Below are 228,531 nucleotides of genomic sequence, written 5' to 3'. Positions count from 1 at the left end.
TCTAAGGACACAGCCCAGACAGCCCTTTACCATGGGGTTCCCCTCTAAAGCTACCCAAATCTCCCTTTTCAGTGGCTTGATTATATTTCAGGTACATATAGTTCTCCCATAATCCAGCCTCACCACAATGCTTTCATGGCACCATATGACCCCCTCTGCCCTGGAAAGGAGACCAGACTTCACCACAGACACATAGGCTAGTATTCCAGCTTGATAACGGTACCCATGAGCTGGAAAGAGATTTTCAACTTTACATCTCCTTAGGTGTAGATTGGTATCTATATTTGTACACACGTGACATTTATTCCTAGAACCATATACATCTCTTCTGCTTGTTTTCACATAAATAGCGGTCTCTATGTGGGTACTGGCCAAATCCTAGTACCGTGTATGATGCATGTGGCACTGAACACATACTGGCACATGTATGGCATGTCTGCTTCATACTCTGTACTGTGGTGCCATTTCTTGGTGCAGTACTGGTATCTGCTTCAAATAGGGTTCTCTAGGTCTGATGCTCATTTCTGGGGCTCAGGCTCTTAAATTTTGGCTGCATCCCTCAGCTGCACAAGCAGCCAGTGTGGGCGCCCCGGCAACCTCAGTCCAGGTAGAGGTACTGAACTCTGAGTGACCGTGTTTATAGTTGCTAGGCTACTGCTGTGCCCGCTGGTGAGACCAGGCAGGTCCCCTTCCAGCTGCCCGACACTGGCCTAAGAGTCACCTAGATGGATTGAGTTAGGGTTAAAACACCCTGGGGTGGCAGAGTGTTGGCAAGTAGGCTTACGTGTCTGTGTGTGGTGTCTACCTGCAGTGTGCAGTCATGTGTGTGCTGTTCTCGTGTATGTGTCCCGTGATCATGTGTATGTCCACACTCTGTGAGTGTTTTGTATGTGTGTGGTTTGGGGCTGCATGTGTGTGTGTGATATTTGTTATGCGTGTGATTGTCAGTGTGTGCTGGGTGTGCCTGCGCCCTTGAGTTGGCGGTGAGGCTCGCGGGTAACTCGGAGGGTGTCTGTGTGGTTCGTGCACGATGGCCTGCAGGCTCCTGAGTCTCAGTGAGCGTGGGCCTGCGGCCTCCGTGTGAATTGCAGGTCTGGGCCCTCTGTGTGCCTCTGGGCCAGGCCAAAACCAGGCTGGAACCTGCCGGCAGGGCCCCCGCAGGCGCCTCTGCCTGCTCTGCGCTCTCGCCCGCGGCAGCGATTCGGCTCCCGCTTTCGACAAAGTCTCAGCTCCGCAGCGGCACGGGGCGCGGACTCGCTGGGCGCGCGGACAGAGCTCCGGGTGGAACCAGAACCCTCGCACCCTCGCCCGGGCAGAGCCAGGACCCTCGCGCCCTCGCCCGGGCGGGACCACCGCGGGCACCGCCGACGCCAGCCGCAGGGCCGCGGGCGCGCGGGGAAGAGGAAACGAAAGCGCGGGCTCCGGAGCTGAGGCAAGAAGTGAACAGAAAGCGAAAAGAGAATCCATCGGAAGCAGATAAAAAGGAAAAACAAAACCCACTCAAAAAGAAATAAAACGTTTCAACAAAAGGGATAAAGTAACGCTAAATGAAATAAAAAGGAGACATACTAAAGACGTTAAAGGCGTTAAACTAAGTGATAGAAAAGGCGAAGAAACAATAGGGCTAGGAAAGGGCTCCCAGGCGCCCTCAGGGAAGGGGGCCCTAGACGGGGCGACGCGGCGTTTGGGAGCTTCGGGCCGCCGGCGCGGCGGGGCCGGACGGGTGCGCAGCGCCGGGGCCTCCTCCGCGCGCTGCCTGCCGCCGGCACCCGGCTCGGGCGAACAGCCGGCTGGACGGTCAGCCAGCCCCACCCACAGAGAGCCGCGGGAGCCCGAGGGCCGGCAGCGGCGGGACTCCTTCGCCTCCACGTCCGCCGCCCGCCGAACCCGGCCCGAGGAAATCCTCCTAGCCGCCGCCTCCCAGCGCCGGGTCTCCCCGAGCGTGTGCTCTAGGCTGCGAGGCCCTGCATGCGCAGTGTCTGGTTCGCGGCGTCAAGCGGTGCCTTGGTCCAGCCTGGGCAGCCGAGAGCGCGGGGACTGCTGAACGCGGCCCGCTCCCCGCCCGCCGTTCGGGACCCCAGCCTGGGGGAAAGCGGACAGCGTCCCTCTCCGCGCAAACTCCACGCGGCAGCCTGGACTGGGATGTGGGGCCAGGGGGCTGAATAATTAACAACCAGGAGAAGCCGGGGCGAGCGGGAAGCCTGGCAAGCCAGGGAGAGGGAAGATGAGACCGAGAGACACAGAGAGACAGGGACAGAGGAAGACAGAGAGGGGGTTAAGAGCGAGGCGGGCGAGAGAGGAAGAAAGGCTGGGGAGAAGGAAAAATGAGATAAATAAAGGAAAAAGGAGAAGCGAAGGGCGGTGGGAGAGGCAGCCGGGCCTCTCTGGGAGCTTAGCCAGAGGCGCCCGTACCCCCTCCCCTGCGCGGCTGCTGGGAGCCGCTCCCCTTCCCTTTTCTTTCCAAGCTGCCGAATTCTGTCCCTTGACGCTACGTTCCCAGTAGAGGGTAGGGCCAGCATCCAAAGATGCCGACCTTGGCCGTGGCTCTCTGGGAAGCAGGCAAAGGGGATGGAGAGACTGTGGGCTATAGAGAAGCTGTGACATTGTAGGGCACAGAAAAAGTGCCTCCGAGAAGGGCCCAGCCAGCAGACTCCCACCCCCGCCCCCGACTCCCGGATCCAGGGCCGTTTCTAGGATCACATTAGGGGAGGCTGGCCTGATTCAGAGCTTGCCCATCCTAAAAAAGATAAATAAATTTACCGCTGGCCTCAGTGTGGGAGGAATCAAACAAACTGAACAAATACCTCCCACAGCTTCCCTTCCCACACCCCGCCCTCATCCCCGGACAGGTGAAAAGGGCTGCTATGACCAGCTTTGTGGCCTTGGTCAAGTCACTTCCTCCATCCCTTTTTGCCTTTATAAACGGAGAATCTGGGGCTGGAAGCCATGGAAGTCCCTCCAGTGGAAAGATGGTCAGAGCTGGGAATGAATGGGACGTAAGAGTCACTCCAAATGAGACCAACCCAGATTTGGTGGGTCAGTTAAGTTCATCCCAGAACATTTTGGACCTCGTCAGTAAACATACTGTGTATTAACGCGTGGCTGGGTGTGGGCCAATCTGAAAGAAAGCCATCCGCTAAGAGGGTGGGAGGCGAGGAGTGGGCTGCTTCTGTGAGAGGCCAGGAGAACAGGGAGCAAGAGGGTTTCCCAGGAGGGTCCCTGATATGAGATCAATGACCAGACAGGGTGCTGCGGCAGAAGAGGATGGCATAAAGGCCAGACAGCTTGGTGGAGGGTGCTAGTGCTGGGAAGAGCACAGTTTGAGGCTGGCTGTGTTACTCCAAGCCAAATAAACTCTCCGACCTCCTTCTGAACAGGCAAAATGGAGGAGCGGAAACCAACTTCCCGGGGTTGTGGTAATACGAACTCAATAAATTAATGTACCTGCTTGACTCTTCATGGATAAGAAATCGGTGTGTGTGTGTGTGTGTGTGTGTGTGTGTGTGTGTGTGTGTGTTTCCAGTTCAGGAATGTCATGTTCATATTGTTTTATCTTCTTGGTTGGGGTGGCGCTGAGCAGAGGACCTGTCGGGAATGGCTGTATTTTGCTGCCTGTCACTCTTGCTTTCCAGTTTTAACCAGTCTCTGAATCCCTGTGCCAGACTCAAATTATTGCAGATAATTAAATATACAACATAAAGCGTTGCTCTTTTAAAAAATGACACTGAAATAAAATAAAACATCCCTCAATTCATTGAAATAGCCTGCAATAAAACACTGTGGAAGTCAAATTTTTCCTGGAACCTCCACTAGTTACCTGCTGCATCTGTTACAGTTAAAGTTAACATACTCAAAAGGGATGGTATTCCTATCTGGAATTGAGTAATTTGTACTGCCTTTCTGTCTGTCCACTCCACCCCCACTTTCCTTATTTCTGTACTTTATTTTCAGAGAATTACGGAGAGTCTATGTATGGAAAAATGCACATTTTGACTGTTTTGGTTTTAATAGCCCAAGTTAAACCTATACATTTCATACAATTTCAATAAAATGCCTCTTCAAGGATAGATATGTAACAATGAAGTTTTGGAAGTGAGTTAAATACTGAAAAGAATAAACAAGATGTTGTGCAGCAAAGGAAAAATTTAGACATTTATGAACATGAATAGATGTCACAGTGTAATATTGAGTGAAAAAGTTAGAAGTTAATGAGAGAAGTAGCACTATTCTATTTATACAGATAAAAAAACACATGAAATACACATATAGTATTCGTAGTATGTTTGCATATTTGCGAGAGACAGTCAAAGAAAAAATGCGTGTGTGACCGCAGGAAATGAAAGCGTAGGCAAGAGGAAACATAAGTTTCTGTGGTGGAAGATGATAGACTGAAGAAAGGAAAAAGCTGTGAACTAAGAGTCAAAAATAGTCAAGTTTCGGTCCTGGCTCTGTCACTTACTAAACTGGGTGACCTTAGGCATGTCACTGACCTTGTTTTCCAGTCTTTGGAATGCCCTTCTCATTCAGTTGTTACGAGATCCAAATGAAATTCTACACATCAAAGTTTCTTTATAATCTACAAATGCTCTATGAATGCATGATATCATACGTACTGCAAATAACTTATGTGACCCAAACTACATCAATGCGTCCTACCACACTACGCCTCATACTGAATGGGCCTCCCATATGCCCCATCTCTGCGGTTGGGATCTCCAGATGGAGGGGATCTGAGGCCTGGAGGCGCTTGAGCTCTGGGGAATGGAGGTGAGGTGAGAGTATGGAGGGTTGGGCAGCATGATTCATTATCACCTTATCTCCCTTTTCACATTTTTCAGCCCTCACTCACCAGCAGTTTGCCCCTTCCCCCTACTTGGCGCTTTCTCTGCCTTGCCTTGACATACATGGCCAGTGGAAGAGTCCTCCTGGGCTGTGGGCTGTAGCATTGGAGGACAGTGGGTGGGAAATGGACTGAGATTACAGTGGAAGGGATGTTATTGGGATTCTAAAAAGAATTCTGACCTTCCAAGGCAAGAGGCCCAGTAACATTCTCTCCCCAGAGAAGAGTCCCCTAACACCCTGGGAATGCAAAGGGCTGGGGCAGGGGGTGGTAGAGAAGACACCCCAGCACACCCGAAAGAGGGGGAGTGGGAAAGGAGAAAAATGAGGTTCGAGAGGGCACAGGGAGAATTCTTATTTCTGTGCTCTCTCAAGAGGAGAGGGGCTTGCACTGCGAAGCTAACGAACTTTTCCCCAAATTCTCTGTGCGGAATTTGGCTGCTCCCAGAGGGGGTCCTTTCTAACAAGGTGCCCCCGGGCCCTGCCCCTCCCTCCCCAGGAGCTGAAGCCGCCAAAGGTTCGTGGAATATAATGGATCATTTTCCAATTTACCAGGGTCTTAGAGATTACGCCGCTAATCCCATCAAAGACCATCTGCTTACATTGTCCCTCCTGAGCCAAAATAAATAGATCCTTTACTCCCTCCACTTCAACTCCTCTGGGGTATTGTAGCAGGAGAAAGTTCGACAAGGCCCATCCCATTTCCCCCTCCCTCCCGCTGAGGGCTGGACAGAAAAGGAGAAAACAAACTTAGCTTGTCTGAGGTGTGAAAGGTCACTTACGATCCTGACCTGCATTCTTCTCGGGAGCCTGCGACGATGGGAATTGGGGAGAGGGGCGGGCCCCGGGGCTCTGGAGGTCTCTCAGGATCAGCCCCCTGCGGAGGTGTGGGACAGGCTGTTCTGTGCCCCACCGTCCTGCTGTCTCTGCTCTGAGGCCACCTTACCCCAGCCCGTTTTTGGTCCCTTTCTAGTCTTTTTGAGTTTCTTCCACCTATGACTGTTGGGAAATAATTGTTAAAATCTAACTTTCATCCCTCCCTTGGCAGAACTGTGGGAAAAAGGACACGAAAATCCACATAAACACTAATTTGATTCCATCTAAGAGTCATTTGTTCTATAGATTTTCACATTTATTCTCTTATTTGTTATTACTCTGTTGCAGAAAAGGGCTTCGTAAGTGGGGAAGAGAGGGGCTCGGGGGAGTGCCTTCTAGCCCAAGGTCTCAGGGAAGTTGATCACTAGAACCAGGAGCGTGTATGTGCAAACTGGGCTGCAGAAATTAGATTATGCACGTTATATATTAAAAGGTGATAACTGCTATGGACGATAAATGAAATGTAAAACAGCATAAGGGGACCGGGTGGGGCCTCATTGAGAAGCTGGCATTGGAGCAAAGACAGAGGAGATAAGAGAATTATTCGCGAGGAAATCAGGAAAAAGTTCCACACACAAGGAACATCCAGTCTCTTCTCACAGTTTCCTTCTGTCTTGGCTGCCTCTACTCCATTTTGTTCTTCAGTCATCATTGTTAGCCGCTGTTTTCTAACCTGTTCAGGAACTAGAGGGGCTTCCAGCAACCGTCTTATCCTTTGCAGCACAATCTGCAGAGGTAGATCTCCCAGACTCTGGCAAACAGCTGCCTGTTGGGGATAACTCTGTCCTAGACGCATCTGGTCTCCTGTAAAGACAGGTTTTACTTTAGAAAAGGAGCATAGGGTGACAGAAACCACATAGGCATCGGAGTCAGGCAGATCTCATTTTGAATGAAGCTCAGCTCTGCTACTTATGAGTTATGTGATCCTGGGTATGGCTCCCGGACTCTCTGTTTCTCCATTTCCTCATTTGTAAAACAAGGATCATGCCTACCTCATAAGGCTGCTGGGGAAATGTACGGTTCCTGGTGGGTGCTCTGCACAGAGCACTGTGTGAGACAGAGCAGAGAATGGGTCCCAAACCACAGAGAAGTTAGAATTTGCTTAAGAAATTCAACAGGGATATGTAAAGCACTGCATTTAGAGACAAAATATAAATTTTCTAGTTACAAGATTTGTTCATTTGACAAGTGTTTGCTGGATGACTCTATGGACCAGGTACTAAGGGACATACGGGGAAGGAGACATCTGCCCTAATTAAAGATCAAAAACAAAGCCACAAATTATTGCTCAGAAAATATAGACAGAAATTCTATGGAGAGAGAAAGAGATCATGTTCAATGGGGGTAATGTAGAGTCAGGAAAGGTTTCACTAAAGAGGTGGGCATGAGCTGGGTGGTCTTCGAAGGAAGGATAGGACCTGAACATGCAGAGCCTAGGACAAAGCAGTGCATGTGAAAGACCAGGCTTGACAGTAACGCATATGGGAAAGACCTGAACATTTAGGTAACCATAAGCTTAATATGAGCCAGTAACGTAATGGAACTGCTAAGACCTAATGTGGTCTTTGGCTCTGGGAAGAAGAATCACATTCCAATCAAGAAAGCTGAAGAGTGCTACTGTACTTGTAACTGACTCCATCTGAAGCAAGATACTGACATATAAGAGAGCATTGAGAAAAGAATTAACCAAATGTCGAGGGCGCTCTGCCATATATAAGGGATGTGGCCATGGGCAGGTTACTTCACCTCTCTCATCTTCATTTCCCTTATCAATAAAATCAGAACGAAGTTTATTGCACAGGGTTCATAGTGAGGGTTAAATGAAATTGTATAAGAATACCTACAAAAGTGCCTGGCACATGGGAAATACTTCAACTGATTCTTGAAAAAGAAGTCTTCATTAAGTGAAGGATTGTGAACAAACTGATCCTGGAGCTACGGTACCTGTCTTTAACTATTTAATGGGCAATCCGCGTAGAAGAGGGGCAGACTTATTGAATGGTACAGGAGGAGAATCAGTGAGTGGAAACGAGAAGGAACCACATTAGGGCTTGGCATAAAGAAGAAGGTACAAATGGTCAGAAAAGACCAAATACAGAGGACGTTCAGTCAAGAACGGCCACCAATTCTTGGTGATTTTAGACCAAGATTTAGAAGAATGAATTTCTGTTTTGGGTAAGTGATTGAACTACCTGATTTCTTAGTGGTATGTGCCTGTAGCCCCAGCTACACTGGAGGCTGAGGTGAGAGGGTCGCTTGAGCTTGGGTGGTTAAGGCTGCAGTGAGCTGAGATCACACCACTGCACTTTAGCCTGGGTAACAGAGCAAGACCCGATCTCTAAATAAATAAATAAATAAAATAAAAAATAAAATTTGAACTAGCTGATTTCTAACATTCTTTCCAATGTCAAAGTTCTAATACAAAGCAGTGAATATGTCAACTTACATTACAAATTTTAAGCTTCCTCAAAGTTTCGTGAAGGTTAGGGATCATGCCCATGTGGTCCATTTCTTCATCAATGGCCCAGAAGAGTACTGGGCATACAACATGCATTTTATAAATATTTGTTTAATGAATAAATGAATGGAATAAATAATGCATGTCAAAGTTCTTGTACACTGGAAAAGACTGCAGATAGTTATAAGTAGCCATGATATCACTGACTTTTTTTTTCTTTTTCTTTTTTTTTTTTTTTGAGACGGAGTCTCGCTCTGTCACCCAGGCTGGAGTACGGTGGCGTGTTCTCGGCTCACTGCAACCTCCACCTCCTGGGTTCAACTGATTCTTCTGCCTCAGCCTCCCAAGTAGCTGGGATTACAGGTGCGTGCCACCACATCCGACTAATTTTTGTATTTTTAGTAGAGATGGGGTTTCACCAGGTTGGCCAGGCTAGTCTCGAACTCCTGACCTCAGGTGATCCGCCCACTTCAGCCTCCCAAAATGCTGGGATTACAGGCGTGAGCCACTGTGCCCGGCCGATAATCATTGACTTTTTTTAGTGTTCTGTTACAAGTGCTTTATATGCATATTATAAAGACAGTGTTACAGGAGCTCAGTGTAAAAAGCACAATGCTCACTACTTCTCCTCCCTCACCATGGGAAGAAGGGATTTCTTCTTGGAGGAAACAGGAAAGGCCAGGGAATTACCACCCACAGAAGACAGGACAGAGGGTAAGATGGTGGTCTTGGTTCCATTGTGTTAAAGGAAACTGGGAGGGGCATGGCTGGGCTGCATATCCACTGATGGCTGCTAAAATAGGACACCGAACCGAACAACATTAGGAATGGAGATGATACAGAGAGGCAGTTTTGTCTTAGAGTTACAAACCGAAGCAGAGTGAAGCTAAGAAGGGGGCATCTTTCCGCTGGCACTATGTTCATGACTCAGAAGGCTTGCATTATGGTGGCCAAGGCATGATCAACTCCCTGTAGCCGTCTACTACCACAGTAACTTTTTAGGGTTTCCTGACTGAGAATTTATTCAAAGGCCCTTGGCTTTTGGCAGTGCTTTCTCTCCTGTATCACAGAACCAATACTTGGTGAAAAAATACAATGAAGAGTTTCTAGTAGTTACACAGCCTGATTTCTGCTTGGCTTTTGCTTTGCTGAGAAGAGCTATAGTCACAGTCTCTCTCTCTCTCTCAATAAATTGGAGGAGAGGGGTCTGTGGTGTCTTGAGGAAGAAACGAGTGAAGCAGTAACTTCCCCAGGGTACTATTATTTGATTTAAAAAAAAAATGCTAGGCCAAGCGCGGTGGCTCACTCCTGTAATCCCAGCCCTTTGGGAGGCTGAGGTGGGAGGATCACTTGAGGTCAGGAGTTTGAGATTGGCCTTGCCGACATGGTGAAACCCCATCTCTACTAAAAATACAAAAATTAGCCAGGCGTGGTGGCACGCACCCATAATCCCAGTTACTCAGGAGGCTGAGTCAGGAGAATCTCTTGAACCCAGGAGGCAGAGGCTGCAGTGAGCCGAGATCGCACGACTGCACTCCAGCCTGGGCGATAGAGCAAGACTCCATCTCAAAAAAAAAAAAAAGAAGAAGAAAAAAAATTCTGTCACCAGATCTTTCCCCAATCAGTGTAGACTGGGTAACCCTATCTAAATGCCTTCTCACCCTAATCCAGATTTCTCATGCAATGTTCCCATTTTTTTTCCTTTTGTATGCCCTTTTTGGAGACGCAGAACTCTAATTCCAAGGGCTATCTGAAAAGAAGAAACCTTAGGTAATATGTATTTGGCTCCCCCAGGTTTTCTCTTCCTTGCCTGCTTCAATGTCTTTATCACTGAAGAGAGTGCATCATTTGAAAAGACAGATATAGACCGGGAAAGGGTGCTTAAAGTCTGGGGAATACAGAGGAGGTGCCCCTCCTGGGGCAGCCCCCCGGATTGGAAGAAGTGCTGGTCTTCTCTTGGTTTGTTGCCTTGTGCTGCCACCTAGTGTCCCAAGACCTTAAAATATCATACCTATATTTCATTCATTCAGATTCACTGATTCTTTCCATCTTTCAGCAAAATATATTAAACTTTCCCTCTGGCCAGCTATGAAGGCAAGTTGCCCTACCCCGCCAGTTGTTTCTAGGAATTCCTGTTGTCATCCTGTTCTAGACAGTTCCCTTGCTGTCCTTTGCTTTCTGTGAAAAGTGACTTTAACCTTTCTCTGAATATTCCAGGTAAATTTAATTCTAGTACTTCTTGCTATGGTTCAGACTCATTCCCTTCCGTTAGCATAAGTGGAGACTAGGTGCTCTGTAATCCCTTCCTAACAATCCATTTCCAGTCAAGGCTCTGGGTGGATGAGAGTGTCCACTGAAGACAGCAGGAGAGAGAAATGACACAGTGTGAGGTTAGACAATGCTGCCACCTATTTGACATTTTATAAAGAGGGTCTGTATATGTCAGGATATTTCATTTTTACAGCACCCTACCAAGGGTCACGGGGCATGTATTAGCATTCCCATTTCACAGGTGAGGAAACAGGCTAAAGAACGTCAATAGCTGGGCAAGGTGGCATGTGCCTGTCGTCCCAGCTACTCGGGAGGCTGTGGTGGGAGGATCACCTGAGCCCAGGAGGTTGAGGTTGTGGTGAGCTGAGATTGGGCCACTGCACTCCAGCCTGGACAACTAAAGTGAGACCCTGTGTCAAAAAAAAAAAAAAAAAAAAAAAAAAAAAAAAAAAAAAAAAAAAAAAAAAGAAAAGAAAAAGAAAAAGAAAAAAGAAAGAAAGAAAAGAAAGTCAAGCAGTCGATTAACAGGGATGTAGTGGAAAAGCTGAGCAAGTAACAGGTTTCCTGGCTCTCATTCAGGGTATATGTCTTTTTTTTTTTTTTTTTTTTTTTTTTTTTGAGATGGAGTCTTGCTCTGTTACCCAGGCTGGACTGTGGTGGCACAATCTCAGCTCGCTGCTACCTTCGCCTCCCGGATTTAAGTGATTCTCCTGCGTCAGCCTCCTGAGTAGCAGGGATTACAGGCTTGCACCACCATGCCCAGCTAATTTTTTGTATTTTTAGTAGAGACGGGGTTTCACCACGATGGGCAAGCTGGTTTCGAACTCCTGACCTCAAGTGATCCGCCCACCTCGGCCTCCCAAAACGCTAGGATTACAGGTGTGAGCCGCTGCGCCTGGCCGAGGCTATGTCTTTACAGCAGGCTGTCCAAAATGAGAGAATGGAAACCTAGAATAGAGAGCTCCTCCCAGGCAGGGAGGAGAAGACAGGCAGAGGGCAGCGGTGTCACAGGCCGTGCTCCAGAGGGGAGTGGATATGGCCTGGAGAGTGAGGAGGGCTTTTTCCTGCCTGAGAGTTGAGTGAGACTCCTTCTGTGGCACAAATGCTCCTCCTGGTGGCCGCAGCAGGCTATGGCAGGGAAGAGGAAAGGCAGGAGACCGGCTGGAGGGGCTGAGCTGGGTTGAGAAGAAAGTCCCGGAAGTAGCATCATTTAATTGACATTGATGTGAATTTCTAGAAACGCAGACATATTCATACTCAAGTGTAAACAGATAAAACCCAGTTTGAATGTATTTTATTTATTCCCATGATTACTATACCTAACATTTATTAAGCTCTTAATCTTTACTAGGCACCGTTCTAAGTGTTTTACTTGCATTGTATTTAATCCTCTCAACTCCATGAGGAGGTTAACCAATGGGCATTGAATCGCACAAGCAGAAAGTGGTGGAGGCAGGACTTGAACCCAGATCTGCATGACTTCAAAGCCCAGAACATGGCTTCCATCTTCCCAACATTCAGGACATAGCTGACTGTCAAAGTGGGCAAAATTTATTTATGTCAGAATCCAATGGAAAAAAAAAATAGTCTCTCGGTTTAGGGGTATCCCTGATATATTCCATCTTCCAAGTACTGATTCCCTCCTAAAAGGCAATTCAGGTCAAAAATACAAGGCCGGGCGCGGTGGCTCGAGCCTGTAATCCTAGCACTTTGGGAGGCCGAGACGGGCGAATCACGAGGTCAGGAGATCGAGACCATCCTGGCTAACACGGTGAAACCCCGTCTCTACTAAAAAATACAAAAAACTAGCCGGGCGAAGTGGTGGGCGCCTGTAGTCCCAGCTACTCGGGAGGCTGAGGCAGGAGAATGGCTAAACCCGGGAGGCGGAGCTTGCAGTGAGCTGAGATCCGGCCACTGCACCCCAGCCTGGGCGACAGAGCGAGACTCCATCTCAAAAAAAAAAAAAAAAAAAGAAATACAGCACAACAGCTCACCTGACAGAACCTGGAATGCAGAAGTGGAAGGATTAGCAAGAGTGGACTGAAGGTTTGATTAATTAGAATCAGTCAAACTAAAATTGGTACATTGTATATGCCTACTCTGGACACTGCTTAGTGGGGGAGATAATGTTCGAGACACAAAGATGACTAAGAAATAGTCCATATCCTCTGAGAACATAAAAGACTAGAGGGGGAGACAAACATTTACAAAAGTATCTCTGAGATGAGGAAAAATATGGTTTAAAAAAAGGCAAAAATACTAAGAGTGGGAGTTGGAAGAGGTAGACCTAAATGACTCCTTGGAAGATTTGAAAGGGTTTTCTGGCGGGGTATGGTGGTTCAAGCCTGTAATCCCAGTACTTTTGAAGGCTGAGGCGGGAGGATCTCTTGGGCCCAGGAGTTCGAGGTTGCAATGAGCTATGATTGCGCCAGTGCATTCCAGCCTTGGTGAACAAGTGAGACCCTGTCTCAAAATTTAATTATTAATTATCATTATTATTTTTTGAGGTGCAGTTTCGCTCTTGTTGCCCAGGCTGGAGTGCAGTGGTGCGATCTTGGCTTACCGCACCCTCCGCCTCCCGGGTTCAAGCGATTCTCCTGCCTCAGCCTCCCAAGTAACTGGGATTACAGACATGTGCCACCACACTCCGCTAATTTTGTACTTTTAGTAGAGATGGAGTTTCTTCATGTTGGTCAGGCTGGACTCGAAGTCCCGACCTCAGGTGATCCACCCACCTTGACTTCCCAAAGTACTGGGATTACAGGCATGAGCCACCACGCCTGGCAATTAATTTTTAAAAAGAAAGGGTTTTCTGTGGAGGTGGCAGCTGAACTGGGCTTTAAGTATTGGTAGGATTTCAACAGACACATATGAGAGGGGGATTAGATAGGGAAGAAAGGGAATTACAGAGAAGCAATAGTAAGAACAAAGACTTGGGTCGTGGGGGGAAGTGCAGGGCATGCTGAAAACTTGTGTTCTCGGCTAGATGGAATATAAGGTTTACCAAGGGCATAGGCAGGAGATAAGGCTGGCATTGGAGGGTAGAGAGCCTTGGACACCAGGCTAAAGGGTTAGAACCCCACACAGCAATAGGAACCATTTAGGATTTTCACGTGCAAGGAGTAATGTTTAAAAGTATGCTGTATAATGACATCTGTCAGTGATAGTTGAAGAAGTTTTGCTAATTTCCAGGCAACAGAACAGTGAGGCCAGGTGCTGTGGTCTCATGTCTGTAATCCCAACTCTTTGGGAGGCCAGGAGTTTGAGACCAGCCTGGTCAACAGAGCAAGATGCTGTCTCTACCCCCCCCCCAAAAAAAAAAAAAAAGGTATTGGGGGGGCAAGGAACAGTGAGGCTGGCCTAAGGAGTTGGTGGTGGGCAGATAAAGAGAGGGCAGATGTACTATACAGTGAACATGGAGGACCTGGAAACTGGCTGGATATGCTACTGAGGAGCAGGGAGAGGTTACGTGGTGAAACCCCACGCAGAGGTGTGGGCACTAACTAGACTTACTGAATACCACCACTTTCGGGTAGTTTCCTCATCTATAAAAATGGACATAGTAAATCAGCCTTACACAGTTATTGTGGGAAGATTGGATTTGATTCTGCATGTAAGGCACCTGGCAAATAAAGCAGGCGCTCAGTATGTGGCAGCTATTATTTTTATGGGTTTGAACATGATGACTAAAAGTTTGATGATGACATTGACCAAAATGGGAAACACAGTGGGAGGGGTGGGTTTTTCTCTTTGTCTGTGTGTGGCAGTGGGATTGGTGGGGGAAACTAGCTAACAAATTCAGTTTGAGATCTGTGGAATTTGAGGAATCACATTCAGGTAGAGCTGTCTAGGAGGCAATTACATAATTTGGGTCTGGGATTCCATTTGGGCTATGAATCAGCAAGATAAAGGAGAAAACTGAAGCCACAGGATCAGGTGAGAAAACCCAGAGGGAAGGAAGAGCTAGGAGAGTTACAGTTGAGACTCATGAACATGGCCTGCAGGACTGCAGGATCCCAGCCACCACTAAGAGAGGAGAATCAGGAGAGGGCGAACCATGCAGCCAGGAGAAGACAGCCTCAGGAGGGAGGGCAGTGACCTGCACCCCACACTACCACGAGGTGAAGAACAAGGCTTTTGATAGGGCTTTAAAGTTGCCTGGGACCCTGAAGACTGTAATTTCAGGAGTAAGGAGCTGGACCCCAGAATTCAAGATGTTGAGAGGTACATGAGAGTCAATAGACACTTCTCAGCACTCTAAAGTTTGATGGTGGCTGGGCGTGGTGGCTCACGCCTGAATCTCAACACTTTGGGAGGCTGAGGTGGGCAGATCACCTGAGGTCAGGAGTTCGAGACCAGCCTGGCCAACATGGTGAAACCCCATCTCTACTAAAAATATAAAAAAATTAGCCAGGCGTGGTGGCAGGCACCTGTAATCCCAGCTACTCCAGGGGCTGAGGCAGGAGAATCGCTCGAACCTAGGAGGTGGAGCTTGCAGTGAGCCAAGATTGCACCACTGCGCCCCAGCCTGGGCAACAGAGCAAGACTCCATCTCAAAAAAAATTGACGGTGAAGGAAGGAGAAAAGAATGTGGTAGGCCGGGCGCGGTGGCTCAAGCCTGTAATCCCAGCACTTTGGGAGGCCGAGACGGGCGGATCACAAGGTCAGGAGATCGAGACCATCCTGGATAACATGGTGAAACCCCATCTCTACTAAAAATACAGAAAAACTAGCCGGGCGAGGTGGCGGGCGCCTGTAGTCCCAGCTACTCGGGAGGCTGAGGCAGGAGAATGGCGTAAACCCGGGAGGCGGAGCTTGCAGTGAGCTGAGATCCGGCCACTGCACTCCAGCCTGGGCGACAGAGCGAGACTCCGTCTCAAAAAAAAAAAAAAAAAAAGAATGTGGTAGTTAGAGGATAATGGAATTCTTTTTCTTTTTTCTTGCATAGAAGAGATTTAAATATGTTTTTGGCAGAGGGAAGAAATTAATACTCTATTAATGAGAGGCAGCAATGGCATAACACAAACGCAAAGGTTAGGGGAGGAAAGAAGGACAAAGTGCTTTTTTTTTTTTTTTTTTTTGAGACGGAGTCTCGCTCTGTCGCCCAGGCTGGAGTGTAGTGGCCGGATCTCAGCTCACTGCAAGCTCCGCCTCCCGGGTTCACGCCATTCTCCTGCCTCAGCCTCCCGAGTAGCTGGGACTACAGGCACCCACCACCTCGCCCGGCTAGTTTTTTTGTATTTTTTAGTAGAGACGGGGTTTCACCGTGTTAGCCAGGATGGTCTCGATCTCCTGACCTCGTGATCCACCCGTCTCGGCCTCCCAAAGTGCTGGGATTACAGGCTTGAGCCACCGCGCCTGGCTGACAAAGTGCTTTTGAAAGGTCACTCTCAACAAGGAGGGGGAAGATAATCTCTTAGAGACAGGAATTTAGGAAGAGAGGGAGTTAGAGGAAGATACTAAAGAGTTACAAAAAAATTATTTTGGGGCCAGGCGCGGTGGCTCACACCTGTAATCCCAGCACTTTAGGAGGCCGAGGCAGGCGGATCACGAGGTCAGGAGATCGAGACCATCCTGGCAAACACGGTGAAACCCCATCTCTACTAAAAATACAAAAAAATTAGCCAGGCGTGGTGGCGGGCCCCTGTAGTACCAGCTACTCGGGAGGCTGAGGCAGAAGAATGGCATGAACCTGGGGGACGGAGCTTGCAGTGAGCAGCCACTGCACTCCAGCCTGGGCGACAGAGTGAGACTCCATCACACACAAAAAAATTATTTTGGAAGCTTGCGCAGGTTGGCCTAGAAACCTTTATGAACAAGAGCAGCAACAGTGGGGTTAGAGGAAAGTGGAGAAGATTGGGAATTATCCTTATGGGAAATTGGTCCCTGCTCTCTGCCTTTCAATTAAGTTATGTGTCCCAGGGGAGTTGTGAGGGTACTTGGAAGGGAATGATGAAGGATTTAGGGAAAAGGTGTGGCTGAGAGTTGGAGGGTCAGATATAATCTACTACAATGGCAAAAATTAAAAATGATAACATCCATATTGGCAAGGATGTTATCATATACTGCTGGTATAATTTTTCTGGAAGGCCAGTTTGGCAAAATGTATTAAAATATTTTCAGGGGGCTGGGCGCAGTGGCTCATGCCTGTAATCCCAGCACTTTGGGAGGCCGAGGCGGGTGGATCACGAGGTCAGGAGATCGAGACCACCCTGGCCAACATGGTGAAACCCCGTCTCTACTAAAAATACAAAAAAATTAGCCTGGCGTGGTGGTGGGCACCTGTAGTCCCAGCTACTGGGGAGGCTGAGGCAGGAGAAGGGCATGAACCCGAAAGGCAGAGCTTGCAGTGAGCCGAGATCGTGCCACTGCACTCCAGCCTGGGCGACAGAGCGAGACTCCGTCTCAAAAAAAAAAAAAAAAAAAAAAAATATATATATATATATATATATATTTTCAAATGTGTATACTTCATGGCCCTCCATTTGCAGTTCTAAGTATTCAATCTAAGGAAGTAAAATATATGTACAGATATGTTCAGTGCTCTCTATTTATTTGAAACAGAGTCTCACTCTCTTGCCCAGGCTGAAGTACAGTTGTGCGATCATGGTTCACTGAAGCCTTGACCTCCCAGGCTCATATGATCCTCTCACCTCAGCCTCCTAAGTAAGTGGGATCACAGGCATTCTTTACCACTCTTGGCTAATTGTTTTATTTTTTGTAGAGACAGGGTCTCCTTATGTTACCCAGGCTGGTCTTACTCTTGGGATTATATAATCCTTCCACCTCAGCCTCCCAAAGTGTTGGGATTACAGGCATGGGCCACCACACCTAGACTCACTCAGTACTATTCCTAATAGCCAAAAAAAAAAAAAAGAGGAAACAAACAAATTTTCAACAAGGCAGTAGAATACAGTACATGGTTAGAAGATAATACTTACCAGGCACTAAAAATGTAGAAAAGTATTTATTGGCATGATCAAATGATCATGACATTAGTAAGTGTAAAAGAAAACATAATATAATACATAAAATATAAATATGTTCCTATTCTTTTAAATACCTACCTGTGTACATACACAGATACATGCACACACATATTTAGAGAGAGGGAGGGAAGGAGAGAGAGAGGTATCTGGCTTGAGCAGCTGGGGAGGTAGTGTGACCATTAGCTAAGACAAAGAATTTAGGAGAAATTAGCAGTGTCGGTGCTGAAAATAAAGGGTTCCTATTAGGTTTAACCTGTGGAATATCCTAGGGATATGCCACAAGCATGGCTGCACACATAGGTCTGAAGCTCGAGAGAGATTTCAGCTATAGACGTAGATTAGGAGCCATCAGCCTCTAGGGGTTGCTTAAAACTAAGGAGTAGATGATACTGCCCTGAAAAGGAGTGACAGACTGGATTAAGAAAATGTGGCACATACACACCATGGAATACTATGCAGCCATAAAAAACAATGAGTTCGTGTCCTTTGTAGGGACATGGATGCAGCTGGAAACCGTCATTCTCAGCAAACTATCGCAAGAACAGAAAACCAAGCACCGCATGGTCTCACTCATAGGTGGAAATTGAACAATGAGATCACTTGGACACGGGAAGGGGAACATCACACACCAGGGCCTGTTGTGGGGAGGGGAGTCGGGGGAGGGATGGCATTGGGAGTTATACCTGATGTAAATGATGAGTTGATGGGTGCTGACGAGTTGATGGGTGCAGCACACCAACATGGCACATGTATACATACGTAACAAACCTGCACATTGTGCACATGTACCCTAGAACTTAAAGTATAATTAAAAAAAAAAAAAAAGAAGAGAGGGCAGTCAAAGACAGACCGCCTCCCCCCATCCTCAGCAAGGAAACAATACTATTTACAAGGTGGGCAAAGGGAGTAGAGCCTGCAAAGAATAGTCTCTGAGACTTCTAGCAATCTATAGTTCTACTACCCCAGCCGACTACTGGAAACATGTGACCTTGTTTCCACTTTATTGATAAAATGCGCAGGAGCTCTCCTCCATCACCTTTCCTCACTCAAGGGTCTGTGTATAATTATGACTCATGCCTTTAACCCTTCTGCCTAATTCAGAGGTGACTTCTCACCTCCTTGTAAAGGCCAACCAATTCCTTGAATCCGCTAACTTCTCAATTGTCTCCCATCACCTCTGCTGGTGTGCTCTGCGGTGTTCTCTTTATCAAACATTTTCAGCATCTCCTATGCCACTAGTTTTGTCTCCTTTACTTACAAATATGCCAGGATTTTCTCAATCCTGAGAACTCTAACTGGCATGATTGTCTCCAATATTTCCTGCTGTTTCCTCCCTATAGTGCCAAACTTCTCCAATGCATGGTTTACACTCGCTCCACAGCCATCTTCCTTATAAACCACGGCAATGTCAACCAACTCCCTAAACTGAAACTGCACCCTCAAAAGTTACTAGTAATCTCCTTATCTTAAAATCCAGTGGGTTTCATTTGGCCACCACAGTCTTTGATCTTTCTGCAAATTTGATGACGTTGACCATCCTTCTTTCTTGAAAACTCTTTCCATTTTGGTTCAATAAACATGTACTGGTTCCCCTTTGGTTCAATAAACACTGACTGAACATCTCTTAGGTGCTAAAATAAAAAATATATAATACTTAATATCTGAGTGTGAGAAGTTTTAACCTAGTTGGGCAGTGTCAATGAATTTCACAGCGGAGATCTTTGCCCTGTTGAGAAAGGCTGAAGTGGTAGATGCAAACTCTGTGAGTTGAGGAGTAAAGCCAACTTACAGTGCGAAGAGAGGGAGAGGAAATAGCAAATGTAATGGATGTTGTCAAGAAATTTGTTGGAGAAGAGAAAAAAAGAAAGAACTTTCTAGAAAATGCCTGTAAGTGGCTATAGGACAATGGAACAGTGAGTTTTCAGAATGTGGAGAGACTTCAGCATGTTCTTAGAATGAAGAGAAGGTGCAAGTAGACAAGGAGAAGTTGAAAACAGAGGAGAGTGAGGAGATAATCAACGGGGCAAAGTCCTGGAAGTACCAGGAAGGGTTGAGATGCATATCACAGAGCTGCTATGAACAGAGAGAGGGAGCTCTTCCACTAACATCATACTTAAGCATGTATGATTTGACGGTGAAAAAGAGTTCCTCCTTTGGTACTATACTGGAGAGGTTATGGATAGGTGGCCCAAATATTTGGCCTAATGATGTGTTTTTCTTTTTGTTTTTGTTTTGACCTGCACAGAATTGTAAAGTAAACTGAACTTGTTGCTAACACTTACAAACAATGAGATTTCAAATAAAAATCTGTATTACCAGCTTCTTAAAAACTAGGCCAGGGATGGTGGCTCATGTCTGTAATCCCAGCACTTTGGGAAGCCAAGGTGGGCGGATCGTCTGAGACTAGGAGTTTGAGATCAGCCCGGCCAACATGGTGAAACCCCGTCTCTACTAAAAATACAAAAATTAGCCAGGTGTGGTGGTGTGCGCCTGTAATCCCAGCTGCTCGGGAGGCTGAGCAGGAGAATTGCTTGAACCCAGAAGGCGAAGGTTGCAGTGAGGCGAGATCATGCCACTGTACTCCAGCCTGGTGACAGCCAGTCTGTGTCAAAAAACCAAAAAACAAAAACAACAATAACAAACAAACAAAAACCCGGAAGATGTGGCAACACTCACATCGATAACATGACACAGCTGACTTTAGATGGGCCGTGGCCTCTCCAGTCTCCACAACTCCCTAATGCTTACCGCTGGATCACTTCACTCATTTGCATGGTAGTCCTCTAGGCATCTGATTCTGTCACTCCTTCTATTATTATCTCCCCTGCTTTTCAGACTGACTCTTCCATGTTATTTTCAGTGGCTTCTCTCTCTCTCGTATTGGATAGCTAGATGTTACTTCTGTTCTCAGTCTTTTTGCACATGTTTTTCCTCTGATAACTTGTTCAACTTCCATGTAGATCACTTGAAACTCAGTATTATAAAATCATTTAATATTGAAGTTGAAAGGGAATTTAGAAATCAAATAATTCAATCTTCTCAATCTGTGAAACCTTGTCGGGTAACAGAATTCTGTAACTCAAAAGAACTTTAGAAATTAACCAGCAGCTTAATTTACAAATAAGGAAATTGAGGTCTCGGAGAGATTAAGCAATACTTTCTACCTCACCACACAATTCTGAGCAATTCAATACACATTTACTGGGCTCCTACTTTCTGCAAGGCACTGTGGGGGAATATAAAGTTGAACAAGGTAGAATTCCTTCCTTCAAAAAAGCCACTTCTGTTGGAGCAGACAGACATGCATACAATGTAAAATGTGGTAAGTCCTATAATGGAAAAATGAACATAATATGGGACAACAGAGGGAAGCAAAATTTCTTATTTTATTTTATTTTATTTCATTTTTGAGATGGACTCTCGCTCTCTTGCCAGGCTGGAATGCAGTGGTACCATCTTGGCTCACTGCAACCTCTGCCTTCTGGGTTCAAGTGATTCCCCTGCCTCAGCCTCCCAAGTAGCTGGGACTACAGGCGCCCGCCACCATGCCCGACTAATTTTTTGTATTTTAGTAGGGATGGAGTTTCACCACGGAAGCCAAGTTTTAATACTGGATATCTGTTTTTTTAACTAGATGAGTAGGATCTTAAGAAGGGGATGGGCACATTCTTCCTTATAGCTATCATTGTGTGTATATATCTTTAGTATATGAGGGAATAGACTTAGGCAAATGAAGGGATTTTTCCAAGATGACACTGTTAATTAAAGACAAGGTTAGGTCTAGAAATCAGGTCTCCTAACTCCAACTCCAGTGCTCTTTCCCTCATATCTCAGTGTGACGTATCACTCCTTATCTCTCTTGAGCACTATCCTATGTTGTTAATTGCCCGTTAGGCATTTCTTCCAGTTACAGTGGATCAAAAATCCTGTGACCACACACAACATGCAATAATATACATAACCATAACAACATACTTCATATCTATTTTGGCAATAAGTCCTGTTAACTTGTCCTTCCAAATGTTTTTGGGGGTGAGGTGCAGTGGCTCATGCCTGTAATCCCAACACTTTGGGAGGTCTAGGAGGGAGGATCACTTGAAACCAAGAGTCCAAGACCAGCCTGGGGAACATGACAAGACTTTGTTCTACAAAATTTAAAAATTAGCCAGATACAGTGGTGTGCACCTGTAGTCTCAGCTACTACTTGGGAGGCTGAGGAGGGAGGATCACTCAAGCCCTGGAGTTCAAGGATGCAGTGAGCAATGATCATGCCTGCTGTACTCCAGCCTGGGTGACAAAGTGAGACCGTCTCAAAAAAAAAAAAAAAAGTCTTTTCATCTAGGCCTTTATTTGGCAACCACTTCTACGACCCCAGTGGAAGTGGACAGACTTATTATCTTAATATGGTTTTGCCTTCAGCCTCTGAAAGACTCATAGAGCCTTATAGTTGAAAAGAACCTTAGAGGTTATCTATATCCAAACTTCAGTTGAAGACAGAATTGTTTCTATATGACTTCTGATCCTGACAGTGGTCAGCCAGCTACTGTGCAGGGCACTCCCTACCTTCAGAGGCAGCTCATTTCTCTAGCAGACACCAAGGTAACTACAAGGTTCTGTCACTCGCCTATGAAACGTGTTTATTAATGTGCCAGACACAGTGCTTGGGACACTGGGTATATAGCTGCACAGGGTCCCCATTGGCCTTAAGTAACTTTCAGTTGAGTCTCTTCATCTCTAACATGCAGATTATTGAATCCTTCTTGTGAGAATCACCTGGTATAAAGTATAAAGTATGTAGAAATGCTCTTTAACCAACTACAATACATATAAGTCTTTCCACCCCCCTCCCCGCACCCTCCTCTTTTTTTTTTTTTTTTTGATTGAAGACAGGATTTTGCTCTGTCCCCCAGGCTGGAGTGTAGTGGTGTAATCTCGGCTCACTACAGCCTAGACCTCCTGGGTTCGAGCGATCATCCCACCTCAACCTCCCAAGTAGCTGGGACTACAGGTGCACACCACCACGCCCGGCTAATTTTGTAATCTCTAGTAGAGACGGGGTTTCACCATGTTGCCCAGGCTGGTCTCGAACTCCTGGACTCAAGTGATCCACCTGCCTCGGCCTCCCAAAGTGCTGGGATTACCGGCGTAAACCACCATGCCTGGCTGGCTTTCCCTCTCTTCAACTGTGTAATGTACTGGGGTGGGAGGCTGTGATTCCATTATCATCTTTTAAATTACATTTTATACATACAAAAGAATAATTATAATGGATATATGTGTTATATACATAATTAGATGAATACCCATAAATCTACCATTTATCCCAAAAACTGCACCATTACCAATGGCATCCACCTGTATGTTTTTTCTCCTCCCATCCCCAATCTCTCTACAGTAACTATTAATACATTTTGTGCTTATCATTCCTTGCTTTTCCCAAAGTTTTATCATATATAAGTAAACCCTATATTGCTTAATTTTGCTTGTTTTGGAACTCCTGGGCTCAGGTGATCTTCCCGCCCTGGCCTCACAGAGTGTTGGGACTACAGGCGTGAATCAGTGAGCCTGGCCTATTCCTAAGATTGATCCACTCCAATTATGTACTTTGTACCCATTTTCCAAGCCTCATCTTCACGCTGCCTTCAGATCACAGGAGCACAAAGTGGCCTGTCCCGTTTCTGAACGCCTCTAGCACTCATTGTCTATTAAAAAAAAATTTTAAAAGACTGAAACCGCCTTTTCCTTGATCTTATGTGCTGTTAGGCCAACTAAACACAAGCTCCTGGAGAGCAAGGAAACTGCTTATCACGGTAAAAGAGCACTGAATGGGGCCAGGAGCAATGGCTCACGCCTGTAATCCCAGCACTTTGGGAGGCCGAGGCGGGCGGATCACCTGAGGTCAGGAGATCAGACCAGCCTGGCTAACACGGTGACACCCTGTCTCTACTAAAAATACAAAAACTTAGCCGGGCGTGGCGGCGGGCGCCGTAGTCCCAGCTACTCGAGAGGCTGAGGCAGGAGAATCGCTTGAACCCGGGAGGTGGGGGTTGTAGTGAGTCGAGATCACGCCACTGCACTCCAGCCTGGGCGATAGAGCAAGACCCTGTCTCAAAAAACAAAATAAAAACAAAGAGCATTGAATGGGGAGTTGGGTCGCCTGGGTTCCAGGATTTCATCTTGACAGGCAGTGTCCTTGGACTCGTCCCCTTCACCTTCCTGAGCATCAGCTTCTTGACAACCTTTTTTTTTTTTTTTTGTGAGGAACTTCTGAGACAATGGATATAACACGCTTCGTAAACTGCGAAGCATCCTCCTCAAATCAATGTTCGTGCCATCCTTGGTCCCCGGCTCCTAGAGGGGTCACTGCACAAAGACCCAGGCCAGTGACTCGCTGTGTTTGGGGACGGTCGTGTCGCCCCCGAGGCAGGGGCCAAGATGCTTCCTTTCTTCTGGATCTCCCAGGCAGCGCCAGGTCCCAAGGCGGTGTTGACTGAGGTTAGGAGTTCAGGAAAACGGCCAGGAGGACAGAGGGCGCTGTCCCCCCTCGAACTGAGCAGGGCTTTAGATTTAGAGGAGGTGCTAGATTTACGCATGCGCACCCTCTCCGGGAAGACCTTGAGAGACCCAGCCAAAATTGGCTCTCTCAGCTCGGTTTTTCCCCATCTAGGGCTACATCTTCTGGGTGCGCATGCGTCCTGCTCGGGTGCAGTTGGCTGATGATTCCGTCTGTCACTGGCAGAGCCAGCGGAGTGAGGCTGAGGCTCCGCTTCCCGCCCATCGGCAGGGGCTCGGAGAGTGGACTGGGGTCTTTGTCCGCACCCACTGCAGTGTTGGACAAGCGGATTGAGGCGCCTTCCCGGCCGCGGGCCGCAGGCTTGGAAGCGTTGGTTGGCCGAACCATTGCCTCATTTGCCTTGTCACAGCCGGGAGGACGCCGCGGGAGAGGGGTGAAGGGGCTGCTACGTAGGGCGGCGGGACTGGCGCTGCATCCGAGCGGGGTCCGAGGACCAGTTGCCAGTCAGCCATTTACTGAGCGTCTCCTGTGTGCCATACACATAGGAATATGGTGATTTCTCCCTTCGGGGAGTTTACAGCGTAGAGGAGATTAAACAAGTGACTTTATTGCCTTCCCTCGACCTCCCTTCTACCCTTTCGCCTTAGATGGATATTTTCTCTTTCTGAACCCGGAACCGCTCCCTCCTCCCCGCCCGGCTATAGCTGGCAGGGCAGGGATTGGATGCCTCGGCCGGCGCCAGCCTTCGCTCTCCGCCGAGGGTAGTGACACAGGCGAGGACGTTCCCCTCAGGTCACGTGAGGGCGGGACCTGGCGGGCTCGTGACCTTCCCGTAGGCGGGGTCCCTCTCCTCCCAGCTCCGGCCGGCGTCGTCGTCACCAGCTTTTATGGGGCACGTGGCGGCTGATGCGCAGTAAATAGGAGTGACTCTCCCCTGCGAAGGCGGGGACCGCACTTTATGAGACCAAACAAACTGCCCGAGCGAAGCCCTTGGAGCTGTAAACAATTGGCAGCAAGTACAAAGCAAAGGTGGCAGGGTGGAGAGGGTGACGGGGAGGGGGGCGGGAGCATTGTCAAACGTAAATCAGTCCGACTGGAAGCACTAAATCCTGAGCCCCCTCCAGGCTGATCTGAACTAGACCTAGCTGGGAGAAGAGCGGGAGGCTATAGGAGCTTCCTAGTGCCTCCTTTTCCTCTTGGGCCTCTGGTTTACCAACTGTGAAATAGGGCAGGGGAATGGACTTTGGGCAGTGACACAGTGATTTAAGACTGCAAACAGAGTGCCGGGCGCGGTGGCTCACGCCTGTCATCCCAACACTTTGGGAGGCTGAGGCGGGTGGATCACGAGGTCAGGAGTTCGAGACCAGCCTGACCAATATGGTGAAACCCCATCTCTACTAAAAACAGAAAAATTAGCCAAGTGTGGTGGCGCCTGCCGGTAAGCCTAGCTACTCAGGAGGCTGAGGCAGGAGAATCACATGAACTCAGGAGGTGGAGGTTGCAGTGAGCCGAGATCGTGCCACTGCACTTCAGCCTGGGTATTGGCTCCAGTAGAATCGAGCCATTCTGGAACCTGGGGTGGGGTCGCCCAAGTGTCCCTTTCACATCCGCTGTTCTGAAACAAGTTTCCACAATCACAAGGCTGGAAAAGTTACTCAGCCCATGGGACTCAGGGGTGTGAGTCAGAAGAAGATGAGCTACAGAGAAGTAGTCTGGCAGTCTGGCCTTCTTGGCTGGAACAAATACCACCCTTTGCCTCCCGCCTACCAAGAGCCGCCTGCCTTTGGGTACAGGAGCCTAGTGGGTGCTAATTCTTCTGTGGACCCATATCTGAATCCAGGAAACTGGGACCCTAATGATCTGTGCTGCTTCAGGAGCTGATCTTGCAGCTGAAAAGTAGAGGAGAAGCTGCAAAAAGTTATATGCTCTTGAGTATTATTTTAAAAAATCTATAGGGTTTGTAGTACTCTCCACAGTTTACAGAGTGCACTTTCACATGCATTATTTCATTTTAGCCCCACTGAACACATGCTGTGTGCCAGGCATGGGGCCAGATACAAACATGGACAAGGCAGTGCATTTTTTCTTTTCTTTTCCCCCCAAGACAGAGTCTTGCTCTGTCACCCATGCTGGTGTGCAGTGGCACGATCTCGGCTCACTGCACCCTCCACCTGCCGAGTTCGAGCAATTCTCCTGCCTCAGCCTCCCGAGTAGCTGGGATTACAGGTGCATACCACCACACCTGGTTTTTTGTTTGAGAAGGAGTCTTGCTCTGCTGCCCAGGCTGGAGTGCAGTGGCATGATCTCAGCTCACTGCAACCTCTGCCTCCCAGGTTCAAGCGATTCCCCTACCTCAGCCTCCCGAGTAGCTGGGACTACAGGTGCCACCACACCCAGCTAACTTTTTGTATTTTTAATAGAGATGGGGTTTCACCTTGTTGGTCAGGCTGGTCTCAAACTCCTGCCCAGCTTGGCTTCCCGAAGTGCTGGGATTACAGGCTTGAGCCACTGCGCCCGGCCTAATTTTTGTATATTTAGTAGAGATGGGGTTTCACCATGTTAGCCAGGCTGGTCTTGAACTCTGACCTCAGGTAATCCACCTGCCTTGGCCTCCCAAAGTGCTGGGATTACAGGTGTGAGCCACCATGCCTGGCCGGCAGTACATTTTTAAAAGGAGCTTCAGTATGGCTGTAGAGAAAAAACAGAAACTGGTACCTACATTTCCAGGTAAAATGAGGTAGGTGCTATAAAGAAGGGGCAGATTCCTGGCTGGGCGCAGTGGCTCACGCCTGTAATCCCAGCACTTTGGGAGGCCGAGGTGGGCGTATCACGAGGTCAAGACGTCGAGACCATCCTGGCTAACACGGTGAAACCCTGTCTTTACTAAAAATACAAAAAATCAGCCGGGCGTGGTGGCGGGCGCCTGTAGTCCCAGCTACTTGGCAGGCTGAGGTAGGGGAATCGCTTGAACCTGCGAGGCGGAGCTTGCAGTGAGCTGAGATCACGCCACTGCACTGCAGCCTGGGTGACAGAGACTCTGTCTCAAAAAAAAAAAAAAAAGGCGGGGGGCAGATTCCTAAGACACTTCATTGGAGGATACCACAGCCAGCTAGGCGGGACAGGGGAGGGAGAGAAATCAGGAAAAGTTTCATGATGGGAAAATTGTAGGAGTAAAACCTTAAAGATAGGAACGGTTTCAAAGATAGAAATAGGCGTGGCAGAGCAGTTTTTTGCTAGACCTCTTCTTACCCAAACCAAGTAAGTTCATCTATTTTCATGTCTTTGACTAGTAGCAGTAGTAAGTGTTCTCTTCAGTATCTACAAAACTCATTTTTTCTCCATCCTTCTGTCTACGCCTTCCTTGGGTGTAGGCTCTCACTATTTCTACTTGTAGAGGATCCTGACAGGCCACTTGCCTCCAATGCGGCATTCCTTTCCAGTTGATTTTCAGCATTACTGTCAGACGGCAACTTTTACTGGCAGGAGCTTTCTGAAATGCAAGTTTGGTCAAATCCCTCCTCTACTTAAAATCTTTTGATGACCAAACATCTTCTGCAAAATAAAGTCCAAGTCTTGGCAATCAAGGCCCTTTATAATGGGGCCTCTGCCCACCTCTTCGGTTCTATGTGCTGTTCCTTTGACCTGCATCGCCGTATTTGATTTCCTGAAGCCACCATAGTCTCTCCATACCTTATGTGTTATTCCTGCTATAAGGAATGTCTTCCTTACTCTCATTTGCCCAGGCGACTCCTATATGTCTTCAAAATCCAGCTCAAGCACCTCCTCTAAGAAGCCTCCTCTCATTTTCATTAGTTTGGATTTGGGTGTACCACATCTCTGATCCCAAAAGCCCACTTACATTCTTTCTATGTGACATTTAACACAGACTCAAGTATAAACTGTTGGTTCACTTGTCTCTTGTGGCCATTAGACTGTGAATTGCCTAGAGGCAGGAGCTATCTCATTCCTATGTCCCCAGTGCCTAACACAAGGTTTCACAAAGTATAGGTGCTTGATGTTTGTTGGATTTCAGACAGATTATGGCGTGGGCCATACCACAACGGATCTGTAAGGGAACTGATAGGGCTGTCTGGTCTGCCTAGAGTCCAAGGGATACAGAGGGAGCCATACAGACTAACCCTGGAAAAGAGGTTGTGCTGGCTCTTTGAAGGCCTTGGGAGCAAGGCCAAGGAGTTAGGACTTTAGATGGTGGGCAGCGGAGAACCATGACATGTTAGATTATCAGAGCTGACCCAAAGATGGGGAGGATGAATTGGAGAGGGAGAAGGTGGGGGGTGAGAGAAAACAAGCAGCTATTAGCTCTGTTTTATAGAAACAGAGGCTTAAGGAGAATGTGACTACCCAAGACCACACAGCTGGTAAGTGGCAGAACTAGGAGTTGAATGTTAGTTCTGGACTATGCCAAGTTCAGAGATCCTTGTGCCACACCAACAAGGAGTATACAGTAGATCAGGCTTCAAGGTTGTCCAAGTGTGAGAGGGATACTGTATCAGTCAGGATAGGTTATATGGCAGACACAGTACTCAAAATCACTGTAGTTTAACAAAACACAATTATTTTCTATTCACACAAAGTCCACTCGTGCTGGACAAAACCCTTAGGGCAGCTTAGCAGTCTAGGCTGCTTTGATCTGCTAGCGCTCCTCCTCAACACGTGCTTCTGCAATTCCCACAACAGGGAAAGAGTGTTTGGAGAATGAGGCACTAGCTGCATTTCAGAAGGGACACACATTACTTCCTATTATAGGCTACTGCCCAGAACTAGTCCAATAACTCCACTTGACTATACAGGGACTGGGATGCACAGCCTTTTGTGTGTCCAGGAAGGGAAGAGAACAGGAAATATGTGTGGGCAATACTAACGCCTACCCAAGACATCATGGAATGATGCCTATAAGGAAGGAGGCACAGGCCGGTCTGAGGAACCAATGGCAGATGTGCAGGAGAGACTGGTTCTCTCTTCATGGCTGTGGCTGAGCTACAGGGTACATTGTACCAGTGAGTTCTCACCTGTACCAACGTCTGCAGAATTTTGGGAACTACAAGGACAGAGGAGAGGATGACCTCACTCAGATGGTGGTTGGCAAGAGACGTCAGTTGTTTGCCATGTGGGCCTTTCCATAGGGCTGCTTAAGTGTCCCACAGTATGGGATCTGGCTTTCCCCAGGGCAAATGAGGAGATGGGTAGACAGAGAGGAAGAGGGAGGGGGAGGGGGAGGGAGAGGGAGTAGAAGCCATGACTTAGCCTTGGAAGTCACATGCTATCACTCTGTCTTTTTTTAATTGGACACACATACCAACCATGATTCGCTGAAGGAGGGGACCACACAAGGGCATGAATACCAGGCAGGGATCATTGGAGGTCATCTTGGAAGCTGCTACAGGGGAGCAGGTAACCAGCAGGGAGCCTCATCTGGAGGGTGGTATCCTCTTAACCCCTTCCTGCTCAGCTCATCGTTCCTCTCTGCCCCTACTGAGGGAGAAGTGAGGGGAAGACTGCAATGACCTTATGAGGGAAGCAGGACCAGTAGAGATGGTCATCTGCAATTTGCAAATGATGAAAGCCAAGGCACGAAGCCTGACTCCTGTGTGCTCCCACAACAGCCTGCATGTGTAGCACCCACAGCCTTAACCATGCCTCATGGATTTTAGGTGTTCATAGGCCCGTCTCTGCCATTGTATATGGCCCCTCACACTCCACGTTTGTCTCCGCAGCACCTGGGCTAGGTACAGAGAAGCAGCCACAGCCTGTTTGGAGGAAGCCAAGCCGGATCTGCTTTCCTCCAGCTGCTTTCCTCTAGAGCCACTGCATCTGCCCCAGGGCACAGCTGTGCTGGGTATGAGGAGGCAGGGTTTTTTTTTTTTTTTTTTTGAGACAGAGTTTCACTGTTGTTGCCCAGGCTGGAGTGTAATGGCACAATCTCAGCTCACTGCAACCTCCGCCTCCCAGTTTCAAGCGATTCTCCTGCCTCAGCCTCCCTAGTAGCTAGGATTATAGGTATGTGCCACCACGCTCGGCTAATTTTGTATTTTTAGTAGAGACAGGGTTTCTACATGATGGTCAGGCTGGTCTCGAACTCCCGACCTCAGGTGATCCACCCGCCTAGGCCTCCCAAAGTGCTGGCATTACAGACGTGAGCCACGGTGCCCGGCCAAGGAGGCACGTTTAAGAGCAGGCCACACTGGCTGGAGGGCATGGTGGGGCGGGGTGGGGTGGGGTAGTCCTGTGGGGTGTGTGAGGAGGGGAGAGAGAGGCTCCCTGGCACTGTTAAAGCACTTCGAAAGGGCAATAGCAGCTTCCTCTGCTGGAGGGAAGCATGCTGTGAGGAGCACCAGGGTGGAATCCGTCTGTGCCTCACACAGTGCCCAGGCAACTCTCTGCTGAGGAAGGCTTTCAGCGGGCAAAGGTCCTCACCGTGCCACACTCCCACCCCCAACACCATCCTGATTTGAACCCAACCTTGGGTGGCATTTCTGTTTTTGTGTCCCAGAATCCCTCCAGAGGCTTCTAGCTGGGCAACTCCTCTTTAGTGTGGCCTGGGGCTGCCTCCTTCTGACAGAACACTTAGAAGAAATTCTCACCTGAAAACCCCACCTGAGACCTGTGAAGTGCCCCACCCTGCAGGCCGCCCCCCATTCTTCCCTGCTGAGGTGAAGCGCTGCCTCTCATCCTGACGGGGCTACACCAGTCCTTCCTTCCCATCCTCGCAGCACCAAAGAAACCAAAACCCACGCCGAAGTATCAGAAACGTGTATTCTTTTTCTTTTAATAGTAAACCTCTTTACAACAAATATAGTGAAAGAGTTTTCAAACAAAACTCATAAGAATCTCGAGGACTTTTGTCTTTTCTTATTGTGTAGAATACTAAGAAAGCATCACCATACAGCACGAAAAGAAATATTGAAAACAAATCAACAGCCTCACACTTGGACTCGCCCTGCCCCAGGAGCCAGGAAGAGCCCCAGGAGTGTGGGTGATTGTCAGGTGTGGGGGCGGGGCACCTCCATGGCCCGTCCTGCCCCTCCCTTCCTCGTCCTCACCACCTCCCTCCCTCTGGGACTTGAATGGGGAAGAGGAGAGAATCCAGAGTCTCCATTCCAGCCTCCCTCCCCCCATACAAATGCCATTCCTTCTACCAACCGGTTTAAGGGGTGGAGAGAGGCAGCAGAGGGGAGAACAAGGAGTTCCCAGGCTCCATGTCTCCTCCCCTCCGCGAAGCCTAAACTTACCCCTCACCCCACCCCAGGGGATTCCAAAGAGTCAGTTAAAAATATATAGAGATATAGATATTTCTAGATACACTTTTACATTTCTGTCTCTCCAAACAAATAAATAATCAGCAAGAGAAGGTGCATTACTTCCTTCCTGTCCAAGGTGGGGAGGGTTGGGAGGGGGTCAGGGGTCAGTCTCGCTGCACCGAGCGTGCTGTTGAGAGGGGAGGATGGTGTGTTCCATTGAGGTGGTGGTGGGGGGTCCTCTTGCCCACTGTCCCTGAAAGCTGTGGGAAACCTGGGGAGGGGAGGGCCATTAGATGACTCCAGTGGTTACTTTGGCAAATGCCCAGTTCTTCAGAGGGAGTGGGTGGAGGCGAATTTGGCTTGAGAGGAAGAAGCCATTAAGTCCCCATCTGAGGTCTGGGTTCCCAGGGACCCATTCATCTGGCCGCCCAGGAGCCCCTACCCCCAAGAGAAACCTTCGGATACTGAACTGCAGAAATGTCACATATTCACAGACCACCCTGTCCCCAGGGACAGAGAAGAAAGGACACAGAAACATCCACACATGGTAATCAAAAGCCAGGTTTGCCTTTATGCGGCAGAGGGCAAAACTGGTGAATATTGCACCGTGAACTGCAGGGGCCCTCACCCCCACCCCGTGTTTAATGGTGGCCAAGCCTAGTCTAGAAAGGTGGGCAGACTAATGGTGGGAATAGCCTGAGAAGGGAAGGCCAGTCATTCATTTATTCAGCACCTATCATTCAACCATTCACCCATTCAGCATTGATTGAGTGCCTACTATGTGCCAGGCACTGGGCGAGGCTCTGGGGATGCATGCATGAACAAGATTACACCCTGGCTTCTTTCAAGCCCTGGATCGAGGCTCATCAGTTTTTGAAACTTCTTCTAGAAGCCTGCAGGGGAGGTGGGAAGGCTGGACGTGCTGCCCCCACCCAGTCAGCGGATTGGGGTTAAGAGTAAGAACGGGGCCGGGCGCGGTGGCTCAAGCCTGTAATCCCAGCGCTTTGGGAGGCCGAGGCGGGCAGATCACGAGGTCAGGAGATGGAGACCATCCTGGCTAACACAGTGAAACCCCGTCTCTACTAAAAATACAAAAAATTTAGCCGGGCGTGGTGGCGGGCGCCTGTAGTCCCAGCTACTCGGGAGGCTGAGGCAGGAGAATGGCGTGAACCCAGGAGGCGGAGCTTGCAGTGAGCTGAGATCGCGCCACTGCACTCCAGCCTGGGGGACAGAGCGAGACTCCGTCTCAAAAAAAAAAAAAAAAAGAGTAAGAACGGATCACTGCTCAGCTGAGGGAGAAGCTTGCTTCACGGAGGAAGAGGGACTTGAGTTTTGCTCTGAAAGCAGGTCTGGGGTTGGAGAAAGAGGGTACTCCAGGAACTGTATGTCAAGCATGGGCAACTAAGTGGACAAATGTGGGTGGAAGCAGAGGTCCCTGGAGGGAGAGGCCCTGGCAGAGGTAGGGCTGCAGGGAGAAGCACAGAGGGCTAACCGCCCATCCCCCCAACTGCAGTTCAATGCGTCAGAGCTGAGGGTGAACACAGGGAAATGAGCAGGGAAGATGGGAGTTGGGGTCCCAGGGCTGTGGAGCTGGAGCAGCCAACTGTCCCTTTGTAAACACACACCAGGCACACTCAGACTCAGAGATGCTCCTAGAGCTCCAGTCATAGATTTGCATACACACTCAGCCAGGCTCAGAGACACACAGAGGCACACCCATGCAACCACACACACACATAAATACAAAGGTACACCCGTGCAACCAGACACACACACGCACACACACATAAATACAAAGTTACACTCAGACACAAACACCAGATGCCCTCATGAACACACTCAGGTACACGTGTGTACCTGCACAGAGGCCCCTCTGCTTCTGGTTCCTTCCCTGCATCAAATATGGGAATACTGCAAGAGGCTGGGTCATAGAGGCGGGCAAAGACGGTCGGCTAACACAAAACTGGGCCTTGTCTAACTCTACTCTCCAACTGGGAGGAAACCCCAAGGGAGCACCGCACCCCTTGGGCAGAGGAGCTGGGCTTGTGTGAAGGAGTGGGGTAGACAGTCTGCCTGCATACGTCACCCCAGGCCAGGCCCCTTAGGGCGGGGGGTGACCCTAGAGAGCAGGCTGGGAGCCTGCCCACTCTGGTTTGATCTCCGATCCTGCCTGAGGTCTCAGGACCCCGTACTTCGGCTGCCCCTGGGCCCCTTGCCCACTGCCCTGCTGAGGAGGCAGCAGAGAGGGGCGGACTCAGAGGAGGGGAGGGGAGCAAGAACAACAGCAGAAGAATCTCATCTGTACAGTACGGGCCGTTTGAGTCATTATTATTACAATATACTTTGACAAAAATAGAATCTCATTTCATATCAATACAACAACAACAACAAAAAACAGTTTCCTGGACTGTTACACCGCTAACGTTTTCCAAAGGTCGCTATTTACAATTACAGTAGCCAAGAGGGAAGGTGGGATGCGGCCTGGAGGTGGTGGGACAAGGAGGTAGCCAGAGACAATGGGGGCGCCAAGAGCAAGGAGGCGGGGTCAGGAGCAGAAGGAGCTAACAGGAGAAGCTAGGGAGAGGGGCCAAGGAGGAATGAGAGAGGTGGGACCTCTACGGACCCATCCGTAGGACCTCCCACCCCACAGACCATCCCAGTGCCCACTCACCCAGGTAGTGTGTGTGCAAGGCCAAGGACGTCCCCTCACCACACTCGCCCCGATGAAACAGCTCTGGCCTGGAGCACCCCAGGGAAGTCCAGGCCGACTCTCGCCCCAGCCACCTCACTGAAGACCCTCTCCCCATTCTCCCTGCACATTGTGGCCAGCTTTACAGGGCTGGTGTCAACTGAGAGGTGGGGAGCTATTGCACTGTATATCTTAGAGAAAAGCTGGGGAAGGGAGGGGCCCAATTTGCCCCCTGCCTAGCCCTTCTGCCCTCCTCAGCCCTCTCCTCATGGCTCTCTGTCTTTCTCTCCAAATGTGCTTCCAGAGAGGCCCCCACCTCAAACCCCTGTCCCTAGCCTCAGATTCCCAGGCTGCCGTCCCAGCCCAAAGCTCAGCCAGCACCCACACACCTTGGGGGTGCAGCACACACAAGAATCAGCACAGGTGTGGCATGTGTGTGTGCAGGGGCATTTGGGGGCCAGGCTTAGGTCTTCTGCTCCATGTGCCTATGGCTACATGAACCCAAAAACAGAGACCCTTTTCAGAACCTCTGCCTCACTTTCCCCTTGAAACACAAACCCACCCATCAAGCCCACTTTGGGGTTTCAGTCTAGAGTGTGGGTTTCTGTTGTTTGGTAGTTTTTTGGTTATTTCCCTCTATCTGGGGGTGGGGTGGGAGGGCTCCACATGCAGGGCTCGGCACCTGTCCTTTCCCAAAGGCCTACTGGGCCCCCCACCCCCTTCCTGCAGCATATGTGTACAACGTGCAAAGTGTCCCCCCTTCCCGCGAAAAAGAGAGCCCCCCAGCCAGTGAAAATGGTGGGGGGTACAGAAAGAGGGGATGAGAGCATCCCCCTCTCCAAAGCGAGAATCCAAATTAAAAAAAATATAATAATAATAATAATAATATAATAATTATACACAAATGTAACCGTCAACAGGACACGGAGCACAAGAAAGGAAGTGGGGGTCGAGCGGGAGGAGCCCGGGGCAGGGAAGGGCGGGCGGTGAGATTGTCAACTCTTCATCAGGGAGGTTGAGAGGAGGGGAGTGGGAATCGTCACTTTAATGTCTGTGAAGAGAGGAGATGGAGAAGGGGGTGTGAGGGGGTGGCCCAGGCTACGGGTATGCACCCCCCACTCCCCTCTCCCCATAGGGCCAGGATTCTAGTGGCAGGGCCAGCTGTGAGGGGAGGAAGTCATCGAGCAGAAGGACTAATGCTGGAGGGAGGGAGAAGATGGGCCTTTGGCAGGGGTGAAGGGGTGTTGGTGCTGCCCTAGAAGGGCTGGCGGAAGGGCTAGCCGGCCACAAGGCCTCTTGGGTGGGAAATAAAACAGGTTAGGGGGCACGTGGGACAGTCCCTGGGTGTAGCAGACACGCAGACAGGAGAGGTGATGCTACAGTACCCAGGTATCGAGCCGCATCCTCTTCACAGCTGAGCCCTCAGCCTCAGGCTCTGGGGCTGGGCGCAGCAGGCCCAGTGTGGGCCCGAAGTCCCCCCGTCCGTCATCCCGGTCCCCCGTCTCATAGGATCCCCCGGCTGGGCTGCTGAGACCATCACCAGGCTCAGGGCGGGCAGCTGGGAACACAGCTGGAGGGGGAGGCGCAGGGCTGCGCTCACGGCTTGGGGACACCGGTTCTGACTTGATGCTGATGTGGGGGTGGGTGGTGACTGTGAGGGCAGCACCCACGTGGGGCAGGGGGCTGCCCGGGCTGGAGGCAGGCAGTGGAAATGGGGTACAAGGGATAAAGACAGAGGGGGTGAGTGACAGAACAAGGGATAGGACACCAGACAGAAAGTGAGACAGAACAGAGGATGAGAATGTGGGGAATGGGGTATTGGGGAGAGGTAATTGGATGGAAAGTGATCAGAAGAGGGTCGAATGAAGGGAAGAGAAGGGAAATAAGAAATATTAGTTTTCTTTCCATCCCATGTCATCTTCTGCAACCCAGGGCCCCCCACCTCCCACCCTCTACCCTGGGGCTGGCTCTCAGAAGGGGTTCAGGGTGAGCCTCTTTGGTCTATACAAGAGACCCCAGGGGTGCCACTGTTGTCTAACAGACTGTGCAGTGCACAGCCTCACAGGATGTCCACCAGAACCCTGCAGGCAACCCAGCTCCCAAGAGGCCCCTCCTCTTCCCACTCCTCAATTCTCCCTTCCCACACACTCACATGGAGTCTCCCTAGGACTCACATGAGGTTGCTGAGAGATACAGGGACCAGGTGAGACTGTTGCTGAGGTGGCTGTTGCGGCTGCTGAGGCTGCTGTGGCTGTGGCTGCTGTGGCTGCGGTGGCTGCTGCTGTGGAGGCTGTGGCTGCTGCGGCTGCTGGGGCTGCTGTGGCTGTTGCCAGGCGGTGACGTTGCCTAGCGACAGCCCCCCAGGCGAACTGAAGGCTGGTAAGGAGGAGAGCTCTGCACTGGTCAACTGGTAATCTGCATGGAGGAAAAGTGAGGATGAACCTGGAGTTGGGGAGAGCACAAAGGCTCCTATGAGGGAGCTGCCTCCAGGAAGACGGTGGGGATAAGGGGACAGGGAGTGTGTAATGACAGATGTAAAGAATTCAAGAAGACCACAAAAATTCAGTGAAGATGGTACTCAGAGTTAAAGAAACCTAAGTCATAATAACCATGAGGTGCTGTGTTTTAACAGGATGAAAAAAATGTGTTTTTTGTTTTGTTTTTTTGAGATGGAGTCTCACTCTGTTGCCCAGGCTGGAGTGCAGCAGTGCAATCTTGGCTCACTACAACCTCTGGCTCCCAGGTTCAAGCAAATCTCCTGCCTCAGCCTCCTAAATGGCTGGGATTTCAGGCACATGCCACCACACCCAGCTAATTTTTGTATTTTTAGTAGAGATGGGGTTTCGCTATGCTGGCCAGGCTTGTCTCAAATTCCTGACCTCAAGTGATCCACCTACCTCAGCCTCCCAAAGTGCTGGGATTACAGGCATGAGCCACCGCGTCTGACCAAGGTGGTTTTTTTGGGTTTTTTTTTTTTTTTTGAGACAGAGTCTTGTTCTGTCCCCCAGGCTGGAGTGCAGTGGCACCATCTCCGCTCACTGCAAGCTCCGCCTCCCGGGTTTACGCCATTCTCCTGCCTCAGCCTCCTGAGTAGCTGGGACTACAGGCGCCCGCCACCACGCCTGGCTAATTTTTTGTATTTTTAGTAGAGACAGGATTTCACCGTGTTAGCCAGGATGGTCTCAATCTCCTGACCTCGTGATCTGCCCGCCTCGGCCTCCCAAAGTGCTGGGATTACAGGCGTGAGCCACCGTGCCCGACCAAGGTGGTTTTTAAAAATAGTGTTGAACTTAAAAAAAAAAAAAAAAAAGTCAGCTGGGCGAGTGGCTCATGTCTGTAATCCCAGCACTTTGAGCGGTCAAGGCAGAAGGACCACTTGAGCCCAGAGTTTGAGACCAGTCTGGGCAACATAAAGAGACTCCACCTCTACAAATAACTTAAAAAGTAGCTAGGTGTGGTGGCATGCACTGTAGTCCCGGCTATTCAGGGGGCTGAGGCAGAAGACTTGCTTGAACTTGGGAGGCTGAGGCTGCAGTAAGCTATGATCATGCCACTGCACTCTAGCCTGTGGGACCCTGTTTCAAACAAACAAACAAACAAAAATCATGTGTAGGTATCACTTTCATAACAACAATTTAAGGCCGGGCGCGGTGGCTCAAGCCTGTAATCCCAGCACTTTGGGAGGCCGAGACGGGCGGATCACGAGGTCAGGAGATTGAGACCATCCTGGCTAACATGGTGAAACTCCGTCTCTACTAAAAATACAAAAAACTAGCCGGGTGAGGTGGCGGGCGCCTGTAGTCCCAGCTACTCGGGAGGCTGAGGCAGGAGAATGGCGTAAATCCGGGAGGCGGAGCTTGCAGTGAGCTGAGATCCAGCCACTGCACTCCAGCCTGGGTGACAGAGCGAGACTCCGTCTCAAAAAAAAAAAAAAAATAAAAATAAATGAAAATAAAAAAAAAACAATTTAAAAAATAAGAGGATGGAAAAACGTAAGTAGAGAAGGTCTATGTCTAACTGTCGTCTTTTTTCACCTGGCAAGTCTCCAACTGCCTTTTTTTATTTTTTTGGTTCAGTCTCTGTAGAGACTGTCAAAAACTGCCAATGCCAATTATATTTCAAGTCATCTTGGTGGGTACTGGTAAAGTTTTCAATTAGCAACTATAACACCTTGAATAAGCCTCATTGACTATGATATCCCACTGCCCAAAGCTCCAATTGCCTTTCTAAGGTAGTGGGGAGCCCTGGTAAAAGCTTGGTGAATAGGGCTTCAGAGGCAAATCCCTGCAACTACTATTCCACCTCCGGCACAGCCCCCAAGCCTCCTCAACTGTCAATACCTAAAATTTATAGCAGCAGGGTTTGAGCTGCTGTGCCCACACACACATGTAAACATAGAGGACACAAGTTAGCCCCTGAGGCCTCATGCCCATGGGGCAGAGGGGCTGCAAGGGCACCATGCTGGGAGCACAGCTGGTCAAGGTTCCAGCAGATATCCCCATGAGGGGGTGTTTACTACGTCATAAAACGTCTACCTTAAAGAAGAAACTGATGTTTGCACTGTCACAGAATACATAGAATCACGGAATGTTTCATAATTTACACAGCACTGTTGTTTCATGCTGTATTCTGTTTGGGAGAGTTTAGAAAATGTCCTCCGTGGACATTTTCAAGACCAGCCTGGCCAACATGGTGAAACCCCATCTCTATTAAAATACAAAAAATTAGCCAGGCGGTGGCGTGCACCTGTAATCCCAGCTACTCGGGAGGCTGAGGCAGGAGAATTGCCTGAACCTGGGAGGTGGAGGCTGCAATGAGTGAAGATCGCACCACCACTGCACTCCAGCCTGGGCAACAGAGTAAGACTCTGTTTCAAAAAAAAAAAAAAAAAAGAAAGAAAGAATTTCTGAAAGAAAGAACATGTCCTCCCTGAGGCTGCACTGTGGTAGTGGGAGGGCTGTGATGGGGAACGCACCCCTCAATCATCCTAATACTCCACCACTATGCCATTACTCAGCGAGTCATTTGCTCCAGCCCTCTGTTTTTATGCAGAGAAGATAGTATTATCTCTGCAATATAGCAATAAGGTTAAAGGCATGAGCTATGAGGTCAAACTTCCAGGCTACCTCCACTTAGGCCATGTGACCTTGGGTAAGTTACTTACTCTGACTATAAACTGGAGGTAATAATCCTACCTACATCACACAGCTGTTGTGAGGATTGAGCAAGTTGGTACACAAAAAGCATGTAGAACGGTGTCTGGTTCATAGAAAATAATCAAAAGATTTACCTATTATTACTTTACAAATGAGGCAACTGCAGCCTCAAGTTTGAGGAACAGGCTCCAGGTCATGGAGCCAGCCAGTGGCAGAGGTAAGACAGGACTCCAGGACTCTATTACCTTTCAATCTCACTCTAGAGGGGGATCTGTGCTTGGCTGTAGTTTCCTGACGTTGGCCAGGAGTTTTGAAATGCTTATTTAAAAAGCAGAGCAAGGGCAGAAACAGGCCCTAGAATCAACTATTTCTTTTTTTTTTTGGAGACAGAGTCTCGCTCTGTCACACAGGCTGGAGTGCACTGGCATAATCTCGGCTCACTGGAACCTCCGCCTCCCGAGGTCAAGCGATTCTCCTACCTCAGCCTCCCAAATAGCTGGCATTACAGGCGCACACCGCCACGCCCGGCTAATTTTTGTATTTTTAGTAGAGACGGGGTTTCACCATGTTGGTCAGGCTGGTCTTGAACTCCTGACCTCGTGATCTGTCCACCTTGGCCTCCCAAAGTGCTTGGATTACAGGCGTGAGCCACCGCGCCCAGCCAGAATCAATTATTTCTAACACTTGTTTTACAAACTAGGAAGCCAAGCCCAGAACAGTGCAGCCCAAGGCCCCTCAGTGAGTGAATGGTGGAGACTAGCTCCCAGCCCTGCACTGTCCCACCAGATTCCAGCCCTATCTACTGGGAGGCTTGGCTCCCCAAGGAGGAGCATGGCCCAAGGCCACCTGGCAGCCTACTGGTCTGCTCCCAGAGCCACCACAGCCAGGCCTCTGCAGCCAGTGTCAACAAAGGGCCAGGCCCTCACATGAGGCATTACCATAGCCCGATTACCCCCAGCCGGAACTTGAACTGCAGCCAAGGACTGTAAACAGTGAATAACTAAACAGCAATGTGTTCACTGGGGTTTTGTTTATATACCTAGGGTCACCTGAAAACACCTGCTGTTTAAACTGAGATCTGCTTAGCTGCTCCTGTAACAAGAGGAAAGGGAGCCTGTGGTCTCTGAGAGAAGATGAGAAATCTCACACACTTCCCAGCAGGGCTCCAAGGGTGGCCCAGGGGCAGAAACTGCTTTCATACCAGAGTGACAGATGAGAATCTTTAAGTCTAGCCTTCCTGAGTGCCTGTCCCAGGTTGGCTGACACCAACTAACTTTCCTCCAGCTTCACAAAGACTGTGGGCCCAAGAAGATGGCAGAAAAACAGAAAACCACCCTCACAGAGTCCCTGATAAACAGCTCCAGAAAAGTGGTCTAAAAAGTGATCTGAGGTGCCCTCTGCCAACTGTCACTGTCCCTAGGCCACCCCACCTTCAGGGCTGGTTTTTTTGGTTGGGCCCCAGAGGCCCAGTGGCAGGGCTGGAAAAGCCTCATAGACCTCCTGTCTACCCACTCCTCTTACAGATGGGGAGACGGGCCCACAGGGTGTGTCTTCTGAAGCAGCCGTCTCTGAAGTTGCCAGACCATAGTAGCCTGGGGCTGGGCACACACATGGGTGCACATGCAAGGGAGAAGGGGCTCACAGACACCTGGGTAGTAACTATACACAGACATACAAGCCAGAGTCTGGTCCCTCAACATGAGGCAGTCCCTCCAGCTCTCTTACCTGCCACGAGGGGCTTTCCTATACAGAGGGCTGGGTTCTGGATTTTTCTTTTTTTTTCTTTTTTTGAGACAAGAGTCTCACTCTGTCACCCAGGCTGGAGTGCAGTGGTGTGACCTCGGCTCACTGCAACCTCTGCCTCCCAGGTTCAAGCAATTCTCCTGCCTCAGCCTCCCGAGTAGCTGGGACTATAGGCACATTCCACTACACCCAGCTATTTTTTTTTTTTTTTTTTGAGACGGAGTCCCACTCTGTTGCCCAGGCTGGAGTGCAGTGGCGTGATCTCGGCTCACCGCAACCTCCGCTTCCCAAGTTCAAGTGATTCTCCTGCCTTAGCCTCCTAAGTAGCTAGGATTACAGGCACATTCCACTATACCCGGCTTAATTTTTTGTATTTTTAGTAAAGACAGGGTTTCACTGTGTTAGCCAGGATGGTCTCGATCTCCTGACCTCACGATCTGCCCACCTCGGCCTCCCAAAGTGCTGAGATTACAGGCATGAGTCACTGTGCCCGGTCTTTTTATGTTTGAACTTTTCCTTTTTTTTTTGGAGGGGGAGTCTCGCTCTGTCACCAGGCTGAAGTGCAGTGGTGCGATCTTGGTTCATGGCAACCTCTGCCTCTCAGATTCAAGTGATTCTCCTGCCTCAGCCTCCAGAGTAGCTGGGACTATAGGTACATGCCACTACACCCAGCTTATTTTTGTATTTTTAGTGGAGACAGGGTTTCACCATGTGGCCAGGATGGTCTCCATCTCTCGACCTCATGATCCGCCCCCCTCAGCCTCCCAAAGTGCTGGGATTACAGGTGTTAGCCACCACACCCGGCCTGGGTTCTGGATTTTTACACGTGGGGAGGAGGTGGGATTTTGTGGGTATTTGCACTGGTGTCTGGTACCTAGCATGGTGCAACTCTGGGAGGCTTGGGGAAGGGGGAGAGGTTTATGGGTCTTTTGGTCCAGACTAAACTCATCATAGGAACTGGCCTGACATAACCATTCACATGTGAGAGAACCTGAGGAAGGCAGAGGTCTCTAGCTGGAAAGAGCCCAGGTTCCCCAGCCACATGAATGCTCTGAAACCAGGGGACAAGGCATTTCCTTACTGCCAAGTCCTTCCTGACACAGCGGCTTAAGAGTACAGGCAAGGATGGCTGAGAGTATCACAGACTGTTCCGGTGCAGGTGTGAGTGGGTGACACAGGCCAGGATGGCCCTAGGGACTCAGGACGGCCTGGGCACTGGGCGTCCTACCTGAATTCTTCTATCCAGAGACCTTTCTCATGTCCTTAAGTTACTCTTTACCTTCAGATCCCCTTCTCCAACCTTCCTCCCTCTTCCTCCTTCCCTCCCCCATCATCATTCCACAACCATGCCAAAATTAGAGAGACGCTTTTCTTCCCCCTCCGCCTTGCCCTGGAGCCCCCATTTGGCTTTCCCAGGAAGCTGGCAAACTGACCCTGACTGTGTTTTCTCTCTGGCCTCCTCAGCCTCCTTGATCTTTTCTCCCTCATTCCTTCATTCTCTTCCAGGAAGCTTTTCTGAACTGACCATGTCCCCCTCACCACTCCCCATACCTGGAGCCTAGAGATTGGTCAGCCTGAATCATCTGCAGACCTGCCTCTGTCCTGTCTCCTCCTCAGGCTGCAGGCTTCCTGAGGACAGAGGCTCCCTCCTCCATTAAGTACTATTTAAAAAATAAACAATGCTGGCCAGGCACGGTGGCTCATGCCTATAATCCCAGCACTTTGGTGGATCACTTGAACTCAGGAGTTTGAGACCAGCCCAGGCAACATGGCAAAACCCTGTCTCTACTAAAAATATAAAAATTAGCTGGGCATGGTGGCGCGTTCCTGTAATCCCAGCTACTCAAGAGGCTGAGGCATGAGAATCACTTCAACCCAGGAGGTAGAGGTTGCAGTGAGCCAAGGTCACAGCACTGCACTCCAACCTGGGTGACAGAGACTGCCTTAAAAAAAAAAAAAAAAAAAAAGGCCTAAATTTGACTCTCAGATGAAACAATGCATAATTTGTTAGCATAAGTATGTCTTTGGTGCTGGGCACAGTCGGTAACACAGCACTTTGGGAGACTGAGGCAGGAAGACTGCTTGAGACCAGGAATTTGAGACTAGCCTGGGCAACAGAGAGACCCTGTCTGTACAAAAAAAATTTAAAAAGAGCCAGGCATGGGGGCATGTGCCTGTAGTCCCAGGTACTCAGGAGGCTGAGGCAGGAGGATCACTTGAGCCCAGGAGTTCAAGGCTGTAGTGAGCTAAGATGGCACCACTGCACTCCAGTCTGGGTGACCGAGTGAAACCCTGTTCCAAAAAAGAAAAAAAAAAAGAACCAAAAACCCAAAAATAAAATATGTCTTTGGGACATACATTAGCAGAAGAATGTTTTTGGGACATACTTGTACTAAAAAACTACTTATTTTAACTGAAATTTGAATTTAAAAGCATTCTTTGCTTTTATTTGCTAAATCTGTTAACCATAATTAGGTGCAGGCTCCCCCAAATCAATGGCCCTCCTCAGATGGGGCCTGTCCGGGGGATAGCTAGCATTTCTGTCTGGCCACTGCCTGCCCCAAGCCCAGGCGCACACATGCACATGTCACATGAACACTCACCTGTGTTGTAGGCAGTGGGCATGGAAGAGAAGGGGAGGCCCTGGCTGAGTAAACTCGGCGTTGCCACAGAAACCACTGGGGTGGTGAGCGAATGGGTAGACTGGGAGACCCCAAGGCGCTGGGCATTGTTCTGTAGGAGAAAACTGTCTGTCAGGAGGTGGCTGATAGGTGGGCAGCTTCATGCTGGCCCTCCATCCCGAGGCCAAGGTGGGGTCCCTGAATCCCAAAGCCAAGGTGGGGTGTCTTAGCACGGAGTCCCCCACAGACACACAAAGACACGCTGGTGCATTCACAGAGACACTCAGATCCATGGAGGGAAACATGCACACAGAGATTCACTGACACTAACACACGTGCAAAGATAAAGGCACGTGTGCTGGCCCTGTGGCCCCAGCACTGACACTTGCCCAGCCTCCCAGTGCAGAGTGAGGGAAGGGAGACATCGTCCATGCCCTGTCCCTCTGGAGCCCACTCTCCATCCATCACACTGCAGCACACGCCCCGGCAGAGGCGTGCTGGCATCTGCGAGGGGAATGTGGGGCCTGGCGTGGCGTGTGCCTGCGCGTATGCACACACGTGTGTGGGGCTGTCAGCTCCATCTGCCGCTGAGTCACTTGTTTATTCCAACTCCACGCTGGGGCCGAAACTGCCGCCGTGTTGGCCGCCAAAGCCTGCCTGCCTTTTCCAGCCTCTCTGGCCTCCCGTCAGGGAGATGGGGAGGGAGGAGCCCCCGCCCCACTCCTGGCTGGGGGTGAGTATGTAAGTGTGTGAGAGAGAGGAGGAAAATGAGCAGCTGTGCATGCCTCTGAGTGCCCGTGCCATGGGCTAAGTGCAGGAGGAAGCACAGGGAGACAGGGGAGGTGGGAAGCCCCCACCAAGAAGGACAAGTCCAGCCTGGTCCTGGGCCTTGGCTTCCTCTGAAACACTGACTTCTCCTTCCAGCTGACCTCCCTCCTAAGAAGGATCCTGTCCTGGATCCCAAGAATGCAGTATGGGCCTGAGTGGAGTCAGAGGACTAGTGGGATCCAGTCCCCTAGTCCAGGGCCTAGTACAGGCATCAGGGTGGGGCCTCTGAGTCCTGGGCTGGCCCACTCCCCCTCGCACACACACATACAGAGAAAGGCATGTCTGAATGAATGTAACACCACATGCAGATATTCATGTACACACAGGCACACACACACACGCACCTGACCTCTCACCCCCGCCCCATTCACCTCTGAATCCCACTTGGCACCTAAGCACAGCTCCTGGCAACTAAGCGAAGAAGCAGCAACAGTCTGCGCACAGGCGAGAGGCCAAGGATGCACACGTACTTCATGCTGAGGGACCGTAGAGCAATACCCAGAATTCAAAGCCACAGCAAACAGCTCACAGCCTCACTTACCAGATCTAAATGGTCCTCAGTCTGAGAGCAGAAATAAAACCAAGGGCATGTTCAGTCTCTGGCCACTGCCCTCCCCCACACCTCTGTCCCCACAGCCGTTAAGAGTCACTTCTCTGCATAAGAGTAGGATGGCTCTACCCAGCCTACAAAGGCAGAGTCACTGTCCTGACTGATTTCCAGAGACGCTCCATCCCAATCTCTACCATTTAGGAAATGCTCACAATCTAATCCCCCATCCCTTCTGCTGTAGTGGCAAATCCTTTCTATGATCCTCCCCATCACAGAACCTTCTCTCTCACCTCCTGTCCCTTTTTAGTGCCTTAGGCTGGTACTTCTTGTGTTGCAACCTCTTAAAAGGCCCTCTGGGAAGAAAAAGCTCATAAAAAGTCATGCTTCCATGATCTCTCTCGGGAAGTCCTAACTGCTGGCTAGCCTTCATCTCTCCTGCTAGAGGTCTGCTCTTTCCCCTGTCCCTACTCTTCCATTCCCCAGCCCCCACCCTTGGCGCAGACACCCACTTACCAAGTGATGCATTAACCCCTTTCCTGCCTGGGAAGTGATAACTCGCAGGTCGGGCTTGCGGCTGGGGGCTCCAAGCTGGGTGCCGTGGGTGGGTGGGGGTGGAGACTTGGCAGGGATGACCTTGTTTAGGCTGTTGCCATTGGCCACAGGGAGGAGGCCAGGGGAAGCCCGAGCACTGACGTAGCCATTTCCTGGAGAAGTGACAACATGAGGGTAAAAGGAAAAACATGGGCCTACCCTTCAGCCCTGTTAACTTCCCCACACCAATACTCCTGTCACCTGGAACCTCTCAAAGCCACACTCAGGCTTTGAGTAGGGGCTGAGCTATCTGATATTCCCTAAACACTTCATGTCTTGGGAATAATGGGAGGCAAGTACCCCTTACTCCTGAATCTTTAGGTTCATTTCCCTAACTCCAAGCTACATGTGATGGGACTCGGTGATGGGACTCTGAGGTCCATGGGAAGAACTGGAAAGCAACCATTGCCTCTAGGCTCTGCGACGGCCAAGAGGTTCTTCTGTACCCAAGCCTCTCCCTGTCTTCTCTCTTCTTTAGTCGCCACAGGCAGGAAGTCCAGCATTTTGAGATCCCACAGTCTCCCCCAGACAGGACCCACCATGACCAGGATGTGGAAGGGGCGGCAGCCTGGAATCTGGGCCTCACTGAGAAGCCTGGTCACCATGACAAACCAACAACCACTCGGACTGCTCCATTTGCCGTGAGCTGGGGGTGGATGATGTGATTTGGATCAACACGTGACAAGTTGCCAACAGCTTGGGAGAAACAAGCCATTCACTGTTGGTGATGGTGTTATTGGCACTGGGAGACAGATAACACAGCCACCACCATAATTAGCCTGGTAATAACAAACGTAATAACCATCTTTTATATCTGCTCCATATTCTACAATCACACAGGCCTTTCACACATGTATTATCTTATTTAATCCTCACATTAACTCTGCAAGACAGACTGGACATTAGCCCTGTTCACAGAAGAGGAAACTAGAGCATGCTTGGGAGAAGTATAACGACTTGCCCAGGGCCACAAAGCTGGCTGGAGGCCAAGTGAGTGCTCTCTCCCACTTTCCACATGCTGGACTCAAGGGTCTCTATGTATCACTGCTCCTTTGAGGTCTACAAGCATTTCTCTGACCTTCTACTTGAAGAGGGTGACACTCACCAACTCCTTTAATTTCCTGACCCTGTGACACAATTATCACCAGGGAGGTATTACATAGTGCCCCAAAACTGAGCTGGGGGATGCTGAGGTCCAAGGATGTGAGGGTGACCACAGTCAGAAATGCCTCCTTGCTCTGTCCCCTAAGAGCACACTGTTGCTCTGGAAGTGTGTGCCTGCCTCCATCCCAATTCCGGGATCACTCTGGGAATGGCAGGAATGTCAGGGTGACGTCAATCATGACATTCGAAGTCACAGTCACCCAGCCGGACAACGGCACAGGGTAGGAGGGGCTGTCGGCTGCCAGGGGTGGGGGACAGCCGACAGCCTTTCTTCTGTGGCTTATTTTTTTATTTTTTATTTTTTTGAGACGGAGTTTCGCTCTTGTTGCCCAGGCTGGAATTCAATGGCATGATCCCAGTTCACCATAATCTCCACCTCCTGAGTTTAAGCGATTCTCCTGCCTCAGCCTCCCGAGTAGCTGGGACTACAGGCATGAGCCACCACATCCGGCTAATTTTGTATTTTTGGTAGAGATGGGGTTTCTCCATGTTGGTCAGGCTGGTCTCAAACTCCCGACCTCAGGTGATCCATCCACCTCAGCCTCCCAAAGTGCTGGGATTACAGGCGTGAGCCACCACGCCCAGCCTCTTCTGTGGCTTATGTATGTGTGCTCACAAGTGCACATCTAACATCTGGATACTTCTGTAAGAGGGAGAATGCACGTATGTGTGTGAGAGACTGTGTGAGTGTTTACGTGAGTCTGTCCCTATTGTTTGTCTGGGCAACGCCCGGCATTCTCATCTTCCAGATTCCAACCACACTCAACTGCAAAAACTTGGGTCTTCCCCTCCAACTAGAAATGCTGGCCCATTCTCACAGTTTGCCCAGAATTCCCTGAGCCTCCATCTCTGCTGATCATCCACACCAGTCACTGCTACAGAAAACAAAATCCAGGGGCTTAAAAATCTCTAACTGATCTTCATCCAGTTCTGGCTCTGGGATCTTCCTCTCCTTTCATCTAGGTCCTTCCTGGTCCTAGGACCCGGTCCTGGTCCTTGGACCCCCTGAGGCCACTGAGTGGGCACCCCTCCCCACCTCCAGGTAGAAGGATAGCTGCACTCACCGACAGGGCTGGGGCAGGCTCCGTTAGCACTGTTCAGGTCACCCCCTAGCATGGCCCCTGGAGGAAAAACAGAACCAGGATGAGCTGACAGCACTCCCCCTTCAAGAGTGAGTCTTGGGGACTGAACATGAAGAGATGACCCCAGGAGGAAGAATCATACTCCCTTCCCTCAGGAGTCACACAAATGGGAGAATGCTGTGGTAGTGAAGAGAAATACTGGCCGTTGAAAATGGAATCCCAAAGTCCCCATCACATCTCATTTCCACCTCACCTACCCACCTGCCAGCCCACTCACCTGCACTAGCTGGCCGCTGGGGCAGACCAGGAGACACACTGTTCCTCTGTAGTGCTGGCTGCTGGGGGGACAGGAGCCGCGGGTCCGTGAGGGATGACGTCACCAGGGAAGGGGTGACCAGGGAGCCGCTGGGATTGCTGAACTGCAGTGAGCTCTGATTGGACACGGGCACCGTGACAGGCATGGCAAAGTTGGGGGCCGGGACAGCTGACTAGACAGAAAGATGGAGGGGCAGGATCAGGCCAGGTCGACCCCTTCCATGGATCCCACTTTTCCTGGGAGGGCAGGCAAGGGTTCTTCTCATTTCCAGGCTACACGTCCTAGGGCCAGCAGTTCAAGCTCCCTGCCCTGTGCCCTTGTGGAGTCCTGCCTGCCACTCCCAACAAGGAAGGACTTTGGGGAGAAGCTCTGGGTCCATTTCTGGCCCAGAGAATGAGAACAGGGCTCTGCTCACTGCAGACAGGACCAGGGACACCCCCTAATGGAGGTGGGTTAGTCCTCAGCCAGGCAGGACACACGGGGAGTAGGTTAGAGGCCCTGAGAACAGACCCAGATTCACACACACGGCTGTTAAAGGCTTGTGCCACAAGTCGGGACATCATTTCTCTTGCAGTCTCCACCCAGTGGCCTGCTGCAGAGAGAGCTCACCCCCACCTCGCTGCCTTCCCCTTCAGCAGTTCTGCTTTCCCTACACAAGGCTGAGTGTCTCTGGTTGGGCTATCAGAGAAAGCCCAAGCAGGCCTCTCCCCCAGAATAACATCTGGACAAAGAGCACATTCCACTTTGCTGTCCTCTAAGGATCTCATGTCATCTACACACTTCTTGCTGGCGAGGGGGACACTCCAGGCCTCTCCAACTTACAACTTATGCTCCATCCCAGTAGAGTCTCAGCAAGGGATGCAGGTTTATCATGACCAAGGTCAGAGGTTCCTCAGAGATCACTAAGAACCCGAGCATGGCTCAGAGCGGAGCACCCATCAGGGCAGCCGAGAGCCAGGGCGCGAAGCCACACCATGCACCACAGGGAGGCTCTGCTCCATGCGACTACTCACGGCCAGTCTATAACTCTGCATCATTTTATCAAACTCCTCGTCTATCTTTTTATATTTCTCTTCCGTCTGGGGGGTCAGGGCAAACACCTCGTCCACCTCAGGGCTCTCACATTCCCTGTGCTTCTTGTGCAGCGCCTGGGGGGAAGGGGCCGGAAGGGGGGGCCAACAGAGACAGAGTGAGTGGGGCTCACCCCATAGCGCCGGAAGAGCCCGTCGAGCTCCTCGCTGGCGCGCCGGTACTTGTCCTCCAGCAGGGGGCTCTGTTCCAGCGAGTCCTCCCCGTCGGGCTCGGGGCTGTCGCAGCCGTTGAAGCCCTTCTTCCTCAGGGTCTGTAACCGCACCACTGCCATCAGCTGGGTGAGAGTCCTTCCCACCCGCCTCACCTGAGTTCCTCCCTAAGGGACCCCTCCTCTTCCCGGACCTCCTTCCTCAGGGTTCCCAGAATCTCCCCGGCCCCTGACTCAATGTAACCTGCCCCTCCCCACTGACAGTGCCTCCTGGGGCACCGTGTGAAGATCGGCTTGGTAGGAGCCATCGGAACACAGAGAACAGGGCTGGAAGGTGAGCCTAACCTGGGGGTGCCCTTGGCAGGGAGACATGTACTTCCAAAGTGACAGGCAGGGAGGGGGCTTCCAGGGGATGGGCTAAGGGGCTGGTGCCCTGGGCCAGTCCCTGCCTGACCACTCTGTGGTAAGCCCTGACCAGAAGGTACTGAGTTCTCCAGGGGGAGGTAGGCAGGGGTCTGCTCATCCCAGCCCCTCGGCTCTGCTTAGGAGAAGAGGAGGAACAGAGAAATAGAGATGGAGACAGAGAGAGCGGGGAATGGGATGTGGAAAAGGAAAGGGGGATGAACACTGAGTCCCTACTGTGACCACCCCACACTCTAGTGGAGGCACAGCTGGGGGATCTGCAGTAGACTCCAAAGCTGCCCTCTTCATGCTCAAAATAGCTTTACAGATACTTGCTTTGTCTTTAAAATGAAGGCAAATTTTACCTTCTAGTCTAGAGTAAATCTGTCTTCTCTAACATAAAAATAAGGGACTTTCCTCCAAATCTCTGAGTAGGCCTGTGGCTTCCCGGGCACCCTCTTCATCAGCACAAGTTCTGTACCCCCAAGGTGCACGCACCTCAGTGTGAGAAGCAGGGACATTCAATTCACACAGCACCCTTCAAAGCAGGTACTGGCCCCATTTTGTGGAGGTGGGCACCAAGGCTCGGGAAAGCCTAAGCACCTGCCCAAGGCCATGTGGCCAATAAAGGTCAGAGCTGAATTCCAAAGCCTATGTCCTTCAACAGTTCACAATGTTGGCTCTCTTTGAAACAGAAAATAGAACCACCAGGCCCACAAACAGACAGAGACAGCAGGAGAGATGGAAACAAAAAGGGAGATTTAAAAAAGGAAGAGGCAGGTGCAGAAGCACACCAAAAGATGGAGAAGTGGGGAAAGAGAGACAAAGAGAAAGACAGGATGCAAGAAGGCAAGAGAGATGTTACATCACGCTGGACGACAGAAGATAGACTCTTGGAGAGGGCAGGGTGGGTGTGGGCCGGCAGCCTGGCACTGGCCTGTTCACCTGAACCGCCCTTGCTTCCTCCTCAGGCCCTGGGTTTGTGTGATGGGAGGAGGGTTTGTATGTGTGTGCACACAGGTGAGGGGCTACAAGGGGCATGTATACCAGGGTGTGTGCAAAGGCAGGTCTGCGTGTACATGCAACGCGGGCATGTGTCCATGTGGATGCAGGCAGGGGGTGTGTCCTGGTGCCTGTATGTGTGGACCCACCTCGATGATGTCGGCATTGGTGCGGCTCTCGTGTGGCTCATTGTACTCCGTGTACTTGAGCAGCACCTTGTCCATGTCGGTGCTAGCGTACTGGAACAGCTTGTTGGAGTGGTTGAAGATGATGAGTGCGATCTCGCAGTCACATAGCACGCTCAGTTCATACGCCTTCTTCATCAGGCCAAACTTCCGCTTGGTGAAAGTCACCTGCAGAGAAGGATGGGTGGGCGGCCAGATCTGGCTCAGTTAAGGACTGACTGGGAGTCCCAGCCTACAGATGGCTGGACATTGCCCCTGCCCTCAGGAGCCCCCATTCTCAGTGTGACACAGCCCCTGGTCTCAGGAGTCCCTGGTTTGGGGAAGGACCAGGCTAGTGCTTGTAGGGCTGAGATACAGCCCAGAGTCCACTCACTGAAGGGGCAGGAGTCAGGTGGACAGAACTCCACACCTCTGTGCTGGAGGCTATGAAGAGGTCAGTGGAGAAGAAGAGGGGGAGGATTCCTGTTGGGAAATGGGGAGTGCCTGGGGGTATGACCTAAGGCTTGCATATGGCTCTGGGATGGGAACATGGGCTCATCTAGCTGTGGCAGCAGATGAGCCTTGGAATCCTGGGACACAGAGCTCCAAGAACTGCGAAGAGGTTGGGGTTCCTCTTCTCCCAATCTCCCTTCCCCTTCTGTAATAGCTCATAGTTTCCCCTCTTCCACAAAGCCCTCTTGGAATGCCTGGAGGGAGTAGAGGCAGAGGCCTGCTCCCTGCCCTCACCCGCTTTGTGTGGCTCTAAGACTTCCCTACCTGTCGGTTCCGCTCGTCGGTGATTCGCTGGATCTGAATCTTTTTCCTCCCCATCTTCTCTGAGGGTCGTCGTGCTACGGAGGGGAGGGGCTCGCTGGGTGGTGGATCTTGGCACCCCTTACACTGTGCTCATGAACAGTCTGGGAACAGTGCTCAGTTCATGGTCTGCAGGATACCTTCTGCACAGCCTCCTGGAAGGGGAGGGTCATGACAGGACTCTGAGCCCCCAAAACCCCCAGCCCTGCTCCCTGGGCACACAGGCCAGGCTCGCAGCACCCCTGTGAGAGGCTGGCAGCATCTGAGCTCCACCCTCAACATGAGGCAATGCTGTCTGAGGCAATGGTATGCCACAGCCAGGCACAAGCTGGAGCTCACACCAAGGCCCAGGCTCTTTCTCCTTGGTCACTGCTGTCCTCAGGCTCTAGGTCAGAGTAAATGGACCTCCTGGCTTCCAAGGGTCCGGGTCTCAGAGAATATCCCATGGCCCATTCTTCTCTCTAGAACCTGCTTGTAGTATGGACACCCGGGTGCTCCAGATGCTCCTCTGGCCTAGAACTATGGTTCCCATTCTGGAGCTTGGACTGGAGACAATGCTGAGAGGACATCTGCCCAGTCAGTGAAAAACAAGCATGGTATACCTGGTGCCAGGATGGGATGTCTCTGGTGCCCCTGGCTCAAGAACATACCAGAGCTGGGGCCTGGAGTCCTGTAGTGGGGCCTGGGGTTGTAGCACCCACATCTCCCTTCAACTAGAGTTCCTCCACACCAATCTGTTTCCTCAGTGAGCTTAAGCCTAAGGTTTCTTTTTATTTTTATAAGCCTAGTCAAGTGCAGAAATGAAAAGAGAGGAAAGAGTAGAACAAGGAGTTCGATCGGTAACTGACTGTGAACAATCAATTGAGCTAACTCGCTACCTTCGGACACGCCCAGCCTAAGATTTTTGTTTGAGGAAAGAGTTGTGCTGCTTAAAACAATGAAACCATTCCTCTAGACCAGGAGATGGACATTTTGGGGCCAGATAGTAAATATTTCAGGCTTTGCAGACCATACAATCTCTGTTTTAACTACTCAACTCTGTCACTGTACCATGAAAGCAACAGACAGCAACACACAAATGAACGAGCATGAGCATGGCTGTGATCCAATACAACTACATTTACAAAAATGGGCATGGGCCAGATTTGGTCCACGGGCCATAGTTTGCTGATTCCTGCTCTAGCGGTATGTGCCACATCTAGAATCCAAGCTCAGTCTAACAGTAGTGCTTCCCAACCTTGCACATCTTGAAGCAGACAGAGAAAATACAGGGCCAAATGATACACCCTGGGGAGGCCACTGGCAGCCAGGCGGATGCAGGCACCAGGCAGAGAACTTGCTGTCTCAGGACACCTGTAACCCTCTCACAGCCCACTGGTTGAACAGCTCCATGCTAAAGCCAGGAGGAGAAACAGCCCCTGCACTGCACAACTCCAGGAGGCACCATAGGATGGGAGGGGGCTCAAGGATGGCAGCACAGCCTGGGCCAGAAAAGGTGCATTCTCTCCAGTGTGGGCAGTGCCTACACAGGCTGGGTGAGTCCTTGGGGACTGGAAGGGCCCAGGATGGGATGGAGACACGGAATGACTTCAGGGCCCCTCCAGCTCTGATTCCAGGAGTCCTTGCATCAAAAGTGGAGCTTTCTGGAAGATGTTGGAAGAGGACAGTGAACTGGGGCCCAGGCTTTCTAAAGCCACTCTATTTGGGTCCTGGGAGAAGCCTGGACCAGAGAATGCCCACCCTCCCCTCCAGAGCTCCCCTTCCATAGAGCCCCATGCTCAGAGACCCTACTGCAGAGTCTAGGGATGTAGACCCCCATCCACTGTCTGATCCTCTGCACCCACTGCCCACTACCTGGGTAGAGGTGTTTGATGACAGAGAACAACCCCTACCCCTACCCCCCAGCTCCCACTGCCAATGGCTGCTGAGTTTCCCTGGAGTCTTTCCAGCCCAACTCAACATGGCCCCTAAGGTACCACAGTAGATGCTAAAGTTCATCCTTGGTCTCTTGCTCATGAAGGAAGCGGGAGAGGAAAGACATGGAATCTATGACTGGGGAGGAGCTGGGAATACCGGCCCCATTACCAAGACTGCTCCCCAGCCCAGCTGGAGAGCTTCTGCTCTGCCTGGATATCTACAGAAAACAATGCAGATAAATGCATTGCTCTTCAAATGATCCCCTACCTTTCTTCTTCTTCTTTTTTTTTTTTTTTGGTGGTGGTGGTTGTTTTTTAAGATAGGGTCTTGCTCTGTTGTCCAGGCTGGAATGTACAATCACAGCTCACTGCAGCTTCAACCTTCCAGCCTCAGCCTCTCAAGTAGATGAGAATACAGGTGTGTGCCATCACACCCAGATAATTTATTAATAATTTTTTTTTTGTAGATACAGGGTGTCGCTATGTGGCTCAGGCTGGTTCAAACTCCTGGGCTCAAGTGATCCTCCTACCTCACCTCCCAAGTAGCTCGGACCATGAGTGTGTACTGCCATGCCCAACTAATTTTTTGACTTTTTTTTTTTTTTTGAGACAGAGTCTCACTCTGTCGCCAACACTGGAGTGCAGTGGCATGATCTCGGCTCACTGCAACCTCTGCCTCCCTGATTCAAGCGATTCTCCTGTCTCAGCCTCCCGCATAGCTGGAATTACAGGCACGTGCCATCACACCTGGCTAACTTTTGTATTTTCAGTAGAGACGGGGTTTCACCATGTTGGTCAGGCTGGCCTCAAACTCCTGACCTCGTGATACGCCCGCCTCAGCCTCCCAAAGTGCTGGGATTACAGGCATAAGCCACTGCGCCTGGCCAATTTTTTGACTTTTGTAGAGACAGAGTCTCCTCCTATGTTGCCCAGGATGGTCTTGAACTCCTGGGCTCAAGCAGTCCTCCCGCTTCAGCCTCCCAAAGTGCTGGGGTTAGAGGTGTGAGCCACCTGTCCGGCCTCCTCTTCCCCTCCTCCTTGTCCTCAAGGTGCTCCATGGGCCCTGGGCCTCCTACTGGTACCCTGGGACAAGAGCAACACCAGCCCAGCCAGTCCTGAGTGGCCCAGCAGACACCTGGGCCCCAAACCACCTCCAGACACCCCATTCCTCACCTGTGACCCCAGTGTCTGCCAAGTTCCCATTGCAAAGGCTCCGGCCCGGGGATTTCAGCTTCCCTCCTTCCCGGTGCAATCCAAAGACCACGCTTTCTAGAGCTACAGTGGTGTGGGCTTTGGCAGGGAAGGTAGGGGAGGGCACACAGAGGGCAAGGGGAGGGGGCTACCAATAGTTGGCTTTTTAAATGGGATTCTCTGGCTTAGCCTTGAAAACTCAATCTAGACTGGTAAATGCAGGAACTACCGGCCTCCTCTGATTTAGAGCATCCACCTTCCCTCTCTCCCCTTTACCATCTCCCTCTCAGCACCTTTAGTTAATAACCAAATTCTTGCCGAGATGTAACCTCTGTCAGCTTATGACCAATACTGCCTCTTCCTCCGAACTGGAAGATAAACCTCTCTTTGTTTTCATGACCCTCAGAAAAGTCACTCTTGTAATCTTTCTAGCACTTACCACCATTGTGAATAACTATGATTCTGTGCTTTTATTTAACGCCTGGCTCCTCCATGAGGCTAAAGTTTCATGAGGGCAGGAATCACATCTGTCTTTTTTACTACTCTATCTCCTGTAAGAAGGAGGTCAGGAAATGTCTGTTGAAAAGAAGAAAATACTATTTCATTGCTGTGGCGCTGTGAGAAGTCCTTCTTGCAGTCTAACCTCCAATGGTCTTGCTGCAGTACCAGTTCCTCTCATTCTATCATCTATGGAGCTAGAACCCTTCCTCTCCCAACGGCCCCTGAAGATTTGGACACCACCCACCCTCCAACCACGCCTGGTATCCTAGTCCTCAACCCTCCCCACCCTCAGGTTGGCTGGTGCAGAGGGTGAGACTCTAAAGTCTTCTAAGGAGCAGCCCTGAGCACATGGAGATGGAGAGGATGGGGTTGCTTAGGCAACTGTCGCCTGGCAACCAGCTCCCTGGCTGATCTCCTACACCGCCCCCCCCACCCCCGCCTCAAGCTGGGGGAGCTGGGACGAGAGAGGGATCAGGGCTGAGAAGGCAGGGAAGCCACAGAGATTCACTGAGCATCGTCTGACAGAGAGAAGTCAGGGTTAAAAAGACCAGGCCCCATGTATCCCCACTCCCTATCAAGGTAGCCCAAAGCACATTTTATAATTCCATGCTTCCCAGGGCCCTTTCCCCACTGCTGCTCCCACCTCTGTGCCAACACTGCCAGAGGAGGAGATGCCCCTGCCTTAGGCAGTCCTTCCTCCCATCTAACCACAAACCTCTCTACAAAGCAGGCGTAGTGTGTACTGACCTTTTTTCCTTCTGCTCTCCATTCCACATTGCTGCAGGGTCTTTGAAAGCCCTGGGGCAACAACATGAACTCAACCCTGATTTTGGAGGAAGGGGCAGCTGGGGCCGAGGTAGGCACAAAATACCCTAACCTGACCCTATCCAAGGTTTGGAGGCCTATCCTGGCTAAACCTCCCTCCTATACAATTAGGGAGGTTTTAATGAACACCTGGACCTCCTTAATTAGCCCTCTGCCTAATTACCTAACCAACTGGCAGGAGCCAGAGGCCTGGGCATCTGTTCTCCAGATGTGAGTCTCTCCTTTCCAGCCTCCCTGGCCCCATTCTTCTCCTGTCTGGTCTACTCCTCCTCTAGGAAGCCCTCGCAGATGATCTGGCCCTTGGCTGCTTCTTTTCTAACCCTCTCTCCTTCACCCTGCCTGGTATCTGGAGCCCAGGGCTTGGGAGGACTTGGGCTACCAAAGAGATGGGGTTAGTCAGGATGGCCTTCCTGTTCCGATGGCCCCAGGGCCTGCCGAATCCTGACCTCAGGCCACAGCTATGACTCCTCGGGCTGACAGTATCTATGTCACCAAAAGTTCCCCTTCAAAGGCTCTCAAGGCTCTGGCTGCTTGACTCTGATTCACCTGACTCCGTGGACAGGACAAGGGTGGGGCAGGGTGAACCTCGTGGGTGGCAGGGGGCTGGGACAGGCAGAGGCAGGGCCTTCCTGGTAGACATGTGAGAAGCAAAGATGGGGAGGACATTTGGCAATGTCCACCCATATCTGTTCCCATCCTAGTGGTCCCAAGGCTCAAAGAAAGTACCGGGCACCTGCTTCCAGAGCTCCCATACCAGCACAGGTCAAAAGGGAGCAGATGCCCAGAGAGGGAAGCAGGCACAGACTCACCAACTATAGAGAAGGGTGGCTGAGAAGAAGACTTCACAAATGGACAGCAGGGAGGATGCAGGGCAGGAGGCCCCTCTGACAACACCCTTGACAAGAAGGAGAGCTGAGAGGACCAGGGGAAATCCAGAAGGACCCCACTGATGGCCATTTTTCCAAGCCCAGGTACAGACCCAGTTAGAACCTGTGGGTTGTGTTTACATACAAATGAGCTACAAATGATGTGCAAAAGGTACCCTAAAGGAGGACTGGTTTGCAGGGGGCATGGGAGAAGAAACAGGTCCCTGGCTCCCCCAGTGCAACACCTCTTGGTACCTGAGCAATATTCAAACCATTCTCAGGTTTCAGAATGATGCTATCTCAGTTCCTGTGTGAAGGTGGCCTGGGGCCAGTGGGGAGAGCGGTGAAGGGGAGAGGTCAGGGCAGCCTCCCTGCAGCTGCAGCAGGGCTGAGCAGAGCTGTCCTTCCCATGGAGCTGCAGGGGAATTCCTTTCCCATGGCCAGCCTCTATCCTCTCTTTCTTGCTCTTGGCAGGGGAGTACCTACCTTTCCTTCTCCCCTATACCCTTCCACCCATATCTGTTCCCATCCTAGTGGTCCCAAGGCTCAAAGAAACCACAGGGCATCGCTTCCAGAGTTCCCATACCAGCACAGGTCAAAAGGGAGCAGATGCCCAGAGAGGCTGAGTGAGCAGCCTCGCATCACAGAGCAGTGGGCCTCAACCTGCTCTTCCTCATGGTGAGAAAGGGAGCTCTCATTAGGCGGGCCCTTCATCTCTCCCTCCCAGGCTGCTCCGGGCTGGAGGCTGAGGACTGGAGGGTAAGGCAGGAGGCGCTGGAGACAGCTGTCATCCCTCCTCCCGCCCCTTCCCTGTGGCTGGGCTGCAGGGCATGAAATAAGCAGCAGGCACTGGGGGAGGGGGTGACAATCCAATCCACCTGTCACCCCCACAGTCAGGCGGCCTCAAGCAGCCTGCTCACTAATGAGGGAGGAGGCGTGGGTGAGGCAGACACAGAAGAGGGTAGCAGAGGGGGGACAGACACACAGACACAGGAAAGATAACAGAGAAAAAGAGGCAGCAAGGCCAGAAGGCATTATGGGGCAGAAGCAGAGACAGACAAGGAGAGGGCTAGAGGAGAGGGAGAGGCAGGAGACCCGCAGAGACAAAGATTCAGAGAGAAGCAGGTAGAGAACAAGAGACAGGTTCAACAACGGCTTCCAGGACTGACTCCTGGCCCAGCGCTGGGGGAATAACTCAACAGGACACCACCCCTGCCCTCTGAGAACTTGCAGTCCAGCCAAGAGACAGACAAGGGAGGGGCAGGTCCCACCCAGGGCAAGGGCAGGGAGAGGCAAGGGGGCCCTCGGGGGCCTGGACTGGACCCAGCCCCAGCCCCGGAAGGAGTATCCCAGAGCAGGCAGGCCAGCCCTAAGAGGCAGCAGAAGTGAGGACCGAGGACCAAGGACCACAGCTGCCCAGCTCGATCCCCAGGCCCTGCCTTATTACCCATCCTACCCCCAGGTTCACAACCTTCCTAGTCATTTCTCTCCCCCAACTTCAGCCCTGGGACCTCTTCCCTAGTGCAGAGACACAGGCTAAGGAGCTCTGGGAGACAGGGTGGCGAGGTGAACCCAGTGATGCCCCCAAACACCCAGGCAAGATGGTCCAGAATCATTCTGTGGTTCACATAGTGAGCTCTTCCTTCACAAAGGAAGTGGGGGGCATTACCCCTCTGAAATCTGAGCCAAGGCAGGAGCCTCACATTGTCCCTCTCCCCATCCCACACACAGCCCAATTCTCACACCCCCTCCTGCATGGCCTGCTCCCCACACCCCTGCTCCTGGGCCCCTCTCGGGTCTCCCTCTCATGCTGCATTCTCTCTGCCCCCTCTCTGTCCACGCCCCCTCCCACAGCAGCCTCTTTTCTGCACCCCAGAAGTGCTTCTAGGGTCTCATATCAAAGCAGGGCCCCAGCCTCAACCCTTCAAAGTTCTGTCTGGCAGGCTCACTACCCAAATCCCTGGTTCCCACCGTCTTTCCCTCCCTCGGGGACTCCCCTCCCCCAGTCCAGCAGCCTCAGGGCTGGGCAGGGGCTATTTTTAGCCGGGCACTGAGCTAATTTTAACTCACCGACAGGGGACCTGGGGGCGGGCTGTCGGGCTGTGGGGGCAGGCAGTCCAGGAAAGCTGGGCCTGGGGCAGGGGTGGTCTCAGGCCCCAGGCACCCTAGGAACTCAAGTGGGGGGCAGGCCCTGCAGTCTCAGCTTAAGGGACAGGACCTGACTTGCCAAGGGGAGCACCCGGTATGGACAGCAGGGCTGAGCCCTCCCCCTAGCTTCCGCTGGACAACTCTCCTGAGCCCCACCCTAGGCTTCCCGCCCTCTTCTCCCTGGCAAGTCTCCTGGGATGGGGTCATCCTGTTCTCTGCCCAGGAGATGCCTCTCCAGTGAGGGTCTGTCTCCTGAGCCTCCTCCATGTCTTCCCCACCCCAGCTTGTCCTTCCTGTAGTCTAGCTCTCATCCTTCCTGTAGCAGCTGTGAGGCCGTTTGGCTCCCTACAAGGCAGCAGCCTGTCACCCAGGGTCCAGCACTTCCCACTCCTGCTCTGACCTTCCCCTTATGGCCTCTGGACTGGCTCCTAGGTAACCACCCCACTCTGCAAAACAAGCTCCTAGAGCTACCCAGACTGATCTCAGGAAGTATTTGGGGGCAACAGGAGATTGAGTCCCAGTAGAGAAGGGATGGGTGAGGTAGGAGAATGAACAGCTTAGGGAAATATGGGGTCTCTAAGCTGGGATTCTGGACACCTGGGTTCTAGTCCCTGCTCTGGTCTAAGGTGTGATCCTGAGTAAGTCACTGCCTTCTACAGGCTTCACCCCACTGGCCCGTATTATGGGTAGCTGGGTGGACTAGGTACCCAAATGCCCTTCTGGCCCAAACACATGGCTCCTGTGCTCTCTGGGGAAGCCCAAAGGGAAGGGAGGTCAGAATTGTGTAATTCATGGAAAGGAACCAAAGAGATGGCCTGTCTGGGTCTGTCATCCTCCTGCTGGGGAGGAAAGGCAATGAGGGTGCTAGAAGAGAGTCAGGATGGGGCTGGTGAAGGGGCAGGTGCCTTCTAAACAGTAACCCTCCAACAGATGGCCAAGGGTTGACAAAGGCTCTGGTCAGCCAGAACAAGTACCAAGTGGGGCACACAATGCCCTTGTGGCAGAGGCTCAGCCATCCCAATCCCCTCACACACTGGGAATGCCTATCAGACCACCTGCTTGTGGTTACTGAGCAGCAACTAGCCCAAGGTCACTGTTTGGTCCCTGGTGGGACCAGCTCTAGAACCCAAGCCTAAGGCTGTCTTCAGATTCCATCCCAGCAGGCCAAGCTGCAATGACTCACCACCACTCATTTGCATGAGGATTTGCATAGTGTCTCTGACCTTATTCCTTCAGGCTCAACTTCCCATTCCAGGACCTGGGTCACCCCCACCCAGGATCCATAGGCACTTGGGGACACCACGTGGAGTTCTTGGCACCTCAGGCCTTTGTTCCCATCTTTCCCCTCCAGAAAGCATTATTGGATTTATAGTAACCCACAGTGATACAGTCTAGAGCTCTCAGTACAACTGGGTCCCCTACTCTTGTCTAGGCAGAGATGGGGGAGGGGTGTGAAATCACGAGGAATAAGCAAGCATGGCAGCTACAAGAGTTTGGTAAGATTCACAGGGTGAAGTGTGGCTCTGTCACTGCCCTGAGGCGTCACAGGAGAAGAATCCCATTCCCCTCTTTAGTGCCAAGGTTGGGGCAGCAGCAGCAGGATGGAGGTGAGCTGTCCTTTACTTCCATTTCTATCTCCATTTCCAAAACCCACCCACAGTGCAGGGTGGGAGGAAATGGCCCAGGACAGCAGGTAGGATAGATATAAGACTACAGAAAAAACTTCTCAGGGCTGAGTCCTTGGACTCAAAGTAGTCTCTGGGGCTCAAACTTGCTTTGTCAGAAGCCCTCCAACCAAGCATGTGAGGCTGGTGACACGTGGGAGGGCATGGAGGCCCCAGCATTGTATGCCAACCAATGGGAGCTGCAGACAACCAATCTCCTACCTACCTTTAAGTCTGACCTACATTTGTCCAGAGTATCTACACCGCTTCCATATCCTCTGAAACAATGAAGCCCAGCAGTGGTCTCCAATCCTAGGAAGTCCTTCCTGCTATCTAAGTGCCGTCCCTCCCATCGCAGCCAATCCTTCCACTATTACTTAACCCACTTTGGTCATCTGGACAAGAGCAATGGACAGGGGCCCTTAGCCATCAGAAGCCCTGACTGAGGAGAGGTGGGGGCCGTTGGGACGGTTAGTGTGTCACCTTCCACCTCCCCAACCCAACTTCCCTCTGGGGTCTCAGGAGACAGAAGTGAAAGTGGCAGCTGGGGCCTTGGGGGCGGATCTGCTTGAGAGCCGTTGGAATGAGCATAATGCCACCAGTGCTGGGTCTGGGCTGCCTGCCATTGCAGCGGGTGGGCTAATGGTTAGATCAGGGGAGGGACTTTCCATGGAAATAAGGGCATGGGGTAATGAGGAGTGTGGGCCCCTGGCCAAAGGAAGGGCAGGCTGAAGAGAGAAAAATGGAGAGAGGCAGGCAGCAGACAGTCTCAGAAGGGCATTCTCTTCCTGGGCTGTGTTTGTCCCCTTTTTTAAAGCAGCAAGATCCTTTCTTCTCACCCACAGAACTGAGACAGGGCTGCTCTGGCTGAAGCAGATGAAGGGGTCTGAGCCCTCATTGCTGGGACATGAGAGCAAAGAGAGAGCGGAGAGAGTCCAAGGTCTGGGACCTCAGACTGGACAGCACTAATTATGAGGAAAGGGGAGGTGGAGAACATGAAGGGTTCACCTACGATGATGACAGGGGACCCGAAAGAGGCCAATCCAATCAGGGAAAGCAAATCCTCCTAGAGACATCATGACCTCGAGAAGCCACTGAGGATTTAAAGGGGCCGTTCAGGGCAATGGCTGGGTCTCCTTCTAACTCGAAGGACAGTCCTCTAAGCCCCTGGCAGCGGAGGGAGGGCGGGCATCGTGGCTGCGTGGGCCTGCTGAGGCGGCCAGCCAGGCAGCTCTTACAGGATTAGCTTGCTGCTTTCAGGAAAGGTGCCAGGTGAGGCTAAGATGCCCAGCCAGATGGAGGGGGGGCCCAGAGGGAAGGGGGTAGGGAGAGCAGTATCTGCACAAGGCTATGAAGATACATGTCCCCAAATCTGTGCCCCTTACCAATACCTGGCTTCTAACCCTTTCATGAGGATGCTGTGCAGGGACCCTTCAGATTTTTGCCAGCAAGGACCTCTGTCTATCAAGTTTTCCCTGACATTATTATGATCTGCAGTTATCTTTCCTCTGAGGGGAAGTCCTGCCTGTTGTCTACTCTTGACTCCCCTGCTACAGTTTACAACCAGGGCCCCACCCCTCAGAACAGGTGAGGGGCTAAGTGGTTCCCCTAACTCCCCGCCCCCTTAGCTCCCCACCCCCAGGTTGACAGGTGGGGGAGACAAGAGGAAGCAGCTGGGCTAGGACACCTGTCCCCACCCAGCCATCACGGGCCCCAGAGGCCTGCATAAGGAGACTCAGCACAGAGGAGGCAGTGGTGGTGGCTGGAGGAAAGGGGCACATAGGTTAAGGAGAGAGGTGACAGGAAGGTCTGAAAAATCCACTTCCAGATCATTCCCATCCTCCTAGTCTACCCCAACCATCATCTCTCACCAAATGCACAATACACGCATGCTTTAAAGGGAAAATCTCAAGGTTTGAGGTCATCCCTCAAACCCCTTGCTCTATTCCCTTGCCTACACATTACTTGATCCAGCTGGAGTGGAAAGACCCCAGGAAAAGGGACCAAGCCCCCTCTCCTCACTCCAGCCTCCTGCTGCGCATTTCTACTTGAAACTCAGGGATGGGCTCTCTCCGTATTCTTTGTTCTCTCAACCCTCAACCCTAGGTATTTGCTGGTGGGTTGAGGATGAGAGAATCATGAGGGGTAAGCAAGCAACAGCCAGAGGGATCTGGCAAGACTCGTGGGGCTAAGTGTGGAGGAGGCGGGTTCTCAGACAAGGAGATGGCTGGATGGGGAGGGGAGGGCTGGGCTCAGCTTCCCAAACCATCCCAGGGCCAAACAGAGCCCTAGGCCAGGAGGAACCCTCAAGGCCTCCTCAGTCCCTACCCTGGACACCAAAGGCATTGCTTGCCCCCATCCCTGTTTCAGGCAAGTCCTGGGCCAGCCTAAGGCTAAAGGTCTGAGAGAAAAGATGTAACCATCACACTTTTTCTGGCGGAACCTCCTTCCCTTCCCTTCCCATGTGAGGCAGGTAGCAACACTTCCCTTTCGCAGGTATGGAAACTCACACAGAGATGGGCAGGGAGTTGCTCAAGGTCACCAGAAATAAGGGGCAGAGGCAGACTGACTGTTGGGCACAGGGCTTCTGCTCACAACCTGGATGGGAGTGGGAGCGAGTCTCCCTCATCTGGGAGTTCTAGCACATTCCTTCCAGGGCCAACTCCCCAGGTCTGGGCCTGGGAGGCTCACACTGGCCTTGTGTCTGCCTTGAAACAAGCCCAGCCTCTTGTGGTTCAAGCCTTCCCACTCCAGTGTCTTCTCATTAGTCCCATGCGGCAGCTCACAGGGATAGCAGGAGGGGTCTTGGAGTGTCATTTGATCTTGCCCTCAAACCCTTGCTTTGGGGGCTTTCTCCATGACACTCAAGTCAAAGCAATACCTCCCTCACCTTGCCACCAAAGGCCGGTTCTCTGCCCTCTGCTGAGGAATCCTGGTTTTCTCTTCCCTTCAATTTCTCCTCCTCCTCCTCTCAGACCTCCTTTCCATTGCCCTGTCCTGCAGGGCAGGATCTCTCCTTTAATCTCAGACAAAAGCCCTTTACACCTAATAACTAGGAAAGCTTAAATAAGTCACTTAAATCTCTGAGACTCTGTTTTCCAATTCAAAATAACAGTTTTAGAGAGAAACAGTCTTCTTATGTTCCCATGCTCAGTACAAAGCTTGGCACACACGAACACAAGAAATGGAAGTTTCCTCCCTCCCCTTTGGGAACCTGTCACCTCTCTCCACTGGGATCTCAAAAGTTTTGGTTTTTGGGCGGGGCACGATGGCTCACACCTGGAGTCCCAGCTACCCAGAAGGCTGAGGTGGGAGGATCGCTTGAATGGGAGGCTGCAGTGAGCCATGATGGCACCACTGCACTCCAGCCTGGACAACAGAGCAAGATCTTGCCTCAAAAAAAAATTTAAAAGTTTTGGTTTTTGGTCTTCAAAGTATACTGGAAAGTTGGGCAAGTGGGGTAATGCTGAGGGTAAAGCTCCTTTGACCAGGGGACAAAAAAAAAAAAAAAAAAAAAAAAAAAAAAAACCTCCCTCTGTATGGTTTCCTGGTCTGCCCAGCTCCTAGGAGAGTGGCCAGAGCACCTAGCCAGAGGCAACAAGCCAAGGTCAGTGACCAGGCCTAGAGCCCAGAGCCTCCTGGGAGGGTAAGTTTAAATGAGTAAATATGGTCCCGCCTGGGTGTGGCAAGTGACAGGCCAGAGCTTTGGACATGTCCCTCCCCTCCCAGCCTACAGCAGAAAGAAGAGACGTAAGACAGGCACAAGAGCCTCCCACCCCCTTGGTTACCAGGGTCCTGTGCAGAATCAATGAATGCATTCCCCTGTCTCCACACCAGCCAGGACTAACCAGAAGCATGACTTGGCTCTCAGAAAAAAGAGGCTTGTAGCCTCAGCCACAGGAAAAGGAAAATGTCAGATGAAGAGGGCCTTGGGGATCACCTAGGCCAAGGACCTACCCCCAAATGCCTGAGGGCTTTGATGTAGCCTTGATGCCTCACAGTGGCCTTGTTCATCAAGGTGAGTGGGGAGGGCAACAGAGACCAGCGACAAACCACCAAAACACCCAGGTGTTAATCACCGAAAGGCGAAACTCTGTACATCTGGAAAGCTGGGGCCCAAGAGGAGTGACCCGGGGACACATGGTCAGTGTGAGGGGCAGAGGCAGGCTGTGCCAGGACCACAGAGAGGAGCATGTGAGGGAGGGGTAAGGGGCAGGGATGGAAGTCAGCCAAGGCTCCTTGACTCACAAGCCATGCTCTTTATTTTGCAGACAGGGCTCTGCCTGCCCATCTGTGGTCTAACCTTAATCCCTCCTGCTCCAGTCAGCCCTTCTCTCTTCAAAGTTCTTGCTATGCCCTTCGCCTTCTTGCCTCCGGTCCCCTCAAACCCATCCCAACTCTCCAATCCTTTAATCATCTTTGCCATTCACTACCCCCCACCTCCCGCAGTGCAGCAGCTGCTCTGTGGGTGTCTATATACCAGTGTGTATGCGTTGCACACCTTCCTGCATGTGTACCACTAAATGCTGTGGACCGCATTGGGCATGCCTGTCTACATGAGACCCCTATCTAGTTCCCACTACTAGGAGAAAGGGGCCTAATGGCTAGTTCTCCCACAGCTCCAGGACAAATGCCTCAGAATACTTTCAGCCACAAGCAGGGAGAGGAAAAAGAAAATAAATATTCCAAGATCCAAACAGCACCGACCCCGCCAGGCCAAAGGTCAAGGCCTTTCGGGAGAGCCACTGGAAAAGAAAGCGCTTTGAGTTCCCCTCCTTTCCTATGCCAAATTAGAGCCATCTCTTTCTCCCCAGCTTCCCCACTGGGAAGTTCTTCTTGAAGTCTAAGCTCCATCCTACCTCCATCCTGCTACAGAGAGATTATAAGTGATATATCCATGTGATCATGGATAGACGAGTGACATCAACCACAATACAGTCAGCCGTCCAGCTTCTAGAACACAGCTTCTAGTACCTAACCGCCCCTCCCTCCATGAGTAAGTCACCAAACTGGGACAGAAGGACAGACAGTTGGCCGGACTCCGGCCCCATGACTGGCTCATAAAAGCCACCAGCGATTACAGTGATGCTGAGGTTGTGCCGGCCTGCCACCAGTTCCTCCTTCCCTATAAAAGAGAGATAGTTGCCTTAAACCAGCTGGCCTCAGAGAGTCTCGAGAGTCCCAGCCATGGTCCCGCGGGATGGGGAGAATCCCACCACCACAGTGCCAGGAGACTGAGAACCCGACCCTTGATGACAGGTTCCAAGCTCACATCGGATCCTCATACCTCATACATCCTCACTTACAGAACCTGATGAACACCAACGACGATCTGTGTCCAAGAGGTCAAGGCCTGTATTAAGTCAAGGCCCTCAACTCCTCTCTTCCAGTAAGGCCACCACCCTCTGGACTAGAGGGGCAAAGAAACAGGGGGCCTGGCTCAAATACAACTAGGGAAATGTTGGGCCCACCCATCAGATCCTGAACTTCCCTTGTCCCCACAGAGGTACTCAGGTGTGTGGCAAAGTGTGCAACCAAGGGCCCACACCAGGCCAGCAAAAGCACTGAGATTCTGGATCCAGTGCCAATCAGGGAGAGCAGGGGGCCCAGCTGGCCAGGAAGAGAAGGTTGACAAAATGGGCAGAGGTCCAGGCCTCTCTGGGGGTATAAGAGCAAGGGACGACCACAGCAGAGGGACCCTTTGAGGGCACAGTAGAGGAGAAGGGTCGGACGGGCTGGGCCACAATCAATGAGGGCCTATCCCCAAGGCCTCCTCAGGGGCCAAGGTACCTCCCACCACAACCTTCCTTACTACTGCTCCTTTAGCGCCCCCCAACCTGAAGAGTCTCCCTCTGCCTTCTCTTCCCCATCACATCTCCCAGGAAAGATTGAAAAAAAAAAAAAAAAAAAAAAAACCCTGCTACAGAGAGATTATATAACAGCAGCCAGAAAGACTATCATATCTCCCAGCCTATGAGGAGAACCAGGAGCCAAGGGGGCAGAGCCAGGATGCCCAGGCCCTCCAGCCCAGGGGCACCAAGTGCAGAGTGGAGTGGACACGGACAGCACCTGCCACCCCTCCAAGTCCTCCACCACTCTCTCAGGCATTGAGTACAGCAGACAGAAGCTCTAGCCAATTCCCCACACCCATCCCCCAACATAAGGATCATGACGCTCTCTGGGTCCTGCTTCTCCCCTTGGACTGGGGCTGCCATGAACACGGACTGTATGTCTCCCTTCCTAGAATCCCTCCCTACTATGAAGTTGTGCCTAAACGAGTGGAAAGACGAAAGCTCTTACACAGATTTGTTGTGTGATCTCATGTGAAAAACTCAACCTTTTTGGTCCCTACAGGAGTGAGTAAAAGCTCCTCCCTTCCCCCTTCCCTCCAGAGAGACTAGAGACCCCTCCCTTTACAAATGTACTGCGCACACATACATATACACACATATGCAAACATACAGGGTGTGTTGGCGGGGGCAGGGGAGTTACAACAAAGAGAATATAACCACTGAGACCCAAGGGCCCAAATGCCTATGCTGGGGCAAGTGGGGAAGAAGTTCCATATAAGCTCCAGTGTCCCCCAATCACCCCGTATAAATAGGTCCTCAGCCACTCCCACAATAGTCCTACCCCACCCCCATCTCCTGCCCAACACACTGGGAAACCACAGGAAGGAAATTCATTCCCAGGCAGGGCCGTGGGAGCTGGGAGAGCCAGACTAAGTCCTGGGGCGGGTGTGACCCCGTGGCCACAAGCGGTGGACATCTGTGAACACTGACATGTGCCTTTTCAGTGCTCTCCTCAGCTACTGAGACCTTCCTGTTGGGGTTGGGAGAGGAGTGGGAGGTGGACAGCTCCCAAACGCCAAAACACCCAATCTCAGGCTGACCTGCACTCTCCCTCCTATCTCCAGGCCAGAGCAGCCCAAGGTCACCGCCCCAGACGGCAAACTTCCCATAGTCTAGGCTGGACCCTGAATTGCTGCGGAGACCCACTGCAGGGATAGGAGGAGGAGTGGATAAGGGCCACCCCCACCCCAAAGCAAAGAAACCAGGACTCCGAGGAAAACTCGAATGGGGGTTGGGCACAGCAAAGAGGGACACAGGATCTCCCCAAGCCCGCGACACCCTCCCCCAACCCATCAACAGTGCACCAAGTAAGGGGAGGCAGAGGGAGGCTCCCACTCAGAGGGGCAAACCTGGGATAACCCAGTCGGTGGCTCCTAGAGTGCCTTCCTTTCAGGGGGAGCCCTCAGAAAGCTGCTGAGAGGGCAGCGTGATTCACTAGGGGGAGGGGGCCCCTTTCCCCTATCCCCCTAAGACCCAAACCTGGTAGGAGGGAGGCTGGCATTGGAGTAGGGGACTAAATGCATTTTGGTCTCGTTGGCCCACCCTCCCAAAAGCCCCCCCAAACTCCCTAAACCCCCACTCGCAGCCCAGCTCCGCCTGCCATAGGTGGAGAGAGGGACTAGAGAACTCTTGCCCAGATGTTGAACAGCTGCAAACTTCTGGCCAGGGAGTTCTCCAGCTGGGGTTGCTGACAAACCACATCAGGGGTCTCGGAAGCGGGGCTAGGAGGTCCCAAGGAAGGGTCCTGCGTGCCCACCTCGTGGCGACTCCGCGTCCCAACTCCACAGGCACCCGGCAAACACGGGCCCCGGAGACACACACACTCACACACCCCAACCCACCACCCCGGTGTCATCTGAACAACATCCCCCCTCCCTCCCCCGCTTCCCAAACAGCTGCGGCTCCCCCCGCCTCCACCCTCCCGCCGCCCTCCCAGGCCCCCTTCTGCACCATTTCGGGCCAAGGAGGAGGGAACAGGCGGCGAGAGGAGGGAGAGGGAGGGAGGGCCGGCTGTTAAAATGTCAGTCGCTCCCGGCTGTCACCGGAGACCCCCTTGGAGGATGGCGCCCCGTCCCAGACCGCTCGAAGGCCGTCGTAAACCCCCTACGCGAACAAGCGGGCGCACCCCCAGTCCGCCCGTCCCCACCCCATACTCCCAACACCCAAGGGAATTGCAGCCCACTCCACTTGTCCCCCACGGCAGACTCCCTGACACAAACAGTCCCCTAGGTAATCCCCGCCAACGCCACACGAAAACACGGCCCGCTTCGCGAGTTCCTCCCGGCCCGGGGGCTGCCCCATCCCACCCCTCAGGGGGACGGTCTAGACCACCCTCCACCCCAACCCCTGGACCGGGTGGGGGAGGGGGCCTCTTAAAGTGGCAGGCGCATTATTTTTCTTTACTCACCAGCCCGGCTGGGGGAACGGTGTTGTCACGGCAAAGAGCGGGTAGCCCTCGCCCCTGGTCCAGGGGATCTTCAACACCAGGAAGCCGCAGCTCCGGGCGGGGGGAATAATAAATGAGGCCGGCGTCCGCGCGGGCCCTGGGCGGCGCCGTGGGGCCTGGGCCCCCGTCGTGGGCGCGGGGGCCGGCAGGCGGGCGGCGGGCAAGCGGGGAACCGGGGCCGAGCGCCCGAGCTGCCTCGGCTGTTGTTGATATTTTGCTTCCTTCCTCCTTTCGGGCTCCAAAGGTAACTCCTCCAGCCCCCGGGAGTCGAGGCCGACGTAGGCACAGCTCAGCCTAGCTTGAGGGGTGGGGAGAACGGGGTGACGGACAGGTGTGGGGGCCAATGGGAGGCAAGTGTGGGGGTTGCGGGGCGGAGCCGGGGCTGGGGCGGTCCCGAGGACGCGGCCCCGCCCCTCGCTTCCCCAGGGTTGGCCGGGCCGGGCCGAGTCGGGTCGGCCCCCGCCCTACCGCCCTCTCAAGCTAGGCTGTGGCGCCGGGAGCGGCGGATCCCTCCGCTTGCCGGGAGGGAGGGAGGAAGGGACCAAGCGAGGCAAAGTAGGAAGGCGAGACCCAGAGGCCTTTAAAGGGATCGGTCCGCTCCCACGGTGCCCCTCGGAGCACGCCGGCCGCCCGCTCGCTTGGCGCTGCTGCTACCGCGTGCTCTAGGAGGTCCTTTCCGGGGAGGCCGTGCGAGCTGCACGCACACTCTCAACACGCGCCACCTCGGGACCTCCTCCCGGCCCCGGGCCTCAGGAGAGTTGGGAGGTGGGAGTCTAAGTAGATAAATTAAGGGGAGACTGGAAGTGGTGAAAAGCTCCCATCTCCCCCACTTGGTGTGTGACAAAGCCCCACTTAAGGGCGACATTCTTGGGGGTGGGGGGTTACCTAGGGAGCTCAGTTGCTCCCTCTACCTGTGACAGGCCCCCTCCTGTCCCAGGTCCCGGCTCGGCAGACGCCCAGCAATTTAAAGCGACAGCTCATAGTTCTTGGGTGACCTAATCTCCAGTGCTTGCGGGGCCCCACAGCACTCACTGCCGAGGGGGCAATTTAAAGGGGCGGGACCCTAATTCCTCCCCACCTCCCGCCGCACAGTAAACACCCAGAGATATTTTATTAAAGAAGCAGTAGTAGCTCTTTAATTTTTTTTTATTTTCAAATTCCTGGTTGCTCCAGGGTGTGGTGAATCTTTACGTGCCCTACAACAGGAGTGTGGGTGCCATGCCTACTGGACAACTGACCCGTCCTCTTCAGTATCCCTGTTACTTCCAAGTCCTGCTGCTTTGTCCCAGGAGCGTAAGGAAATGATGGCATCTGGCTTAGATCTCAAAGAACCTTGCAGAACAGAAGAGCACTCAGTTCTTCACACACCCCGAATTTTTTTTTTTTTTTTTTTTTTTTGAGACGGAGTCTTGTTCTGTCGCCCAGGCTGGAGTGCAGTGGCGCGATCTTGGCTCACTGCAACTTCCGCCACCCAGGTTCAAGCGATTCTCCTGCCCCGCCTCCCGCCTCCCGAGTAGCTGGGACGACAGGCGCATGCCGCCACTCCCGGCTAATTTTTTGTATTTTAGTGGAGATGGAATTTCACCGTGTTGCCCAGGCTAGTCTCGAACTCCTGAGCTCAGGCAATCCGCCTGCCTCGGCCTCCCAAAGTGCTAGGATTACAGGCGTGAGCCACCGCGCCCAGACACACACCCTGATTTCTATCTGGCTGGATCTGATTTACCGGACAAAAACTCCAATATATAGAGAGAGGCAACATGTCATGGTGGTTAGAAATGTCCACTTTGCAGTCAGGCTGCTGTGGTTCAGATCCTCACTCCATCATTCATTAACTGTGAACACAGGCACATTATTTAACTTCCCCCTACCTCATGGTCCTCATGGGTAGACAAGAGATGATGGTAATAGTAGCTAACTCAGAAATTTAGTGTGAAGATTAAATTAGTTCTTCTAAGCAGATTGCTTAGTACAGTGTCTTATACTGTATAATAACCCAAACCAGACCGTTGGGCCAAGGGCTGGTCTGCAAAGAACCCTCTAGGCCTCCATTGGCCCATGCAAGCCTCAAAGGAGGTGAGTTCAGTGGACTTGCTCTGCAAATAGGTTGGAGACTTATCTTGTGTGTCCTAAGACAGGAAGCCAGCAAGCTCCTATTTCCTTGGCCTCAGTTTCCAACCCTTCTACCTGACCCCCGTTTCAGGAAACAGTGTCCCACCGTGTCCCCAAATATAGCTTCTCAGTTCCTCATTGGGTCTGGGAGGCTGGACCCCCAACACCAGAAGATGTGAGTTACTCCTGCCAGGCAGGGCTAGTTTGCCCAAAAGACTTCAGGGTAGGCAGGGGGAGCCCATCTGCCTCTTCCCCCAAGGACAGAGAAGAACAGAGCCTTGTGCCAGGCTTGAGGCTATGGCAGTAGCAGGATGGGAAAGTGCCAACCCCCCTCAAGTGGGGAACCTCCCCTCACTTGTGGCCTCTATTTTTAGTGCTTCCCTAGGCTCTAGCTGGAGAAACCGTTTAGTCATCAGGGTGTTTATTTTCCGGCTGTTTCCGACGTCGGGAAAGCAGAATGTTGAGACTGAAGAGATCCAAGGCTGCTGGAAAAGACTTCTTAGGATCAGGCCTGGGAATTCAGCCTTCAGACCTCTGGGCCCCAGATCACAGAAAAAAAAAAAAAGAAAAGAAAAGAAAGTGGGCAGGGGTCAGCCAAGCCCCCAGGAGACCAAGAGAGCTGGATTCTCAGCCGCCTTCAGTTTCCAGGCTCTCCAAGCCGAAGAACCCTCTGGCTCCAGCTGTACTTGAAGGAGTCTCTCCAAAAACTAACCAACCCCAGAACAAATTCTTTCCCAGGGCCGATTCCCAGAAACCCCCTCCCCAACATCCTTTATATCAGTGTGGTGAGCCTCCCGCCAACCACAGCTCCAGCCAATCTCAAGCCTGAGGTAGGCTTGGCAGGGCTATGATTGGCTGATTGATCCTCCCAGTCTTGGAATGTTGGGTCCTTAACAAAGGAATGAGGAAGGAAGGTGAGTCACCTGGGGAGGGTTTTAAAGGGCCAGGAGCAGGAGGGAAAAGGGAAAGGAGGGAAGAGCTCAGTGGGTGAGATGCAGTGTGCTGGACCCCCAAGATGCTGACAAAATTCCCTAGAGAACAGAGTAGGAAAGGCAGACACTACAACTGGGATATAATTTAGAATATAGAGAAAACTAAATGAGTGAGCAAAAGTAACAAACATAGGGCCTTAATTCCCATGGAGGGGTAAGAAAGGGTTTGGGAGTAATGTTGCTGGAAGTTAGATTGAAATAAGGACTTCCTCAAAGTGTCTCACTAAATCTTTTTCTTCTGGCCCCTGGATTTCCCATTCCAGAATCCCCTAGGTAGGAAATACCTGAGCGAGTTCAGATGCCTAGGTCTCATTTTTCCTCCTCCCACTCTGGCTACCCATCCATTTTTCCTAGAGAAAAGTTACCTAACAGGCCAAAGCTGCTATAAAATCCTTTAGGAACCAAACACTTACATGCTCACTGAAGTCTTTTAAAAGTGTGTGTAAACTCCTCTCCACCATATCATCTTCGTAAGTTTATATGACAGAGGGATATAGACAACTCTTTTTGTTCACCCCTTCCCAAGCATCCCTAATCCAACTTAAATTTGTAAAAGTCTTCCTCATCCTCGTGCCCCAAGGGCCGTTTCTCTGCCTGCCTATCCAGTAGCCCTGGGAAGCCATTACTGCTGGTCCAGCCTCTAATCTGTCTGGCACCTTGGTTGGCCCCCTCTCACCTTCCCTGCAGCCATCTGGACAATCTCCAGTCCCCTATGTCCATCCCTCATCCCTTCCATTGAGCTGATCATTTTTCCCCCAGTTTTCAAGTGATCCCAGCAGTCCCTACATCTGCCACCTTGTCTTGTGAGAGGAAAGGCCATCAGCAGGTGTACAGCAGTTCTGTGTATACATGCTCTGTGTGGACTTGGGTATTATTCTGCACCTGCTTGTATAGTGCACCCTGCTCTGTGTATCTGCCTCCTCTGTACACACTCCTCACCAGATCCTGGGCCCCTTAAGGGCAGCAATCTAACTCGACTTTGAGTCTTCAGGGCCTTGCAGGACCTGGCATAGAATGCACTCAGCAAATGTGTTAACAGGAATCTGTATATGTGTGTGCGTATGTGTGTGCAGCTATGTATCTGAGTTCAGATTATAAAACCGTTTATTGAACACCTCATTTGTCCATTGACAACTGTGCTAGCCTGAGGATGGGGCTGTGGTCTGGCCTGTCCCACCGCCCCGCACAAGTCCCACTTAAGTTTAGGCCAGAGTTGGGGGGAAAGGGCAGTCAGGCAGAGAGATGTCAGGCTGTACTGGCAGAGTTGTGCCCCAAGCTCAGGGTCAGGGTGCTTGGGGCAAAGGGCAGACGGCCCACCCTGGAGCTGAAGCGGGCAGGGAGGGGGTGCCAAAGCCAGGTCCTCGGTCAGTGCATCAACCCCACAGAAGCTCCCTGCCCCCGGCTGGGCAGGATGTGGTGGCAGCTGCAGGAGAGTGGGCAGGATGTGGGGGTGGGGGCAGCTGAAACACAGCCTGACAGTCGTCTCCCCAGCTCCTCCCTCCTTCTCTCTTGCCCCCCCCACATCCGCCCCCTCCCGGTCACGTGCTCCCAGCCAGGGCACCGACGGACTATTTCCCCCTTTCCGCGGAAGGACATAATTGTCAGCGCAAACTCCAGTCGCCGCCTATTTCAGCTGTACCACGGCTTTTTCTTGCCCCATAACCCAGGACAGAAAGTTTGTCGAATACACATTTCTTTAGAGCCCTGATCGCTAACCAGGGAGTGGCCCCTTTAAATGCAAATTAACCGCCTTCTCTCTCGCCCCCCACCCCCATCCCAACTTCGCTCCTCGTGCCCAGACTCCACCAGCTGCCATTGACGTCACGCGTGCGTCAGCGTCGCCAGCCCAACCAGACGGCACGTGGGGGGAAGAAGGTAGACTTAAAGGGCCAGACGCTCGCGGCCTGCCAGGTTTTGGCTATGAGACTTGGCCTGGGAGGAACGAAATGGGATGTGGGGAAATGGCTTGGAGCAGAAGGAAATGCAGGGTAGAGCCGGGCGCGGTGGCTCACGCCTGCAATCCCAGCACTTTGGGAGGCCGAGGTGGGCGGATCACGAGGTCAGGAGTTCGAGACCAGCCTGGCCAATATGGTGAAACCCCATCTCTACTGCAAATACAAAAATTAGCCTGGCGTGGTGGCGCGCGCCTGTAGTCCTAGATACTCGGGAGGATGAGGCAGAAGGATCGCTTGAACCCGGAAGGCGGAGGTTGCAGTGAGCCAAGATCGCGCCACTGCACTCCAGCCTGGGCGACAGAGCGAGACTCCGTCTCAAAAACAAGAAAAAAGAAATGCAGGGTAGACGTTAAGAAGGACTTCCCAGAGTAGGAGGGTGTATTTGCTCATGGGAGAGAAACCCAGGAGCAGGAGAGCAGAACCACTGTGAAAGTGGAGGCTTGGCATTTGAGACTCGCCCAATTATAATTTTAGCCTTTCCCTTATCCTTGCCCTGCATGTCCATAAGCACAAGGACTTCTTTCACTTGTGTGTCGCCAGCATCTAGAAAGCAGCATGTAGTAGGGACTCAATTTAAGTCCAGTCCTTCCTCCTTACCTGATGGGGTACTGGTTCCAGGACACTTCCCATAGCAAAATCTGCTGAATCTGTGATATAATGTAACATTTGCATGTGACCTATGCACCACCTCCGATACACTTTAAATCATCTCTAGATAACTTAGTATCTAATACAATGTAAATGCTATAAAAATAGTTGTTATACGGCATTGTTTAAGGAATAATGACAAGAAAAAAAAGTCTGTTCATGTTCAGTACAGATGCAATTTTTTTCCTGAGTATTCACCATCCAAGGTTGGTTGAATCCATGGATGCACAGTATTTGTAGAATGAATGAACTGATCCATTGAGTCCAGTGCAAAAACACTTCCTTTAGGTGGCTTTCCTTGATTGCTCCACCCAGCATGCATAGCACAAACACGCCCAGCTAAAGACAATTGCACTGTCTTTTGAATGCTCACAGCAATTAATAAACCTGTCGCTTCCTTCCATGCATTAGAGACCATGAGAGCAGTGGTTAAGAGCACAGAACTAGGAATAATATAAACTTGGGTTACAATTTCATTAATACTGTTTACTAGTGGAGTGACCTTAGACAAGTCTCTTCATATTAGTAGTAATAACTGTCCTATGGGGTTAATGCTACTTAGAGCTAGACTTGCTGTTTGAATTAAATGCATCAATTTCTGTGAAGTTCTAGTATGGTACCTGTTGCATAGTAAGCATTCAATACTTGTTGGGGGTAGGTTTTAACATGGCCCTCTCTCCCACTAAAGTGTGAGCTTCTTGAGAACAAGGACTTTGCCATCCTGATTTATTCCCCAGCATCAAGCTGGGAGATAAAGGCTTATAATTGGTGCTTTAAAAATGTTTTCGGCCAGGTGCAGTGGCTCACATTTGTAATCCCAACACTTTGGGAAGCCAAGATGGGAGGATCACTTGAGGTCAGGAGTTTGGGGCCAGGTGTTCAAGACCAGCTTGGTCAACATAGTGAGACGTTGTCTCTATTTAAAAAAAAAAAAAAAAAGGCCGGGTGTGTTGGCTCACACCTGTAATTCTAGAACTTTGGGAGGCTGAGGTGGGCAGATCACGAGGTCAGGAGATCAAGACCATCCTGGCCAACATGGTAAAACCCCATCTCTACTAAAATACAAAAAAATTAGCCAGGTGTGGTGGCACATGCCTGTAGTCCCAGCTACTCGGGAGGCTGAGGCAGGGGAATCGCTTGAACCGGGGAAGCAGAGGTTGCAGTGAGCAGAGATTGTGCCACAGGACTCTAGCCTGGCGACAGAGCGAGACTCCGTCTTAAGGAGGAAAAAAAAGTTTTTAGAATGAATAAACATCTCTTTTTTTTTTTTTTTTTTTTTTTCAGATGGAGTCTCACTCTGTTGCCCTGGCTAGATGGCTGGAGTACAGTGGCACAATTTCGGCTCACTGCTACCTCCGTCTCCCCTCCCGGGTTCAAGTGATTCTCCTGCCTCAGCCTCCTGAGTAGCTGGGACTACAGGTGAGTGCCACCACGCCTGGCTAATTTTTATCTTTTTAGTTGAGATGGGGTTTCACCATATGGGCCAGACTGGTCTTGAACTCCTGACCTTGTGATCCACCCACCTCAGCCTCCCAAAGTACTGGGATTACAGGCATGAGCCGCTGCATCCGGCCACAGCGAGACATCATCTTTTAAATAAAAATTTAAAAAATTAAATGAATACATGAACAATTTCAGTATTCCCTGAAATTTGACCTCCAAACTCAAATCTGAAGTTGTTATCCAAAGGAAGAAAACATTATAAATACCCCCTTACCACTTGTTGTGCCCCTTCTGTGCCCCAGGTTTTAAGGCTCTGTGGTAGAAGCTCAAGGTACAGTTGAGGTTAATCTCTACAGTTGAACCAAAAGTACTGTATTATGCAAACAAGCCACAAAGGATTGGTCTGCGATGAAGACCTGGGTGGGGAAGGGGGCTTCTGACCTCTCCTCATCCCCAGTTTAGCTACTGAAACCCTGTCCCAAGAAACCCAGGCTGGGCTTCTGTCAAGGACAGAGGACACTAAAAGAGAGCTGGAAAAGGGGTTTTTCATCCAAACACTAACCCACGTTTGAGCTTTTCTTCTCTGGAGCCTCATCTTACTCCTGACCCCCAGCCAGTTCCTCTCCTGTCCCTAGCTCTGGTTCCCACTCCCCACCCCCACCTTCATTCCCTCCACAGCTCCCCAGTGATTATAGTGGAGGGGGGGACAAGACCTCCTATCACCTGGTTCCAGTTCCTTGGCCAGAGGAGCAGTAGCCACCTTGTCCTTGTTCAGCCTGTCTTGCAGCTGCTTATCGATCTGATTTTCAATATCTGTCACCATCTCTGAAGTAGAAGGCCTGACAGACAACAGGAGGGACTTCCTGCCAGGGGAATAGCTATGATCAGAAGGCAGTGAGAGCCCTCTCTTTCCTTGAGGAGGAGGAAGAAGTGGTGAGACCCTCCTCTGGCTGAGAGCAACCTCCTCAACACAAGGAACCCTGGGGGTGTGGGTGGGTTTCCCCCACAGGAATCTCCCATCAGCCTTGATGTTAGCTCCGCCCCCCTGCAGGGGTGGGGTGACACCCAGGAGCACTGTGTTCCAGAAAACCCCAAAATAACCTGCCTTCACTGTCCGGCTGCTATTTCTGTCCGTCTTGTTTAATTATTCAAACCTAAGTTGGGGAGTGAACTATAAAAAGCTCCCCTACTTGGGGACCCAGGAGAGCTGGGAGACTCGCCAGGTTGCAATAGCAGCAGACCACAGTGTTTGGGTGAGGTCACTTGGTCCGGCCTCTGGCCTGAAAGTTCCTTCTGCTGTTTGGCTGCTTCCTCTGCTAGAAGGCAGAACCCAGGCCTCCCTCCCAAAGCTCCCTCGTGCCCTCACTTCAGCACCCCTCCGGCCCCTATCTTGCCTGGGGACTGTCCTCCACCCCACCCCACTTGACTCTGGCCATACTTATTGTCAGCTGTCCCTTTGCCAACCTACTCCCTAGTTCAGGATTCTTAACCCACAGATGATATTGTTAGACCCAAGCATCAACAGTGGAGGGAGACGGGATGGCAGAGGACTAGTTTGGTGAACACAGAGACCGGAAGATGGCACCAGGCCCTCGGGTGGCATCACCATCAGCAGGGGGTGGAGAACACTGTTCTGGGTGGGGCAGTTCTTGGCTGTCACGGGTGCTGAGCCTCTTCAGGAGCTTCTCTTGGGAACTCTGACATGGTAGCTGAAGGGATGGAGGTAAGGTAGTCCTTCTTTTCTTTCCTGGGCCTGGCCCTCTTCTTTTTTTCTGTCACCCAGGCTGGAGTGCAGTGGCGCGATCTCAGCTCACTGCAAGCTCCGCCTCCCAAGTTCACACCATTCTCCTGCCTCAGACTCCCGAGTAGCTGGGACTACAGGCGCCCGCCACCATGCCCGGCTGATTTTTTTGTATTTTTAGTAGAGATGGGGTTTCACCGTGTTAGCCAGGACAGTCTTGATCTCCTGACCTCGTGATCCGCCCACCTCGGCCTCCCAAAGTGCTGGGATTATAGGCGTGAGCCACCGCGCCCAGCCAGGCCTGGTCTTCTTCTAATTGGACTATGCTGAAGTCCAATGTCAGTTTCCACTGAAACAGAAGCACAGGGCAGGCTAAGTGAGAAAGGCAGGTCTCCCTGAGGGCCACTTCTGTGACCTCTCCTACCACAGGCCTTTCCTAAAAAGGTAGTAACAGAGGATTATAGTCATGGTGATTCTGGCAATGTGGGGTTATCACAGTGAGCAGCCCTTGGGGGTGGGAATGAGGGGATTCTTGCAGCGAGGGAGAGACTGGCAGTTACACAGCTTGAGCAGGAAGGAGGGCAAGAGAGGCTGTGGCAGCCACAGAGACCCAGAGACCCACACATGGACAGGAGTTATAGGATGGGCAGAAGGACAAGTGGCAGCAAAAGTGACACTTGAGCCCCAAGAGAGGGAGAGACCCCAGGAGCAGACCCAGAGACCCAGGGCAGACAGAGGGGCAGACACCAAGAGCACAGAGGTGGAGTAAGAGGCCCAGTGTGGCGGGGGAAGGCAGCAGCGTGGCAGAAGCCGGGGACAGGGGAGCATGGCAGGGCTTTCCAAGAGTCAGTGTGGGACCTGAGTGTTTAAAAAGAGCCTTGGGTTTCACACTCAGGCCTATTTTGGGGTTTGTTCCCACACATCTCCGTCAGCAGCAGTGGCAGCTCCTGCAAGGTCCAGCTCAGCTTTCCTTTTCACGGCTGCTCTTTGAGCTGCTGTGGGAGGTTGCTGAGCTATGGGGAAGAGGTACGCCGTCGCTAAGCAACGAGAGGCTGTGCACCTGGAGGTCCTAGGAGAAGACCCTGTCACCAACGGTATGGGGGAGGCAGGGAGACAGTAAAGGGTTGACCAAGCTCAAGGCTCCCTCTCCCAGCCTCCCCAAGACAGTTACAGAGGTATGGACCCATCGCTCAGGAAGCCTGTTGAGTTAGCTCACAATCCTCCGGGAGGCTGCGATTGTGCATGCGAACCTGTGTGACATTCCATGGACTGAGAGTTGGAGAGGGCAAGGGCTAGGGCATGAAAGACAAGGGTGAGCATCTTTCACACCAATCTTGGAGGAAGGTCGAGGACTTGCCCATCTGCTAAAAGGTAGGAACTTCTGTGGAAGTGCAAAGACCTGAGGGAGGAGACTTGGTAGGGAGGTGACAGAATGGGAAGGGAAGCCAGTTGGACCCTGGACCAGCCTCCCAGTCACAGAGGCTACTGAGGAGCCTACACAGAAGGGAGGTGGTGTGGCAGCAGGGGCCCTGCACCCATCAGCCATCTGCTGGAAGTCTCAGTGTCCTCAAAGCTGAAGTGCTGCACTATTTGCCGTTATTTTTCTTCTCTTTTATTATTATTATTATTTTTTTTTTTGGTGGACTGGAGTTTGAATGAGGTAATGATCAAGAGGGAAAGACTTGTCGATTGACCCTGTCACCTGCCTCACTGCATCTCTAACAGGCCTGTGTGCCTGTAAATGTGAGGAACAGCTCAGGGTTGACAGAGGGCCGTTGCCTCCCTTTTTCTGTCACTTCCTCCATTGCCTCAACCCCTATCCAGAAGAGGGCACCTTCATTCAGCAAGCATGGATCAAGCACTCATGACCTGCCAGCCAGGGTGCTGGGGAAGTGATGAGGGGTGTGTTCCGTGGTGGCGGACACCCAGCCCCTCCTCCTCAGTGCCCGTCTCCTCTCTGGTATCTTGGCAGGCTCCTGTTCTCCCATCAGATGCTACACTCACACATGCTGCACATACTGGTGAAGAGCTTCTTGCTGTCCATCCTGGCACGGTCCCCAAATTCCACAGGGAACAGGGTGTGCTTCAGCCCTCTCCCTCTCTCACTAAGGGCTAGGAAGTTCTGAGTTTTCCATCTCACACACCCCAGAGGCTGCATTGCTGAGAAGACATAGGGGCAACGTGAGGCCCACGAGAAAGATGCCAAGTTGAGGACAAGAAGGGCACAGGCTTGTTTTGCTTTCATTCCTGCTTTATGCCAGGCACTCTGAAAGGCATTGTGTGCACTATTTTCATCATCAGACAATAGCCCATAATACTTTGTCTGACATCTGACAAAGAACGATCAGCCTTATTTTACAGATGGTGAAACTGAAGGAGGATGTTCATGTTCATACAGCACAAAGTGACTGGCTCTGGGATTTCAACCCATAGAGTACTGTTAGGATAATACCCTCACAAATTCAATGTTGAAAGTGTTAATGAAGGCCGGGTGCGGTGGCTCATGCCTGTAACCCCCCACTTTGGGAGGCCAAGGCGGGCAGATCACCTGAGGTCAGGAGTTTGAGACTAGCCTAACCAACATGGAGAAACCCCGTCTCTACTAAAAAATACAAAATTAGCTGGGCATGGTGGCGCATGCCTGTAGTCCCAGCTACTCGGGAGGCTGAGGCAGGAGAATCGCTTGAATCCGGGAGGCGGAGGTTGCGGTGAGCCAAGATCGTGCCATTGCACTCCAGTCTTGGCAACAAGAGTGAAACTCCATCTCAATAAATAAATAAATAAATAAATAAATAAATAAATAAATAAATAAAGTGCTAATGAGACAGAAAGGGTACTGAAAGATCCAGTCACCCAGGGACCTCTCAATTGTTCAGATTTAGAGAAGGTGGGGAGAGAAGATTGGGTCAAACAGACCTGAGATCCAATCTCAGCTCAGTCATTTCCAGCTGTGTGACCTTGGGTAAGTCACTCACCCTTTCTGAGTCTCAGTTTTCTCAATGATTATGTGACAGCAATGTTCATGAAGTGCTGCCAAAGTTACAATAGATCATGTAAACTATGTGCAATGTACTTCGTTGCCTTGCAGCAATGGATGGCGCCTCTCCTTCCGTCCTCTACAGAAGTAGGAAGAGGTAACCAAGAACAAGTTCAGGAGGGTGCAAATCTGTTGGTATAGTATCAGGAAGCCCAAAGCCTGGCAGAGGTTTGTAGAATAGGTAAAGGATAGCAAAAGGCCCTTTCTCTCTTTCAAGGGGGTGGGGGGTGATGGGTGGGAGGAGGGAACCAGGGGAGGGGAGTCATTTTTGGAGCAAGAGTATCAAGAAAAGCCAAAAAAGGGACCTCTGCTGGAGCAGGTAGAGTAACGGTGGCAGATGACAGAGTGAATAGAACTCCCAACTCCTATTTTCTTCCCGTTTCTCTCCTAAGACAGATGTTTAAAGTGGAAATAAGAGAATTGGAGTTCTGAAAATGTGAGAATCAAATCTACAGCCCCATTCGTTCAGTGACTTCCTATCTCCACCCTGTGAAGTTCACCAGAGGCACAGAGGGAACTTGCCCAGATGGTTGTGGTGGCATTGTCCCTGGTGTGTGAATAATTTTGGAGAATAGAAGAGGTGTAAAAATACTATAGATGAAAATAGGAGATTCTAATCTTTAAGAAGAGGGAAAGATATTTTCAAAACTCTGGGATTTCATTCCCACGACTGTTGTGGAAGGCTAGAGAAAAAAAGAGGGACGATCAGGAGCTAGATGGGGTTCACTAATTAATCCCTGGCTAAATGGGCATCACCCGGGAGATTGTCAGGACGTCAGAGGATCCCACTCCACTCCAGACCTGTGAATCACAGTTGGCACTTTAACAAGAGGCATAGGTGATTCAAATATACATTCAAGACCGAGATGCACTGCCATAACCTGCTCGTTTTTTTTGTTTGCTTGTTTGTTTGTTTTTTGAGACAGTCTTGCTCTGTCGCCTAGGCTGGAGAGCAATGGCGCGATCTCAGCTCACTGCAACCTCCGCCTCCCGGGTTCAAGCGATTATCCTGCTTCAGCCTCGTGAGTAACTGGAATTACAGGGGTGCATCACTATGCCTGGCTAATTTTTGTATTTTTAGTAGAGACAAGGTTTCACCATGTTGACCAGGCTGGTCCCAAACTCCTGAGCTTGTGATCCGCCCACCTCAGCCTCCAAAGGCCTGGGATTACAGGCGTGAGCCACTGTGCCCAGCCCGTAACCTGTTCTTGAACCCTAATAAATAGGTGAGTGATTGTAAAGATGCCATGGAAAGCTAAGAGTTCCTTTAGGAACCTCTTCCTCCAGGAGAGGATTGGAGGGCACTGTTCAGGGCAGGGTTCTGCCTCCTTTGCCCCGTGGCTTCGTTCACTTGTTTTACACAGTGGGCTTCCAACTAAGCTTTCCTTTGAAGAGCCGGGCCACAGCCAAAGATGTTTGAAACTCGTCTGTGCTGTGTTATGGAACATCTGTGCTATGGAATGCTGCACAGTCTTACGAGGCATGAACTGGATCTGGGCCCACTGACAGAATGGTCCCAGAGACAAATTGTTTAGTGAAAAAAGCAAGTCTCAGGCCGGGCGTGGTGGTTCACACCTGTAATCCCAGCACTTTGGGAGGCCAAGGTGGGCAGATCACCTGAAGTCAGGATTTCAAGACCAGCCTGGCCAACATGATGAAACCCCGTCTCTACTAAAAGTACAAATTAGTTGAGCGTGGTGGCAGGTGCCCATAATTCCAGCTACTTGGGTGGCTGAGACACAAGAATCGCTTGAACCAGGAAGGCGGAGGTTGCAGTGAGCCGAGATCACGCCACTGCATTCCAGTCTGGGTGACAGAGTGAGACTCTGTCAAAAAAATAAATAAATAAAATAAAAGAAAGAAAGAAAGAAAGAAAGAAAGACGGAAGCAGCTGCCAGGCATGGTGGCTCATGCCTGTAATCTCAGCACTTTGGGAGGACGAGTCGGGTGGATTACCTGAGGTCGGGAGTTCAAGACCAGCCCAACCAACATGGAGAAACCCCATCTCTACTAAAAATACAAAATTAGGGCCGGGTGTGCTGGTTCATGCCTGTAATCCCAGCACATTGGGAGGCTGAGGCAGGTGGATCACCTGAGGTCAGGAGTTTGAGACCAGCCTGACCAACATAGTGAAACCCTATCTCTACTAAAAATACACACACACCAAAAAAAAAAAAAAAAAAATTAGCTGGGCATGGTGGCAGGTGCCTGTAATCCCAGCTAGTCAGGTGGCTGATGCAGGAGACTTGCTTGGACCCGGAAGGCAGAGATTGCGGTGAGCCGAGATCGCGCCACTGCACTCCAACCTGGGCAATAAGAGTGAAACTCCATCTCAAAAAAGAAAAAAAGGCCAAGTACGGTGGCTCTCACCTGTAATCTCAGCACTTTGGGAGGCCTAGGCGGGCGGATCACGAGGTCAGGAGATCGAGACCATCCTGGCTAACACCGTGAAACCCTGTCTCTACTAAGAAATACAAAAAATTAGCCAGGCGTGGTGGCGGGCGCCTGTAGTCCCAGCTACTTGGGAGGCTGAGACAAGAGAATGGCGTGAACTCAGGAGGTGGAGCTTACAGTGAGCCGAGTTCGTGCCACTGCACTCCAGCCTGGGTGACAGGGCGAGACTCTGTCTCAGAAAAAAAAAAGAAAAAGAAAAGAAAAAAAAAAGAAAAAAGTAATTATCTGTGTAATCTATAGAATAGACTATTTATGTAAATAAGCATGTATAGGTATGTGTGTATTCATCAACTATCTGTACTCAGTGACTTAAAACAGCAATGACTGCTTTTGTTTTTGGGGATTGACTGGGTTCCACCAGGTGATTTTCCCTCAGGGTCTCGTGCTGTTGCAGTCTGACAAGGTTTGGATCAGGGGTCTCAAAGTCTTCTTCACATGTCTGCCACCGAGGCTGGGAACACTTAAGCAGGTGGCGTCCAGAACAGCTACAGTCTCTTTCTGTCTTTGGTCTCTCCTCGTGGTCCTTGTGGTCTCTCCAGCACGGGGGCTTTAGGGTAGCCAGCCTTCTTACAAGGAGGACTGGGGCTCCGAAGGCATTATCCTGAGATAGAGAGCTAAGGGGAATCAATATTGCTTTTTATGACCTAGCCTTGGGTGTCACCGAGCATCACTGTCATACATTAGTGGAGGCAGTCACAGAGTCCTGCTCATGTTCTAGGGCAGAGGACAGAGCCTTCCACCTCATGTGGAGGCTCCAAACCTCAGGGTTTTGGAAGAGCCCATGGAATGGGAAATGTTGTGGCCATATTTGGAAAATACATTCTGCCACAATATGAACATATATATGAGGGCAAATGTATAGAAAGAAGGCCTGGAAGGATCTATACCAAATTATCAACAATGTTTATTTCTGGGGAAGATGCAGATATATTTTACCTTATTTTTGTACATATGACTTGGATCTTTTACATTGAGATGATATATACATTATTTTATTTGTTTAATGAAAAGGGAACTCAGGGAAGAAAAATTTGCTGTAGGCTTTTTATAATAAAAGGGTTTAATAGATTGGTATTGCTGAGGAGTGTTGCATAATGCATCTGAATTTTATGAAAGCATTTCATTAGGTTGATTATATTATCTTTTTTAAAAGATGCAGGAACATGGACAGCATTACTCATTCATTTAACAAATAGTCAGTGAATGCCTACTGTGTGTTAATGGAACAGTTATACCCAGAAAATCTTGTTAATAAATCTGAGTCAGCTTGGAGAGATATCACTGGTAGCTCCATACATTGCCCTGTCCTGGTTAGCACTTTTGTCTGGAAAGAGAAAAGGCAGACTAGGCAAGAAGGTGGCTTATTGGTACAAAAACACTTGACTATATTAGATTAAAACAGTGGCAAATGTTCAGCTCCACTCTTCCATTTATCTATTGCTATGTAACAGACCACCTTAAAACTTAGAGGCTTAAAACAACATTCTTTCATTATTATTATGGTCCTGGGCTCTACTGGGCTAAACTAGGCAGTTGTCGCTTGACAGGTCTCTTACGTGGTTGCAGACAGCAGCTGGAGTCATCTCAAAGGCTTCCTCATATGTCTGGTTGTCAGCTAGGACCTCAGCTGGGAAGATCAACAGGAACGTCATATAGATGTGGACTTCTCCATGTGGCCTCAGCTTCCTCACAGCATGGCAGTAGGGTTCCTAGAGCAAATGGCCCTTAGGACCAGGTGGAAGCCATAAGTCACATAATCTCACTTTCACTGTAGTTAGAGGCCTTCCCAGATTCAAAGGGAGGGGCTGTGGATGCTCCCTCTCAATGGGATGATGGATAATTCCCCTGTAAGAAGAGCATGAAGGAGCGGAGACTTTGTTATGGACATCTTAGAAAATAAAACCTGCTGGGCTGGGCGCGATGGCTCATGCCTGTAATCCCAGCAGTTTGGTAGACCGAGGTGGGTGGATCATGGATCCTTTGAGATCAGGAGTTCGAGACCAGCCTGGCCAACATGGTGAAACGTGGCTCTACTAAAAATACAAAAATTAGCCGGGCGTGGTGGCATGTGCCTGTAGTCACAGCTATTTGGGAGGCTGAGGCAGGGGAATTGCTTGAACCTGGGAGGCAGAGGTTGCAGTGAGCCGAGATCGTGCCACTGCCCTCCAGCCTGGGGAACAGAGCAATACTTCATCTCAAAAAAAAAAAAAAAAAAAGAAAAGAAAAGAAAAGAAAACCTGCTGCATTCACTAATTATCAAATAAATAAAAACTAATCAATGATGCTTCCCCTTCTTCAAAGTAACAATTGACTCAGTTAACACAGAGTAAAAAAGTCAAGCCCTTCTGTATCAGGCCAGATGGGTTAAGTTATGCTGTAGTGGTAACCATTCCCTCAAGTCTCAGTAGGTTAACGTAATACGTCTCAGTGGCAGATAGTGACTGTCTTTCTTTCCAGGTTGCTACCAGCTGGTGATAGCTCATGACACATATCACACTCAGGTTAGTAGGGGAGGCTCTGTTCCACATAGTCACTCAGGGACCCAGGCTGACAGAGGCTCTACCATTTTCTAGCTACACCATCTGGAACACAGATACCATATCTGGGAAAGAAAGATCAGAGAATCGCATATGGGATTTTTATACTTTTTATTTCCTTTTCTTTTTTTTGAGATGGAGTTTCACTCTTGTTGCCCAAGCTGAAGTTCAATGGCGCAATCTTGGCTCACTGCAAACTCCGCCCTCTGGGTTCAAGTGATTCTTCTTCCTCAGCCTCCCAAGTAGCTGGGATTATAGGCGCCCACCACCATGCCTGGCTAATTTTTTGTGTTTTTAGTAGAGATAGGGTTTCACCATGTTGGCCAGGCGGGTCTCAAACTCCAGACCTCAGGTGATCCATATGCCTCGGCCTCCCAAAGTGCTGAGATTACAGGTGTGAGCCACCGCACTCAGCCTTTTTATACTTCTAAAGTTTTTTTTTTTTTCTTAAAAAAAAAAAAAAAAAGTAGGTCCACTTGTGGTGGCTCATGCCTGTAATCCCAGCACTTTAGGAGGCTGAGGTTGGGGGATCCCTTGAGTCCAGGAGTTTGAGACCAGCCTGAGCAATATAGGGAGATCCTGTCTTTACTAAAAAAAAAAAAAAAAAAAAAAAAAAAAATCAGCTGAACGTGGCGACACATGCCTATGGTCCTAGCTACTTGGGAGGCTGAGGTGGGAGGATTGCTTGCTTGGACCCAGGAGGTTGAGGCTGTAGTGAGTCCTGATCATGCCACTGCACTCTAGCCTGGGCAACCGACTGAAACCCTGTCTCAAAAAACAAACAAACAAACAAACAAAACATGTGATGGGGTCTTGCTATGTTGCTCAGGCTGGCCTCGAACTCCTGGGCTCAAGCGATCCTCCCACCTCAGCCTTCCAAAGTGTTGGGATTACACGTGTGAGCCACTGTGCCTGGACTCATATGGGATTTTTATTGTCTAAGCATGGAAATGGTACATTGTACTTCAGTCACCTTTCATTGGCCTAAACTAGTCATATAGTTCTGCCTAACTGCAAGGGGATTGGGAAATGTAGCAGAGTAAATGGAGTTTTTGGTGAGTGTTTGGTGGTATCTGTCACACCTTGTTATAGCCTACAAGGTTATATCAGATCTGTCCTTCCACCTTACTTTTTAGACCTTGTCTCCAGATAGTTCATCTTTTAGCTCCTTCAAGTCATTGCTGAGATGTTGCCTTCTCAAGGAAGCCTCTCTTGGTCACCCTGTTTAAAATCGCAACCCATCCCTTACTCCTCTCCTCCACCCTTGATGTCCCTTACCCTGTTTTTCCTTTTTCCAAGGCACTTATTTCTTTCTTTTTTTTTTTTGAGACAGAGTCTTTCTCTGTCACCCAGGCAGGAGTGTAGTGGCATGATCTTGGCTCATGGCAACCTCCGCCTCCTAGGTTCAAGTGATCCTCCTGCCTCAGCCTCTGGAATAGCTAGAATTATAGGTGCGCACCACCACGCCCAGATAATTTTTGTATTTTTAGCAGAGATGGGGTCACCATGTTGGCCTGGCTGGTCTCGAACTCCTGGACTTTGTGTTTGTGTTTCTCTGCCGCAACGTCAGCTCCACTAGGTCATTGATTTATGTCTGCTTTGTTCAGTGATGTATCCCAAGTACCTAGGGCAGTGTCTGGCACACAGAGGGCACTTAATAAATATTTGTTGAAGGATTAAATTTTTTAAAAAGTATTTGCTGCTAGCAAGGGTGTGGTTACACTAACAGTTCCACATACTTTTAGTGGGATTCTACATTGGTGCAATACATTTTTTAAAATAAAACTTCAAATTTTGTACTAATTTTAGATTTGTGGAAAAGTTGCAAAGATAGTACAGTGAGTTCCTGTGTACCCCTTACTGAGTCTACCCTAAGGTTAACATCTTACATTGCTGTGGTACGTTTCTCAAACTAAGAAACCACTATGAACATATTACTGTTAAATAAACTCCAGAATTTATTTAATTTCACCAGTTTTCTATTAATGTCCCTTTTTCTTCTGTGCCAGGATCCAGTTCAGGTTACCAAATTGTATTTGACAACACATATTTTTTAAATGTCCATGCTTCTTGCAGAGAATGGGGCCCTCTTCCCTGCACTGGTAGAAAGGTAACTGAGAGGTTTCATAAGCCCCAGCAGAGACAGATTTGTGTTGATTTGCAGCAAAGTCAGTCTGGGCTGCTTTCTTGACCCTGAACGACTGGCCCCAGTAGTATAGACCATTTTCTCTCACTTTCTGTCCCTTCTTTCTTTCTGTGAATGGGTGTAGATTTTCTGTAGGACATTAGGCCTCATGTAAAAAGATCCTTTATAAAATGCATTCTGACCAAGCAACTTCTCATCTAGACATGTAGTCCAATACAGCATTATTTTATTTTATTTTTTATTTTTTTATTTTTTTGAGACACAGTCTCGCTTGGTCCCCAGGCTGGAGTGCAGTGGCGCGATATTGGCTCACTGCAACCTCCACCTCCCAGGTTCAAGCAATTCTCCTGCCTCAGCCTTCCTAGTAGCTGGGACTACAGGTGCTTGTTACTGGGCATAGCTAATTTTTGTAGTTTTAGTAGAGACGGGATTTCCCCACGTTGGCCAGGCTGGTCTCAAACTCCTGGCCTCAAGTGATCTGCCTGCCTTGGCCTCCCAAAGTGCTGGAATTACAGGCTTGAGCCACCACGCCCGGGCAATACAGCATTATTTTATATACTAAAACTTAAACAATCTAGTTATTTTATAGTGGATGGATTAAATAGATTATGTTATATCCCATGTAATATGGGAGAATGTTTATAATGATAAATGGAAAAAGCAGGTTACAAAAGAAGATACATAGTGTGGCTCTAATTACAAATATGATTGGAAGAAAATGTATCAAAATGTTACAAGTGGTCACCACTTGTTATGGTATCATGAATTATTTTTACCTTTTTTGTTTTTTTATATTTTCTAAATTTCCCACAAAAAATATGTATTATAATTAGGAAAAAAACCTATAATTTTTTAAAAAGTATATACTCTTTGAACTACCTTCTGTTCTAGTATTCTATTCTAAGGAGTTAATTAGAGATGTAACAAAGGACCGGGTGCAGTGGCTCACGCCTGTAATCCCAGCACTTTGGGAGGCTGAGGTGGGAGGATCACTTGAGCCCAGGAGTTTGAGACCAGCCTGGGCAATACCCCCTCTTTACAAAAAATAAAACATAAGCTGGGCATAGTGGTACATGCCTATAGTCCCAGCTACTCAGTAGGCTGAGGTGGGAAGATGCCTTGAGCCCAGGAATTGGAGGGGGCAGTGAGCCGTGATGGCGCCACTCCCTCCAACCCGGGCAACAGAGTGAGACCCTGTCTAAAAAAAAGAAAGAAAAAAATGTAACAAAGATTTTGTCTACAAAGATATCCATTACATAATTACTTATACTAGTGAAAATGGAAAACAATTCAACATCGTAGGAATGTTAAATACATATGGGCTATATTATAGGCATTAATAATATTTTTGAAGAAATTTTAAAGACAGAGGAAAATATTTTTCATGGCTAAGTGAATAAAGCAGAATCTAAAATTGCATATACAATACGATCTCAGTTATTCTCAACTCAAGTCTCTTTACTTTTTATTGTAAATTGGCAAATTATAGTGCTATATAAGTCTCTCTAGTTTGGTTCAACAGAGCAAATGCATTCTTATATCACATTATTAAAGTATGCCCTCGGCCGGGCGCGGTGGCTCACGCCTGTAATCCCAGCACTTTGGGAGGCCGAGGCGGGCGGATCACAAGGTCAGGAGATCGAGACCACGGTGAAACCCCGTCTCTACTAAAAATACAAAAAAAAATTAGCCGGGCGCGGTTGTGGGCGCCTGTAGTCCCAGCTACTCGGGAGGCTGAGGCAGGAGAATGGCATGAACCCGGGAGGCGGAGCTTGCAGTGAGCTGAGATCCGGCCACTGCACTCCAGCCTGGGCGACAGAGCGAGACTCCGTCTCAAAAAAAAATAAATAAATAAATAAAAAAATAAAGTATGCCCTCTAGAACAGTTCTCAAACTGTCTGTAGTGAAGGATGCATTTTTAAAAATTTCCAGTCTTTTATGGACTGATATTTTTGTGAAATGCAAGAAAAACTAGTTACTAGAAAACTGAAATGAAAAAGAGCTATAAAATACAAGCCTCAATTTTTAAAATTATTACATTCAGATGAAAAATTACTGGCAGTTCCTGTAAGCTTCTAAATGTTTGCTCTCAATTATTGCATTTATCCAGTTGTGGACCAGTAACAGTTTGTGGTGCTCACTTTTAGAAGCACTGCTCTAGAACAAGCAGCCTGCCACTCTGTCCTGTTGCTCACATCTGGGCAACAGAGGGAGATCTCATCTCTAAATTAAAAAAAAAAAAAAAAAAAAGAGCAATATAAGCTTATTGTAATAATAGTACAAGAAGGGCCTTCTCCTCATCTCTACTCTCCAAAGGTGACCACCGCCAAGTTTCTTGTGTATCAGTCCAAAATGACAGCTTTCTACATTGGCACACACAGATCCACCTTGTTTTTTTTTTAAGAGACAGGGTCTCACTGTGTTGCCCAGGCTGGTCTCTTTTTTTTTAAAATTAGATTAATTAATTAATTAATGTTTTTTGAGACAGAGTTTCGCTCTTTTCACCCAGGCTGGAGTGCAATGGCACAATCTTGGCTCACTGCAACCTCTGCCTCCTGGGTTCAAGTGATTCTCCTGCCTCAGCCTCTTGAGTAGCTGGGATTACAGGCATGCACCACCACACCTGGCTAATTTTGCATTTTTAGTAGAGACGGGGTTTCTCCATGTTGTTCAGGCTGGTCTTGAACTCCCAACCTCAGGTGATCCCCTGCCTCAGCCTCCCAAAGTGCTTGGATTACAGGCGTGAGCCACCATGCCCAGCCTTTTTTTTTTTTTTTTTTGGCTCTGTCACCCAGGTTGGAGTGCAGTGGCATGACTTCGGCTCACTGCAACCTCTGCCTCACAGGTTCAAGTGATTCTCCTGCCTCAGCCTCCCGAGTAGCTGGGATCACAGGTGCATGCCATCATGCCTGGCTAATTTTTTTGTATTTTCAGTAGAGACAGGGTTTCACCATGTTGGCCAGCCTAATCTCGAACTCCTGACCTCAGGTGATCCAGCCACCTTGGCCTCCCAAAGTGCTGAGATTCCAGGTGTAAGTCACCATGCCTGGCCTTCCCAGGCTGGTCTTGAACTCCTGGGTTCAAGCGATCTTCTGGCCTTGGCCTCCCAAGTGCTGGGATTACAGGCATGATCCACCATACCCAGCTTCCAGCTGATAATTTTTATTGGCTGCATAATGTTCCATTGCGTGGCTGCCCTACTGAGTTTATTGCCAATACCAACAATACTGCAACAAATCCTCCAGAGCTCTATGCCCACGTATCCAAGTATATCCACAGGAAAAAGTCCTTGCTGGGGTATGTGCACTTACATTAAGAAAAACAAGCTCTATTGAAATATAATTCACAGACCATACAATTCACCCTTTTAAAGTATGTAATTGTGTGATATTTTGTTATACTCAGAGTTGTGCAGCTATCACCACTCATTACAGAACATTTTTATCACCCCTAAAAGAAAGCCCATATCCATTAGCAGTCACTCTCTGTTCTTCCCTTTACCCAGGCCTTTGCAATTACTGATCTACTTTCTGTTCCTATGGATCTGACTATTCTGGGCATTTCACATAAATAAAAGTATACAGTATGTGGCATTTTGTGTCTGGCTTCTTTCATTTAGCAGCACATTTTCAAATTCATCCATGTTGTAGCATGTGTCAGTACTTCATTCCTTTTGATAGGTGAATAATATTCCACTGTGTGGAGATAACACTTTTGTTTATCCACTCATCAGTTGATGGCCATTTGGATTGCTTCCATTTTTTGGCTATTATGAATAGTGCTGCTATAGATATTCATGTGCAGATATTTGTGTGGACATATGCTTTCAATTTTGTTAGATGTACACCTAGGAGAGGAATTGTTAGGTCACATGATAACTTTATGTTTAACATTTTGAGGAGTTGCCAAATTGTTTATCAAAGTGGCTCCACTATTTTAACCCTTCCAGCAATGCATAAGAGTTATTTCTCCACATCCTCACCACATTGATTATTGTGTCTGCTTTATTTTAGCCATCCTAATGGGAGTAAAATGGGATCTCATAGTGATTTTGATTTGCATTTCTCTAATGGCTAGTGATGGCCAGGCACAGTGGCCCTGGCCTGTAATCCCAGCACTTTGGGAGGCCAACGAGGGCAGATCACTTGAGCCTAGGAGTTCAAGACCAGCCTGGGCAGCATGGCGGATACTTTGTCTCTATAAAAAATACAAAAATTAGCTGGACATGGTGGCAAATGCCTGTAGTCCCAGCTATGTGGGAGGCTGAGGTAGGAGATCACCTGAGCCTCGGGAGATCAAGGCTTCAGTGAGCCATGATCACGCCACTGCACTCCAGTGTGGATGACAGGGTGAGACTTCATTTCAAAAGAAAAAAGGCCGTTTGTATATGTTCTTTTGGGACAAATGTGTATTCAAATCCTTTGCCAATTTCTTAATTAGGTTGTCTTTTTATTGTTATGAGTTCTTTATATAGTCTGGATCTAAATCCCTTATCACATATATGATTAGCAAATATTTTCTCCCACTCTGTGGGTTTTTTCATTTTTTTTCTTCCAAGTTTTATTTTTATTTTGTTTTTTGAGATGGAGTCTTGCTCTGTCACCCAGGTTGAAGAGCAGTGGCATGATCTCGGATGACTGTAACCTCCACCTCCGAGTTCAAGCGATTCTCCTGCCTTAGCCTCCCAAGTAGCTGGGATTACAGGTGTGCGCCACCATGCCTAGCTAATTTTTGTATTTTCAGTAGAGACGGGATTTCTCCATGTTGGCCAGGCTGGTCTCGAACTCCCAACCTCAGGTGATCCACCCAGCTCGGCCTCCTAAAGTGCTGGGATTACAGGCGTGAGCCACCACACCTGGCCTAAAATACCTACATTTTTTAGAGATGGGAGTCTCACTATGTTGCCCAGGCTGGTCTTTAACTCCCTGGACTCAAGCAATCCTCCCATCTTGGTCTCCCAAAGTGCTGGGATTACAGGTGTGAGCCACCATGCCTGGCCTTTTTAAAAAGAGTTTTATAGTTTCATCTCCTACAGTTAGGTTTGTGGTTCATTTTGAGTTTATTTTTGTATATGGTGTGGGGTAGGGGTTCGACTGCCTCCTTTTGCATGTGGATTTCCAGTTGTCCTGACACCATTTGTTGAAAAGACTACTTTCTCTGTTGAATTATCCTGGCACCCTACACTTAATTTTTTTCATGCCACCTTGTCTAAGAAGCACTTATATGTTTTATATTCCCAAATTGTCCTCCAAAGAGGTTACAATGGCATATAATCCCATCCATAGAAGCTAAGAGACTGTATCTCAGATTGGGCATTGAAGGTTAGCAAGGACATTAATGAGCTCAAGCTTATCAGGGACACACAGCAGAGTGGAGTGTGCAGGGAGCTTGAGAGTGTCACGAAAGGGGAGGTTGAAGGAAGTAAAAATGTTTCTCTCAGAGAAGAGAAAAAATGCTGGGGAATGTATATCTGGTGGACCTGAGTTTAAAGCCCCGTTCTGCTCCTTTCCAGCTGAGTAGCCTTGGGTAGCTGTCAGATCCAACTCTGAACCTCAGTTTCATCATGTTAAACCAAGATGGAGACCACAACAACCTTTGTAGGGTTGTTGTGAGGAGTAAATGTATGTAAATATCCCAGCCCACGATAGACTCTCAGTAACGGTAGCTATTGTGACTTTTCTATATGTGGTATATGTGGCTGAGATCATGTGATTGTGGGGGAGCATTGCAGCCATTTGGTGAGTATGAGATTTTTAATGATGACTGATCACATGTAGAAACTTGGATCTACTGGTAAATGTCACTGTCACCCAGAGCAAGGCAGTACTTGAAGTCTTTGCTGTGACACGTTAAGGGGGTGAGAGGCTGTGACTGAGATTGGATGTGACAGCAAGACAGATCCTGAGTGACAGAATGGAACGGAGTAGAAGGAGGCAGACTGCACCAGGCAAAGGTGTGTCCCCAACAGGAGCTGCCTGGGAGTTCAGATGTCAGGGCAGGTGTCTGTCTCTACTGTCCCCTCCCCAACAGACTTCCCTCCCTACTTTCTGAAAGCAAAGAGGAAAGGAGGGAGCTTTCCCCTCAGAAAGGAGATCTTGATCAGAGTGTAGAATCTACAATACCTAAGGAGTTATGGCTTAAGCACCTTTGATATCACCACCCAAAGCTCAGGAAAAGAACCTGCTGGAACTGTGTGTAAAATGGGTGGGGTCGAAGTTAGAGTGGCTTCCCTTCTCAGCTTTAGTCTTCAGAGTGGCCGATAAAAACAGAATCGAAACCTAAGCATTCCTTCCTCCTCTCTGTCCCCCGGGAGAGGGAAGAGAGAATAAATGCCACATCTCATTAAGCTTTTACGAGCTCAGGCGGGCAGAGTGGGCCCACACCGGAGGCAGGCAGAGGGCTGGGGGAGGCTGCAGGAAGGATTCCCCAGTTCTCTCAGGGAAGATGAGTTCCAGAACTTAAAGACCAGCTCCACAGAAAATGAAATAAGGGTTAACAACAGATGTGGGAGTACAGCTGCTTTTATTAACATCAGAAGGGCAACAGTACAGGAAGTTGGGTAGATGTGGGGAAAACAGAGACTGTGGCAGAGGCAGGACAGAAGATCTACGGAAATTGCCTGGAAGAGTCAGCTGTAAGGCATGAGAATCCTGAGGGTAAAAGAGAAAAGGGAAAGACTCCTCTTGGATCTTATGAAGCTGAAATAACAAGATCTTAAACATGAGTGAGGACTCTTTTGCCCCAACCTAAGGTGACTTTAAATCCAAGGTATAAAACATGGCATGGATATTAGTTTGAATAGGGAAAATGAGAACTCTCTTTGAGCTAAAAAAAAAAAAAAAAGAAAAAAGAAAGCATTAAAACCCTGATTAAGGCTGCACAATGATCCAGTGTGTAAGGATGGGAGAGAGAATAAATACCCTAGTGACCCACATATTAAACAGACCACAAACAAGAGAACAAGACTTGAGGCTAATGGAAGGTCAACTTGCCCATGCTGCCACGGGGGGCAACAGTGCCACAATGCCACGTGGGCACTAACACACACTGTATCCCCCCAGTCCCTGCCCGTGTTGAAGGGTGTGCAGATCACAGCAGCAGAGCTGCCTAGACTCAGGCAGGGCAGGAACACCCACTGCTGATGCAGTGGGAGGTAGGGATGGGGAGCCTGGCCCTGGCTTTGTGCGAGTGCAAAGAGAAGGAACACAGAGGTGAAATCAAGTCGCTGGGGCAGCGCTTGTGATATTGGGGTGACCGTGGGAGGGCAGTAGCAGACACAAGAATAATGGCCTTCCCAGGCCAAGGTCCATGTTCTACCATCTGGCAGGAAAGCCAGGGGTTTATCATACATGATAAAACCCACACAGCTGGACTCTGGGCAAGGCCCATTTTAGCCAATTAGAAGATACACTGTCTGTGGCCAGGCAAACAAGCTCCTCCCAGCTGGGGAAGAGGTGAGAATCCCTGGGCCTTGCCCAGTCCTGAGGTCTGGGTGTCTGCAGGGAAGCACAGTGGTGAAGAAACCATCCAGCAAGGTAAGAGGGGCTTGGGTAGCACCCTTTGCTTCTGTCACTTCCGCAAAAACTTCTTGTTGAGGAGGAAGATGAGAAGGTTGACATTGACTTTGGCCTTGTTGAAGAGTTTCATGACAGCCACACCCTCATACTGGAGCTGCAGGAGGTCCTAGGAGGGAAGAGGCAGGGAGGGGAGTTTAAGGGCTTCTGAATGTGGTCCAGTCAGATGGTGTACAAAACACTCACATCATGGGGCCTTCTGCAGTCACCAGTGGCACTGGCCACTGAAGTAGGGCATTGAAATCCCACTTCACAAATGAGGAGACTGAGGCAAGAGAGGTACAGTGACTTCATCAAATGTCAGCTCAAGCAGAACCAGGGATTGAAATTGTTTTCCTTATTTTATTTATTTATTTTTTTGAGACACAGTCTCACTCTGTCTCCCAGGCTAGAGTGCAGTGGCGTGATCTCGGCTCACTGCAATTTCTGCCTCCCAGGTTCAAGTGATTCTCCTGCTTCAGCCTCCTGAGTAGCTGGGATTACAGTCAGGTGCCACCACACCAGGCTAATTTTACCACACCAGGCTAATTTTTGTGTTTAGTAGAGATGGGGTTTCACCATATTGGCCAGGCTGGTCTCGAACTGCTGACCTTGTGGTCCGCCCGCCTCGGCCTTCCAAAGTTCTAGAACTACAGGTGTGAGCCACTGCACCCGGCCAAAATCATTTTTCTTACTCAAAAGGCAAAACAGCAGAGCAAAAAGATTTGGATTTAAAACTACTGCTTGGCCGGGCACAGTGGCTCATGCCTGTAATCCCAGCACTTTAGGAGGCCGAGATGGGCAGATCACAAGGTCAGCAGTTTGAGACCAGCCTGACCAACATGGTGAAACCCCGTCTCTACTAAAAACACACAAAAAGTTAGCCAGGAGTGGTGGTGTGTGCCTGTAACCCCAGCTACTCAGGAGCGGAGGCAGGAGAATCGCTTGAACCTGGGAGGCAGAGGTTGCAGTGAGCCGAGATCGTGCCATTGCACTCCAGCCTGGGAGATGGAGTGAGATTCCGTCTCAAACCAACAAACAAAAAAACCAAAAAAGCAACAACAACAAAACCCAAAAACACCACTGCTTCACTCCTTTCCTGAACACTGGCCTATGACTTAGGCCAGCTTCTTAACCTTTTAGCCTAGAGCTTGTAAAATAGGGATAATACTTCAGAGCTGTGGAGAGGATTAAAGGAGGTAACATGTAAAGTCCTTGACATGTGATAGGGCTTCAAATATTAATCCTGCTTCTGACACCAGCAGCCCACTCCACTCTCCCTGATGCTGGGTCTGTGTCAGGGCATGGGGAAAGGGGGGCTGGGGCTGCAAAGACCCCCACCCTTCTCTTCAGGAACAGACAATACTGATTGGGTGAAAAACTGAGCTGGTGTCATCTGAGGACTAGGGAAGTGAGGCCAGTTGCTCTCTTCAGGCCAGCACCTAAAGCCCAGCAGGTGTCCTGCAGGCTCACGGGACTGTCCCCTCACCTGATAGTGAAGCTGAAATCGCTCCATGTCCACACCCAGGAACTTGGCATTTACTTCAAACTTTCCTGCCTCATCTCCCGGGGTGATGTCAAAGATGACGTTTCTGAAGCTGTCAGGAACAGGATTCAAAACAGGAACCCACTGCCTCTTCCCAGGGCTACAGCCACATTCTTGCACCTACTGCTCCTCATCCTGGGCAGCGGTGTCATCCAGAGCCAGCTTTCCCTCTGTCACTCCCAGAGGGTCCAGCTCGCTGTCTTCTCCTAGTTTTACTTCTGCTCCCCACACCATCTCTTTATCTGCCCCGCCCTACCCAGCTGTTCTCACCTCTGGAAAGCTTTCCCAGTACCCTCGCCTCAGGGCATCTAGAACTGTGCTAGACCATGTCCACGGCCCTTCACTTTCTGTCTGGGCATGCTCTGTCTCCACCATCATTCTAGCAGCTCCTTCAAGACCGGGACCATGCTTCTCCTTCTCTTCCACCCGGTGCCCAGCCCACAGCTCCACCCCCAAGTTAGAGGACAGGAAGGGGCTGACATCCTGCCCTCCAAAGACACATACTGAGAGGCGGGAAGATCTTCAATTTCCACCAAGACACCCTTTTCCAGAAGCTGAGCAGCAGTGTAATGAAGAGAAGGCTGCTTCTTCCCCTTCCCAGAACTCCTGATTAAAAGAAGGCCCCAGAGAATTCATCCAACAAACACTTTACCACCAAAGAAACTTGTTTTTTGTGGCTGGAAAGGAAATGAGACCCCAAGAAAGACTTCTCACTGATGGACGACAGAGGAGGAGGGCTGCACTTGAGCCCAAGACTTTGTAAGTGAGGCTCAAAGACCAGACTTACGAAGGGACCGTGCTGTGCTGGGTGAGATTCCCCTTTCACAGCTGGGAGATAGTGGGGCAAAGGTGACATGGGCAGGGGTGAGAAGTCACACATAACCGTCCAAGTACGAGAAAGCAGCACCTACATGGAGTCGGGGGCCAGGTGGTCCAGGCAGGCCCGGATGTACTGGCTGTAGTAGTCACCCTGCTCCTCATAGAAGGTGGTCTTAGCGCTCAGGCCCTGTAATGTGGCCTGCAGCTTCACCAGCTCCGCCTTCCGCCTGTGCCTGTGTCTGTGCTGGTTGCGGATGTCCTGGGGTTGGGGAACAGAGGGAGGGATGAGTGGTCCTTCCTGGCAGGAGAGACTTAGGGCCTGACACAAGCCCAAGAGTTACACACTGAGGCTCTTCGGAAGAACAGGCTTCAGGGCTGTTTTCCTAGAAGGAAAATCTCAAGGATGGTATTCCAAATCCTTAAGGCATGTCCTCAGGGCCTCTGTCCATTGAGGACTAACTGGTTTCAAGGCCTTTGTTTTTTGGTAAAAGAAAGTTGCAAGGATACTTTTGTAGGTCATAAGCTGAGGATTGGGTTTTCATGCTCATGTGTGAGATATGCTTCTCTCAAACCTTCTGACCTGGGCACATTACCCAGCTAATGTGGAAAAAAAAAAAAAAAAGAGTTGCAAGAACACCCTCCTCCCTGAGTAATTTCAACATCTTTCCTTCAGGCCAGGTGTGGTGATTCACACCTGTAATCCCAGCACTTTGTGAGAGCCTAAGGCAGGCAGATTACTTGAGGTCAGGAGTTTGAGAACAGCCTGGCCAACATGGTGAAACCCTGTCTCTACTAAAAATACAAAAATTTGGCCAGGTGCAGTGGCTCATACCTGTAATCCCAGCATTTTGGGAGGTCAAGGTGGGCGGACCCTGAGGTCAGGAGTTTGAAACCAGCCAGGTCAACATGGTGAAACCATGTCTCTTACTAAAAATACAAAAATTAGCCAGGTGTGGCAGCGCGCACCTGTAATCCCAGCTACTTGGGAGGCTGAGGCAGGAGAATCGCTTAAACCCAGGAGGTGAAGGTTGCAGTGAGCCAAGATCACACCACTGCTCTCCAGCCTGGATGACAGAGTGAGACTTTGTCTCAAAAAAAAAAAAAAAAAAAGATGTTTCCTTCAAAACGGACCCTCAGCCTTCCTCTAGCTGGTGACAATTTTGGGTGGGCACTCATCAGGAGGGGCCCACCAACATTTATGGATTAACATGTACATGCACACGCACACGCACACATACACAAAGGCACACGGAGCCCAGGCCCGGGTTGTTACCTTGGCCAGCTCGTCCACTAGCCCCTGGTAGCCATTTCTGGCGCTGACCAACCCCAGGGCTTCAAGTTGGCGCAGGTTCCGCAGGACACGCCGCTGCTTCTCTGCCAGTGGCAGGAGGGAGTGAGCTGTCAGTGAGCGGTGTCGTCGCAGTGGCTCCGGTGTCTGGGCTGCACAGGCCTGGCGTCGGCTCATCAGCTGCTTGTGGGCTGCTTCCTGGGGACACAGGGATGCTGGAGGGGTCTACCAGGCCCTACCAGTCTGCTCCCACACCAGGGAAGACTCCATGGGCACCAGCAACAAAGGGAGGCCTGAGATTTTTCTGGGTATCATTAAGAAAGTGCCCCAGAGCCCAGCCTCTGCAGGGTATGGCTGGGGCAGGGCATAGCTTATGAAGAATATCAAGGTATAACATCGTAACACATGGTGTCACACATGGGAGGGCCTCATAGATCACCTCATAGATCACCACAGGGGAAGAGTGGCTCAAAGAAGACCCAAACCCAGGTCACGGCATAAAGGATTCCGGACAGACACTAGCTGTGACTTCCCAACAATGGATCTTTCTGATGGCCCAGGATGTTTGGGGGCATTTCCCTGTCTGTTTCGTTTTGGGACATACCTCTACTGGCCATCCCCACCTTTTCTCTGGGAAGACCCTGGTTCAGTCTTTGCTCCATCAGGCCCAACATGCCCCTGGCCCCCCACCCGCCTACTACCTTCTCCTGCCTCCAGGCTTTCTAGCAGACCACTCTTCTGAGTACAGGCCTTCCAGGGGTGCCTTCCCAGACCGCCTCTCAGCACCCCCCATAGCCCTAGTGTTGGTGCTTGTTTCAGTGTGTGCAGTGGGGAGAGGGGTGGGGCCCCATGACTCTGTAGCCTGAGGCTTCCCAAGGCTAAAGCTGTGTCCCTCACCCTGTAGGCCTCCAGAGTTTTCATTACTGGTGAGCACAGGTGGCTGCTTCTGGCCGACTGTGGGTGAGGTTCAGAGGAGGGAAGCAGCAGCGGTGCAGTTGGGGTGAGGCGGGGATGAATGAGATAGAACCTGTGGGCTGGCGCAGCTACCCACCTGCTCTCTGGAAGCCGAGAGGGACAGGATCTCCTTGAGGGTGTCCCCGGGATGGAACTGTATGATATCGGCCAACAGCTGCTTGGTGCTGCACAAGGAGGCAGTGACAGAGGAGAGGTAAGGGGCAGGGGAAGGGCCTGGACATGGGACTGGCCAGAGGTCTAAGAGTAAGTGGACCATGCTCTATAGCATGGCTGCTAGGAGGTAAGGAGAGAGAGTGAGGGATAGGGGATGTCGTAGACTAGGATACCTTCCCCACAAACTATCTTCCTTTGAGTCCTTCAGCTGAGCACACATGTCCTTCCAGCCCAGCCATCCCTTCTCCTTAGCTCTCAATGCATCTGACACCCACTGCCCTCTTGGTGGTGCTGTGTTCAGCCCTAGCCCGACCCTGCTCTCAGCCCTTTGATGGGCAGGACAAAGACGATACTCAGCTCACTTGTTTTTTTGTTTTTTGTTTTTTTGAGATGGAGTTTCACTCCTGTCACCAGGTTGGAGTGCAATGGCATGATCTCAGCTCACTGCAACCTCCACCTCCGAGGTTCAAGTGATTCTCCTGCCTCAGTCTCCCAAGTGGCTGGGATTACAGGTGCTTGTCACCACGCCTGGTTAATTTTTTAATTTTTAGTAGAGACAGGGTTTCACCATGTTGGCCAGGCTGGTCTCGAACTCCTGACCTCAGGTGATCCACCTGCCTCGGCCTCCCAAAGTGCTGGGATTACAGATGTGAGCCACTGCGCCTGGTCAGCTCACTTGTTTATTGAGTGCATGAGTGGGTGGAAGGGGGGTTGCCTTGTTGGCAGGGAGTTTGAGCTGGCACTTTGGCTCCACTTCCGCCCAGATGACCAGCCCACCCCTACTGGGGATCCTCCCTCACTTTTGTAGAACTGGGGAAGAAAAGCCCCATGCCCATCTCCTGACCATCACACTCAACAAGAATGTGGAATTAGGCTGGGCGTGGTAGCTCACACCTGTAATTCCAGCACTTTGGGAGCCCAAGGCAGGCAGATCACTTGAGGTCAGGAGTTCAAAACCAGGCCAGCCAACATGGTGAAACCCCATCTCTACTAAAAATACAAAAATTGGCCGGGGTTGGTGGCAAGCACCTGTAGTCCCAGCTACTTGGGAGGCTGAGGCAGGAGAATCGCTTGAACCCAGAAGGTGGAGGTTGCAGTGAGCTGAGTTTACGTCACTGCACTCCAGCCTGGGTGACAGAGTGAGACTCTGTATCCAAAAAAAAAAAAGCGGAATTAGAACATGAGCTCTACGACCCACTGGCTATGGAACTTTGGATAAATCACATAACTACTGAGTCTTTCCTCAACTATGAAGAGGAGAAGCCACCATCTACCTCATAGCTTGTCTCTAAGAATAAACGATAACATATAAAAAAGCATTTGGGCCAGGCGCTGTGGGTCGAGCCTGTAATCCTAGCACTTTGGGAGGCTGAGGCAGGTGGATGGCTTTGAGACCAGGAGTTTGAGGCCAGGTTGGGCAACATGGCGAAATTCCGTCTCTACTTGAAAAAAGAAAAAAGCCATTTGGTAAACAGCACAATATGCAAACATCTGCTGTTGCCAATATCTTCATCATTCCTTTACTTTCAGTACAACACAGAGCAAAAAGCTGAGGATATCAGACAGAAAACAGCCAAGGCTGCAGCAAGGGGAATAAAGGTAGGCGTCAGGGAGAACTTCCTGAAGGATAAGGGAGCCCAGGAAGAAAGTGAAATGGGCGCCTCAAAGTAAGACCATTTTACTGGCCTCAGGGCTGGGGAGCTTAGGTAGGCAGGGGCAGAGGCTGGTGTCACCCACCTCAGAAGCAGGCTACGGGTGTTGGAGTCATCAGTGTCTGCCTCCAGTCCTTCAAACTTGTTGGTCAGTGTCAGGGACACTTCTAGCTTGCTCAGGTCCGTGTGCCCATCTGCAGCAATGCTCTCCCCTGAGGTGTGGTGAGGAATGAGAGGGAGACAGGCATACACACGCACGCACGCACGCACACACACACGCACCGATCGGGTCATGTTAAATCGGCTGCTCTACATGCCCCTCTTCCAAGAAGTTTTCCCACACTGGCCTGCAGAACCACCCTGTGTCCCCAACCCTTAGCACCGATGGAAGGGCTGTTACCCACAGAGCATGCCGTCGTGTTACTGGGGCTGTGCCACCCCCACACCCTCAGCCCTGGGTGCCCTGAGGGTAGAGGAGCCATGCCTCCCCCAGCCTGCAGCTCCTGGCTCTCTCTAATCACCATCTTCATTCTATCCTTCCTCCCAGTAAGTTGGCTTCCTCCTATTCCGTGGCCCAGAAATGCCTCCTTCTCAGAGAAACCTAATGAGACCCTTATCCCCGTGCCTCTTTCACATCATTTAATTGGCCATTTACCTGATGATCACGGGTCCCTCTACCGTCTGTCTACCTTCTCCACTTCAATCTGTGTCCCTGTGCCCACGTCAGGACTAGAGGGAGAGTATGGAACTAGCCGCCTGGCACAAGACCTAGACTGCATGGGCGCGCTCACATGGCCTGTCTGCCTGCCTGTCCCTCCCTCCCTGCAGGCCCCTTAGCTGGCCCCGGCTGCCAAGGAGGGCACACACCAATAAGGTCAGGGATGGTGGGCAGCTCCCCAAGGTCCTCCAAGAGCTCATGCAGGGGGTCTTGGTGATCAGAGGCAATGCAGTCCTGGTGCTCCAGCAACAGCTGCAGGACAGAGGAAGAAAAGGAAATGCAGGGTCTGAGCCAGGTCTTCTCCCTGGGGCCAGCCCACTACCCCATCACAGGCTACCAAACCCCTGCCCACCCAGTCAACACTCTCCAGATCTCAGCCCCTCACCCTGTGCGTGTTGACCAGCTCCCCCACGGTAATGTACACCACAGGTTTGGCCACAGCCACCATGTCTGAGTACTCGTCCACTGCAAAACGCTCCTCTGGCTCTGGCACCTGGCAGGCTCTATGGATGAACTTCCTATCCAAAGGGAGGGTGTGTGAGAGAGGGGGGAGGGCCAGCACCCCCCACATCTTCTGTCCCCATCCTTTCCCCAGCCTTCTCCAGCGATTGCTCAGGCCAATTTGGACTCTCCAGTCTCAGCTTCTGCCCTCTGTCCTGTCCTACCTCCGTCCCAGTGACCCCTCAAGCCAATCTCTCTTAATAGTCTCCTTTTCTCTCCACTGAGGAGTCCTTCCAACAACCTATCCTCCACCCCACTCATTACGCTCTTCCCTTCTATTTATGCCTCTTGTCCTCATGGATTCTGGAGGGGAGAAGCGGGATGTCAAAGATGAGAAGAGGGAAGAAAGGGGACAGAGAGGAAAGGGACCCAAGACCTGAACTTGAGGTGTGTTTCCTCCAGATAGTCATTCAGGACCCGCAGGTGCTGGCTCTGCCCAGAGAAGGCCTTGCCAGCCGCAGCGTGCTGTAGGAGCTGAGCCACAGCCCCCAGGGCATGGCGCTGGGGGGCAGCCAGGGTGCCACCAGCTGCCATGGCCACAATGTCGAAGGCGTCAGGAGCCACCACAGCTGGGTTCAGGAAGCGGTAGTACAGGAGGTTCCCGACCACCTGAGGGCAGAGAAGACTCTCCCAGAAGTGTCCAGGGGCCACCTTGACTGGTGCAGCCCCACATTCCCAGCTTGCTTGGCTGGAAGGGATACCTGGGCCAACCCCCTCACTTCAAAGAAAACAGGCCCAGAGCAGGCAGGCAACTTTCTCAAGGCCACACAGCAAACCTGAGCAAGAGCTGGGACTTGAACCTAGATCTCCTGACAAGAAGCCAGTGTTGCCCACTCTGTTCGCTCATGCCCCAGCGTGAGCCAGGCTCCATTTACAAGGGGCAGCATATTTCCCTCCTTGGATTTTTATGGCATAGGATTTTTTGTGTTTTTGTTTCGGTCTGAGGATCGCAGATACCAGCAAAGCAAAGGAGGGATTGGAAGGTGGGGGTGGGAAGACAACACTTGCCTTATAGACCTCGCTGTCTGTGGCGTCAGGGAATTTCTCTGCCAGAGTTGCCTTCAGGACTTTGGCCACATATCGCATCCCGTACCTGGGGACAAAGAAACAGGTGCACTGTGCCTGTGCCTCTGCCCATCTCTCTCTGCCAGATATAAGAGCTTGAGTGCATGGCTGTCTCTCCTCCCCCAGGCTCAGCCACTCCAGAGTGGAGCTCAAGCACTGTCCCTCCACTATACATAGCCACCTCCCTGCTGCCTTCCTCTGAACATCTCTGGGCCTTGTCTATCCCTCCTGCCTTGTGTCAGTAGTCAGGACCAGGGGCCTATTATCTACTAAATGTCTCACACAGCCTCCAACCTGGCTTGAGAACCTCTTCTTTGAGACTCTCTGGTCTCCCCTACAGAGCACTCCAGATCACCACAGTCATCCCCCATCCCCCAGAGGCACTGTTAACCTAAAGCTTGGGTATTTGACACTCACAGCCAAAACCCTGTCCTAGGACAGCCTAGGTGGCTCTGAGGTAGTCAACCTTGTCAGCTGTCACAGAGCACCTGTGAGTGGCCTAGTCTGGGCTAGAGGCAGGGTCCCAAGGAGATCAAGTAGCCAGGAGGAGAAGCTCCAGTTTGGACTCCACCACCAACCAGAGATATTATCTTAGGCTATTTCCTTCCCCTTTGTAAGTCTGTCCCCTGGTCTAGAAAATGGGAATGATCATTCTTGCCCTCTCTTCTCACAGGGTTTTTTGAGGATCAAGTGAAATTATGTCTGCGAGAGTAATGCATAATGGTAGAGTACTATTCAAATGTGCTAGACTTCATTATCATTATTCTTCTTATTATGGATGTGCCACCTACAAATGTAATTAAATTCGTTTAAAAGCAATTTCCCCTCCTAGGGTACCAGAGACAGAAGTTTACAGCTCATTGTGTACTTTCCTTTCTTAAGCCTAGAACAATCTTTTCTTACTCCTAATTGTAAACTCTTAATCCAGTTCTCCAGGTTTGGGGAGCAGGGTTATGAACTCTATGGGTTCCCCCTTTCAGCATCCTCATCTTGCCCTGGGCACTCCAGCCTGGGCAACAGAGTGACACCCTGTCTCAAAAATAATAAAAAATAAAGAAAAACAAACAAAAGAATGAAATCCTGCCATTTTCGACAACATAGATGAACCTAGAGGTTCGTGTTAAGTGACATAAGCCAAACACAGAAGGACGAATACTGCATGATCTCACTCATATGTGGAATCTAAAAAAGGTGATTTCACAGGAGTAGAGAGTAGAATGGTGGTTACCAGAGCCGGGGGAGGGCAGGAGAGGGGGAGAGAAGATGGGGAGAGGTTGGTCAATGGGTACAAAGTTATAGTCAGGCGGGAAGAATAAATTCTGGTGCTCTATTGCACAGGAGGTGACTATAGTTGATAATAATGTATTGTATATCTCAAAATAGCTAGAAGAGAGGATTTTGAATGTTCTCACCACAAATAAATGTTTGAGGTAATAGATATGCTAATTACCTTGATTTCATCATTCATTGCACAATGTATATATGTATCAAAACATCACACTGTACCCTATGAACATGTACAATTATTATGTGTCAAAAAATAAATGTAGAAAACCAAATGTATTGACTAAATTTAAAGAAAAGAGAGAACTATAAAGTACTTTATGGGCTTAAAATATTTATTTTTGATATTAGGATCTGAAGAGTCCCATTTTCTCCTCATTTGCTCTTAGATAATAAAGTGTCCCTGAGATCATTTTAGGGTCCCTGCTCTGGTTCCACTGACATCTTACCAGGCCACATGCAGACCTACATGCCATCTTTCAGCTCAGCTGTCTAGCAGGAGCTTGGAGCATTCCCCACATCTCTCCAGGAACCCCTCTGAGTACCCCTGGCTCTATCTCCCTCCCTGCCTTCCTCCCTGCAGGACTATCACCCTGCTCTGCTCCCCATGGTGGCCTGGCCCTCTCAAAATCCCATGTGTAGGCTGGGGTGGGGCTGTTGCACATACGGAATTTGGTCCACAGATGAAGTAATGGCTACAAGGAACTTATCAGTCATGGCGAGGAGGTTGCGTAGGGCGATATCCAGTTGTCTCTGGACCTCGGGGTGGCTCAAGGCCTGCTCCGGGGTGACATCATACGGGAGATGGCTATGAGCAGAGAGAGACAAGGTATAAACAGGAGCACCCTCCAATGGCCTCCTTCCCCAAGGCCCTATTCCTTAACCTCTTGTCTAACAACAAGATCTTATACAGATGTGCTAAGGACAGCTCAGCATGCTAAAGGAGAAAGGGCCAGAATGAGAGTAAGGACTGGAGAAATGCAATCGGGAGGTGAAGAAGAGTTGGAGTATCTACAGGGAAGCTGGAAGAATGTAGGAAGGAACAGAGAACCTGGAATCTATGGACACTTCTAAGGGGAACAGATGACAAGCAGGCGGCTGCGCTGCAAATAGTCTTTGGGAGTTTGGAATAATGGAGAGGCTGGGCCAGAGCCTTATCGTTTCCTCACTTAAAGCCTCCTGTGCCATCCAGAACAGCCACCAGGATTGCCTGCTCGCCTCCATGGCTATGTTTCCCTAGCACCTAGAGACCTGAGCAATGACCCCAGGCGATAAGGGCAACCTATTTCTCCCACTATCTCGTTTGCCTATTCATCTATAAATAGAAATATTCATCTATACCCCTATAAATAGGAGTCCATGTCCTAACTCCCAGCAATTTTTTTTTGGTAGGGGGGACAGAGTCTCACTCTATTGCCCAGAGCTGGAGTGCAGTGGCACGATCTTAGCTCACCGCAACCTCTGCCTCCCAGGTTCAAGTGATTCTCTTGCCTCAGCCTCCCGAGTAGCTGGGACTACAGGAGTACGCCACAACACAAGGTTAATTTTTGTATTTTTAGTAGAGATGGGGTTTCACCATGTTGGCCAGGCTAGTCTCAAACTCCTGACCTTAGGTGATCCGCCCACCTTGAGCCCCCAAAGTGCTGGGATTACAGGCGTGAGCCACTGGGCCCAGCCCTACTGCCAGCAAATTTGACACATCATTTGCAAGCACTGACATAGCAATTAAGCACATTTGCATATTCATCTGTACTCATTTTAGTTAAGCCCACCAGGTCTGGAGTCATTTACATTAGTTTCATGTTAATTATCAGAGGGGGTCTAAAAGACTACCTTATTCATGCCTAAAAAGCTGGTATCATATTTGCATAAATCAGCACGCCCATTTATATGCCACCTTCAAAGTACCCCCAAGCTTCCCCAGTAGGGTCGAGACACAGCTGATCAAAAAGAGCTCTCCCTCTGCCCATGTGCTCACCTGCGCTGCCCTGTCTGGGCCTCAGTCTGGTTGATCCAGTTCTTATAGAGGTGGACAGGGTCTGTGTGGACGCTGAGCACTTTGTCCTCTAGCACATCCTGGATAACCTTGCCCAGAATCTCCTGCAGGGCACTCTGTCCCCGCCCATTGCGGTAGAATCTCACCACCAGCCTCACCACTGTTGGGTTGCCTGTCACCACGTCCTGGGGCTGCTCCACCTTTGACCTGTGGTTTAAGAGGTCATTGAAGCTAGTCTTCTGCCTCTGTGTAGGACAAACCGTTACTTTTCCTTTTTGAGATTTTGGCTCTCAAAGCCTGCCCTGGTGTCCCTGCTCTTAAGGAATGTCTTGATATCTCTCTCATCCTTTGTGTTAGCATGTCAGCCCATATCCTCCCACTGTGCTGTCCCAGATGTTTTACAGTTTCTCCACAGGAGGCAGAGAACAGAGGTCTTCTGATTCCATTTCTACCCTTAAGCCTCAACAAGCTGTCACCTTGTGAAGAAGCCAACAGGGGCATCTCTTAACCCATTCTCTCCCCATTCCTTTGTGTCTGGAGAGCCTACTTGACTTCCTCCTGGAGTGCTGTCTTGAACAGCTGGAGCAGGAGATAGGCCTCTCGGCGGCTGGAGGCATAGTTGTACAGGCTGAAAATCACTGCCTCCATGAACTTGGTGGTTTTGTTCTGTGGCATCTGAAAGATCAGCTTGGCCAGGTAGATGGGCTGAGTCTGCAAGCAAGAGGGGAGACAGGAATGGCTGACCATGTACTTCAAGGACCAGTGATAGGATAAAGAAAAGTTTTCCCTCGATGGAAATCTGGAATGGAGAAAGCACTACCACACTTTCTCCAGGTGCTAGTGACATTCCAGACAAACAGGGGAAGAGGTAGTCTCTTTTCCTGGGGATAAGGAATTAAGATTATGGGAAAGGACACCTTGCATGGTGTCAAAGGCACAAACAAGAAGGCCTTGAAGTCTCAGACCCTCAGGAGATGGGAGAGACTTCTCCTTGGAAAGTCCTCTGCTAACCTGGAGCAGGTAGAAGAGGTGTTGGTATGCTTCTAGTTTCTGCCGTTTCTCTTTGCTCAGTGACTTTAATCCCTTCTGCTTGTCCAGAACCATCATATCCGACAGCTGTTCCTTATTCCTCTTGGTCAGCTTCTTGCAGTGGGAGACCACTTCCTGCAGGGGTGGAGGAATGGGTGATACAACCAGCCTAGGCCATCCCAGGGCACAGAACGTATGGTCCAGAATCAGTGCCTTGAAGAGCCAGGGCTTTCTGCTGTTCAAGGAACAGGCATAAGCTGGGGGAGAGAAGCAGTTCTAGGGTGAGGAAGGGCCCCTCCTAGTGCCCTGAGACCCCATCTGGTTCCTCTCCTGTCATGGGAGTGAGTCTCCAAAGAGAATTGGGTTGCCAGGCTGAGGAATTGTGTCTATTTGGCTTTTGCTATCACTTCTTATTAGACTGCTACACACATTTGAGGTGGAGCTATCACTATGTCACTATTACCCTGTCACTGCATATTTGTATGGTAATTTATGATTTAAAGAGCTTTCTTATCTATCTCTATATTTGGCCTGGAGAGGCGGACATTCTCATTATTCCCAGTTTGCTAATGAGAAAACAGACTTAGAAGTGAAATGAGCACCCACAGCCCCATCCCTAGGAATCAGCAGAGCCGGGCATTCTGATTTTAGGTCTCATGCTCTTTCTACTCTGTCATGGGTCCCCCGAAATGATTTATTAGAATGGCAGAGGGCCACTGGAACAAGGAACTGAGTCAGGTGATAAAATCCACACCATTTTGAAAAAATTGATTAGCAAACAGAGAATGGTCAGCATCACATCTCCAGAGGTAGACAGATCTGGGGAAGGGGAGGACTGGTGGGCCCCACACCTGCAGAGTGATCCGGTTCTTCACCAGCAGGCCAATCTTGATGTCCATGATGTTGAGGTCCTGCTCCAGCTGCTGATTGGATCGGATCTTCCTAACTACCTCTTCCTGGAGCTTCAGCAGCTCTGCCTCAGCCAAGAAGTCCTGCTGGCTTTGATTCAAGAGATGGGCAAATCTGCGGACCACACTGAGAGGAGGGTGGGGTGCATGCACTGGGAGGAAGGGAGGAGGCATCAGGATTAGGCATGTCTCATCAGAGGCCTCCTTGCCAGTCCCTGCCCCAGAGTTAGCCCACCCCAGTCCCCGTTCTGCTTGGAATCAGCAGGTCCCCAACCCCAGTCGTCTTCTAACTGGTTCTGCTTGCACTTGGAGGGCAGTGGGTAGCCTCTTAGCCAGGCCTGTCCCTGAGCCCCCTGTCTTATAACTGGAGATGACATAATAGCTGCTCTTCCCCTACTTCTGATTCACCCCAGCCTGGGCCTATCCCAGGGACCTCTGACACCAAAGCCAGAGACACAGCTCCCTCTGATTATCCTCCCAGACCTCCCTTGTCTACCGCAATTTACCACTTACTTCTGCTGGGCCAACCTGCCCCTCCTCCTACCTGCCAGCCACCACTCAGCCCTGCTTGCCCTCACAGTGCTCCTCTGTCAGGAGTGTCTGTACACACCAGGAAGGACAGGTAGATGGGATGGACAGTGGGCTTTATAATATAGGAGAGGTCAGAGCTAGCTGGTGATTCTCCTTGAATCACCTTTGGAATTAGTATTTGAGCAAAAAAGAAAGAAGCCTCTGAGCTAATTTATTGGAAATAACAACAAAACAACTAATACATAGAATGTTTACTATGAGACAGAAGCTGTTCTAAGTGCTTTACACACTTAAGACCACCTGTGAGGTCAGTACACTATAACTATCCTCTCTTACCAATGATAACTCTGAGACTCAGAGAAGGTAAGCAACTTGCCCCACGTTACACAGTTAATAATAAATGAAGGAGTCAGATTTGGAAGATGAATAAAACTAGTCCCTGTCCCTAAAGGCAGTCTAGTAGGGAAACTAGACAAATAAACCACAATTCACTGCAATGTGGTTAGCGCTTTGAGAAAAGCAAACATGGGGATCTTTGGGAAAACAAAAGTGGGTTGCCCAACCCCACTGGGGAGTGAAGAAACACTGCAAGGAGGAGGTGAGACATCTCTGATGTCGGTGAAAAGGAGGTGGAGAGGGTGAATGTGGGGAGTGCCGAAAGTCCACTGTATCTGGAACACAGTGCAGAAGGTGTAGGTGGTGAGGGGCAGGTCAGTAAGGTTAGAGGTGCAGGGAAAGGCTGGATCACAGAGTCCCAAAGCTGTGGTTAGGAGATTGGACCTTACCCTCAAGGCAACAGGGCATCATGACAACTCTTAAGGAGGTGAGTGACATGATCACATGTACAGGTTTAATGGATTAATCTGGCTACAATAGGGGAACAAATGTTTCTTTTTTTTTTTGACAGAGTCTTTCTCTGTTGCCCAGGTTGGAATTCAGTGGCATGATCTCAGTTCCTTGCAACCTCTGCTTCCCGGGCTCAAGAGATTCTCCTGCCTTCGCCTCCCAAGTAGCTGGGATTACAGGCGTCTGTCACCACATCTGGCTAATTTTTGTATTTTTAGTAGGGACAGGGTTTCACCATGTTGGCCACACTGGTCTTAAACTCCTGACCTCAGGTGATCCTCCTGCCTCAGCCTCCCAAAGTGCTGGGATTACAGGTGTGAGCCACCACCATGCCTGGCCTGGGGACAAATCTTTGAGGAGTGAAGAAAGGTAGAATCCAAGACAATTCATGGCATCTTGGATTCGATGAAATACAGCATATTAACTCCTCAAAACAACCCTACAAGACAAATATTAGAATTATGTCCAGTTTATAAAGGAGAAAAGTGGGCAAGAAGGAAGTTAATTGGCCAGGTGTGGTGGCTCACGACTGTAATCCCAGAACTTTGGGCAGCCAAGGCGAGTGGATCACTTGAGCCCAGGAATTTGAGACCAGTCTGGGCAAAATGGGGAGACCCCCATCTCTACAAAAAATCAAAAGTTAGCCAGTTGTGGTAGTGTATGCCTCCAGTCCCAGCTACTCAGGAGGCTGAGGTGGGAGGATAGTTTGAGCCTGGAAGGTTGAGGCTGCAGTGAGCCGTGATTGTGTCACTGCACTCCAGCCAGGGTGACAGAGTGAGACTCTGTCCCAAATAAATAAATAATCAATTAAAAAAAAAAAAAAGAAGTTAAGTAACTTGCTGAGGGCCACGCAGCTAGTGAATGGTAGAGCTCTGAATAAAGTTTGGGGGCCAGTGAAGTCAGGAGACAGCACTAGGGAAAAACAAATTCTTCCAGAAAAACCATAAACTGAAGAGAAGAAAAAGAAGACAAAAAATGGCCAGGACAATGGTATTAGTGTAGCCACAGAGACAAAATAGAATGGGCTAGGTTGGGGAGAGGGAAGGAGAGAAAGAAGCTTGTTGACAGGAAGCAGACGGCCTGAGTGTGCATGACCAGAGAAGGGACAGGCAAAGTCCCTGTGGGCAGTTCAGGGGCGAAGAAGGACTGAGGAGGTGAAGGAGAGGATTCCTGAACAGGACATTTCACCAGAAGCCCAAGAGTGCAGCCTTAAGGCCAGGAAGGAAAGGGGTCTACTGCTTCAGGAACTCAGGGGCTAGAGGTGAATGTGGAAATGGACTACTTGTCAATTTCACAAAAAGGAAGGGGATGCCATTTGCTGGGCTTCTGAACTTGTAGAACAAGGGCCAGGAAGGACCTCTTTAAAGCTTTAAATGAGCACTCAACTAATGGGGAATACGGAGCAGGAAGATGAAGCACCCTTGGGTGCTTCTCACATTCCCCACACCACAGAATGGACTCTGTGTGCCTCACCAGGCCTTGTTTGTGCTGGGCCACAGAGGTCTGGAGGGGAGAAGTTGGAACCCGAAGGAAAGAAGCAAGATCCTTTTCTTTTTGCTTTGGTGGTAGCAATAGGTAGATAATCTAAGCCTGGTACAAAAAGAGCCTGGTTAGAACTTTCACTGTGACAAGGCTATCTGTGATTGGGATGAGCAGGTGGGCTTTTGTTACAACCTCTGCTCCACGTTCCTGCACAGACGACTTATGACTACCTTCCCCTTACCTGCTGTGCAGTCCCAGAAGGATGTCTAGACCTGCCTGGCTCTGTGGGGTGCTCTCCCTCCCATCAGCTGGGGAGGGTGGATCAGGCAGCTCACCTAATATCCTGTAGTCATCCTGGGCTTTCCTGGCTCGGAAAAATGCCTGGATCTTTACAATGGACTTAACCTGCCACGAACACAGATGGGAAAAGGGTTGCTGGCTGTCCTTGCTCTAGTCTCATGGGTAAAGGTTGGGTATGTGGGCAGGGGGAGCAAAGTGACACTCACGTTCTTCTGGAAGTAGTGCAGACGCCTCAGGTATTGCCTCCGAGTTGCCCACATCCGGGCCCAGGCCTGGATCTGGGAGAAGAAACACACTGCCTCAGCTCCAGCTTGAGGCCCACCCTCAGTCCCAGGCCAATTCAGCCAAATCCAGAGATCACAAGGAGGTGACAATACTGCAAGATTGTTCTCAGAGGGTCTTTCGAGAGAAAGAAGCCTGCCAAAACCACTGTAGCTACCTTGATTATGGCATCCAGGTTTGCCTTAAAATACTGCAACCGCTCCAGGTAAATCTTCCGCTGCCTATAACCCCGCCAATGAGCCTGCAAATCAGGAGAGAAAGGACAGTAACTCAAGTAGGTCTCCTTTGGTCAGGGAGGCTTTTAAGAAAATCCTTGTCCTGGGCTCTCCAGGGAACGGAAGTGGGCAGTTAAATAGAGGGGGAAGGGGAAAGTGGCCCTGTTCTCAAAGAACTTCCAACTTCATGGGGAAGACCAAATGGCTGCACATAGCCAACAATGCCCTCTGCCATACTCCCTGGTCCCAGAACAAACACCCACATACCCACACCCACACACCTCTAACCAATACCTCTTCACAGAAACTCAACTATAAGATACAGTCCTAAAAGATAATAAAGCATACACCTACTCACCAACTTCACCAAAGTATGTACCATATCAGCCTAAAATACACTCATACACCCATATGCAGACCACCCACACCCTATCACACACTCCACCCTCCCTCATGTGCACAGAAAGTGGGCAGAGAGCAGTCTGGAAATGAATGTGGTTGTGTGGATGCGAAGTGTGTACAGGCACAAAGCCGTGTGCTCACCATCTCTGCCAGGGGCCACCTGGGCAGCAGGTCACTAATGCTCTCATAACTCACATTCTCTTTACAACACAATCCAGCTCCTGACCCTAGCTTTCAGCAAATCGTCCCACCAAGGTCCCCAGTAATTCAGCTGTCAGGCCAATGGCCTCTCCCCTAGCTGATCTGCTGCAAAGGGTCCAACTGACATCTGCACAAATCATGCCTCCTTTGGTCTCTAAAATCTCAAGGCCCTCTTCCATTCCAGTCTCCTTCCTAGGAGCCTTTTCCCTTTCACTCCAAGCTTGTGTGGGATTAATTTTCCTAAAGTACCTCTTAGACTGTCCCAGCCTATTTCCAGAAGTTTTCAACCATCTGACCCCACACTGCCTATTTGACTTTCCACTGGTCCCCACCTTCTTAAGGATCCTAGATGCATCAGACTTTTCACTTTCTTCTAAACATGCCTTATGGTTTTCTGTCCCCAAGCCTTTTATACCCACCCTTGTTCCCAGCCCTATCTCTACCCACTGAAATCCTTCCCATCTTTTTTTTTTTTTTTTCCTTTGAGACAGGGTCTCAAAGGCTGGAGTGCAGTGGTGCCGTCATGGCTCACTACAGCCTCCACCTCCTAGGCTCAAGTGATCCTCCCACCTCAGCCTCCTAAGTAGCTGGAATCACAGGCATGTGTCACCATGCCTGATTAATTTTTTATGTTTTGTAGAGATGGGGTCTTACTATATTGCTCAGGTCAGTCTTGAACTCCTCGACTCAAGTGATCCTCCCACCTCGGCCTCCCAAAGTGCTGAGGTTACAGGCATGAACCACCATGCTTGGCCCTTCCTGTCTTTTAGTCCCCATGTTCACTGCAACCTCCACCTCCCAGGTTCAAGGGATTCTCCTGCCTCAGCCTCCCAAATAGCTGGGATTACAGGCGCCTGCCACCATGATCAGCTAGTTATTTTTTTAATTTTTAGTAGAGACGGGGTTTCACTATGTTGGCCAGGCTGGTCTTGAACACCTGACCTTGTGATCCACCTGCCTCAGCCTCCCAAAGTGCTGGGATTAACAGGCGTGAGCCACCGTGCCCAGCAAGGGAGCAACCCCTTTCATTCAGTTGCCCCTAGCCCTTCCTAAAGCCAGTTCTGCCAGCTTTCCCTCGAGGCTTACATGGCCCCTCTGTTGGGAAAGGATGTAAAAGAGGATAGCTTGGTCCATGATGCCAGCTGTCCATGTTGGAGCCTAGATGTCAGGAAGCCCCATTTCCATGCCTGCCCTCAGGACTCTTTCTTTTCCTCCTCCAGGTACTGCCTGGAAAGTTGCTGTGGGTGGTCTGAAGTTGCTGTGGGTGTGAAAGAGAGTGGTCTGCTCTCTGCTCTTTCCCACTACACAACCTCCACCAGGCTCCTTAAGGCCTCTGAATTGGTCAGAATTCAGGACCCTGGCTGGGGTTCTGGCCAGGGTGGGTCAGAGCTTTTAGGAGATAAAGTCTCAGCACACCTAGGCAGCCTCATTTTGGATTTTCCTTTCCCCTGGCAAGAGGCTCAAGGCTCTGGGCTACCTCTCTCTTTCTCTGTCTCCCAGAACCCAGGCCACAGCCCACACAGCTCTGGTACTAGTGACAAATGTTCCCTCTGACTCCATCTTCTTTCTCACTGTCGGTGTGGTTTTTCATCGCCTTAGTGTGAAATTCCAGACTGGGCTTAGGATGGAGAAATCCCTATGATTCAGACCACTAAATACAGCTCACTAAAGTTCTGTATTGAGTTCTGGGACCAATGCCCTGAAAACAAAATCTCATAATGGCTCCCATCAATGGAGCACTTACCACACTAAGTGCTACATGTAATTTTCCTATTGAATCTTCCCAATCAACATATGAGGTGAGCACCATCATTATGAATGAGAAGACTGAGTGCTAGAGAGGGCATAAGTAAGGTGCCCAATGTCATATGACCTAGAAGTGGTAGGACCAGGAGGCAAACTCCATCTTCTGACCCCAAAGCCTAAGCTCTCAATTACCCCCCAACACCGTCAGTCATAATCAAGGGCCATTTGCCAGTCCCGGTCTGCACATCTGTCTCCCTTGGAGTCCTCTGGTGTTGTCTTTGTGTCCCTCCTATCACAATGTCTAACATCAAGTGTACTCTAATTTCTGTGAGGGGAGAGATGTGATTACTCACCCTTAGGCCTCGCACCCATCTCCCACCCTTGCCTAGTGCCAAGTGGCATGCTCTTGGCATTCAAAAAGTTTATGAAAGCATCTTTACATTGCCAGCACCCCCATGAGGCCCTCCAGATCACATCTGCCTGGGAAGGTATCTGCTCAACTGCCATGATTTCTGGCTTGCACAGTGCCTCTGGCTATCTTCTCTACCAGCCTCATGTCTCAGTTACTTACAGGTCAGTCTCAGAGGCCACACTGGACCATCCACGGGTTGGAAGAATAAAAATGGGAAGGGCTGGTTGGGGAGGAAAGGTAGAAGACTCTTCTTTTCCTAAAGGATATTTCACCCCTTTTCTGTTTAACCACCACTTCTTCGAGCCCTCCTGGTGTCTAAGCCTTGATGTCTTACTAAACACACACACACACACACACACACACACACAAACACTTTTAGAGACAGGGTCTCACTCTGCTCTCTCTGTTGCCCAAGCTGGAATGCAGTGGTGCCATTATAGCTCATTTCAGCCTCAAACTCCTGGCCTCATGCAATCCTCCCACCTCAGCTTTCTGACTGGCTGGAATCATAGGTGTTAGCCACTGCACCCAGCTAAATCTTATTTCACTCTTCCCTTGGGGAAGCTAAAAAGCAGCTCTTACTCTCTGGATAGTGATGATGATGACATAAATAGCATGGTAACTTCTACCATGTTCTTACCTACCTCCCAGGCACAATTTATAAACAATTGAGATATTACCCAACTTAATCCTCATAACAACTCTATAAGGTAGGTGCTTTCATTAGCCCTATTTTTCAGATGAAAAGACTGAGGGACCAGTGAGGAAACTGAGGGAGAGAGGGTAAGTAACTTGCCAGGGTCACACAGCTAAGAGGTGACAGAGCTGGGATTCAAACGTACATGGTCTGGGTCCAGAACCTATGCTTTTAACCACTACTATTTAGAGGCCGAAAGATCATTCCCATGTCAGTAAAAAGGAAGCAGGGTGGATACCCTGGAGCCCAGATAAGCGCAGGCCCTGAAGACTGAGAAAGCCAGAGCCTGCCACCTGGATCTGGATGACTGCTGGGAGCCAGGTCCTCAGAAAGTGGGAATGCTCAGCAAACTTCTGTCGAACTAGGAAGCCACGGAGGCGGGCCTGGAGCTGGATGACAAAGCCCGTGTTGGCTTTCCAGAGCTGTTGGCGGTCATAGGCAGCAGTGACCTTGGTGACAGCTGACTGTGGAGGCAGGAGAGAGATGCTGTGGTCTTTCAGGGAGTGGGAGCCTCTTCTTCAGGGCATTCCCATCCAAAATCCCCCACCCTTGCAGGGGCTTTGCCAACCTGGATCTCCTCCCGGGTCAGGTGAGAGGTGTGGAGGCGGCAGCCAGAGGGTTGCTCCCAGGTCCCCTGGAAGGTCTGCAGATGGAAGTAGTAGGCAGTGCCATCGTTCATGTCATGTTGAACCCAGAAAGCTGAGTCTGCTAAGCAGAAACCAAGCAAGCAGAAAAGGTTCAGAGTAGGCAAGGGGTGGCTGGGGCAGGCAGAGAAGAGGAGGGTCAGGTTGGGGCCATTACCTGGACGCTGTTTCTTTGCCATGGCACCTTCCAGGGCTCGCTGGTAGCCGTTGGCACAGTTGGGAACTACCCCTCGAAGGGCCACTGCGGGGTTCCTCAACACCCGCTCAGTCTGGGCTGCCTTGCCCTCCTTGATGGCTTGATTGATGGCGGCCACACCAAGAGCCACTGACAGGGGCATCAGGAGACAGCAGTCAATACTTTGCCTAAGTCCCTCCCATGGGCCTTAGCCTGTCCACTAGGGACAGATTCCATGAAAGAGGACACAAAATCACCCTTCTGAAGGAGTAGACAGGAACATCCCAGGATGGACAGAGACACATACATGAAAAGCAGCACCATGTAACTGTGCTTGGAGGGAAAGGCAGCAGCAGTCAAGGAAGCACTCCGAGGGAGGCAGCGTGGGGCTAGGCTGAGTTGGGGCTTGATAAAAGGAAAATCAGCTTGAACAGAAGCATAAAGGCCCAGAGCAGTGGTTCATGCCTGTAATCCCAACACTTTGGGACGCTGAGGCAGGCAGATCACTTGAGCCCAGGAGTTTGAGACTAGCCCGGCCAACATGGCAAACCCCCATCTCTATAAAAAAAATACAAAAATTGGCCAGGCGCTGTGGCTCACGCCTGTAATCCCAGCACTTTGGGAGGCCAAGGCGGGCAGATCACCTGAAGTCAGGAATTCGAGACCAGCCTGGCCAATATGGTGAAACCCCGTCTCTACTAATAATACAAAAATTAGCCAGCTGTGGTGGTGGGTGCCTATAATCCCAACTACTCAGGAGGCTGAGGCCCAAGAATCGCCTGAACCTGGGAGGTGGAGGTTGCAGTGAGCCAAGATTGCACCACTGCACTCCAGTCTTGGTGACAGAGCGAGACTCTGTCTCAAAAAAAAGAAAAAAGAAAAAATATTAGCCAGGTATGGTAGTGCATGCCTGTACTTCCAGCTACTCAGGAGTCTGAGGTAGGAGGATTGCTTCAGAGGTTGCAGTGAATGGAGATCACAGTACACTGCCCTCTAGCCTGGGTGACAAGAGTGAGACCCTGTCTCAAAAGAGAAGCATAAAGGCAGGATATGGGCAGAGGACTCTGGGACAGTTTCTTAGGAGAAGAGAGCCTAAGAGGTGGGAATGGCTGATGTAGCATCTGCCTTCCAGTCACTAGTAGACAGACAGATGGACAGAGAGACCACAGCCACTGAGAACTAACACCACTAGCACCACACATCAGCACACCCCTGTCTACTTGCACTGAGTCTGCCTATTTTCCTCAAACTCCTGCCAATTCCTCTTCTCTCCCTCCAAGTCTAAACATTTTCTACCCAGAGCTGATTGACTATTGGAACCCAAACTCAAGTTACCAGCAGAAATGGGATTTCTGACTACTGTGTGATCTCACACGCCCACATTACAGGGAAAGTGTCCACAGGAAGGCATAGAGGGAGGCAGCGGGTGAACCATGGATTCTCACCTCCTGAGAATTTCCTGCCCTGCTGACTGCCAGGAAATCCATCCTGCAGTCCGAACAGCAGCCCTCCTGCTCTGACTCTGGCCTGCCTCACCACAGAGGTTGAAGGAAGACGGAGGTGACCAGGGAGGCCGCCTGACCATCTGGGCTGCTGCTGAGCCCACATCCCTCCCCTCCCAGGGTCCCCTGCTCAGCCCATTTACTTCTCTGAGCTGTATTAGTGTCCTGGTTGGCTCTGACCACTCCCTGGCGGATCTCCTCAAGCCACAGCACAGCTCCAGGATCCCCTGTCACCTGGTAGATTGAGGGAGGAAAAAAAAAGATGAGACCCCAAGCTAATCTCTCTAGGTTCCCAGGCCAAGATGCCTAAGGGAACCAAACTGCAGGCAGGCATTGGGAGCCACAGGGACAGTGATCTCTACTCAGCTCCCTGTCCTGTGTGTGGGCACGTGTGGCATGTGGTTCCCCGGGATGTGGCCAGGCTCAGAAGGCTCTCTTTTCCTGCTGGGCTTTTAACTCTACTCAGTTTGGCCACAGCACCTCCAGAACCACAGAGGCTCTGCATAGCTCCTCAAACCCTCAGCATCCACCACCTTCTTAACAGCTCAATTCCGTGCTCTTGTGCCTCAGTCATGTCCAGGGATAGCCCACACTGGAGGCTCCACCTACCTGCCCCCACGCCCCACTCCCCTAGGCCTCATTGCAACTTCTCAGGCTGATCCTGACCATGACTTTTACCTTCTCTTTCCTTTTCTTGCTCCACACTCCTCTACCCGACAAGGTAGTGGGAAGATTACATGAGGCCACAGGTTAAGTAATCCCATGCCTGCCACACTGTCAGACTGATAAAGGCTTGAACCCTTCCTTGCCTCACACAACCCCAGATTCTACTCCTTCCCAACTCTCCTCATTAATAATAGACTTTGTAAACTAACATTTTATTGAGTACTGACTATGTGCCAGGCAGTATTCTAAAGCACTTTCTTATGCATTAATACTTGTAAAGCACATAAAATGATGCTTGGCGCAGAGTGAGGACTCAATGAATGTTAGCCAGTACTACTGTCATATTATCTCACTTACACCCCATAACTATGAGATACGCTCATTACTGCCACAAGCTTGTAGGTAATGAAACAGAGGCACAGAGAGGTTAAGTAACACGTGCAGGGTCAGGCTGCCAGGACGTAGGCTCCAGTAGTCTGGCCCAGGAGCCTGGGCTCTCAACCACTCTCTACTGCAATATACTCAGGGCGTTTCAGGTTCAAAATCCTGCCCCATTTGTCAATTCATTTAATTTTCACCCTCATTCTGGGAGCTGGGTAGGACCAGGTAGGCAGTACTTTACAGATGAGTAAATAGAGCTCAGAGATATCAAGGGATTTGCTCAAGGTCACATGGTCACTAAGGGTCAGAGTGGGAAATCCAGCCTGGTTCTCTGGCTCCCAGGTCTGTGCTCTTCCCATGGACTGTCCACTGCCCTGGCAATGGGGGCCATCCTTCTTTACCAGATTGGAACACCCCCCGACCCCCACCCAGAAGCCATTGTGTCCATCAGAATAGAGCTCTGCCAGACTGGGTACAGTGCAACCCACAGAGAATGTTCTTCCTGCTCTGATGACCAGCCCTAACTTCACCTGGGCCTTCTGCCTTTTGGCTGCCACAAGGAGGAGATGGTACCGAGGGGCGACAGGGAGGCTGATATCATCGAGGCCAGCTGCAGGAAGCAGTAGGGCAGACAGAGTCTTCTCAGGGCTGCCTTTGTCCAGAGCCTCATTGATGAGGCTGATTGCAAGGACCCCTAAGAAACAGAGATCTAGGTGTGTGGGGGGCCCCTAGACTTACGGCTAAGGGACAGGCTGCCTAAGTTGGGCCATCTCCACCCAGCTCCAGACTATACTCACGGTCAGTCTCTTCCTGGGCCTGTGCATTGACCTGGCTCACGGTGGCCTGCAGGTCATTCCAGCTCAGGAAGTCCTCACCCATCCCACGCTCCTGTCGCAATTTCAGCAGGGCATCGAAGTAACTGGCAGCGGGGTGAAGGGCAGAGAGGTGAGTAGCATGTAAATCATCAGCCAGAAGTCAGGGGAAAGAGTTGAACGATTTTCCTCACTTGACCTCCAGGACACCACACTCTTTTAGTTCTCTTCTTGCCTCACAGGCTGTTCTTTCTGAGACACCCCTGCTGGTTCCTCCCTGACATCTAAACATGGGAGCACCCCAGTCTTCAGTCTCCAGACCTCTTCTCTCTCCATACTCACACTGTAGGTGATCTCACCCAATCTCATGACTTTAACACCATACGCTCCCGAAAGCACATCTCCAGCCCATTCATTTATCCCAGCCAGCTCCTTGTGATTTCCAAGTGAATGTCTAACAAGCACCTCAAACCCAACAGCTCACATCTGAACTGATTCCCCTGCTTAACCTGCGTGTCCCACTATCTCTCCCATCTTGCCCCAAATCTTGGAGTCATACCTAATTCCATTCTCTCTTATACCCCATATCTATTATATGACCAAATCCTGTCAGTTTGCTTTCAAAATGTATCCAAAATCTGACTCCTCTTCCCCATCTCCACTACCGCTCAAGGCCAAGCCCCCATCATCTCTTGCCTAGATTACTCCAATAGCTGTCTAACAGGTCTCCCTACTTTCCCCTTGTACCCCTGCAGTCAATTCTCAGCACAGCAGCCAGAAAGATCCTGTTACGTAGATCAGATTGCTGGGCATGGTGGCTCACACCTGTAATCCCAACACTTTAGGAGGCCAAGATGGGAGGATAGTTTGAGCCCAGGAGTTCAAGACCAGCCTGGGCAACATAGAGATCCTATCTCTACAAAAAATTAAAAAATTAGCCAGGCATGGTGGCATGTGCCTATAGTCCTAGCTACTTGGGAGGCTGAGTCGGGAGGATCACTTGAGTCAGGAGTTCAAGGATGCAGTGAGCCGTGATTGCATCACTACACTCCAGCCTGGGTGACAGAGCAAGACCCTGTCTCTAAAAATAAAAAAAAAATGAAATAGGTCAGATCAACTCCCTCCTGGCTCAAAACCCTCCCATGGCTTCCTTCCTCACTCAGAGTAAAAACCAGAGTCCTACATGGTCAGGCCTTGGCTACTTGGTCTTCATCTCCCACTCCTCTTTCTTCCTCACTTGACTCCACCACACTGGCTTCTTGGTGTTCTTTGAACACACCATGCACATTGCTTTCTCAAGGCCTCTGCCCCAGATAGACTCATGGCAATCATTTATGCCCTTTAGGTCTCTTTCAAAATGACCTCCTCAGCAAAGAGGCTTTGCATAACTACATTATGTAAAACAGAAAAACCGTCCCTACTATGTCTCTACCCGTTACTCACTTTGCCCTATTTTATTTTATTTTTCTCTATGCCTCTTCTTCTTTTCTTTTCTTTCTTTCTTTCTTTTTTTTTTTTTTTTTGAGACGGAGTGTCGCTCCTGTTGCCCAGGCTGGAGTGCAATGGTGCAATCTCGGCTCAACACAACCTCTGCCTCCCGGGTTCAAGTGATTCTCCTACCTCAGCTTCCAGAGTAGCTAGGATTACAGGCATGTGCTACCACGCCCAGCTAATTTTGTATTTTTAATAGAGATGGGGTTTCTCCATGTTGGTCAGGCTGGTCTCAAACTCCTGACCTCAGGTGATCCTCCTGCCTCGGCCTCCCAAAGTGCTGGGATTACAGGCATGAGCCACTGCTCCCGGCCACCTCATCTTCTTTTCTAATCATCTGTCTCCCTCTACTAGCATGTAAGTTAGACAAGAGCAGAAAGTGTTTTGTTCACTGGTGTTTCCCCAGCACCTAGAGTAATATCTGGCACATGGGTCAGTACTCAAACATCTGCTAGGAAAGAATGAATCAAGGAAGAAAAGAGGAATGACTGTGACCCCATCCACTCCCAGGAAGAAACACAGGCGAGGGAACTGTGAACAGACCCAGAGGGTGGGCCTGGGCCCAAGAATGGGACATCATACACAAGGCAAGTCTCCAACAGAAGACTGCTGAGTCTTGGCTGCATTCCCCCATCCCTCACTCCCAATGTGTGGCTAAGCCTTTCTCACCGCTGGGCATTTTCTCCTTCCACCTCTGCCAGGCCTGTGGCAGGGTTCACCAGGCTGCTCCAGAAGCCACTGGCATCCTGGGCCTCCAGGGCCCGGTTAATCAGGACCACAGCTGAGAGCATCTCCACAGCCACGAAGAGCTCCTCCTGGCCAAGCTCCTACAATGGGTGGGAGGGCCAGTTCCCAAGTGGGCAGGTGAAAGGTCTAAAGGCCTATTCACCATCCTGCCCCCAAGGTTCTCAAATATCCCAGTGTCTCTATCCCAAAACCCCAGTGGCCTGATTCATTCACTAATAATCATCATACGAAATGCTTGAGAATACTTACTATGTGCTCAATTATAAGTACTTCACATACATTATCATTTAATTTTCATAATAAGCCGACAATAGAACCATAGTACCATTAATATCCCCATTTCATGGATGAGCCCACAACCAATAATGTAAGTCAAAATGAGCTGCCTGATTTCAAAGCCCACACTTAACAAGTAAGCTCTACCAGCTCCCATTGGTCCCTACTGCACATCAAGAACTGCATTAGCCAGATGCAGTGGCTCACGTCTGTAATCCTAGCACTTTGGAGGCCAAGATGGGCAGATCGCTTGAGCTCAGGAGTTTGAGACCAGTCTGGCCTACATGGCAAAATCTTGTCTTTACTAAAAATACAAAAATTAGCTGAGCATGGTGGCGCGTACCTGTCGTCCCAGCTACTCGGGAGACTGAGGCAGGAGGATCGCTTAAACCCAGGAGGTGGAGGTTGCAATGAGCCGAGATCATGCCAGTGCACTCTAGCCTGGGTGACAGAGTCAGACCCTGTCTTAAAATAAAATTTAAAAAAATTGAACTGCACTAGGCCCTGGGTATACAGAGATGAAAATGGAGTGGTCGCCTCCACACTGCACTGCACCACACACCCAAAAAGCTCTGGCCCCATTTCCCTGCCCTGCCTTCTTCTCCTTTTCAAACATCTGCTTATGCTGTGCCCTCTGTTTAGAGCACCCTTCCTATTTTCTTCTCTTTTTTTGTTGCGATAGAGTCTCACTCTGTGGCCCAGGTTGGAGTGCAGTGACGCAATGTTGGCTCTCCCGGGTTCAAGAGATCTCTGAGCCTCAGCCTCTGGAGTAGCGGGGATTACAGGCACGTGCCATCACCACACCTGGCTAATTTTTGTATTTTTAGTAGAGATGGGGTTTCACCATGTTCGCCAGGCTGGTCTTGAACTCCTGGTCTCAAGTGATCTGCCTGCCTGGATCTCCCAAAGTGCCGGTATTGTAGGTGTGAACCCCCATGTCCAGCCCCCTTCCTATCTTCTCCTAACAGAATGTTGTGAACATCAACAACAATAATATTAATAGCTAAAGCTTACTTTCCAGGTTCTTCTCTAAGCAAATATGTTACTTCATTTAATCCTATAGCCTGAGGTAAACATATTATTGTTCACATTTTATATTCAAAGAAATTGAGCAGCAGAGAAAGTAATTAACTTGCCCAATGTCACATAGCTAAGAACTAGCAGAGCCAGATTTGAACTCATGCAGCCCAGCTCAAAAGTCCACAACTTTAGTCACAATGCTTTACTTCTTAGTACTTATTTTATGCTTCCTTGTACATAGTCATTCCTATGTTGAACTATGCCTTTCCTGAGGGCTGTGCCTGTATCCAAGTCATGCTGGGAGTAGACGCTCTATAAACACCTGCTGTGGGTGTAGTTCTCTATTGATTCTCTTCCAGGAAGCTTTTCCAGCTCTGCTTCCTCCATTTCCTTGGTCTGAAGACTTCTTCCACCTATGTCATCTGCTCTTCTCTCCCTGTGTCTCTCTTTGGACCCTCAGGTGTATTCTAACTCCTCCGACAGACTAAAAGTCCCTAAGTGAGGGCCCTGTCACTTCACTGTCAGAGAAGAGGTATGGACTGGGACGAGGTGGGACAGCGAAGTGGTTCAAAGCATGGGCCCCTGCATCCACTCCCAGCACTGGCACTCACAGCTGTGTTGGGCAAGTGACTTAACCTCTGCATCTCAGTTTCCCCATCTCTAAAACAGAATGCCTCCCTCATAGGGTCTTTTTAAGGATTAAGTGAGTATATAAAGCAGTGTTTGCTCAAGGTAATGGCTATTAAAATATGCTCAGTAAGGCAGGGATGGTAGCTCTTTCCCCATCCTAATCTTGTGCCAGCATCTCATATTGCACTCACAAGAGGGTGGCCTGGGCTGCCTGTCCTGATCCCTCCAACTACTTGGGGGCTGCAGAGCTAGACCCATATTTCTGGGGCTTACCCCCTGCTGCTGCCGCTGGAGCACTGCCAGCTCCTGCTGGTACATAGCTGACGCAACAGGGTACACTGGAGGCAGCTGGGCCTCAGGGCACATCAGCTCCTTCACAGTGTCAGCCGCCACTCCCCTCTGGATGGCTTTGTTGATCCGCTGCACAGCATGGAGCACTGCAAGGGAGGAGAGCAACAGGTTGTACAGGCTGGGCATTCAGTGGCATCTCCACTCTCCTGACCAACTAGGCTCTGCTGGGGGATCTTGGTGAGGAAATTGCTTTGTAAGTGCTCTGAAAAACCTGTGAGGTTTTCTGCTAGGTTTAAAATGCATTTCTAAATGTTCAGGAAGAAAAGGGGCTGGGTCCCTTTAAGAAGAGGCTCTGTAAGAAGCAATTTGTCAGGCCTTGAAATTGAGTAGCTCAGCATGTAACACAGAGTGGCTGTCATGGCAGAGGGTGAGTTCCTAAGGTGGTGAGCACAAGATTGACAGGTGGCTATGGAGCGTAACTAAGATGAGGTTAGTCAGGGGGCTCTAGGGACCAAGGCTTGATGACAGCACAGAGAAATAAGGAACCAGTTCCAAGGTGGAGCCGTTTGCTGCAAAGGGCAGCAGTAAGCTTAAAAGGGGCTGTGGTGCCTCAACGTAGTCTGAGTTTACAAACTCCGTGGCTAACAAAATGCCAAGCAGATAGGGGCACTGGCATCAGGGAGAGCACAATCTACTGGGAAGAGCTAAGGATACCAAAGTACTTACAGTGCACTGCTGTCAATGTCATGTTAGAAGTCCACCTCCCCCAACCCCCACATAATGCTATGGCAGAGCAGGGGAGGAGGGATTCTGGCTGGCAGAGCAGGAAGACTTCACAGAGGAGGAAGCCTTGGAGACAGCTCTGGAGAATGTTTTCACCTGCTTATCAACAGGTGAGAATGCGGGAGAAATGTAACCCAAAGGACCAGAGGCCGGTGACGGGAAAGGCTGGAGGGCAATCTAGGGAGAATAGACAGTTTGCTAGGCTGAACTGGGTGGAATGTGAACAGAAGAGCTGGCGAAGAACTCTGGAAAGGTCTTATCTGCCAGGACAAACAGACAGGACTAAAGTGTGGGCTAAATAATGCAAGAATCCATGAAGGTCTGAAGATGTTCAACAAGGGAGATAAGATCAGATCTGTGCTTCAGAGATTACTCTGGCAGCGGCAATCGGCAATCGGGAATGAACTGAGCAGATTAGGAAAGCAGCCAGTCAGGAGTGGCCTGGGGGCTACTGAAAGCTAGTGAATGTTGGAAAGCTCTGTTAGACGAAGGCAAATGGTTACTGAGCAACCTCTAAACCTGACAGCAAGTCCAGACTAAGGCAAGCAACTGTAACAGGTCTAATGTCCACAGGCTACTGCATTTTGCCTCAGCACTGTTTCTCTTCATACTTGCAGTGCAGATAGATCTCTTGGAGGAAGACAATTACTAACTCGCATTCTTGTAATAAATAATTATATTTGTGGCCGGGCCCAGTGACTCATGCCTGTAATTCCAGCACTTTGGGAGGCCAAGGTAGGCAGCTCAGTTGAGGCCAGGAGTTTGAGACCCACCTGGCCAACACAAAGAACCCCACCTCTACTAAAAATACAAAAATTAGCCTGCCATGGTGGCAGATGCCTGTCAACCCAGCTACTCAGGAGGCTGAGGCAAGAGAATCATTTGAACCCAGGAGGTGGAGGTTGCAGTGAGCTGAGATTGTGCCACTACACTCCAGTCTGGGCAGTAGAGTGAGCCTCTGTCTCAAACAAAAGCAAAAACAAACAAAAAAGAATTATAATTTGTATATAATGTTTTCAAGGGAAACGGAGTTAGAATATGAGCTTCTTGCTCATATTCTAGAAAATTACTACATTTCAGAAGCCAAAGGAAATCAAGCGGGTTGAAACTCAAAATTATAGGTAAACTACCTGGAAGAAAACTGCCTGCCCCAGGAGACCGACCCAGTGCAGTATTGGCATGTCATTATCTCTAAGTTCTTAATGAACTTATCTGTAGTGTCCCCCCAGGCAGCAGGAATACAGGAGATTATGTGAGGGGAGAAGTCCCTAGCCAGGCTGGAAGCAGCAGCAGAGCAGTGTGCACTGCCCAACACAGAAGCCAGCAAAGAGGTGGGATACTCTTCTAAGAGCCAAAGATATGCACAGAGCAGGCCTCAGACCTGGAGATGACTTACTGGCTTGTTCCTGGTCACCCTTTGTGTTGGCTGCAGCCACACCAGCCTGGACTTCCTCCTTTTCCAGAAGCTCCACCAGGCCCAGCTCCTAAGAGAGGGAAGAGATACAGTAGAATGGAGTCCTTCTGGGGCCAAGACCATGGTTTACAAGCTGCCAGCATGAGCTCCCAGGTCTACCCAGCCACCTAACCTCAATCATACCTCTCCCCTTTAGGCTGGCTCACTCATCCTTATTAACCTTTTTTTTTTTGAGATGGAGTCTTGCTCTGTCGCCCAGGCTGGAGTGCAGTGGCACAATCTCGAATCACTGCAACCTCCGCCTCCTGGATTCAAGCGATTCTCTGTCTCAGCCTCCCGAGTAGCTGGGATTACAGGCGCGTGCCACCACACAGGCTAATTTTTGTATTTTTAGTAGAGACAGGTTTACCATATTGGCCAAGCTGGTCTCAAAGACTTGACCTCAAGTGATCCACCTGCGTCAGCCTCCCAAAGTGCTGGGAATACAGGCGTGAGCCACAGTGCCCAGCCCTATTAACTCATCTTTAACCTTTCTTGCTCAGCAAGCATGTAAAATAACAACACAGACAACACAAATAGTGTCGGGGGAAAAGTCAACTGCATTAAAAACAAGATTGCTAAGTGGAGGCACCAGTTCAGCAATGGGGGAGCACATTACTGCCTATGCGACTGTCCTTGGGTTCCTCCTGGTCAGTCTGGGGGACTCTCAGGGACAGAAGCTGATCAGTCTGGTCTACTAGGCCTTGGGGTGATTTAACCATTTAAACATGCAGTCAGCACTTACAGAATACAAAGGACCAACAGTGGTGATCCCTGAGTAAGAGGCCCTCTCCCATTCTACAGTCACATAGAAGGGGTGGCAGGTAATAGACAGAGGCTAACCTGTGCCTTCTGCTCTCTGTCGGAGCTCAATTGCTCCAGGTACCAGACAGCAAAGTCTCTCCTCACCCCTCGCAGGGCCAGGGCAGGGTCTTGAAGGGCCTTCAGCAAGACTTCAGGGCTCTGTCTTTCCAGGGCGTCATCAACAACTTCTAGAGCCCCATGGACTGAAAAAAAAGAGACTCCATAACAGACAGGGTGAGAAAGCCACCTCTCATAATCCCCTAGTCCAGCTCCAGGAATCTGCCCTCTTCTTGCCTGCCCAGAGTTACCCCGACCCTTTCCCCCTTGGTTCCTGGGCCCATTTGGTTCAGCCCAAATTCTTCAGCTTGGTCTTCACAGCCTTCTCACTTCACCACCCCAAACCCCAGGGATATCCTCACCCAAACAGGCAAATGCCTACCTATCCTGAGCCTTCACACAGCTCCTACCCAGATCCCCCTTCCTCATGTATTATCCACACTGCTCCTCTTGAAGGACCCCAGTCCAACTTCCCCCCAGCAGCAAGAGCTGCTCCTCTCTGTGGTTCTCCAGTCAGACAGAAACTTCCTGGACACACTACTTCTCCTCTAGACACTGATGGCCAGAAAGCAGTGCACATACTCCTTGGACTCTGATCTTTCCCAGAGGCAAGAGTTGGCCCAAGTGAGACCACAGGGCTTTCTGGCTTGAGAAAAGCTATCCCCCAACCTCCCAGTGCAGGGGCTTACCCTGAGGGCACCCCCAAACCACTCCTGCCTGATCTCTCTTACCGTTGACATGGTTGATATTGCCCTGGATTTCAGCCTGAGTTAGGTAGTGGTCATAGATGTCCTGGCTTTCTCTTTCATCCTGCAAAAACTCCATTGAGAGGGAATCTGCGAAACCCAATTCAATCTTCTTGTCCTGCTCTTCCCTCCCTGGCTACACTTATTTCTTCTTCTGGGGACCTTCCCAAGGCCAAAGGTCAGTCTGCTCAGAATTCAGAAAATTGTGGGGTCTAAACACCTGGCACTGACACATTTAAGCCAAACCAACCTTTGGAACCTCCAGTCCAATCTCATTCTGTTCTACATTCCAGCGCCCTTCTCAGGCTTCCCTGAAGATCATCCCCCAAGAACCTCTTCTCCAGTCTTCTTTTCTGAATTTTCATCATTCTTCCAAGTTCCTTTCCTATTTCTCTAAAATCACTGACAAGTTATGGTTTCTCTAAGAAGCAATTTTGGATCCTAGAGACATGACAGACAGGAGTCCTGGTTTCACTCAAGACTTTCCAGCCACTCAACTTTTCGGTCCCTGCAACCCAAGACTACTCCTTACATGGTTCCTGGCATTGGCTGCCTTCTCCATCTTGGCCTGGGCCAGTATCTCCTGGTAGATGGCTGCCAGAGGCTCTCGGAGATTCTCCAGAAGAGCACTGGGATTCTGCAAGGCAGCCAGGGTGTCCTCCACCACCCCTCGCTCCACTGCTTCATTGATGGCAAGAACAGCTGCATGGACTGGGAGGGGGCATGGAAACAAGGTCAGGAGGCCAGAGTGAACCCCAGACTGGAGCGCAACCAGTAGCAGGACACTCTAACGTCATCCTTTTTCCCACCCTCAGGGGCCAGGAAAACCAGGTAGCCTTATGGCCCTATCTGTGGACGAGGGCTGGCCAGAATCCATCCAATGGCTGTGAGGCTTGGAGCCCTCCCATACCCACTGGCTCTACTCCTGGCAGGGCAGAGCCTAGTCCTTACCTGCAGCCTCATCCACTGATAGCTCATTGGCCAGGATGCCCCCGATCTTGCTGAAGGCAGGCAGCTGGAGGCCATATTTGGCCAGTTCGGATGCCATGTTGCTGAGTTCCTCAGCTGCAATGATGCCACAGGTGCCCTTCATCAGGTCCAGAACCCCCAAGACCCTGCCCAGGCTGCGGTGGTAGGGGAAGGAGCTGGGCTTACCTGTGAATTTCACTTTCCCGTATAGATCATGTATCTGAGGGGCCAATCCCAGCCGGAAGAGGAATAGACTAGGAAAAAATGGAAGGCATTGGAAGGCACTGGGGCCTATTCGTTTTGACACTCTGCCCACGATGGGTTTGAAGGAGATACTATGGGGACCTAGAGATGAAGACCACTCAGCACCTGTCCTCAAGTCATCCCCAACCCACATAAAGAAATATGACCATAAATCAGCCCAAGGAAAGTGCTGCAGAAGGTCAATAAGATGGTGTTGGGGGTCTGAGGGGATTAGGAAGGCTTCACAGATAAGGCCACATTGCAGTAGCAGGTCACTCAACGGAGACAGAGGACAGGAAGGGCACAGAGCAGATACCTGCTGAGCTAAGGCACAGGGGCACAAAGGGACATGAGAAATGAAGTCAGAAAGAGAAACACAAGGAACTGGTCAGTCACTTGCTGTGATTTAGACAACTGGTTGCTGATGGCTGGCTGTAAGTAGGACCAAAGCGCCTACACCATCCACACTAAGTGGCTTGCCTGTGTTGCTCTCAATAGGTCCTGTTCTGATTCCTTTATGCCCAGTTACACACTGAAGGCCCTACCCTGCTACCTTCCTGCCTCTGGTACCCTGCTTGCCCTTCCCCTTCACCCACACAGGCCATACATAAATGTGCCACAGACATGCACACAAATCTAAACACAACTCTGAAAATCTGAAAGCTCACTCGCCTGAGCAGGGCTCCCTGTGCTCTACCCTTCATCCTTCTCGCTGAGTTTGTTGCTGCTGATTGTTGGTTGCATCCACCTAGAGGAACCTGGATGATAAAATTTGAGGTTTCTCACCTGAGAGCATGGATGCAGTAGACTACCCGGGGCATGTTCTTTTTGTCATAGATGTCTGTGGTCTCTGGGAAGAAGGTCTAGAAGAGAAACCAGTCAGTTACTGCCATTGGGAACCTTTAAGCAGCACCAAATATGGAGGGGGGTGCCGAGGCATGGGTCTTCCTCTCCAACCTGAGGTGTGCGCTCCCTTGTTACCTGGGGTATCTAGGTCAGTCTCCCCCAACCATTTCAAGTCAAAAAAGTATAAAAGAAAGGCACTGCGGATGCATACTAAGCCAAGGCTCAGTCACAGACACATAGTCCTAGGGTGCCCTGGATTAACCAAACACCAGATAAGGCTATCAAGGCTACAGGATATAAGCCATATCCTCCAAAAATAACAACAACAACAACAACAACAACAACAACAACAACAAAAACAAGCCCCCAGTTGTCTTCCAGATGTCTACAGTGAGCCTGCATGCCTCACCTTAGACCCTTGCCAGAGAGGTGGTATGCTGGAGAGCTGGCCTACTCCCATGGAGGGCCCAATGAGGCATGTATTGCCAAGAACCACAAAAGTGTCAGGCTGTTATCCCTGTCTCCAAACCAGCGGCTTCTGATCAATGAGAGACCTTCTAAGAACCGAGTGGCACCAGGTATGGCTTCTCAATGCCATCTGACAACTGTAATGAGGCCTAACCTCAATATATCTTCATTACATTTAGATTCACAATAAAAGACCAAATTTAGAGACCTAGAGTATTCCAGTCCCACTGAAGACACATGACATCTATTGCTTCTGCCTCCCATTAAAGTGTCTTTCTTTACTGCTGATTCCTGTATTATAGTTCCTTTCTACAGCGAAGAAAAACAAAGCAGAAAGAAACCATACATTGTAGAATCCTATCATGCCTTCATTTGTATACCTCTTCACAATTCACAAAGGGAGTTCACACAGACCATGTGATCCTCCTGACAACATTGTAAGGTAGACAAGGCAGGGCTCACTATCCCCATTTTATAGACAAATAACAAATTGAGGTTCAAAGAATGAAATCATGTGTCCAGTTGGGATTTTGGACCTAGGCTTCTAATTCAAAGTCTACCACCTAGGGATGTGTATACCCTTGCTTCACACTGTGAAATTTGGTGGAGATAGGGCTGGCCAATACGAGCATGACATAGCAGGCCCTCCTGCACCCCCTACTGCATAATGGGAACCGTGCCACTCAGGCCAGGGAAACTTCACCTCCTTTCATTCACAGGGAAGAGGAGGCAGAGAAAAGATAACCTGATTCAAAGACACACAGCTGCAAGGAACTGTTCTCTTAGATTAGTTTAGAAGACACATGGAAATAGGGCTAAAGGGTTCAGGGAGATAAAGCATGGGATTGTGGGGGGGTGGCTGGTAAGGAGTAAAGATGAATACCAATCTTCAGGCCCAGTATTACCGAAGGCAGACCAATGTGGGCTATTGCAGACAGCCAAAAGTTGATGTTGTCTGTGTGACGGAAATGTAAGCCAGTTGCCTGAAAGGGAAGGAAAAAGAAAATCTATTTCCACAGTTCTCAGCACTCCCTGTGGGTACAGCCCAGACTACAGCTTAAAGATTCAGGAGAGATGGGCAGAGGGGAACCAGAGGACCGTATCTTGTGAATTTTCCATCCTTACCAGCACAAAAAAACATAGATTAATAACACTCCTTTTTAATCCAGATTTGGACAATAAGTTATATGGTCACTGTACCCTCATAGCTTTGAGGAGAAGGGATCGTTTGAAGGGAAGTAGGTAGAAGGTGGAGTCCAATCCTCCCACCTGGTACCGCAGCTGCTCCACATCATAGATCTTCTTCAAGGGAACCACGGAGGGTGCAAAACAGTGGCCCAGCTTGGCCAGCAGCACTCCATTGCGAAGGCTCTCCTCCAGCTCCACCGGGGAAGGAAGCTCCTCCTTCAGGCAGGCTTCCATCCAGCTACGAACATGAGAGCACCTTCTCACAAACTCTGGCAGACCACAGTGATTTATTCAAACAACAAGAACTTCCCTCTCTCCCTCCTTTTAAGTGGCCCCTGACCCTCCTCTGCTTCCTGTTCCTGCCCTACCTCCAGCTCCCCTCTCTGCCCATTGCCTGTCTGTTCCCACTTTCTCCCAGGCTGCCCCAAATATCTGCATTGGCCAACCCTCAGCCCCATCCACCCAGCAAATCTTCCTTGACAGATCCTGAATCTGCCCATCTTCAGTGAGGCTTAACTGTTACATAGCTTATCACTCAGTCTAGTTACATCTTTTTTTCTTTTTTTTATTTTTATTTTTTGAGATGGCGTCTTGCTCTTGTTGCCCAGGCTGGAGTGCAGTGGCGTGATCTCAGCTCACTGCAACCTCCACTTCCTGGGTTCAAGTGATTCTCCTGCCTCAGCCTCCCGAGTAGTTGGGATTACAGGCACATGCCACCACACCCGGCTAATTTTGTATTTTTAGTAGAGATGGGGTTTCTCCATGTTGGACTGGTCTCAAACTCCCAACCTCAAGTGATCCACCCGCCTCGGCCTCCCAAAGTGCTGGGACTACAGGCATGAGCCACCGCACCCGGCCCTAGTTACATCTTTAACTGTTAAACCAAACAGAATGTGCTCACTTCTTTCATTCTGGATTGTTCTCCGAGAACCTGGGTGCAGAAAGGTCTGCCTGAATGATCTACATGGCTCATAACCCAGCTTCGATGATGATGAGGGTAGTGGGGCTGATGGAAGGGAAGTAGCACAAAGGAACAGAAAGACCACAGCTCTTGGAGTATGAAGGCCTGCTTTCCAACCATCTCTCCTACTTCACCTCTGTGAGCCTCAGTTGCACAATTCGCAAAATGAGGATAATGCCACCTGTATTTCCTTCAGTGGGCAGCTGCCAGGATCAAATGAGCTAATGAATGTGAAAACACTTTGAATATAAATGTAAAGTATTATTATTACTGGTGGTTGTACAAGGGAGAGATTAAAGTCTTCTCAGATGGAATCTCTAAACTTCCCTACATATTGGGGTCTAATTGGAAAGTACCTGTTTCCAAAAAGAGAGCCAGTTAATACATTGTTCCATGTCTTCCCTGCCTTAGACACCTGATTTTTCCTGATTGCCCCATCCTATTGACTTCCTTTAAGAAAATTAAAAGTATCCTATTGATTAAAAGCAAAAAATTAAGTATGTATCCTGTTTTTCCTATACAGATTGACTTTTAGGGTAACCAAATAGTCCTAAGATGATGAGGGAATATTCTTTAGGATTTCAGCTAGTAAATATGGAAGAAATGACAGAACTAGAAAATAGTCATTTTACACCCTTGATAAAATAATAAGTTCTGATGTAGACCAACAATGAATGAAGGCATTAGATGAAAAGTTAATGGGAAATTTTATGGCGTGTAAATCAGGTTGGTTTCACCTAAACTCCCAGATTTAGCATCACTAAAATTGAAACAAGCAGACATTGTATTCTTTCTATAAGATGTGATATAGAACACATATCTTACATATGTTAAATATCACATTTTTATATATATATATATTACAGTATATAAGGGGTAAAAGGCTCTGAGGGAGGGGAAAAAAAACCCACCAACACTAATGAAGACTTCTTGTCAAAAACGGTTTTTTTTTGTTTTTGTTTTTTTGAGACAGAGTCTCACTCTTTCACTCAGGCTGGAGTGCGGCGGCACAATCTCAGCTCACAGTAACCTCTGCCTCCTAAGTTCAAGCGATTCTCCTGCCTCAGCCTTCTGAGTAGCTGGGATTACAGGCATGCACCACCGCGCCCAGCTAATTTTTTGTATTTTTTTGTAGAGACAGGATTTCACCATGTCAGCCAGGCTGGTCTCAAACTCCTGGCCCCAGGTGATTTGCCCGCCTCGGCCTCCCAAAGTGCTGGGATTACAGGCGTGAGCCACAGTGCCCATCCAGGTTTTCCTGTTTGTTTTTGGAGACACAGTCTCACTTTGTCACCCAGGATGGAGTGCAGTGGCACAATCTTGGCTGACTTGCCTCCTTGACCTCCCAGATTCAAGCAATCCTCCTTCCTCAGCCCTCCAAGTAGCTGAGACTATGGGCACATGCCACCATGCCTGACTAGTATTTGTATTTTTTGTAGAGATGGGGTTTCGCCATGTTGCTTATCAAAAATGTTGAACCCGGCTGGGCGCGGTGGCTCAAGCCTGTAATCCCAGCACTTTGGGAGGCCGAGACGGGTGGATCACGAGGTCAGGAGATCGAGACCATCCTGGCTAATACGGTGAAACCCCGTCTCTACTAAAAAATACAAAAAACTAGCTGGGCGAGGTGGCGGGCGCCTGTAGTCCCAGCTACTCGGGAGGCTGAGGCAGGAGAATGGCGGGAACCCGGGAGGCGGAGCTTGCAGTGAGCTGAGATCCGGCCACCGCACTCCAGCCGGGGTGACAGAGCGAGACTCCGTCTCAAAAAAAAAAAAAAAAAAAAAATGTTGAACCCAAATCTAATTAAGCCAACATTCATTTATAGGATATACAGGGTACAGAGGAACAAGTTGAATGACATAAGAAAGCAAGTAGACAATCATCTCTAAAAAACAAAAGGAAAGAAAGAAAAGAAATAGAGACAAAATGTAGGATATTCTTTAGGAAAAATGACCCGGTTTTCTTCAGCAAGTCAATAATACAATGAACTGAAAAAAGGAGATGGGCTGCTCTGGATTAAAGAAGACATACAAGCAGATATAATTAGTGAACTTTTCAGATCCTTATTTGAATAAGATAACTGTAAAAACAGATTTCTTTTCTTTTTTTTTTTTTTTAAGACAAGCAGGAAAATTTGAAAATGGGCTGGGTATTGATCTTCCAAGTATTTAAATAATTTAGTTGGATAAGCGAACGTCCACATATTTTGGAGATACATATTGCAGTTTATAGGGGGTAAAATGATGTGACTGGGATTTGCTTCAAAAAAAAAATTAAAAAGTTATTTCAGCTTGCCCTTTCCCACAGGACGGACTCTCCATCTGTTGCATTTGCTTTGGGGGCAGATGCCTAGGGTGGGGTGGTGGAAAGGGAGAGCAGAAAAGAGTCCATCTTCCTGGACTCTGCTCACCGCTTGGCCTCCTCCAGCCGGCACAGGTACTGATAGGCAACGTTCTGCCGCCTCTGCTCATCCATTTCCTCAGCTGTGAGGCGTTCATCTGAGGAGTTAAACGGGATAAGGTCAATGAAGAGAGCATTACAGGGGTCTTAGCATTGAAGTGTCTTTTTTTTTTTTCTTTTTTTTTTTTTGTTGAGACGGAGTCTTGCCCTGTCGCCCAGGCTGGAGTGCAGTGCGCGATCTCGGCTCACTGCAAGCTCCGCCTCCCAGGTTCAGGCCATTCTCCTGCCTCAGCCTCCTGAGGACTACAGGCACGTGCCACCATCAGGCCCGGCTAATTTTTTGTATTTTTAGTAGAGACGGGGTTTCACCATGTTAGCCAGGATGGTCTCAATCTCCTGACCTCATGATTGGCCTCCCAAAGTGCTGAGATTACAGGCATGAGCCACCGTGCCCGGCCCAAGAGTCTTCTCAACGGACTTGTTTAGGCAACCCTGCTCAGAGACCTGAAGCACCTCCCATGTGTCCCTCCTTCTCTTCCCAGGATACCCTTTAATAGGCAGCCTCCTCCTGTGCTGGAGGCATTACTTCTTTTTCCTCTGTAGCCATCTTCCTGTCCTCTTCCTCCTCAAGTCTACTAATGGAACTTCCCTCAGTGCCTCCCAGCTGAGACATCCAGAGCCTTCTTTGGCTTTAAACTTAACTCCTTTTCTTATCCCTAATTAGACTGAGTTCTCCAAGAACTGGACCTGTGTCATCCTTGTTGGTTACTCTTTCAGAGGTTAGGTAATAGAACCAACCAGGATTCATCATTCACTCATTTATTCATTCATCAATACCTCCTTTATGCCAGGCACTGGACTAGCAGACCCCTACTCTTAAGAAATGCAGAGATAAAGGCCTGCATGGTGGCTCATGCCTATAATCCCAGCATTTCTGGACGCTGAGGCAGGTGGATCACTTAAGCCCAGGAGTTTGAGACCAGCCTAGGCAACATGTTGAGACCCTGTCTCGAAAAAAAATGCAAAAATTAGCCTGGAGTGACAGTGCACACCTGTAGTCCCAGCTACTCGGGGCAGGGCTGAGGTGGGAGGATCACCTGAGCCCAGGACTTCTAGGCTGCAGTGAACCATGATGGTGCCACTGCACTCCAGCCTGGACAATAGAATTATTGGTGGGTTTGTTTTTGAAACAGGGCACCACTATGTCTGGCTAATTCTTGTATTTTTTGTTGAGACTGGGTCTCACCATGTTGCCCAGGCTGGTCTTGAACTCCTGGGCTCAAGTGATCCTCCCACCTTGGCCTCCCAAAGTGCTGGGATTACAGGCGTAAACCACAGCGCCCAAAGATTATTGTTATTAGAAGAGAAAAACATCTAAATAAATTAATCTAATGTGATAAGTATGATTATGGCCCATGAATAAAAACAATGGAAGCAGCAGAGGAAGCAAAGGATTCTAGCTATGAACTAGATCTTAAGGAATAAATAGGCAGAACATGGAGAAAGGCAGTCCAACAGAGGGATACATGCCACTCACTTGAGATTAAGTGGAAGGACAAAGAAAAGTTTAAAAGATCACAAAGGTACCTTCACTATCCTTTTTTGGTATAGGTCACCCAAGGAGGAAAAGAATCTTCAAGCTAAATAAAATACAGAGTACTGATTCCAAACCCAAGAATAGCAAATCCCTCAAGTGAGACAGCAATCATAATTTACCTTAGTTACAGCCTCCCTTAATCCTTCTTTCTCTCCCCTCTATTTTCCTTGAGAAACACGATACAAAATCAAACAGAAAGAGTAAGAGAAAGCTACACACACAGTAAGAAAATTAACTCAGAGGGCTTGAAAAAAGGCAGAGCTTGGCCAATCTGTCTTTGACTCAGTACTTAATGTCATTCCCGGTTTTTATCCTATTTCCTTATATTGCATATTCTGCAATGATTCAGGCAAGGGCAGGGCTTATTTGAATGAGCAGTTAAGTAAATTAAAACACATGCGCGAGCACACACACACACCCCCCTCCAAATACAGATTTGAAAACACTGGCCAACCACAGGAAAGCCATCAGTTCCTCCAACAGGGTGTACAAGGAACAAGTGTTGGTTGTTAAGCATGGAAAATAAACCAGTAAGTGAATGACATCACCTCAGAGTTATGAACTGAGGACTGTGGGCGATGGGAGGGATTTTGTACATACACAGGCTGTCTCAAAAAAATAAAAAAACAAAAAACGGTTTTCCTCTCCTTCTCAGGTCTGGAACTAGTTTTCCTTTAACAGAAGACTGGACATGGACTTTGCTTTTTGAATCCTAATAGAGAGGAAGGGAGGGGTGGAAGAAGGAGCAGGTTTTGCCTTTCATTCAGAAAATCAGATAGAACTTTTCTGCCCCTTCCAACCTTCCAACTCGTCTCTCTCTCTCTAAAACAGTGTTTTTGGCCGGGCGCGGTGGCTCAAGCCTGTAATCCCAGCACTTTGGGAGGCCGAGACGGGCGGATCACGAGGTCAGGAGATCGAGACCATCCTGGCTAAAACGGTGAAACCCCGTCTCTACTAAAAAAATACAAAAAACTAGCTGAGCGAGGTGGCGGGCGCCTGTAGTCCCAGCTACTCGGGAGGCTGAGGTAGGAGAATGGCGTGAACCCGGGAGGCGGAGCTTGCAGTGAGCTGAGATCCGGCCACTGCACTCCAGCCTGGGCGACAGAGCGAGACTCCATCTCAAAAACAAAAACAAAAACAAAAAAACAAAACAGTGTTTTTGAAAATGTGGCCCAGGGACTACCTTCCTCACAATCACCTGGGGTCGGGGAAGAAGCATAGCAGTGCTTGTTATAAATGCAGATTATGGGCCCCAAACCAGACCTTCTGGAACTGAAGCTCTGGGACAGGTCCCGGGAATCTGCATTTCAAACAAGCTGCCCGGGTAATTTCAGCCCCCTGTTTGACAGGCATTGTCCGAAAGCGGCATCTCAAAGCCCAAGAGTCCCCCAGATCCCTTGAGGCGTCTTGTCCCGTGGCAGCGCTGGACAAGTATGGTAGCCAGCAGTAACTGCGGAATTTTAAGGAGCCATCAGGACCACCTACATTCTCCCGACTCCGGAACCCCAGAACTTGGAAATAGGGAGAAAATTCTTTGTAAGCTTTAAAGCACGTTATTCGGGGGACAATGCGCCGCTCACAGTTCCACTCGGGCCCGCGGCGCCCGGGCTGAGGACTCCCGTCCCACTGAGCAGTCCCACCGCCCTCGCCCCTCAGGCTCCACGCCCGACACACGCCCCAATCTCTCCCAGGACAGCCAAGCCCCCGACCAGCGGCACCACTGCGAGACCTTCCCAGACCCTTCCCGCACTCACACGCTGCCCGGCCTGGGCCCGCTGCTCTCCTCTCCATGTTCCTCCTTTTTCCAGGTTTGAATCTCCCGCCGTTGGGCCGCCGCCCCTCACCGTCGCCACGGCCGGACAGGACACTTCCTGTTCACACAGCTGAGAATCCTGGGATTTGTAGTTCCAGGCCGCGGAGCGGGGCCGCCCACGTGCTGGGAGAAGAGGCGCACCAGGCCGGGGCAGTACCGTTCCCCTTACAGCAGTTCCTCGCCTTGTTCCTCCCAGGCTCCTTTTCTGCTAAACAGTCTTATTCTAGCTGCTGTCCCTGCCTTTGTCTCCAACTAGTATTCCCATTAACCCCTACTCTGCTTCCTATGTGTTCCCAAGTCTGGCTAACTTGTGGGCCTACTTGGCGCTACGCACTAAGCTAAGTGATGCGAATGCAGAGATGTATAAGCGCAGTGAATGCTCTAAAAAAGTTTGCTGTTCTGACACGAGTGATAGACATACAGTCAAATAAATTAGAGGTCTGTGATGCACAGAGGGAGGGAGTCATTGCTGTGATTAAGAGCAGCGAATGACAGGGAAGACGTCCTAGTGGAGGTGACAGCTGATTTGGGTTTAGAAATGAAAGAGAATTCATCAGATTGAAGAAGACAGGCAGTGCAGTCAGTGGAAACAGCATGTGCAAGAACAAGAAGGTGAGTTCGGGAACTTATACTTGGTTCAGTTTTAGAGGAGAACAAAGCTCAGCCAGGGAGAGGCCAGAAGGGATCCTGGAGGCACAGGGTGAGGTCCAGTAGCACCTTGGGCACCATGCTAGGGCCCTGGCATGGGGTCTGGTGAACAGTCACCAGCCAAGGAACACTTTAGACATAGATCAGAGCCAGATTTGTCTTTTAAAAAGAGCCATCTTATAGCAGGGGATTGGAAGGGGGTGAGACTAGGGACAAAGACCAGCTGGAAGGCTACTGCAGTAGCACAGAAGAGAGATAATAAGAACCTGAACTAGGCTGGGCGTGGTGGCTTACACCTGTAATCCCAGCACTTTGGGAGGCCAAGGCGGGTGGATTACCTGAGGTCAGGAGTTCCAGACCAGGCAAGCCAACATGGCAAAACCCCATCTCCAGTAAAAATACAAATATTAGCTGGGCATGGTGGTGTATGCCTGTAATCCCAGCTACTCAGGAGACTGAGGCAGGAGAATTGCTTGAACCTGGGAGGCAGAGGTTGCAGTGAGCTGAGACTGTGCCATTGCACTCCAGGCTGGACGACAGAGTAAGACTCCATCTCAAAAAAAAAAAAAAAAAAAAAAAAAAAAAAGAGCCTGAACTAATAAAAATAATTATGACACCAACAACTATGCTGAAAAAATATTATCTGATAGGTTTCCCCATCTTGTATTTCTCCTTTTACCCTTTCCCCACACTCCATCCAAGCAACCAAGCAGCCTAGGCTTATAGCTTGGGCAGGTAGGAGAGGAGAATGTGAAAGAACAGAAAACAGAAATCCATACCTAAAGCCTTCAGAGGAACAGAGGAGACTCAAGGGCTGAGACAAAACTGGGAAAAGTATGATTTGAAGACAGCGGATGCCCCCTTGAAGATCTGAGGGATTCCCCTTACCTCTCACCAGCTGGGGGAAATAGAATCTAGATGTTGGTGGCTCAGGGCACCTGGGGTCCCATTCTTTGCTTCCTAGAAAGGACCCTAGGTGTACAGGACCCTGAGAAAGAACAGTTGTATAATAAACCAGGCAGACAATAGACAACTTTGCAGAAATTCCTGACCTAGCCAGAAAGGAAGTATCTGAATGAATGACTCCCCTCTTCTGCTTGGTCGCTGGGCTTGAAAGGGCCAGGTAGATGAGAAGAAAGAAGGTGTCAGTGGACACCTTTGTGAATAGATGGCTGAGGACCAGATGAGCCTCACCTTGGCATCATATACCTCCCCCTACTTAGACTCCACCCTGGGGAAAAGGAGGGGGCAAATCCCCAAACTGATTCACATTGTTCCCATCATCCCAGTGGAATCAGGGCTTGAAATAGAAGTTGAGTAGAATTTCCTCCACACCAGAGTTATGGACCAACAAACATATAGTGTTTACTATATGATAGGTTCTATATTTAGCATCATCTTACAAGAACTGTCTTATTTAATCTTTACAGTACAGATTAGAAACTGAGGCTTAGAAAGGTCACACAGCTAATAATGGGTAGAGACTAGAGCTAAATGCAGATAGTTGCACTCCAAGCTTGAGTTTTTGTTGTTGTTGTTGTTGTTGTTTTCTGAGACAAAGTCTCAATCCGTTACTCAGGCTGGAGTGCATTGGCACGATTTCGGCTCACTGAAACCTCCACCTCCTGAGTTCAAGCAATTCTCCTGCCTCAGCCTCCCAAGTAGCTGCGATTACAGGTGCCCACTACCATGCCTGGCTAATTTTTTTGTATTTCTAGTAGAGACGGGGTTTCACCATGTTGGCCAGGCTGGTCTCAAACTCCTGACCTCAGGTGATCTGCCTGCCTCAGCCTCCCAAAGTGCTGGGGTTACAGGCATGAGCCACCACGCCTGGCCCCAAGCTTGAGTTTTTAACCACTATATACTATACCACCTCCAAGGCATGAGACTGCAGTACAAAGGGTATACTAGAGGAGGATTTCAAAGGTAGAATCAACAGGCTGGGATTGAGAGCCAGAGAAGGAGTCAAGAATGAACGGCTCCTAGGTTTCTGGTTTAGAGACTGGGTTGTTGGTCTACTATTAACACTGAGAACACGGGAAGGGTACAGTTAGGGAAATGTGAGTTTCACTTGGACAGGTTACATCTACAGGTATACATTTAGAAATTATCAGTTCATCAGTGGTGTTAAAATCACAGGAGTCAGTGAAATGTTCTTAGAAGAGTATATAAAGTAAGAAGAGAAAATAGCAAAGGGCAGCACGTTGGGGGACACTAGCATTTAAGAGGCAGACAGAGGGCCCAGCAAAGGAGATGCAAATGGAATTTTCAGAGAAGGAAAGAGAGAGCCAGGAGACAGAACGTTATGGAAGCCAGGTGAAAAAAAGAGTGCAAGGATGTGGTGGATACAGAAAGGAATCAAACAAGAAAATGATTCAGAAATGGTTGCTGGATAATTGGGAGGTCATTGGAGCCTTGGTGAGAACAGTTTCAGTCCCTGCCCTCTCCCTAAATCATCCTCCCTTCTTAAGGGAAGCCTACTGAGTGAAGGACAAACTGAGCTGCATGTTTGGCCCTGATCAGGCTGTGGTAGCATCTCGAAGGCCCAGCTGTCTGCAGAAGCTGCGGACAGCTGGGTTAGCCTGCCTTGGGCATGGGACTCAGGACACACCACCCCAAAATATGACTGTAGGAAACTGTAATATGCCACCTCAAACTATACTTCTTTGGCATATTTTGAGCACGTTATTCTGAGAAACTGCAGACACAGGAGTAGCTCTGAAAAGTTGTCCTTTCATAAAAGAAATTTATATCTGTAAAGGAAATCTACATTAGTAAAGTATCTGTATCAGGGAGAGGGCTGCTCTGAGATAACTTTTGTTTGTCCTAGCCAGACAACCTCTGTTCACCATGCACTTGCTCCCCTCACCCTCCAATAACTTGGATCAATACCACCCCTGAGATGTCCCAACCTCTATTCCTTTCTGTAGCTGGGGATGCTATATAAACGTCTATCATCTGACCTTTCTTTGAGTCTCATGTGTTATAGGACTCCTGTGTATATGCACATACAGTCATGAGCCTCATAACAATGTTTTGGTCAACAACAAATCACATATACAATGGTGGTGCCATAAGATTATAAGAGATCTAAAATATTCCTATCACCTAGTGATGTTGTAGCCACCCTAACATCTTAGTACAACATGTCACTCACATGTTTGTGGTGATGCTGGTGTAAACAGACCTACCGTGCTGCCAGTCATATATATATGTATAGTAATGTCCTAGGCTGGATATGGTGGCTCATGCCTGTAATCCTAGCACTTTGGAGGCTCATGCAGGAGGATTACTTGAGCCCAGGAGTTCAAGGCCAGCCTGGACAACATAGTGAGACCCTGTCTCTACACGAAAAAAAATTTTTTAAGTTAGCTGGGCATGGTGGCACATGCCTGTAGTCCCAGCTAGTCAGGAGGCTAATAGGAAGGATTACTTGAGCCCAGGAGGCCAAGGATGCAGTGAGTTGTGATTTCACCACTGCACTCCAGCCTGAGTGACAGAGAGAGACTCTGTCTCAAAAAACAAAAACATAAACAAAAAATGGTAATGTCCTAGGCCTTCACGTTCACTCACCACTCACTCACTAACTTGTCCAGAGCAACTTCCAGTTCTGCAAGTTCCACTCATGGTGAGTGCCCTATACGGGTGTACCATTTTAAATCTCCTTTTTTTTTTTTTTTGAGACAGGGTCTCCCTTTGTCACCCAGGCTGGAGTGCAGTGGTGTGATCTCGGCTCCCTGCAACCTCCGCCTCGTGGGTTCAAGCAATTCTCCCGCTTCAACCTCCCCAGTCGCTGGGATTACAGGTGTGTGCCACCACGTGCAGCTAATTCTTGTATTTTTAGTAGAGACAGGGTTTCACCATGTTGGCCAGGCTAGTCTCGAACTCCTGGCCTCAAGTGATCCACTCACCTCAGCCTCCCAAAGTTCTGGGATTACAGGTGTGAGCAACTGCACCCCACTTAAATCTCTTATACCATCTATTTAGGGTACTTCTTCTGTTTAGATATGTTTAGATACACAAATATCATTGAATGATATTTGGTGACAGTATTCAGGAGAGCAACATGCTGTACAGGTTTGTGGCCTAGGAGCAATAGACTATACCAGAGAGCCTGGGTGTGTAGTAGGCTACACCATCTAAGTTTGTGTAAGTACACTCTATGATGTTTGCACAACGATAAAATCACATAACGATGCATTTCTCAGAACATATCCCTGTTGCTAAGCAAAGCATGACTGTAATTAAAATGGTTTTTCTCCTGCTAATCTGTCTTATGTCAATTTAATTTGTAGCCCAGCCATAGAATCTAGAAAGGTAGAGAGAAGCCATTTTTTCACTCTGCCACAGCACCATCTGTAGCACCCAGCACTAGGCCTGCACATAGCAGGCATTTAGCAAAGGCTGCAGGCCAAATGCAGGTGAGCCCCATCACTTCATAATTTTGTTTCTGGCAAAGCCCTCTTTACTTAAAAGAGGACTTTCCCTAGGCAGTGAGGACGTTTGCTTTCTGATGCAGGCCCCCCTTGGTGAGTTAGGGCATTATATTCCCATCGTCCTGGGGCCTGCTGTCCTCTCATTAAGCAGAAACTGTAGGTTGCAGATCAGTGGAGTTGGAAAAAGGAGTCTGGGGGGAGTCTCTTCTGATCTCCAGGAGTTTCCTATCAACCTTTCACCCTGTTCCCAAATGTGAAACCACCACACAGAAGCACAGTATGTGAGAGAGAGAGAGAGTGTGTGTGTGTGTGTGTGAGAGTGTGTGTGTGTGTGTGTGAGAGAGAGAGAGAGTGTGTGTGTGTGTGTGTGTGTGTGTGTGTGTGTGTGTGAGAGAGAGAGAGAGAGAGAGAGAGAGAGAGAGAGAGAGAGAGAGAGAGAGAGAGAGTTCACTTCCAGGACAGCTCAAGCCCCATTAAAGCTTGCTATCACAGGTCAGGCCAGGTGCAGTCTGTAATCCCAGCACTTTGGGAGGCCAAGGCAGGACAATCATTTGAGCTCAGGAGTTTGAGACCATCCTGGGTAACATATCAAAACCCCATCTCTACAATAATAATAATCATAATAATAATAATTAGCCAGGTGTGGTGGCACATGCCTGTGGTCCCAGCTACTCAGGAGGCTGAGGTGAGAGGATCACTTGAGCCCAGGAGGTAGAGGCTGCAGTAAGCTATGATCATCTATGCACTTCAGCCTAGATGACAGAGCAAGACTCTGTCTCAAAAAAAAAACACACACACACAAAAAAAAACCCAAAAAAACTTGCAATCACACAGTGTAGTGGAAGGGACCCTAGGTTACTCACCTTGAATCAAAAAACCTAGAGTTGGCCGGGCGCAGTGGCTCACGCCTGCAATCCTAGCACTTTGGGAGGCAGAGGCAGGCAGATCACCTGAGGTTAGGAGTTCAAGACCAGCCTGGCCAACATGGTGAAACCCAGTCTCTACAAAAATACAAAAATTAACCAGGTGTATGGCAGGCACCTGTAATCCCAGCTACTTGGGAGGCTGAGGCAGGAGAACCACTTGAACCCAGGAGGCAGAGGTTGCAGTGAGCCGAGATCGCGCCACTGCACTCCAACCTAGGCGACACGGCAAGACTCTGTCTCAAAAAAAAAAAAAAGAAAAGAAAAATACCGGGCACGGTGGCTCATGCCTGTAATCCCAGCACTTTGGGAGACTGAGGCAGCTGGATCACTTGAGGTCAGGAGTTTGAGACCAGCCTGGCCAACATGATGAAACCCCATCTCTACTAAAAATACAAAAATGAGCTGGTCTTGGTGGCGTGCAACTGTAACCCCAGCTACACGGGAGGCTGAGGCAGGAGAATCACTTGAGCCCGGAAGGCGGAGGTTGCAGTGAGCCGAGATGGTGCCACTGAACTCCAGCCTGGGTGATAGAGACTCCGTCTCAAAAAAAACCTAGTCTAACCCCAGCTACATGACTGCTCTTTGACCTTAGTTAAGTCACATCTGCTGTCTGAGGCTTGGTCCCCTCCTCTGTGAAATGAGGGGATGAAGTAGATGATATCTGGGGGTGTAACTAGTAAGCGCCCCTCTGATGCCTTGATTCATTTCTTGAAGTGAGGGACTTGAGGGTGTGTGTCTGCAGCACTATCGAGGTTTAGCACTAAGATACGGCCCCAGAACTGCCACTCAAATAATTCCCTAGGAGTGGAGGGTGGTACCTGGTTGTCTAGTAACCTCCAGGGCTTTGAGCTAACAGCTAGGGAGGTAACCCAAGCCGGAGGGGCCATTCCAGAGAGACAGCTGCGGAGAAGACCCAAGGAGGTAAGGTGTCCTGCAGTGGGCGTCCCCACACTGCATGGGGGTAGTCAGGAATGCCCTGGAGTGGAAGGCCTTGAAAAGGCAGGATTTCTGGGTGTTCTTAGAAGTGAGGGGAACTTCTTTTAAAAGAGACTGTTTTTCCTCTACCTGCCCCTCCTAAAAAAGGGGGAAAAAGAATAAAATGGGAGGGGTCAAGAGGCCAGGGCCTGGGTCTTTTCCACTCTTCTTTCCGTCTCCTGGGAGGAGAGTTCATGAAAAGCCTTTGCCCTTCGAGGGGAAAGATACTAACAGGATATACAAGCTGATGAGATGCTTGTATTCGGGAGGCTCTGGAGACCAGAGCAGGAGGCTGGGGGCCTGGAACCAGCCAGCAGACAGAAAGCAGAAGAAATGGAGAGAGAGAGCTTCCCCTTGAGCTAGGGAAGGGGCAGTAAATGGATGTTCCATCCCACACCACACTCCTTTTCAGAGAATCCTGCTCTCCTGGAGGCTGGCTCCTTGCCAATTCAGAAGCCTCCTCACCCTAGGGTCCCCAATGCCTAGTGTGGCTCCCAGCACATAGCAGGGACTTACTGAGTGCTTGTTGAACTGACCTAAACTACATCTTGAGATTAGATAGCAGGAGTACCCAGATGATGAGTGGGTGGGTATTAGTAGAGGCACAGTGTGAAGGAGGTTATGGAGGAGAGGCCTGCAAATGTGGTTCCTTCATCTATTTATTTGCATTTTTTTTTTTTTTTTTTTTTTTTTTTTTTTGAGATGGAGTCTCGCTCTGTCACCCAGACTGGAGTGCAATGGCATGATCTCAGCTCACTGCAACCTCCACCTCCCAAGTTCAAGCAATTCTCCTGCCTCAGCCTCCTGGGTAGCTGGGATTACAGGTGTGCACCACCACGCCCGGCTAATTTTTGTATTTTTAGTAGAGACAGGGTTTTGCCATGTTGGCCAGGCTGGTCTCTATCTCTTGACCTCATGATCTGCCCACCTCAGCCTCCCAAAGTGCTGGGATTACAGGTGTGAGCCACCGCACCTGGCCTATTTGTTCATTCCAAAAACATTTGTATGGTGGTAACATATATATAACATACAATTTACCATTTTAATCATTTTAAAATGTGCAGTTCAGTGGCATTAAGTACACTCACATTATTGTGCAATCAACACCACCATCCATCTCCAGAACTTTTTCATCTCCTTCCAAAAACATTTATTGTGAATCTACTATGTGCCAGACCCTGCAAGTTGCTCCAAATTTAGTAGCGGGGGGAAGACAAGAAAGTCATCAACTCTGACCCAGTGTGATAAATGCTATAAAGGACGTAGGCATCAGGTGCTATGGGACCACAGGAGTACCCAGTTGGTTGAGAAGAAGGTGTGTTCTGAAGCAAGCTGTTACTTGACTTGAGTCTTGAAGGAGGACTAAGAATTAGTCAGGACGTTAGAGTGAGAGTGGATATGGTACCCAGTGGGACAGAAGAAACAAAGTGAGAGGTCAGAGAGCAATCCTTGAAACCCTGAGGGTCATGCTAGGGCGGGGTAGAGCTGAATTTCTCGAAGGGGGTCCTGCTCTAGAGGAAGCCAAGGCTGACATACTGATCCCTCTGTTCCCCTCTGTCAGCTCTATGTCTTCCCCCAACCCTGAGGATGTGCCCCAGAGGCCAGAGCCTGAGCCTTCAAGCTCCAATAAGACAAAGAAGAAAAGAAAGTGGCTGCGGCAAGAAGCCAGCATCCAAGCCCTCACCAGGGCTGGCCACGGGGCCCTTCAGGCTGGCCGGAACCATGAAGCCTTGAACAACTTCCAGAGGGCCTTCCTTCTGGCCTCCAAGACCCCACAAACCGGGGACACCCTGGTGCTCCGGGCCTGCGCCTTCAACCTGGGGGCTGCCTATGTGGAGACTGGGGACCCAGCCAGAGGCCTTAAGCTGCTCCTGCAAGCCCACCCTGAAGAGAAGGCACAGGGCAGGCGTCATGGAGACCAGTGTTTCAATGTGGCTTTGGCCTACCATGCCCTTGGCGAGCTGCCTCAAGCTTTGGCCTGGTACCACAGGGCCCTGGGCCACTACCAGCCACAGGGTGACCAGGGAGAAGCCTGGGCAAAAATGGGAGCCTGCTACCAGGCTCTGGGACAGCCTGAGCTAGCAGCCCACTGCCTGCAGGAAGCAAGCCGGGCCTATGTCCAAGAGAGGCAGCTGCAGGCCGCAGCCCTGGCACTGGGGGCTGCGGCAGGATGTATGCTGAAGAGTGGGCGGCATCGGGTAGGGGAAGTTGTACAGGTGCTGGAGAAAAGCCGGAGGCTTGCCGAGAGGAGCACTGAGAGGGGGCTGCTGGGTGAGATCTTTGGGCAGGGAAGGTGTGGGATCTGGGGAGACACAAAGCCTGGTGCTATTCAGAGGGCTGGGTTTGGGGAACCCTGGAGGAGTGGATAGGGGCTGTACCAGCCTTATTTATATCTGGTCCAGCTACCAGTGACCCTGGCTATGCCCTCTAGGGCACCTCTATAATGATCTAGGCCTGGGCTACTGCCAGCTCCGGCTGTTTCCGCTGGCTGTGGAGGCCTTCCTGCAGGCCCTTCCTCTGTGCTGGGTGCCAGGAGAGCAGGCCACAGTGCTAAGAAACCTCGGGATGGCCCACAACGCCCTTGGCAACTATCAGGAAGCTCAGGAGTTTCACCAGAAGGCTGCTGACCTGCACGGTGGGTGCCCGGGGCCGGGGAATGGGACTGGGACTAAGACACTAAGAAGGGTTTCCAAAAGGGGCCCCAAGGCTTAAGGGTGGATGGCCCTTTGGGACCACTTATGGAGCCTGAAAACCCATAACCAGTGGGGGAGAGCTGGAAGTGCAGGAGATGGGACAGTCAGACAGGACAGAGGGTTGTGGGCCCAGAGGCTGAGACCTCAGGGTTGGGAAGGCAGTAGTCGGCAGGGGGAAGGGTACTGGCTGGGAGAGGAGGCCTGAAGTGGAATTCAGCCCCTCTGCTGACTGTTTGTGCGACACTCAGGAATCACTTTCTCTTTCTGAGCTTCAGTTTTCGCATTTATAAAAACAGGGCCATTAATACCTGCCTTGCCTGTATCACAAGGTTGTTGCCTGACTCAAACTAGCCAGGTGGAGGCACTCACACCAGAACTCAGGATGGGTCCAGGCTGGGAGTGGAGGGTTCAGGCCTCTCGGATGCATCTGGAGTGTGCTGGGGCTGGGCACCAGGCCTCCTGGGAGCTCTGTCTTGGTTGCTGGAGGGCGGAGTCCTAATGTCCCAGCAGCCAGAGTCCCCTCTGAGGATGGGGTGGGCTCTGTCCTCAGGCTCTGTGGGGCAGCGGTGGGAGCAGGGCCGGAGCTTTGGCAGCCTGGCCTTTGCATTGAGCCAGCTGGGGGACCACAAGGCTGCCAGAGACAACTACCTGCATGCCCTGCAGGCTGCCCGCGACTCTGGTAAGCGTGAGGGGGTTGGCATGTGACTGGGCCAGCGGGGAGGCTGAGGGTCCTAGGAGCTGGTGGGGAGGCAGATGGAGGGAACTGAGGGTAGAGAGTGCCTCTGAAGGGGCGGGTCAGTGGGGTAGGGAGCCATGAAAGGACCTTCCAGGCTCTCTTTCTCAGGGGACATGAAGGGACAGTGGCAGGCCTGTGAGGGTCTGGGGGCTGCTGCAGCCAGGCTGGGGCAGTATGACCAGGCCTTGAAGTACTATAAGGAAGCACTGGCCCAGTGTCAGGTGAGACCCTGTATCCTGGAATCCACCTCTCCCCTGCTATCCCTCTTCTGGCTGACATTCCTGCCTTCACTCCTTGCCTTCTCCCACAGCATCGGACACACTGTGCGCTAGGTGTTGGGATACTATTGTGAGGAAGAGTCCATCACTGTCTGCAATTCTGGGCAGGTGGTGGCAGGACCCTGGGAAAGGCATGGGGATGGGGTAGAAGAGAGGGGGAAACAAAGTCCCGCTCCCTCCTCCCTTTCCTGCTTCATTCTTCCCCAACCCCCAGAGGACCACAAAGTCCAGGCATTCCCCATTACCCTATTATCACCCTCTCCCCAGAAGGAGCCAGATTCTGTGCGAGAACGGCTGGTGGCGAAGCTGGCAGACACCGTGAGGACGCACTTGGCCCAGGTGGGGCTGGTCACACCCTGGTGAGATGACACCTGAGACAAGGAGATGGGGGTGGAGAGAGGTTACCCAGAGAAGGGCTTGGTGGTAAGCAGAGCCGATGTTCCCTGGGATGCGGCGCGCTTGGCAGCTCATCTGTGTTCATCCGCCTTGAGCCTGCGCATGAGATATGTCACTTTCCAGGAGTGGGAGGTGGGTGTGGGACTGCGGCATGTCTCTAACCCAAGGGCTGATATGTAGGTGATTAAAAATAAATAAATAAATTTAAAGAATCGGTAGACCATGTGTGCAAGGAGGTAGAAAGTTTCAAGTCCGGCCGGGCGCGGTGGCTCAAGCCTGTAATCCCAGCACTTTGGGAGGCCGAGACGGGCGGATCACGAGGTCAGGAGATCGAGACCATCCTGGCTAACACAGTGAAACCCCGTCTCTACTAAAAATACAAGAAAATTAGCCGGGCGAGGTGGCAGGCGCCTGTAGTCCCAGCTACTCGGGAGGCTGAGGCAGGAGAATGGCGTGAACCCGGGGGGGCGGAGCTTGCAGTGAGCCGAGATCGCGCCACTGCACTCCAGCCTGGGGCACAGAGCAAGACTCCGTCTCAAAAAAAAAAAAAAAAAAAAAAAAAAAAAGAAAGAAAGTTTCAAGTCCTTGACTGCAGTTCCCTAATTGGCCACAGGATGGAGATGTGCTCCAAGGAAGTCCCTCTCTCCCGTCTTTAAGTCTCCAGAGTTCATTTCTCTGTGGGTCTCCACCGTGTTACTCCTTCCCTGTCTCTGCTTTAACTTGTTTCTATCTCCGGGTCTCTTTGTATGATTCGTTGACTCTCCAACCGCCTCCTCCTTCACATTTTCAGACAACCCCAGAAAACCTCTTCCCACTCCAGGAATTGAAATTATACTTTAATATTTATATGTATGTAATAGATTTTATGCTCCCGCATTTTAAAGATCACATTTAAAGACACCATATTTAAAATCTGCAAGAAAAATTAAATTGCCTGGTACAGGCAGAGGATTGGATTGAGGGGTCAGAATACCTGGGTCTCAGCCAATGTCTGCCACCTACTTTCTGTGACTTTACCATATCAGGCCCCAGAAGGGATGGGGTGGCCGTTAGACACTGGCCAGGTCTGCTAGTCCCTAAATCTGAATTCAAGCTTGAGAGTTACTAGCAGGGACCTTAATAGAACAAAGAACCTCACCCCAGAATTGTATTATCCGAGACCCTGGCACACACATAGCTGGGATGGCCGTTTTTCTCAGACCTAGTCCCTCTACTCCCCTTCGTTCCCAGACCTCGGCTCCGGGAAGACTCCAGGCTCCAGGTGGGGCCAGCCAGGTGGAGGGGACCCCAGCAAAGGCAGGAAGCAGTGCAGCAGGTGCCCAGCACAGGTGAGGGTGGGAACAGTGCAGCAGGGATGTATGCAGCCTCTGCAGGGTGTTGGGGGCTGTCGCAGTGGGGTAGGACCCCATGCATACCCCCAGGGGACTGGTGTCTCTCTGCCAAGCTGTGCCCTCGTTCCTTGCCCCTACAGATCTTCCAGTGGGTGGGAAGATGAAGAGTTTGAGGAGGGCCACCAGGAGAAAAAAGAGGAGAGGTCGGCAAACGTTCCCATGAGGCCTGGGCCGGGGAGACTGGAGCGTGAGTTGATGTAGAGTATTCCTGGTGGTGCCTCTCCGCACTGCAAATGTGGCACTCCCGCCCCCACCTGCCTGCCTCCACTTCTTACACCCATCCTGCCATCCCGCCTTCCTGTTGTCATTTCTCTGAGGCCTGGCACAACTTCGCACCACCCCTGACCCTGACTATCCCAGTTCACAACTCCCCAACAGCCCTCCCCTGATTTTTGCTTGTCTCTCAAGGCCTGGACCATTTTCCCTGAACCCTTTCTAGAACTGCCTCTTTCTTCCTGCTCTCATGGCTTTCCTAACTTCTAGAACTTTGCATCCTGGACCCCAGGGTTTTGTTGAAAGCCTACTTTGCCCAACACAGCACTGGGCGCTGCTTGTAATCCCCAGCTCACTATTCAATAGCCTCTCCCACAAAGACTTGCAACTCGGGGAGCAGAGTTCCTTGCTACTTATTGAGTTGACCTGAATTTACCGATGTCTCCTTTTCAGTGTGTTTCCTTCCAGGCACAGTGAATCATTCCCACCATCTAGCTTCTGGTTGCCCCATGTTTACCAAGCACTCGCCCTGCAGAGGGACAGTCCTCGGCAAAGCCTCCGTGTATAGTGAGCAGTGCATCCCCTGACACCGCCCCAACTCCTGGTTCTTCTCCAGAGCTTTTTTCCACCATGATAGTTCTTGGTGCAGAGAGGCATGTGATGAATGTGTCTGTCCTTCTCCATCTAGGTCCAGGACCCAGGGCCCATTTTCCATTTGTAGGTCGAGGCCCTCCCAGAGCGGAGTACCCTAGCATCCTGGTACTCAATGGCCCTCAAGTCAATAGGTGGGTCCTTGGGGGAGAGCAGGAGGCCTGGAGAATAGCAAAGAAAGTAGAATATGTGGCTTGGGATGATATTAATGGAACACGACTGCTGTTGAAGTTAGGGGAAGCTGGGATCTCATGCTTGGGATATAGGGCCCCGAGCTCCCCTTTGTCTTTGCCCTTTAGCAATGTGAACAACCCTCACCCAGCTCTGGAAGCCCGGGGTATGCCCTGCTTCCTGAATGGCCTGATGGTAGGCCTCAGTGAAAGACAGGGTGCGAAGGATGGGGGGATATGAAGCTTAAGCCAACTCCCTCCTTCTCTGGAGCCCACCAGCAGAGGTAACGGCCAAATAGGGCAAAGGAAGCCGAAGCCAGGGCAGGCTGCCTCCTGCTGTCTCCCCAGTCACCCCCACTGGCAAGCCCCTCCCTGCCTTTTTCAGGTCATCCAAGTGGCCCAGGGAAAGCCTCAGCAGGAGCTGCCAGAGGAGACCCATGGAGTCAGGCATCTGCACTATCGTGTGACCTCCCCCTGCTGGCCGCAGCCCTCATCGCTGAAGCACCTGCCCAACACGCACATGCTAGGGGGTCCTGGGGACCAAGCCTCTTCCCAGTTGCTCAGCCCTGCAGGGGTGCGGAACACAGTGCAGCTAGTGGACTCCTGAGGATGCTGGGCAAGGGCTTTTTGCAGGCTCGGCCCTGAGAGGTTCTGTTTGTTCTTCCTTGGGATTTTTGGACTCAGTAGGTAAAATAAAAAAAGGAAAATGGATGGCAAATTCCCTTTGTCTTTCTGGATCCAAATCTTAGGATTGCTAGGGACCTGGGAGTTCTAAAAACTGACTTCGTGGTCAAGTAGCTTTGGAGTCACTGACTGTCTCCAGACCTCCATTTTTGCCTGTGGGAAACGAGGATATAATACTACAGAAAAGGCATCTTACCCAACCGATACACCCTACTTCCTCTGTGAAACATAGGGGATGCTGGGCGCAGGCCTAGGCTGTAGCCTGTAGGACAGCTCCTGCCAGCAGCCACAGGAACAATGATGTGATGTAACATGTCCCAAGTACTTAGCTCATGCCCCACCCTATTCTAGGTGCTTGACAAGTGTATTCTCCTCTAATCCTCACAACAAATATATGAGGTGCTATTATCATCCCCTTTCACAAATGAGGAAAATAAGGCACAAAGCTTCAGTAGTCTGAATTCCCAGATCACATAACTAGTAGAGAAGCTGGGAATCACATCCAGGCAGTGAGCACTTTCTAGAATGCTGTGCAGTTCCATTCCCCCAGCTAAGCCCTTGCTTACCCAGAGGCAGTTGTGATTTAATACCAAGTGTGTTTATGCCCATTGTGTGTGTTACTGTAATTCATAATTTAATTAAATACTATATACATTGATGAACAGGCCAGGTGAAATGGCTCATCCCTGTAATCCTAGCACTTTGCGAGGCCAAGGTGGGAGGATTGCCTGAGCCCAGGAGTTTGAGACCACCATGGGCAACATAGTGAGATCCCATGTCGATGTAAAAGAAAATGTATCTTTAAAAAAAAATAAATTGATGAACTGAGAGTGGAAAACAAATCACTGTTTCTATAAAAACTAAGTTGGGGCCGGACGCGGAGGCTCAAGCCTGTAATCCCAGCACTTTGGGAGGCCGAGAAGGGCGGATCACGAGGTCAGGAGATGGAGACCATCCTGGCTAACACGGTGAAACCCTGTCTCTATTGAAAAATACAAAAAACTAGCTGGACGAGGTGGTGGGCACCTGTGGTCCCAGCTACTCGGGAGGCTGAGGCAGGAGAATGGTGTAAACCCGGAAGGCAGAGCTTGCAATGAGCTGAGATCCGGCCACCGCACTCCAGGCTGGGCAACAGAGCGAGACTCCGTCTCAAAAAAAAAAACAAAAAAAAACGACACTAAGTTGGATCCTTAGAAGACTCCACTAAAGTAAGTTACTTTTTCTGTATTATTATTATTCTTTATAATAATATATTTTTCCTCCAGTGATGGAGGAAAAAGTGAGTTTATTTATTTATTTATTGAGACAGGGTCTTGCTCTGTTGCTCAGGCTGTAGTGCAGTGGCACGATCACATCTTACTGCAGCCTCAAACCCCTGGGCTCAAGCAACCTTACCACCTCAGCCTCCTACTAGGACTACAGGTGCACCACCATGCCAGACTAATTAAAAAATACATATATGTATAGAGACAGGGTCTCACTATGTTGCCCAGGCTGGTCTCAAACTCCTGGGCTCAAGCCATCTTCCCACCTTGGCGTCCCAAAGTGTTAGGATTACAGGTGTGAGTCACTGCGCCCAGCCTGAGTGTCACTTTATTTTTTTGTTTGTTTATTTATTTATTTATTTATTTATTTATTTATTGAGATGGAGTCTCACTCTGTCTCCCAGGCTGGAGTGCAATGGCATGATCTCGGCTCATTGCAACCTCCACCTCCCGGGTTCAAGCAATTATCCTACCTCAGCCTCCCGAGTAGCTGGGATTACAGGTGCATGCCACCAAGCCCGGCTAATTTTTGTATTTTCAGTAGAGATAGGGTTTCGCCATGTTGGCCAGGCTGGTCTCAAACTCCTGGCCTCAGGTGATCCTTCTGCCTCGGTCTTCCAAAGTGCTGGGGCTACAGGCGTGAGCCACTGCAGTCGACCTCTGAGTTACTTTAAGAAGCTATTGTGAGCTGGGCATGGTAGCTTATGCCTGTAATCCCAACAGTTTGGGAGGCCAAGGTGGATGCATCACTTGAGGCCAGGAGTTTGAGACCAGCCTGGCCAACATGGTGAAACCCTGTCGGTACTAAAAATGCAAAAAATTAGCTGGGGCGTGGTGGTGCACGCCTGTAATCTCAGCTACTCGGGAGCCTGAAGCAGGATAATTCACTTGAACCTGGAAGGTGGAGGTTGCAGTGAGCTAAGATCATGCCATTGCACTCCAGCCTGGGCAAGAGAGTGAGACTCTGTCTCAAAAGAAAAGATAAAAGCTGCTATGGAATTAGATGTGAGCAACAAGATTATTACAAATTGGGAGAATAATCATAAAAATATAAATAAATTCTACACTCAAGATTGCTTCAAACATGCCATTAACTGTTTCACTTTAAGGAAGTAAACTGGAAATTGCAGGTGATACATAACTGGTGAGGTTTATGTAAGAAAGAAGATGAGGAATCCAATCACGGGCTCCATCCTCAAAGAAAAGACCCTGACCACACTTGACAGATGGAAAATTAATGTATTTTTTTAAGTTGAAATAAAATAATCCACTCCTGAGCATGTCAGATAACAGAACGTAGGGAAGGCAAAACTTTACCTCTACCCTCTTAGGGTCTCTGGCTGGGACAGAGAATTAAATTGACATAAAACAGATTAACAAGAGAAAAGCATACAGATTTACTTAATATAAAATTTATGTGACACAGGAGCCCTCATAAAGCAATGAAGACCCAAAGAAGGAAAACCTAAATGTTTTGTACTAGGTTGAACAAAGAGCTAATTGTGGAAAAGCAGCTAAAATATATGGGGAGGCCAGTCGCAGGGGCTCACACCTGTAATCCCAGCACTTTGGGAGGCCAAGGTGAGTGGATCGCTTGAGCCCAGGAGTTTGAAACCAACCTGGGCAACATGGTGAGACCCCATCTCTACAAAAACTACAAAAATTGGCCAGGTGTGGTGGTGCGTGCCTGTAGTCCCAGCTACTAGGGAGGCTGAGGCAGGAGAATCGCTTGAACCCATGAGTCAGAGGTTGCGGTGAGCCGAGATCGTGCCACTGCACTGTAGCCTGGGTGACGGTGAGACTCTGTCTCCAAAAAAATAATAAAAATAAAATATTTGGGGAGGCTAAAGGAAGATGAGAGATATTTTATTAAGGTCTGTTTATAGAGAATTCTCTCAGCTTCGGCTCCCTGTCTCTGGTGATAATGTTTCTTTCCTCCTGGAGGAAGGCATTGTTCACATGGGAGTTTTGTTTCCTGCTTTCAGGAAGAAAAGGGGAGGTTAGAGCACTCTTCTTATACTTACTGTTTTTCTTTTTCTTTTCTTTCTTTTTTTGAGATGGAGTCTGGCTCTGTTGCCCAGACTGGAGTGTGGTGGCAGGATCCTGGCACACTGCAACCTCCTCTTCCCAGAATTCAAGCAATTCTCCTGCCTCAGCCTCCTGAGTAGCTAGGATTACAGATGCTTGCCACCATGCCCCATTAATTTTTTTTGTATTTTTAGTAGAGATGGGGTTTCACCATGTTGGCCAGGCTGGTCTCGAACTCCTGACCTCAGGTGATCCACCCGCCTCGGCCTCCCAAAGTGTTGGGATTACAGGTGTGAGCCAGTGCCTCTGGCCCTAATTTTTGTATTTTTAGTAGAGGCGGTGTTTCACCATGTTGTCCAGGTTGGTCTTGAACTCCTGACCTCAAATGATCCACCCACCCTCGGCCTCCCAAAGTGCTGGGATTACAGGCATGAGCCACTGTGCCCTGCCAAGACCTCGTTTCTGCAAAAAATATGAAAATTAGTCGGGTGTGGTGGCGCATGCCTGTAGTCCCAGTTACTGGAGAGGCTGAGGCTGGAGGATCACTTGATCCCAGAGGTCCAGGCTGCAGTGAGCCATGATCAGGCAGCTGCACTGCAGCCTGAGTGACAGAGCGAGACCCTGTCTAAAAAACAAAAAAGACCTTCCCTTTACCTGTGTCTTAGCTTGGCCTGTCACAATAAAATATCATAGATTGGATGCTCAAGCAACAAATTAATTTTCTCAGAGTTCTGGGGACTGGAAGTCAGATTAGGGTTCCAGTATGGTGACAGAGAGGAGGGGCGGGGAGAGGAAGAAAGTCTCATAAGGGCACTAATTCTACCAGACTAGGGCCTACCCCTTATACCCCAACTAATGCTAATCCCAACGGCCCTGTCTCAGAATACCATCACACTGGGGGTTAGGGCTTCAACCTATGAATTTGTGAGGGGGGAAGGAACACAAACATTGAGTCCCTAGAAGTCTGGATAATTATCTTTATCTTAGTGCCTTGATGGTAACTGGTTTGTTACTCTCCAACCTTTTCCCCTAACCATGCAACAGAGTGTGTTTGCGTTCTCAAAACCACTCGGGTAAACTCTACTCCTCCTCTCAAGACTTCTAGTGAAACATCATCCTGACCTGGAGCAGTCATGCGCGTCCGTGTGAGGAGACCACCAAACAGGCTTTGTGTGAGCAATAAAGCTTTTTAATCACCTGGGTGCAGGCGGGCTGAGTCCGAAAAGACAGTCAGCAAGGGAGATAAGGGTGGGGCCGTTTTATAGGATTTGGGTAGATAAAGGAAAATTACAGTCAAAGGGGATCTGTTCTCTGGCGGGCAGGAGTGGGGGTCACAAGGTGCTTAGTGGGGGAGCTTTTTGAGCCAGGATGAGCCAGGAAAAGGACTTTCACAAGGTAATGTCATCATTTAAGGCAGGGACCAGCCATTTTCACTTCTTTTGTGGTGGAATGTCATCAGTTAAGGCGGGGCAGGGCATTTTCACTTCTTTCGTGATTCTTCAGTTACTTCAGGCCATCTGGGCATATACGTGCAAGTCACAGGGATGCCACGGCTTGGCTTGGGCTCAGAGGCCTGACAGAGCCTATGGTTTCGATTACATTTTAAACCATAGCTTACAGAACCTATTTAAGGATAATTTTCTATTTCCGTAGCTATTATCTCAGTAAAGGGGGTAAGTATGACTAGGGAAGTACAGCGCGATATCCTGGTAAAATAGAGGTAGGGGAAGCTAATTTAGTGCAGAAGGGGCCTAAGTTACATAGGCTCGCTGGTGTAAATAACAACAGTAGCTTAATTTCTATAGCACTCCCTCTGCGCCGGTTTGCAGGCATTAGCACCTATGAAGTATGTACTCGTTTCCCTGTTGTATAGGCGAAAAACTGACACCAGCAGCTCCCCCATTCACTCAGCCTCTAAGCAGTGGGGCAGGAATAAAGGATAACTGCTATACCATATACCTTTCTGAGAGTTACAAAGCCAGCACTTATTATCAAAGGGCGGTTGGGAGCAAGGCATTTCGGCGTATCTGGAAATGTGTGGCGATTTGTAAACGCTCCTGAGGAGAGCTCGGATCCCAAGTGTAAGGGAAGCTGGCCCAGGTGGGAACGGCTCCCCCGCCCAAGGGCTGCTAGAACCACAAGACTCCAGCCCCGAGCCGCTTCCGGAACCCGCGCGTGCTGGCCCGGCCTCTCCGGGGGCGGGGCGAGGGTCGCGCATGCGCCGGGGTCGGGTCGAGCGGGGCCTGGCAGGGGGCGAGCGCTCTGCGAGCTGGATGTCAGGGGTGCGGACGCTGCTGGGCCTCGGGCTTCTGGTTGCGGGCTCGCGCCTGCTGCGGATCAAAAGCGAGACCATCGCCTGCCGCTCGGGACCCACCTGGTGGGGACCGCAGCGGCTGAACTCGGGTGGCCGCTGGGACTCAGAGGTCATGGCGAGCACGGCGGTGAAGTACCTGAGGTAGGCGCGGGTCTCCGGTGGCCTGCTCTGCCGCGGGGCGGGGCCTGGGACGGCCGGGCCACCTGCGCAATGGAGAACACGAGGGGCGGGACTCAGGCCGCGGGTTTTCCTCAGCCAGGAGGAGGCCCAGGCCGTGGACCAGGAGCTATTTAACGAATATCAGTTCAGCGTGGACCAACTTATGGAGCTGGCCGGGCTGAGCTGTGCCACAGCCATCGCCAAGGTCAGTGGCACAACTCTCGACCTTTGGGAGCAGCCAGGGAGGAGTCACTGTCCCAGCCCTCTGGCCTAGGCACAAAGGGGTGGGAGAAACAGCTGGGCCAATCTGATCTATTACCGCCTGAAACCCCGCTGAACCACCCTTGACTCTGCCTTCAGGCATATCCCCCCACGTCCATGTCCAGGAGCCCCCCTACTGTCCTGGTCATCTGTGGCCCGGGGAATAATGGAGGAGATGGTCTGGTCTGTGCTCGACACCTCAAACTCTTTGTAAGTATGTGGGGAGGGGCTGTGGGGGAGGAGGGTGTGAGGGCTCTGGGATCTGGGGTTGAATTACCACTTTCTTCCTAGGGCTATGAGCCAACCATCTATTACCCCAAAAGGCCTAACAAGCCCCTCTTCACTGCATTGGTGACCCAGTGTCAGAAAATGGACATCCCTTTCCTTGGGGAAATGCCCTCAGAGGTAGGTGGCTCCAGTTGAATACTTCATCTCCCAGTAACCACTGCCTGTGCTCTGCTCTTCCATCGTGTTTCCAGGCTGAGCTCATTTTAGTGCCTGGTACAGAAGATGCCTAAAGGATGGTATTCAAATAAGTGTGCAAGAGCCTTCTCCCCCTTCATAAAGTGTGCTCCATGAGTCCCACACACCACCTTCTCTAAAGCTTCCCTGCCCTTTCATCTCCCTGGTCCCTCCTTCCACTCTGTAGTCAGATCCTCTTGCCCTAGCATGCAGTAAACACATGATTGCCCCTCAGAGGCCAGAGTGGCTGCCCTATCTGAAACCCTTCCTGCAGATGCATGAATTAAGGGATGGGAAATTGGGTAATTTTTTTCCTTAACCCATTTTACAGATGAAGATACTGAGGTGGAGAGAAGTGGTTTGCTTAAAGTCACTGAATTGTATCATGGCAGAGCTGAAACCATAATCTGGCTCTCCTGACTCGGTCTCAGGCTATCTCACCCTGTAGCCTCCCCAGTGGCGGGCAGGCAGGCACTGAGAACAAAAACTGTCTGGTCTCAGTTTGGCCTGAATCAGTGACCAACTCACAACTTTCTCTAGGCCTCAGGTTGCCCTCTGAATGAGATACAATACTTGTGTCTCTGAATGGTCTGCAGGTGCAGAGGACAGCCCTCTCCCGTTAAGGCTGTTTGTGCAGCTGCTGGCTCTGACATCCTTTTCCTGCTCCACCACAGCCCACGATGATTGATGAACTGTATGAGCTGGTGGTGGATGCCATCTTTGGCTTCAGCTTCAAGGGCGATGTTCGGGAACCGTTCCACAGCATCCTGAGTGTCCTGAAGGGACTCACTGTGCCCATTGCTAGCATCGACATTCCCTCAGGTGCTGGGACCCAGAAGATGGGGCAGGGGTGGGCGGAGATTGGGGCCCTACCCTCCTGACTCTTGCCCACACCAAGTCTAAAATAATTTTAGTCTAGAGGGGCAGAACACAGCTTTCTGGACCCCCATCAGGGCTGGGGAACAGCGTTCAGAAGTCCCCTTTACATGTTGGCCCCATGAAGAGACCACGGCCCAAGGGTACGTGGAGCTTGTTGGACGAGAGTTCCTCAGGTGGGAACTGAGGGGACTTCCCACTTCTCTGGGACTAGGGTAAAATAAGGTGTAGAAGGGGATGAGACATCTGGCCTCTTCCTGAATACCACCCTCTTTTCAGGATGGGACGTGGAGAAGGGAAACTCTGGAGGGATCCAGCCAGACTTGCTCATCTCCCTCACAGCCCCCAAAAAATCTGCAACCCAGTTTACTGGTCGCTACCATTACCTGGGGGGTCGTTTTGTGCCACCTGCTCTGGAAAAGAAGTACCAGCTGAATCTGCCACCCTACCCTGACACCGCGTGTGTCTATCGTCTGCAGTGAGGGAAGGTGGGTGGGTATTCTTCCCAATAAAGACTTAGAGCCCCTCTCTTCCAGAATTGTGGAGTCCTGGGAGCTCCTCTGGCAATAAAGGTCAGTGAATGGTGGAAATCAGGGAGCAACCCTGGGGATTGGGTGCCATCTCTCTGGGGGTAACACAACGGGCAAGAGGTTGCTATGGTATTTGGAAACAATGAAAATGGACTGTTAGATGCCAAGTGAGTTGTGCTGTCCTTTACACAATTCTTACTCATTTGGGACACAGACAAGGAGCTACGTTCACTTATCAGTGTGGCAAGACTACAAGGAGGTTAACAGAAGGAATTTCCTCAAAGGCCTCCAAGAAGTATCTTCTAATTTGTATTCAGGACCTTCCCAGGCTGGGAACAGAGAGCCAGTCAGTCCTAGCCAGTTATCTCTAGGCTAGGAGCCCAAGATGATGTTTGTTATTCATTTGGTAGTGCTAGGAACTGGCAACTGTGGGCTAAATCTAGCCCACAGACCTAAATTTGTGTTTTTCTTAACCTTCACAATATTTAAAAATCAGAGCACTTCACATAGGTCTACATTTTCAGCTTCTTTTAATTTTAGCAGGAATGCTCCTTCAAAGGGTATCTGCATTCCTGTTCCCACAGCCCCCAGCATTCCTTATCCTTTAGCTGCCTGGCTTCTCTAGGCACCTGAGTTTATGATCCTGGGTTAGAAGCTGCAGAGGGGACTATGCTGACTCCCTCAACTAAGGGTTGGTACTACCGCCTGCTCCTCTCAGCAGCTGACGTCCCAGAGATCAGTTTCCTTTCTGGGAGGGACTCCTCATTGAGTGGGGGTGCAGAAGACCTGCAGACCTGCATCAACCCTGGTCTTCGAGGCTTCAACTCCTGAAAATCAATCAATGGAGCCCCACCTTGACCAGACCTTTAGTCTCTCTTCTGTTTCTTCTTTTTGGCTTTCTGGCTGATGCTGAGTTCAGCTCTTTCCTTCTTGGCATGCTGCTGCCTCTTCCTCTTACCTCTGCTGCTTGAGCCAGTGTGTGCTCCGCTCCCTGCTTCCCTAGCCCCGCCATCCTCCTCATCCTTTACATCCAAGATGTCCTCCTCCTCTTCGTGCTGCTGTCTTTTCTTCTTGCTTCTCCAATCACTGCATGTTCTGCTCTCTGCTTCCCTGGTTCCACCACCTAAAACAGTTTCCTCATCTCCATCTTCTAGGTTCAAGTCCTCCTCCTGTTGCTGCCTCTTTTTTCTTCGGCTGCATGGGTCAGCGCACGCTCTGCTCTTTACCTCCTCTGTCCTGACACTGCCTGCAGCCTCCTCGCCTTTTCCTCCTTCCTCCAAGACCCCCATCTTCTCCTCTTCATGGTGCCACCTCTTCTTTTTCTTCACTTTCCTGAGGGACTGATGGGCTTGCTCTCTGCTATTCAATTCCCCAAGCCCACTTGTTCCTGCGGCATCCTCCTCCTCATTCCCTTTAGTTGTACCCTCTCTTTCATCTGAGACCTTTCCTTCTTGATGTCGCCTTTTCTTCTTCTTGCTTTTTCTGATGTTCTGCTCAGCGTGTTCTGGGTGCTTTTCATGTGCATCATTCCTTTCAGATGCTGTAGCTTCTTCCTCCTCTTTCTGCTTCCTTTTCTTTTTCTTTTTTTTGGGGGGCTTGCTCTCTGACTGCGGTTGAGGGGCCCCAGGGTCCTGGCCTTTGAGACGAGCCAGGAAGGCCTGCTCCTGGGCCTCTAGGCGAGCAAGCTTGGCCTTCATTGTGATCCCAAGACGGGCAGCCCTGAAGCAGACAGGGTCCAAGTCAGAGCAAGGGTATCAGGGGAAATGGGCCTAGTCCTTAAGCCTGCAGGGAAAGTTGATGGAGGGTAGAAGGAGTGGGGAGCTGCCTATCTTCAGGCAATAGATGGGTAGGTAATAGGAATCATTTCCCTGGGGTAAAAAGAATCAGGAGGTGGCACAGGCCAGGCTCAAAGGTGGGGAGAAAAGAAGCGAGCTCAAGGAGCTGACCACTACTTACTTATGTGCTGTTCGCCCTTCACAGGCTTGGAGCAGCATCTCATCAGTCAGACTGTTAGGGGAGATCGGCAGTTACAAACAGACCCGGTAGAAAGGCTTGACCTCTCCTCCTTCTAAAACATTCCTTCAACACTGAGTTCTTGTTCAGGACCTGGCACTTTTTGAGGTACTAGGGATACAAAGATTAGTACAACACAGTTCCACCCACCACCAAGAAGCCCCCAGTCAAGCATTAGACTCAGCCCTTTCTCTTACCATCTAAGGACATCTCCCACATTCCCCAAGAGCTAAAATGAAGTCTCACATCTTTGGGGACTTGGGCCCCTGGTTGTCATCATCACTGCAGCTCTCCAAGTCTTTGTGTGGCTTCTCTCCACTTGAAGTCAACGTGGCCATCTAGGAGGGGTCATGGGGGTGGACAAGGCCTTCTCAACACCACCACCATCCCTATTCCCTTGTGGAAGCCCCCTAAGAATTCATAGCTCCTGGCAGGAGTTTGCCAGCCCCCACCATTGCTCCTTGAGGAGCCACAGGGAGGCATGCCATCCTGCATACTTGAACTTGGATAGGAGTTGGGCTGCTGCTGCTGGGATGTGCAGCAGCTTTGCCCTCTCTGGCCTACAACTGGCTGGTGAGCAGAAGAAGAAGAGAAAATGCTCTGATTCATCAGGTCTTCACAGTGGACAAGTGCCAGTGACTGGCAGTAAAGATGCCCCGCTCCACCCCAACCATAGTACCTGTTCATAGTACCTTCATTTAATCAGACTGAGAGTCTACTATGGGCCACAGAGTTGGGGATCCCGAGTGGAATAAGAATGAGATGGGCCCAGCCCAGATGGAATCTACATAGGCAATTATGATGGAAGTGTTGCCTGTGATAGAGGAAGGGTACTCAACTCAGACTTCAGAGAATGACTTCTAAAAGTAACTGATGTATAAGCTGAGCTCTGGAGGATAAGAAAAACTCAGCAGGTAAAGGGGGAAAGGGAGAAGAATGTCCCAAGCAGAGGGAGCAACATGTGCAATAACCTGAAGATGGAAGAATGTAGTGCCTTCAAAGAAAAGAAACAGATTGGACTCTGTTAGGCTAATGGTTAGGCTAAAGTGTAGTGGTCCTGGAGAAAAGTGAAAAGAGATGACGCTGGAGATGGCAGGAACAGGCATGCAGGGCCATATAAGCCAGTCCGATAAATCTGGATTGTGTCATCCTAGGTCAAAGAAGACCCAGTGACACCATGACATTTATGTTTTAGAACACTCTGGATGCTTTGTGGAGGAGTCCATCCTCCACAAAGGTTGGGGTGGGGAGTGAGACTAAAGGTGTCCTTAGGAGGCTGCTGGAAAAATAAATTAGGCAAGAGATGATGATGGCCTGAAGTAGGATAGTAGATGGTAACAGAGATGTAGAGAAATGGGAAAGATTTGCTAGGTAACATGTATAGCGCTTAGCACATAATGACCATTACATGTTAGCTTCCTTCTGTTGGCACAGTAGAAAGTGGAGGCCTGAAGACCTGGGTTCCAGTCCTGTTTGCCATTGCCATTACTAGCCAGCCGTGGGCTCTTCAGCAAACCACTTTTCACCCTTTTAGCCACATCTGCAAAGCAGGGATGGTCTAGATAATCTCTCAGGTTTCCTCTGGCTTCTCTTTTTTTATTTTTTTGAGACAGAGTCTCGCTCTGTCACCCAGGCTGGAATGCAGTGGCGCAATCTCGGCTCACTGCAACCTCCGCCTCCCAGGTTCACACCATTCTCCTGCCTCAGCCTCCCACGTAGCTGGGACTACAGGTGCCTGCCACCACACCCAGCCAATTTTTCTGTATTTTTTAGTAGAGAAGGGGTTTCACTGTGCTAGCCAGGATGGTCTCAATCTCCTGACCTTGTGATCCACCCACCTCGGCCTCCCAAAGTACTGGGATTACAGGCGTGAGCCACCGTGCCCGGCCTCCTCTGGCTTCTAAGTCCTTTGAATTAGATGTCCCCTGGCCCCCCCCAAAATTTGGCAGCTCCTGACTTAAAGAGACTGTACCCTACCTCTCACTCCCTATTGCTGCTCCCTTAACAGATGGCAGGATCCATGGAACCTGAAGATTTCAATTCCTGCTGAGGGTCTGGGCAGTCTAAGTAAGCAACAACAAGGCTGGTCACAGGATCCCACTATGTTAGGAAAGTCCTGAGAATTGATAAGGCATACAAGGCAACTGTTCAGGCCCCAGGGAGACCAGGGAACAGAAAAAGGATGGACGCTGTTACCCAGTCTCTAATACCTTCACAAACTTCTGATACAGCAAGTTGGGCTTGGGATGATTGTAACGGGTGGTCTCCTTAGAAAGGCTCCTTATCTGTACTCCATCCTGTAGAGAATTATCAGTACCAGTGAATGGGTGACATACCATGACTGCCTACCCCACAGGTCCCAGGCCCTTTGTTTCATGTGCCCATCTATCAAGAGCTCATACCTGCCTAGTTTCCACTACCAAGTTGGCCGCAGTCTTGTTGAAGAGCTCATTCCACCAGTGGTTTGTGAACTCCTTGGCAGGGTCGTGTCCCACCTGCCAGGGGAATAAGTATGAGCTCTGAGTGCCTGCCTCACCTGCCCTCAAGGGTTCCTTCTCCCATGCATGCTAACCTTCCTGAGTCCACCCAGTCTTACCCCATGAGTGTCTTGCTTCAGTGTCACCCTGAGAGCCTGGGTGATACCATTCTCCTTCCGGCCGAGGCCTTTGCCTGCAGAGGACAGTGAACGACTTGGCTTATTCTCCTGCCTGCTGTGAGACCTCACAAGGCACGCCCCCTACAGGCCTCTTGCCATTTCACACACCTGACATTGGGGTATACTCTGTACCTCTCAGAAGACCTCCCAGCTCCTTTCTTTCTAATACCACTCCATATAGTCCCCTGCCTTTGTGTGAGCCTGAACTACCTCTTCCTTCATAATTCTTTTGGAAGAGAGGCCATGTCTCTTCTTCTCTCCCCTAGTCCTCCCAACCACAACTTCTTCATTATCCACTGTCAAATTTCTTCCTTTTTTCCCTTTTCTGGGAAAGTCAGAAATTTTCTTCTGCAAATTTCCCTTTAAACTAGCTTTTCCTCCTTTAAATAAAGGAGGGCGGTAATCCAGGATGATGCCTTTCCCCTGGGCAGAAGGTAGGCAGGGAGTTGGGGGATGTAAGAGACCCCATGGGGATCACCTTGAGTCCATCCATGCTTTAACAACTGCTCCTCAGCAAACTTCATCCCACGACTCTTGACCTCTGGGGTGACATTCATGGTGAGAAAAAGGTCTCTATCCTCAGACTCTCACCAGAGAAGAAGAGGTGATATCATCCTTTTAAGAAGAAAGGAGAAAGTGCCCAAACAGCCATCAGTTCCATCCTGACTGCTTGTTAAGAATTCTCCGCTAGTTGGGTGCAGTGGCACACACCTGTAGCCACAGCTACATGGGAGGCTGAGGCAGGATTGCTTGAGTCCAGCCTGGGCAGTATAGCAAGAACCCCCTCTTATAAAAAGAATAAAGCAGCCAGGTGCAGTGGTTCACATTTGTAATCCCAGAACTTTGGAAGGCCAAGGTAGGAGGATCACTTGAGCCCAGGAGTTCCAGACCAGAGTGGGCAACATAGTGAAACCATCTCTAGAAAAAAATAAAAAATTAAAATGAAAGAAAAAAGAATTCTCTTTCCTGAGCCCTGGGGTGAGAGAGAGGAAGGAGGTGGCCTGGTCTTTGGGGAGCTCCCTATCTGGCTACAGAAAGACCAGCATATAGAGAAGTCAAGGATGAATGGTGTCAATTCTGATACCTAAATTTATGGTGTGCTCACCACATGCCAGGATGTGCTGAGACTTTACAAAGATTATTTCATTTAATCTTCCCAGCCCATTCAGGGAAATATTAGCCTATTTTACAAATGAGTAAAGTAAGGCCTAAAGAGGTTAAGGAACTTCAAGGTCACACAGGTTAACATGTAGAATTCAAGCCCAGGCAGCTTGTCTGCAGAATCTATACTCTACCACTACATAGTATCTCTCAAAATATATTACCTTGTAAAAACAAAGCTAATGAGGTGCTTATTAACCTAAGTCATAAGATAATGGTACTTGGTAGAGACCAGATCCTGTACTTATGCTTCAGCATTTACACTGTCCTCTTGGTGTGGGGGCTACACACTTCTCACACACCACTGCAGTATTTCAGTCTGGCTGGAGTTTCCCTTTTGAAAGTGTCCAACTTAGGAAGGGCACTCTTATTGAGCACTTAATGCATAACAGGTGGATTACATATATTGATATACTGTCATATTAACTCAGTCGATTTTTTTTTTTTTTTTTTGAGACAGGGTTGCTCTGTCACCCAGGCTGGATGGAGTGGAGTGCAGTGGCACGATCATGGCTCATTGCAGCCTCAAACTCCCAGGCTCAAGCAATCCTCCCACCTCAGCCTCCCGAGTAGCTGGGACCACAGGCACATGCCACCACGCCTGGCTAATTTTTGTATTATTATTTTTTTTTGTACAGACAGGGTTTTGCCATGTTTCCCAGGCTGGTCTCTAATTCTTGGGCTCATGCGATCTGCCCACCTCTGCTTTCCAAAATGCTGGGATTACAGGCATGAGCCACTGTCTGGGCTTAACTCATTTAATCTTGATAGTCCTGTGAGATAGATATTATTCTTATTTTGCAAAAGAGGAAAACAAGGCCTGGGTTTCTTGCCTAAGGTAACATGGCAAATGATGGAGCTGGAATTACATGTTGGAGATGGAATGAGCCCGAGTCGCCTGACTCCAAAGTGGTCCTCTGTCTTTTTTTTTTTTTTTTGAGACAGAGTTTCGCTCTTGTTGCCCAGGCTGGAGTGCAATGGCACAATCTTGGCTCACTGCAACCTCCGCCTCCCAGCCTCAAGCGATTCTCCTGCCTCAGCCTCCCGAGTAGCTGGGACTACAAGGATCATGCCACCACGCCCGGCTAATTTTTGTATTTTTAGTAGAGACGGGGTTTCACCATACTGGCCAGGCTGGTCTCGAACTCCTGACCACTCGCCTCGACCTCCCAAAGTGCTGGGATTACAGGCGTGAGCCAAGGCGCCCGGCCAAGGACTGATGTTCTTCATCTCTACACTCTTCAGTCTCTTATAGCTCTTTGTGCTTTCTCCCGTAAGACCACAGCCTAAGCCTTGTCGCAGTAATTGAAAACTACATGCCCTGGAAGTTAAGAGATCGGCTTTATTCCGCAACTCCAGAGCACGTAACGCGGCGCCAGAATTCTAGAACGCATTCAGTCGTTATTTGTTGAACTGAATGGCATAGTTAGGAATGGCTTTACCGGATTTTCAATGGATAACTGGACAGAAGCTGTGCGCCCCAGTCTTTCTGAAACCTGTAATGACATTTTGGGCACTCTCCCATCTACAGTCAATCTGCGTTTTCAGAAGTGGCCCCAGGTGCACTAGTCTTACAGCTGTCCTCAAGAGCCGGCTGCCCTTTCCCTAGGCTTCCTTCCTCCTGAGGTCTAAATTCCAGCCCTCCTACCGCAGTGCCACTTGGGTAAAAATACTCCGCTCCTCTCACGTTTGCTACTAAGCTCGGGCTCCGACTACCACCGTTCGGGGGAAGGGAGCCCCTTACCGTCAATGAGGGGTCCTCTCCTCGGAAACATGTGCCAAACCTGACTTGTGCGCCGCCATCTTCCCGGAAATGCCGTTTTGTTCCTTCTAGGCTGTCGAAACCATAGAGACGTCCGCTGGAACCAAAATCGCGGTCCTCCCAGGAGAAACCATTGCGGAGGCCAATTTGCCGGTATGGTTGCCATAGAAACTGGGACCTGAAGTGTGCCCATTTTCGGAGGTTCCGAGGCTGTTCCACTTGCCTCATCCCTGCATTCCTTGAGCAGCCAAGGGACTTCAGTACTAACTGGCCCTCTCAGGATGCCAAGAACGCTATGTGTCCTACACTGAGCTAGTCCCAGGCACAAATACGAGGAAGAAAAACTCTAGGGAAGCATTGAGAGTAGCCTGAGAAATTCGTGGAGGCAGAATGGGTGATAGCTGTGTCCTGATTTTGCAGGGTTGAATACTCATGAATACTCAGCCTTCACAGGAACAGTTATTTGTAAAAGCCTAGAGACCAGACATCTCAGTATGTTCATCAAGCACTTTATTTATTATTATTATATATATTTTTTAATTTTTTATTTTTTCTGAGACAGGGTCTCACTCTGTCGCCCAGACTTGAGTGCAGTGGTGCGATCTCGGCTCACTGCAATCTCCGCCTCCTGGGCTCGAGTGATCCTCCCATCTCAGCCTCGTGAGTAGCTGGGACCACAGACATGCACAACCACGCCTGGATAATTTTTGTATGTTTTGTAGAGAAGGGGCCTTGCCATGTTGTCCAGGCTGGTCTCCAATTTCTGGCCTCAAGTGATACGCACGCCTCGGTTTCCCAAAGTGTTGGGATTACAGGCGTAAGCCACCATGACCGGCCTCATCAAACACTTTTTGACTCACCACTGTGTGCCAGAACTTGTCCCTTTGGTACTGGGGGATACAAGGGTGCTTAAGACACAGGTCTTGATTTCGGGGAACACCTAGTCTAGCCTGGGAAAGTTGGGACTTTGGGTGGGATCAGATGGAGGACATGGCCAGTGGAACTTGGAGAAAGATACAGGATGGGTAAGACGCGGTGGCTCATGCCTGTAATCCCAGCACTTTAGGAGGCCAAGACAGGCAGATAGCTTGAGCCCAGAAGTTCAAGACCAGCCTGGGCAACATGGCGAGGCACCGACTGTACTAAAAATACCAAAAAAAAAAAAAAAAAAAAAAGCCGGGCATGGTGGTGCACAGCTGTGGGTCCCAGAGGCTAAGGTGGGAGGATCCCTTCAGCCAGCGGTGGGGGATGGGGAGGGCGAAGGTTGCAGTGAGCCAGAAAAAAAAAAAAAAAAAAAAAGATGCAGGATCCCAGAATGCATGCCAGGCTGAGGAGTTTGGACTTGCCGTATGGGTATGAGGATCTATTGAGCAGAGGAGGGAAAGAAGATATTGCAAACAAGTCAGCAAGAGGGACTGCACATGCCCCTACCCCTGCAAGCTGTTCCTTTGCCTCACTGAGCCACCCAAGAACTAAAACCCGAGAAAAGCATCCCTTTCTGCCTCCCCATATCGGTATTTCCGTTCACTTAGCGCCCCCTAGAAACTGTCAAACAGAAAAATCGCCATTTCACAGGAAAGCCTTGTCATAATTGCTCTGTATCTCATACCCATTCATCCCCATAATTTTTTTCCATAAAATTAATTTTACTTTCAAAACATGCTACATGGGGACAATACTTTAAACGATGGATCTTAATTACTGGAATTTTAGACACTTGCAGAAGGGATGTGGGATGCTTCAAAGGCATTCCTTTGAGGTGGATTCAACAGAGGAACATTTTGTGAAGGAGAGTCAGATCTGACTCCTTTTCCCATTCTGCCACTCACTATGTGACCTTGAACAATTTTTTTTTTTTTTAGATGGGGTTTCCCTGTGTTTCCCAGGCTGGCCTTGGACTCCTGGGCTCAAATGATCCTCCTGCCTCAGCCTTCCAAGTTGCTGGGAGTACAGGTGCATGCCACTATGCCAGGGCAAACTTGAGTTGCGTTGTAGCATCCTGCAGCCACTGAGAAAATTCCACAGACAGGGCTTCAGTTCCCACCCCCCACACCCCACCTCTCCATTTCTTCTACCCCTTCTATCTAAAATATATGTGTGTGTGTATTACATACAAAATTGTTTGTTATGTAGAATATTTCATATATGTGTATATGTATGTATATATGAAATATATACATGAAATATATACTTATATATATGAAATATATAAGAAGTTTTAAAATTCTTAATGAGGTCACCCTCAAGGACCCTTTCCAACCTAGAGTTTTTGCGTGACGCACTTTACCAGCCACTCTCAAAACTTAATGACCATAAATCTTTGAATCAAGATTCCTAGTCTGGCCTAAGTCTTTGAGCTCACTGTTCTGTCTGACTCACTCATTCAATAAATATTTATTAAAGGTCTCCTATATACTAAGGGCTAGAGGTATAAAAAGGTCCATCTCTTGTCCTGTCAAGCCTCATGATCTTGTGGGGGTTTAGACTAATTACCAGGCATTTATATCATTGAGTAATGAGAGTTATGGCAAGGTCAGGACACAGTGCTATGGGGATAAGATAAGAAGCATGTGACCCAGTCTAAGACCCCTGGGAACTTCTTGAAGAAGTCATTGAGGCTGCAGCCTGTCCCTGGGGGCTATGAGGGATCGCAAGAGAAATGGGTCTCAAGGAGTTCGCAGTTTAATGGGGTCTCATACCTCCTCACAAGGGTAGAAATAGAGGCCATTATGAGAGAAAAAGAATACATGAATACTTGAAATGGCCTGAAATCAGATAACAAGATGCCTAGAAATATTTATTACGGTGATATTTATAAAATGGAAAAATTGGAAAGAATCAAAATATCTCACAACAGGAGAAAGGCTAAATAAATTACAGTGTAAACATACCATGGACTAATGTGTAGTCTTCAACAATGATGTTGAAGAATTCTTTTTTTTTTTTTTTAGATGCAGTCTCTCTCTGTCGCCAGGCTGGAGTGCAGTGGCATGATCTTGGTTCACTGCAACCTCCAGCTTCTGGTTTCAAGCAATTCTGCCTCAGCCACCTGAGTAGCTGGGATTACAAGTGCACGCCACCACGCCCAGCTAATTTTTGTATTTTTAGTAGAAATGGGGTTTCACCATGTGGGCCAGGATGGTCTCGATCTCTTGACCTCATGATCTGCCTGCCTTGGCCTCCCAAAGTACTGGGATTAAAGGCGGAGCCACCGTGCCCAGCCGAAGAATTCTTAATAGCTTGGGTACATGTCTGTGATATAATTGAAATGAAAAAAGAAGATACAAAATGTTACCTACAGTAAGAACGTATCTATGTTAAAAATTCATAGGCAATAGGATCAAAAGTAATAAAATACTTAGGAATAAATTTAACAAAAGAAGTGCAAGCTTTATACATTGAAGCTTCAAAACCTCATTGAAAGAAACTAAGAAGAGCTAAATAAATGGAAAGATATCCTGTATTCATGGAATAGAAGACAATATTGTTAAGATGACAATATTCTCCAAATTGATCTATAAATTAAACACAATCTCTATAAAAAATCCCAGCTGGCTTTTTTTTTTTTTTGCATGAATCAACAAGCCCATCCTAGAATTCATATAGAAATGCAAAGGACCGGCTGGGAGTGGTGGCTCAGACCTGTAATCCCAGCACTTTGGGAGGTTGAGGCGGGAGGATCATTTGAGGTCAGGAGTTCGAGACCAGCCTGGCCAATATGGTGAAACCCCGTCTCTACTAAAACTACAAAAATTAACTGGGTGTGGTGGCACGAGTCTGTAATCCCAGCTATTTGGGAGGCTGAGGCATGAGGATCGCTTGAACCTGGGAAGTGGAGGTTGCAGTGAGCTGAGATCATACCACTGTACTCCAGCCTAGGCGACAGGATGAGACTCTGTCTGAAAAAGAAAGAAAAAAAAAAAAAAAAAAAAAAAACAATGAGAGAAAGAGAAAAGAATAGAAATGCAGGCTGGGTGCAGTGGCTTACGCCTGTAATCCTAGCACTTTTCAAGGCCGACATGGTCAGATTACCTGAGGTCGGGAGTTCAAGACTAGCCTGGCCAACATGGTGAAACCCTGTCTCTACTAAAAAAAAAAAAAAAAAAAAAAAATTACAAAAAATTAGTTGGGTGCAGTGGTGCATGCCTGTAATCCCAGCTACTCTGGAGGCTGAGACCGGAGAATAGCTTGAACCCAAGAGGCCGAGGTTGCAGTGAGCCAAGATCATGCCACTGCACTCTAGCCTGGGCTACAGAGCGAGACTTGGTCTCAAAAAAAAAAAATTAAAAATTAAAATTAAAAAATTAACTGAACGTGGTGGCCCATGCCCATAGTGCCAGCTACTTGGGAGGCTGAAGTGGGAGAATTGCTTGGAGTCTGAGAGGTCAAGGCTACAGTGAGCTGTGGTTGTACCACTGTGCTTCAGCTTGGGTGACAGAGTGAGATTCTGTCTCAAGGAAAGAATCCTGTGAAGTCAATTTAGCATGAAACCCTCCACTCTTTTTTTTTGACAGGGTTTTTCTCTGTTGCTCAGGCTGGAGTGCAGTGGCATGATCATGGCTCCCTGCAGCCTTGACCTCCTGGACTCAAGCAATCCTCCCACTTCAGCCTCCCAAGTAACTGGAGCCACAGGCATGGCCCACCACACCTGGCTAATTTTTGTATTTTTTGTAGAGACGGGGTTTCACCATGTTGCCCAGACTGGTCTCCAACTCCTGGGTTCAAGCATTCCTCCCGCCTTGGCCTCCCAAAGTACTGGGATTGCAGGAGTAAGCCACCTTGCCCAGCCTAAGCCCCTTACTCTTGATACCTGATCACCCTTGGTATCTGATCAGGTTCCTCATCCTTCACCATCCATCAAGTGATACCTGATTATCTCAGCCTGTCTTCGGCAAGAATCTTGTAAGGTTTTAGCGCAAATCCCCTTTACCCCTGGTGTTTTCTCTTAATAATTTCCCATCTCCTGACCCCCACCCTGCACCTCAGTTATAAATTCCTGCTTCCCATGCTGTATTAAGAGATGAGCCCAATTTCTCTTTCTGCCCCACTACAAAATCCCATTGTCATGGTCCCTATACCTATCGCAATGGTCCTGAATAAAGTCTGCCTTACCATGCTTTGACAAGTGTCACTGAATAATCTTTTTCTTTAACAAGATATTTTCTCTTCATTAAAAATTGTCTACAATTAATGTACTTTTTTTCAGGAAAGTGATTTTAAAATAACAAATGGTTTTGGGAGGTCAAGGTGGGTGAAAGACCTGAGGTCAGGAGTTCAAGACCAGCCTGGCCAACATGGCAAAACCCCATCTCTACTAAAAATACAAAAATTTATCCAGGCATGATGGTACACACCTGTAGTTCCAGCCACTTGGGAGGCTGAGGCAGGGGCATTGGCTTGAACTCAGGAGGCGGAGGTTATAGTGAGCCGAGATTGCAACACTGCACTCCAGTCTGGGTGACAGAGCAAGACTCCATCTCAAAAAACAAAAACAAAAACAATCAAGAAATGGCTACAAATGAGAGTCCCTGAGTGCTGAGGGAGGTGGGGCAGAGGTGAGGTGCGTATGACTGGCCACAGGGGAAGACCTTCAGGAGGAAGTATGTGTGGCCCCTGAGACTGACTACTGAACCTTGAATGCCTCTCCACATGCCTGAAGCAGAATTAAATCCTAAAAATTAAGGCACTGTGTTATTTTTCTATACTGGGTTCAAATGTACACACAGTGTTATAAAAGTCAGGCCAAGCCAGCATCTTCCCATGGTTCATAAACTAGTTTACATAATTTATCTTCCTCCAGTTCTTCCCAGTTATTTTTTTTCTGCCAGTGAACCCTGAGACTGAGGAAAGAAAATATCTCGTGGTTGCAATGAGTGTAGGATTCTTTTTTTTTAAAACCTATATAGCAAATACTGGCAGTGCCTACCTATTGGAATATTATTCACTTTTATTTCTGTTGAGGAAAAAAAAAAAAAAGGTGACCCTGCGTCTCACATGATTCAATCCTTAGCCTAGGCAAGTTCTAATTTTCTGACTTCATTAACCATTTGAGTACATGATAATAAAGATATTACGATCCTTTGCCAACAGTATTTTACTATTTAAAAATAATTTTCACATGGTGGTTTACAGTTTAGAATATCATTTTCACAAACATTACCATATTTGAGTCTCACCATAATATTGCCCAGATTTGTGCTTACCTACAGATAGGGGCCGACAGAGCACACAGAGATGGAATGAGATGTGATCTCAGCACTATCACTGCTGCTCTCTGATGCCATCTAGTGCAGGTTCGGCTTAACATTTATTTCTGTTTAAAGTACTATTGCCATCTGCCTCTTGGTGTCATCATTCTTTCCAATCTGGATGAAGCCCTGTCTCTGACCTGCATCCTTGTCCTCTGGGTCTTGTCTCTGCCTTTCCCTGGCCTCATTGTCTCCTTTAAAACCTTCAGTGTCTGGCCGGGCGCGGTGGCTCAAGCCTGTAATCCCAGCACTTTGGGAGGCCGAGACGGGCGGATCACGAGGTCGGGAGATCGAGACCATCCTGGCTAACACGGTGAAACCCCGTCTCTACTAAAAAAATACAAAAAACTAGCCGGGCGCGGTGGCGGGCGCCTGTAGTCCCAGCTACTCGGGAGGCTGAGGCAGGAGAATGGCGTGAACCCAGGAGGCGGAGCTTGCAGTGAGCTGAGATCCGGCCACTGCACTCCAGCCTGGGCGGCAGAGCAAGACTCCATCTCAAAAAAAAAAACAAAAAAAACAAAAAAAAAAACCTTCAGTGTGTGTAAATGCTGGTCATGGTGTGGGTGAAGGATGCCAGAAAGGGAGGCAGGGTATAGCAGGGCCCTCTTTTTCTTTTCTTTTTTTTCTTTTCTTTTCTTTTCTTTTTTTTCTTTTCTTTTCTTTTCTTTTCTTTCTTTCTTTTTTAAGATGGAGTCTCACTCTGTCGCCCAGGCTGGAGTGCAGTGGCGGGATCTCGGCTCACTGCAACCTCCACCACCAGGGTTCAAGTGATTCTTCTGCCTCAGCCTCCTGAGCAGTTGGGATTACAGGTGCCCACCACCACACTCGGCTAATTTTTGTGTTTTTAGTAGTGACAGGGTTTCACCATCTTGGCCAGGCTGATCTTGAACTCTTGACCTCGTGATCCACCCGCCCTCTTTCTTTTGCAGTGCTTGCTGCGCTTCTAGAGTTGTCCTAGAGGGTGTGGGTTTCAAGGTAGCAAACACACCCATTTGGGTTGCTTTTTTATATTTTTCATATGACATATTTCCAGATACATTAGTAAAGATGCTGTGGAAAAATTTCTGAAAGGGGTGGTATAGAAGATGCCAACCCCAGTGGGAGTAGAGCTGGGAAGCAGGACCATGATGGTAAGAAGAACACGAAGGAATCCCAGCCTCATTCATTCTCCCTTCGAACAAGAGCTTAGCTGAACACAGGAAAAGCAGAGGTCTGAAGCGCTGAGTCTGAAGGATGCCCGCAGAGCTTTGAGGGCTCTGCTGTAGCATCTTTATCTTTGCGCATTCTCCACCACAGACACCTGGTGATCCCCTAAACGTGCACGGGACCTGAGCCAGGTGCAGCGCCCAGAACGCTGCAGGGGCCCTCAGCGCTGGGGATACAGCCTTCTTGCTCCACCTGCTGGCTCTCTGCCTTATTACATGTTACCATTTCAATCATGACTAAATATATTCATGCACATCATATATGAATGTCTACAAATGCCTTGAAAGATTGCAAGACAACAAAAGATTAAAAGTCATTTTCTCTATGTCGTAGGATTAAGGGGGATTTTCACTTTTTAATATTGTTATGTTTGTTAAATTATCTACAATTAAGTGCATCATTGTGTAATCAGTAAAAAATTAATCCAAGTAGTCTTCCAATTAAAAAAATATTATTCTATGATTCATCCTGGCATTTTCATGGCCTTATTTTTACATTTATGTTTTCAAGCCTTCTGGATTTTAGTTTAAGGAGAGTTATAGATCTGCTGTTTTCTTTTTCCAGATAACTAGTTGTTGCAACCTTTAGCAACCTAAATGTTCATCAATAGGCATCTCATTAAGTAAATTATGCTCCATATGGACACAAATAAAGGAACAATAGACACCAGGCCTACTTGAGGGAGGAGAGTGGGAGGAGGGTGAGGATTGAAAAACTACCTATCAGATACTACGCTTACTACCTGGGGGACAAAATAATCTATACACCAAACCCCCACAACATGCACTTTTCCTATAGAACAAACCTGCACATGTACCCCTGAGCATAAAATAAAAGTTAACAAACAAACAAATAGCAGCCGGGCGCGGTGGCTCACGCCTGTAATCCCAGCACTTTGGGAGGCCGAGGTGGGCAGATCACAAGGTCAGGAGATGGAGACCGTCTTGACCAACATGGTGAAACCCTGTCTCTACTAAAATACAAAAAATTAGCTGGGCGTGGTGGCACATGCCTGTAATCCCAGGTCCTTGGGAGGCTGAGGCAGTGGAATTGCTTGAACCCGGGCGGTGGAGGTTACAATGAGCTGAGGTCGCGCCACCACACTTCAGCCTGATGACAGAGCAAGACTCCGTCTCAAAAAAAAACAACAAACAAGTAAATAATGCTACAGCCACCCACTGAAATACTACGCAGACATGAAAAATGAGAGAATTTGATGTCATGTGCTGATAGGACAAATGCTCACATCATATTAATAGGTGGAAAAGCAAAGTAGGAGGCCTGGCGCGGTGGCTCACACCTGTAATCCCAGCACTTTGGGAGGCCGAAGCGGACGGATCACCTGAGGTCAGGAGTTCGAGACCAGCCTGACCAACATGGAGAAACCCCGTCTCTACTAAAAAATACAAAAAATGTAGCCAGACATAGTGGCGGGAGCCTGTAATCCCAGCTACTCAGGAGGCTGAGGCAGGAGAATTGCTTGAACCAGGAAGGCGGAGGTTGCAGTGAGCCGAGGTCGCGCTAATGCACTCCACCCTGGGCAACAAGAGTGAAACTGTCTCAAAAAAAAAAAAAAAAAAAGCGCCAAAACAATAACAACAACAACAACAGGTGATCGCTTCAATCAATCAGTAGCTCTCTGAGTTTTGATTGATTCTGTTCCCTTTGAAACTTCTTCCCCTACCAGTGATAATCCCTAAAATGTGTTGATTACTTTCTATGAGCCAAGCACTGTTCTGCTTATCGATGCTGTTGTTATCCTTATTTTCAGATGAAAACAATTAAAGAGAAGGTAGGTAAGTTATCTAATGTTCCCTGGTTAGTAGGTAGCAGGGCTGAGATTTATGCTTAGACGTTCAACCCAGAGGCTATGGAACTTTTTGTTAGTTTGTTTTGCGCACAGGGAAAGAAGGAACAGAGCCTGTGCAACTTAACCTCTAAACTATACTGCCTTTTTGTTAAACTTGCAGAAATTGGAAGACAACTTCAATTTTATTTATTTATTCAGTAAATATCTTCTGAGTTTTTGTTTTGTTTCGTTTTGTTTGAGACGGAGTTTTGCCCTGTTGCCCGGGCTGGAGTGCAGTGGCATGATCTCGGCTCACTTCAACCTCTGCCTCCAGGGTTCAAGCAGTTTTCCTGCTTCAGCCTCCCCAGTAGCTGGGATTACAGGTGCCCACTATCATGCCCAGCTAATTTTTGTATTTTTAGTAGAGACAGGGTTTCACCATGTTGGCCAGGCTGGTCTCGAATTCCCAACCTCAGGTGATCCACCCACTTCCGCCTTCCAAAGTACTGGGATTACAGGCATGAGCCACCGCCCTGCCAGTAAACATTTTCTGAATGCCTGGTATATCCAGGTGAAGCTGTTAAGTTGCTTCTTCCTTTTGTTTGGGTATTTTTTTGGAGCGGGGAGTGGTCCCACTCTGTCTTCCAGAGTGGAGGGCAGTGGCTAAATCAAAGCTTACTGCAGCTTTAAAGTCCTGGGTTCAAGTAATTCTCCTGCCTCAGCCTCCCAAGTATCCGGGACCACAAGCACATGGCACTGCTCCTGTTTCCTGTTTCTTGCTTTTGTTAAGGAAAGCTTCCCGGAGGAAGCACAAATGGGTGCACCTAAAGTATCTTTGATGTTGCTAGTGGGACTGAGGAGCAGGAAATGGTGGCCCATGGGAGCAACAAACATCTAAGGATGTCCTTAGCTATGCGAAAGCCTTGCAGAGGAGTCTTGCTGATAATGGTCACTTCATCTTGGAGTTCATAGCTGGTTCCTTGCATGCTGGAGATACAAAGTGATCCTACCCTTCCAAGAGTTTTAGCTTCCTAAAAACTCTTGCAGTAATTATGCCTGTGGATTTATTATTAAAGGGAAGCAGAGGGTGCTAGCGTGTTGCCCTTGATAAAGGGAAGTTGAGAAGTGGAAAAACATAATTCTCAAACTTTTTTGTTATTCATTAACTCATGTCATCATTTTATTTAACTCATTAATGAGAGAACTAATAAGGAGACAAAAGAGCTGCTTTGAGGAGCATTTGAGAGATAGGAATTTAAACAGTCAATAAGAAAAGAATTGTCAGGCCAGGCGTGGTGGCTCACGCCTGTAATCCCAGCACTTTGGGAAGCTGAGGCGGGCAGATCACAAGGTCAGGAGTTTGAGACCAGCCTGGCCAACATGGCGAAACCCCGTCTCTACTAAAAATACAAAAAAATTAGCTGGGCGTGGGGGTGGGCACCTGTAATCCTAGCTACTCAGGAGGCTGAGGCAGGAGAATCGCTTGAACCTAGGAGGCGGAGGTTGCAGTGAGCCGAGAACGCACCACTGCACTCCTGCCTGGGCAACAGAGCAAGACTCCATCTCAAAAAAAAAGAAAAGAATTGTCAAAATTAGATTGATAATTTAGATATAGGACTGGTTAACTTTCTAGGATGGTAAAACCAAAACCCCTTTGTGATTAGCGTCTCAATTGGGCAATAAAACCCTATGATTTTATCAAGTTCTACAGGTTAGCCTTTACCCGACAGGACTATAAATGCCGGTGCATTTGTAAGTTGTAGATTATTTATCAAATGTGTTGTGACAACAAAGTCACATTCCCTGGCAGAGTCAGATGAGTGTCAAGCAAGCTTATTAGAAAATGCTCTAGACCAGGTGCAGTGGCTCATACCTGTAATTCCAACACTTTGGGAGGCCGGGGCGGGTGGATCACTTGAGGTCAGAAGTTCAAGATCAGCCTGGCCAACATGGTGAAGCCCCATCTCTACTAAAAATACAAAAAATTAGCTGAGCATGGTGGAGCATGCCTGTAATCCTAGCTACTTGGGAGGCTGAGATAGGAGAATCACTTGAACCTAGGGGGCAGAGGCTGCAGTGAGCCAAGATCATGCCACTGCACTCCAGCCTGGGTGACAGAGTGAGATTCCATTTCAAAAAAAAGAAAAAAAGAAAAAGAAAAAAGAAAAAATGCTCTAGTGTGATATCAAAAAAAAAAAAAAAAAAAAAAAACAAAACAAGAAACCAAAAAATCCTCATTTTACCTTTTACAAGTTTCAAGAAATGATTCTTTCACAGCAAAGAAGAACTCATCTAGCTTTAGAGATAGGCTACCTGGGTTAGGTAGGAACTTGAACAAGTTACTAACTTACTAACCCTTTCTGGACATCAGTTTCCTGGTCTATAAAATGGGAATAATAATACTGTGATAGAATTTATTTCTCCCACGTGAAAGAACATACAGCTATAAGATGGGGTTCACTTTTTTTTTTTTTTTTGAAACGGTGTCTCACTCTGTCACCAGGCTGGAGTGCAGTGGCACAATCTCAGCTCACTGCAACCTTCATCTCCCTGGTTCAAGCGATTCTCCTGCCTCAGCCTCCCAAGTAGCTGGGATCACAGGCATGTGCCACCATACCTGGCTAATTTTTGTAATTTTAGTAGAGACAGCTTTCACCATGTTGGCCAGGCTGGTCTCGAGCTCCTCACCTCGTGATTCACCCTCCTTGGCCTCCCAAAGTGCTGGGATTACAGGTATGAACATGGCACCCGGCCAGAGTTCACTTTTTAAAATTATTCCAATCCTATTCTGAGAATGGTCGATTAATACTTGTAGATCTTACTTCTGGGTTTGTTTGACCAATATGAGACTGGGAGTGAGAATCTGTGCAAACTGAAGCCAGACCCCACCTAGACTGGCCAGAATGAGAAGACAAGCCACGGATTTGAGACACCAAGCTTTGAGGCCTGGGAGAATAAGATGGGCTAAGAAAATAAACAGTCAAGATCTTGAGATATTTATTTGGAGGGATAGTTGAGCAAAAATACAGTTTAAATGGTCCACTTGAATATCAGCAGTGAACTGACCGTTATAAACAGAATGACAAGTGACACGATTATTAATAAGTAAAATCTAATTTTACATCTTGGTAACTTTGCAAACAGCTTCTTGACATTTGCCTTTTACTGTTCCTTGTGCTTTCCATTATTTCACTTTGCCCTCATCTACTTCTGAGATGGGCAGAAGAGGTGCTATTCTGTTTCACTGAGAACTTCATACAGTCAGGAGCTTCATAAAGTCATTTGCTTCTGTGTCTCTGCAGACTGAGGCCCTTCAGAAAATAATTTAAATAGAATTGAGTTTCCATTGTGCAGATGAAGTAACAGGCCCAGCGGCGAAGCCTGGGCCTGTGTCACCGAAGGTGACACTGTGGCAGAACTGTAACTAGAACCCAAGCCTCCTGTCCTCTACTAGAAGGTCTCCTATGCCCAGTAGCTATAAAGGTTTGTACTGTGGAGTTGTACCTTGCACGCTCTGGGGAGTATGCCTTGCATACTCCAGGCCTCTATATGTGGTCAGGAGTGGAGTCTAGGTGAGTGTCCAAATAAAGCATCAGGCTGAGTTTGATGTTGCTGCCTTTTGGCCCTGGAGAAATGCTGGAGAGCCAGGCATGGGGGTGCCCACCTGTAGTCCCAGCTAATCAGGAGGGTGAGGCAGGAGAATCACTTGAACACAGAAGTTTGACGCTGCAGTGAGCAATGATCGCACCACTGTACTGCAGTTCGGGGCCACAGAGACAAATCCCATCTCTCTCTCTTTCTTTTTTTTTTTTCTCAGACAGAGTCTTGCTCAGTCGCTTAGGCTGGAGTGCAGTGGTGCAATCTCGGCTCACTGCGACCTCCACCTCCTGGGTTCAAGTGATTCTCCTGCCTCAGCCTCCTGAGTAGCTGGGCAGGTGCGCACGACCATGCCCAGCTAACTTTTTGTATTTTTAGTAGAGACAGGATTTCACCATGCTGGCCAGGCTGGTCTTGAACTCATGACCTTGTCATGAGTTCCTAAAGTGCTGGGATTATAAGTGTGAGCCATCGCACCCGGCCAGATCCCATCTCTTAAAAAAATTTTTAGAGATCCCATCTTTTAAAAAAAATTTATTTAAAAAATGTTGGAAAGAGAAAGACCAGAGAGAGTCACTCCTTTTGAAGTCCTCCCTAAAGTGTCGTCTTGCCAACCCTTCCAGTCATTCACACAACAATCCTAGTCATAACTGGGACCATGCTTGCCATCACCAGGGGTCAGGAAAACTGGCCAGCTGAACCTGCTTGGATGGTGGAAGCCGAACGTGGGTGTTAGAGAAGATGTCGGGACTCCATGCTTGTCTGGAATCACTCCACCACGTTCTGGTCAGTAAGTATAGGACTGACAAAGCCCTTCCTCAGAGATGCTGGGTCAGTGAGGAGACCCCAGCTTGCCTCAGCCATCTCACCCCACTCCCGTTTTAGCGTCTGGGGGGAAAATGAGAATGAAAGTGACCTTGAGTAAACTAAACACAGTTTGGCTATTTATTATATGTATTCCTGTCTGTTCCTTTCTCATTCGATCCTCACTGGGTTGTTTTTGCATCTATCAAATAGTTCTAGGCTTTCCTCCCCGTCAAACTCAGCCTTTTATGGATTTACATACCAGAGACTTCCAAGCCACAGTTCAGAAGTGATTTGTGGAGAAAGGAGCAGTAAATTTGTGGAGAAATGGGCCTGGGAATGGACACAGTAACCAGGCTGTGGAGCCATTTATATCTACTCCTCCCTCTGCCGGAGGCTGTTTGTTTGAGTTGGCAGGAAGCCAATCAGATGCACTGGATCAGGGTGTCCTGTCCAAGGAGACAGGGGGCTATTTGTCTTCTCTCATGAGAGAGACAGTCGTGGGGGGAGGAGGGAAGCGCTTAAGAACAGGGATGGAGTAGATAGGGAAAAGATAGCCAATCAGATCTCTCAAGAGTATAGTCAGCCGGGTACAGTGGCTCACGCCTGTAATCCCACAACTTTGGGAGGCCGAGGCGGGAGGGTCACTTGAGTACAGGGGTTCGAGAGCAGCCTGGGCAAGACAGGGAGACCCTGTCTTTACAAATAATTTTTAAAAGTTAGCTGGGTGTAGTGGTGCACATCTGTGCACCCAGCTACCTGAGAGGCTGAGATGGGAGAGACTGTTTGAACCTGGGAGGTCGAGGCCGCAGTGCGCCATGATCGTATCACTGCACTCCAGCCTGGGTGACAAAGTGAGACCCTGTCTCAAAAAAAAAAAAAAAAAAAAGAAAGAAAGTATATTCAAGGTGGCTTCCTGTTATTAGATATGACCCTAGTGAAAACCTGGAGCTTGTCTGAATTGGACAGCCAAGGAGAGAGGCAGAAGAGGATTAGTAGAAAAAGCGGAAACTTCTAGACTTGACTCAACGACTGTATGGTGTGTGATTTGGGGCAAGCCACCTTCATCTCTATCTCCTCCTCTAGTAAATGTTCAGCATCCTGAGGTCTCCTCCAGTTCTGAAAGGGTATTTTTGTTGTTGTTTTGTTGTGTTTTTTGAGATGGTGTCTCACTCTTTTGCCCAGGCTGGAGTGTAGTGGCACGATCTCAGCTCACTGCAACCTCCTTCTCCTGGGTTCAAGGGATTCACCCCCCTCAAGCCTCCCAAGGAGCTGGGATTACAGGCATACACCACCATGCCTGGCTAATTTTTATATTTTTAGTAGAGACAGAGTTTCACCATGTTGGCCAGGCTGGTCGCGAACTCCTGACCTCAGGTGATCCACCCACTTCAGCCTCCCAAAGTATTGGGATTACAGGCGTGAGTCATAGTGCCTGGCCTCATTTTTTTTTTTTTAATTTTTAACTCACAGAACATGAAATTATATGGTTTTAATAATGCAAAGCTACTTCCATGGGGCTACAGCAGAGAGAAAATAAGGCTAAAATGGAACTTAAAGCTCAAAACATTTCTAAATGTCTGTTTACAGGGGCAGGTCGAGGGAGCCCTCCCTCTGCATTGATAGAAAACAAAAACAACTGGGCCTATTTGGCATTGTTGGAAATGTTCTATATCTTGATCTGGTGGGTTTTTACCTGTGTACATTAAATGTACATTAAATGTACACAGGTAAAAATTCATTTAGCTGTACACATAATTTCAATGACTTTTTTGTATGTAAATTATACCTCAATGGAAAGATTTTAAAATGGACTTAATTAGGCCCAGCATGGTGGCTCACGCCTGTAATCCCAGCATTTTGGGAGGCTGAGGTGGGCAGATTGCTTGAGCCCAGGAGTTCGAGACCAGCCTGGCCAACATGGTGAAACCCCATCTCTACAAAAAAATACAAAAATTAGCTGGGTATGGTGGTGCACACCTGTAGTCCCAGCTGCTCTGAAGGCTGAGGTAAGAGGAGGAGGCAGAGCAGTGAGTCGAGATTGTGCCACTGCACTCCAGCCTGGGTGACACAGCCAGACTCTGTCTCAAAAAAAAAAAAAAAGTTAATTAGACGGGTGTAGTGGTGTGTGCCTGTAGTCCTAGCTAATTTCGAGGCTAAGTGGGGAAGATCTCTTGAGCCCACGTGTTTGAGGCTGCAGTGAACAATGATTGGGCCACTGCACTCCTGCTTGGGCAACAGATGGAGACCTTGTCTTAAAAAAAGAAGAAAAAAAGGCCAGGCGCGGTGGCTCATGCCTGTAATCCCAGCACTTTGGGAGGCCAAGGCGGGCAGATCATGGGGTCAGGAGATCGAAACCATCCTGGTTAACACGGTGAAATCCCATCTCTACTAAAAATACAAAAAATTAGCCGGTCATGGTGGCAGGCGCCTGTAGTCCCAGCTACTTGGGAGGCTGAGGCAGGAGAATGACGTGAACCCAGAAGGCGGAGCTTGCAGTAAGCCGAGATCACGCCACTGCACTCCGGCCTGGGCGACAGTGAGAGACTCCGTGTCAAAAAACAAAAAAAACAAAAAAAGGACTTTAAAGAAAGTGAATTTCCATCCAGGAAAACTAAGGATCCCCTTCTGAGTATTTTTAAAATGTTCTCTATTTGTGCTGAGGGAAGAGGTAAAATATTAGGGAACCAATAAGATAACCTCTCTTTTGGAGAGATTTCCAAAGTCCTTCTATCCTCAGAAATTCTCCCTCCCCAGGGAACATGAAAAATCCTCCTTACTGTCTGATCTCCATCTCTCCTATTGCAATGCTAGCCACTCCCTCTGCCCTCATGGAGCCCAGCCTTTCCCCTGGCCGTAGACAAAATCTCTTTAGAGCCCTCTAGTTTGGAGTGTTGAGAGAGATTCCATTTCAACCTTTTCACCATCCGTTCTCTGCCCCTCACCCTATTCTCTTCTTCTTGGGGATGTCAATTCCTGTTCTGAGCCCGCCCCCAACCCAGGCCCTTTTCCGGTGGTATGTGCCAGCCGGTCCTGCATCCCACATCCCCAGCTGTTGACATTTCATTGCCATTACCCACAGAATAAAGAAAGGGGCCCTGTTAGTCAACAATAGGGGAAAAGACAGAGACAATGGGAAATTGTGCTTCCGATGGGGTGGGGACTGAGAAGGAAAGGACAGACAGACAGACAGACAGGGGGGTTGTACAGAAGAGGTCCGGTTTCCTGAAGCAGCTGAAAGTCCTGGATGGTTCCCACCTGAGAGTCCGTTTGCAAAGGCAATGTGCAGTCAGGCACCAGAGGGCAGAGGTGAGTACTCTGTTGTGGGGAGAGGGGAGATGGGGATGCTGCTTACATGAGGTGCATATGGAAAGGGAGGCAGCTCGAGCTTGGCAGTTATAGATCTTTGAGCCACATTTAGAGTTCATCCCCATCCCCATCAGTCCAACACCTTCATATCCACCGATCAATCTACACCTCTCTCGTCCAAAGGCATCAAGAAACAATGAAGCACCTCACTTTCTGCACTCTTCCAGGTCATCATTCCTGGGTTGCTCCCTTTATTCCACTGCCCTTCATGGGTTCCCAGCCCTCATCCCAAGCCCAGCATCTTCCCCTAGTCCCAGAATAGTGATTTCCACAGATCTGGGCTGGACACAGGTCTCTTAACAAGGCTGAGTGGACTAATGGGGGAGGGGGTCGTTCTTGGCATCTTGGCTTCTTCTTTGAGCACAGGACAGAAGCTTTTCCTCAAAGGTGCAAAAGGAGCAACTGTGTTGAACAGGTGCTCAAGTCCCAGGGTTTTAAGGTGCTTGGAACTCCCAGGAGCCTGGCAAAACCTTCATCCAGAACCTCTTCCTCAAGCAAGACAAAAAGCTGCTAAGCACTGCTCCCTCCGTCTCTGTGAAGAGACCAGCTTCTAACAGGTAGGCAATGGAGCTGCTGACTACTCGTATTTTCTGTAAGGGGTATGAAGAGCATGTGTGTGCACTTGTTTTGAAATACAGAAATATAGATTAGTGATTAAGTGCTTGAGCCTCACTGTCAGATCTGGATTCAAATCCCAGCAAACCCGTCCTCTTACCAGCTGTGTGACCTCATTTCCTAAAATGTGTGCACTTTGGTTTCAGCATGTGTACAATAGGATTTATAATTGTTTCTGCCTCAGGATTGCTGGGAGGAGTAAATATAAAAATATGCATGTAAAGTGCTTAGAGCAGTGTCAGGCACATTCAATTTTAAAGGTATTCATTTGAGCTATCATTGTTGGTCTCAGTCAATTTCAGTCCTCACGATCACTCTTACTTACCAAGTTCTCCTATAAAGAAGTGTTCTCTTGCTCATGTTCGCATCCCAGATACTTTCACTTTTAACCACTGAGAAGTTTTCTGTGCCTAACCTCTGTTTCTCCTACGGCAAGCTGGTCTTTGGTCCTCATTTGCAGGAAGATGGAGCTCCATTCTTTAGATTTCTGGTGACTTCTCAGGGTGCTTCCTCCGTTTCCCCATTCCCCATCCCGTCTTCTTATGAATCCTTAATGAAAGTTCATTCATTAAGCCACACACACTTATTTAACACCACTATGTACCAGAAACTATGCTGGGAACTGGAGATAACAGCTAACACATACACAGCACTTATTACATTCCAGACACTATTTCAAGCACTTTGCATATATCAATTCAGTTGCTCCTCACAACTACTCAGTGAGGTAGGTGTGCTATTATTCCCCACATTTCACTGATGAGGACACTGAGGCAGAGAGAGGTTAAGTAACTTGCGCATGATAATTAACTTATGCGTAGTCATGCAATTAGGAAATAGAGGAGCCAGATTTGGAAAACGAATACAGTGAAGTCGAGAAGTCTTCATTTTTTTTGAGACAAGGTCTTGCTCTATCCCCTAGGCTGGAGTGCAGTGGCACGATCTCGGCTCGCTGCAACCTCCACCTCCTGGGTTCAAGCAATTCTGCCTCAGCCTCCCTAGTAGCTGGACTTACAGGTGCATGCCACCATGCCCAGCTAAATTTTATATTTTTAGTAGAGACAGGATTTCACCATGTTGGCCGTGCTTGTCTTGAACTCTTAACCTCAAGTAATTCACCCGCCTCGGCCTCCCAAAGTGTTAGGATTACAGGCGTGAGCCACTGTGCCTGGCCTAGTCCAATTTTTTTTTTAAGGTCAAGGGGATAAGAATGATACAACAGGTGCCGGAGGTGGTGGTTCATGCCTGTAATCCCAGCATTTTGGGAGGCCAAGGAGGGTGGATTACCTGAGGTCAGGAGTTCTCAAGACCAGCCAGGCCAACATGGTGAAACCCTGTTTCTACTACAAATACAAAAATTAGCCCAGAGTGGTGGTGGGTGCCTGTAGTCCCAGCCTACTCGGGAGGCTGAGGCAGGAGAATTGCTTGAACCCAGGAGGCAGAGGTTGCAGTGAGCTGAGATGGTGCCATTGCACTCCAGCCTGGGCAACAAGAGTGAAACTCCGTCTCAGAAAAAAAAAAAAAAAAAGAATGATACAATAAAGGAGGAGCTGGGAGCAGTGGCTCAAACCTGTAGTTCCAGCTACTTAGGAGGCTGAGGTAGAAGCATTGCTTGAGCCCAGGAGTTGGAGGCCAGCCTGGGCAACATAGTAAGACCCTGTATCTTATTTAAAAAAATTTTAAAAGGGGGGAAATCAACTACTGTACTGAAATAGATAATTGCATTTAAAGTAGTTTTTAAAAATAACTTTATAATTTTATATATTTTAACTTCGTAATTTCTGGAAAACCTCCTTGATATAGTCTATATACGGATACATATTATGTTCAAATTCACACTGTTAAGTTTAGGTGCTAATAAAAGTACTTGTAAGACAAAAAAAGTCCTGGCTGGGTGTGATGGCTCATGCTTGTAATCCCAGCATTCTGGGAGGCCAAGGCAGAAGCATTACTTGAGCCCAGGAGTTCAAGACCAGCCTGGGCAACATTTTGAAACTCCATCTCTACAAAAAATAGAAAAGAAAAAAAAAATTAGTGGGGCATCGTGGTGTACACCTGTAGTCCCCGCTACTCAGGAGGCTGAAATGGGAGGATGGCTTGAGCCTGGGAGGGCGAGGCTGCAGTAAGCCATGATCATACCACTGCACTCCAGTCTGGGCAAGAGAATGAAACCCTATCTCAAGAAAAAAAGGTCCCCAGTCCAGCAGATCACAGTGCTCTACAGTGTGGCAAACTGGGGGTGAGTAAAGGTTTCCCAAAGGAGGTGAGGCCTGTGCAACCAATGCAGGCACAAAGGAAAGGAAATGAGTGCAAACTTGGACTGTGTGGGAAACTGCCAGAAGTCCAGCATGTCTGGGGCACAGTGCAGGGGCCAAAGTGGTAAGAGGCGAGGTGGGGGCCATGCTGGAGGTGCAGGGAGCAACTGGATTATAGACAGCCTTGGAAGCTGTGGTTATGAGATTGGATTTTATCCTCAGGGCAACCGGGAGTCACTTTCAAGCAGGAGAGTGACAAGGCCAGGCACAGTGGCTCACGCCTGCTGTAATCCCAGCACCAGCCTTGTCAACGCAGCATGACTTTGTCTCTACTAAAAACTTAAAAGAAAAAATTAGCTGGGGTAGTGGCACATGTCTGTAGTCCCAACTACTCAGGAGGCTGAAGTGGGAGGATCACCTGGGGCTAGAAGTTAGGGGCTGCAGTGAGCCATGATCATGCCACTGCACTCCAGCCTGGAACATGGAGCAAGACTCTGTCTCAAGAAAAAAAAAAAAAAAAAAAGCGGGAGAGTGATAAGATCATTTTGACTTTGGCTTCAAGATGGAGAATGGGTGCTGGGAGAGGATAGAGACGAGCTGGCAGTCCAGATGGCAAGCTTGGGAAGTGGCACTTGTGATGAAGGGGACAGGTAGAGGAGATGCTAAATTAGTACCTGCAGGCTGAGAGGATGTGACAGAGGAAGAGAGGGAGAGGAAGGGGATTGCCACTGCCTTCCTCCCCTCATCACCTTCCTTTTGTCACCTACCCCTTCTCTCTGCCCCAGTGGCTTCCGACTGGACAGTCCCTTCTAGGAATCTCTGATGGGAGTTCACTGACAACCCTGCTTTTCCCCACCCTTTTGCCCCAGTCCTAACTGCCCACTCTTTGTGCCCTGCAGACAGTGCTGGGCTGCCCCCCATCATGCCAGGTGGGCCCACCCTCCCCACACTCTGCTGCTTCCTTCTTTGGGTCTTCACCATCTTCCACAAAGGCCAAGGAGACCCAGGTAAGACCCCAGCCCAGGCCAGAATCTGGGGAAGGCTTGGGGAGGCTGCAAGGGTGGGGAAAGGGGAAAGGGCAGTTATTGCAGGTACTCAGGGAGTGAAAGTCATTGCTGAGAAAGCAATGGAGGAGAGGGTTGGGGGGCTCTGGAGAAAGCATTTGGAGAGCAGGGTCTGATGGGCACTTGGAGCAGTGAGGATCGGGGGTTCCTGCCACTGTGGCCCCCTCTGCTCAGCATCCCACCCGGGCCCCCACTACCTCCTGCCCCCCATCCACGAGGTCATTCACTCTCATCGTGGGGCCACGGCCACGCTGCCCTGTGTCCTGGGCACCACGCCTCCCAGCTATAAGGTGCGCTGGAGCAAGGTGGAGCCTGGGGAGCTCCGGGAAACTCTGATCCTCGTCACCAACGGACTGCACGCCCGGGGGTATGGGCCCCTGGGAGGGCGCGCCAGGATGCGGAGGGGGCATCGGCTAGACGCCTCCCTGGTCATCGCGGGCGTGCGCCTGGAGGACGAAGGCCGGTACCGCTGCGAGCTCATCAACGGCATCGAGGACGAGAGCGTGGCGCTGACCTTGAGCCTGGAGGGTGAGGCCCTTCCGCTCCCGCCCCATTCCTCTGTAGCAGGCGGGACCGCCTCGCCTGGGTCTCCCAGGGCTCCTTTCCAGTATCTCCCCCTCACCCCTGGGGACCCCAGCTCCCTCTCCCAGGCCGCGCCGCCCTTCCTCCCCCTCCGCTCCCATCTGCTGGCCCTCCCCAGGCTCTCCGCCACCCCCTAGGTGTGGTGTTTCCGTACCAACCCAGCCGGGGCCGGTACCAGTTCAATTACTACGAGGCGAAGCAAGCGTGCGAGGAGCAGGACGGACGCCTGGCCACCTACTCCCAGCTCTACCAGGGTGAGCGGCCGAACCCAGCACCTCCCAGGCCCCGCGGAGCTGTCTCAGGGGCCCGAGAAAGGGCGCCAGGCGAGCTCAGTCTGGCTCCTGCCTGTGACGCCTCTCATCCCCGACCCCCGCCGTCTCCCGCCAGCTTGGACCGAGGGTCTGGACTGGTGTAACGCGGGCTGGCTGCTCGAGGGCTCCGTGCGCTACCCTGTGCTCACTGCGCGCGCCCCGTGCGGCGGCCGAGGCCGGCCCGGGATCCGCAGCTACGGGCCCCGCGACCGGATGCGCGACCGCTACGACGCCTTCTGCTTCACCTCCGCGCTGGCAGGTGAAGCGCGGGGCGAAGGCAGGGTCTTGGGGCGGGGTCTGAAAAATGTGGGGGGCGAGGAGTGGACCTCAGCTTGAGATCAGGGCAGGGTCTCCGAGTCCCTCCAAGGCACCGTCCCTCCATCAGCCCGCTCGCCCGTCCGCCCGGGCTCCAGCCCACCTCTCCAAACCCTCCCTGCACTTCTGCCTTGATCCCCCCACTCCTAGTACCCAAGCTCGATCCAGCACCTCTGCGGCCCCGCCCCCCAACTCCGCCTTCTGGGAGTCAGCCGCCCCGCCCCGCCCCGCCTACCCCACTTTCGGTCGGTGACCCGCTGTGATCCCCAGGTCAAGTGTTCTTCGTGCCCGGGCGGCTGACGCTGTCTGAAGCCCACGCGGCGTGCAGGCGACGAGGCGCCGTGGTGGCCAAGGTTGGGCACCTCTACGCCGCCTGGAAGTTCTCAGGGCTAGACCAGTGCGACGGCGGCTGGCTGGCTGACGGCAGTGTGCGCTTCCCAATCATCACGCCGCGGCCGCGCTGCGGGGGGCTCCCGGATCCCGGAGTACGCAGCTTCGGCTTCCCCAGGCCCCAGCAGGCAGCCTATGGGACCTACTGCTACGCCGAGAATTAGGCGCCCACCGTGTCCCCTCCAGCGCGCGCGACGAAGCTTGGCAGTCGTGGCGGGGTTCTCTAGCCACCCCTTTCCGGAGAACCTCCCCTCCCTCTAGACCCGGAGCGGCCTCTCCAGACCTGTCTTCCCAGCTGGGGCCTGCGGGCCTCGGACCCTGGCTGGCCCGGCGGCGGGGAGGGGAAGCGGGGCGCCCCCAGCGGCGAGATGCGGCGGTGACCCTCGGACCCGCTGCGGTTCCCGAGCCCCAGGAGAGGACTCAGCCACCGCAGAGGGGAGGGAGAGGCGGCCGGGGGCATTAACTGACCTCTGAGTACAGCAATAAAATAACCTGGGGATCTTTTGTGTTGGGCGGAGCTGTAAGCGCTGCGAGGCGTGGAGAGGTGTGTGTGTGCGTGTGTGTGTGTGCGCGCGCGCGCATGTCGGGGCTGATGACCCGTGATCCTGCGTGCCCACCGAGCACCTAAGACAGGGTAAGGGGCAGGGCTGTTGCCGTTACGGGGTGGGTCAGCGGAAGAGCGGGAGTGCGGTGGGAGGGCACCAATAGGCCAAGGGAGAGGGAGAACTGGAGACGACGTGGGCGCCTGGCCCACGCAGGAGAATCCAGCATGTTGTTGCGCCAGGCGCCACGCGGGGGCGCCTCACACTCACCTAAGATTAGTTCAAATCTGCCAGGGGCGCCCCATACCACCAGGCCTACACTGTGTGCCCCAGATAACAAACATAAGACAATTTAGGGCCGGGCGCGGTGGCTCACGCCTGTAATCCCAGCACTTTGGGAGGCCGAGGCGGGCGGATCATGAGGTCAGGAGATCGAGACCATCCTGGCTAACATGGTGAAACCCCGTCTCTATTAAAAATACAAAAAATTAGCCGGGCGTGGTGGTGGGCGCCTGTAGTCCCAGCTATTCGGGAGGCTGAGGCGGGAGAATGGCGTGAACCCGGGAGGCGGAGCTTGCAGTGAGCCGAGATTGTGCCACTGCACTCTAGCCTGGGCGACACAGCAAGACTCCGTCTCAAAAAAAAAAAAAGGCAACTTAAACATATTTCAAAATGTGCAGCCTGCAGACCTCCCTGAAGCGTTTGCACAGACTACTGTTAAAGATAGGAAAGTGATATTCTTGCTGGAATTGACAGGAAATTAACCCTGTGGAAGGAGGAGGCAAACACCAAACACCAGGGCCACCAAAGGAAACGGGCAACTGGACAAGTAACATTCTTAACTCGTGGCTAAAGGAAACATACTAACAATTCAAGAGACAAATTCTAATGTTATTAATTCACTTTTCACATATACGTTGGTGTGTATATACATAGGTTTCTAACTATACTTCAAAAAGGTTGAGCTGGATAATACTAATGAATGGGGCAAAGGGCATGAACAAGCTAATGGTACTTGATATATATAGTAAAACTGATTTCCAAGGGGGTTCTTGCTATAATTGCTAAAGAGAATTCATGCCATGGAACATTATATAAGGGACAAAGAATGATAGAATGAACAGCATCTTCAAAAACCATCACGCAACAAATGAGATATTTGTGCCATTTCCTAAACCTTGACTTTCTCATCTTAGTATGGGATAGTAGTGTTTGTCTTTTGTGTTTGTTGTGAGAATCAGTTGAGGCATTGCATGTACTGGGTAGTACATGCCTGGTACACATAATAGGCACTCAAATGGTACCTATAATAATTAATAAGTATTGTGATTACAGTAATATAGCAACAATAGTAGTTTTTCAGCTTCTTATCAGGCAGCCTGGAGGGTTGGTTGTCCTATGGCACTATATTAGTCAAGATCATGTAGATTATGCTGTGAAAACAACTCCCAAATCTCAGATAGCAAATATAAGACGACTTAAACATATTTCAAAATGTGCAGCCTGCAGATCTCCCAGAAGCGTTTGTGGGGACTACTATTAAGGATAGGAAAATCAGGCCCAGCACGGTGGCTCACACCTGTAATTCCAACACTTTGGGAGGCTGAGGTGGGCGGATCATTTAAGGTCAGGAGTTTGAGACCAGCCTGGCCAACATGGTGAAACGCTGTCTCTACTTTAAAAACGTAAAAATTAGCCAGGCATGGGGGCGGGTGCCTGTAATCCCAGCTACTCAGGAGGCTGAGGCAGGAGAATTGCTTGAACTCGGGAGGCGGAGGCTGCAATGAACAGATATCACACCACTGCGCTCCAGCCTGGGCGACAGAGCGAGACTCCGTCTCAAAAAAAAAAAAAAAAAAAAAAAACCCACAAAGGTTTATTTCTCAGGCTACACAGTCAACAGGGGAGTTCTTATTTTTGTCATTCAGGGACACAGGCTGATAGAGTACCTACCATCTCGAATACTGTCAGTCACCATACTAGCAGGAAAAAATAATAAGAGCTCTGCAGGGTTTCACAAAGGCAATTAATAGCTCCCACCCAGAAGTGACACCTGTCCCTTCAGTTGACAACTCATTTGCCAGAACTAATCACATTGCCCCACCCAACCACAAGGGGGCAAGAAAGAGCACTCCTTCTTTGGCCTAGAAATAGGAAAATGGGAAATATTTGCTGAACAGCATCAGTGTCCACCATAAGCACAAAGGAGAGCAGTCTAGACTCTGGGACATATTGGTAGTCACCCATCCATCTACCCCTTTTCTGGGTTTTCTAAGCTATTGCCTATGATAAAGTCAGAGCCCCAGAAAGCCAAGATACTGGACCCCAGCAGCTCAGCCAGCAGGAGGATGGCTTTTCTTCAGTGTAATGCCTTCAGCCTAAGGGCAAGAGATCATACAAGAAATGGTCATGGGCCGGGCACAGTGGCTCATGCCTGTAATCCCAGCACTTTGGGAGGCCAAGGCATTTGGGATCAGGAGTTTGCGACCAGCTTAGGCAACATGGCAAAACCTCATCTCTACAAAAAAATACAAAAATTAGCTGGGCTTGGTGGCACACTCCTGTTGTCCCAGCTACTCAGGAGGCTGAGGTGGGAAGATCACTTGAGCCAGGGAGGTCGAGGCTGCAGTAAGCCAAGATGACACCACTGCACTCCAGCCTGGGAGACAGAGCAGGACCCTGTCTCAAAAAAAAACAAAAACAAAAACAAAAAAAAAGTGAAAAAGGCCATAAGAAGAGCTTTCCATTTGCTGCAAATCTCCATTTCTTCAATCACAAAACCACAATACCACTCATTCCTACAACTACTCTGTATATTGCTATCACCATTATTTCTTATTATAGAAAATTTGAAACATACACAAAAGTAAGGAGAATAGTATGATGAACTACTCCATCACCTGGCTTGGCCATTATCAAAATTCTGCCCTTCTTTTTTCATGGGTCCTCTCAGTCACGTTGGGTTTTACTGGAGTATTTGAAAGTAAATCCCAGATAGCCTATCATTTCACCTGTAAGACTCAACATGCATTTCTAACACACAATGACTTCTAAAAATAACCATAATTCCATTATCTCACTTCTCCAACAAAATTAAACTAAATATTAGTCATCTAATACTTAGTTCATGATCATTTTTCCCTGAATGTCCAAAAAATAAAATTTTACAGTTGATTTGCTCAAACCAGAATCCAACTAAGGTCTACAACTTTGCAGTTGGTTAATTTGGGGGCGGTTTTTTTGTTTGTTTGTTTGTTTGTTTTTAACAGACAGGGTTTCACTATGTTTCCCAGGCTAGACTTTAATTCCTGGGTTCAAGTTATCCTCCTGCCTCAGCCTCCTGAGTAATTTTTTTTTTCTTCCCCTGAGAAGGAGTCTTGCTCTGTCACCTAGGTTAGAGTGCGGTGGCGCAATCTTGGCTCACTACAAGCTCCACCTCTCGGGTTCATGCCATTCTCCTGCTTCAGCCTCCCGAGTAGCTGGGACTACAGGCGCCCACCACCACACCCGGCTAATTTTTTGTATTTTTAGTAGAGACGGAGTTTCACCGTGTTAGCCAGGATGGTCTCGATCTCCTGACCTCATGATCCATCCGCCTCGGGCTCCCAAAGTTCTGGGATTACAGGTGTGAGCCACCGCGCCCGGCCTGAGTAATTTTTTTAAAGTCTCTGTTAAGTTACAATACTTCTGCCCCCTTCGTTTTATCTACGCCATTATATTTGTTTGTTCAATAAACTAGGTCATTTTTTCCTGTCAAGTTTCCCATATTCTGGATTTGGCTGAGTGTACCCTTGCAAATGTCATTTAACATGTTCCTTTGTCCCCTGTGATTATATTTAGAAGTTTGATTAAATTCAAACAGGCATGGTGGCTCACACCTGTAATCCCAGCACTTTGGGAGACTGAGGTAGGCGGATCACCTGAGGTCAGGAGTTTGAGACCAGTCTAGCCAACATGGTGAAACCCCATGTCTGCTAAAAGTATAAAAAATTAGCCAGGCATGGTGGCAGGAGCCTGTAATCCCAGCTACTCAGGAGGCTGAGGCAGGAGAATCGCTTGAACCCAGGATGTGGAGGTTTTAGCGAGCCGAGATCACGCCAATGCACTCCAGCCTGGGCAACTGAGTGAGACTCCACCTCAAAACAAACAAACAAACAAATTCACATTCACTTTTTTTCTGGAAACATTCCGTAAGTGATACCGTATCCTCTTTCATCACATTAGGAGGCACCTGGTGACTGGTAGTTCTACTTTCTTTTTTTGTTTGGTTTTTGAGATGGAGTCTTGCTCTGTCACCCAGGCTGGAGTGCAGTGGCACGATCTTGGCTCACTGCAACCTTTGCCTCCCAGGCTCAAGTGATCCTGCTGCTTCAGCCTCCTGAGTAGCTGGGATGACAGGCATGTGCCACCACACCCAGCTAGTTTTTTTTTTTTTTTTTTAAACAGAGTTTTGCTCTGTCGCCCAGGCTGGAGTGCAGTGGTGCGATCTCGGCTCACTGCAAGCTCCACCTCCCGGGTTCATACCATTCTCCTGCCTCAGCCTCCTGAGTAGCTGGGACTACAGGCGCCCGCCACCACGCCTGGCTAATTTTTTTTTTTTTTTTGTATTTTTAGTAGAGACGGGGTTTCACCATGTTAGCCTGGATGGTCTTGATCTCCTGACCTTGTGATCCACCCGCCTTGGCCTCCCAAAGTGCTGGGATTACAGGCTTGAGCCACTGAGCCCGGCCTTTTTTTTTTTTTTTTTTTTTTGTAGAGACAAGGTCTCGCCATTGTTGCCCAGGCTGGTCTCAAGCTCCTGACCTCAAAACATCTTCCCGCCTTGGCCTCCTAAAATATTGGGATTACAGCTGTGAGCCACCACGCCTGGGCCTTAATCTACTTTCAGTGATGTTGAGACTGACTGGTAAATTCAGAGTGTCTGTCCATTAATTATAAGGTTCTTCATTGTAGGTCAGGTGCGGTGGCTCACGCCTGTAATCCCAGCACTTTGGGAGGTCAAGGTGGGAGGATCACCTGAGGTCAGGAGTTTGAGACCAGCCTGACCAACAAGGTGAAACCCCATCTCTACTAAAAATAAAAAAGTTAAAGAGATTAGCCTGGTGTGGTGGCGGGCGCCTGTAGTCCCAGCTACTCAGGAGGCTGAAACAAGAGAATTGTTTGAATCTGGGAGGTGGAGGTTGCAGTGAGCCGAGATTGGGCCACTGCACTCCAGCCTGGGAGACAGAGCAAGACTCCATCTCAAAAATAAATAAATAAAAGGTCTCCATTGTATTAGTTTCCGGTATCTGCTGTTACAAATTACCACAAATTTTGTTTTTAAAACAACATACATTTATTCTCTTACCATAGAGACATTTATTCTCTATCAGCCAGAAGTCCAAAATCTAGGTTTTCAATAACACAGTGGTACAACAACAACAACAACAACAACAACAACAAAAACCTAGGTTGTCTCCCTCTGGAGGTTGTGGGCAGAACCCTTCCTTGCCTCTTCCAACTTCTGTTCCTTGGCTTCCTTAGCTGCATCACTCCAATCTCTGCCTTTGTGGTCATGTAGCCTCCTCCTTTTCATGCGTCTGTGTCTTTTCCTCTTCTATCTCTCGTAAGGACACATGTCATTGGATGTACCCCACCTGACTAATCCAGGATGAACTCATTTCATGACCCTTAACTGAAGTTAAGGAATGAATTCACGTAATGAATTATATCAGCAAAGATCCTTTCCTGAAACGAGGTAACATTCACAGTTTTCAGGGATTCGGCCATGGACATATTATCTTTTTTTTCCTCTCCCTTCCTTCCTTCCTTCCTTCCTTCCTTCCTTCCTTCCTTCCTTCCTTCCTTCCTTCCTTCCTTCCTTCCTTCCTTCCTTCCTTCCTTCCTTTCTTTCTTTCTTTCTTTCTTTCTTTCTTTCTTTCTTTCTTTCTTTCTTTCTTCCTTTCTTTCTTTCCCTCTCTCTCTCTCTCTCTCTCCCCCCCCCCTTTCTTTCTTTCTTTTTGACAGAGTTTCGCTCTTGTTGCCCAGGCTGGAGTGCAATGGTGCGATCTCAGCTCACCGCAACCTCCGCCTTCCGGGTTCAAGCAATGCTCCTGCCTCAGCTTCCTAAATAGCTGGGATTATAGGCATGCACCACCACCCTGGCTAATTTTGTATTTTTAGTAGAGACAGGGTTTCTCCATATTGGTCAGGCTGGTATCAAACTCCCAACCTCAGGTGATCCTCCCATCTCAGCCTCCCACAGTGCTGGGATTACAGGCATGATCCACCGTGCCCAGCCTATGGACATATTTTCTTGTGGCCACCATTTGATCCCCTTCACCTATCAACCTTTTATCTGATGGCACTGATGATCATTGTCTAGATTCATTCATTCATTAGCAGTTGCAAAATGGAGATTGTCTAATTTTGTCATTCCTCCTCCTCCTCTTCCTTCTTCTTCTTCTTCTTTTTTTTTTTTTTTGAGATGGAGTCTTGTTCTGTCACCCAGGCTGGAGGTGCAGTGGCTTGATCTCGGCTCACTGCAACCTCTTCCTCCTGAGTTCAAGTGATTCTTCTGCCTCACCCTCCCTAGTAGCTGGGATTACAGGTGCGTGCCACCATGCCCAGCTAATTTTTGTAGTTTTAGTAGAGAAGGGGTTCCACCACGTTGGCCAGGCCAGTGTCGAACTCCTGACCTCAAGTGATCTGCCCACCTCAGCCTCCCAAAGTGCTGGGATTACAGGCGTGACCCACTGCGCCAGGCCCACCTTCGTTTATTAGCTGTGAATCATCTATAAGAAAAACTGCTCTCAATAACTGCTTTGTTACTCTGACATTTCACCCATTCAGGAAAGGTAGAATTAATGCTTGATTATCTCCCATTTGTCTTAGGTGGGCTAAGGAAGATCTACTTCCTAAAAGCAGATCTTGAGTCAGGAATGTAAGTAGTTTATTTGGTAAGTGATGCTTATAGGCACTGGGAGAGGAGTGGAGAAGTGGGACAGGAAAGAGAAGGGGGCCAATTAGAGGCATGTATTAGAGCAGGTGGGCAAATGGTGTTAAATCCTGCTAGGAACCTCGGAGAAGTATAGAAGCTGCCTCAGAGAATCCTACCCAAGGGGCAAAGAAATAGGATATAACTGTCAACTCCCTCTCTGTTGGTTGAGACCTCCTTCTGGGAGCATTAACTCTGTAGCATTCCTGGTTTGCCCTGAGCACAACATGCTCCCACAGCCAGAATAAATGCCTCCAGGCAGAGTCACAGATGTTCACAAAGATGCCTTCTCCTTTAGAGGTGAATGCTGAAGGATGTGGGTCACAGTACCATCCATGCTTTGCACTGCTAGGATCCATTCGTGCCTCTCATTCCATGAGTTCATTCTATCCTGTCTCTGATGTTTCAAGGTGGTGGCTGATTGTAATTTCTAACTCTTTTAAAAGAAAGTCTTAATAACAGGCTGAGTGTGGTGACTCAGGCTTGTAATCCCAACACTTTTTGAGGCCAAGGTTGGGGGATCACTTAAAGCTAGGAGTTTGAGACCAGTCTGAGCAACAAAGCAAGACCTCTGTCTCTAAAAAATAATTTTAAAATTCACTAGGTATGGTGGCATGTGTCTTTAGTCCCAGCTACTAGGGAGGCTGATATGGAAGGATTTCTTGAGCCTAGTAGTTTGAGGCTGCAGTGAGCCATAATCATGCCACTGCACTCCAGCCTGGGTGACAGAGTGAGACCGCATCTGTTTTTTTTTTAAAAATTGTACAACCGGTGGGTTAGTGGGACAAACCATAACCATTGCTGCAGTTGGTTCCAAGGCTGAAATCAACATTCAACATTTCCCTCCTCTACAGTTCATTCTGTTGGTCTGCAGGGCTTTCTCAGTGGAAAATCCAGGCCTTCATGCCTAAAGTTATCTGCATTACATTGCCATGCCCTTGCCAGGCCATCATTGATACAACTGCCTGATCATCAGATAATGATGATGAAATATCTCTGCTTGCATAATTCCTTTCTTTGTGTACTGGCCAATTGGTATGAGATGCCCCAAATGATCCAGTGGCTGTTGTAGCCTTAGGTTTAGTAGTACCTTCACTGTGACCTCTGGGAGCTGCATCTGCCACTCCAAGAACCAGGGCTTCTAATCCCGCAGACCTTAAATATATAAAGACAGGAGGCACAAATTCCCCCAAATGAGTCACTAGGACTGATGGTGAGAGGGGTATTCCTTCTTCCATACCTTGGTTCCTGTACCCCTGATTTCTAGTTATCTGGCATATAACACTATATAATGACCATTAGCTCAAAACATGTACTGCATTTTGCAGGACAGCACCCAAATCCCAGAGGGTCTTTTCCCCAAGCTGGCTTTAGATGTGCTGTAATGAGGCCATACTAATGTACTAGCAAGCTGGAAGGTTCAGGGTGATGTGATATATTATAGCATAGAACCAATGGATCCTGTGGTTGTGTGTCCATTGTCACACTTCCTTCACTATAAAGTGGACACCCTTGGTTAGAGGTGAGACTATAAGGGATCTCATAAGGACAAATCATTGACTTTGGGCCCTTGATATTTGGTGCTGGCCAAGGCATTTAGTCAGGAAAGACAAATCCTTATCCAGAATATGCACTAATCCCAGTGAGGACATATTGCTCCTCCCCCAGATTGAAAGAGATACATTGAAATTAACATACCATCAGGCGGGCACAGTGACTCACACCTGTAATCCCAGCACTTTGGGAGGCTGAGGCAGGCACTCATTTGAGATCAGGAGTTGAAGACCAGCCTGGGCAGCATAGCAAAACCCCATATCTATTAAAAATACAAAAAAAGATATTGCCAGGTATAGTGGTGTGCACCTGTAATCCCAGCTACCCAGGAGGCTGAGGTGGGAGAATCACCTGAGCCTGGGAGATCGAGGCCACAGGGAGCTGAGATCACAGCACTGCACTCCAGCCTGGGCAACCAGAGTGAGACTCTGTTTCAAAAACAAACAAACAAACAAAAAACATACTATCAACTGCTTGGTTGATCTCCTTGAGGGCTGGTACCATGTTGAGGGGCCAGCATCTGTCTCTGCTGCAGACAGACCAAACATTCAACAGTGGCAGTAGCTAGACGAGCCTTGATGAGAGGCCACCCATGCTGGTGGACCCTTGCATAGACTCCTGATCTACTGCCACAACTACTCCATTCATGGGCCCACCATGGAAGCCCTGGCATGACAAAGGCTGGTTTATCCACTGGAGTCCTTCTGTTCCCTTAGCTATTCAATGCCCCCTCTTCAGTGAATGTTCTTTAATGGTACTGATATAAGACACAAAGATTTATCACTTTGTGCTCACTCCTATAAGTCCATCCATATACCTCTTCCCCGGACATCCTTATCTCCAACCTTCCAATCTTGCTCTCTTCTGGCCCCTGACCAACCAATGAAGCCACTGCCACTGCTCAAGAATCCACGTGTATATACTTTCCTCAAGTCACCTCTCTCACTGCAGAGTAGACCACCAGTGTGCTGCTTGAAATGTCCTCTCTGGAGGATTTCCCCTCACATTGTCTTTCAAGGCCACCCCTGAGTGGGGCTGTAGTGTGGCAGCATCCAAGTTTAGCTCATATCGATGGATCAGACAGACCCACCCATGAACCAGGCCTACATGTTTTCCTCCTCTAAAGCCTGGTTATAGGGAAATTCCCACAAGTCTACAGGGTGAGCTGAGAGAGGTACAGGAGCAACAGAGACAGGTAAAGTGGGATCTGGACTCCCTGCACTTGTAGCTTATTCATGCCCTCTGGACATGCTTACATCCAATTCTAAATGTACCATTTGTGTTGCTGCTGTGCCCATATGTCTTCATGACTTGGTGGGTCTGAAAATTCCCAGATCTTGATGGCAAGCAGAGACGAGAAAGGGAAGGAATCCAGTGAAGGCTGCATAATGGAACAGGCTATGGCCGTGGACAAATGAAATGCATGCCTGCTGGGGCGCTCTGGGAGCTGGTGTAGAACTTGCCACCGTTTTCCCACCTGAGAGATGAGGAGGCTGGGGTTTTAATTTACCAACTCCAGCTGGGCGTGGTGGCTTACACCTGTAATCCTAGCACTTTGGGAGGCCGAGGTGGGCAGATCACCTGAGGTCAGGAGTTTGAGACTTGCCTGGCCAACCTGGTGAAACCCCATCTCTACTAAAAATATAAAAATTAGCCAGGTATGATGGCATGTGCCTGTAATCCCAGCTACTGGGGAGGCTGAGGCAGGAGAATCACTTGAACCCGGGAGGCTGAGGTTACAAAGCCGAGATCACACCACTGCACTCCAGCCTGGGTGACAGAGTGAAACTCTGTCTCAAATAATAATAATAATAATAACAACAACAACAATAATAATAATTTACCACCTCTCCACCTGTCACTTGTTGAGGGCTGGTCCCAGGGGCATTAACCTTCTGGTGCTTCTGACTTACTGTGCACTTAGGCCAAGCATTCCTCCACAGACACAAATATCCTCGGGCAGCAAGCAGTCTTTGGTTTGTTGAGTGCTAAGAGAATATGGGTCAGGCCAGCAACAGGATGTGCTAGCCCCTGTTAATTTTCAAAACCTTGAATCGGTGCCCTATCAATGTCCAAAGGTGACCAGTGGTTTTATTTTTCAGTATAATTATGAACTCATGAACTTTTCATGTATTTGATGTGTTTCAATCTCATACAGTCATTAGTCATTTTAATGCTGAAACTGTTTCATCTTTGGCCAGTGGGAGTCTTCTCAAGTTGGCTACTGGGTCTTTTTAAAATGACCCTCACCTAACCTGAGTTGTATAACTGTAACTTCCTTATTCTCTCTGTCTCTCTTTTTCTTTTTTGTTTTAGAGAGACAAGGTCTTGCTCTGTTACCCAGGCTAGAGTGCAGTGGCACCGTTCTAGCTCACTGCAGCCTCATACTGTGGACTCAAGTGATCCTCCTGCCTCAGTCTCTCAAGAAGTTAGAACTACAGGCATGTGACACCATACCCAGCTGATCGATTCTTCCTTCCTTCCTTCCTTCCTTTCTTCCTTCCTTCCTTCCTTCCTTCTTCCCTCCCTCCCTCCCTCCCCATCTCTCCCTCCCTCCCTTCCTCCCTCCCTTTCTTTCTTTTCTTTCTTTTCTTTTCTTTCTCTTATTGGTACAGACCAAGTCTTGCTATGTGCCCAGGCTGGTCTCCAACTCCTGGATTCTAGCAATCTTCCTGCCTTGGCCTCCCAAAGTGTTGGGATTACAGATGTGAGCCACCCCACCCAGCCAAACTTCCTTATTCTCTAGTCTGTCAAGCTATCCTGGCCCAGACCTGGAATTTCACCAAAGAGTCCTTATTCCTTTTAGTAGGAAGTGCTATGTGGAGATCACAATTGGGACACACAGGGGATTCATTGTTATTGGGTTGTCACTGCTTCTGAGCCTTTTCAGTGGCACGAGTTCATGCTGATAGTTCCAATTCAGATGAAGGATTAGCAGTATTTGCTGGGCATGGTGGCTTATGCCTGTAATCCCAGCACTTCGGGAGGCTGAGGTGGGCAGACCATCCTGGCCAACATGGTGAAACCCCGTCTCTACTAAAAATACAAAATTAGCTGGGCATGGTGGTGTACTCCTGTAGTTCCAGCTACTTCGGAGGCTGAAGCAGGAGAATCGCTTGAACCCAGGAGGTGGAGGCTGCAGTGAGCCAAGATTATACAACTGCACTCCAGCCTGGGCAACAGAGACTCTGTCTCAAAAAAAAAAAAGATTAGCAGTTTTTGCTTAAATTTCCTTCTCTTACAGTCAAAATCTTGGTTTCTAACACTAGTAATATTACTAATTACTTATTTGCTTTATTATGATAAATAGTACGTTATAATAACTCTCAAAATAGGCTGGGCGCGGTGGCTCATGCCTGTAATCCTAGCACTTTGGGAGGCCGAGGCGGGCGGATCATGAGGTCAGGAGATCGAGACCATCCTGGCTAACATGGTGAAACCCTGTCTCCCATCTCTACTAAAAATATAAAAAATTAGCCGGGGGTGGTGGCGGGTGCCTGCAGTCCCAGCTACTTGGGAGGCTGAGGCAGGAGAATGGTGTGAACCCGGGAGGCAGAGCTTGCAGTGAGCTGAGATCACACCACTGCACTCCAGCCTGGATGACAGAGCAAGACTCCGTCTCAAAAAAGGAAAAAAAAAAAAAAAAATATATATATATATATATATATATATGTGTGTGTGTGTGTGTGTATGTGTATATAACTCTCAAAATAATAATGCCAACATTAAAATTTATCCATGGCTCCTTTCGCCCTTAGAGGGTTAGAGAGATATAGTCAAAATGCTGAGTTTTATAATCACTTGAAATAATTTTTTTTTTTTTTGAAACAGAGTCTCACTCTGTCTTCCAGGCTGGAGTGCAGTGGCACAACCTTGGCTCACTGAGACTTCCGCCTCCCAGGTTCAAGGGATCCTCATGCCTCAGCTGCTCGAGTAACTGGGATTATAGGTGTGCACTACCACACCCAGCTATTTTTTGTATTTGTAGTAGAGATGGGGTTTCACCTTGTTGGCTAGGCTGGTCTTAAACTCCTGACCTCAGGTGATCCGCCCACCTCTGCCTCCCTAAGTGCTGGGATTACAGGCTTGAGCCCGGCCGAAAGAAAATTCTTCTATGTAGTTTTGCTCCAACTTCATATACAGTTAGGTACATTTGTTATAATTTGTTTTATATTTTTAGGGATTGCTTTATTTTTCTTCTTTTTAATTTAATCTAAAATTAATGTAAACTCTAATTAATTTTGTATTTTAATTATATAAAACATTTACATGGCTCCAACATCAAAACCATACAACAAGGGGTTATTACCATTTTACAGGTGAAGGAACTGAAGCGCAGAGAGATTAGTACCTGCCCCTACATCACAGAGAAAAAAGTGGTCCTTCCCCATAGGAGGCTGGGAGAGGCACTACAGGCGGCCTTCTGGTGGGACCTCACGAGGTAGATTCAGATGTACTCGGGCTCCAGCCCTCCAATTCCTCTCACTATTCTTTGTGAAACAAGCTGATGGTCTTCTCTGAATACATGGGTTTGCAACCCTCAAAGCGCGGTCTGACCAGCTCATGGGGACGCTGGCTCCTGCTGGTGCAGCAGGGGGCTCTCTGATGATGCTGTTCAGCCTGTAGTTCCCATTGCTGTCTCCCTACTGCCCCACTTCCCCTCCCACTCGACACTCCACACTCCACACTCCCTGTCTGTGGCAGCAGGAGCCCTCAGAGCCACACTCAGCCATTTCTGCTCCCCACCCCCTCCCGCCTGGGCTGGGGTCCTGTGCTTCCTGGCCTCTTTCAGAAGCTATCAAAGCCCCCATTCTCTGAACACAGCTGTGCCAGCATTCAGAGCCACATCCCCCTCTTCAGCTCTACTCCCACATGCCCATGGCACAAGACCCAGATGCCTGTGCAAGGCCTGGGAGAGGAACTCAGCTGCCTAGGCCCCCACCCCAAGTCTGGGAGAAAGGAGGCAGGTGTTCAAAGAGGTTGGCAGAACAGGCTCTCCCAGTAGCCACTGTGGAATAGAATCCAGTGAGGAAGGCCCAGGGCTAACACTGGAGATGGGGGGAACTCAGGGTACAGGAACATGGAGGGGATATTCTCTTTTCTGAACTTGGGTCATGGCCTCGGCTTTGGCATGGATGGGGGATGTTGGGGGTCTGGTGGAGGCAGGAGATTGATTGTTCTCATCCAGAGAGGCTGGAAAATTCCCCAGGGCCCAGGAGACTGGGAGGCAGCCAGCTGGGCTGCAAGTGGGAGAGGGAGGAGAGCTGCCCATGCTCTCCCTCTCTCTCTCTTTTCTCCACCTCCCTCTTTCTCTCTGCCCTGATAGACATCTGGGGAGCCCTGGCAAGAACGTTGGCCTGGGAGACTTGATTTTTTGGTCATGGTTCAGCCAATTCCATGCTGTGTGACTCTGGACAGTTGCTTGACCTCTTTGGGTCTCAGTTTCCATGTTCAGAAGATACTCAAGGTTACTGGAGAAATTTTTCTCCTGTTACTGAGACAGGAGGTTCTACTTGAAATTTGACTTTCATTCTTCCCGCTGCCATTGATTCTGTTTGCTTTCAGCCAGTCCCTGGGGATCTCTTTCTGAGATCTGGAAGGACTAGGCAGAGGGGAGGTCTTAGTTCTTGCCTCCTCTCAGAAAGTGAATAGAAACAGGGGAAGACGCATATGGCCAAGGGTCTGTAACTGTAAAGAGAGTCCCTGATCAGCAATTGCTGGTTCAAACTGCAAGTTAGCCTTCAGTATACATTTTCTCAGCTGGAAATGTTGAAAAAGGCTCAGAGCGCTCATTTCCTCCCCTGAGAAATCCTCTGCAAAGGATTCCAATCCCAAATAATGAGCCCTCCAGGAGAGTGGTCCTCTGACCTCCTGGCCAAGAGATCTGGGCAGATTAGGTTGCTGGGTGTGTGCGCATGTGTATGTGACTGGGAAAGGAAAAGAACTAGATTTTGCTGAGCCCAAGTCATGGGCCAGGGTTTTCCCTTGCCCAGTTCAGGTACAGTAGATATTGCCTAGTGCAGTAGATATTATTCAGCCCGTTGTTCAGAAAAGAGAGCTTCAGAGGAGGAACAGGGCCCTTTCTGAGGTTTGCCACTGCAAATGACAAAACAGGAATTTGACCTCAGTGCCTGTGATGCCAGAGTCCTCATTTGTGCAATAGCAGCTGTCTGTTCTCTTACCACGTCTGGTCTCCCACCAGGGATCTGCCTTTTGGAACAGACTGTGATACCAGCCCTTGTCCAGACCCAGGTGCTGCTGGCCTCAGTCAAGAGTGGACTCCCCCAGGGCACCGAAGTGAGTGCCAACCCTTCTGGTCATGAGGAGAGGTGGTAAGGAAGGTCACTTTCTCTGCCTTCTCTGGTCACAGCCAGGTTTCCCTGAGGCAAGAACTGTGGTTACATCTGAGCCACCACTGGGATTAAATTTCAGCCGCTTGGTTGCCTGGCTCAGCCTGGCTGGCCTTAAGCCCTGTAGGGCCAGCGTGGAGATAGGCTGGACACACGCATCCATGCTGAGACTGTCCTGAGGAAGGGGATTTTCTTGCAACTCTGAGATGCAACATCTAAAGGGAGCAAAAAGACATCCTAAGGCTGCCCAGACCTGTCCCTAAAGGCCTTCTCAGATCCCCTCTTTCTTTCTTTCTTTTTTTTTTTTTTTTGAGACGGAGTCTCGCTCTGTCGCCCAGGCTGGAGTGCAGTGGCGCGATCTCGGCTCACTGCAAGCTCTGCCTCCCGGGTTCACGCCATTCTCCTGCCTCAGCCTCCCGAGTAGCTGGGACTACAGGCGCCCACAACCGCGCCCGGCTAATTTTTTGTATTTTTAGTAGAGACGGGGTTTCACCGTGCTCTCGATCTCCTGACCTTGTGATCCGCCCGCCTCGGCCTCCCAAAGTGCTGGGATTACAGGCGTGAGCCACCGCGCCTGGCCAGATCCCCTCTTTCTACTAGAAGAATTGGAACTGCATTTCCAGACCTCGAGCAGTTCCTGGTCCACAGTTGGAATTCAATTCAACTCATATTTGTTTAACGAAGTAAATAGATTGAGATCCCTTCCTTCCCAGACTCTCCCAAGCACCTTCCTCTGTTCCCTTCAGTCTTGCATCCCTTTCTGGGGCATTTTTCTTTTCTTTTCTTTTTCTTTTTTTTTATTTTTTTTGAGACGGAGTCTCGCTCTATTACCCAGGATGTAATGCAGGGGTACGATCTTGGCTCACTGCAATCTCCGCTTCTCAGGTTCAAGCAATCCTTCCTGCCTCAGCCTCCCGAGTAACTGGGATTACAGGTGCCCACCACCACACTAGGCTAATTTTTGTATTTTTTTAGTAGAGATGGGGTTTCACCATGTTTGCTAGGCTGGTCTTGAACTGCTGACTTCAGGTGATCCGCCCGCCTTGGCCTTCCAATGCTGGGATTATAGGCATGAGCCACCGCACCCAGCCTGCATTTTTCTCGGTAAGGAAATTTACCATCCACCCCTCCCTATCCCCCAGGTCTTCTTGTCCTGTTCCTACAGTAGATGGGTCTCTGAGAAGGGGCCAGAATCTTCCCTTTAGATCCTCAAAGATTTGGAGTGGGTTTTATTTGTGAGCTTCTCAAAGCCCTTTGAAACCAAGTCCATAGCGCTGGGAGTGAAAGCCAGGCAGTGGTGAGTGGGGGCGCTGGCACATTCAGTGGGGAGCAGTCCAGAGTTCCCAAGAGGGACCTAGGGTGCAGTCTAGATGGAAGGCTGGGGATCTGCCTTGAGGCTGCATTTGCATTGAGCGCACCTCACTTTACTTGGGGTATTTTGAAGATGCTGTGGAGATTATGGGGATCAAAGCCCTCCAAAGCTATCCTTGGTGCCAGTATTGGTATCCAGGGGAGGGAATCTAGGCATCTGGCTGTCCTGCCCACTGTCCATGCCAGGGGCTTTGCCTACAGTCCCAGGAGGGAGGAGGGAAAAGCAGAGAGCCTGGGAAAGGAGAGGGAAGCAGAGAGGCCCTGGAGCTGGTGGAAAGGAGGGTCATTGGTATTCTGGGCACTGAGGAGTTCCTGGCTAGGCAGCACTCAAGGCCCACCCCCTGGCATCAGGCTGCACATTCAGCATCCACAGCCCTGGCCAGTAGGCCTTCTGGGCTCCCAGCAACGCCTGCATTTTGCACATTGGTTTGCATGACTGGTAATGTCCCTTCACAGTGCCACCCGCACCCCACCCCCACCTCAGGTCTAGAGATTTCCTGACTTGCTTTGCTTAACCCATGATTCTGCTGTCTAACCTCCATCCTTCCAGCTGCAAAGTCAGCTCCTCCTCTGTGCAGGGAGTGGGAGCACTACAGGAGCCAAAGCCCAATCATAGCTGCCTCCAGGGAGGTAGCTACGGGCATTTGCACTCCATTCTACCTCCAGAAAAGAGCTTCCCATTTTTATTAGGAAGGGTGCCTCTTTTCAGGATCAAAGCCCCCATTCTCCCTTCATCCACTTCCTACAGTCTAATTGAATCCCTCCTCCTTCTTTGACCAACGAGAAGTCCCTCTGGTTGTCCAACTTCCACCTCTCCAGCTGCAACATCGTCATCCTCTAGCTCAGCGAACGCTCCCTCCCCGCTCCTCCTGCCCCCACCCCCCCACCCCCAAGCCCTCGGCTTCTCATCCGCTGAACGATGTCCTACTTCGCTCGTCCTTGCTTTCGCCGCTGCCGCCGGGAGCCAACGCAAAGAAGGCAGCGGGTCCCGTGACCGTCCCGAGCCCCCCGCGCTCCCGACCAGGGGGTGGGGGTGGCCCCGGGGAGGGCGGGGCAGGGGCGGGGGGAAGAAAGGGGGTTTTGTGCGGTGCCGGGAGGGCCGGCGCCCTCTTCCGAATGTCCTGCGGCCCCAGCCTCTTCTTGAGCTCGCGCAGTCCCCGCCGCAGTCTCAGCTGCAGCTGCAGGACCCAGACGTAGACCCGGAGGAGACCCCCGGAGGAGGCTACAAACTTCTCAGTGCCGCGCCCCAACCCCAGCCCTGGGTAGGTGAGTGCCTCCGCAGCCCCGCCGCCCGCCCTGGGGTCGGGGACAGAGAGAAGGGAGTGCCCGCCTGGTCTGCGCCCCCCGCCTGTCAGCCCTTGCCTCGAGGCTCTGGGGCACCCAACTCGTCGACTCCTGACACCGCAGCGGGGTAGGCTGCCGGACAGCCCCGAGCTCCCGCAGCTGCTGCTGCCATCTCTGATCTACACGCTTCCAGCTCTGCCAGTGGCAGCCCCCCTGCTGCTCGCAGTCTGATCAGCAACCCCTAGGGTCCTCGTGTCTTCCCTGCTGCGCGCTCCTGTCCCAGCGCGGCCCCCTGGATTTCCGACCTTGTCCCAGGCAGGGCGGTAGCGGTCGGGATCAGTCCCTGCCTCCGTTCCCCACGCTGCAGGCAGCTCCAGGAGCAGCGGCCAGCAACCCTTCTGGGGACACCTTACTGTAGTCCGGCAAGACAGCCGATCAGAGCCACTCTAGGAGGTGGTCGGGGTGCCCATTTCGGCTGGAATCCCAACTCGGCTCCTTGCTCTGTGACCTTGGGGTAGTTAGTTGACTTCCCTGAACCTCGGGTTCCTCATTGGTGTAATGAGCAAAATATAAATAATCTTTTTCTCACAGTTGAGGCTATCCACAGGAAGCATTTAGGAGAACTGGCTCAGGTAGACATTAGCAATATTCCAGCTATTAGTTGGAATTCCGTTACCACTATTGCATTCCTTCCTAGCACTGCCAGGAAGTCCAATTCCCAAGGGCCTGGGAATTCCCTCTCCCAGGTATTTCCATATCCTGTATTCCCCCACCTATTAGAATAGCTCTGCCTACATGGTTCTAATAGGACCAAGAGATTGGCATCAATTCTGAGGGGCACCATTATTATCTGCATTACTTAGATTGCAGATGATAACAGTAAGATCAGGGAACAGTGTTACCCATAGACCCACCCACAGTATTACCAATGCCTGTGTTGTTATGGCTAACTTTGCTATTTATGACAGCATCATCCACATTTCAGACTCTATACGAGAGGGATCTGCAACAGCTCGGCTGGTGACATTGCTAATAGTATTATTAGTTGTGCTTCCAATAAAAAGGACTATTTATATGATAATTGCAATTACTCCTACAGGCCCTAAGGCCCCGCTGATATCTTGTAGGCTCATGTTGCTCCTCATGAAGCTGCTAAGGGGGTAGCAGAGAGCTTCACTCCTGCTATAGCCAAAGCTCTGGCTTCTTTGGTGCCTCCCTGCTGACCCTGCTGAGTGCTGGAGCTCAGTTCCTATGGGACAGGCCTTGGCTGCCAGCTGATGGGTGTTCAGCATGGAGGTGGTGGATGTGCATGCCTACACACACACACACACACACACACACACACACACACACACACACACACACAGAGAGAGAGAGAGAGAGAGAGAGAGAGAACCTGGTCTTAACTCTCTGAGTTGGGTCTACGAAGACTGTGAGTGAGATGGACATCCAGGATCAGACAGAAACGATGTGACAAGAGGAAAGTTTCCTGAACAGCTCAAGAAATTCAAAACAAGGGCAGAGATAAAGAGGCTGGAGCAGAAACAGAGAGGGGGATGTTGTGGCATCAAGGGAAGGGACAGCATGACTGCTGAGCTCTCCGGGTTAGAGACGGAGAGGTGTGGCCTGCTCTGGAGGAAGAGAAGATGAAATGGAGGTGAGTGGTGTGTGGGATAGAGAAGGCCACAGAACCCTGGACCCCTGGGTTCCGAGGCTGGTACAGATGTGGGGAAGTCTGAGTTTCCTCCGGGCTCCTAGCTGCACCTGGGAGGCTAAGGACCGAGACTGGAGAGGCAGAGCTCTCTGAGAACTGCACGGGGCTGCCCTCTTGGCGTCACTGGTCAATGACTGCCATTTTTGGGGTCAAGGGTAGGTTGCCCTCCATGTTCCAGAGCAGTTAGGTCCTCATTGGCCTTAGACCCTCTTCTATCACTCTCCCACTGTCAGAACAGAGGTGAAAGAGTGGTACAGGGTGTTGGCCCCAAAGTGACTCCAACTATATGGGTTTCTGGGCCGCCTGTCAGAGAGATGGGAGCCAGGTCTGTGAGCAGCTCCAACTCCAGCTCCAGCCCAGAGAGAAGGGAGGGAGGGCGCCAGAAGGGGGCCGGGCCCAGGCCTTGGCACAGCTCAGATGCATGGCAAACAGTCTTCCCAGCACCCGGTGGGCACTGGCTGCTCATGCCCAATGGTCCCCACTCCAGCCCCAGAACAGTCCTCTCAAGCACCCCCATGCCTGGAGCTGGTTTCAGCACCTCTAATCTGGCCCCATCAAGAACCTCCTCCCTCTCAAAGGTCAGAGGGAGGCCCTAAACATCTGGTTGTGCCACCCCTCTCCCAACTCTGACCCTAGGAAATGATACCAAGACACAGTGGGGGAGATGGAGGTTATGATGGCAGGGAGGTGGGAGGATCTGGGGAAAGTAGGAAATTTCCCATCAGCTCAGGCTTAGGAAAGTACAGGGGCAGGTATGAAGGCAGAGGCTGAGAGGGCAGGGAAGATGGGGGATAAACAGTGGGCCTGGAATGGGAGTGCACAGCCAGTGGAATAAACCTGATTTCTAGGAGTCCTGCCTATAGTCTAACCTTCAATTCTCTTGCTGCATCATTGGCCTATTCCATGGCAGACCTGGATCTCCATGCTCTTCTAAGTTTAGCCCAACCCTTATAGATGATGTAGCTCTGAGCCTTCTCTCCTGGGAGCACATTGCCCTCGTGCCTGACTTTTCTTTGCTAGGGATCCAGGGTCAGCCCTATCCTTCTCTGAGCCTGAGTCTCCATTTCTCAATGTCAGGCCACATCCTTTTTATGACAGTGTAAGCGCTTCGAGGAATATTCTGGGTTCTACAGTTTCTGATAGCCAGGGGTAGGAAGGGGTAGCCCCTCCCATTTATTCTCACCCCCCTTAGTCCACCCTCCAGCCCAAGGCTTTCACAAAAGTTAGGGTGGGGGAAGGGAGGGGCTGGACAGAGGCCAGACTGGCAGAGACAGGGGCTTTGTCCCAACTGATTTCTGAGCCAAGAGTTCCGGTGGGAAAGCCCGTGCCAGGCAGAAAGGAGAGGCTGGGAAGAAGAAGGGAGGAGGCAGCCAAGGAAGGGGGATGGAGAATGTCGGGGAGTAAAGAGAAGAGTTTCCTTACAAATAATGGTGGGGAGGAGGTAGAGGAGATGGTGAGCTCAAGAGAAGTTGTGCTTACTTGTGTTCAGTCTAGAAGGCCCTCCTGGAAAAGGCCAGGTGAGTATGATGTCCATGGAGGCAGGGACCGTCTAGAAGGCAGGAAAGGCTAGAGAGGCACTATGGGAGAAGGCTCTGGGTTCAAGGAAGGAGTCTGGCACTGGGAGGAGCAGACAGAATTCTGAGTATAATAGCACCCACCATTCATGCTATATACTGAGCTCCTACTGTGTGCCTGGTGCTATACATTTGTACAGGAGTTTTAAGATACAAAACACTCTCAAAGCACATGGTTCCATTACAACTCATGGAGGTAGTAATGATGATGCTCTTTTATAAATAAGAAAATAAAGGCCCAGAGAAGGTAAGGAGCTGGCTTAGGTCACACAGTGAGTTGACTAGGACTCGGGTCTTGGTTCTGAGAAGGAATCCCTTGGTGGGAAGATGGGGATCAGAAACAGAGAGTCCCTGGTGATGTGAAGGTAGGGGACTTCTGGAGCCAGGATATGTGTGAACCCACATGGGTGTAGTAGGGAGCCGGGGGAAGTCCATCTTGAAGTCTAACCCCATCTTTCTTTCTCATGTCCTTCTGTCAGCCTGCAGCATGGCCCAGCTACTCCTGCCCCTGCTGGCAGCCCTGGTCCTGGCCCAGGCTCCTGCAGCTTTAGCAGATGTTCTGGAAGGAGACAGCTCAGGTGAGCAACCCCACTGGGGGTCACCATCTCTGTCTTGTTCAGTCCTAACCAACTGCTTCCAGGCTTAGGGGCCCCAGAAAGAGAGAGAATGGGGAGGGTTGTGGGGAAGAGTCCAGGCTGGAACACTTGGAAATAAAGGCTGAGCTGTGAGCATCTGGTAGATTGGAGAAATCATGGGGCAGGACTAGCGAGGGGCACTGGGTGCAAGGCTTTGGGTCCCTAAGGTGGAGGATAGGGGATCCTGGAGCTAGCAGGTGGGAAAGGGGTGGGACTGGGAGAAACCCTGAAGGAGGCCTTAAAGGGAGCAGACCGGGAAACTGGGCTGGAGGACTCAGGGGGCGAGGTTGGAGGACCCTGGGGTGTGGTCTAGGAATTTTGGAGAGGAAGTGGAACACTCTGAGAGCAGGGCAAGGAATCCGGGGGCAGAATTGACTGGGAGACTTTGGGGGATGGGTTTGGAGACCGTGATGGTCCTGGAGGACCCAGAGGTAGGGCTGCAGGACCCTGGCCCCTGGTTCTAGAGGGGCCGGGGAATCCTGGGGCTGGAAGGAGGGATCCTGGATCGGGGCTTGCAGCCCACCGGGTGGGACTCTGAGGGTCTACAGCGTTAAGTTCTAGCCGGCTCCACCCGTTCACAGAGGACCGCGCCTTTCGCGTGCGCATCTCCGGTCACGCGCCACTGCAGGGTGTGCTTGGTGGGGCCCTCACCATCCCCTGCCACGTCCACTACCTGCGGCCGCCGCCGAGCCGCCGGGCCGTGCTGGGATCTCCGCGGGTCAAGTGGACTTTCCTGTCCGGGGGCCGGGAGGCAGAGGTGCTGGTGGCGCGGGGAGTTCGCGTCAAGGTGAATGAGGCCTACCGGTTCCGCGTGGCACTGCCTGCGTACCCAGCGTCGCTCACCGATGTCTCCCTGGCGCTGAGCGAGCTGCGCCCCAACGACTCAGGCATCTATCGCTGCGAGGTCCAGCACGGCATCGATGACAGCAGCGACGCTGTGGAGGTCAAGGTGAAAGGTGAGAGGGCAGGGAGGTTCCCAGAGGGAGGGAGGGAGGGAAGGGAGGAGTCTTGCCCTCGGGGAGCCCACAGTGTGAGAGGGAAGCAAACGTAGCTGGAAGGCGCAGCCTGGTTTGGAAAAAGAGTGAGGAGACACAGGCCTCCTTTCTCTCTTCAGGTAGAGGAAATTCTCCCCACCATCTAACTTAAGTCCCTCATGCTGTAGAGTGAGCACAATTGAACTTTACCCCTGTGTACAGAGGAGTGACAAGGAGGGTGAGGGGAGGCCAGTGTGCTGGGTGCTCACCTGGCTCCGGGGTCCTCTCTGCCCCACAGGGGTCGTCTTTCTCTACCGAGAGGGCTCTGCCCGCTACGCTTTCTCCTTTGTTGGGGCCCAGGAAGCCTGTGCCCGCATTGGAGCCCACATCGCCACCCCGGAGCAGCTCTATGCCGCCTACCTTGGGGGCTATGAGCAATGTGATGCTGGCTGGCTGTCGGATCAGACCGTGAGGTGGGCAGGGGCTGTGGACTGGGGCTTCTATTTGCCCCTGAGGTGGCCATGGCCCCTCTTCTGCCGGGTGCTGCCTGATGCGTCAGGCTGGGCACGCAGGGCTCTTTGCCTCTGGGGGATGAGGCTGGTCTGAGGAGGGGAGGTGAGGACCCTGAGCATGTGCATCCCTGTAGAGCTAGGAGGACAGCGAGCTGTCAGCAAGTGGCTGCACTGTGGTGGCAGTGGGGTTCAGTAGAGTCAATATGGGCTGGCTCCCTGGTGAAAGCATCTGTACTAAGTGATTCTGTCCTTCCTCCCCAGGTATCCCATCCAGACCCCACGAGAGGCCTGTTACGGAGACATGGATGGCTTCCCCGGGGTCCGGAACTATGGTGTGGTGGACCCGGATGACCTCTATGATGTCTACTGTTATGCTGAAGACCTAAATGGTGATTAGGAGTGAGAAGTTCCCAGGGGACAATCTCCTACCCCCCCATGCTGCCCATAGGTCCTCCCAGGGCCTCGGCAGGACTTTACTATCCCTCCTAAGTTTAAGGGTGCAAGCAGGAGTAAGGAGAAAATTGGTGTCCTTCTCTCCAAACACTGTCACAGAGGCAAGCTCATGATCAAAGTCTCAGCCAGGTGGCAGGATACCGAGTTTAACTCATCTACCACCTGCTGGGTGGTCTCTGTGCATGGCTTTGCAGAATGAGAAGTCTGGGCTCCATCTCTTTGAGCTCTAATGTCCATCTTGAGGTTCTATTCTGATTTTGATCCTAGAGTAGTTGACTCCCTGCCACAGATGAGGGAACTGGAGAAGCTTGCCCAGGGTTCCCATGGGAGACCAGAGTGGAAGGAGCTACCAGCTGCCTGGTAACCCAGTCTTCTCTTCTCCACCTAGGAGAACTGTTCCTGGGTGATCCTCCAGAAAAGCTGACATTGGAGGAAGCACGGGCGTACTGCCAGGAGCGGGGTGCAGAGATTGCCACCACGGGCCAGCTGTATGCCGCCTGGGACGGTGGCCTGGACCGCTGCAGCCCAGGGTGGCTGGCTGATGGCAGTGTGCGCTACCCCATTGTCACACCCAGCCAGCGCTGTGGTGGGGGCTTGCCTGGTGTCAAGACTCTCTTCCTCTTCCCCAACCAGACTGGCTTCCCCAATAAGCACAGCCGCTTCAACGTCTACTGCTTCCGAGGTGAGCCCACCTCCCTGCAGAAGCTGAGACCAATCTCAGAAAGGCAAAGTTGAGCCCTAAAAATCCTACCCTAGTCTGATCAGTTTAGCTCAGGGCTTTGCCATTTGCCTGAAGGGGTCGTGGGTGAAATCCAGCTTGTCATCTAGGGTTCTAAATCTGGGCATGCCCTCTGGTGTGGTGTCTGTCAGCTGTTTGGCCCAAGGAGTGCTCACCTTTTGGCCTCTCCTTATCTGCCTTCCCACCAGTAGACCATGCGTTGTTTGCTCCAGCTGGGCTGCTGAATAAGCTCCCATTTCCTGCCAGCTTATTGGCAGAGCAGAGTTGACCAACATTCTGTGAATTCAATGAGTAATCTGCTCAAGTTCTTCCGGTCAACAACCAAATGCCCTCAGGAGCCCTCTGGAGGATTTCCAGAAACTATAGCTTAAGAAAGTGTCAGATCTTTAACTACCAAATACTGGTGGATGGACTCAATTCCCCCTAAAGGGAGCAGGACCTTAAGCACAGTTGGGAATAGAGATAGCTTTCTGCCCACGTCTTATGGTTTGTTTTCGGGTTTTTTTGAGACAGGGTCTCACTCTGTTCCCCAGGCTGGAGTGCAGTGGTGCGATCATGGTTCACTGTATCCTCAACCTCCCTGGGCTCAAGGGATCCTTCCATGTCAACCTCTGGAGTAGGGGGGACCACAGATTTATGCCACCATGTCTAGCAAATTTTTGTAGAGATGGAGTTTCGCCACATGCCCAGGCTGGTCTTGAACTCCTGGGCTCAAGCAATCTGCCTACCTTGGACTCCTGAAGTGCTGGGATTTATAGGTGTGAGCCACTGCACCCAAACCTGCCCATATCTTATGTTGGGAGCTGAGGGGGAGGCAGTTTCTGGGACCCTCAGAGGCAAAAGGCCGAGGCCAAGGGTAACTGACAATAAGACAGGCATTGCCATGGGGTGTCTGGGTCCTTCCCCAGTTGTAAGCCTGAAATGCTGTTACAAGAGGTGGAAGCAGAAACGGAAGGAGCAGACACAGCCTTCCCCCTAAGGGAGCACTTGGTCTGAAGGATGAAGACACAGCTTTTGCCATGGGAACCCCCAGTCAAAGGGAAGACAAGATGCTTCACTCCCGGGATGAGGAGAGACTGAGAGAAAAGCATTACTACCATTGGGACAGATCTGTGGACATATCTGGCTGGGGGCTGGGGAGGGGTGGGCAAGTAAAAGTCCATAGGAAGACAGGTCCATCTGAAAAGATCTCCTGGAACAGGGGTAATAGTAGTAGTAGTAGTAGTAGTAGTAATAGCTAAAACTTCTGTGTACTGGCTATGATTGTGTGCCAAGCCAAGCACTGTTTTGGAAAGAAATGGCCTGGATCATGAGGAGGGTCAGGGGAGCGGGAATATGACTACAGTTGGGACACAATTGGTGGACGACAGAGGCAGCAAGGACACAAGGTCTGGTGAGGAGTAAGGCTCACTGGAGCAGGTGATAAGGGCAGGGACTCACTGTCCTGTCTTGCCTGGCTGAGCACAGACGGCCTTCAGGGCTTTTCTTAGCCCAATTCCACCTTCACTTCATTGGTGTTCTGCTCTTGGCTCCCTTCCCCAGAGGACAAGTAAACCATTCTAAACTTCTGGTTATTTGAAGGGAGTAGGTCCCAGAAGGAGGTGGCCCTTTCCCTAGCCTACTTGCCCCACCACTGAGATCTTCAGGTAGTGCCTGAAGTTATTCCTGCATTCTGCCCTCCAGCTATCCTGATGAAATGACAAGCCTCTCCCCTCCTATTTCAAGAATTTTGGAGGCTGGGTGCAGTGGCTCACGCCTGTAATCCCAGCACTTTGGGAAGCCAAGGTGGGTGGACCACTTGAGGCCAGGAGTTCAAGATCAGCCTGGCAAACATGGTGAAACCCTGTCTCTACTAAAAATACAAAAATTAGCCAGTAGTGGTGGCGCATGCCTGTAGTTCCAGCTACTTGGGAGGCTGAGACAGGAGAGTCACTTGAATCCAGGAGGCAGAGGTTGCAGTGAGCCGGGATTGTGCCACTGCACTCCAGCCTGGGTGACAGAACGAGACTCTGTCTAAAAAATAAAAGAATTTGGGGATGGCTGGGACCCCTCACACCTTGCCCCAAGCCCAAGATCCCAAAGTACTGAAGCTGTTTCATCCATCTTGCTGGCTCCAGCCCCTCCCCCTAGGGAATATCTCTCACTTGAGCCTTTCCTGACCACTCCAAAGTAGTACTTTCCATCATTCTATCTTCTGACTCTGCTCAAGTGTTCTTTATCTTGTAACATTATAATATATGTTTGTTTGTCGTCTGTTCTAGAATATAATTTCCCTTGAGGGTAGGAGGTTTGCTGTTTCGTTCTACACTGTATCCTCAGTGCCCAGGAGAATGCCTGGCATGACACACAGTAGGCACTTGATGAATGCTTGAGAAATGAGTGATGAAGTTCTGGGATGCTCCCTGCGCCCCAGTAGGTGCTCCACTGGGAAGATGTGAGAGAATTGAGAGAATTCCCTGGTGCAGGTTGTGACCTGGGAGGGCAGAGCTACCTATTCAGCCTCGCATCAATACTTTCCTCCTGCCACAGACTCAGCCCAGCCTTCTGCCATTCCTGAGGCCTCCAACCCAGCTTCCGACCCAGCCTCTGATGGACTAGAGGCCATCGTCACAGTGACAGAGACCCTGGAGGAACTGCAGCTGCCTCAGGAAGCTATGGAGAGCGAATCCCGTGGGGCCATCTACTCCATCCCCATCATGGAAGACGGAGGAGGTGGAAGCTCCACTCCAGAAGACCCAGCAGAGGCCCCTAGGACAGTCCCAGGTAACTCAAATCCCTTATCCTAAGGACGTCTTGATTGAAAGAAGTTGGGGGCAGAAGAGGCAAGCCTAGGTTGATGCTCACGTCATGGATGGCATGACTCTGCCCTGTCCTTGCTCAGCAGCTCAGGGGTGCAGGGCACCTTTCCTGTCCCTCTCCCAACCTTTGTTTTTCCAGTAAATTCCACCCCCAACTCTATGGAGCTAGAGATGCTTGCACCAAGGAGCCGCGCCCTGGAAAGGCGTGGCCTCCCTTCTTTGGTCCCTCTTCCACCTCACACACCCAAAACAGACTAGAGTTTTGACAGAGTAGGAGGGAGATGCAATGATCATGTTCTCCGGGGCTAATGATGGCTCACAGAGCCTTCTCAAGTGTTGCCTCAACAACGTAGCTGGGGTCAAGTTCTTCCAGTGTGGAGCAAGGATCACCCGTCCTCAGGGCGGGCTCTTCCCTATTCCCCAGGGTTCACCCTCCCCAGCCCCACTTTTCTCCCCTTCCCTTTTTTCTTTCGGTCCTCGGGCGGGCGCTGTCCCTGGTGCTGAACCGTTTGTGCTTTGCTTAGAATTTGAAACTCAATCCATGGTCCCGCCCACGGTGTTCTCAGAAGAGGAAGGCAAGGCATTGGAGGAAGAAGAGAAATATGAAGATGAAGAAGAGAAAGAGGAAGAAGAAGAGGAGGAAGAGGTGGAGGATGAGGCTCTGTGGGCATGGCCCAGCGAGTTCAACAGCCCGGGCCCTGAGGTCTCTCTCCCCACTGAGCCAGCAGCCCAGGAGTCACTCTCTCAGGCGCCAGCAAGGGCAGTCCTGCAGCCTGGTGTATCACCACTTCCTGATGGAGAGTCAGAAACTCCCAGGCCTCCAAGGGTCCATGGACCACCTACTGAGACTCTGCCCTCTCCCAGGGAGAGGAACCTAGCATCCCCATCACCTTCCACTCTGGCTGGGGCAAGAGAGGCGGGGGAGGAAACCGGTGGTCCTGAGCTATCTGGGGTCCCTCGAGGAGAGAGCGAGGAGACAGGAAGCTCTGAGGGTGCCCCTTCCCTGCTTCCAGCCACACGGGCCCCTGAGGGTACCAGGGAGCTGGAGGCCCCCTCTGAAGATAATTCTGGAAGAACTGCCCCGGCAGGGACCTCAGTGCAGGCCCAGCCAGTGCTGCCCACTGACAGCGCCAGCCGAGGTGGAGTGGCCGTGGTCCCCGCATCAGGTAATTCTGCCCAAGGCTCAACTGCCCTCTCTACCCTACTCCTTTTCCTCCCCCTGCAACTCTGGGTCACCTGACCTGTAGTCCTTTAACCCACCATCATCCCAAACTCTCCTGTCCTTTGCCTTCATTCTCTTACCCACCTTTACCTATGGGTCTCCAATCTCGGATACCCACCTTGTGACTTCCATCCCAGCTCTCCGAGTCTTCACCCTGTGACCCCAGCCCTGCCACTGACCATCTGTGACCCTTCCTTGCCATTGGGCCCTCCACCTGTGGCTCACATCTCACCAGTCCCACAGAGCATCCTCAGGCCTCTCCAGGGGTCCTCATCACCTATTGCAGTCTTCAGGGCTCAGCCTATTTTCCGCTACTCCCTTCCTCCTCCTGTGTGCCGTCCCCTTTAGCTGCCTCCCATTGATCTCAGGGAAGCCTGGGAGTCCCTTCCCCATCCCCCAACCTCTGGAGTCCAGGAGAACCCGTACCCCCACAGAGCCTTAAGCAACTACTTCTGTGAAGTATTTTTTGACTGTTTCATGGAAAACAAGCCTTGGAAATAAATCTCTATTAAACCGCTTTGTAACCAAGCTCTGGTACCCTCTGTCTCCATCTCCTGCTGTCCATCCCTCTCATTCCATGGGTCTGTGTCATGAGGAGCACTTGGATGCTTCTTCTCTGGCTTCATGTCTCTCCCTCTGTGTGTGTGTGTCTTGGCCTCTCTTCCTTTTTCATTTTCAGCTTCTCCCCTTGTCTGTCCTGGCAGTCTAACAGCCCTCATTGTTCCCCCAGCCTCTCCTTCTCAGGCCCGTCTACACTTTCCTTCCTGGCTGCTGAAATTCCAAAATGTGACTGTACACATTACTCCTGGAGAAGTCATCATCCATAGTCTGAGGCAGTGCTGGGAGTTGCAGTCCCTCACTCCTGATGAGGAGAAACCCCTGCAGCCCAGGGTGCATGGGTTGTGCATTTATATTCACTTCCAGTCCATCTTGGTGGTGCCAAGAGTCATAGTAACTGAGGGAACTGAGGGTCTCTCAGCATAGAGGCAGTTCCCTGGCATTCAGGTGCCTTCACCCCCATCCCCTAGCCCTGCATCTCAGCAGGGGGTGGTGTCTAATGCTCATCCCACTACCTACAGCTTTCCTCTTCTCCACTAACTCCTGCACTAATGACCATTCCCTACTCTCCAGAAGGAATGGCTTCACCCTCCCCAAACCCAAAGGGTCTCAAAGTACCTAATGCTGGAGAAGACACAGATTGAAGAGCAAGTGATGGAGAGTGCGAAGGAAGGAGTCAGGTTCTGGGGTCTGAGAGAAGCCCTCCCTACTCAGGAAGGCTAAGATTCCCAGTGGAAGTCCCTGGGGAAGACTGGGATTCCCTCAACCCTAGGACCCCTGTCTTAGATGGATCACATCCTGTGTCCCACCCAGGCTTACCCATGTCAACTGTTAGGTCCCTGCACAATTGGCCTTGGAGTTCAGCCCTGTGGGGAATAGGGAGGGGGTTTGGCGGGAAAAGGAGCACAACTGGAGGTATCTACAGTATCTTAGTTCCCCCACCTGGAGGGTAAGTGGGAGGTCTCCTTGACTGCTGTTTCAATGGAAAGGAAGAGAAAACTTTCTGGTTGTGCAGAGTACTTGTCCCCAAAAAGGGAGAGGGAAGATGACAAGAAGAAGCATTCTTCACTTGACTCTGCCTGTGCTGGGTTCAGGCTCTGTAGCCCACAGCCAAGGGGAGGGACCCATGGCCTGGGTAGGGGACCAAAGACAAAGTTTGAGAACCTCTGTCCCCCAGGGTTGGAGGGTTGAATGGGAAGGAGCAGAAAGGACAATAGGAGGGACAGGAAAGTGTGAGGAATGGGAGGAAGTTCAGGATTCTACCCTCTGTGGGGCCTGGTGCTTAATGGGTTAAATGAAATACCTCTTCCTCTGGGGTTGGGAGGTGGGCAGCCCTACCAGCTGGGAAGAAACTATTGGCAGGAGGGAAGATGACAGGAGGAGTGGTGCTGGAAAAGCTGATTCATTTCACCCAAAACAGATAGGTCATCCCAGCAAAATTCTTTGAATCGACTCCAGCTTCTCCTCTCTCCACCCCTACTGATTCTCACCAGGCAGTGGGATCTGTGGCCAGGCCAGCGTGAAGCATTGTGGGCCTTGGCCATGGCTTCTAGAGGTGGATGGTAAAGTCTGAAGGGTTCTGCCCTGGAGTGGTTTTGCCTCCCATGGCTGAGGGCCTTGACCTTACCATCGCTGAGGGCCATGACCTACACAGTTGTTCTGTGGAGCCATCTTCCCCTGGGTCATCTGAACCAGAAAGAATTGGAAACTGACAGCTCCTATAGCACCCAAGCGCATCTTAAGCACAGCCACATCCTACCCCAGGATCCATAGAAAAAAAGTCCAGTAAAGCAGATGGCTTAGCCAGATGGAGCTAGAGCCAGGCAACAGATTGCAGACCTTCAGGGTAGTGTGTTAGTCTAAGAGGACTGCCTGGAGGAGAGGAAGCCAGAAGGAAGGAGTGAGATGGATTCTAGGTTGGAGAACCTGCAGAAGGCCCAAAGTGGAGTTGGGAGAGGGAGACTAGTAAGTGGAAGAGTCTGTGGATATAAGAAGGGGAGGTGAGAGGTTGGGTGATGTTGAGAGAAAGCTGCATGTATGAGGCCAGTCAGCACTGCAGGACAATGGGAGCTGCTGCAACTTAGTTCCTAAGCTGGGGGAGAAAGGGCAGGGCCTAGAGTGAGGAAAGTGGGCTGGATCTCCACTAACAACTTCTGGGGCTGGCTGACTGCCCAGTGGACAGCAGGAAGAATGGTTAGTATTCACCTGACCACACCAATATCAGGTCTCAGGAGCAGTCAAGGGAGACCACCCTCCACTGTTGCTATGGTAATCCTTCTGTTCCCTCCTTCACTTCCATTCATTCCACCTGGACTATACAGAACTGTGCTGGGACCTGGCACAAAGGCAAGGGGGTGTGGGGCTAAACTCCAAGCCTAAAGAAGGAAAATGACCTGCCCAATGTCACACAGAAGCCAGATAAGAGTTTAGAGCTATAACTTTCTGTGCCCAGTATCTTTCTCCATCATGGGTCTGGGTTCTGAGGGCCCTCCTGGCCACTTCTCCCCAGTCCCTTTTGGGCTGGGCTCACACTGGTGGCCATAACAGTGGCTTGCACAAGGCCGAGCCAGTGCTGAAGTGGGGAGCGGGAAGAGGAAAGAAACCCAGAACTCAGGGCTGGGTTGTGACCAGAGACAGTCTCTAGGGAGCACTTTTAGGGTGCTGTTATAGCTTTCAGGACAGAGAGACCAGGGCTGGGGGACCCTCTGCACCCTCTCCTGGAGGGCTCAGGCTGTAGAGTCGGGCTGCCTCGCTCCCCCGGCCTCACTTCTTTCCCCCTCTCAGGTGACTGTGTCCCCAGCCCCTGCCACAATGGTGGGACATGCTTGGAAGAGGAGGAAGGGATCCGCTGCCTATGTCTGCCTGGCTATGGGGGGGACCTGTGCGATGTTGGTGAGTGTTGAGGGATGGGGCACAGGTTTGAAGCCTGGACTCTGCCACAACGTGCTGCTTCTGGAAGGGGGAGGGAGGACATTGGTTTTGACCTTGTCATTAATGAGTCCCTGTTTTAGGCAAGTTGCATAACTTCTTTGAGTCCTACCCTCAATTTTCTTATCTAAGTGAAACCAAAATGCCTCTCATAGGGGGTGCATTTGAGACCAGTGCAAAGCATACTCCTGGCATTTAATCGGTGGTCAATACATGACAGGCTCCATTCTCCTGGAGAGGAGAGCACTGCTCGGTACGATGGAGACTCAGCCCAGAACTCCATCCCTCACCCTGGTCCCTGTCTCTCATAAAAGACACCAGCGCCCCTGCCCAAGAGCCCCTCTAGGCTCATGCTAGCCCCCTCATTCTCTACTAGCTCTTTGACACTAACCCCCTTCGCCCCTTAGTCCCGCCCCTCTCAGCCTGCGGTAGTGGAAGGAGACCAGCCCCTTCCAGGGGGACCTGGCCCTCTGGGTTTTGGTGCCCTAAGATTCCCGTCCTTCTGTGCCGCAGGCCTTAGCTTCTGCAACCCGGGCTGGGACGCCTTCCAGGGCTCCTGCTACAAACACTTTTCCACACGAAGGAGCTGGGAGGAGGCAGAGACCCAGTGCCGGATGTACGGCGCGCATCTGGCCAGCATCAGCACGCCCGAGGAACAGGACTTCATCAACAGTGGGCTGGGGACAGGGTGGGAGGGACCCCCCGCCCGCCATGCGTTCTCCCTCTCACTCGCCTAACCGCCTTCCTCATTAACCCATGCACTCATTCCTTGGTTTTCTCAAGCGTGCATTCCCTCACTCACTCGTTCACTCGCCTTCTCGTTCTCTCTCCCTCCTTCCCTAACCTACGCTTAGGCAGTGGCCTTCGGGAACGGAAAGTGGAGGTTCGCGCAGTAGAGTGCGCCTGTGTGGGCCGGGCCGCCGCGCAAGGGGCCGCCTCCAGTCCCTCCAACCTCTCAGCTCTCCGACCTCCGTCGGCCTCCCCCAACTCCAACTCCAATCTTGTTAAAAATTTTTACTCTTTTTCCAAAACTCCCCTTTTCTAGCCTGGATTCATATCTTCCTTATTTTCCCACCCCTATTTCCCTGCTTTCCATCTGGCCCTTGAGCAGAGACTGGAGGGAGGTAGAAGAACCCGGGAAGGGCGGGTGCTGGATCGCGGGTTAGGGTTTCCCAGGCAGTCACCGCAGACCGCCCGGGAGCGGGGAACGGTCGCCATCTGCTGGCGATGGCGCTCACTGCACCCCTTCGTCTCCCTAGACCGGTACCGGGAGTACCAGTGGATCGGGCTCAACGATAGGACCATTGAAGGCGACTTCTTGTGGTCGGATGGCGTCCCCCTGGTGAGAGGCCCCAGTCGACCCCCACCCCCCGCCGTCTAGCTCACTTCCTCTAAGCACTTCTGTTCCCTACCGCCCCCACCCCTCCTGACCCTGCCCCCTTCTTTTTCCGGCCTCCTTCCCTTTCTCGTGCCCTTTGCCTCTTCTCCCTGGGCTCTCCTCCCTTCCTTGTGTCCTCTCTCTTCCCTTCTGGCTCCCATTCTCCCTCCCCTAAAGTCCTTGCCCTCTCCTTTCCCCTTCCCCGGGAGGTCCCCTACTCCCTAGCCCTAGCCTTCCCTCTCTTGGGGCCCCGCACACCCGTCCTCCTCCCCAGATCCTCTAGGCCCTCTCCCGGTACTCCTGGTGTAGGAGCTCCTCACCACCTCCTCCGTCCCCCTAGCTCTATGAGAACTGGAACCCTGGGCAGCCTGACAGCTACTTCCTGTCTGGAGAGAACTGCGTGGTCATGGTGTGGCATGATCAGGGACAATGGAGTGATGTGCCCTGCAACTACCACCTGTCCTACACCTGCAAGATGGGGCTGGGTGAGGGCAGGCAAAGGAGGGTCCCAGCAAGGAAGTGGAGGGGTGGGTTAGGGGACCAGGGCAACTGATGTTTGTAGACAGAGAGTGCAAGGCTACATAGAGGAGTCACAACGTGTTCCAGACCATGGGAGAGCTAACAAGTTATATGGGTCCACTCTGAATCCCTAATTTTTTTTGTCATGTTGTGGCCCATTTTTCTCTTCCCCATGGAGATTCTGGGAACTGTCACCCACAGAGCCAGGCTCCCAGTTCCTAACTATCTTCCTTTGCAGTGTCCTGTGGGCCACCACCGGAGCTGCCCCTGGCTCAAGTGTTTGGCCGCCCACGGCTGCGCTATGAGGTGGACACAGTGCTTCGCTACCGGTGCAGGGAAGGACTGGCCCAGCGCAATCTGCCGCTGATCCGATGCCAAGAGAACGGCCGTTGGGAGACCCCCCAGATCTCCTGTGTGCCCAGAAGACCTGTGAGTGACAGGAGGAGGCAGGTAGGAGTGGGAGACAGTAGCCAACGGTAGCCCTGGGCTCCACTCTCAGTCCTGCCTGTCACTGGCCATGTGACCTTGGAGCAGTCACTGCCCCTCTCTGAGGCAAAGGGGGAAAGGTGGGCTGGAGGCTCTCGGGTTCCTTCAGTGCTGATGTCTGATAACATGCAGCCACATTCCGGGCTCTCGTGGGCTGAGCAAGAACATCAGAGGGCAGGCTCTGAGGAGAGGAGCAGCCAGGGTGGAGGGTGAGTGTTTGTCTTCCCCAGGCCCGAGCTCTGCACCCAGAGAAGGACCCAGAAGGACGTCAGGGGAGGCTGCTGGGACGCTGGAAGGCGCTATTGATCCCCTCTTCCAGCCCCACGCCAGGTCCTTAGGGGGCAAGGCCTTGAACACTGCCGGCCACAGCACTGCCCTGTCACCCAAATTCTCCCTCATACCCTGTGCTCCTGCCACCACAGGATGTCACAACATGACTAGAGTCCAGGTGATAGTTCCTGAAGGGGCTTCTGGGAAATACCTGGGAGGCTCCAGCCCAGCCCAGGCCCTCTCCCCCTCCCCTGGGCACCAGATTTTCCATCAGGGCCGGGGTAAATCCCTAAGTGCCTCAACTGCCCTCTGCCTGGCAGCCATCCTCTCCCCTCCATTTCTCTGGGGAGCACTGTGCCCACTCATTCTGGATTTTCCAAGGGAATGGGCTTGCAGGATGAACTGTCTGTAAAACCAACAGGAAATAAAACTGTGTATGAGCCCAAGCAAGTTGGACGCTTCTGTGTGTATGTCTGTGACAGACAGAGAGAGGTTAGGTTGGGCAGGGCCTCGTAGGATACATAGAGCTTCGGGATTTATTCGCTTCCAAAGGTCAGAGATGTCCCAAAGATGTCAGCAAGTAGAACAGTGCCAGCATAGCTGCCAGGAAGTACTTATGGAATGAAGGAATGCACAGGTGCTGGGGGACAGCTGGAGTGAAGCAGCATGTGTGGAAAGAGATGGAGTGCCTGAGTGCCTAAGAATCAAGTGGACGTCAATGAGCTCTGTCCTGGGAGGGAGAAGGGATGGGGTCCCAGAGAGGAAGGTAGAGGTTGGTGCCTTGGTATCCCAGTTCTGAGCTTCCGGAAGGGCCTTCCCTCATGGGAGTGTGAGAGTGAGGGTGATGGGAGAGCTCCGCTGGCACTGCAGCACGTCTGGGGGTTAGGCCACAGGAAGGTTTACGTCCAGCAGAGAAGGCAGAGATGCAAGAAATAGGGAAACAAGCTAAAGGCCAAGGGGAGGTTCCCAGCCCTGCGGCGGACTGGGCTCCGGGGAACGACCTGGGCGCCGGCACAGGCAGCGGCCAGCAGAGGGCGCTGCGGACCCAGCGCGGCGCTCTGAGAGTGCCGTGTAAGCGTGCGCCGAAGGAGACGGGCAGAGGGGTGCGAGGAGCCCCAGGATCCCGCCAGGGGGCGCCGCGGGCTTGCGTCCTGAGGAGGCGGGAGGGGAAGGGGGGTGGTTGGCTATGTAGGGGGTTGGACTTCCGGCCAGGCTTAGCTGGCCCTGGGGGCTGTGAGTCAGCGGAGGTTGAGAGGATGAGGTCACTCTGAGAACTGCAGAGAGTGACCCAGCGCCCGCGTGTGTGTGTGTGTGTGTGTGTGTGTGTGTGTGTGCGCGCGCACCCTTCTCCCAGTGCACAGAATTGTTGGTGAAGTGCATATCAGGATGCAGTCTGTCCTCATGATGAGAGAACATTCCTGCAGATCCTCAGTTAGGCACACACAGTCACACATAGGCACACACGTGCACACTGTCGTATGTACACACTCCTGCATGTGCCCACTTTGTTACAGCACATCACCCACCCAAGGGCAATACTTATTCCTTCTCTGAAGCCAGTAAAATCCAGAGACAGGGAGACAGATCCAGAGGAACAAAGACTGATAGTAATACCGGGAGACCCAGAGATAGTGGGCAAGACAGGCAGACACAGGTTCAATACAGCTCTGTGTTGGTGGGAGCTGGGGCTCTCCCAGGCCATCCCTGCCTAGCTCCTGGCCCTTCCCCACCCTATTTCTAAACTTGACACCAGCTGGTCTCTGATATACCAGTGTGACCTCCCACACCCACCTATCACCACGTTCCTTTCTCACCTCAGGCCTCACCTGCCCCACCTTCTGCCCCCCACACAACTCAGCCCTG

At 50.1% G+C, this 228,531-nt stretch overlaps 7 protein-coding genes, 2 long non-coding RNA genes and 2 other non-coding genes across 69 annotated transcripts; 6 read left to right on the top strand and 5 right to left on the bottom strand.

Annotated features, from left to right (window-relative positions):
• The first annotated feature begins 24,891 nt into the window (after positions 1-24,891).
• Positions 24,892-30,779, top strand: LOC123566854 (uncharacterized). The gene is made up of 3 exons (XR_012435281.1): positions 24,892-24,976; positions 29,284-29,359; positions 30,459-30,779. It is a non-coding gene; the product is annotated as an uncharacterized lncRNA (long non-coding RNA).
• MEF2D (myocyte enhancer factor 2D) lies at positions 30,708-69,227 on the bottom strand. 11 transcript variants are annotated; one of them, XM_045361420.3, is made up of 12 exons: positions 68,938-69,227; positions 51,532-51,722; positions 50,740-50,943; positions 49,151-49,288; positions 47,908-48,118; positions 47,613-47,669; positions 45,307-45,497; positions 44,785-44,805; positions 43,398-43,527; positions 36,070-36,337; positions 35,281-35,587; positions 30,708-34,946 (listed from the first exon to the last, which is right to left on the bottom strand). In XM_045361420.3, the coding sequence occupies exons 2-12, from the start codon at positions 51,583-51,585 to the stop codon at positions 34,935-34,937; spliced, it is 1,593 nt and encodes a 530-aa protein (XP_045217355.1). In that variant the 5' UTR covers positions 51,586-51,722; positions 68,938-69,227; the 3' UTR covers positions 30,708-34,934. The 11 variants fall into 11 exon arrangements, with proteins under 11 accessions (XP_045217355.1, XP_005541500.1, XP_045217372.1 ...); XM_005541443.5 differs by having other exon boundaries at positions 36,070-36,310; XM_045361437.3 differs by lacking the exon at positions 49,151-49,288 and adding an exon at positions 48,960-49,094.
• LOC123570689 (U4 spliceosomal RNA) lies at positions 37,972-38,109 on the bottom strand. Its single transcript, XR_006694949.1, has one exon. It is a non-coding gene; the product is annotated as a U4 spliceosomal RNA (small nuclear RNA).
• A 25,317-nt stretch (positions 69,228-94,544) lies between the features above and the next one.
• Positions 94,545-139,610, bottom strand: IQGAP3 (IQ motif containing GTPase activating protein 3). 4 transcript variants are annotated; one of them, XM_005541434.5, is made up of 38 exons: positions 139,544-139,610; positions 136,203-136,290; positions 132,913-133,069; positions 132,549-132,626; positions 131,116-131,192; positions 130,273-130,340; positions 130,069-130,182; positions 129,650-129,828; positions 129,103-129,181; positions 128,354-128,517; positions 127,454-127,541; positions 125,257-125,420; positions 122,980-123,137; positions 120,805-120,926; positions 120,538-120,701; positions 119,104-119,194; positions 117,441-117,608; positions 117,208-117,347; positions 116,933-117,103; positions 113,124-113,207; positions 112,891-112,962; positions 112,720-112,789; positions 109,469-109,677; positions 108,600-108,752; positions 108,136-108,299; positions 107,571-107,795; positions 106,260-106,400; positions 104,252-104,336; positions 103,620-103,852; positions 103,128-103,260; positions 102,892-102,994; positions 102,110-102,236; positions 100,296-100,383; positions 99,230-99,442; positions 98,049-98,215; positions 97,642-97,743; positions 97,081-97,189; positions 94,545-95,721 (listed from the first exon to the last, which is right to left on the bottom strand). In XM_005541434.5, the coding sequence occupies exons 1-38, from the start codon at positions 139,578-139,580 to the stop codon at positions 95,608-95,610; spliced, it is 4,899 nt and encodes a 1,632-aa protein (XP_005541491.3). In that variant the 5' UTR covers positions 139,581-139,610; the 3' UTR covers positions 94,545-95,607. The 4 variants fall into 4 exon arrangements, with proteins under 4 accessions (XP_005541491.3, XP_015311151.3, XP_015311153.3 ...); XM_015455665.4 differs by having other exon boundaries at positions 117,208-117,344; XM_015455667.4 differs by lacking the exons at positions 97,081-97,189; positions 97,642-97,743 and having other exon boundaries at positions 95,538-95,721.
• LOC123571238 (small nucleolar RNA U13) lies at positions 98,460-98,559 on the top strand. Its single transcript, XR_006695423.1, has one exon. It is a non-coding gene; the product is annotated as a small nucleolar RNA U13 (small nucleolar RNA).
• An 8,520-nt stretch (positions 139,611-148,130) lies between the features above and the next one.
• Positions 148,131-154,641, top strand: TTC24 (tetratricopeptide repeat domain 24). 20 transcript variants are annotated; one of them, XM_065544539.2, is made up of 10 exons: positions 148,138-148,858; positions 149,019-149,222; positions 149,831-149,959; positions 150,125-150,237; positions 150,565-150,633; positions 151,921-152,018; positions 152,162-152,268; positions 152,748-152,861; positions 152,983-153,079; positions 153,501-153,833. In XM_065544539.2, exons 1-10 carry the CDS (start codon positions 148,153-148,155, stop codon positions 153,580-153,582), a joined length of 1,719 nt encoding a protein of 572 aa, XP_065400611.1. In that variant the 5' UTR covers positions 148,138-148,152; the 3' UTR covers positions 153,583-153,833. The 20 variants fall into 20 exon arrangements, 6 of the variants coding, with proteins under 6 accessions (XP_065400611.1, XP_065400610.1, XP_073896878.1 ...); XM_065544538.2 differs by having other exon boundaries at positions 150,562-150,633; XR_012435242.1 differs by lacking the exon at positions 150,125-150,237.
• Positions 154,642-158,259: 3,618 nt separating this feature from the next.
• Positions 158,260-169,618, bottom strand: GPATCH4 (G-patch domain containing 4). 11 transcript variants are annotated; one of them, XM_074040735.1, is made up of 8 exons: positions 169,269-169,342; positions 166,842-166,978; positions 166,304-166,377; positions 166,110-166,202; positions 165,918-166,004; positions 163,954-164,045; positions 163,651-163,701; positions 158,260-159,609 (listed from the first exon to the last, which is right to left on the bottom strand). In XM_074040735.1, the coding sequence occupies exons 2-8, from the start codon at positions 166,918-166,920 to the stop codon at positions 159,510-159,512; spliced, it is 576 nt and encodes a 191-aa protein (XP_073896836.1). In that variant the 5' UTR covers positions 166,921-166,978; positions 169,269-169,342; the 3' UTR covers positions 158,260-159,509. The 11 variants fall into 11 exon arrangements, 10 of the variants coding, with proteins under 10 accessions (XP_073896836.1, XP_073896849.1, XP_073896838.1 ...); XR_012435202.1 differs by lacking the exon at positions 158,260-159,609 and adding an exon at positions 162,208-163,413 and having other exon boundaries at positions 163,651-163,818; XM_005541428.4 differs by lacking the exon at positions 158,260-159,609 and adding an exon at positions 162,208-163,413.
• NAXE (NAD(P)HX epimerase) lies at positions 159,322-161,861 on the top strand. 2 transcript variants are annotated; one of them, XR_012435212.1, is made up of 6 exons: positions 159,322-159,547; positions 159,662-159,770; positions 159,926-160,036; positions 160,118-160,231; positions 160,885-161,110; positions 161,444-161,861. XR_012435212.1 is itself a non-coding variant. In XM_005541432.5 (6 exons), exons 1-6 carry the CDS (start codon positions 159,366-159,368, stop codon positions 161,644-161,646), a joined length of 867 nt encoding a protein of 288 aa, XP_005541489.4. In that variant the 5' UTR covers positions 159,322-159,365; the 3' UTR covers positions 161,647-161,861. The 2 variants fall into 2 exon arrangements, 1 of the variants encoding a protein (XP_005541489.4); XM_005541432.5 differs by having other exon boundaries at positions 160,963-161,110.
• Positions 169,619-181,505: 11,887 nt separating the features above from the next.
• LOC123566852 (uncharacterized) lies at positions 181,506-192,144 on the bottom strand. The gene is made up of 3 exons (XR_006689515.3): positions 191,677-192,144; positions 187,240-187,463; positions 181,506-181,840 (listed from the first exon to the last, which is right to left on the bottom strand). It is a non-coding gene; the product is annotated as an uncharacterized lncRNA (long non-coding RNA).
• On the top strand, positions 186,118-192,335 carry HAPLN2 (hyaluronan and proteoglycan link protein 2). 3 transcript variants are annotated; one of them, XM_074040757.1, is made up of 7 exons: positions 186,118-186,239; positions 186,715-186,856; positions 190,069-190,176; positions 190,517-190,761; positions 190,953-191,069; positions 191,203-191,385; positions 191,712-192,335. In XM_074040757.1, exons 4-7 carry the CDS (start codon positions 190,629-190,631, stop codon positions 191,993-191,995), a joined length of 717 nt encoding a protein of 238 aa, XP_073896858.1. In that variant the 5' UTR covers positions 186,118-186,239; positions 186,715-186,856; positions 190,069-190,176; positions 190,517-190,628; the 3' UTR covers positions 191,996-192,335. The 3 variants fall into 3 exon arrangements, with proteins under 3 accessions (XP_073896858.1, XP_005541483.1, XP_065400604.1); XM_005541426.4 differs by having other exon boundaries at positions 190,408-190,761; XM_065544532.1 differs by having other exon boundaries at positions 186,666-186,856; positions 190,408-190,761.
• Positions 192,336-209,731: 17,396 nt separating this feature from the next.
• On the top strand, positions 209,732-227,118 carry BCAN (brevican). 14 transcript variants are annotated; one of them, XM_074040688.1, is made up of 14 exons: positions 209,732-209,886; positions 213,676-213,774; positions 214,413-214,787; positions 215,104-215,278; positions 215,579-215,706; positions 216,159-216,452; positions 219,039-219,272; positions 219,832-220,473; positions 223,872-223,979; positions 224,529-224,687; positions 225,275-225,357; positions 225,734-225,878; positions 226,151-226,341; positions 226,629-227,118. In XM_074040688.1, the coding sequence occupies exons 2-14, from the start codon at positions 213,684-213,686 to the stop codon at positions 226,734-226,736; spliced, it is 2,733 nt and encodes a 910-aa protein (XP_073896789.1). In that variant the 5' UTR covers positions 209,732-209,886; positions 213,676-213,683; the 3' UTR covers positions 226,737-227,118. The 14 variants fall into 14 exon arrangements, 8 of the variants coding, with proteins under 8 accessions (XP_073896789.1, XP_015311095.3, XP_005541480.3 ...); XM_015455609.3 differs by having other exon boundaries at positions 226,151-226,362; XM_005541423.4 differs by having other exon boundaries at positions 209,732-209,890.
• The last annotated feature ends 1,413 nt before the right edge of the window (positions 227,119-228,531 follow it).

This window comes from Macaca fascicularis, chromosome 1 (genome assembly GCF_037993035.2).
Source record: "Macaca fascicularis isolate 582-1 chromosome 1, T2T-MFA8v1.1".
In the NCBI taxonomy this organism is placed as follows: domain Eukaryota; kingdom Metazoa; phylum Chordata; class Mammalia; order Primates; family Cercopithecidae; genus Macaca; species Macaca fascicularis.
The sequence above is the reverse complement of the archived record's forward strand: the minus strand, read 5'-3'. Positions and strand labels throughout refer to the sequence as shown.

Coding starts and splice junctions, on each gene's coding strand:
- MEF2D (XM_045361420.3), bottom strand. CDS start 51,585: ATGGGGAGGAAAAAGATTCAGATCCAGCGAATCACCGACGAGCGGAAC. Junction 49,289..50,739: donor CCAATGCCGACATCATCGAG/GTGGGTCCACAC, acceptor GTGCGGTTACAG/ACCCTGAGGAAGAAGGGCTT. Junction 48,119..49,150: donor GGCTCTTCCGGCGCTATGGG/GTGAGCCCCACT, acceptor CTTTCTGTCTAG/TCAGCTGTCCCGGCCCCCAA.
- IQGAP3 (XM_005541434.5), bottom strand. CDS start 139,580: ATGGAGAGGAGAGCAGCGGGCCCAGGCCGGGCAGCGT. Junction 102,237..102,891: donor CACCATCCCTGACCTTATTG/GTGTGTGCCCTC, acceptor ACCACACCTCAG/GGGAGAGCATTGCTGCAGAT. Junction 98,216..99,229: donor TAGTGGACGAGCTGGCCAAG/GTAACAACCCGG, acceptor CCCCAACCCCAG/GACATCCGCAACCAGCACAG.
- TTC24 (XM_065544538.2), top strand. CDS start 148,153: ATGTCTTCCCCCAACCCTGAGGATGTGCCCCAGAGGCCAGAGCCTGAG. Junction 148,859..149,018: donor CACTGAGAGGGGGCTGCTGG/GTGAGATCTTTG, acceptor TATGCCCTCTAG/GGCACCTCTATAATGATCTA. Junction 149,223..149,830: donor GAAGGCTGCTGACCTGCACG/GTGGGTGCCCGG, acceptor CTCTGTCCTCAG/GCTCTGTGGGGCAGCGGTGG.
- NAXE (XM_005541432.5), top strand. CDS start 159,366: ATGTCAGGGGTGCGGACGCTGCTGGGCCTCGGGCTTCTGGTTGCGGGC. Junction 159,548..159,661: donor ACGGCGGTGAAGTACCTGAG/GTAGGCGCGGGT, acceptor GGTTTTCCTCAG/CCAGGAGGAGGCCCAGGCCG. Junction 159,771..159,925: donor GTGCCACAGCCATCGCCAAG/GTCAGTGGCACA, acceptor CTCTGCCTTCAG/GCATATCCCCCCACGTCCAT.
- GPATCH4 (XM_005541428.4), bottom strand. CDS start 166,920: ATGAATGTCACCCCAGAGGTCAAGAGTCGTGGGATGAAGTTTGCTGAG. Junction 166,203..166,303: donor TGAAGCAAGACACTCATGGG/GTAAGACTGGGT, acceptor TTCCCCTGGCAG/GTGGGACACGACCCTGCCAA. Junction 166,005..166,109: donor TGGTAGTGGAAACTAGGCAG/GTATGAGCTCTT, acceptor AATTCTCTACAG/GATGGAGTACAGATAAGGAG.
- HAPLN2 (XM_005541426.4), top strand. CDS start 190,092: ATGCCAGGTGGGCCCACCCTCCCCACACTCTGCTGCTTCCTTCTTTGG. Junction 190,177..190,407: donor CAAAGGCCAAGGAGACCCAG/GTAAGACCCCAG, acceptor CCCTCTGCTCAG/CATCCCACCCGGGCCCCCAC. Junction 190,762..190,952: donor GCTGACCTTGAGCCTGGAGG/GTGAGGCCCTTC, acceptor GCCACCCCCTAG/GTGTGGTGTTTCCGTACCAA.
- BCAN (XM_065544526.1), top strand. CDS start 213,013: ATGTCGGGGAGTAAAGAGAAGAGTTTCCTTACAAATAATGGTGGGGAG. Junction 224,688..225,274: donor GGAACAGGACTTCATCAACA/GTGGGCTGGGGA, acceptor TCGTCTCCCTAG/ACCGGTACCGGGAGTACCAG. Junction 225,879..226,150: donor CACCTGCAAGATGGGGCTGG/GTGAGGGCAGGC, acceptor CTTCCTTTGCAG/TGTCCTGTGGGCCACCACCG.